This window comes from Bos taurus, chromosome 8 (genome assembly GCF_002263795.3).
Source record: "Bos taurus isolate L1 Dominette 01449 registration number 42190680 breed Hereford chromosome 8, ARS-UCD2.0, whole genome shotgun sequence".
NCBI classification, from domain to species: Eukaryota; Metazoa; Chordata; class Mammalia; order Artiodactyla; family Bovidae; genus Bos; species Bos taurus.
The window spans coordinates 102,601,293-102,887,021 of record NC_037335.1 but is presented as its reverse complement, the minus strand read 5'-3'; the positions used below and the strand labels follow the sequence as shown (position 1 = coordinate 102,887,021).

Genomic DNA, 285,729 nt, shown 5'->3' with positions numbered 1-285,729 from the left:
AATGCGAAGTCAAGGGGGCCTTAGGAAGCATCGCTACGAACAAAGCTAGTAGAGGGGATGGAATTCCAGTTGAGCTATGTCAAATCCTGAAAGATGATGCTGTGAAAGTGCTGCACTCAATATGCCAGCTAATTTGGAAAACTCAGCAGTGGCCACAGGACTGGAAAAGGTGTTTTCATTCCAATCCCAAAGAAAGGCAATGCCAAAGAATGCTCAAACTACCGCACAATTGCACTCATCTCACATGCTAGTAAAGTAATGCTCAAAATTCTCCAAGCCAGGCTTCAGCAATACATGAACCATGAACTTCCTGATGTTCAAGCTGGTTTTAGAAAAGGCAGAGGAACCAGAGATCAAATTGCCAACATCCGCTGGGTCGTCGAAAAAGCAAGAGAGTTCCAGAAAAACATCTATTTCTGCTTTATTGACTATGCCAAAGCCTTTGATTGTGTGGATCACAAGAAACTGTGGAAAATTCTGAAAGAGGTGGGAATACCAGACCACCTGACCTGCCTCTTGAGAAATTTGTATGCAGGTCAGGAAGCAACAGTTAGAACTGGACATGGAACAACAGAATGGTTCCAAATAGGAAAAGGAGTACATCAAGGCTGTATATTGTCACTCTGCTTATTTAACTTCTATGCAGAGTACATTATGAGAAACGCTGGGCTGGAAGAAGCACAAGCTGGAATCAAGATTGCCGGGAGAAATATCAATAACCTCAGATATGCAGATGACACCACCCTTATGGCAGAAAGTGAAGAGGAACTAAAAAGCCTCCTGATGAGAGTGAAAGAGGAGAGTGAAAAAGTTGGCTTAAAGCTCAATATTCAGAAAACGAAGATCATGGCATCTGGTCCCATCACTTCATGGGAAATAGATGTGGAAACAGTGGAAACAGTGTCAGACTTTATTTTTGGGGGGCTCCAAAATCACTGCAGATGGTGACTGCAGCCATGAAATTAAAAGACACTTGCTCCTTGGAAGAAAAGCTATGACCAACCTAGATAGCATAATGAAAAGCAGAGACATTACTTTGCCAACAAAGGTCCATCTAGTCAAGGCTATGGTTTTCCAGTGGTCATGTATGGATGTGAGAGTTGGACTGTGAAGAAAGCTGAGTGCTGAAGAATTGATGCTTTTGAACTGTGGTATTGGAGAAGACTCTTCAGAGTCCCTTGGACTGCAAGAATATCCAACCAGTCCATTCTAAAGGAGATCAGTCCTGGGTATTCTTTGGAAGGAATGATGCTAAAGCTGAAACTCCAGTACTTTGGCCACCTGATGCGAAGAGTTAACTCATTGGAAAAGACTCTGATGCTGGGAGGGTTTGGGGGCAGGAGGAAAAGGGGACAACAGAGGATGAGATGGCTGGATGGCCTCACCGACTCGATGGACGTGAGTCTGAGTGAACTCCGGGAGATAGTGATGGACAGGGAGGCCTGGCGTGCTGCGATTCATGGGGTCACAAAGAGTCGGACACAACTGAGCGACTGAACTGAACTGAACTGAACCCTTGCCAAGGGAGCTGGGAGAGAGGGACCCTCCCGCAGCTCCTGGGAGGGCTGGGCTGGGCACCTTGAAACACCACCCTCCATCCCCCTATGCCCAGGCTTCCAAAGAGGCTCTCAAAGGTCAGACACACACACATCACTCACTCCTTTGCCAAACCTTAATGGGGTCACAGACAGATTGTCACTTTCACAGAGCTCAGAGCCTAGTGGGGAGACAGTCTCTGAATGAGAAATTAAAGTAATTACTTTAATTAAAGTAATTAAAGCAAACAAGTGTGTGCTCTAAGGCAGCGAGCGGGGTGCGTGGAACACAATGACCCCGTGTTTCAGGCTGAGCTGTAATGGCTGAGCAAGTCAAGCAGGTGAGGAGGGAAGGAGCTGGGGAGAGCACTCCGGCAAAAGGAATAACCTGTGCAAAGGCCCTGAGGCAGGAAGGGAAAGGAAGGGACCCCCTGAGCTCACACAATGAAAAGCAGAACCAGGGCTGGAGCCCAGGCTTTCTGGCTCCCCATCCAGGGCTCCTCCCTTGTCCCTGGTTTTCCTTCCAATAAACTTCATCTCTGATGGAGCTGCCGCAGCAGCTGTGCTGGAGGCAGAGGAATTTTGGCCCTGATACTGCTTGACCCAACTTCCTCAGTATATAAGCTGACAAGAGATTTTAAATTCTGGTGTCTAGACTAAGGCAATGACCAAATGTCCTGCAGCAGATGAGGCTGATAAGAGCCTATATTTGGGGAAAACGGGGCAGCCCTCTCTGTGGTCACGCTGTAGTGACCCTCGACCAAGGCAAAGGGACTGCTGGGGCGGCAGAGCTGAGCTTGGAGGCGTCTAACAGGGTAAGGGCATTGGCTGGGAGTCAGAGACGCTTGAGAAGGCCCGGTTAAGACTGCCCTTCCTCTAGATGGACATTCCAGGGAGCCTGAGCTGGGGACAGGGCAAGCCAGCGTTGTCAAATGGAACAGATAAGGTTGTCCTGGAAACAAACGAAGTCTACATCCAAGAGGCTTAAAACCACACAGATCTATTTCTCACTCATACAGAGTCCATCCTGGGTGCAGCAAGACCTCAAGTTGGCTCAGGGTGGCCCCTGCATTTCCACCTGGGCAGAGAGCCTGGGGAAAGGGGAGCGGCTGCCATTAAATGCTGCCACCTGGTGGTCACAGCTGGCAAAGCCCAAGCTCAAGCAGGCAGTTCTGTGCAATGGTCCCATGTGATGTGGTCTGAGCGTGGATGTCCGGCTGCCCATCGTGGGATGGGCAGTCAGAGATGCCTGGGAAGCCACCATGGTGACAGCCCTCACTTAGCTGAGCATCCCCCAAAGGCCACAGACCACCTGTCTCAGGCGATCATGTCACTTACTGAGCTCTTGCTATCAGCTAGGTGCTCCCTGGGAACTAGGATAACTTTTAATCCCCACAACGATGCTGCAGGTAGGCACCAATAATCTCTCCTATTTTACAAACGAGGAAACAGGTGCAGGAAGGTTTCAGCAGTTTGGTCAAGGCCACGTGGCATGTCCATGCCAGAGTAAGTCTACACACCCAAACGTCCAGCCTTTGAAAAGAGGGATTCAGAAAGAGAGACAAGAGGAGGTCTATGAGAAGAAGACCTCATAAAAAGTGAGATTTTGAGTGGTGGATGGATGAAGAGGATATTTAAGACATTTTCTGTTATGCCAGTCCTGCATTTATATCTTAGAGAGATTTCACTAAAGATGTATGGCTTCTCAGTGCCTTTTTTTTTTTAATGATTCTTTGAAATTTTTTTTAAAAGTTTCTAGCACACTGAATAGTGGAAAGCATACTCTTCATGTAGATCCACCAACTTTTAACATCTTGCCACACCCAGGCCACCTCTCTCTCCCTGCTTCTCCTCCGTCTCTCTGTCTTCATCTTTCTCTCGCTCTCCACACACACACACACACACACACACACACACAGCTCAGCATTTTGCCAAACCATCCAACTACTATATTTCTCACGATACTTCAACCCCAAACCCTTCAGCGTGCCTCTCCCAGGAACAAGGACATTCTCCTACACAAACGCAAGCCCCAGATAATCAACATTCTTTGGGCAAATCACCCAACACAATGTCCATGCTCACATTTCCTCCCCTGCCTCCCAAACATGCTCCGTGGCTGCTTATTCTTCCCGATCCAGGATCTGGTGAAGCGTCACTTACGACATTAGGCAGTGTGCCTCCCCTGCTCCATTCCTTGTGACCTTAGACCCTTTGAGGAATCCCAGCCAGATGTCCCACGGAATGTCCCACGGGGTTCCCATGTCAGCTTCAGGCCAAACGCTTCCATCAAGCTCTGAACCCACCATCAGCCCATCTCAGCATGTCTGGGGCCCAGACTGAGGGCCCCTCCGTCATTAACAAGTCACCTTTGGGGTGATGCTTTAAGACTGTGAATATCCTGTTCCCCAACAAGTTTCACCCCTTGCTCTTCGCACGCCTCCATGGGTCCTGCCTGCATCACTTACTGCACTGGAGGTTGTGCGTGCACGCTCAGTCACTCAGCAGTGTCCGACTCTGCGATCCCATGGACTGCAGTCCCCCAGGCTCCTCTGTCCATGGAATTTTCTAGGCAAGAATACTGGAGCGGGTTGCCCTATCCTACTCCAAGGGATCTTCCCGACCCAGGAATCAAGCCCACGTGCCCTGCCTCTCCTGCATTGGCAGACAGATTCTCTACCACTAAGCCAACAATTCCCTAATTCTTAAGTCAGAGTGGGCCTGGTTCTTTTGGATGTAGCAGCACCTGAGCCTGTCCCAGGCCATCCGGTGCTTTCCAGGCCACACCGAACAGCAGGAGGAAGGAGGGTGGCCAGGCTGCTGCTGGGGAGAAGGCTGGCACCTCCCCCAACTCCATCCTTGGCTGGCTGTGGGGCCCTGGGGTGGCCCCAGGACCAGCAGCATCTCTCATCTGAGAGATTACTGGGTCTCTGAGTAGAAATCTACGTTCCAACAAGGTCCCTGGGAGATCTGTGTGCCTGTGGATGTCTGCCAAATTCAATATTTCAGAGCTTCAGCCTTTCCAGGTGAGACTCAGATCAGTTCAGTTCAGTCACTCGGTCATGTCCGACTCTTTGCAAGCCCATGGACTGCAGCATGCCAGGCCTCCCTCTCCATCACCAGCTGCCAGAATCTACCTAAACTCACGTCCATTGTGTCAGTAATGCCATCCAACCATCTCATCCTCTGTCATCCCCTTCTCTTCCTGCCCTCAATCTTTCCCAGCATCAGGGTTTTTTCCAGTGAGTCAATTCTTTGCATCAGGTGGCCAAAGTATTGGAGTTTCAGCTTCAGCATCAGTCCTTCCAAAGAATATTAGTGTTGCTCAAGTCTGGCTTCCTCAGAAAACCAAATTCTAATATCTGCCTGTGCAAGAAGAGGATGATGGCGATAATGGTGATAACGACGACCATAGTTCCTTTTTTTAACAACAAATATCTGAGCTCATCTCTAAGGAAGGGAAATGAGCTCTGATATTTAACCAAGACTTCTGAATGGCATATTTATAATAATTAAAAAGATTGGAATTTGATGGAGGAAGGAGCCTGCTAAGTCACTTCAGTCGTGTCCGAGTCTGTGCGACCCCATAGACGGCAGCCCACCAGGCTCCCCCGTCCCTGGGATTCTCCAGGCAAGAACACTGGAGTGGGATGCCATTTCCTTCTCCGATGCATGAAAGTGAAAAGTGAAAGTGAAGTCGCTCAGTCGTATCCGACTCTTAGCAACCCCATGGACTGCAGCCTACCAGGCTCCTCCGTCCATGGGATTTTCCAGGCAAGAGTACTGGAGTGGGGTGCCATTGCCTTCTCCTGGGGGGTATTAACCAGAAATTCCAGCTTTCTGGGTTGACTTGGGCAGTCTCAGGGCCACAGGGAGTTTCTCCCACAAGTCCCTCTTCTACAGAAGGAGAATGGGAAATGCAGTGGTTTGGGGTGGCGGGGGGAGGGGGGCACAAGCGGATGGGGCAAAGGCTGCCATTGCCCTGAAATCTCCTCAGCCTTGTGCTTCATCTTCACAATGTGAGCCAAATTCTCCTTCTGTTCCATAATAGATCCGTATTTGTTTCAACATGCTAAACTGTGCTGAATTCTCATCAGACGAGAAGATGCTTCCTACCCGAGTGACCCCATGCCTTGCGCCCTCTCCCGGGTACAGCCAGGACCCAGTGGTTTGTGAAGGTGTGAAGCAGGCGTCCTAAGGTGACCTGCACACCTACCTGAGGGAGGACCCACCACAGCTGCAAGAGGGAGCAGGGAGGCTCGGATGTGTCCACAATCACCCTGGGTGAGATATTGTTGCTCCATACAAGCCTCTCCTGGTGCCCAGTGCTTTAGTCTGCAAAGATTTCACTTCCAACCACCACCCCCGCCTCCGCTTTGGGTTTTATACAAACCCCATGGGCCATGCTGGTCAGGGCTTCTGGCCATCCCCATTCTACAGGTGGGAAAACTAAGGCCAGGAGGAGGAAAACAACAGCTTGCCCAAGTTCACACAGCACATCAGGCACAAACTCAGGACTGGAGCCCAGGGTTCCCATTCCCAGTTCAGAGCTGCCTCTCCCAAAAGACCCCAGAAGAAAGGCTGAGACTCCTCGTCCCCCGGGATGTGTCTGTTTGCCAGTAAGCGGTTAAGGTGCGCACTGTGGTCTTGAGGCTGGAGCTCACCCACTGGGCATGTGGACACTGGCAATCTTCCCTTCCTAGGAGGGCGGGGGTGTCTCTCGTGTCACTCAGGCCACACAATAAAGATACCCAAAGGCTCCTTGCCAGTAGAAAAGACTGGGCACCCCAGTCCCAACCCTAGCTCGTATAGTGTGTCAGAGTTCACAGAGTGACCCGGCTGACCTGGGGCAAGTCCCTGCCCCGGGCCTCAGTCTCCCCCTCTGGGAGACACACCAGAGTTCGAGTTCCATGGCTAATTACCTTTGGCTTAGAACACAAAAATAAAGGCTTGATTTCATTCTCAAACCAAACATTAAAATATTTGTCTCCGAGGCAGCTTTGTCCCGAGCCCAGCCTTCACTCCGGCACCCAGCGTCCTCCCAGCCCTGCGGGCTCCTCCGGCAGCAGTCCAGAAGCGGCCCGGGCACATCTGCTTCCACTCAGCATCCTCAGCCAGCCGCTCTGCCAAGGACTTGGCCCATGGCCTCGCGAACTCTCGGGGGCTGCAGAGGTGGCGGGTCCCAGTTAAGGAAGAGACAGAGGCCCCTGACAGGGCAGCCATTCCAGCTCCCAGAGGGCCCTCTCTCCCTGAAGCAGCAGCCAGACCCAGGGGCCAGCTGGGCAGTTGCTGAGTGACCAAGGGGTCAGCCCCTGGGGAAGAGGAGGACAAAGAGGCTCAGACACAAACCCTGCAGGGTCCAAGTTGCAGGGTGGGAGGAGAAGAGCCAGAGGTGTGGTTTAGGCCCTGGGTGCCGGAGGGGAGACAGAGGGGCATCTGGGGCTGGTGATGGATGAGGCCACTGGCTTCCGCAGTAGACTGACCTGAATTCAAATCTCTGCTTTGCAACCTCAGACACACCCCAGTGCCCTCTGTTTCCCCATCTGTCAAATGGGTCAGTAGCGTTACCAAGTCACACATTGTGAGACTCGAATCAGCCAAGATATGCAAAATGTCTTACACATCACACAGGCAGAGGAAATTGTTCTTGTTGTTGTTCAGTCACTAAGTCGTGTCCGACTCTCTACGGCCCCATGGACTGCAGCAGGCCAGATTTCCCTGTCCTTCACCGTCTCCTGGAGCTTGCTCAAACTCAGGTCCAGTGAGTCAGTGATGCCATCCAACATCTCATTCTCTGCGGCCCCCTTCTCCTCCTCTCCTTATTCTCTCCCAGCATCAGGGTCGTTTCCAGAGAAGAGGCTCTTTGCTTCAGGTGGCCAAAGTATTGGATCTTCAGCACCAGTCCTGCTGATGAATATTCAGGGTTGATTTCCTTTAGGATTGACCAGTTTGATCTCCCTGCCATCCAAGGGGCTCTCAAGAGTCTCCTCCAGCACCACAGCTCAAAAGCATCAGTTCTGTAGTTACTATGATTATTAGCGTCACAGCGGTCTCCACTCATCCACGCTGCGTATGTTCCAAGACCAAGGTACATAGTTGAAACCACGGATACTACCGAACTCCGTATACCCTATGCTTTCTCCTATGATAAAATTTAATTTATAAATTAGACCCAGTAAGAGATTAACAACAGTAACTGATAATAGAAGAGAACAATAATGACAACACACAATAATAAAAGTTACGTGAATGTGGTCTCTCTCATTCAAAGCATTTTACAGATTGGACGCCTTTTCCATCTTCACTAAGCACTCATCGTGTGCTGTGGCCCTAATTTAACAGTCTGCAGTCCAAAAGCAAAATGGCAAGAATTTCATTTTGCTTCTTCACAATTTCACGGATAGATTTGCTTTTGCCATCGATGTCAGCAACTTCAGCAAGTACTTATTTTTTTCTTAATTAAGTTCAGAATTTTCACCTCTTCACTTACGGGAAGCACTTTATGGCTTCTCTTTGGCAGATCCAAATCCCTGGCATCATTGCTCTGGATCTTTGGTGCCATTTTTAAGTAAAATGGGGCTTCCCAGGTGGTGTAGTGGTAAAGAATCTGCCTTTCAATGCAGGAGACACAAGAGACTCGGGCTCGATCCTTGGATAGGGAAGATCCCCTGGGGAAGGAAATGGCAACCCACGCTAGTATTCTTGCCTGGAAAATTCCATGAACAGAGGAGTCTGGTGGACTACAGTTCATGGGGCTGCAAAGAGTCAGACATGACGACTGAGCACACACACCCATGTTAGTTCTCATCCTGGGCAGGACTGAGAGGGATGGTGGGAGACTATTTCACCACACTACTTAGAACAGTGTGACCTAAAACTGAAGAACTGTCTATTTCTAGAGCTTCCATCTAATATTGTGTGCTTAGTCACTCATTTCCGAGAAGGCGATAGCAACCCACTCTAGTACTCTCGCCTGGAAAACCCCATGGACGGAGGAGCCTGGTAGGCTTCAGCTATGGGGTTGCGAAGAGTCAGACACGACTGAGTGACTTCACTTTCACTTTTCACTTTCAGGCACTGGAGAAGGAAATGGCAACCCACTCCAGTGTTCTTGCCTGGAGAATCCCCAGGGATTGGGGAGCCTGGTGGGCTGCCGTCTATGGGGTTGCACAGAGTCGGACACGACTGAAGCGACTTAGCAGCAGCAGCAGCAGTCACTCATTTGTGTCCAACTCTTTGCAACATTATGGACTGTAGCCCGCCAGGCTCCTCTGTCCATGGGGTTCTCCAGGCAAGAGTACTGGAATGGGTTGCCATGTCCTCCTCCAGGGGATCTTCCCAATCCAGGGATCTAACCCAGATCTCCCTCATTGCAAATGTATTCTTTACCATCTGAGCCACCCCATTTAATATTGTGGTGGCCAAAAAGTTTGTTTGGGTTTTCCTGTAACATCTTACAGAATAATGTTATGGAAAAATCCTAACAACCTTTCAGCCAGCCCAATGTTTTTGGACTGCAGTTGGCCGCAGGTAACTGAAATTGTGGAAAGTGTAACGTTGGGTAAGGAGGCTAGGGTGGGGGATGGGATCGACTATACTATTATTAAAGTTAATGCTGGAGAAAATGAAGAAGGTCCAGTTCACTATCTCACTTCCAATATATTGTCCCAAACGATATCAGCTTCTGGGTGTCCCTAGGCCACAACAAGGAAGACCGGATCTGGAAGCCCCAGGGGGATGTGATGGGTCAAGCCAGGGTCTTCTGATGTCCCACCAAGTAGTCCCTGTGGCCTCGACCCCCGCAGGGAAGTGGGACCCACTGGCTCTGACCTCCCGGTTCTGAAACTCCAGATGTCCTCACTCTGCAGGGCAGGCTTTAAAATCTATTTTAAGGATGAAGGACAGTAGAACAAGGCTTATGAGTCCCCCGAGACAGAGTGACCTGACCTTGGAAGCGAAGAGAGTGACTTTCTAGCCGGAGAGAGGCCACCAGGTCAACCTGACTCATGAGCTTCATTCCAGACACAGCAAGCACAGCTCGGGCATCCAGGCCGAGTGTGGGGGCTGCTTTATGTGAGACCCCACTCCTGGGACCTGGCCACTCAGGGAAGGGGACTCACTGCCCCAAGTCACAGCTTCAATTTCCCCTGAGAACGTGGCCCTGCTGGTTCATTGGTGGGTGCGTGAATATTTGCAGGGGGCTTACTTTGTGCTGGGCCCTGGGCTGAGTCTGGGGACACAAAGGGTGCACAGACGTGGCCCCCTGCTCCCCCGTCAGGACACAGGAAATACACACACCCACGTGAGGGAATTACAGCTGAGGACTGTGAAGAAAGCAACCCAGGAATGTGACTGAGAAAACCTGGGGGGTGACTGTTGCCCCCAGGATGGTCAGAGAAGAATTCTTCAAGGAGGAGACAGAGGATGAGAAGGTACTAGGTAGAAAGAAGGGGCAGGGGTGAAGATGCTCCCGCTTTTCTCCTTCGCAAGGTCCTGTGACCTTGCAGCTCTTCTCACTAAAGTCGCACAGTCTATTTCCCCATCTTGAATCTGGGCTTGGCCATGGACTTGCTGTGGCAATAGCTTTCAGGAGACCTGACCTACACTGAGGCTTGAAAACATGCTTTCAGGAGTTTACCTTCCCCCGGACTCCTGCCTTCACCCCCAGCAAGCCTGCTGGAGAGGTGCAAGAGACACATGGATGAGAGTCAAGTTGTTTCAGCCTTTGTAGCCAAGGCCAGGCTAGACCAGTCAACAGCCCTCGAATCACCTTCATGTAAGGGAACCCAGCCAAGGTCAGCAGGGCCACTACCCAACCCACCACTGACCGAAGATGCATGAGAGGCCCCAAGCAAGGTCAACCAATCCCTAACCAGACCAGCAGGGCAATTTGGCTGTCTCACTGCCTCCTAAGAAAACATGGATTTTTTTTTTTTAAACAAGAACTCCGTTTTTTATTTCATCATTTCTTGCATTTGAAGTACTCCTCGATGACGTCCTTGGCCCGAGATTCTTTGCCATAGTCCTTAACCACCACACAACTTGATGGGGTTTTCCCTCTCTGTCAGTTTTACAGAGGCCTACCCATTCCCTGAGTTTCTTGTTGTTATCAACCTCGATAAGGCTGATTTGATGCTCATCACAAAGGGCCTCCACCAACTTGACATACGTAGGCTCATCACAGTTGGACACAAGCACACGTGGATGGGCTTGGTGCTCGTCTAAAGCCTTGGCAGCTTCGTGACTTCCACACGCTGGAATTCCATCGTGGATGAGGGCGGCCTTCAGCACCTGTTGCAAAGCAGTATTAACGTCCACTACACCTCCAGCAGCAATGCCTTCCTCCGCCATGGAGGTGGGTTACCGGTGGAGCCAAATCTTGAACGCACCTGAGCCTCAGCCTCTGTGCGAGCCCGTGGCGGCAGAGAAAGAGGGATGATTATTTTTTTAAGTCACTAGGTTTGGGGATGGTTTGTTACCTGGCAACAGTTAACTGATACAGGGGGACAGCATTCCAGGCCACAGGAATCGTATTTACAGAGGCTCAGAGGCAAGGAAAGGGCTTCATGAGTTGAGAGAAACAAAAAAAGCCAGAGCACCTGAAATGTGATAAAAGGACCAGGTGGGAGAGAGAAAATGAGATCCAGGAGGTGGGTGGGAGCCAGATCGCGCACAGCCTTGACAGGGGCTTGGGTATTTTTCTAAGTAGAAAGGGGAGCTAGTGGAAAGTTGTAAGAACGTGGTGGAGCAGGGTCAGAGCAAGCATGTAATGGATTTACTCTCAAAACTTCCCTCTGGCTGTTCTGGAGGAAATGAATTAGAAGGAGCAACAGTGGAAGTTAAGAGCCCACTTGTAGGGTTCTTCCCTTTGCAAAGTAGGGGCTGGTTACAAAATCTCAGAAAGTAGGCATACGGGGAAACTGAAGCTTAGGCGAAGGGACTGAAATGAATGGGATGCAGCTTAAGAACTGCTTAAGGGGAAATTTATAGCTTCAGATGTTTGTATTAGACACAAGATAGGTTTCAAATCAATTATCTAAGCTTCTACTTGATGAAGCTCAGAAAAGAAGAGCAAATTTGAAGGACTTAGACAACCTGATTTCACACCTACGATGACACTGTAGTGATTGAGGCAGGGTGCTACTTGTGAAATTACTGATATAAAGATCAGTGGAAGAGAATAGAGAGTTCCCAAACAGACCCAAACACACAGGGCCAGTTGATTTCGACAAAAGTGCCAAAATAATTCCAGAAGGAATGAATATAAAAAAATAAAAGAACTTGACATTTACCTTGCGCCATATACAAAAAACTGACGTGAAGTAGATCATAGACTGAGGCATAAAAGCTAAAATTATAAAATTTCTAGAAGAAAATATAGAAGAAATTCTTTCAACCTTGGATTAGGCAAGAATTTCCTATAAAGGACACAAAATGCAGTAAATGTAAACAAAAAAGTCTTAATTGAACTTCATCAAAATTTAAACTTCTGCTCTTTAAAGACATTGTTAAATAATAAAAGTTAACCACCAACTGGGGGAAAATATTCATGATACAATGTTCTGACAAAGAACTTGTATCCGAAATATACAAAGAACTCTTTCAAATTAATACCAAAAAGATAAACCATTTTTAAAAATATATTTGAACAGACACTTCACAAAAGAAGATACACAAATAACCAATAAGCACATAAGATGCTTGACGTCATTTGTCATTAGAGAAATGTAAGGACAAATGACAGTGAGATGCTAGTCACCAGAATGGTTAAAACGAAAATTACTGACAATATACCAGGTGCTGGTGCTGACAAAGATATAGAGCCACCGGAATTCTCGTATATTGCTGGTGAGGATAGAAAATGATTCTTTGAAAACAGGTTGACAGCTGCTTATCCAGTTAAGCATGCATTTACCACATCACCCGGCAAATCCACTCTGCAGTATTTATCTTGGAGAAATAAAAACAAATGTCCTCATAAAGACTTGTTCATGGCTATTCATAGTAACTTCATCTGTAATACCCCCAATTGGAAATTATCCAAGTGTCAATCAACTGATGACTGTGTAAACAACCGGCATATCCACACAATAGAACACTGATCCACAGTGACCTGCTCATACGCACATGTGGATGAATCTCAGAAATGTTACACTGACTGGTAGAGGCCAGATACAAAATACTACACACTATAGTTATACTAAGTCACTTCAGTCGTGTCCAACTCTTTGCAACCCTATGGACTGTAGCCCTCCAGGCTCCCCTGTCCATGGGATTCTCCAGGCAAGAATACTGGAGTGGGTTGCCATGCTTTCCTCCAGGGGATCTTCCCCACCCAGGGATCAAACATCTCTTAGGTCTCCTGCATTGGCAGGTGGGTTCTTTACCACTAGCACCACCTAAACAAAAATTGCTTTTTTCCCCTGTATTTCTTAACTCACGTTTAGAATCACTCATTATATTAGTTGAACAGCATGATCCCCATATATACATCAGTGTCTGGAAAAGGCAGATCTAATCTATAGTGACAGTAAGCAGACCAGTGTGGACTGAGGCCAGAGGTGGCAGACATTGTCAGGAAAGGGTCATGAAGGAACTTTTGGAGGTGACAGTCATGTTCTGTATCTTGATGGTGGTGGTGGTTACGAAGATGTATAAGGAAAGAAGGAAAACTTTCGTCTCTCAGTCATGTCTGACTCTTTGTGGTCCCATGGACTGTAGCCCGCCAGGTTTCTCTCTCCATGGAATTCTCCATGTAAGAATACGGGAGTGGATAGTCATTCTCTTCTCCAGGGGATCTTTCCAACCCAGGGATCGAACTAGGGTTTCCCGCCTGCATTGCAGACAGATTCTTTACTGTCTGAGCCACCAGAGAAACCTGTCAAAACACATCAAAATATACATTAAAATGGGTGTATTTTATTGCATGTAAAGTGATACCTCAAAGTTACTTTTTAAAAGAGTTCTTTAAACCTTTGGGGATGTATTTGTTAGAAAAAGTGTTTGTTGGCATTATTTCATAAAATTGCATATCCTACGACCCAGAAGTCCCAGTCCTGGGTATAGACCCTAAAATCTGAGTGCACGTGTGCTCCAGGAGACAAAACAGAAAGTTTATAGCGGCATAGTGAAAATGTCTATTGGCAGTAGAATGAATAAATAAATGATGTCATATGATTAAAAAAAAACTACACTCAAAGAAAGTTAATGAACTGCAAGTATACACCCCAATGTGGCTGAGCCTCACAAACATAATATTGAGCCGAAGAGGCCAAGCTCGCACAAGAATATGTGCAGGTGATTCTATACACATCAAGGTCAAAAAAGTGGGCAAATGAAACTCCATGGTTTGGGAAGTCCTCTGTAGAAACAACACTATAAAATAAAGCAAGAAATGACCAGAAGATCAGCACTGACTCCAGTGGGATGAGAAAGACACACAGGGGGATCTAGTTTCTGACTATGCTTTAAATCTTAACCTGGGTGGTACTTAAGTTGGTGTTTGCTTTATAATTATTTGTTAAACTATACATATATTTTAGGCACTTTCTTCTGTGTATAAATATTCTAGAATTTAAAAATTCATAAACAAAGTAAGACAAGAAAGAAAGTGATGAGAAATATGCAGACGGGAGAGAAACTGTCTGGGGAAATCAGGGAAGACTTCCTGGAGGAGGGGTCTGTTTAGCAGATGTATATTGAGAGTCCTCCACATACCAGACTCATGAAGACAGATGTGAACAAAGACACACTCTTCTTGTCCCCGTGGAATGTACATTCCAGAGAGGGAGATGGCCAGGAATCAAATAGCATACCGTAAAAACAACCAACAGGGCACCTTGGGGATCTTAAGCATCGTAATGGCCTTGAGGGTAAAGTCCAAGGGTCCTGAGTTCTGAAGAGTGATTATGGTTTGCTTGGGAATGAGAGGTAGGAGGAATTGGAGGTGGCAGCATCAGCCCCAGTGAAGCTTCTCAAGCAAAAGAGAGCTTGGCCCCAGAGAACTGCCAAAAAGCTCACACGATCATGCAGAGAATCCTTGAGGAAGTGGCATGAGATGAATAGCATGGACAAATGGAAGAAGATATTCGAACTGGACTTTGGAGAGTGGATAGGAGTTCATCAGGCAGAAATGATCCTTCAAGAAATCCTTGAAGACTGGGATTTTGTGTCTTGCTCACCTATGCCTAGTACGTAGATGTGCTCAGTAAATAACATGCTAATTTCTCTTGGAAAGTAAAAAGTCAGAGAACAGAAGAATTGAGAGATTATAAAATTAGGGCCACTGGCCTTGGCCTCAGATAATGGGGATGCAGCCGTTTCAGGGCTGGGGGAGGGAGTTTGCTTAGCATCCTGGGCTCTATCTCATCTGTCAGCAGCTTTAGCGGTCCATGAAATGACCAAGAGAGGAAGGAAGAGCTGGAACGGAAAACTCTGAGAGACAGGCCATCTGCTCCTGGAAGCAGCTGACAGACTGGCCGCCACCGCCACCACGAAACTGGCTTGCAACGCCTCTTCCACACCCCCACCTCAAACCTCAGGGTCTCATGAGGGTGACGGCAGCAGGGCCTGGGGACACTGGAGCCAGACGCAATCAGAGTGAGCAGCCGCGGCTGCGGTGGTTCAGGAATCTGGTTGTTAGTGGGCAGCGGAGGGAGCCTTGCTGTCTCCCCTGTGTTTACTTGGCTCCACAAAGGGGCTGGAAATTTGATCTCCGTGGGGACTGGGCCCTGGTCAGCCCCGGCCCAGAGTCTCTGACGGAGCCATGGCCTCTCAGAGCTGCTCGGAAGATATTCTCTTATCTGTGAAACGGAGACCAGAAAGCAGACAGAGGCAGTTATGCCCAGTCATAACTGAATGAGAACAGCCCCCATAGATGGAGGGCTTATAACATGTCAAGCACAGGGCCAACCGTTTCAAGGAAAGTATTCTTGTTTATCGGTTGGAGAAACTGAGCCTCAGAGAGGGCAAGGAATTTGTCCAAGGTCACACAGAACTAGAGTCGGGTTGAGTCCTGATCTGCCCAGTTCCAAAGTCTGTGCGCCTAATCACCTCCGCATCCTGTCTCCGAGGGCGCTGTTCATCGCATGTCTGGGATGCTGGACACCCAGGCGCTCCAGCCAGATGCTCCTCGGAGATCTCCATCCATGGTGCCCTCCCTGCTACGACTGATCCTGGGTTCAGGGACTCCATCCTCACCTAGCCTGACCACCTTCCCACAGAAGGTCTCCATCTCCTGCTGTCTTCTTGGATCCCAACTTCCTTGAGTCCCTGCACCCCTGCCCAGGCTTCTCACTGCCTTGGATGCTTCTGGAATAGTCTGCAGACACCAAATTTCCAACAGCAAGAATTCCTCCTCTGAACCAGCCATCGAGGGTAAATTCATGAGGATTGGGGCTGGCCGGTTGCCCCTAGAACCCCCACCATACGGCACAGCGCCTGGCACAGAAGAGGAATGCGGAAGGTGCCAAGCTTGGACATCCAGCATGGGAACACGTGGCACCTTGAGGAAAGATGGTTCTGCCGCTTGACTGCCGTGTGGTCCCGGGCATGGGACACAGCCTCTCTGAGCCCACTTCTTTCTCCCCAAAACAGTGAATGTAGTATTTCATTCATGAATTCCATGATCTCATGCATGCAAAGGGCTTAGCACTCAGCAAGTGCTCAATAAATACTACATCCTGGATTTGAATTTTGAAAAAAAATTTTTGGAGGGGGGGCTTTGATTGGTTTTCAGACTCTCTTCCAGCTTTGTGCTACAAGTTTCTGGGAAATGGGTACCTGGGACTGATCCTGGAGTTAGGGACATCTGTTCTGTACCTAAGAACCAGGTACCCATTGCCAAGATGCCCAGCACGGTACTAGGAATATGGCCGATATGACTAATTCCCTTGTTGATTTGAAAGCTTATCTTCCCCATATTTCTGCCTTTGAGTGAAGCTTCTGTGGATTTCTCTAAGCCTTGTTAAACCTGTTTACAACTTCAGGCTGAATCCCTCTCAGAGTAAGTGATCCGAGTGCTTTATCTGGTTAAACTAGGTGTCTAACCTTAAGCCTTCTTGCTATAATTCCAGCCTATTTTCTCACACTCCATCCTGACTGAGGTGGTAGCAGCTATTCTTTGTCCCCGGAGAGATCACATGTTTCACACACTAAACAGGAAGAAAGCGCCCCCCATTCCCATTCCCAACCCAGGAAACTTTCCTACCGGAAATTTCTGCACCGTATTGCTTTCCTATTCTTTGATGCAATAATGCTTCCTTGAGCTAGTCATTCCCCCACCGGGCCTTTTAGGGGAATACTCCTGAGCCTTCCCGGCTTGGGGAATTCCAAGGATGTCGAGCCAGACATCCAGGGCCCTCCCCACCACCCAGGAGCCTAGCCCCCATCCTTTCTTGTCTGGATGGCGGAAGCGAAGGTCCCCCCTGTGGGTTGGTGGCACAACTGGTCCTAACTCACTATCTCCTGCTCCCAGGCCCCTGGGCCCCCACCATGGAGCTCCCAAGATCACTGTCTCCCAAGCAGGGATCCCCCTGGCCAGCCCTGGAGAGTAGGAGGGTCAAGTTTTCTGCATAAAGAATGCCAGGGGTACAGTGGTCACCAAGCCTCCAGCCCTCCCCTGTTATTCTTCCTGGAATTTTGTGCCCATTTCCTGTGTCACCACCTGTGACCCTGAGTGCAGACTATTCCTTGTGAGGCGACCACAGCAGCAGGGCCGGGGCCCTTGATGAAGAAAATAAAACAGTGTTGATTCAGCACATGCGCGTGCGCACCCACACACACACACACACGCACACACGCACACACACACGCCACACACCCCACCTCCATATGTGTTAAGGCCAGCACAGTGGCCTTCTGGGTCTGCAGGCCTTCTTAGCACCCCCTGGCTCTTAAACCTCATGACCCAGGCCTGGAAGCTCATCAACAATTCCCACAACCCTTCCCAAAAACTAAAATTGAGTCACAGCATTGAGTCCTGGAGCCAAAAGTCATCTGTGCTCCTTCCCAGAGTAGGAAAATCCTCTTCCAGTGCCTGTTGATGGGAGTCTCTTGACTTACCAAGGCATCTCACCCCACTGCTAGACAATCCGGAGACTGCCTGGAGGAGGACGAGGAGCAGGACCACCAGGTCAGAGAGGCCTGAGCTCAAACCCAGAATTGCTAGCTGTGTGACCTTGGGGGAAGTCTCTGAGCCTCTCTAAGCCTCCATATTTTCATCTGTACAATAAAACATTGGCCTCATGGAACTGCAAATAAAACACTTCCATCTGTATATAAAACATTTGCCTCATGGAATTGATGTGAGAATTAAATGAGAGGATATATGGAAACCTGAGTGTCAGCTGCAGTCTCCCCCTCCGCCACCTGTGATAATGCAGCAGTGACCATCATTGCAACAACCTCTGATTCTACCGAGAAATCAGTGTCCCAGACAGTGCGCTGAGCCTTATGTGAGTTACGTTATTTAATCGGCCTCCAAGGTAAGCACTGAGACTACCACCATTCCAGATGGGGAAGCCAGCACTTGGAGAAGTGTGTGTAACCTGCCAGGGCCCCACAGGCAGACAAGGTAGGGCTGGAATTTAGACCCAGGAAACCTAAACTGGGAATCTGCTTACTTAACCACTGTCATACCCGCCTCTTCAAACCTGCTGACGGTAAGCGCTCAGTAAATGCTAGTCATCATTAGGACTATAATTACTGGACTACCAGGAATCTTTCTCTCCAGCTGAAGGTCCTCTCCAAGAGTTCAGCACGAGGGTTCTGCCTTCCTGTGGTCTCCCTGCTTTCAAACTCCTCAGAGTTGATTCAGTGCGGATCATTCATGAGCCCCAGGAGAGCTGTCTCAGTTCCTTGGTGCAATTACTGGGATGCACCACTGGGCCCCTTCCTCCCTCGTTGGCCAGGAAAAACTCACTCCCCCAGGCACCTGGGAATGTGCCCTAGATTTAACGGGAAGATGGAATGTGGGAAAATGTACACACTTCTGAACACAACTTTATATTGAACATTTGACATCACTGTTTTTGAACATCCTTTTCTCCCCTACCCCACACCTCCAAGAATTTTCCCTGCTCAATTTGCTTCATAGAGCCTCGGCCACCCAAGGGCCCAGCTCTGGACACACAAGGGTCTCCTCTCTCCTCCTCCCATCCCACACCCCTCCTCCTACCCCCAACTCTAGTTGGTCAGGGATAGGAATTCTGCTTCCACCAGCCTTTCATCCCAAACTTTCCCATCTTCACACAGATGGAGGGGCTTTCTATTTAACTAGACCCACCCTTTTCCAGCTTCCCAGGTAACCCAGTGATAAAGAATCCACCTACCAAGCAGGAGACACAGGTTCAGTTCCTTGGTTAGGGAGATCCCTGGGAGAAGGAAATGGCAATCTACTCCAGTATTCTTGCCTAGAAATCCCATGGAAGGAGGAGCCTGGAGGGCTACAGTCTGTGGGGTCCCAAAGTGTCAGACACAACTTAGCGACTAAACCAGCAACCACCACCCTTTTCCAGGGCAGTGGGGCCTTTGATGGGTCTTTATTCCTTGGCACCATAACCATAACAGCACAAGGAAATTCTTCCTTGGATTAAGTAGGAATAAGCCTGTTTTCCAGTAATGATCTTAAAATATTAAAAGTCTCAGTTAGTTCAGTTCAGTCACTCAGTCGTGTCTGACTCTGTGACCCCATGAATTGCAGCACACCAGGCCTCAAAACCTGTCATTCAAAGTGCCGCTAAGTGGTTCCCATGGTTATCTATCAGATCAGTCGCTCAGTGGTGTCCGACTCTTTGCAACCCCATGAATTGCAGCACGCCAGGCCTCCCTGTCCATCACCAACTCCCGGAGTTCACTCAGACTCACGTCCATCGAATCAGTGATGCCATCCAGCCATCTCATCCTCTGGCGTCCCCTTCTCCTCCTGCCCCCAATCCCTTCCAGCATCAGAGTCTTTTCCAATGAGTCAACTCTTCGCATGAGGTGGCCAAAGTACTGGAGTTTCAGCCTCAGCATCAGTCCTTCCAATGAACACCCAGGACTGATCTCCTTTAGGATGGACTGGTTGGATCTCCTTGCAGTCCAAGGGACTCTCAAGAGTCTTCTCCAACACCACAGTTCAAAAGCATCAATTCTTCGGCACTCAGCTTTCTCAGACTTTGGTAATTATCTTGCCTAGATTTTCTGTGAGATACAACCAGCCCTCACTGCTTGGACCATCCCATGCAGAGCGGGACATTTAGTGCTTTGTGCCCTCTATACCCCAACAGCATCCTGCCTCCATCATTGTGACAACCAAAAATGCTCCCCCACATCACCAGAGCCCCCTAGCTCTTACTCATGCACAAGCACACAAGTGTGTACACACATGTATACACACATTTACACACACACACACGGTGCAGAATCACTCCTCCCTTTCTTCATGAAGAGTAGAATGTGCCATCCCAATATATATCTCTGGTATGTCAATTATTTTGAGTTGTAGGCACTTACTGCTACTACTACTAAGTCGCTTCAGTCGTGTCTGACTCTGTGCGACCCCACGGACTGCAGCCCACCAGGCTTCCCCGTCCATGGGATTCTCCAGGCAAGAACACTGGAGTGGGTAGGCACTTAAAAGGCAGCAAATGTGGGGACACTTCCTCTGAACTCTCCTTATCTGCCTCCAGACAGATCCTGCAAAAGGAACTAAAATATCATCAATCTCCTCCCCTGGAGTGTCCTCAACAGGGCGAGGGAGGCAGATTGAATCTAGACACGAAGAGACTAGAAGTCAATTCCACAGCCACGCAAGCTCCATCAGACTGTCACACATCCAGTCTATTCTTCTAGGAGTCCATTCATCTTCCCTAAAACTCATTTCCTCTCCTCTAAGGGAGCTGCATCCTTCCGCCTCTTTCCCTATTAAGTTGGTGTTTCAGTCTGAGCTCTAGGCCACCTCAGGGAGTGACTCTTTCTGGCTTTGGCTGCTGTGTGCCTGAGGGATACATGTTCATAAACTTCTGTTCGTTTTCCTCTTCTCAATGTCTTTTACGACAGGGGTCTCCGCTAAGAACTCAGAAGGGTAGAGGGAACATTATTTTTCCTCCCCTACCTACATACACCTGGGCTCAGGAGGCAGAGAGAGGCAGACGGCTCTGCCTGCGGTCACAGTCACGCAGCTAGTGAGGCTGGAAAGCTGGACTCTACCTCCAGAGGGAGGGCCTGGCCCAGGAGAATGGCCCCTCGCTGCCCCACTGTAGAGGCTGAGGCCGTTCTGCTCCCAGGCCAGGAGCGGGGAATAGGGCCCCCCTCATTTCCTTCTGCTCTAGATCTCTGCAAACCCAAGTCCTTGGCTCCTCTGGAAGGGCCAGCAGGGCGCCAGGCAGACAGTAGCAGAGAAAACCTCAGCCTCTCACATGCTGAGGACTCACGGGTTCTGCTTGGTTCCCAGTAAACCAGAAATATCGACGTCAAATGAGGTTAGCAGGAGTGCTGGCCCCGAGGTGGAGAGGGGAGCCAGCCAGACCTCATCCCAGCAGCTCTCTGGAGAGGCAGTCTTCCACCTCGCAGCCCGGACCCCCAGCTTCCTGCAAGCCTGGCCATGGAATTCCAGCTGTCGGCTGCCCAGACATAGAGGGTGGGGGGCAGCGGGGGCGATTTCCATAATCCAGAAGCTGAAGTGCGCCAGTAAGCAGGGCTTTCCAGACGTGGGGACACACCAGGCCAAAACACACAGCTCTGGGCCCACTTAGAGACACAGCACCTGGGGGATGGGGCAGAGGGCAGGCCCCCTAAATGCGGGCAGGGACCTCCGTTCACCTCTGGTTCACCTCTGAACCAGTTCTGGTTGTGACCCTGCAGGGTAGCCCACTGCATCCCCATTTCACAGATGAGTTTGTCCCAAGTGTTCTTGGGGTGTGGGAGAGGGGTCTGTGGCTTTAAACACTGAGATTAGGGAGGCAGAGGACGAGCGGAGCGGGAGGGAGAGAGGAGAGGGAGGGGCTTCCCAACTGGGAAAGAGGAGGGTCTAGGGAGGCTGAACCCCAGACCCCCCAACTTTCCCAACCCCCATCCCCAAGGAAGGAGGGGTAGGGGCTCCTCTGGCTAAGTGGACAGAGGCAGAGGGAAGGAACCCCAAATGATACCAAATTTCCCACTTGCCCACTTTAAAAATCAAGACAAATTGGACAAACATATCTAAGTTTGTGGTTGTATATATCTATCTGCTACTCTAAAAATTTTTAGAAACTGTGGTATATGTTGACTGTAGTAGATATCGTAGCTAGGTTATGTAGCCTGTGTTCTCCCTGTAACACATCATGAGTCTCTCCTCTATTATGGAATACACTTTTAATTAATTTTCTGAGATACGATTCACATAGCATAAAATCATCCTTTTAAAATGTGCCGTTCAGTGGTTTTGCTATTTTCACTATGTTGCACACTCATCACCATTATCTCATCCCAGAACGTTTCAATCAGCCCCCAAAGAAACTGGTACCTGTTAGTGGTTAGTCCCAAGTCTCCCCTTCCCTGATCTTCTGACAACCACTAATCTACTTTCTATCTATGGACTTGCCATTCTGTATAAGTCATATAAATGGAATCATAATGAATGGGATTATGTCTGACTTCTTTCACTTAGCATCATGTTCGCAAGTTTCATCCCTGTTGCAGCGGGTAACAGTACTTCCTTTCTATGACTGAATAATGGCTTATTGTATGGATATGCCATATTTTCCTGGTCTACTCATTCATTGATCAACATTTGGATGGTTTCCATTTTGGGGATATTATGAGTAATGCTGTTTTGAGCATCTGTGTACGACAAGGTTTTGTGTGGACAAATGTTTTCATTTCTCTTGGATATATATGTAGCAGTAGAATTGCTGGGTTATGGTAATTCTATATTTAGCTTTTTGAGGAGCTGCCAGACTGTTTTCCACAGTGGCAACACCATTTTACATTCCCATCAACAATGTAAGAGGATTCCAGTTTCTCCACATCCTCACCAACACTGGCTATTTTTCTCTTGTTTCTTAAATTATAACCATTGTGGTTTTGATTCTCATTTCCCCAGTGACTAATGATGTTGGACATAAATATGCTTTTAAATTGTGATTTTAGTGGCTGTATAAATTCCATGGTAGACGACTATAATGTATTTTTTAATTGGCTACTGTTGAGTATATTTTAATTGGCTACTATTAAGTGTTCCTATTTTTCTAATTCATGTATATACATATAAGCCGCCTTTTTTTATCATAATTATCTCTGATTCAATTTTGTTCATTCACTGAATAGCTATCTAGTAATCCAAGCCTGTTCTAGACGCTTTTATATGGTGCTGATCAAAACAGGTCCAATACCTCCTTCCTGGAACATGTTGTCTGGTGATTTGGTAAACAATCATGCAAAGAAGTTTATCATTACAAAGGCTGATGGGTATTATTAAGGAAAAGTACAATAGGCACATGTAAGAGGACCCTGTCATTCGGAGCAGGAGGCAGGCGAGGCCTAGGGAGGGGGAGTTAGCCAGGGTCAGGTAAAGAATCTACCTGTAACGTGGGAGACCTGGGTTCCATCCCTGGGTCGGGGGAGAGCCTCTGGAGAAGGGAGTGGCAATCCACTCCAGTATTCTTGCTGGGAAAACCCCATGGACAGAGGAGCCTGGTGGGCTACAGTCACAAAGACTCGGACATGACTGAGCAACTAACACAAGATGGAGGTGGGGGAAGGCACACCAGGCAGAGGGAAGAGCGTGCGTGAAGCCCCCTCGCTGGGAAACGGCTCTGCCTATTTCAGCAACTAACAGCAGATGTGAGTGTCTGGCAGACATGAGGAGGAAGAGCGAAGTGGGTGGGGTGGAAGGAATCCACGTGGAGAGGGGATGGACCATATTGACTGATAACCAGTTTCGGGACGGCTAAATACACAGACAATTGTTTTCTTTCCAATTGTGTCCATTCAAATAGCAAAGGAGAGATGGTGAGAAGAAAGGAGTAGGGGAGAGAGGATTTCTGAAGACAGCATACTTAATGATTCTTGCCCTATTTGTCCCTGTGCCAGCCAGGCTGGTACAGGAGATCCAACCAGTCCATCCTAAAGAAGACCCGTCCTGAATATTCTTTGGAAGGACTGATGCTGAAGCTGAAACTCCAATCCTTTGGCCACCTGATGCAAAGAACTGACTCATTTGAAAAGACACTGATGCTGGGAAAGATTGAAGGCGGGAAGAGAAGGGGACAACAGAGGATGAGATGGTTGGATGGCATCACCGACTCAATGGACATGAGTTTGGGTGAACTCCAGGAGTTGGCGATGGACAGGGAGGCCTGGTGTGCTGCAGTCCATGGGGTCGCAAAGAGTCAGACATGACTGAGTAACTGAACTGAACTGATCAGCCAAGCTGAGTAATCCTCAGTGGCCCAGACACTTCTGTCCCTGCCAGGTCCATGCCCAGGCCATGTGCTTAAGCAGCATACTCCTGGGCCACCACACACTACACTGAGCCATCCTTTTTATCCCAGCCAGGGCTGCCTGGACAAAAGTGGGTGTTTGACCGATGAGTAGCCAATCTTGAAGTTTGCTAGTGACCAGAGATGTGGCCAGTAGGTATAATAAAAAAAAATTAATATTTGGTTTTTGTCCCTGATTCCTGCCCAGAGGTCCTAAATCCCTTGGTATTTCTTTAGTATGCTAATAAGAAGACCCATGGGGAGACCCTAGACAGGTTCAGAATGGGAGCTGGCTGTTCTTACCCCTAAACTCTGGGAGAGGAGAGAGGTTGGAGATTGAGTTCAATCACCAATGATCAAGGATTAAATCTATCATGTCTAGATAATGAAACTTCAATTTTTTAAGAAAAACCCTAAATAACAGAATTTAGAGTCTGACAGTCCATGGAATTCTCCAGGCCAGAATACTGGAGTGGGTAGCCTTTCCCTTCTTCCGGGGATCTTTCCAACCCAGGGATCGAACCCAGGTCTCCCACATTGCAGGTGGATTCTTTACCAGCTGAGCCACAAGAGAAGCCCAGGAATACTGGAGTGGGTATCCTATCCCTTCTCCAGCAGATCTTCCCGACCCAGGAATCAAACTGGGGTCTCCCACATTGCAGGCGGATTCTTTACCAACTGAGCTACAAGGGAAGACCAACTTTAATTTTTTAAGAAAAACCCTAAACAACAGAGTTGAGAGAGCTTCTTGGTTAGTGACTATATCAACTTGCTGGGAGGGTGGCGTGCCTGAAGAGGGCTGGATACTGCTACTCATCCTCCACCATATTCTGTCCTCCACCATATTTCTTCCTCTTCCATTTGGCTGCTGTGAGTTGTGTCCTTTATGACAAACCCATAACAGTAAAGCACGTTCCTGAGTTTTGTGAGTTGTTCTAGCAAATTATGGAACCTGAGGAGAAGGGGTTGTGGGAACTCGAGAATTAAGAGCCGGTTGGGAATATAGGGGGTCCCTGGGACTTGTGAAGAGTTTCTGAAGTGGAGACAGTCTTGTGGGACTGAGCCCTAAACCCCTGGGGTCTGCACGAACTCTGCAAGTTAGTATGAAATTGAATGGAATTGCTGGACACAAAATTCATGTCAAAGAATCAGAGACCTCGTATGAGAGTTCATTTACTCCATCACCTGTCTGGGACTTCCAAGCCAAGCAAGTCCTCTCCTAAGGGGACAACGAGTATAAATTGAGAAGCTGGGGGTGGGAGTCAAAGCCGAGAGATACACGAAGAAAGAGAAAGTCTGGGGCTACCGAAGGCGTACGCTCACAGGAGCCGTAGACATGAGGAGGCAGAGGCCACGAAGAAACAGAAGCCCTGAGATGGAGAAGAGAGGACACAGCAGGGGACAGTGGCCAGCAAAGGAAGAAGCAGAGAGGACTCGAGAAGCCTCTACGGGCGGGCACTAGGGCAGGCTACTCCAAAGGACCACCCTCCAGTCCTCCAAAGAGCTTTCCAGACTCCAGAGCCCTGGCCGAGCTGCAGTGGAGATGGCTGTTTTCCTCATTTCCTCGTGTAACCTGCTGGCTGGAAGTGACCTGGCAGGATCTCTGCTCCTCACATGCGTCTCTCGTTCCAGGCACATGGGTCCTGGACTGGCTTAGGAATCCCCAGCCCCATTGTTGCAGAGGGAAAACTTGGAAATGAGAGAAAGCTGTGAAAGGCATTGAATATCCGCAGCCCGGGTCGATGGGCCAGCTACTGAGAACACGGGAGCTGAGTGCGCACAGAGGGAGGCAGTGGGTGCAGCTCAGATGCAGGAGCCACGAAGCCCAGATCTGACTCTGAATCTCCAGGAAGAAATCACCCTGAATAAATTTAATCACCCTGAATAAACCCTGCAGTCTCTCTTGGCCTCAGTTACCCCTACCTGAAAACATAGGTGATTTCTATCCCAATGTGAATGTTCGGTGAATCACTGACAAAATGACCAAATAACCCAGCTGCTACTTCTGAAGAGCCAAGGGCAAAGACAGGGAATGCACATGCCCCCTGCACACAGCACCACAGAGGGGTGGGCAAACCACCTAGGTCACCCCTCCAGACCGACCCCTGAACCCACCCCTACCCTCACCCCCGTAAGGCACCAGCTTGCCTCCCTCTACCTTGGGGAGTGAGCAAGGAAACTTGTTAGTTGCTGGTGCTGTAGCTGCTGCTGCTAAGGCGCTTCAGTCGTGTCCGACTCTGTGCGACCCCATAGATGGCAGCCCACCAGGCTCCCCTGTCCCTGGGACTCTCCAGGCAAGAACACTGGAGTGGGTTGCCATTTCCTTCTCCGATGCATGAAAGTGAAAAGTGAAAGTGAAGTCGCTTAGTCATGTCCGACTCTTCGTTACCCCCTGGACTGCAGCCTATCAGGCTCCTCCGCCCATGGGATTTTCCAGGCAAGAGTACTGGAGTGGGGTGCCAGGAGCCCCCAGTAAAGCTTTGCCTGAATTTCTTATCTGGCCTCTTATCAATTTCTATTGATTAAGGAAGGCTAAGAACCCTGGTCTGTAACAGGCTCACTTTGGGCCAATGTGGAACCTAACTTGAGGAACTTGGAAGGAGCAGGGTCACCATCCTTAATCTTTTGCTTTTTCTTTGGTCAGGGGCTGTCCACCCCTCTTTGGGCACGGCTCTCTCTGAGGGTCAGGGAAGCGGGTAGTGTGTTCTGAATTCAGGGTCAAGGAGACCATGCTGTCCCTGAGCTAAGTTGGACCTTTGCCCTCCATTCCACCCCCCCCACCCCGCGTGTGAAAGTCGCTCAGTTGTGTCCAACTCTTTGTGACCCCATGGACTATACAGTCCATGAAATTCTCCAGGCCAGAATACTGGAGTGGGTGGCCTCTCCCCTCTCCAAGGGATCTTCCCAACCCAGGGATGGAACCCAGGTGTCCCACATTGCAGGCGGATTTCTTTACCAGTTGAGCCACAAGGGAAGCCCTTAGGGGCCCCCAATCCTTCTCGAGGAAAGAACAGGATTATCTGGGATCCTGAGCCAAAGTCCCATTTCTTCATTTATTCCAAAGCGCTGTGCCCTCAGAAAGCTCGCAGTCTAGTAGGGGACAGATGACCCAGCAGTAAGGGCCCGGAAGGGACTTTAGCAGGGCCATGGCTCGGCCAGGCTTCATCCCGTTTTGGGGGCGGGGTGGGGGGCGGGGGCGGGACCTGAGTTCCTGCTTCGCACCGCCTCTCCACCTGCCAGCTGCTCTCTGGTCTGCTGACGCCTGCCGGCTTCCCTCTGCGACCCGCTGCTCAGCTAGTCCATCCCAGGCCTTCCCCTCCCCCTCGCGCCCCCGCTGGTGGTCTCCAGCTCAACTTCAGCTCCATTTCTGCTGCTGCCTGAGCTGGACCCTCCCGTCTGACCCTGATCCTCAGGAGAGAGCCCCACCTGCAGGCCTCAGAGACAGAAGAAAGCCTGCTCAGGCCAGCCCCCACCCCAGGGAGCATCCGTGCCCCCGCGGACCGAGCCATGGCAGCACAAGGTGGAGGGGAAGAGACTTCGGGCCGAGACTCGGATCCAGAGCCCACATCTGACTACACAACCCCGGCTGTGAACTCTGAAAACTTCCAGTTCCTTCTTATCGAGGGAGATTTTCCTTCCTACCTCTCAAAGTCACAGAGAAACTGAGCCCCTTTATCGTTAAAGGACCCATCATTTCACTCCCCGCCAACCCTCAGCCCCTCCCCCACCACGCAGACCACCCCCCACCCCCGGAACCCTGAATGAGTCTCCCCAGTCGGCGTCGCAGAAGGGGCGGGGCCGAGGGGCGGGGCCGGAGAGCTGGAGAGTCGGTTTTAACACAAACCTAATTGTGGGTCTGCAGTTCGGCCCTGCCTGGCTCCATTCATGAAAGCACTATTTTTAGCCTAAGACTGGCCGCCTGCGGTCCCAGCGGGGGTGGCCGGGCTATGTGTCAGGTCTGAGTGATCATGGACTCACTCTGGCCAGGAAACAGGCCCACGGGGACCAACTGCCGCATCCCAGAGCTGCCACCGCCTCTGGGAGGAGGTGGATGTTCAGCAGGAACTAGGAGTTTAAACCTGCTCACCCCGGCAAGTGTGAATGTGGAGCGCGGCAACAATAAGGAACACACACTGGACGCTTACTAGTGCCGGGGCACTGCTCTGATTGTACATGTATTAACCTCTTTAATCCTTAATATGGGGTAGATACTATGATTATCCCCATTTTATAGATGAGGAAACTGAGGCTGGAGCCATTAATTTAACCTCCTTGAGCCCACATGGTAGTAGCAAGTGGAGCAGGGGGATTTGAAGCCAAGCCCTTGAGCTACAGCATCCCTTCCCTCACTGTCCATTTCCTTGGCATATGGACCATGTGCAGACTGTCAGCTACTGCCTCTAGGTCTTCCCAACTCAGGCTCCAGAGCCTAGGCCCACTCTTGGCCCACAGAGTTCTCTAGGATCCCAGGGAACATCCAGTCCCACCCTCCTTTGGAAGTGAGGGAACTGAGGCACAGAAAGGAGTCCAAGGTTATGGAACCAGTTGGCTCTGATTCCGAGGCCCAGACAATTTCTGCTGAATGATTCTGTGAGACCAGCTCACTTAGTAATCTGCCCATCACCTCAGCCTATCCCTGGCTCCAGAACTCAGTACCCGTTCTCTTTAGAGCAAGGAACCTGGGCTCTGGAAGCAGATTTGAGAGCTGCTCCTGACATGCTTTGTGACCCCAGGCAACTCAGCTCATGTCCCTGAGCCTCAGCTTCCTCACCTGTAAAATGGGAGTGATTGGGCTATCTTCCTAAGGCCATGTGCTGGCTGTAGATTGCCTGAGGACTCGGTGACTGTGGGTTTCCTTATCTTGGATTTTTCAAATCATTCATTAAGCTTTCCTGTGAACAAGATGCACGGTGTGCACCTGCCCAGAGCTGCTTCTGGAAATGGAAGATGACGGAGTTGTAGACACCATGACCAGCTGTTGGAGAGGCGTTTGGAACAAATTATGCCATGCCAGCATCTGCCTCGTCCTCAGATTCCCAGCAGAAGAGACAGGGGAGACGTGGCCTGTCCGTCCTCTGAGCCAGTTGCCCAGATAGCAAAGCAGAACAAGCATGACAGAGATCGAGTTCAGCTTAGCCTCATCCCTTCTGGATGGCCTTGGGTCAGTCTCTGGCCCTCCCAGGGTCTCATCTCCCAGATGCAGAGATCGGCCAGACCTCCACCAGGACTCTCCCTGCCCTGGTTTTCTGTGACTTGACCAGAGCAAGCCCCTCTTTCAGAGTCTTGGGACCCTTATGTTTTACCACCACCACCACCAGCAGCACACACACACACACACACACACGTGCACAAACATACAGACGCGGCACTCCCTGCATCTCTGCTCAGAGTGGGGGGTGGGGACAGTCCCCATCCTCCCTTCTGGATTCACTCTAGACTTGCCCATGACCCAAGCGAGCAGCTCCCCACAGCGGTCTCCCGCTGAGTCCCATGGCCTACAGGGTCAGCTCCCCATAGGTGACTTTTTCCAGTTTTGGAGTCTAGTTGCAAATCTCCTGGCTAGAGGATCTCAGTGCCCAAGCGGATCAAGGGAACTGGGTCATGTGTCCTAGGCTAGGGGTGGAGCAGCTGCTCCAAGAACAGGGTGAGCAGAAGCAAGAAATCAAAGCATCTCTAATTCAGAAGCAAAACAGGTCCACCTGGAATGTCAGTTTGTTACATGGAAAAATGTATCTACACTAACTTCTCGTTTATCCAGAAAGCCATCAGAGGGAGCTGGGCTTTAAATTACAAAGATAAAACTACCCCACTCTCCCAGCTGCCAAAATAAAAGAAAAGGTTCAAGCCCTTAACTCATCAGAGAATCTTCTCATTTGTTGTTTAATTAACTCTTAAAATGCAATTTTAACACTCATGGATTATTGGTTTCCCACTAGAGGGCATCATCATGATCATGCCATGAAGAAGAAATGTTTTAAAATATAAAAACAAAAGCAAAACAAAACTTTTAACAGTAAACACAGAGATTTAGTGTCTTGGAGGACTTTTTGTGACAGATCACATAATTTAGGAGTCCCTGCAAGAATCGTGCACACAAAGAAAGAGTACAATTATGTTACTTGATCTCCATTTAAGATGGTGTAAATAGGTAACACATTGGGAAAGCCTTCCATTTAATATAAAAAGAAAGAAAGAATTTTTTTTTTAGTTTTTCACAGAAGGAATAAATCTCATCTGGAAAATGCATTCTTGTGGAATAATACAGTTATAAATGATGTATGACTATACAAGGGTTTACAAGCCAATCCAACAAAAATAATAAACGGCACAATTTTGAAACCAAACTCTGTAACTAGCAGCTAGAATTTCATCATTGTAGGAATAAAGTGCTTTAACAGTGACTTCAGTTGGATGGAGGACCCCAGAGATCTTGCCAAGAGCTTGAGAGCAGATAATTTTCAGGAACGATGCCCAGTGCCGAACCACCACATAAGTTTACCCTCTTGCCTCAAACAAGAGCCTTATACTTGGTTATAAGGGGGAAAAGGAGACCCTGAAAAATGTAATATGTTCAAACTGAAGGCCAGGAAGGAAGATGAGTCTTTTGGGCATTGGATCCCCAAAAGTCTTCACGGCTAGGGCTTCCTGGCTGGTGCAGTGGAAAAGAATCTGCCTACCAATGCAGGAGACGGAAGAGATGCAGGTTTGATCCCTGGGTCGGGAAGATCCCCTGGAGTAGAAAATGGAAACCCACTCAAGTACTCTTGCCTGGAAAATTCCATGGACAGAGGAGCCTGGTGGTCCATGAGGTTGCAGAGAGACCCAAATGAGTGACTGAGTGTATGCACACGTGGGTGCACACACACACACACATACACACATACATCCCCAAAAGAAAGCACACTGAAATCAACTGGAAACTCATCAAACTTTAGGACATGTAGGGGAGGAATCAGGAATGCGCATTTTAAACACATTCCCTATGTGATTCTGAGGAATGTGGTCCATGAACCACACGTTAAGAAACACTCCTTGTCCCATTTCACAGATGGGGAAATCAAGGCCTGTAGAGGAAAAGAGCAAAGACTCAAAATCACACGAGTCAGAAGCTGAGCTGGCCTTTTAGCCTATCCAGGGCTTCTTTCCACCAAATTCCGCCTGCCCACGGACTGCCTCCCGGGGCTGCTAACATTCCAAGGAAACTTGTAACAGGAAAGGATATGTCAGCTGTGCCTGTTCCGATGTTCAAGCATCCATCGTGATTCCAGGTTCTGCCAGACACAGCACTCAGAGCTCAGGCCGCCAAGCTCTGAAAGCCTGATCTTTCCAGATAGGATCGGGGATGTGATTACAAAAGCTAGCATTTATTTTTATTTCCCCAAGAAAATAAATCAGCAGTTTTGTGCCAAGAAAAGTGATCAGAGAAAGCAGTGTTTCTAGACAGGAGGAGGCCCTGGACCCTGGCCAGCCCCTCAACCCCTCCCACCCCCTCCCCGTCTCCAGCACTGCCTTAACATCCTGAAGGTGTCTCCAGCAGAGTCGGGTCCTTAGACAAAGACCCTTTGGGCTTCAAATTCGGGAACCCTCTCCTTTAGCAGTGGCTAAAGGGCTCAGGAGGTGGAGGGTTACTTTCCTCTTGGGGACAAAAGGAATTTTCCCCAGCCTCTCCTATTACACCAACTCCCCCCAAAATATCTAAAAATGGAGGGTGGTGGAATATGAGATCGCTGCCAGGTACCACAGTTATGACAGTGGTTCTCAAAAGAGGACAATTTTGCTCTCTCCTGAGGGTGGGAAGGGACATTTGGCAATGGCCGGACACATTTTTGGTTGTCACGACTTGGTTGAGGGGTGCTACCAGCATCTAGTGGGTAGAGGTCAGGGAGGCTGCTAAGCATTCTGCAATGCACAGACAGCCCCCACCCTTTGCCCAAAATGTCAACAGTGCTGAGGCTAGGAGACCTTGAATTACATGCGAGTGACCCAGGATGTTCTGGGGGTAAGTCCAGGTTTGCCTTGAAATGCTGTGTGAGCCTGGGCAAGGCCTGCCCTCTCTGGGCCTCAGATGCCCATCTGTACCAAGAAGAAGATAAGAAGCTCCTCTCTGGGACTTTTGCAGTTTTGGTCATTTAGGGGTTGGGACATCAGGAGGCCTGAGACCATGGGTCTGCCTTCTGCAACGCAGACATGGCTGTGGGATGATGGTGGCGGGGGGGGATCTACTCAACACCCCCATGCCTGAGGGGTGGACAATCTGCTTTCCTGAGCCCCTCCTCCAAGGCACAATATCTGGAACTCCTGCTCCACCAGGAACGGAAAAACCATTATCTGCAGATGACATCACTTTGCAAAAATGCAAGTAGCGAGTGGTTGCCGAGCAGAGCTCCAGGGAAGGGGTGGGAAGAAAGGGCTGAGAGCATGCCAACCCCCAGCAGCGCGGGCATCTGGCACCTTGAAGCATCTCAGGACCACCTCGGACAAGCTCCTCAGTGCCTCCAGACTTCAGTCTTCCCATCTCCAGAGTGAGAGCCGGACCTGGGTATGGTCAGGAGCCCTTGCTGTTGGGAGACTCCAGAACCTGGGACTCTTCCAGATCAAGTGTCAGAGGGCCTCTGGGCTGTCGGCACAAGGGAGGCCCCCCCAGGCACAGGGAACCCAGGGCTGGTGGATGGAAAGAGAGGAAAGTGATCACCCTGCCCAACTGGGCCACACAGAGGACACTGCTGCCACCAAAGCGCTTGAAAACACTCCTCCTGCCGGGCTGGGTACCTGTGTCACCCACCAGCCCAGTGTCTTTCTTGGTCTGGCGTTTGGTGGAGCATCGCGAACCAGCAACAGGCTGGAAACAGCAGCCCAGGGAGCTTGCTTTCACGGATGGATGAGACTGACCCACAATCCAGTATCTTTCTACTTGGGGGTCTCCAGGAGGCGAGGGCACCACAAGGAGCAGCTCTGATGAGCAGAATGGGCTCAGCTACACTGAAGGAGCCCTGGGACGGCAGTCAGGACAAACCGGTCTCTAGAACAGCCGTGAGGACAGGGCCTCAGCTCCTCCTTCTAGACACGCTTCATCCAGAGAGCCTGCGGTTCACTTTCAGGTCTAGGCTTTGGTGTCTTTCTCAAAGAGCTCGGCAGGGCTGGGTGTCTTTATCCCGTGACGGTTCCCTCCCTGCTCCCACCCTCACCCAGAACAGAATCACCATTCAACCCCTGTTGCTTTCTCAGTGGAAAAGGAAGGAGGGAGAAAGAGCTGGATCAGCCTTAGCCAAGCTCAAGGGTGGGTCTGGTACCCTGGCCAAGGGAGTGCCCCTCCCACACTTCACTGAGCGCTGTCTGGAGGCAGTGCGGTCTAATGGCTGGAATATTCGGTCTGGCATCACCAAGACCAGGGCCCACATCTTGGTCTGGCAACCTCCAAGCTGTGCGGAACTTGACTCAGGGTCCTCAGCTAGGAAATGGAGCTAGCACCGTAACATCACTGTGCGGGTGGGGGAGTAATTTGGTTTGCCCCGCCCTTTGCCCCCTAGATTCATTCTCACCTCTCCCTGCCTGGTCCTCAGGAGGCTGACTCCACCCAGACTGAAGATCCAAGTGTGGGAGGAGGGGAGAGAGGTCAGGAGGTGTCCACGCTCCCTCTGCTGGGCCACAGTCCCGGCTGTGGCCGTGTCCCCCTCCCAGGGTCCCCGCTCCCATCAGAATGCCTTCATCCCACACCTCCTGCTCTGGGGGCTTCTGGCAACACAATGCCAGCCTCTTGTCCCTTCAGGCCTAATGAGCTCCCAGCTTCCTGCTGTGGCTGGTCTCTTGAGTCATCACCACCTGCAACTGGGTCCTTTAACCCCCTCACCATACTTCAGTAGAATACCCTTTCATTATTCTCCCAAGATGATAAACAAATGCCCAACAAACACACAAAAAGATGCTCTCCATCATGAATTGTTAGAGAAATGCAAATCAAAACCACAATAAGATAGCACTCACATCTGTTGTGAGGATGGTCGCTATCATAAAAACAGAAGATAACTGCTGGTGAGGATGCGGAGAAATTGGGACGTGTGTGAAGTTAATGGGAATGTAAAATGGCACAGCTTCTATGAAAAACAGTATTGCAGATCCTCAAAAAATTCAAAATAGAATTACCATTCATGTGTGCATGTGTGCTAAGTCGTTTCAGTCGTGTCCAATTCTTTTCGACCCTATGAACTGTAGCCCGCCAGGCTCCTCTGTCCATGGGATTCTCCAGGCAAGAATACTGGAGTGGGTTGCCATGCTCTCCTCCAGGGGATCTTCCCGACCCAGGGATCAAACCTGCCTCTCATGTCTCCTGCGTTGGCAGATGGGTTCTTTACTAGTGCCACCTGGGAAGCCCCCAAGAATTACCATGTGATCCAGCAATCCCACTTCTGGGTATATATCCCAAAGAATTGAAAACACAGTCTCAGCAAGATATTTGTACAGCTATGTTCATAGCAGCATTATTCACAATAGCCAAAATGTGGAAATATCCCAAGCATCCACTCATGGATGAATGGATAAGCAAAATGTGGTGTACACATAGAATGGAATAGTAGTCTTAAAAGGAAGGAAATGGATGGACCTTGAGCACATCCTGATGCTGGGAAAGATTGAGGGCAGGAGGAGAAGGGGATGACAGAGGATGAGATGGTTGGATGGCATCACTGACTCAGTGGACATGGGTTTGGGTGGACTCCAGGAGTTGGTGATGGACAGGGAGGCCTGGCGTGCTGCAGTTCACGGGGTCACAAAGAGTCGGACACGACTGAGTGACTGAACTGAACTGAGGACATCATGGTGAGTGAAATAAACCAGTCACAAAAAGACAAATCCTGTATGATTCCACTTACACAGGGTACCTAGAGATAAGTGGGGTGCCTGAAGTCACAGAGACAGAAAGTAGTGAGGTGGCTTCCAGGGATGAGGAGGTGGGAAATGGGGAGAAGTTGATTAATGGGCACAGAATTTCATTTTCACAAGATGAAAAAGTTCTGGAGACCCCCTGCCCGACAGTGTGAATATACTTAGCCTTACTGAACTGTATACTTAGAAATGGTTAAGATGCTAAGAAAAAAACTTATCAAAGTATATATTTTAAATATATGGCCCTTAGTATATATGTTAACTATACCTCCAAAAAAGTGTTTGAAAAAAAAAAAGGCCCTTCATCAAACTCCCATCAAGATAACTGTTGGTTCCTGTGCTGGTCAGCACATTAGAATCTTCCGGGATCTTTTAAAAATTTCAAAGCCTAGGCCAACACCCCAGACCAACTGAATCACACCCCTTGTAGGTAGAACACAAGCACCAGCTTTTTTTGATGCCTCCCTGGTAATTCCAGTGCGCCCACAAGTTGGAGACGCACTGAATAAATCCTTGTGCTTCTTGTCAGGAATCTGTATGATTAGCTAGTTCTTAGGCTTATTGTGAGGATTAAGAGGAGTAGTGAATGCAAGGTATTTAGAAGGTTCCTGGTACTTAGTTAATGCTCCATAAAATGTACGGAAAATATCATTGACTTTATCATCATTATTTCTCTGCGCCTCCAGGTTGCCGTGGGTCTTTGAGAAGCTGCAGAGGAGGTGAGGGGCTGGCTATCAGGACAAACTCAAGTCCTGGAAGGTAGGAGGCATCTGGCCTAAGGCAGAAGAAAGTGGGGATTCCATTCTGGCTGGGGAGCTTCGGAGACAAGATTGTGAGGAGCCCAGGGCCCAGAGGATGGCAGACCTGCCTTGAAGCCAGAGGCACCTGCCTCCAGGGGCTGCTGCCCCCTCATAGCTCTGGCACAGCTCAGAGGCTCCAGAAAATGTTGGCGGAGGGGTAGGGGCACCCAGGGCTGGTGGATTAGTTGATCCAGGAAGCAGCCTGGCAGGTAACCAACAGACTTTGAGCTGATCTGCCACTCTAGGGCACCTTCTAATTTTTCACGGGTCCTCAACCGCTCTTGGTAACCCCAGCAGCCTTGAGGTAACTACTGACCACCACCAAGGGTCTGCCCTGGTGTCCACTCACCTTGCTGAGCTGGGCATGGTGGGGGCGGGGGAGCAGACCTCCCTGGGTCACTGCATGGGAACTGCTGCTGCTGCTGCTGCTGCTGCTAAGTCGCTTCGGTCGTGTCCAACTCTGTGCGACCCCATGACGGCAACCCACCAGGCTCCACCGTCCCTGGGATTTTCCAGGCAAGAACACTGGAGCAGGTCAAAGGGCCAGTGCACTGGGGTTGCCTAAAGAGGGGCATCTCTGCTGGCCAGGAAAGAGCTTTGGATGAGGAGGTGCTGGCCCAGCCTGTATTTTCTCCCTAGGCCATCTATCCATCCATTCATCCATCTGTCCGTCCATCCATCCCATAAGCATTTCCTGAGCACCCACTGTTTGCCCAGTTGAGACCCTGAGATCTGACGGTGAGCAAGAGCTTAAGTCTGGCTGGGAGAGCAGGAGTGGCAGGAAGGAGAAGGACCAGGGGCAGAAGAGCCAGCAATATTCAGACCAGGGCTCACAACCCAGCTCTGCTCTGTATCTGCTGTGCGTCCTGGGGAAAGTCACTCCTCCTCTGCTGCTGCTGCTGCTAAGTCGCTTCAGTCACGTCCGACTCTGTTCGACCCCAGAGACGGCAGCCCACCAGGCTCCCCCGTCCCTGGGATTCTCCAGGCAAGAAAACTGGAGTGGGTTGCCATTTCCTTCTCCAATGCATGAAAGTGAAAGGTGAAAGTGAAGTCGCTCAGTCGTGTCTGACTCTTCATGACCCCATGGACTGCAGCCTACCAGGCTCCTCTGTCCATGGGATTTTCCAGGCTGGAGCCCCGGTTTTATCTTTTTCCAAAGGGTAACAGACCCATCCTCAAGGAGATGCTGATGTCGGAAAGGAGACATGATGACATAATGGTCCCAGCTTGAGGCTATCTGAAGCTATTTCCCCAGGAAGGGAGGGCAGGCCCCTGAGCCCCGACCCCAGCCCAGGCCTCTTACTAGTGGCAAGGCTTATGGGGGAGGTAGCTTTCTTGGGACCGAGCTGTGGTCAGGAGCCAGGCCCAGTGGGCCCCCAAAACCACAAATCCACACGAGAAGCAGTCCTCTGGAGACTGGAACCTAGGAGCCTGGCTCCCCACCCAGCTGGCGTGCTTTTCCCCATCTGTCATCAGGGCGGCCTCAGCCTGCCCAGAGCTGATATTCCAAGGAAAGGTCAAGACTTCATGGTCCCATTGTGCACGTGGGAAAGTCAGGGCCTAGGAAGGGTGAGGATCTATTCAAGAACACATGAGTCCATGTCAGAGTCAGAACTAGAAGCCAGACCTCCTGGGTCCTCCCCACACTCTCCTCCAGAAGGGTCTGTGTCCTGAAACGAGCAGGATACCAGGAAGTTGACTTGGAAGCTTTGACTCCCTCTTTAAGAGACTCCTCAAAAAAACCTCAGCTCCTACTAGGCAACCAGCCTTCCCCTCCAAATATCCTCCAAGCAGCCCTCCGTCTAGACAAGTCCCTCCTCTGCTCAAGCACCTTCCATGGCTCCCTATTAGCCAATATAACTCCTAGCATCCAGGGTCCCAATCTACCTCCCCAAGTTGATCTCGCCTTGTGCTCCCACATTTGCCTTACATTCTGGTCCACTGGCCCCATCCCCAGGCCTTCGTTGATTCTGGTCCTTCCTCCTAGAACACCCTTCCTTGCCTCTTTTCTTTGTTTTCCTTTAGTCACTCAGTCGTGTTCAACTCTTTGTGACCCCATGGTATGCAGCACACTAGGCCTCCCTGTCCTTCACCATCTCCCAGAGTTTGCTCAAACCCATGTCCATCGAGTCGGTGATGCCATCCAACTGTCTCATCCTCTGTCGTCCCCTTCTCCTCCTGCCTTCAGTCTTTCCCAACATCAGGGTCTTTTCCAATGTCTGCTCTTCGCATCAGGTGACCGAAGTACCGGAGCTTCAGCTTCATCATCAGTCCTTTCATGCCTCCTTCTTTTGAGTTCATCCAAACATCACCTGCAATAGGAAGTCTCCCTTCTCCCCAAATCAGACACAGTCTCTCCTCCTCTAGGCTACCAGAGGACTCCCTTAGGTTAGCTCTTCTTGAGTGCCCACCTGTCTCCTCCAGGAGATGGGGAGGTCCCTGGGAGCAGAGTCTAAGTCACACCCCCCTCTTGTCATCTTCCCAACCTCAGCACCAAGCATTAAAAGAGAAAAGGCTAAATGACCCCTGGTGCCCTGAGCCCACAGCCGGACGAATGGACAGGGACTGCTCCATGCCCTTTCGGGGCCCAATTCCAGGCGGGAGGTGGCCAGAGCCCGGGCCCAGCACCTGGACACAGCCGTCGTCCCCGCCTCCAGTCGCTGTGTTTGTTTTCCTTCTCCCTAGGCAAAGGCTGCAGAGGCCATTCTGAGCCACAGCTGGTTTTTATTGCATCAAGACTCAAAAAAAGGCCTGAGCATATTTTTAGAGAGAAGGGGAAAAAAGAATATTTTCTTCCCTGACCCAAGATGAGGGCTTGCTCCAAGTTTCCATCTGCTCTGCCTTCTGGGTGGAGTTGGCGGGGAAGTTTCTCTGCAGGAGGATCCTTCAGGACACAGGTTTATGAGCTCATAGATATGGCAGCTCGAAGGCTGCCTGCCTCCCTCCCCTGACACACACACAAATGCTCACTCACATACATGCTCACAACCTCAGGCCCGTGATGTGGAGAGGGGAGGCCATGCCTCAGGCAGGGCGGTAATGGAGCAAGAGGGACCCAAAACCCCACTGGAAGAAGGTGACCGAACGGTGGCTGAACCCGGGTCTCCATGCCTGCGCCCCAGAGCCCTGGGTCATACAGCATGCCCGCTGGGCGGCCTGGACCCACAGGACCCGGGACCAGGATGAAGAATGTGTTTGATGTGCACTTCAATGGCTGGTTTCCAAGTGTCTGAAGACACTGTCAGGATGAACAATATACAGATGACTTCAAGTATCACAGAGCTTTTGTCGAAGTGCATTTTCTCAATCAAAGGATGCGAAATGCACCGGAGTTCTGCTGGTGTGTGTGTGTGTGTGTGTGTGTGAATATGGTCTCTGTGTGTGACACATGTGGTGGAGTATGTGTACGTGTTGTGTTTGTATGTTCATGTGTAGAATATTTGTGGTATGGTTTTGTGTGTGTGTGTGATGTTTGATGTGTGCTCTGTGTAGGGTGAGGGGTGTGTATGTGTGTGCTTGGTTCATTTCGTGTATATTGTGTGTGTTTGATGCTGTGATCAGTGTGTGTGTGTGTTGTGTTTGTATGTTCATGTGTAGAATATTTGTGGTATGGTTTGTGTGTGTGTATGTGATGTTTGATGTGTGCTCTGTGTAGGGTGAGGGGTGTGTATTGTGTGTGTTTGATGCTGTGATCAGGCCAGAAGCACGTCTGGAAGGAGGTCTGTGTTGGGGTCCCCACCTCCTCTGGCACACTTCCGAGTGGCGCCTTTTTGAGATTTTTCCAGGGTAATTAGTTAGGGAAAGCACAACACTCAGAGGAAGAAGTTGAAAGGAAGGGGCCGTGTTACACACTTACTCCCCACCAGACCTTGCCCCTAATATCAGAACTAAACTTTTTTGCCCCTGGTGACACCCAGTCCTAAAATCTCCCATCCAAAGAGATGCAGACAATGAAGCTCAAGTTGAGAGAAGCCTGAGGCCCAGTGCTACCCACAGAGCAGGAGCTAGAGTCCAGCCCACCTCCTCCCCACAGCAGGCTGACCTTCAGTACCAGAGCCAGCAAGCAGAGCCCATAGCATTCCCAGCAAAAGTGAAAGTTCTTCACAGGTGAGCCACAAGGGAAGCCCGAGAATACTGGAGTGGGTAGCCTATCCCTTCTCTAGCAGATCTTCCCGACCCAGGAATTGAACCCGGGTCTCCTGCATTGCAGGCAGATTCTTTACCAACTGAGCTATCAGGGAAGGCCAGGCTCTCCACAAACTTGGCCTCATTTCCCTTTCATACCCACCCATCCAGGGGGCACGATTATTGCATTTTATCAGAGGAGGAAACAGGCTCAGGGGGAGACGGAGGTGAAGGAGGCCCCTGGCAGCCACGAGGAGAGAGGAAGTCCCTGGAGACAGGCAGGCACACTCTTGGCTGTGGGGATCAGACAGAGGAATCAGGGGGGCTTGTGGGCTTTTAGCTCCATGAAGCCTCTGCCTCTTTCATGTCTGTAGAGACACAGGCCCAGAATTGGTGCCAGGAGTGCGTGGGCAATGTGTGGGGCTTTTCCCTGTCTCCCTCTCCATCCTTCCTGGCAGCTCAGCCAGGCCAGGCACCCTCCTACCCACAGATCCCTTCTATCCTCAGGCAGCTAGAGCTGCTAGAGGCTCGCCTCCTACTTCTTAGAAACTGAGGCAACCCAGCAGGGGCCAAAGGGAGCTCCATGGGAGATAGGCTTTTCCAGCAGAAAGACTCAGGCTTCAGACCTTCCCAGCCTAGAGACCTTGGGCAAGTCCCCCTCCCTCCCTGAGCCTCAGTTTCCTCCTCTGTGAAATGGGGAATAACAACAGCTGCCTCCTGGGATGGTTGAGGGACCACAGGCGGGTGTGTGAAGCACTTGGCACAGGCCTGGCACCGGGAGGCACTTGATTGATGTATGTCCCGTTCCCATCCCCTGCTGCCCTGGTAGGCACGAGTTACAGCAGGCTTGACCAGTCCAAAGGTCCCTCCCCTCCTGGCCCCAAGAGAAGCTGCAGAAGAAAGAGAAACAGCAGTTCTTGGAAAGTCACCATGAAGTCCTCCCTGGAACAGGCGGGACAGTCATCAAGTTGCCAGTGGGTGGCCACACCAACCACCGGGCCCGGAGAGGCCCTCCGTGACCTCCCAGCTGCCTCGCTCTGAGTTCTGTGGTCCTATTCTCCACTCCGTGTCTACCCCTGCACAGGCCACCAGCATCAGATACTCCCCTGTGGGACTCACCTCACTCCACCCTCCCCTGCTCAAAGCCTCCCCTTCCCCCATTCCCACACTGGCATAAAGTCCTTTATGCCGGAGCATTCCAGAGCATTCTCGGTCTGGCCGGTACCCACTGTGCTCTCTCCTTGAACCTCCTCACCCTGCACATCAGTTACAGCCAGTCCCACGTGGGCACCTGGTTTCATTACCTGTGGGAAGAGCTTAGTCCAGGCCTGGCACACAGGGGACCCTTTAGCAAGGCGGATCCACAGTTGGCAGAGACATCAGGCTTATGTCCCACAGGATTTTGGGCTTGGGATGTCATTGGTCTCCTCTGGCAATTTCTGACTCACACCTGAAGACCCACTTTAGTCTTCACCTCCTCCAGGAAGCCTGCCTTGATGCCCACCCCTCTAGGCCAGTGTAGGTGTCTTCTTCCCAGGTGGAGCTGCCTGGTGGCCCCCAGCCCTCCTGTCACTGCTGTCTTATCTGGATAAATTTAGTCCCCACTCACCAGCCTGGCATGTCTTCCCCACAGTCCTTGTGGATTTCAGTAGGGCTTATGTCCACCCATAAGGCTTCTCTGGTAGCTCAGTGGTAAAGAACCCACCTGCCAAGCAGGAGATGTAAATTCAATCCCTGGGTTGGGAAAATCCCCAGGTTGGGAAGATCCCCTAGAGGAGGAAATAGCAATCAATTCTAGTATTCTTGCCTGAGAAATCCTGTGGACAGAGGAGCCTGGTGGGCTACAGTCCATGGGGTCGCAAGAGTCAGACAGGACTGAGCATGCACGCGCAGCTTTATGTCCACGCATAGGTCCTCCTTGCTCTCAGCCCCTGCGGCTCCCATCTGTCCCCTACCTCATCCCAAAGGGCCTTACAATGCAGAGTTAATTTGGAAAACAGAGTTTGCTGCCCTTCTGCAAACAGCAGAGAGCAATTCCTGAGCTGAGTACAAAACAAGCTGACATTCAGAGGCAGGCAGCACAATTCTTAGGAATTTTTCAATTATCCCTCCCCCGAGAGAATCTCTGCCAGCTGGGAGTAGGGGAAACCTGACCTCTGGGAATGTTCTGGAAATTCCTCCCTTCCCCCACCCTCCCAGGCTCAGAGACTGTCCCCTCTTCCTGTTATGTTGAAGAAGTTTGGCTGGCTGGTTGTTTGGAGACCCTGGGTGTGGGTGTGGGGACCCACCTGAGACAGAGTAGTCACTGCAAAGGCAGCTGCTGACTGTTATCTCACAGAGCCGTTGCTCTGGCCTGAACTGTGTCCCCTCCCACGTTCCTACGTTGAAGTCCCAACCCCCAGGAACGCAGAATGTGCCTGTGTTTGCAGACAGGGCCTTTGAAGGGGTGATTAAGTTAGAATGAGGTCCTGAGGGTGGGTGTGAATCTAGTAATACCGCCCTTATCAGAAGGGGAAATTCAGTCCCAGACTCACACAAAGGGAAGACCATGTGCAAACACGGGGAGCAGGCTGGTGCTATCTGCAAGCCCCGGAGAAGCAACCCTGCAGACACCTTGACCTTGGACTTCCGGCCTCCAGAACTGTGAGACGACGCACTGTGGTTGGTCAACCACCCCGCCTTCCTGCTCTCGAAGGGCAGCCAGGGAAGCGATACAGAGGTTTTGATGTCCCTCATTGCGCTCTTATCATGTTCGTGGGCTTGTCTAACCCTAACCCTAACCCTAATTCCCCCAAGGCACTGCACAGAGCTGGCCTGTTTATCCCTCAAAGCCTTGTACTGCATCCTGAGAGGTGCGGAGGGTATTTCCTGGGTGAACACTTCCAAGATAAACAGAACTATGGTTCATAGGCTCCTGAAGTCAGCAAATGCTGGCAAGCAGAGAGACCCAACCGTGCATGTCCCTTCCTCCTTGGTGGCCCCCTCTGGAGCACCTACGTGGCCTCCGGTTCGACCCTCCATAGCCCTGAAAGGAAGGCTCCCCTCCATTTCACAGATGAGTAACTGAGGCCCAGGGAAGGCAAGTGATGGTGCCCAAGGTCATTCATGTAGTCAGAGCCATTAGGCAGGCAAGCCCCCAGGTCCCAGGATGGGTCTGAGACGGGGAGGGCGAGGGGTGGCCGGCTCTGCAGTATGGCAGGCGCTGCAGTGTCCCACCCTCAGAAAGAGACAGACAGGACCTGGGATTGCATCCTGACTGCTTCTCTTGGTGAGCAAGATATTCACCTCTCTGAGCTGAGCCTCAGGTTCCTGCGATTGTAGGACAAGGCTGAGAAAGATGATCCAGCAGCTGCCGTGCTTAGCACAGTGTCCGGTCCACAGAAAGGCTTCAAGAAACGATGCTAGTGCTGCTGCTCATGACGACAGCCTTCTGGAATACGCAGCTGGCCCCGCACCTGGCTTTGCAGGAAGTCTGACAAAGAGCTCACCCTGGAAGCTTTTCCTGCTGATCAGCGTGGGGGGTGGACAACCTCTGTACCCCTGCTTCTGACTGCTGTCGTTAACCCTCCGCCCGGCCTCAGTGGCCCATTGTCCTCCCTGCAGGCTCAAACCAGGCCAGGCCTGCCAGGAACCAGCGGCTAAAAATAGCCCCCCACCCCCACCCCGGAGTGCTGGGGTCCAGCTGCTCACCTCCTTCCAGGGATCAGGACCTGCCCCCCTCTTCCCGGCCACTACTCTGGGTGAAGTCCAGCTTGGCCAGCTCCCAGCTCCCTCTCAGGGAGGTCCAAACTCAACACCCACAAAATATTCTGTGGAAAATTCGAGGCTGGCTATAATTCCCTAGGGCAGAGGCTTGGTGCAGACTTGTAGACACGGCCAGCAGTGAGTTTGGGAGGAAGGGCCTGGAAGAACAGGCAAAGCAAAGAGAAAGAGGGAAAGGCAGTCCAGGTGAGAGGAACAGCTGAAGCAAAGGGAGGAGGGAGGAGGCTGAACAGAGCAGTGGAAGGCTGTGGGATGTCTGTTGGGAGAGCAGGAAGGGAGTCTCCAAGGGCAGCTCAGACTTAGCTGAGCAGGTCCTTGAATGTCGGGCAAGGCTTTCCTGACCTTCAAAGCCACAGCTTGCCTGCAGTCGGTGCCCGAGATGCCTTCACTCCTCGGGCCTCCTTTGAATCTCCTCCCTAAGGGGTAGTCACAGCCCTGGGAGGAGAGCCAAGGGCTGGTGAGGATGGAGAGAGGTACCTTCAGAACACCCCACCCCACCCCAGGAAGGGGGCTTCTCACCAGTGACATCATTAGTGACTCCAGAGGCTCTGCCTGAGGGCTGTAAAGACACTGAGCCTGCAGCCATTCAGGTCAGCTTTCAAGAGCCTGCTTTCAAGGCCCTGGGGTGGATTTTGGGGACCCAGACAGCCATTCAATTCTAGCCCTACAGGGGCTCACCGTCTAGGATGAAAAGAGACAAGTGAAGAGGCAACTCCAGGGCTGGGGCACCTGAGCACAGAACTGAGAGGGCCCAGAGAAGAGCCCTCCTCCAGATTTGGGAAGTCAGCAACGGGTTCTTGGAGGACACACCCCTTGACCTGAGTATCAAATGTTAAGGAGGAGATGGCCAAGGTCAGAGGCCCAGGAACTGTGTTTCAGGCAGAGAAGAGTGTATGCAGAGGCCCTGCGGTGGAAGTTTCCTGCCTGGTGTGTGTTCGTGGGCAGAGACAGGGAGGAGATATGAGGATAATGAGGCCGGAGAGGTCTCTGGAGACCAGGTTCTAAAGTTTTCTGAGTGCCCTCATGAACACAAGCATCTGTCACCCACAGAAAGGCTGGTGAATTAAATTCTTGGGAAAAATAATGGCAATGTACCAAATTGAGTACATTAAATCCTATTTTTAAAACTCAGAGTCTGGGAATTTGATGACTGATTATTCAGTAAGGAAGGCCTTACTTATCATTTGTATATTAGGAGTTTGAATTTTGTTAAATTTTTTATCAATTCATATGATCATATGACTCTCTTCTTTACCCTGTGAATGTGGTGGCTTACACTGATCGATTTTTGAGTATTGAATCCGCTTCACATCACTGGGATAAACTTCACTTGGCAATGATGTATAATTTTTAAAATATACTGATGAGTTATATTTGCTAATATTTTGTTAGGCATTTTTGCATCATATACATAAGGAATATTGGTCTGTAATTTTCTTTCTTTCTACTATCTTTTTTGGTTTGGGTATCAAGGTAATACTGGCTTCCTTAAAAAAATTGAGAAGAGCTCCCTTCTCTTCTATTTTCTGGAAGGGATTGTGTAGAATTGGCACTAATTTTTCTTTCAGGCGCAAGTGTATTTTAAGCCTCTGAAACTTGTCTGCTACCACCCCATTGGCCAAAACAAGTCACATGGCTGCTCCTAATGTCAAGGGTGCAGAAGGATGATCTGCCTCTGTGTATTTCACCAGAACTAAGCTCTTCTCTCCAGGTTGCAGGCACCCACAGCCCATGGGTCTTCCTAGAACCCATATCTGATTGACTGGGCGCTCCCAGGAAGGACTTCTGAAGACTGTATCTGTGTAACATCAGTTCAGTTCAGTTCAGTTCAGTCGTTCAGTCATGTCCAACTCTTTATGACCCCATGGATTGCAGCACACCAGGCCTCCCTGTCCATCAGCAACTCCCAGAGTTTACTCAAACTCATGTCCATCGAGTCAGTGATGCCATCTAACCATCTCATCGTCTGTCGTCCCCTTCTCCTCCTGCCCTCAATCTTTCCCACCATCAGGGTCTTTTCAAATGAGTCAGTTCTTTGCATCAGGTGGCCAAAGTATTGGAGTTTCAGCTTCAACACCAGTCCTTCCAATGAACACTCAGGACTGATCTCCTTTAGGATGGACTAGTGGGATCTCCTTGCAGTCCAAGGGACTCTCAGGAGTCTTCTCCAACACCACAGTTCAAAAGCATCAATTCTTCTGTGTTCAGCTTTCTTTATATTCCAACTCTCACATCCATACATGACCACTGGAAAAATCATAGCCTTGACTGGACGGACCTTTGTTGGCAAAGTAATGTCTCTGCTTTTTAATATGCTGTCTAGGTTGGTCATAACTTTCCTTCCAAGGAGTAAACGTCTTTTAATTTCATGGGTGCAGTCACCATCTGCAGTGATTTTGGAGCCCTCCAAAATAAAGTCAGCTACTGTTTCCACTGTTTCCCTATCTATTTGGTATGAAGTGATGGGACCAGATGCCATGATATTAGTTTTCTGAATGTTGAGTTGCAAGCCAACTTTTTCACTCTCCTCTTTCACTTTCATCAAGAGGCTCTTTAGTTCTTCACTTTCTGCCATAAGGGTAGTGCCATCTGCATATCTGAGGTTACTGATATTTCTCCTGGCAATCTTGATTCCAGCCTGTGCTTCCTCCAGCCCAGCGTTTCTCATGATGTACTCTGCATATAAGTTAAATAAGCAGGTGACAATATACAGCCTTGATGTGCTCCTTTTCCTGTGTGTAAGTAACATAGGTATGCTCGATTTTAAGACTTATATAGCTACACAGTGGGGTTCCCTGGTGGCTCAACAGTAAAGAATCTGCTTCAACGCGGGAGACTGCCTGCAATACAGGGGACACAGGTTCAATCCCTCGGTCAGGAAGATCCCCCTGGAGAAGGAAATGGTAACCTACTCCAGCATTCTTGCCTGGAGGATCTCATGGACAGAGAAGCCCGGCGGGCTACAGTCCATGGGATCCCAAAGAGTCACACACAATTTAGTGACTAAACCATCACCACCACCATAGCTACAGTACTCAAGATTGTGTGGCATGGATGGAAGGATAGAAATGTAAATCAATGAAACAGAACAGAGAATCTAGAAATAGACCCATACAAGTATGGCCAATTGATTTTTGACAAAGATGTAAAAGAAATTCAATGATAGGATGGCTATAAAAAAAAATTACAACAAATCTTGGTAAAGATGTGGAGAGATTGGAATGCTTATGCACTGCTGGTGGGAATGTAATCTGGTAGTTTGGCAAGTCCTCAAACGTTTAAGCTTGAGTTTATGACTCAGTAGCTCCACATCTAGGTATATACCCAAGAGGACAGAAAATGTATTTCCACACAAAAACTTGTACATGAGGGTTCATAGCAACATTGTCCATAATAAACAAAACATGAAAACAACCCCAACATCCCTCAGTTGATGAATGGATAAATAAAATGTGGTATAGTTTGTCATATTTGAAATGTGATATGTGCATTGGAATACTATCAGGCATTAAAAAGAGATGAAGTACTGATCCATGCTATAAAACAATGAATTTGAAAACATTATGCTAAGTGAAAGAAGTCAGACAGAAAAGACTACGTGCTGTAGGATTTCCACTTACGTGAAATGTCTAGCAAAGGCAAACATGTAGAGATCGAAAGTAGATTCCTGGTTGCCCAAGGCTGGGTGGGAAGGGATATGGGGAAGGGAGTGACACCTAATAGGTGTGGAGGTTTTTTAGAGGCTGATGACAATGTTCTAAAATTTATTGTGGTGATGGCTGTACAACTCTGTGAATATACTAAAAACCATTAAGTTGTATCATTTAAATAGGTGAATTGTATATGTGATTACATCCCGATTGAGTTGTTATTTAAAAAAAAAAATAAATCAGTGGATGAAGGATATTCTTTCCAATAAATGGTGCTGGAGCAATTGTATGTCTTTATGCAAAAAATAAACCTCAACTTAAATCTCACATTGTGTACAAGAATTAACTCAAAAGGGATCATAGATGTTACATGTGAAACTATACAACTTTTAGAAGAAAACATAGGAGAAAATCTTCAGGACCTAGGGCTTGGTGAAAAGTTCCTAGATATAACACCAAAAGCATGATCCATAAAAGAAAAAAGAAAAAAAGGTAAATTGGCCTTGAACAAAATCCAAAGCTTTTCTTTGAAAAAGATGCTATTAGGAGGATGAAAAGACAAGCTACAGATGGAGAGAAATTATTTGCAAATCCAGTATTTTGCTAAGTATTCATACATAGAAAACATACATGGTTTTTCCAGTGGTCATGTATGGATGTGAGAGTTGGACTATAAAGAAAGCTGAGCACCGAAGAATTGATGCTTTTGAACTGTGGTGTTGAAGAAGACTCTTGAGAGGCCCTTGTACTGCAAAGAGATCCAACCAGTCCATTTCAAAGGACATCAGTCCTGAATATTCATTGGAAGGACTGATGCTGAAGCTGAAACTCCAATACTTTGGCCACCTGATGTGAAGAGCTGACTCACTGGAAAAGACCCTGATGCTGGAAAAGATTGAGGGCAGGAGGAGAAGGGGACGACAGAAGATGAGATGGTTGGATGGCATCATCGACTTGATGGACATGATTTTGAGTAAACTCCGGGAGTTGGTGATGGACAGGGAGGCCTGGCGTGCTGCAGTTCACGGGGTCGCAAAGAGTCAGACACGACTGAGCGACTGAACTGAACTGAACTGAACATACACTGAATATATAGAGGGCTCTCAAACTAAACAGTGAAAAAGCAAACACTCTGATTAGAAAATGGGCAAAAGACATGAAGAGATATTTCACCAGAGGACATACAGGTGACAATAAGTACGTGAAAAGATGCCCAATATCACTAGCCGTTAGGGAAAAGCAAATAAGACCTGGGTGAGACAGCACTACATACCCGGTGGAACAGTTAATATAAAACGTAGGGCAACATTACTTGCTGGCTAGGATGCAGAGACCCCTCATGGTCAGCTAGTAAGAGACAGTTTGGCAGCTTCTTAAACATTAAATCTATATTGGGACTTCCCTGGTGGTCCGGTGGCTGAGACTCTGTACTCGCGATGCAGGGGCCCGAGTCCAATCCCTGGCCAGGGAATTAGATCCCACATGCTGCAACTAAGCCTTCTCATGCCACAACTAAAGATCCCACGCGCCACGACTAAGACCTGGTGCAACCAAATAAATAAACTGTTTTTTTTTAATTACCTCTATACATTCTTATGATCTACCAACGGCACTCCTGGACATTGATCCTAGAGAGATGAAAACTTGTGTCCACACAGAACTCCCTCCACGATGGTTCATAGCAGCTTCCTATGTAATAGCCCCAAACTGGAAATAACCAAAATGTCTTTCCGTACGTAAATGGTGAGACAAACTACTATTCATGCATACCAAAGAACGCTACTCACTCAGCAATAAACAGAATTGAACTATTCACACAGGCAACAGCTCAGGCGGATCTCAAAGGTTTTACAGTGAGTGGAGAAGACAGTCTCAAAAGGTCACATGCTGTGTGATTCCATTTATATAACATCCTTAAAATGACAAAATTATAGAGATGGAGAGCAGACTAGTGGCTGCCAGGAGTTAGGGATGGTGGAAGTGGGGCAACGAGTGTGACTATAAAGGGAGACCTTTGCGGTGAAAAAGCTCTGTATCTTGATTGTGGTCGTGGTTACACAGTCCACACGTGGGATAAAGTGACACGGAACTGGACACACACAGAGCAGCAATGTCAGATTCTGGTTTTGACCTTGTACTATAATTAAGTAAGATGTAATTGTTGGGGGAAACGAGGTGATGGACACATGGGACCTCTCTGTACTATCTTTGCACAATTTCCTGTGGATATATAATTATTTCAAAATGGAAAACAAAAACCTCTTTCATGTCGATGAGAACTTGCCCCAGGTAGGTTGGTGACCTTTCTGCTGAGGGGCAGGGGCACTTGGAGCAGAGCCGAACTCAGCCCACGGTGAAGAGCCAAGTCCAGCCCAGCTCCTCCTGGATCAGCCGACTCTAGCTGACCTGTCAAAGGATGAGGGCGCATAAGTAATTGGTGTTTTAAAGCTGCTGAGTGTTGGAATGATTTGTTTTGCAGCATTAGCTCGATAATAGCTGACTAACACACACCCACTTGCCACATCTCCTCTCCACTGCCCTAAGAGGATGGATGTCTGTGGCAGAAACACCTTGTGGTTCCCCAACATCTGCTCTACACGTCTGTTACCCCAAAGTAATAGGACCTCTGTTTTTCATCTGGTCATATGGCTGTCTGGATTCAGACTACATTTTCCAGCCTCTCTTGTAATGAAGGGTGGCCCTGTGACCAAGTAGTCCTAGCCAATGTGATATTAGAGAAAGTTCTATATGACAGTTTCTGGGAGCCTTTTCTCAGAAATCATTGAGATCCACCTTTTGCCCTCTCTTTCCTACCCCTTCACCCTCCCCAGATGCAGATGTGATGGCTGGAGCTCAAGCAGCCGTCTTGGACATCAAGCAGAAGTTACAATTTGAAGATGGCAATAGTAACAAAATAGATGGAACTAGGGTTCCCAATGATCATGGAGATGCCATGCCAACCCGAGGCTGCATACATATCAATTTCCTTTTCATAAGAGAGGTTACAAAGTTCTATCTTATATTTCTTGTCATGCACAACAGAACTCAATCTTCACTTATTCAGTAGCTTCTTACCTTTTTTCATGAGCTCATCCTGAGCACCTACTAACCATGGTAAGGACTACTATATGTTTCCCACCCTTTGAGTAAGTATTTATTAAGCACTTACTATGTGTCAGGCAATGTAATGGTGCTGGGAAAATAGTAAGGAGCAACACAGACATGGTCTCTACCCTCAAGGGCTTTGTAGTTGAGAGGAAAAGACAGAGAGCAATGAAATGAATGCACGTGTATAAGTAATTACCATCTATGATAAGTGCCTTAAAAGAAAGGCACAGGCACTTTGTGAGCAGACAAAGGCCCTCTTCTTTGGGGCCCTCTTCTACTTACAGCTATCAAGGAAGGCTTCCCTGAGGAAGTAACATCTAATCTGAGTTCTAGGGGAAGTGCGGTTAGGAATATAGCTTAGTGCTTGTTGCTTAGGCTATCACATCATTCAATCAACTGTGACCTGACTGATATTAGTAGATATTCTGTTTGGAAATATCCACTGTTATTTCATGGAAAACTTTGGTCCCTGATACGCATTGAATTATCTTAATAAAATGATTAAAACTGTTACTTGTATATAATCTAGTGACAAAAGTGGTTGCAATGTTTTCTGGAATAAATGTTATGATTTAAGCCAAAAAAGGAAAAAGAGAAAAGGTCTGCCCTCAAGCCAAGGAGAATCTGAGTCAAGAACCCCCAATCGAAGCCACTAAACTTCTCAGACTGGCACAGGTGAGGCTGCCTGGGAGTTAGGGTTGGGGTCCCAGTTCCTACTCAGCCAGCACACCCTTGTCTACTTTCTCTAAGCCCTAAGTTTCTCACTTGTGAAATGGAAACAATACTCAGACCTTCTGGAGGCCGGGTGAGGGTGAGGCATGGAGCGTCCTGGGGGTGAGGCCTGAGCTGCCATTTCTTATCTCCAGCCTGAGCCTGCCCTCCCCCAGCCCCAGCCGTGCCTTCACTCCCATCGTGCTGAGCAGACTCCTTCGTCTTCAACTTGTCTCCTCCAACCCAAGGGAGGGGCCCCCCGGGGGCAGGGGGCCCAGGATACCCCCTCCCCTCATTCCTGGCTGACCAGGGAGAAGACAGGAAAAGCCAGATGTTTCACAGATGTTGCAGACCGTAAGCAAAACAACAGCTCAGAAGCACCTTCCCTGAGGCCCCAGGGTCTATCGCTTGAGGGACTGGGAGCCATGAGGGAGAGGCAGGGGTGAGGGCAGTCTTCGCAGGAAGAGAGGTGAATCAGAGAGCTTCCAGGGTAGGATGTGAGCAGGAGGAATACAGGGAGCAGGAGCCAGGCAGGGAGTGGGGGAGTAGGGAGCTCAGGGAGTTTGGTGGGGGCGAGGGGGTGGGAAGGAGGGAAGATGGCTAACTGGGTGAGCCTGTGGGGGCCTGGCTGAGCAGGAGGCCTCTGGAGGCTATTGCTGACCTACCTCCTTTGCCCCACCTCCACCCCAGGATCCCACTTCACTGGGGAAGAACTTTAGAACCAAGAGGCTCCCAGGTGCTCCTGAGCCACCTCTGGAGGTATTGAGCTCCCCATCACAGGAGGGATGCAAGTAGAAACCCAAGAAGGGACCCAGGCACCAGCCCGCAGTGCGATCCGGATGGTCTCTTCCAGGTTGGAGAGTCTAGGAGGCCGTATCTGCGCCCAGCCAGGCCAAGAGGCCAGTAGCACGAAGGACTTGACTGGTTCACAACGGAGCTGGGTGACGTTGCCACAGGCAGGCCAGGGCTGAATCCCCTCCTGCTGGTATCCACCGCGAGGCACTACTGTGCTGCCCTCTCCCCTTTTCGCCCTCCACACCCAGTTTGCCAGCTGACCCCAGCTGCCCGCAGCCAGGCCAAGACTGGGCAGCAGTACAGGGACAGACTGTTTGTGACCTACTCCCTGGAACAGGCTGGCTTCATTCTCCAGCAAAACCATTCCTGGAAGGACGGGGATCTGGGGTCTTCAGGCTCCCCGTCCACTCTAATGAAGGTAGAGAGTGAGCTTGGCCACTTCCCCATGACCCTGAAAGTGACATGGTTGATGGCAGCTTGTGCTGGAGGAGCAGGTCCCTGTGCCAGGCCCTGGGTTCAGCTTGCTGCAAACAGCCTCACTGAGTCACTGCCACTCTGAGGTAGGTGCCAATCTGCACAATTTATAGATGAGAAAACTGAGGCAGAGAGGCTACAGGATTTTTTTTTTTTCTCCAAAGATTTGCAGCTTGTAGTAAGTGGCAGAACCAGGGGCTAAGTGAATCCTAGAGCCTGACTCCAGGGCCTGGGCCTTGCACCTCTACACGTTTGCTGCTTCCCTCCCTCTGCCTCAGTCTTCCCATCTGTGAGATGGGAAGGGAGCTGGACAGGACGTGGTGACCTCACAGCTCTCAGATCCCACACCTTGACCGGCCTGGGGTTGCTAGATGGAGACCACATGTGAAAGAAGAAATGGGGAACAGTCCAGACACCATACGGGTAAGGGGACTGCAGCCTAAGGCGGTGAGGGCTGTGCCCAAGTCCCTCGGGAGTCCAAGTGGGGGTAGGGCAGGCAGATCCAGGCGCTTTTCCAGGCTGCTCTCCAGCTGTTCTGTGTAGCCAAAGCAGCTTGGAGGCCAAGGGCGCCGGGTGTGAGTAATGGAAACCAGGCAGTGGGGCCTTCCGAAATGGGAATTCCATCTGCCTGACTTGGTTCTCCTGGCCTGAGGTTTCCACGGCAACTTGGGAATGGGAAAGATGGAGGGCCCAGCCCAAGGCTGACTCCCTGGAACCTAGGGAAAGGGGAAGGTGAGTCTCCTCCCAGACCCAGGGTCCCCTCCTCACCACAGCAAGGCCAGGTGAGCCCAGACCCTGAAGCCCTGAGTGCCGATGTCAGCTCTGCGGCTACCATTCTGGGGTTGCAGTCCTCTCTGGGCCTTAGTTTTCCCAGGTGTCAGGTCCCCAAATCTCCAGGCCTGGATGACACCTGAGAGAGTCATCCCTCACTCTGATCCAGGCGCACATCTCTGTCCCCCATCCCTCTGGGTCATCAAGGCACTGGCAGCTCAGCCCTGAGAAAGCCCTTCACCATTTACGAAGCCAGACAGGGTTCCCTGGCCAGGCCCCCGGCACAGGGGAGAAGACCCAGCCCCACTCCCAGAGGAGCTCACACACCGGTGCTGGGGGAACAGGCTGCAACACTTATTAAACACCTATTGTTTGCCTAGCCCGACATTAGGACCCCAGAGACCACCGTTTCTGATGTTCCCCATGTGCAGGGGGATCCTGGGGTGTCCTTGCCCTGGGCGACCAGCAAGGGAAGGCAGGGAGGAGAGTGGCTGCACAGCCCCTATCCTCTGCATCTCCAAGTCCCCAGTGGGCAGCCCTGAACCTGAAACCCACGCAGGAAACAAGCTCCAAAGAGATGGGGTCCTCCTGCAGTGACTCTGCTGCCTTCATCTAAGTCAGCCCAGGCAGCCAGTCCCTGCCTCGGGCCACACCCTAGTCCCTGCCTCCACACCCTCGCAGGTGGTACCTGTGGGCATCAGGGGCAGCTTTTGCATCAGCTTGGCCAGGCTCTCTTCCACCTCTCTAAGCGAGCGGTCCAGGGCCTCCTCTCAACCTGGCCTTTCCTAAATGTGTATCTCCTGTTAGGTACAGAGGGCAAGTCTCCCTCAGGGCCACAGAAGGACCCGCCCTGTCACCTCCTGAGTTCTTTCTCCGTTGTAAAGGCCTCCGTGAGCCTACCTGCCTGCAGCTGCCACCCTGCCTGAGATCCTGACCTCACCCACCTCCACCAACCATCCCTGTGCTCCGGTAAGTTCCCCTAGAATCTCAGAGTGTGGCAGGGCAGAAAAAAGTGGAGGAACTTGCTGAAGGTCACATAGCCAGTTAGCAGCCCAGCTAGGACTCCATCCAGTAGCCAGCAGAGGATGGCAATCCAGAGAGCAGGTTGTGCAGTCAGATGAGCTTAGGCTGAGCCCCTTGCTGGCTGCCACCTGCCAGCTGTGTGACCTTGGACAAGTCGCCTTACTTGCCTGGGTTTCACATGCCTCATCTGTAAAATGGGGATAACCACCACCTCCCAGGCTTGTGGGGAAGATGCGATGGTAAGTGGAACAAGCTTGGCAGAGCTCACGCACAGAGGCGGCGACTGATTGTCAGGGAGCAGCACTGGCACCGGATGGGAGGCAGGTGATGGCAAGAGAGGAGAAGCGTGATTGGCAGCCCCCATCCCAACCCTCCCAGCCCCATTGACCCTGGGAAGCCTCGGAATCAGGAACGCACAGAAAGGGTCAAGAACAAAAAATAACACAGGCCTTTTATTTGCTCCAGAACTCGGCCGCTGTGTGGTCTGAGGGTGCCATGCTTTCCCGGGGCCCCCCGGGGGACCCCCCTCACTCAGGTGGGGCTGGATTTCAGTGTGAGGTCAGACTGCAGCCCCCACCCGTCTGGGCCTTATCGGTCCAGCAGGCCCAGCTGCCCGCCACGGGGCTCGGGACCACTGAATCCCCTGAAACTGGAATATGGTGCCCACCTTCTCAGCAAGGCGGCTTTTTCACAAGGCGTTGGTTAAAATATTGCACTTGTAAAGTAGGAAAACTGATGAGGCAAAGGTTTCCTATTACAGGACGACGTGCCAAGCATCCAACTACTGTTTAAATAAATAAAACTCAAGGCAGGGGTCCGAGCTGTGAGCCCCAGCAGCTCCCCCGAAGAGCCCCGGAGCTCAGGCCTCAGCCCCTGCCCCGCCAGCCAGTTCTTTAAGGAACTTGGTCGTTGCGAAGTCTCCGCAGCAGGGAGCAGCAGCTCCGGATCTGTCTTAGCCCAGGCCCCTGACCTGCCCAGGCCCTCGGGCCCCCTCGTACCAGGGCAGCGGGGACCCAGTGGGGCCAGTCCCTCTACTCCTCCAGTGGCCTGGGCCTCTCTTGGTCCAGGCCTCTCATCCAAATGTCCGTCTGTCTGTCTGGACGCAGCCTCCGGGGGCTTGCTTGCCCCCTCTGTCGCAGGGGGGAGGGAGGCAGGTGGGAAGGGGCCCAGCCTGCCTGGTGTGAACACTGAGCTCTACCCACGTGGCCCCTAAAGCGGGGGACTCATCTTCTTCTGGTTAATGAGGTCCAGGTAGAGGTCCGAGCGGAGGAAGCGTGGGTACGAGTCCTTCTCCATGAGCCCAAAGATGCGCTTCTGTGCCAGGTCGAAGCAGCCCCGAGTGACACTCTGCAGGTTGTCCTTGGTATGCTCCCGTGTGTATGAGTCCAGGTTTACCTGCGGGGCGGAGGGCGATGAGGTCAGGGCTGCCTGCAAGAAGCCGCTCCTAGGAGCCGGGGGCCGGGTCAGGACCTGCCCAGCCTCTCATCTCCAAGCCCTTCTACTCCACATCGTAAGGTTCAGAGGGGAACCCCATAGGTTTGCAGAGTCAAGTCCTGGTTCGGTCACTGACTGGACGGGTGGTAGAGTTTTTAGGGCCTGAAAATATCACCTCTAGGGTCAGGCTACCTGGGTTCAAATCCCAGCATTGCCACATGTTAGGTGTGTGACCTTAAGCGAATCGCTTAAGTGCTCTGAGCCCTGGCTGTCTTAATTATAGGCTGGAATAACAGTACAGTCCTCAAAGAGCTGTGAACATTAAGCATCACCATCCATTTATTTAAAAAAGATAATGCCTGGCACACAGGAAGCACTCAGTAGACATTAGGCTCTCTGAGACTTTGTCTCCTCATTTTAAAAACGAACATAATATTAAAACCTATATTACAGGTTGTTGTGAGGGGTAAATATGAGCGCTCATCTGTGAAGGGCTTTGCATGGGCCTGGCACCTAGCAGCCCCTGACAGTCGCCATTTGTGTTATCAGTCAGGATTCTGTTCTTCCCGGGAACCCCAGCCTGCTTCCTCTTCACCCTGAGCACTTGGCCTCTAAGAGTCACTCTGGCCTCTCCCCTTGCTGAGCCCCTCCTTGAGGCTTCCAGCCAGCCCCCTCACCGAGAGGCCGCTGGGCATGGGGACGGGGGCCTGAGGGCCCAGCCCAAAGCCCTACCTCCTTGCACGCCTGAATGGCGATGTACTCAGCAAAGATCTTCTTGGCCTTGGCCGCCATCTTGGACTGTGACTTGACCTTCTTGAAGTCCTCGCATGCCAGCCAGAATTCCAGGTTCTCCTCACTAAACTCAGTGCGGAGGAAGGCCTGGAACACCGCTAGACCGTCTGTGAGGAGAAGCCCAGACCCTGAGGTGAGAGGCCAAACCAGCCCCTTCTGCCCTCAGGCCCCCCCAGTGGACCCTGTTGGCTCATTCTGGGTGCAGATGCTGAGGGCTTAGCAAGGTCACCCGCTCCTGAGACCCAGGAACCCAGGATATGGTCCCCACCCCTACACTGCCTCTTCATGGGCCTTGACCAGGTCCCTCCCCATCGGTGCCTCAGTTTCCTCATCTGTCAAATGGGAACCACCTCCTGGATCCTAGTGAGGATCAGAAGGGGTTCCCGTCCGCGAGATGACAGGCACATTTGGCCCCGCGTACGCCCTCAGCACATGGAAGTGTTTATTGTTATTCTGGGAATATGGGTCTGAGAACACAGGTCCCAAAGGCCTCCAGCAGGCAGTGCCAGCTCTCATGGACAAAGAGGGCTGGCAGCAGCAGGCTCCAAGGCCAGACCAAGGGCCTCAGCCCTTCCCAACAGCGGGGACACAGGACTGGACCCAGGAAATAGGGAAATCTCTCTGGGGCCAGATGCACTCTGAGCCTGGGAGAGGAGGAGAGGAGGACAGGGGACAGGACACGGAGAGGGAACAGGCCGGGTGGCCCCACTTACACTTGTGGACCAGTAGCTTCTCCAAGGACTCGCCCCACTTGAGCGCTTCCTCTGAAGTGGGCCTGAGGGGGAGGCAAGGGGCACCGTGAGGGGCCGGGAGGCTCAGGGAAGTGAGCTGACCCCTGTCAGCTGTCCTTGGCCCCAGAAAGTAGCTGAGCCCCATGAGGAGCACAGGAGGGGAACCACCCCCTTTCTTTGGGCCAGCGGCATCACTTCTACCCCCACCTCTGCCCCTCCCCGGCCGTCCTTCCCGGGACAGCGGCTCCCCATCCACGCTGCTCATGCAGGGTATGAGGCTCCGTCCACAGGAGCCTCCATCACCCCTGAGCCGGATCAAGCCGACTGCATTCTCCCTTACACGCCCACCAGCCACCCTGCTCCCACGGGGCCCGGGAGTGTCTGAGGGGGCTCAGGGGTGCCGGAGAGGACCTACTTGAATGACTTCATCACTTTGTCTGTCTTGCCCGTTGGCTGGGCCCCAGGCGATTCGTTCCGCCGCCTAAAGATGCCCAGCTTGTTCTTCATGTCCTTGGCTCTGCGGACAGAAGCAGAGAGGGGGTCGGTGAGCCCGGTCCACTCGCCCGCTGCCAGTTCAGGGTCGGGAGGGTGAGGGCTGGGGCGAGAGGCACCTACTCCTTCATGGTGTGCCGCCTCTGGAGGTTCCCATTCCGAGTGAGGTACATGCCTCGGAGCATCGCTGTAGGGCCCCCCACCTTGCTGCCCGGGACGGCCTGCTGCAAGCACCCCTAGGCTCCTGTTCCCAACCCGGTACCAGGCGGCAACGGTGCGGGCTGCAGCTGAGCACTCACTCACTGGAATTCCAGCCCCGGGACGACTGGACTCCCAGGCACAGGCCAGGCTGGGACTCAGACAGGAGGAGCCAGGAAATGGGAGGGACCAGGACCGGAGCAGGGGAAAAAAAATATCCCTCCTGGCCAACCCTGAGAGGGAGCCCGTGAAAGGGGCATGTGTCTGGAAGGGGCGGCCTCTGGGGCCCGCCCAGGCAGGAAGCCAAACCCGTTATTTGTGACTGGCCTCCCCGTTACCATGGCAGCGCCCTGGGAAGGAGGAGAAAACAAGTCAGCAAATTGCTGGGAGGGAAGGCGGGAGGGAAGGGAGGCTCTGCCCACCAGGGTGGCAGGACAGGCTATTTTTAGCCAAGAGCCATTTTTAGCCCTGACACTCCCCCGGGGCAGATTTCAGCCTGTGGGCAAGCTGCTGGCGAGAAAGGGGTTAAGCATCTCCTGCTCATGATTGCTTCCCCGGTCCCTAGACCCCTATCTGGGCACCTCCCTGTGAATAGTTTCTGCCAGCAGACCGCGCAGTCTCCGTCATCGGCTTTGGATATACCCACCCATGAATATGCAGGATGTCCCACGAAGTTTCAAGTTTTAAGCTCCAGTCACTTCAAAAGTACAAAGCCCATAAACTCTCAAAAACATCATTTGAAACAAATTAACTTTTTTACGCCTACTTAGTCTTATGACTTTTGAATAATACATTTTTTTGTTTTAGTTTTTGATCTCTGTCCTTCTGATTAAAGACGACAAATGCTGACTGAACTGAAAAATTAAATGCGTGAAATTTAAAATGTGTTATCAAAATCGTAAAGCTAAGTAAGTGTAAAAGAAATTTAAATAATGGACTTTCAAATGTGTTTTATACGTTGGGCAGCATACTTCTGAAGTTATCCGAGCTTCAAAGGTTACTAAGACCAACAGGATGCCCTGTTTAATGAAGGCAAGTGGTGCAGGTGGAAGTTAAGCGCAGAAGTGGTGCAGCAAGACCGTCTCAGGTTCAGCTCCCAGCCCCAGCAGTTACCAGCTGTGTGCCCTTTATCAAGTTACCTAACCTCTCTGAATGTCAAGCTTTCTCATCTGTTGAGCACAGACGATGACAGTACCTACCATCTGCTGGGATTCTTTCGAGGCAAGGAAAAAATGCACAAAAAGCTTTAGCACAGTGGCTGGGGCAAAAGCGCTCAGGCTTACCTACATGGACCCTGAGGTCCTAGGGCAGCTGATTGGAGGTGAGGACTCTGCTCTAGCAGATTCCAAGCCAATGAGATAACGCCAAGGAGTCCAGGGACAGGCAGCCCGCTGGTGAGGATCAAGGCCCTCTGAGAGCCTTGGTGGGTCTAGGAGTGAGAGAGCCCAGCTTCTTGGGGCACCGTGCTCTGCTTCGGACCCCTGCTCCTGGCCCACTATCGAGGTGAGGCCATAGAAGCTGGGGGGAGGGGGTGGCGGGAGGAGAGCTTGCCTGAGGTCCAACCTGCAGGCTGCCGCCATCCACTTGGGCTCCTTGCTGGCTCAGAGACCACTGTGTTTCCCTGTGGCTGGAGGAGTCTGAAGCGCCTGCCCAGCCAAGCCTTTCGTCCCTAGATGCACAGCTAGGCAGACCCACAGCCACACGGCACAGCTGCAAAGAGCCTCGAGAGTCCCTGATTGCCACCCGGGTAACTCGAGAAAGGGTGGTAGAGGTCAGAGATGCTCCACATGGGCCCAGAGAGCAGAGTTGGGGCCCCCAGAGGAAGCTAAAGGGACACCTTTCTCCAATCAGAGCCACGGAAAGACGGAGCAAGTGGCCTCTGAAGAATGGGCTCCCATCACTAGGAGCTCAAGGCTACTTCGCAGGGGCGCTGCAGACCTCCTTCAGGGTGCTCGGCTTAGAAATAACAGGCTCTGTGGGAATTCCCTGGTGGTTTAGTGGTGAGGATTCTGTGCTTCTACTGCAGGGTGCCTGGGTTAGATCAGATCCCTGGTCAGGGACCTAAGATCCTACAAGCTGCGTCATGAGGCCAAAAAAATAAGTAAATAAATAACAGGCACTGAAGGAAAAACATAAATTAAAAAAATTTAAATATATGTTTATGCACATTTACTTTTTTAGAGCCATCACGCCAGGTTTCAGATCTCAACTCTTGGAAAAGCAACTTAACCTTGGAAAACGAACTTAACCTCTTTCTGCCTCAGTTTACTCATTTGTAAAACAGGTTAAATAAGAAAAAAGGAAAGTAAAATAAAAATTATGGTAAGAACCCAGGTCTCCCGCATTGTAGGCAGATACTTTACCATCTGCACCACCAGGGAAGTCAGAAAAATAGTACAGATAAACTTACTGGCAAAGTAGAAACAGAGTCACAGATGCAGAGAACAAACCTAAGGTTACCAAGGAGGGGTTACACATTAGGAGATTGGGTTTGACATATATACACTGCTATGTATAAAACAGATGACTAATGAGAACCTACTGTTCAGCACAGGGAACTCTACTCAATGCTCTGTGGTGACCTAAACGGGAAGAAAATCTAATAAAGAGTGGATATTTGTATAAGTGATTCACTTTGCTGTACAGCAGAAATTGACACAATATTATAAAGCAACTATACTCCAATAATTTCTCTTTTCTTTAAAGTATTGTAAAGGCAGGCGGCACAGTGGTACAGAATCTGCCTACCACTGCAAAAGACGCAGGTTTGATCCCTGAGTCAGGAAGATCCTTTGGAGTAGGAAATGGCAACCCACTCCAGTATTCGTGCCTGGAAACTTCCATGGACAGAGGATCCTGGCAGGCTGCAGTCCACGGGGTTGCAGAGTCAGACATAACTGAGCACACATGCGTGCATGCAAAGGTCAAATTAGATAATATATGTAAATGCACACAGAACAGTGCCTAGCACAATAAATATGAGCTATTTATCACTGCAGATTCGAAGAGTCCTCGCCTAAGCATTTAAGAATGTGAGCCATGGGCCGTCAAGTGGCAGTGCCCCACTTGGAAAGAAGGCCAGAGTGGGCGAGGCAGGAGAGCTCCAGCACCCTGGATGCCTGCCCTCTGCTGCCCTCCACTGCCGCACTCCTGGGAGTGCCACCCTCAGCCATTCTGGTGCCGCCTGCACCAGATGGTTGGTACAAAGAGTCATCTCTGTGCATTTCACCTTCCCTAGAAAGTGCAACGGTTCTGGCTGCAGAGTGAGAGAAGCCCAATGTTGCTGCAGGAACCTGGAGAGGGCAGGGGAGCTGGGGAGAAAGAGTTTCTGGGAGTGGACCTGAGCCGAGGTCGAGGTCAGGGAAGAACGTGGCAGAAGGCACCTGGGAAGGACTCGTCCCCCGACCCTGAGGCCGGCCTAATTGGTGTGCTGCGATGGGCTCTACAGGACCTGGAGGGGAGGGGGTTCCCTCTGAGGGCCACCATGTCCCTTACCGCCTTCTCCTCTGTCCCTGCCCGCAGTCTCCACGGCCTGGGGTACAAGGAGACCGTGGAGAAAACCCCTCACTCTCTGTTAATAAATGAGCACCTCTAACAAACCTCCGAATCGAAAGTATAAATTGTGTGGAGGGGGTGGGGGCAGAAAGGCATGGGGGCGTATGGGATCCGCTCTCTGAGCCTGCAGCACCCCCTCCTGGCAATGCCCAGGACTGCCAGCATTCAAGAGCTCAGTGGAGAAAGGGGACCCTTGCCAGGCCAGTCAGCCCTTTCTCAGAGGGAGCAAAGAACTCGTCGCGGTCACTTGGCCACCGCTTGGCTTGGCAGGTGGACAGAGCCAGGGAAACCCGGCTGCTTGCTTTTGCTTGGTTCCCTGTGGCTTCCAGACACTAAATCTGCACCTTGCCTCACGCTGTGTGGATGGACGCTGAGGGCGGTGCTGGGTGCTCAGGACCCTGGCTGGCCTCACCCTGGGGCCATGGCTAGGTCCCAAGATCCCATTTTTCATGAGTGTCTGTCTAGGGTAGGACTGGATGCAGCCCCTTCTCCCTGCCTCTGCCCCTGGCCCACTGGGCAGGGAGAATAAGCCAGAGGACAGGGCAAGGAGAGGGGTGCAGGGACCGCCCCCCGCCCCCATCACTAGGGTGAGGACCATAGATCTTTCCAACGTACAGGTTTTTGCTCTTTCTCTTCCGGGAGGTGTCATCATCGTCCCCTACTGTGTCAGGCCCGCTCATCTGCAGAGAAAACATAGACACGTTGCAGCCTGGGCTGTTGTCTGAGCAAAGAAAGGCTCAGGGATCTAGCAGGTCCCACCAACCAGCCCACCCCCACCTCCATGCTCCCATCCCTTGAAGAACAGTGGAGGGAGGAAGACCCCGCTACTAGGAGCAGCCTGTTCTTGGAGTGTCCTCCTTGAGCACCTAGGAATGCAGCTTGAACAGGAACAGCCAGAAACACAGCGCTCATGGCAGTAGGGCAGGACAGAGACAAAGCTTCAGTCAAGGTTCTACTGTGTGACTTAGCCAACTGCTGTCCCTCTCTGAGCCTCTAGTGCTTAATTTCAACATGGAGATCATAATGACTAACCAACTCAGGATTCTGAGGTTTTTAAAGAGACCGGGGATGGGTCAGCAGCGTGTTAAGTGATTTATTACATAGAAGAGCACCTCTCTTGCCTTGAGAGCTTCCCTGGTGGCTCAGATGGTAAAAACATCTGCTTGCAATGCAGGAGACCCAGGTTTGATCTCTGGGTGGGGAAGATCCCCTGGAGAAGGAAATAGCAACCCACTCCAGTACTCTTGCCTGGAAAATTCCATGGATGGAAGAGCCTCGTAGGCTACAGTTCATGGGGTTGCAAAGAGTGGGACACGACTGAGCGACTTCACTTTCACTTTCTCTTGCCTATCTCTTAAAACTTTCCATGGCTCCCAAGTACCCTTGAGATAATGTCCAAACTCCAGGACATGATGTACAGAGTTTACCATCTTCGGGTCTGGGCAGAAAGCTCCGTATCACCATCAGTTACAACTCTGTCGGTTATCTCTCTGGCCTGACCCCTGCTCCAGCAACCTCTTCAAACTGCCCTCCAACCAAAAACCATTCCAACCAAAAACCTTCCCAGCCAGGCTCTGCACACGCTCTTCCTTCCATGGGAGATGTTTTGGTGACTCTCTCACCTCCCATTCCTTCCAAGACCCAGCCTCAGCAAAGACCTAGACCTCAGGTAAGCTGCTTAAATGCCTCCTGACCCAGGAAGCCCTCCTTGACCCCTAGACCAAGCGTGTGCCCTCTTCACCCCTTTGAGGTCCCCGCTGTATCCAACATGGCTTCTCTCCGATCTGTCTCCTCTAATGGAGTGTGAGTTCCCAAGAGCAGGGCCCCTGTCTGCCTTCACCTCTGTCTAGGTCACCTTGATTGGGCCTGGTGTACGTTAGAAGCTCCAAAAATACTTGAATGAATGAATGAATCAAGGGAGAGGGAAAGCAGGTTGGGAAGGATGTATCTTGAAGGCTTCACACTGCTTGATTAATGGCCTGCAATTTTATTTCCTGCTGTTCCACTGAGCCCCCAGATTCTGCCCTGCCCTACCTCCACCCCCCTTCCCTTTGCCTATGCTGTGCCCCCTTCCTGGAACGCCTTCTCCTCTTCTGCCCAATCTTGACACCCTCCCAGCCTGTCACCCCTCCTCTCCTCCACACCACTGCAGACTACCACCGTCTCTCCTGGGGCCGCCCTCTCTTGCCCTCCCTCTGTGTGTCCATCCTCCTCCTGAAGAAATCAGACCCCTACAGTGCCACCCCAGGGCAGAAGCACAGGAAATGCATCGAGATGTTAGAATAGCTGTGGCTGAGACGTCCTAAGACAAGACGGACGGCCACCAGGTGTGACTCTCAGCTCTGACTCCTCGTGAGTCACACCTTGGATCTCAATTTCATTTGTAAAAGAAAGAAAATGGGCTGAACTTTAAAATACCATGTTATCAATCCTGGGAGGAAAAGTGGGCTTAATCCAGGTATAGCCGGAGCTACCAGCCTCAGTGGGGCAACGACCCAGAGATGGAAGGATGGATGGATGGATGAGTTATAGCTTCATTCATGGAGTTCATGCTATAGGCCAGACCTCAGAATGGACATTATCCAGACACTGTCTCATTAATCTCAGAGGAACCTCAGAGAAGTTAAGGCATCTGCCCAAGGACACCCAGCGTTTATGTGACAGCTGGAATCTAGGTCTCTCTGAATTTAAGGCCTGTGTTTCTCCGCCAGAGGATGCTGGTACTCAGATGCAAGGACGGGACACATCTTGAAGGTTTTCAATGAACAACTCGGGAAATGCCGCCTCTTTCCTGAGAAAGCTGCCCCACCAAGGTTGTAAACACGTGTGTACGTGCACACACAGGCACACGCCCAGCTATGGTACGGGACTCCGGATCTACAGTTTGCAGGGTGGGTATGGGTGCTGCCTCCACTAACTTTGGAGACGTTCCCAGACTTTCTCAGTTTCAGCTTCTTTAGCTCCGGCAGAGGCATGCACCCTGCTTTTGGGAGATTCCCCAGGATGAAGTCTGGGCCCCAAGGCCCGACTGGTACACAGGGCACCCTCAGGGACTGGGGGCTGCCAGCATTCACCGCCCAGTGATTTTGGTGTCACTGTTGCCCTCGCACACAGGGCACAGTCGTCTGGCCTGGCCCAGCAAGGCCTGAAGCCCCCACCCGTGGGAAAGGGCCCAGAGCACTGGGCTTCCTCCCATTTAACCTCAGCTTCCGCACTTTATCGGCCCCACACAATGGGCCTGGGGACCACTCCCGCCCCGCCCGCCACCCCCAGGCTCTGCTCTGCTGGGAACCAGGCTCTTCCTTCCACTGCTGGGAGGGGGTCATCTTCTTCAGGGTCGGCTCTCATCAATCAGCCTGAGAGAAGGGCCAGGGAGCTCAGGCCCTGGGAGTCCGCCCCCAAAGTAGCCAGCGAAACCCACACACCAAGGGGGTGCTGTGTGCCAGAAAGAGACTGAGACAGAAAGTCGGGGCTGTGATTTCCAGTCTCAGCTTGGCTGCCAAGCCTCCTGTCTCCAGGAGCTGCAGTGAGTCCTGCCTGAGGCTCAGCACACAAAGGGTCTCTCCTTCCCATCTACTCCCCTGCTCTGCTCCTTGGCTCCTCCGTGCTGAAAGGTGACTGGAGATGAACCCAGAACCACTCAGCCCGCCCTTCACTCCAGACAGGTCCCTGAGGCCCGCCCAGCTCCCACCCGGCCACCTCCAAGGACTGGAGGAATAATTACCGTTTATATTGTAACTATGACTATTACAATAGTCATGGAATAAGAGTTAAATGCTAAACTGCCTGGATTTGAATCCTAGCTCAGCCACTTATTAGCTAATCGACTTCAGCCAAATTATATCCCCTCTCTGTGCCTCGGTTTTTTTTATTTGTAAAATGAGGATAATAATTGGACCTCTCAAGGGGTGTTATGTGGATTAATGAACACCTGCGGAAGTGCTTGATAACTAGTAGCTATGGTGATATGAACTGAGACTGCCTCCTGCCATATCAATAAACAAGAAATGTCACAGCCATCAGTGATCTCTGGCCTCCAAATGTGAACGAGGGCTCCCCAAACTGCAGTCCAGCAGATGCTGCCCGCCCCCCACCATCCCCCCAACAGTGACTGCTGAGGAGCTGGGAATGCAAGAAGTAGCCATCTGCCAACTCCTAATGAAACAGAATCGGGCCCCAGACAGCTGGGGTGCACATGCGAGGAATGAATTCAGTGAGCCCAGAGGTTTGCATCTTCCCATACACAGAATGCTAAATTCCTTAACTTGATACCTGATCTTTGATGTTCAGACTGTCTGCAAACTTGTATATAGCTTGACTTCCCCTCCTGTCTCCTTGGAGCAGTTTTCTCAGATACACTGAGATGCTATCTCCCAGGCTCGAGTCATTCCCACCAAACAAAATAACTCTCTACTTTCAGGTTGTAACTCTGTTTTTTTAGTGGTTCGAGCTGTTACTCACTGCGTGCCAGGCAATGTGCTAAAGCGCTGTGTCATACTTTCATTTAACCTTCTCAACAATTCTAAGAGCTTTTTGCTGTTATTTCCCCCCAGTTTACAAAGCTGAGGAAACTGAGGCCCAGAGCTGTGTGCTTAGTCACTTCAGTCATGTCCGACTCTTTGTGACCCCATGGACTGCAGACTTCCAGGCTCCCCTGTCCATGGGATTTTCCAGGCAAGAGTACTGAAGTGGTTTGCCATTTCTACTTGCCCGGGCTCTCCGAGCTGGCCAGTAGCAAAAAAAATTTCAGGTCTGGCTGCAGACTCCACCCATGACTGAGGGGTCTCCTATAAGCAGGGGCTCACCTGATTCCCCCTGTTGGTCCTGACCTGACTTCTGGGGCCACGTGGCCATGCCTGGCTCCTCTCTCTGACCCAGACCATCCTGGCAGACCACATGGAACTTTGCAGAAACACTGGGGCTAAACTCTACACTTATTTGTTTAGACAGAGGAACGAATCCTTTAGGCTTTTTCAGGTAGGAGGCTGGAAGTTGCTATCATGCCTTGGAGCTGGAAGGTGTCTCAGGGGCTCCCTTGTCTGAACCACAGCCTAGATGGGAAACTTAGTGCAGCAGGGTGGGCACCCTCCCCTGGCAGCCTCTGCCCAGGCTGGCTTCCTGCAGGAGGGGAGAAGGAAGCAGCGCCAGGGAGGGGCCACAGCCTCTTCTCCCCACTGTCAAGGAACGACCCATGATTCTGGGCTGAGCCAGGCCAGGCTGGGGTGAAATTCACAGATGCTCTTGCAGTGTCCCTAACTCCCAGGAAAAGGCCCAGAAAATCTGTCCTGCCGGACCCTTTTGGGAGCAGCCGGCAAGATGCAGGCCTGGCAGCAGAGGGCGCTGTGGGACAACTCAAGCCAGCACAAGAGCCAGCCAGCCTCAGGATATCCCACGGGATAACCCCAGGGGATCTTCTCTTCTCTAGACCTCAGGCAGCCCACCCGTAAGATGATCACGGCTGAGTGTTCCATCTCTCAGGTCTGTCTGGGTCAGATACTCCTAAACACAGCAGAGGGGAGGGGTAACCTGGGACTGTCACCTCTGTGACAGATTGCACTATGGCCCGCCTCGGTGTAGCCACACGGCAACACAATGACTGGCCGAAGGCCACAGGAGCTCTGTCTGGCCCTCCTGGGTCTCATTGTATCACAGGATGACTACCGTGGGCACAGAGCTGTCAATATACTGCAGCCATCTTGAATCCCTGGGACAACTCCCTGAAGACTTAGCCACTCCTGTTTTATAAGAGAAAATCGAAGCTCAGGAAAAAAAAAAAAAGCTCAGAAACTTGGCCAAGGTCTCAAGACCAGGAGGGAGGAGGCAGAGCTGGGACTGAACCCAGTCTGTCTGACTCCACAGCCCGAAGACCTCACCCCTCTCCTCTTCACCTCTTGCCTGGCTCTGCCTGGAAACTGTGGTCGGTTGGCATCCGTGGACCCTCCCTGAAAAGCCACGCCCAAACTGGGAAAACGGAAGTCACAGGAAAACCTGCCGCCTCCCCCAGCGGCCAGTCCCCAACCCGCTGCCCCTCGCCTGCTAGAGGTGTGCAGGGTTTAGGACAGGCTCAGAGAGGACTGGACAGGGTGAGGCCACTGTCCAGCTCCATCGTCATGTGGCCTGGGACAAACCCTTCTCCCTAGGCTTCAGACTCCCCACTGTAAGATGAGTACAACTGGTCCCAGCTTACGGCAGTGCTGTGAAGGCTACAAAGGAGGCGTGGGGGGGCGGGAGATGCCCGGTGAATGCTGGGAGGACTGCTACTGCTCTTGCTGTCCTCCTTTTTCTCATCACAACCATTGTCGTCAGCATGATCCCTTTTATGGAGGACCAGCAGGAGCTGAGTGCCAGGTACTCTTCTGAATGCTTAACCCAAGTCAGGCTCTTTAATCTTCCCAGTAACCCTATGATAGAGGTTCTATTTACTCATAATACCCATTTTACTGATGAGGAAACAGGCTCAGAGAAGGGCAGGGATTTGCCCAAGTCCCACCGCCAGTGAGGGATGGAGGGGGACCAGGGTTTCTGTCCAGCCTAGACTGCACTTCCGCTTGACAAGGGTTAGCTTCTTACTGAAGCCGGCTGTCTGGAAGGAGAAGAATATGAACAATGCTGAAGGACTCGAGGCCTGGCAAGCAGAAGCCAAGTGGTAGGGTGGCAGCCTCTGAGGTCCCTGCCAGCTAGTCACTCAAGACCAAGAAAGGAGACAACAGGCCAACAGAGGGTGGGGGATGGGAGGATGCCAGTGGGAACCTTCAGCTCCCAAAGGAGGAAGCTGGGACGGGAGAGAGAGCTGTCCTAGGCATGCTGGACTACCAGGCGGAAATAACTTCCCCCAAATTGGAGCTGAGATCAACTGGTTTGGGGAACTAGAAATGTATGTGAGAATGTGTGTGAATGTATCTGTATAGAAATATCTGTACTGGAACAAGAGCAGATGGGACAGAACTTGGAAGGGTCTGGTGGGGACAGTGAGATTGGGAGGCCCAAGGTGGGTGTGGGTCCTTGGACCTCAACCGTCATCCAGAGGAGAGTGTCCAGGCCTGGCCTGAGTCGGCCTGAAGCCTCACTTCAGTAGGACAGAGGTCTGGACTCCTCTCTATAGAAACTGACTCCAAAAAAATGGCCTTAGATGGTGATACTCAAACTATGGGAAATGTCCCAATCCCTGACGGACTGGTTGAAAACGCAGGGTCTGGGCACTGCCCCCCGGAAATTCTGATTCCAGCTTCTAGGGAGGGGAATTAGAAATCTATATATTAATGACCTCTTCCCCTGATGATTTCAGGGCACATCAAAAGTGCTTACAGATGAGGAAATAGATCCAGTCCCCTCGCCTTTGGAATTTAGTTCTAATTCCTGGACACGAAGTTTCAGGCCCTTTCCTGGAGGGCCCCAACCCACCCTTCCAGCATAGGCACTTTTCAGCAGAAGGTGTTATCCCTCGTGCCCAGCGGCCTTATTGCTAGTGGCTGAGAAGCCACAGAGGTTTCTGAGGCCATGTCTCAATTTGGTGGGGAAGTGTGCTGGAATCCATTAGTCATGTCTGCCACAGGTTTAGAGGCAGGAATGGCAGCATGCATGCCACGCATCAGCCATCCATGCACTGTAGAAATCTCTTGTTCTAGCTAAATTAACTTCTGCAGAGTCTAGTCTAGGTCATGTTCTTTCACAGTATGCCTACCTCATCCTCTCTGTTTATTCTAAACCTGCTCAACTTTCAAAGCCAAGGTGAGGAGCATCTTTTGCTAGAAGCCTTCCCTGGTGGCCCTGTGCCCTGGGGTCTCTCCTCCCCGAACCTGCATGACCACCCCCCGCCAGCCTCACAACAGTTGTCATAACAACTCCTTGCACCACACTGACTGTTAGCACCTCCACAGCATTTGCCTGGCGCCTAGACTAATGACATCAGGCACCAAGTTCTTTAGAAGGTGAAGTGAAAGTGTTAGTAGCTCAGCCGTGTCTGACTCTTCGTGACTCCATGAACTGTATCCTCTGTCCACAGAATTCTCTAGGCGAGAATACTGGAGTGGGTTGCCATTCCCTTCTCCAGGGGATCTTCCCAACCCAGGGATGGAACCCAGGTCTCCTGCATTGCGAGCAGATTCTTTTCACTGTCTGAGCCACCAAGGAATCCGCAGGCTCTTTGGGCTCACCCTCAATTGCCATGGGTTGTAAGTGCTATTAATCTCTGCTTTTCAGAGAAGACACTAAGGCTCAGGAGGGCTGAGTGGCTCACCCAAGACCACATAGTAAGTGAGGGACAGAGACCAGATTCAAACTGGCTAGTGGGCCTCAAGGGCTTCCCAGGTGGCTCAATGGTAAAGAATCCACCTGCCAAAGCAAGGGATGCAGGCTCGATCCTTGAGTCAGGAAGATTCCCTGGAGGAAGAAATGGAAACACACTCCAGTATTCTTACCTGAAAAATGCCATGGACAGAGGAGCCTGGAGGGCTACAGTCCATGGGGTCACAGAGTTGGACTTGACTGAGCCAGTGAGCATGAACACAGATGGGCTTCAAAGCCATGATGCAGTCTTTCCACTGTTAGGCCACCCCACTGGCCCACACAGAGAACACATTCCTCACAGGCTGAGATCAGCCTCATGCATCTCTGTGGCCCCTGCTGTGGCATGGAGCACAGGGCCTGGCACACAGCAGGAAATCAATAAACACTTATTCATCTATTTATAAATATTTGCAAGAGACAAAGAGCATGGTGGTTAAGAGCTCCAGCCCTGGAGCCTCATTCTAATTCTGGTTCAGACATTTATAAACTGTGCAACCCAACGCAAGTGACATGACCTCCCGGTACCTCAGTTTCCCCATCCGTAGCAGGCAACAACAGTGTCTACCTACTAGGGTGGCTGTGAGAGTTAATGAGTTCATATAAATTGCTTAGAATAGTACCAGCATGGAGGAAACATGTGTTGTCACGCTTGTGGGCTGACAGGTTTCTAGTCTGGCTAGGCTTGGACCAAGTGTAAGTTATAACCATTTCTCCAGCTAGCATGTTGGATCTTATAGATCCACATATACCTGCTCTATTTTTGGTGGATTCCCCTGGTACAATGGAGCTGTAAGAATATCTGGAGTCAGAAAGTCTTGCATTTAAATCCAAGTTCTGCCTTCTTGGTCCCTCTGGGCCTCAGTTTTATCATCTGTTAAATGGGTAGAAGGCTTATTGGAAGGTTGAGACAAAAGCAGAGGTGGGACAAAGCAAGATTCATTCCCTGCAGCTCTTGGACCCATCCAGCCCTGTCATGTACCCTGTTCCCCTCCACCATTGGGCTCCTTACCTTCCTGTGTCCTGTGAAGAAGAGGGAAAGGTGGTGCATTGAGCCTCCATTGCGGCCCAGTTCCTTCTTGAGGGTGCGGGGGGAAGGCATGGCCCAGGTGGATGCGGTGCCCTCGCCATCCGAGCAGTGCAGGGTGGTGTCGGAGGAGAAGCAGGGCCCACGGTTCTCCTGCAGCAGGCTGCCCTCGCTGTGCGTCCGGCGCCGCAGCGAGTTCTGCACGCGCAGCGAGAGGCCGCCCTCGGCACCCGGGCCCGTCTCGATCATGCTGCTGCGCTTGGCCTCCCCGCGTTCTCCGTAGTTGTCATCACTTGTGTCCTCGTCCTCGTCCTCCTCCCCCTCCTCGGCCTCCTCTGCATCCTCCTCATCGCCCGAGCTGCCCCCCTCTGCCCCTGCCTTCTGGCTGTAGGTGCTATCCAGCCGGACCTCGGGGATCACGAAGTTTGGCTTGGAGGCCACGGGCGGGTTCCCTGTGGCTGCTGGTGGGTCCCCAGAGCTCGTGGTCTCCTCAGCAAGGGGCTCAGATGCCAGGGGGCCCTGGCCGGGGGGCAGGTCTTGATGGGGCAGAAGGTCCTGGGCAGGGGCTTCCTGGAGGGCAGGGAGGTCTTTACTGATCAGAGGGCCTTGGCCGGGAGAGGATTCTCGCCCAGCAGAAAGGTCCTGGCATGGAGAGAAGACTGCGGCTGCAGGGTGTTCCTGGCCTGGTGGGGAGTCCTTGCTGGGCGAGCATTCCTGGCGCACAGGAGGTTCTTTGCAAGAAGATGAGTCTTTGCTGGGTGTTGATTCTGGGTCAGCAGAAGGTTTCTGGCCAGAAGAGGAGTCCTCTTTGGGTGGAAGCTCTTGTCCGGGAAGAGGCTCCTGGCCAGGAGACGGGTCCTTGCTGGGTGAGGGGTCCTTGGCACCCAGCCCCTTCCCTTTCTCCCCGGGCATTTCCTTCTCATCCGCCTCTGATCCCTCAAACATCTGTGAAATAAAGAGAAAACGAGAAAGGCTTACAAGAGGAGGCTACCACGCACGAGTCAGTGTCACAGAGACTGAAAATGAGGCAGTGATCCACAGCCCACAGCCTGTACCCCACGGTGTGAAAGCCGAAGCGCCCCGTGGAGACCCGATAGCCCCTTTGGCTTAGCTGAATATGGGCTTTCCACCCTCACTGCTTGCTGGAAACTTGCGCTCCATCAAAACATGGTTGGTCATTTAAGGGAGACAAGGGAGAGGTTAGTTACCATTATACGGCTTCTCTCATATGCCAGGAGCCGTGGCAGATTAAACCCCCTTATGTAATGTTCCCCGGGGGCTTTCTTGGTGGTTCAGAAGGTTAAAAAAAAAATCCATCTGCCATGTAGGAGACTCAGATTTGAGCCCTGGGTCAGGAAGATCCCTTGGAGAAAGGAATGGCAACCCACTCCAGTATCCTTGTCTGGAGAATCCCATGGACAGAGGAGCATGGTGGGCTACAGTCCCTGGGGTCACAAAGAGTCAGACACGACTGAGTCACTAACGCTAACATGTAATGTTCCCAATGGCCCTCGAAGGGGAGTGTCGCGGTCCTTCTGCGAGTAAGTCGCTCTGTGAATAAATGAGGAGCAGACATCCTTGGCCTTCATGGACCAGAGTCAAAACAAGCCCCAAGCCAGAGCAGCTACCAAGTGAGAGAATCCCAGACCCAGCCAAAGGATACCTTCCACCTGAACCAAAGCCTTTCAAAAGCCTTAGTGAGTCATTTGAAGAAGAACTTGCTTTGAATGTTCAGCTTTTTTTGAAACTAGTAAACTGGAAAAAAACCCAGAACTTCAAAATACTGTGCATACCAGTACTCGACAAATGTCATAGACATGTGGAACCTCACTGAGAGGGATCACCCACCCCGTGCTTTTTAAACTATGACTGGAGGAACCTCAGGAGTCGCACGTACAAACAAAAGAGGAAGCATTCCTGCCTTACACACCACCCTCAGAATCCTTGGAGTTTTCGCTGGGTTCCTGCAGATTTCATTTGCAAAGAAGAAAATACTGCCCTTACTCCGAGTCTGAAAAGCAGCTATCTCACAGGAAGACTGGGGCTCAGAGAAAGTCAGGGGTGCCCCACGGGAAAGTGGGTCAGGCTCGGGCTAGGCTGGGCTCCCCCCATCACAGTCGAGGACCTGGAGTGCTGGATCGGGAACTGCTCAGAGCCCAGGTTCCGTCCGTGAAGAGGCCACGAGGACACAGAACTAATGAAAGAGGAAGATGCCACACATTTATGAGAACTGTACAGATAAGCGCACGCACACACACCCACACCCACACACACACAGGTGCAGAATTTCAGGGTAGATGCCTCAGAACATAGGTTAAGAGCTCTTACTGTAAAGACCACTAATGTTCATTTGACGGATGAAGAAGCTGGGCCCAAAGAGCAAGTACTTACCCACTATGGCACAGCTGCCAGAGACCGAAAGGCCATGCCTGCAGCTGGGAACTCTTTTAAGCCCTGGGCCGGCCAGGCCTCACATCTGGGAATAAGGGGCCCAGCTGCAGCCCAGGGCAGCTGCTGCACCCACGTGTCAGGGGTCAGAGTGGCATCTGGGAGCACCAGAGTGGATGTGAAAGGCCAGTGGGGTAAAAACCACTGCCTGGGAGGATGAAAGTGAAAGCCCCTCCCACCTCCACCTCCTGGGTTGTGGGAGGGAGAAAGTTGCTGAGCCAGGAGGGGGAGCCTCAGAGGACTGCAGGATGATCTGGCCAGAGTTTGGTTCCCAGGTACAGGCAAAGACAGGGGCCCACTTACCCCGAGGACTGCCTGCCCTGCAAATCCTGCCCGCAGCTCCACGGTGAAGACTTACCCACCCAGGAAATCCTCAGACCACACAGCCTCAGACGTGGGAACTTTGGCGAGCCCATATCCCCACTGCACAGATGGGGAGACTGAGGCCCAGAAAGGAGAAGGGGCCAACCTAGAATCACACAGTGGGGCCAGGAAGAGCCAGTCCCTAAACCCTCTGGACCTCTGGCTTGCCACCTATGAAATGGAATAACCAAGGTACCCAAGCGACACACGAGGAGAGTACACTATAAGAGTCCCAAGCTCTGAAATGGGATGGTGGTGGTGGTGTGGTGGTTGTGGTGATGAAAACATTGTTCATGAAACTTAAACAGTGCCACATCTTTCTCATGGACCCCTAGAAGCAAACTGTCAGGCTCCCAGAATCGAAGTTGGCAATTGTGATTCCAGGCACCCCCAATCCGGGAATCTCATCTGGGAACCTTAGTTTGTTCCCAGGGGGGTCAGAGAGACTCTCCACTGAACTAACAGAAAGACAGAGGGCCCAGCCTGGACAGTGACCTAGGGACTTGCCCAAAGGCACCCGTAAACGCAGGGCTAAGCTGGGGTTAGAGCCTGACTCCTGGCTCTCTCTTCCCAAGCCCCCTTTGGATCTCAGTTCCCAGGGCAGCCCAGCTCCTGCCTGCCCCCTCACACCAGCGAGCATTCTCCATCAGAAAAAGCAAACTGTGGGCAACGCCAGCTCCCTGGTGTCCCACATTCTCTCACCTCCCCCTCTGCCAGACCCCTCCATCTGGAAGCACGGACAGTCGGAAGCAGCAATTGGTGCCCTCGGGAACTGGCACTGGGCCCTGAGAGAGGAGCAGGCCACCCTTCCCCTTCCTGGGGGTGGAGTGGGGCCAGGGCCTGCACCAGTAGTGACTGCAGCCGAGCAGCCTGCCCCTCGAAAAAGTGCAGCACCAGATCCAAAACCAGAAATGCAAGTCAGCCGGCCTCTGCCAGTGGTGCTCAGCGAGGCCAAAGCAAACAAAGCCGGGAGGGGAAGTGCCTCTGTCCCCAGGGGGCCCCCGCCCCGGAACGCTGAGAAACCACTCAGGACCCAGGGCTCTCACAGCACCCGTGGTTCCTGCTCAGACGGCCCCAGTCAGACTTTGGTTTTGCTTCCAGCAGTGTCATTTCCTAGCTGTGCGGAGAATATGGCCAAGCCTCCCCGAATTCTCTGAGCCCTGATTCCTTACCTGGGGCAGAGCCGTGATATCACACCAAACTCACAGGACTAAGTTCACGCTCTTCACGGGGCCTGGCCCACAAGAAGCATTTGATAGAGCGGGAGCTATTCTTAGTCTAGGCTTATCTTTGTCATTGTTGTTGAGTGGCTCAGTCGTGTCTGACTCTTTGTGCCCCCATGCACTCTAGCCCGCCAGGCTCCTCGGTCCATGGGATTCTCCAGGAAAGAATACTGGAGTGGGCTGTCATTCCCTTAGAGATCAGGAAACTGAGGTCCCAGAGGCTAAGGGAATCACCTAAGAAATGGGAGGCTGATTCAGTACTAGAACTCCTGTCTCCCAGTTAAACGTCTCTCCCCACTTCCCTGGATCTTTACACACAAGGGCAGGGGAGCCCCAGGGGTCTAGACGGAGGGGGGGCAGGCTGTGAGCAATGGCCCTTCACCCAGGCCCATCCCCCACAGGGCAGACATTGGCAAAGAAGAACCAGCTCAGAACAGACCAGGTTCTGTTTTGTGTGAGCGCCTGAGTAGGCTTGGTCAGATCTGTGTTCCTAGGAAAGCTGGAGTATGGGGTATCTGAGGGGGTAGGGAGCCTCTGGAATAGAAAACCTCAGAAGCCTTAGAGGAGAGGGTAGCAAGTGAAGAGAATTAGGACGGCAGAGGAGAGAAAGGTGAGAGCCACGTTACAGAATGGACGCCAGGCATGAGCTGGTCCTGGGAGCAAGGAAACGACACAAGCAGAGCTGAGCTGCATGAGACTGCTCTGGACGGGGTGACAGGACGCGGGGGTGGCGGGAGGCCTGGGGAGCACGCGTCCACGCAGTCATTCATTCTCCGGGCACTGAGTTAGGTCCTGGGGTGGGGGTGGGGACAGCAGAGGCCAAGTCAGACACAGTCGCTGCCCTCCCCTGAGCAGAAAAGCAGAGGCTGGACAACTGGTCTCAAGGAATGCGGTGAGTGCTCTGAAGGGGACACCCCGTTAGGCAGCTGTTACAACAGGTTGGGGTACCAAGAATCCAGCCAAGGCGGCCCAGAGACCAGCTGACTCGCCCAGGGCCCTGGGTCCGAGCCTGCCGAGAAGCTGCCCTTGTGCTACAGAGAGCGTGTATCTCTCCCATCCATCATTTCTTTGGCTCGGCTGGACCAGGGTTAATTCTGTGCATGTCTCGCCTGCTAGAAGCACACAGGAAATGAACCAGGCCTTCTAAATGGAGCTGCTGTTTAGGATATAATCAAATCCTCTCCCCATTCCAATCCAGGGCTCGGAACAGGCTGGGGAAGGGTGGCAGGTGTGACACCCAGAGGCCTGGCTCACACCACCTACGTCCCCCGGGCCCTGTGGTGGCTGGAAGTGACTTGCCCAATGTCACATAGCTACTAAATGTGGAGCCAGGTTGGCTGACCCCAAAGTCAACCTGCAGCTCTAATATGACTCATCACCTCCACCACAGATGCTGGGCTCGCATCTGCCCTTGAAAACCACTTCCTGCATTGGGCAGGGCAGGGCTCGGCTGGGGTGGTGGAGGCCGGGGTTTGGGGTGGGGGGCGGTGTGCCAGGGTTTGCCTCTATCTCAGGGTGGCCCTTCTGCAGGATTTTCAGAAAGAGCCTGGACAGAAGGCCGGAAGACCCCGGCTGGAACCCCCACCCCATCATTTGCTAGCTGTGAGATCCCAGGCGATCACTGTTGGGGACCAAGTCTGAGAAAGGACAGGAAATAGCTCTGTGAAAGGGAAAGCAGCTGGACAAAGGGAGAGGCCACGAGATTCCCACCCGGCCATTTGAGCTCCAGGCTCGCCTTTTGAGATGGGGGTGCTCCTCTGAGTTTGGCAAGCTGGCTCAATGCTGGCTTCCGGGAACCCCCGCTCAGCCTCAGTCCAGCTCCTCAGGCTTGGCTTCTTGACCCCCGGAGGCTGGAACCACCGCCCTGCCTCTGCCACTAGCTCAGGGGCCTCCAAGCCGTTTCCCTCCCCGGCCCTCACTGTGATGGGTTCGGCAAAGTCCAGGAGGAGGGAGGCAGCAGGTACCTTAAAATGGGGAGAGCTCCAGAGACAGATCCCCCCTTCACACTTACTGGCTGGGTGACCTCGAGGCTAACTTCTCTGGCCCGTTTCCTCAGAGGTAACAGCATGCCGGGGAGGAATGACTGAGCAGACATCCACCCAGAGCTCAGCCCTGGGCTGGTACACGAAGCACTCCGTCAGCGGCAGCCAGGACCACCGCAGCATGGCCTGGTTCTGACATTTCCTCCTCTGGATCTCCTCCAACTGAGCCGACGACCCCCTCCTCCGCTCCAGCAGGGGCCTCTTGGCCTGTGTCCTGCTCATCACACCCTGCTCCGGCCCCCTCCCCCATGCACCCCTCCATTCCCTAGGCAACAACCATCAGATGACACCCGGTACCCGCTGCCAGCCCAGACCTGTCCTCTCTCAGAATGTTCTAGGCTCTGTGGACATCAGAACAAGAAAGACATGATCCTTGTTCTGGTGGAGCTCACACGCTGGAGAGGAAGCACTGGCGTGAACCAGGTCATCACCCACAGAAACAATCTGAAGAACACTATGATCCATAACGTGAAGGAAAACTGCAGAAAACAGAGGGGCGTGTGGCAGAGGCCACCCCGTGAAAGGGCCCTGAGGCGGAGATCCGCTCAGGGGGCAGGGGTGGGCTCACAGAGGAGCAAACAGCACAAAGGCCCCAGAGCCTGGAAGGCAAGCACCCGCGAGGGCAGAGAGGACACCTGGGTGGTTGGAGCCCAGGCACAAGAGGGGGACCTCCTTCCGAATGGCCCACCAGTGTCTCCAACTCGACACGCCCCATTCTGAACTCATGACCTTCCCCCGAGTCCATTCCTCCTCGCGGAGTCTCTGAGTCAATCACACCCCCACCAGGTGCCCGAACCAGAGGCCTGGGTATCATTCTCTCTTCTCCATTACCCCCATGGCCAATCAACAAATCATCCTGATTATCTCTCGTAAAATCTTAAGAATCTTTCCACTGGGGGAGGTTATGTGTGTGCAGGGACAGGAAGCATTGGGAATGCTCTGTACTTTCCTCTCAATTCCTAAAACCACTCTGAAAAATAAAGTTGATTAAAAAAAAAAGAAGAAGAAGCCACTCTCTCTACCTCCACTGACCACCACTTGCCTCAATACCACATCATCTGGCCCTGGGATTGACACTGACCTCCCAGCAGTGGTCCACACCCCTCTGCTCACTCTCTGCATCCTGCCAAAGGAGTCTTCTAAATGCGAATCTGACCCTGTCACTCCTTGGCTTAAAAACCCTGGTTCCCCAGGTCCCTCCAGACAAAGCCCAAATTCTGTAGCCCTAGAAGGGTCTGGGCTTTGTGGGCTTTGTCTCTCCCTCTAGGCTTACCTCTCCCCACTCCCCATCTTAAGTATTGATGATAAATGAATGAATGGGCAACCCAAGAAACTTCACAAACCATCTAAATTGTTATTACTCAAAGTAATAACTCATGAGCCAGCAGCAGCAGTACCTGGGAGCTATTACAAAATACAGAATCTCAGGCCTTCACGAGATTAGAATCCACATTTAAAGATCCCAGGTGATTCATTTGCATATTAAAGTCTGCAAAGTACAGATCCAGCCTATCAGTTCTCAATAAAGAGACATAATTTAGAATCATCTAGGGTGCATTTTAAGAATATCTGTAACTGGGTCCAATCCCAGACCTGCTGGATAGCAGACCCCGACAGGAGGGCCGGGGCATCTTGCCTTTTTTCGACTTTCAACTTCCCCCCCAAGAATTCTGGGGAGTTGCCTCCATTAACAGACAAGGTGACTGAGGCTCAGGGAAGGGAGGCAATACGCCCTCAGAACACACAACACAGAACACACAACAGAATCAGGACTGGAATCCAGATCAGAACCCGGTATGGTACCAATTCAAATACACGGTGTTCCCTCTGTAAGGAAGCCCATAAAGCCGCAGCAGCCCCTGGCCCACAGTGGGTAGCCATCAAGCCCACTGGAGTCAGCTAGCCCGTTCACGCTCCCTATGAACAGAGGACCAAATGCAGGAGGAGAGAGGGGAAGGAGGAATTTGACCACACACTGAAAATTCTCTGTCCCTGAAGAATCACACCACAACCCATGGAACCGTCAGGGGCTCAGGAAGGCAGGCAGTACACAGTAGCGGGGAACATACTCATTGTACTGAAAGCAATACTGAGGCACGGAGGGGAAGCAGCTCACCCCCTTCAGAACCTCTCCAGACAAAGCCAACACACAGGGAAGAGGAAGCCCTGAGGACTGAGAAGAGAGGGGACCCCTTTTAGAAACCGTCCCTCCTCTTGGTGCTGCCACCTGGCTGAGTCAGAAGAACATGCCCTCAGGCCTGCCCTGTGGAGCAAGAGATGCAGAGATGCTCGCTCCCCTCTGGATGCCCAGTTTCTCACTGGGCAGTCTTCCCTCCAACCCTGTAGCCCCAAAGACCCCTTCTACGCCCCAGCCCTCTTCTCAACTGAAAGCCATGCGCGTGGACAGCAGAAGTTCCCCAGCGTCTTCCTGACCCGGTGGTAACTGATGCCTCCGCCAGAAGGTAAGTGCGGCCCTGTGGGCCTCTTTGGCCCCACCCTGGGTCTCTCTGCTCAGAAACCGGTTCTCCTGTGGGCTCCACCACCACTCCCTTACCCCGGGGCACCTTCCTTCTCTCCCCGATCCGGTGTGTGCACCTGCGCTTTCTCATTTCCTTATTATCCTGCCCTCCTCAAGTCCACTTCCTGCCCATCCCATGCAGCCCAGTTAAAGGCTCCCTGGGATGCCCTAGCTAGAGGGCTCTTTGCTCTCCTGCCAAGTCCCGGCCTGCGCTGCTCGTGTGGCCCTGGGCAGGCTCTGCTTTGGCTCATCAGGACTGTGTCCCAGGCTCACCCACCTCACCCCCACCCCTAGAGTTACTCAGCAAATACCTACCCAGTGTCAGACACGTGCCAGGGCCTGTGCAGGGCACTGGAGCCCAACGGTGGCAAGACACATGTCTCTCCCTGAAGGCGCTGGGGTCTACAGGGGAGAGCACCAGGTAAAGGGCCCATGTCAATCTCCCATCCACCTCCCATCATCTCAGGGGGTTATGGACGCATAAAGGCAGCAGGAAAGACTGGGGTGGCTCTTGGAAGAGGTGGGGAAGAGGATAGGAGAGGGCATCCATGCCAAAGCCAGAGATGACATGGAATATTTGAGGAAGCACAGGTGGATCTGTGGAGCAGAAGCATGGTTATGTTAAAGAATTTGGACTTTATTCTGAAAGCAATGTTTACTCGGTGTTGTAAAGATAGGGAAGGTGGAGCTAGAGATGGTGAAAACAGAAAGCAATGGAAAAAGAAGAGTGGAGACGGGAAGAGCGAGACCATTCAGTGAGCCTCTACTAGACCGCCGGCGCTGTGACAGCGGCTATGCACACGCCTCACGTCCAGCCACATTATGAGGTCAGTATCACTGGCCCCATTTTGCAAATAAGGGATCCGGGACTCAGATAACTTGTAAAACTTATGCAGGTTCAAAAACTGAGTAAGAAAAGGAGTCAGAATGCTCTGCTGGCTCTAAGCTGCTCTTCCTGCGGCCCCCGACCTCCTTTCCTGCCCCCTTATACTCCCTCTTCCTCTCTCCCTTCCTCTCTGTCTTCAGAAGACCTTACCAAGCTCCCAACCTGGGCCTGGCCAGGCAGTGCTGAGCAATTCCAGATGCCTGATCCCTGTTCTTACCCCCAAGTTAGTGGAGATTGAGGGGTGGGTGTCTGACTCACCCGGTGGGCAGAGGGCTAGTACAGAATCCCCAGACCACCTCCCTCCCAGGGACCCCTTGATGTGTGGGAAGAGTCAGAAGCATGTGGTTTCTCTGTGATGTTCTACACTAGGTTGAGCAAACGAGAAAGCTCTGCCAAGCCAGAGGGACCCCAGAGAAGGACACAAATGGAACTGTGGTCAGGAGGCAAGGATCTGGACTCAGGCAGGGCGGATTGAATCCCGCTTCTTAATCGTGTGGCTGAGTCAGTGGTACCTCCCTCGCAGGGATGCTAGTGGGCAGGAGGCAGGACCTGGGGCATAGCCCTGCTCGGCCCATGGCCATGACCATCCTCTTGCGGCTCAATTTTCCCTCATGGCAAGCACTGGAGACCAACCCCCAAATCTCAGGCTTAACTCCAAGCAACAGCTTGGAGAATTGGGGAGCACTTTCAGAGCCAGGGGTGGAGGAGAAAAGCCTACTGCTGATGAAGAACAGGGGTCTGGAGACAGGCAAATCCAGGTTCCTATCCCGGCCCAGCCACCTCCTAGCTCAGTGCCCTGGGGTAGGCTGCTTAACCTCTTCAAGGCTCAATTTTCTCATCTGTGAAATGGACAGAGGTAGCAAGTACCTACACATGGTACTGTTGGGAGTCCACCCAGACAGAAGGGCCTGGCATATGGTAGGTGCTCAATACACATTGAGCTAAGTCACTTAAGTCGCATCCAACTCTTTGAGACCCTATGGACTGTAGTCTACCAGACTCCTCTGTCCACGGGATTCTCCAGGCAAGAATACTGGAGTGGTTTGCCCTGCCTTCCTCCAGGGGATCTTCCCAACCCAGGGATCAAACCCACATCTCTTACTTCTCCTGCACTGGCAAGCGTGTCCTTTACCACTAGCACTGCCTGAGAAGCCCAGTAGTGCTCAATAAACACTTGCAATTGCAGGGAGGTAATCATATCTCCTTCTTTCATCACCATCATCACCTGTCCCCTCCCCTGCTTCCCACTCCAGGAGAAGGCACTTGACATATTCTGACTGCAGCCCCACGGAGCTATTATCTGTACATTTCAGGGAAGAAGATTGAGGCCTATCTGAAAGGCCCTGGAGGCTGGGGGTAGCCAAGCCTGTGCTCAGCTTCCCTTTGGCTAGGTCAGTCTGGCTCACTGCATGGCCCCAGGTCAAGTGACTCTCCTCTCCAGGCCACCCTCTCCCAGAGGGTATCTGTCCAGCTCTGAATCTCAGCCAGCCTGGGAGGGTCTGTTCTCAGGGCCCAGGGCCAGGCCAGGATCCTGGTGGGTGCATCGAGCGCCGAAAGAGTAGAAAACACCCCCTTTCCAGAGACCTATCCCTACCCTTGTCTGTCTGTCCCAGTCCCTAAAATACTCCTCCTTCAGTGCCTGCAGTGCTGGGGGCATCCGGGTGGGGGACCGGGGTAGGGGTCGGGGAGAACACGTGAAGGTTTATCTGGCTGTGGGACTCAGCTGCAAACCTGCAGTCAAAAGTCACCCTCCAAGGCCCCAGGCACCTCCACCCGCTACCTCCGCCACTGCCTCCCCAAAGCAGACACCCTGTGTCTCTGCTGGAGCTGATTTCAAGGCTGGGTTTGTCTGGGTTGACTGTCTGCTCCAAACTCACCCTCCTTTCCTGGGGATCCTGAGTATACTCCGCATGCTGCTTAACCCTCCCCTTCCCTCTGGGACAGTCCAGCTCCCTCCCCTGCGTGTTCTGTCCCTGCCAACCCACCTCCCCTCTTCCCTCCAGCCGGGCTGAACTATTGGTAGTTCCCCAAACACAGTCTCCTCTCAGGCATCTCTAAACCTGTGCTCACTGCACTTCCCTCCTCTGTCCACCTGAGAACTCCTACTTATCTTTCAAAACTGCTTAGCCACACATGCATTGCCCTTGATTTCTGGCAAAGATGATGGTGACCGATAGTGAGAAAGGATGATCTTTTGAATAAACTGGATATCCACCCAGAGAAAATGAGTCTTGACCTCGGTCTCCACCCTAAGAATCTATTTCGAGTGGATTTTAAAGCTAAATATGAAACATAAAACATCCAGAAGATAATATTGGAAAATATATCCAAAACCTTGTAACAGGCAAAGAAACAGGATTCAATAAATATTTTCCATAGAGACAAAGATTGACAGGTTGGACCACTAAAATGAAGAACTTCTATTCTTCAGAAGACACCCTGAAAAGAGTGAAAAGGCAAGCCTCTGAGTGGGAGGAGATATTCATAATGTGCATGTCCAACAATGAACACATATCCAGAATATTTTTTAAGCTCCTTCAAATTAATAAGAAAAAAGACAAAGGATCCAACAGAAAACTGGAGAAAAGATTTGAACAGGAACTTTCCAAAAAGATTATTCAAATGGACAATCAACATATGAAAGGGTGCTAAACCTCAGTAGTCACCAAGGAAATGCAAATGAAAGCCACAGTGAGATATCACAATAGCTATTGTCAAGTCTGTTGGTAAGGACTCCTGGAGCAACAGGTGTTCTCCTACGTTTGTTTGAAGAGGGTGTACTGGTGTTACACTTTAGAAAATTATACAATGGAATCTACTAAAGCTAATTATATATAACTTTATGACTCAGCAATTGTAAACCTTAGGTATTTGGCCAACAGAAAAGTATATTATAGTGTACCAAAAGACACGCATGAGAATATCCGTAACAAGACCGTTCATGATGACCGTCAACGGGCAACAACCCAAAAGTCTGCCGATGGTAGAATGGATATAGTCACACAATGAAATACCACCCAGCAATGGGGGTGAACAAAATAAGACTGCATCCAGTAACACTGACAGATTTCACCATCAAAATGCTGCTCCAAAGAAGTCAGCATAAAAGGACACACAATCAAGGATTCCACGGATACAAAATTCAAAACAGGCAACACCACTCAACGAGAGACGTCAGGACAGGAGCACTCTTTGAGGTGGTAGCGACGGAGGTGGGTGGCAGCTAGGGGGTGGGGGAGGTTTCCAGGGTACTAGAATGTTCTGTTTCTTGACCTGGGGAGTTTGTTCACCTTGTGATAATTCATCAGCGACATACTTCCATCCTTGAAACGAAAGACGTCATTTAACGTTGCAACGTAAAGTTTATTTAGAGAGCAAATAAAAGCCCTCATCCCAGGGTCTGATGGCACCTTCCAAGTGATTCCTCCCTGTCCTCCCTCCAAAAGCTGCTGTACCACCTTCCGTTCAGCAACTGCCCGTTCTGTGCCGGGTCCCGTGCCGAGCACCTCACTCCACCCACAGCATCTCATCCAACAACAGCCACCGGTAAAGGAAGGTGCCAGGGGACCCCCATGGCCCCCATGACTCAGTGCCAGCGTGCACGAGCCCTCCCTCCACACACATCATCTCATTACCCCAGCGAGGCTGAGCCCTTGCCTAACGAAACGCAGGCACCGAGAGGCTCTGGGTCTTGCCCCACTGCAAAGTGGGGAGTCCCGAGCCCAGGCACCTGCACACAACATTATACAGCCTCCTTGAGATAAGCCGGAGTAGAGACATAGAGGTGATTCCTATGGCTGGGTTAGAAATCATCTCTCCTCCCTGGAGGGGTGGGCACACTGGGATGAAGACCCGCTCCTTCGATGGACATCCAGATGTGCACCCAGATTCAGTCTCACCTCCTGCAGGAAGCATCGCTGGGGCTCCCGGGCTGGGTAGGAAGCTTCCCCAGGGTTTCCCCTCCTCAGGCCTCCCCACTGAAGCTGTCTTGTTACCATCCATTACATACCCATCCCCAGCACTAGACTGAAGACTGGAAATATAGCTCCAGCCCTTGGCCAGTGCATGGTACATCGTAGGCATCTGACACGTGCGGAGGGAAGGGACGGAGGGTGGGGGCAGAGAATGTAATTACAGAGCCGCTATTTGAATCAACGAGGAACTTCATGAATTGAGGTCTGAGTACCGGAGGTTTCAGAGCTCTGCGTGGACACAGTTAAAACCATTAACCTGAGGAGTGGGATAGACACACCACCTTCCATTCCATGTTCCTCTGTGCGGTGGACTCCAGCCTTTTTTTTCAAGGTTGTGGCCAGCCACCTGGCTCCCAGAGGCTCTGCCTAGCTCTTCCTCTGCCTCTCCCCTGCCCCCTACCCTCTGCCACCCTGCCAGGAGTTATCGGAGTTCTGCTATTAGCCTGAGGCTAATCCCACCAAGAGGCAACCCACTCCCATATTATTGCCTGGAAAATCCCATGGAGGCAGGAGCCTGATGGGCTAGCTACAGTCTATAGGGTCACAAAGAGTTGGATACAACTTAGCAACATCAACCCCACCAAGAGGTAACCAATGATACCACAGAGAGCAGGGGCTACGTGGGGGAGGGTGCGCCTGGTTCCAAATAACTCACCACCACCCCCTCTCACCTTTCTAAGTTGGGAGCCGCTGACAGTTTTTCAGCCCGAGCCCCAGTGCCAGGTGAGGGCAGGCCAGCCCACGGTAGAGGGGGAGGGAAGAAGCCTGGGCCCTCTGGAGCAGAGGGCACACCTGGCAGCTCTCCACACATCTGAGGCCATGACCTAGGCCCCTCGCCAGAGGAACAGTCTCCTGGGACCCCTTTCCCTCTCCTCCATGCCTGGAAGCTCCAATCTCTCAAGCGGCTCGTGGCTCCAGCCCGCCTCTCCCCCAGTCCTGCCCCCACCCAGCTGGTTGTGCAGGCAAAGGTGGTGGCTCCCTGGGGCTGAGCCTGGCTGGCCTGCTGTGAGCGGCTCCAACCTCTCCAGGCTTAGCGGGCTGAGCCATAAGCAGCCTGTTTATCCCTGGGAGGAATGACGGTTTTCCCTGAGCAGTGACATCTTGGAAACGGCCTGGCTCCACAAACAACAACAAACCTCCCTGCCTCAGCCCAGGATCCAGCTTGAAGGAGAAGGCTTCTGATCAGAAGGGCCTGAGGAACAGGTTGGGGGCCGCTTCCCCGAGAAGCCCAACCCTGGCCTTGACTGATGACCCTCAGGACCCAGGAAGAGGAGAGGGTGGGCAGGGAATGGAAGAGTCTCTGGATAGCAGGAAGGGGCCTGGCACTACCTGGTGCGGTCCCTGGTTGCTCTAAAAGGGAAACTGAGCCAGAGAAAAAAGGAGATTGGCCTGAGATGATCCAGCCAGCAGGGACCAGACTGCGCCTCGGTCTCCAGTCTGTTGGCCGGGCCAGGGCTTTCTCTACCATACACACTGCTTTTCCAGAGGAAAAAGCCAGTAATGTGGGGGTCCTGGAAAGGAATGTGTCACTAAGGGGGTCCTCCAAAAGTGAGCACCAAGATGAAAGCCAGGTGCTCTGAGTCATGCAGCTGGTGTCATGGAGAGAAAGCTGGGTGGGGTACCCACAGATCTGGGTTCTTGTCCCCACTGTGCCACTGAGTTGCATGGAACCTCAGGCAAGTCCTTCTTCGTCTGCCTCAGGCCCGCATCTGGCCAGAAAGTAAACACACTCAGTTATTCTGGGGCCTTGGGAGACCAAACGGGAAGTGGCTTTCAGGGTCCCCTAGGTTCCCCAGGAAACTAGCGGAGCGTGAGCACTCCCTCCTTAGCTGTATCTCTTTTGGGGAACCAGGCAGACCACTGGTTGAGAACCACACACCACCCCTCAACCCTCCGATCCACCTCCCTGGTTGGCACTGTCCCGGTGGGGCCCAATCTGAGCTCTAAGCTGCCATAGTCTGTGGGAAAGACCAGAAGTACTGCATTCAAACCAGCTGGGGCTTGTCCCTTCCACCCTCCATGGCCCAGGCCATAGTGTAGACACCACACCACCCAGCCCAGCCCAGCCCAGCCCAGCCTGATCCCTGAGTGGGCTTTCGCTGTGGGCTCAACCAGGCTGAAGCCAAGGTTTTCCCTGCCTCACCGCCTATCAAATCCCATCCCCCAACCCTTGGCCCTATGGGAGCCATCCCGACGTGAAGAAATGAGGGCCCCTCCAAAGGGACTCCCCATCGGAGCCCAAATTGGTAGTGCCCACTCTCTGCCAGGCAGAGCTAGGAGATGAAGAGGAAGAGCTGACTTGGACATCAGAGCCTGTCCTCAAGGAAACCCACCTGAGCCCCTTCCTATCACACCCGGAGCCCCAGGCTGGACCCTTGGGACCAAAGGATGAATCCGGCTCAAACCCCACGTTCATAAGACATGAAGCAACCACAGTGGGTACCACCACCACTGGACATATTCCAACTGCAGTGTTTGCTCTAGCTAGGGAAGGCTGGGTAGGATTAAGACCTGGAGAGAAGGGAAGAGAAGAGATGGGCTTTCCGGGCAGTGGGGACAGCACGTGCAAAGACAAGAAAGCAAGGAAGTGGGGTGGTTTCACTAACACCAGACACTGATGATCAAAAGCCCCCTCGACCATCTCCGGTTCAAAGCCCCGGTGACATTCCCCACAGTGGGGCCACTCACCTCAGCTGCCTCCATCTTCACCAGCCCCCTACCCCCGGGTACAGCAGATGCCAGGCTGGGCCAGGAGCGGGCCCTGCTGTGGAACTTGGCTCCCCAAAGGGCCCGCCCTGGGCTAAGCCTTGCCACGTGCTAGGGCTGGGGAAGAGGGGAGGTGCCCCTTCGCTGGGTGTGGAGGACTCAAGGGGCCCTGGTGGAAACTTTGACTGTGGCCGCAGTGCCCTGGCTGGGATCCCATGGGCACTGGCAGGCCAGGCACTGCGGCTCCCTCCTTCCAGGAGACAGACCCACTCCAGCCGTGAGGACAGGGGAGTCCGATAGTCCCAGCTGTGAGGCCTGAGGGCGGCGGAACGATGTGGCGAGCTCTTGGTGAGGGATCTAGTGGCTCCAGACTTAGCTAGGCATCTCAAGCCAGGAGTGGCAGACTCCAGACTGAATGTCATCGCTGGGGTCGGGGTGATGACACCCACATACCCGGTCCTTGCTGTTCCAGGAGGCAGACATCCTCCAACCTGGTCCTGGCCAGAGACCTGCTGTGTGAACTGAGGCATAGCCCCTCCACTCTCCGCACCTGGCTCTCCTCGGCCCTGAGCTCCCAGGGCAGGAGGATTCTTCTCGGACACCTCAGGACAAGAGGAGAGATGCAGGCTCTCTCCACGTGGACAACAGAATCGGCCTCTGTCTGCTCACAGCGCCTAACTCTGCGGGGTGAGCCGGACCCTAACAACGACACCCTTCCTCACAGGTCTCAGCGAGAAGCCAAAGGAGCAGGTGCAGACCTTCCCCAAGGGGCTCAGGAGGCAGAGCATCTCTATCTCTGCCTGGACTTTCAGTGGACATTTCAGCAGACACCTCAGGGATCAGCCACCGCAGCCCTCTACCCAGACCAGCCCCCCGAGAGCACCACTTCCTTCCCCTCATGGAAGGCAAGAACAGCCATCCTTGTGCCTGGTGGGTGGTCAGCACCATGGGCTGAGAGCTCCCTCCCCACTCAGCGTCCGGACTTCTGATCACCAAACATTCCTTTCTCTCGGCAAGAAAAGCCGGCTGACCAGTGTAGAAGTGGTAGCAGCACACAGTGCAAGCACGCCCCAGCCCTGCAGGGTCCCCACCCGCCGAGACAGACAGACAGACACACACACACAGAGCTATCTCAGAGCAGAACATAACATGGTTTGGTTGCAACATGCCTCTCAATGGCTGCCCTGGGGAAGAAACAATAGGAACAGGGGCACAGGGTGGCCTGGACAAGAGCCCCCAGCCCACCGCACACGCACCCTGGCACCCAGGCACCTACCCAGCACACTCCAGCAGGGACCTGGGGACTCCTGGCTGCTGTTCCTGCCAGCCCGCCCGCCCGGCTCTCCGCCTGGCTCCTCCCGCAGGCGGGCAGGCAGCCGGGCGGCCGTGACTGTGGCAGCTCCCGGCGGCCGTGTCAAGCAGCTGCCTTCCCCAGACAGAGCTCCTTTGTGTCAGCAGAGCTATTTATGGACTTACCCAAGTTCCCCAGGGGAGCGATACCTGCTGGGAAAAGCAGAACCAAATGACCAGGTTCCACCTCGCACATCTAGGTAGCCGTTTTCAAAACCCTTGCATCACTCGTCCCTCCTCCTCCTCTTCCTCCTCCTCCTCTCTGCCCTCCTCCTCTTCCTCCCCCTCCTCCTCCAGCGCCCTTCCCAAACACACACCCGGTCCAGCCCGCTGCCGCCACTCTAGAAAGAAGCTGAATTTCTTTCTTCCATCAAACAGAAAACTCTGTAATTTCCCAAGACACTTTCATCTGAGCAGGAGTCCGGGATGTCTTGAGGAAGAGTCCTCCACCACCCCATCCTTCAGCCGGCAAGGGGACCAGCGGCTCCCTGGGTGACAGGCTCACATGCACCAGCCTTGACTCCCCAGCCGCGCCCGTCCCCAGGACTGGGGCTGCCCCACCCCGGACCCCCGGAGTGCTGCTCTGGAGAGAGAGGTGTCCACTTTTCACGGTGGCAATCCCGGGCACTGAGGATCCCAAGCCGACTGCACCCCCACACACATCCTGAAGGCTCCCCCAGCTGGGGCATCCCAACCCACTGGCCGCAGCTCTGGGCTCCCCCAGCAGGGGCAGGACAGAGCCAATCACCGAGGCTTTCCAGGCACACCCCCACCCCTACCCCAACCCGCCTCTCATCCCAGTGCGCGGCTGCAGTTTAACCCAGGGTCCAGCAGCCTAAACGCACTGACTCCAAGAATGCCACAGCCCCCGCTGCGGGGGAGCGGCTGCTTCAGTCACCTCCCGACCGACCGAACCATCAGCGCAGCAAACACACATGTTTTTATTTAGCACTTTTGTGTGCCGTGTCTGGGCAATCAGAGGTGGACAGAGAGCTTGGGGCTTCCTTCCCCCGAGTACGGGGGCTGAAAGGGGCATGTTACAATAGCCCAAGAGTAAGGATCACAAGTGAAGGAGATGTCCCTATCAGAGGGACCACGTGAGTGGGAGGATGGGGGGGCAGCAGGCGAGGGTCCCCTGTTCAGGTTCCAGCTCCAGCCCTGGCTGTCCGGACATCACTGAGCAAGTCCCTACCCATCTCTGAGCCTGGGTCTCCTCATCTGTAAAATGGGACTGACAGCCTTTGACCTGCCCACTTGTGGGGTTATTAGAGGATTCAGTGATTGTGGGGCAGGCACTCTTCTGAGAGTCTGGCCTTCATTAATTCATTTAATCCTGATTGACACCTCGTGAGGCAGGTGCTAGTATTACCCTATTTACAAAGGACCCAAGGTGGGGAATGGCAGTGGAAGCTGCCCACAGCTTGTTGTTTGAAGACCAGTAGGATTTGCAGGAGCTTCCCAGGTGGCGCTAGTGGTAAAGAACCCATCTGCCAATGCAGGAGACATAAGAGACCTTGGTTCAATCCCTGGGTTGGAAAGGTCCCCTGGTGAAGGGAATGGCTACCCACACCAGTATTCTTGCCTGGAGAATTCCACAGACAGAGGAGCCTGACCGGCTGTGGTCTGTGGGGTTCACAAAGAGTCGGACAGGACTGAGTGCCTAAGCACAGCACAGATCCAACTCCAGGATGCCCACTTGGAACCACTGCAGGAAGCTGCCTTGCCAGCACAAAGCTATTTGATGGTGAGGCTACGGCTGCTGCAGACGCTTGTCTGATGTCCTCAAACACACCACGGACTGTGCCTGAGGCTCTGGTCAGGGATGTCTGTTCCATAGCCAGTTCCAACCTGAGCATGCTTACCACCCTCGTGGCCAGCTCCCTGGATGTCAGCCCAGAAAACACAGGGCAGGAGCCCCGTCCTCTTTTCCGCCACGGCCACCCTGGGCCAGAGTGCTCTCCCTCTGCCTCTTGCTCCCCCTAAATGAGTCTCAGCGCCCCTGAATGTCTGCCTCTGCCTGCCTCCCTGCCTGTCTCCCACTCTCTAGTCCTGTCTCTCTCACATATACAGCATACTCATGCATGCTGACATAAGAAAACATCCTTTATTAGGGTCAACTCAGAACAGCCCTCATCTGAGCTGGGCACTTACACTCCCCCATCAACACTTCGTCTTGTCCCTGGGGGCTGAGCCAAGGCAGTCCTTGCACAGCCCAGGAAACTTCCAGATTGGAAAACTATCATTTGCCAGGTTCCTGGGAAGCAGGGCCCACTCCTGTCCAGGAAAACCAAGGAGGTGAGTCTTAGGAGATGGCCAGTTCTAATGGGCGACGGACAGTTCCCAGGAGGGAATATCTGGCGCTTGGGGTAGGATTTCTCAGCGTGGAGAGCCTGAATATAGGGTCTTCCTTGAGATGAGAGGAGTCCCTGAGTTCAGCTGAGTCTTCACTTCTCAATCAACATAAAGTTCCAAGCACCAGCTACAGGCCGGGCTCTGGGCTGGGCCATGGGGATAGGGTGGAGAGCTGGCAGACCAGAACCCTGTCCTCACCAGGCCAAACGACATAGGGCGCACAGTCAGACTAGGGAGCACATCATTGGATACTGTGTCAGAGCAGCCCTGCCAACCCAGGGCGCTGAGTTGGGAACAGATCCAGGATGCATCCATCAGTGCTCCGGACCACTAGGATGACGACGAAAGGGCACAGCAGGAAAGTGCCCTGAGGCCCAGGAGGGGGCCAGGCCAGCCTGGGAGAGCACCTAGTGCCTGGGGAGCCCAGGGGGCCACTGCCCTCTGCCTCCCCACAGGTCCAGACGCAGAGCCACAGAGCACGCAGCCCCTCCCCGTGTGCAGCCTGGGTAGGATGAGACAGTCACTGTCAGTCAGGCCACCTAAACCAGAAGGGCACCTGGAGACCTTTCATTCCTATTCCCTTTCTATAGCCAGTGAATATGAGGCTCAGAGAGGGTAAGTGACTTTCCCACGGAAACAGAGCAAGTGAGTGACAGGGCCAGGACCAGAGCTTGCCAACCCCCAGTCCACTGCTTCTTCTGTCGCATCCCAGTGCCTCTCAGTTCACTTCAGTGGCTCAGTCGTGTCCGACTCTTTGTGACCCCATGACCCACAGCATGCCAGGCCTCCCTGTCCATCACAAACTCCTGGAGTCTACCCAAACCCATGTCCATTGAGTCGGTGATGCCATCTAACCATGTCATCCTCTGTCATCCCCTTCTCCTGCCTTCAATCTTTCCCAGCATCAGGGTCTTTTCAAATAAGTCAGCTCTTCACATCAGGTGGCCAAAGTATTGGAGTTTCAGCTTCAATATCAGTCCTTCCAATGAACACCCAGGACTGATCTCCTTTAGGATGGACTGGTTGGATTTCCTTGCAGTCCAAGGGACTCTCAAGAGTCTTCTCCAACATCACAGTTCAAAAGCATCAATTCTTCGGCACTCAGCTTTCTTTATGGTCCAACTCTCACATCCAAACATGACCACTGGAACCCTCAGACATACATAAATGATGGTGCTGTTCAGGACAGGAGGATCTTGGGAACAGCGAGATCCAGGTGGCCCACAGGGTCAGCACCTGGGCCCTCAGAACCTGGGCCCCACTCACTGATCTCCATATGTTATTTAACAAACACCTATTTGACGCTTAGGCTGTGTCAGCACTGCGCAAAGCACGTCCCAATTACTGACTCATGAAACCTTCACAACCCTATTAGCTATGATGTCTAGTGTCCCCAGTTAGCTGCTGTTGTTTAGGCGCTCAGTCATGTTCAACTCTGTTGCGACCTCATGGACTGTAGCCCGCCAGGCTCCTCTGTCCGTGGGGATTCTCCAGGCAAGAATACTAGGCTGGGTTGCCATGCCCTCCTCCAGGGATCTTCCCAGGAATGGAACCCGTGTCTCCTGAATTGGCGGGCAGATTCTTTACCACTAAGCTACCCAGGAAGCCCATCCCCATTTTACAGAGAGGTAAACGGAGGCAAAGAGATGATTAAACCTGTTTAAGGTCACCAGTAAGTACAGAGCTACGGATCGAACCCAATCCACTGTGCCCTGCACAAGGCGGCCCACAGAACAGAGCCCTCTGGCTATGTACCGAGAAGAGTGCTGGCTACACAGCCCAACCATATAGGCAAACATCTCACTGTTCAGACAAGCTGGCAGCAGCTTCCAGGGCTAGGACCAGGGAGGGTTAGCAGGGAGCTAGTGAATGTGCACCTCCCATTTTAAGAGGGGCGGCACCCATGGGCTCCAGGGAGGCCCCTCAGGAGGCGCAGCAGCAGCAGCAGGATTCGGCCCAGACGCCCTGGCCAAGCCGCGGCCCTGCAGTTGGACCACAGCACGGCTCCCTCCCTGTCTTCCCTCACTGCCTCCGCTGTGTTAAGCCTGGGACATCTGGAACTGTGTTTGCAAGACCCTGTCCTGAGCCTCGGGCAGATGGAAACCCGCCCACCTTCCTTCCCCCCACAGCCTCCACCTGGGGGAAACGGGGCCTTGGCAATACCTTCCTCAAAAAAACCCCCCAAAAACAAGAGGGTACCTGCCGAAGGCTATTTAATGAGCTTTCCCGTCCTGGCTTCTGATGCAAAGTCCACTGGGATTTTATTCCAGGGTGGGGAGGACAGTGATGTCACTTGGCAGAAACAGGGCACCAAGCCAAGGGAGGCGGGGCCCCAGGAATCCAGAGCGGGCGACAGACTAAGACCACCCCAGTCCCCACCAGCAGAGGCTCAGGCTTTTAATTCCCTGGACAATGAAGGGACCAGTCCTGTGTTATGGGTGACAGGGGGTACTGGAAGCCGGGGCCCCACACAGAGGCCCCACTTTCTACAGAACCCTGCCCTCCTCCAACCTGTGACAGAAGAGACTGATGGCCCTGGGCTGCCCTGGGAAACTGTGGAATATCTGTATATGCCTCTCCAGTCCAAGCTCTGAATTTGCTAACCTACTGGGGGAGTTCTGGGCCTTTAACTCATTGGGTCTCAGAGCCTTGGTTTGGGGGTCTACAAGTCTCCATGCACAAAGGCCACCCCCACAGAAGAGTGGGCCAAGAGACACTGATTATTTCAATAACTATTGAACCCTTGTCACGTGCTTGGAACTACGGGCACAGACAGAGAAGTAGCCTGCGCCTGGGCTCTGACTCGGAGGGCGGGTGGTGACCTTGGTGCTGACACTTCAAACAAGAACTGTTCTGCCATGTGTTGGCCTCTCTGGCCCTAACACCAGGGCAGAGGACACACACTTCTACCGCTTGCTAAGGGCATGCTCCTGGCTCTTTCTGGGGGCACTTGCCTTGCTCTTGGGGGCACATGCTGCAAATAGGGGGCTGGGGCAGGACAAAGCAAGCATCCATCCTCAGGTTCAAATCCACAGGGAGTTCTGGACTGTAGTCTGCAGAACCCAGGGCAGGTCCCTTCCCTGTTATGGGTCTCAGTCTTCCATCCCTAAAAAGAGGCTGGAGATGGGTGTCCAGTAGCCCCCTGGGTCTACTCCTCCCCTTCAAAGTCAGTCCCAGGCCCCACAAGCTCCTCCCTAAAGGATTAGGTTCCAGCAGTGGTATTTAGAAAGAGTATAGACTTTGCAGCCCCCCAAAATTTGAGTGTGAGTCATCTTGGGCAAGTCACTTTAATGTCTCTGAGCCTCGGTTTCCTAATCTGTAAAATGGGGCTATGACTGCCTGCCTCAGTGGGCCCTGCGGGAGAACGAGTGAGGTAGTGCTCTGGAATGCCTGGCGCTCAGTAAATAAGAGCTATGGCTATTGTTGTATTGTCATTGCTGCTATCGCCTGGAGAGTCCCATGGATGGAGGAGCCTGGTGGGCTACAGTCCACGGGGTCGTGAAGAGTCGGACACGACTTCACTTTCACTTTCACTTTCATCATCCGTCAAAGGACAGAATTGATGGAGTGGGTTGGTGAAGAGAGTAATGTAAAATGCAAAAATAGCTGTTGAGGGTCAAATAGATGAAGGCCTAACACGGTGCCTGGTTCGACTAACAGCTGATAATCACTAACATTTATTGAGCAACAAGCTATAATTATTCCCATCCTACAGATGGGAAAACTAAAGGCAGAAAGGTTACATGGCTAAAGCAATGGCAAAAATGGCAGCATGGCGCCAAGGTGTACACTCTTAAGCTGTGTGTCCTGCCCTGACTCGTGTTCCCCAAATGTCTCTGCTCTTGCTGTCGGCCTCTTCCTCAGGAACTTCAGGCAGCAAGATCAATCTCCAGTTTGCTCATGGGAACTGCATCTCCCAACCACAGTGAGGGGGAAGCCCACATGCAGCAAAAGCCAGGAGTCCAAAGTCCCCCAGCAGAGCTGGTCCTTAGAACTGCGGCTGGCCAGCTTCTGCCTCCAGCCCAGGGCACGCGTGACAGTCACCTCAGCGGCATCAGCCTGACCTTGGGTGGCTATAGCAGCACAAGATGGCCAAAAGCCACCACTATCTTCTTTCCTGGCTTCAGTCCAACCAGCCACTCGTCCGCCTGGGATTTCAGGCTTTGGGGAGGAATCCTCGACCCACTGGGATTGTGCCAGCTCCAGGGTCAGCCCATCTTGACCACTGGAGTTCCTGGGAAGTGTTTGGCACAGACTTGGAGGCCAACTCTGTGACCTTGGCTGCTGCTGCTGTTAAGTCACTTCAGTCGTGTCCGACTCTGTGCAACCCCATAGACAGCAGCCCATCAGGCTCCTCCATCCCTGGGATTCTCCAAGCAAGAATACTGTAGTGGGTTGCCATTTCCTTCTCCAATGCATGAAAGTGAAAAGTGAAAGAGAAGTCTCTCAGTCGTGTTCGACTCTTAGCATGGACTGCCCATGGACTGCAGCCTACCAGGCTCCTCGGTGCATGGGATTTTCCAGGCAAGAGTACTGGAGTGGGGTGCCATTGCCTCCTTCGGACTTTGGCTGCTAAACATCGTTAATCCCCAGACTCCCCCAAGTTAAGCGCTTGCTTGGACTGTTAGGCCTAAAGCCAAATTACCAAAACAGAGGATCAGCAGTTGAAAGACTGGCCTGAAATGCTGGCTTTGCTGCTGTTTAATGCAAGACCTGGGACAAGACCAGTCCCCTCTTTGGGCCTCAATTTCCCCGTCTCTAAAATGGGTACAGGGGTTGAATGAGATCAGATCTACCCAGCATGCAGTCTGCAGAATGCACTGGTCCATGAGCTGCTTGTTACTGGTTTATAATAAGATAAGCAACAAAGTCAACAGTGTTTGGAAACTTCTGTAGCAACTTGACATGGCTGTGACATCCAAGTACAAGACCGTGGACTGGTTGGACTGAAGAAGTACAGGGCTGGGTTCGGCGCTGTCAAACTGGCATGAGAGATCCTACTCAGTGCACATTTTAACTAAGTACAAGGCTCTTCACCACAGGTGATTTAAGAAGCCTGGTGCAAACGATGCTGTTTCTATGAGAACTCACTAACCAGGCCTCTATAACAGCACTCACACCTGCAGGGGACTCACCATCCCGTCACCTAAGCAGTTTCCTCTCTGGGGCTCCCAGCTCAGAGAATGGAACCACCAATTGCCTATTTGCCTAAACCAGACGCATGGGCGTCATCCCTCTCCCAAACTCTCTCTCCACCCAGCGAATCCCCAGTCTCGCAGATCCCGCCTCCTCCGCACCATGCAGAGCTCTCGTCTCTCTTCATCCCTGCTGCCTGCCAGCACCTCTTCCCAAGGTGAGGGCGACAGACTCCTCACTGCTCCCAGCCTCTCACCTCGCCGTCGTCCACACCATTCTCTGCAACGAGGCTGCAAGCTTTCCATGACACAGGTCGAACACACAGCTCCCAGTGCCCTGGGATAAAGCTCAGACCCCTTACACAGCCTCTCAGGCTCCTCCAGCCTCGTCCTCATCTCCAGCTCCGTCCCCCTCCCTCATGCTTTCAGCACACTGGTCTGCCTTGAGGTCCTCCCCCAGAATGATCTTGCCTCCACCTCTCTGCTGCCCCTTGCCTCATGTTCCTGACCACCCGCACTGGGCCTTTACTATAAATGTCATCTTTTCCTTACGTACTTTTCACACTTGGTTGGTGTCTGTCTTTCCTCCAGTTGTCCTCCACCACATCAGACTATGAACTAGCTCTATGGACATGAGAACTCTGTTGGCTGATGAACCATAAAGTAAAGGACATCTGGGACTCTGCCTGACCAGCTTCCAATTGCCCTTCTTTACCATCTGAGAAACTGCCCGTCCTTCCCTCACTTTCAAAACAGGTGACTCACATTAAACTGACCCACCTCCCACTCCAGGGATGGCCATGTGACTCAGCCCTTGGTCTAGCACTTTGTCCCATCCTATAGTCTTCAGCGACTGGGACAGGCACATGATCCGGCTCGAACCACTAAGACTCAGACCCAGGAATACTGTTGAAAGGATAGAGGGCATCACACTACAAGGCCATCACCCTGGTACTTCTGGCAACTATCTGCCCTCACTAAGGGAGTGAGCCAACACATAAACAGGTCGAGCCCAGAGACAGAGTGAAGAATGCCAGTTCTGGTGATGCTGCTCAAGGTCCTGAATCCCTCTATGCCTGAAGGCTACCCTCCTAAATCCAGTAAATTCCATTTCCGGCTGAAGCTAATTTGAGTTGGGTTCTTGTCACTGGCAACTGGAAGATTCTTGACTGACGTGTGCGGAGTCACCAGTATTTAGCACAGTGTCTGACATACAAGAGCTACTCTGAAATTATTTTTCATTCATGCAGTCATTCAACAAACATTCAGCAGTGAAACAGTGACCAGGCTTGCCCTATAGGAAGGGTCACCTTGGCTGCTGTTTGGAGAGGTGACTACAGGGAGAGGAGTAGGAAATGGAAGCTCCCCTACTACCATGCAGTAGTCCCAGGGACAGAGATGAGACCTAAACGGCGGGGCTGAACAGAGGGAAGGGTGCGGACAGGAAGAGTCTCAGTTCTGAATTCACTGGAGAACCTCTGGTGATCTTGGCTACTCTCTGGTGCTCAGTTACCCGGTCTCTTTCAACTCCATCATTTGAGCATCCCTATGCTATCTCCCACTGCTTATAGAGTCCCTCTCTGCCAACACTCAAATTTTCACTGAAGGCTGTTGAGGTCAGCGTCAGGGGCAAGTCCAGAGGCTGGTTTTGACAGGCAGAGAGTATAGTGTGGTAGCTAAGAGCACAGATTCTGAAGCCAGATGCCTAGATTTGGATCATGGTCTACACCTCCTAGCTGTGAGACCGTGTATACAGTCTATTTAACCTCTCTGTTCCTTTGTTTCTTCATCTGTAAAATGGAAATAATAACAACAGTGTTAAGCAGATTAATATTACAGCAGAAGGAAAGGACATCTGATAACTATTAGGTGGTATTATTATTATTTGCAATAGGAAATCCAGAAAGAGAAAGTTTTAAAACATAGAAAATACAGACTTCCCTGGTGGTCCAGTGGCCGCCAATGCAGGGGCCTGGGTTCAATCCCTGGTCGGGGAACTAGATTCCACATACTGCAACTAAGAGTTCTCACGCGACAACTAAAAGATCCTGCGTGTCGCAACTGAGACCAGACGCAGACAAATAAATATTAAAAAATAAAATAAGTAAATATATTTTTTAAAAACATAGAAAATAAATTATTCCAAAAATTAGTAGAAAATTTCCCTGAACTAAGAAAAGACTTGGGCCTTTCGGCTGAAAGGACTTACCTAGTGAGTACCAGGAAAAATTACCCAAAAGAGGACAAACAGCTAGAAATAATCTGATGAAGCTTCTAAATTCCTAAGAGTAGAGAGAGAAATCCTGCTTGCTTCCATAAGGAGACTTCAGAGATTCAGGTGAGAACTGCACTTCTTACAACACCAAATGCGGGGACAATAGAGCCCTTCTCTCAGGTTCTAGGGAAAGACTGCTAACACGGAATTCACTACTCAGGAAAAGATGACTCAAACACAAGGGCAAATATTTCCAGACTTAATAAAGACTAAGAACGTATGCCACCCACAGATCTTTTCTGACGAATTTATCCAAGAAAGCTCTCCAAACCAAAATGAATCAAAATCCAGAAGTCAAGAATAAGATGCTCTCGGATACAAGAGACCAGCAAGCAATGAAGCCAGAAGCATTTAGACATTTAACTACATATAATGTAACTGCGAAGTTATATGCAATCTTAAGTAAAAGATTTTTACTAATGTTTAAGAATAGTAACAATCAGAAAATACAATTTCAGATGATTTCAGCAATACTTAGGAGTCATGGAGAAGAAAAGCAAAGAGAAGTATGGTCAGCTGACGTGGGTTGTAGGACATGAGGACACGCTCTTGTAGGTCTGATGTCATTCTCGATAGTGAAACATGTTTGTGAAAAAGATTTGGGTAAAATTACCAAAGAAGCCTGGCATGCTACAGCCCATGGGGTCACAAAGAGTCGGTCATGACTGAGTGACTAATACAACAACATATAACTTCCAAGGAAATTTTACAGAAGAATGAGAGGTTGCAAAGTGAAAGCGTTAGTCACTCAGGCATGTCCAACTCTTTGCAGCCCGGTGGACTGTAGCCTTCCAGGCTCTTCTGTCCATGGAAGTCTCCAGGCAAAAATACTGGAGTGGGTAGCCATTCCCTTCCCCAGGGGATCTTCCTGACCCAGGAATTGAACCTGGGTTTCCTGCATTACAGGCAGATTCTTTACCACCTGAGTCACCAGGAAAGCCCAATGAGATGTTAGCCTTGGGATATTTAATACTACTGTTGTAGGAATAGATGGATTAATGAGGGAAACAAGAATTTAGAAATCAAGCCACTAATGTGTGGACATTTGGTCTATAAGTAAGTAAAGGAAGAATAACTTAAAAAATAGGTTTGAAAAAACTGGTCAACTCTTGGGGAAAAAAATTAATAAGAGTTCCATCTGACACCATGTACTAGATTAAGTGCAGAAGAATTAAAATATGAAGGTGAAACATAAAAGGTTAAAAGTACTTGAAGAAGATATAGGAGAATATTCGTTATAATTTTGGAGAGGAAAGTCCTCAGCAAGTACAGCCCCCTACGACCAAAAAACAGAGTTGACTACAAAAATACTTGATTATTTAAAAATGTTAACTTCTGAATGACAAAAAAAAGAGTATAAATAAAGTTAAAAGACAAATGATAAACTGGAAAAAATATTTGTAACCTACATAATAAGCACATGGTTAATATTCTAATATCATAAATAAAACAACTGCCCCAGTAGAAAACTGGGCAAATTATATTAACTGATGAGCCAAAGAAGAAGAAATATGAAAGACAAATAAAAATAAAGAGAAGCCCAACCTCACTAATAATCAAACAATTGCAAATTAAAATGACACTGGTGGTAAAGAATTCACCTGCCAATGTAGGAGACATAAGAGATGTGGGTTCGATCGGTGGGTTGGGGAAGATCCATTGGAGGAGGGCATGGTAACCCACTCCAGTATTCTTGCCTGGAGAATCCCCATGGACAGAGGAGCCTGGTGGACTACAGTCCAAGGGGTTGCAAAGAGTCAGACACGACTGAAGCAACTTAGCATACAAAATAAAATATAAATTTTCCCTTCTCATACCAACAAAGAATTAAAAAGCAGTGACATCCAGTATTACGTAGGAAAATGGTCACTGTCGTTCACTATTAGGCAAACTGTACTAACCTCCCTGTTTCTTTGTTTTCTCATCTATGAAAGTGAAAGTGTTAGTCGCTCAGTGGGAATAACAATAATGGTGGAGAGATCACACATTTAAACAGAAGAAAAGCATTTGTGGAGCACTCTGGGGGTGTGTCGTGCTCTGCCCTACAGAGAAGTGCAGTAAGATGTAACGTACAGGCCATTCTCAGAATATTTACTGCAGCAACGCTCATAATGTCAAAACATCGGAAACAACCTGAGCACACATCAATATGGGAGCAATTAAGTAAATTATGGTCTATTGGCTACAAAAAAGAACGGAGAACCTAAGGCTGATGTGAAAGATTTACATTCCCAGGTGGCGCCTGCTAATGCAGGAGACATAATGAGACTTGGGTTCGATTCCTGGGTGGAGAAGATCCCCTGGAGGAGGACGTGGCAACCCGCTCCAGTATTCTGGCCTGGAGAATCCCATGGACAGAGGAGCCTGGTGGGCTACAGTCCACGGGGTCGCAAAAGAGTCGGACACCATTGAAGCCATTTAGCATGTACACACATCAATCTTTAAAAAATGAGTTACAGAAACTTTTGTATGATACCATCTAGTAAAAATAAAATAGCATATGTCTACATATGTGTATGAAAAATATTTGGAGGAACACAGCAAACTTGTAGCAGTAGCTATCAATTGGGAGATTTTCTTTATTTCACTCAGCTCAGTAATGTTTAGGATTTATCTGTATTAAGTATTATACAAGTATATCATCAAGGAACATATATAAATATTCTCATTTGTAATATATAAATAAATAAATAAATTCAATTTCTTCAAATAAGTTTAACGACCAATGTACAAAACCAACATGGACATTTTTTTCCCCAAAACTTTTCCTTTGAAACTTTAAAAGAAGATTTGCATAAACAAAGAGTGGTAATCTGATTCTTGGATGGGAAAATAGTATTTTACATACTTCAATACCCAACTTTTTGATAGTTTTTTTTTTCTGATGTGACTTTTTAAAAATGTTTTATTAAAATAGAATTGATTTAAATGCTGTGCTAGTTTCAGGTATACAGCAAAGTGATTCAGTTTTACATGTGTGAGTGTGTGTATGTATATACATATGCTTTTTTAGCCTCTTTCCATTTTAGGTTATTATAAGATATTAAGTAAGGCGTTATATAGTAGGTTCTTGCTGGCTATCTATTGTATATATTTTAGTATTTTAAAATATATTTTAATATATGTATATGTGTATTTAATATGTGTATATTTTAATCTTAAATTTGACGTGTATTTTAAAATATAATTACAACGAAAATCTCAAGGAGATTTTGGGGGAGACACAGGGAGGAGGTGGGGACTGAACAAACTTACACCGAATTTCATTTGAGGATAAATATGTGACAACAGGAGTTTTTAAAGAAGAGCAATGAGAGGATACTTATCCTAACACAATGTACAAGCTTTGGAGCACACCGCTGCTTGGAAAAAATGAAGACCGTTCTTGCTCATACTACCAGTTCAGTTCACTTCAGTCACTCAGTCGTGTCCGACTCTTTGCGACCCCATGAATTGTAGCACGCCAGGCCTCCCTTTCCATCACCAACTCCCGGAGTTCACCCAGAGTCACGTCCATCGAGTAGGTGATGCCATGCAGCCATCTCATCCTCTGTCGCTCACACTATATACCAAAGTAAATTCCAAGTAGACTAAGTGCTAAAAGTTGAAAAGTAAACCATAAATTTCAAATGTGGGGGGAAGTGAATGTTGTATAATCCTGAGCCTGAGATGGATACCACAAAACTAGAGGCAAAAAAAAATTTTTTTTAATTTATGTGTATGATACTAGTCACAGAAAAACACAATTCAAAACCACTATGAGATACAATTTCACACCCACTAGGATGGCTATGATTTAAAAAACAGGAAAATAAGAAATGTTAGAGAAGATGTGGAGAAATCCTTCTATGCTGATGGTAGGAAGGCAAAATCATGACGCGACTTCAGAAAAGTCTAGCAGTTCCTCAGAGTTAAACACAGAGTCACCATCTGATCCAGGGACTCCACTCCAAGGTACATACAGGAAATAAATGAAAATACCCGTCCACACAAAAACTTCTACACAACCACTTATGGCAGCATTGTTCATAATAGCCCAAAGGTGGAAGCAACCCAAATCTTCATCAACAGATGACTGAATAAATGAAACATGGTATAGCCATGTAACAGAATGTTATTCCATCATCAAGAGGAGTAAAGTCCTGATACACACTGCAACATGGATAAACCTTGAAAACCTCATGCTACATGAAGAAAGCCAGTCACGAGAGACCTAATACTACATGATTCCATTCATAGGACATGTCCAGAATGAATCTGCTGCTGCTGCTGCTAAGTCGCTTTCGTCGTGTCTGACTCTGTGCGACCCCGGAGACAGAAAGCAGATGGGCGGTTGCATGGGGATGGGGGAGATGGGGGAATGGGTGGGTGACAACCAAAGGGTGTGGTTTCTTTTGGAAATAATGAAAATGTCCTAAAGTTGACTATGGTGATGGTTGCTCCAGTCTGTGACTATCCAAAAGACCATAGAGTTGTACACTTCAAATCCATGAACTGTATGATATGTGAATAATACCTCAATAAAGCTGGTACAAAGCAGTTCACAGACATGACTACCTATAAAACAGAAACATCTATAGTTTTAAAATAATAAAAAATAAAAGGATAACATACAAATATCCTCCTTATATAAAGGGCTCTTGTGAGTTAACAAACTATAAACAGCCCAACAGAAAAACGGGCAAAAGATCTGAACAAGCCACTCACAAAAGAGGCAGTGAAAATAACTAAAAATGCATATAAATATTCAACATCTCTAGTAATCCAAGAAAGGAACCTGCTAAGAAATGTAACAAGACACATTGTTGGTGACTGTGTGGGGAGAACGGTCTCCTACCCAGACTATCTCAATTTGCTTGGGTTTCCCAGGAAGCTAGAATACCCATGTTAAAAAATAACAGTCTAGGGTTAAGCAGGATTAATTGCTCGATCTGAAGTGGGATTATAAATCAGTACATTCATTCTGGAGAGTCATTTGGCAATAGGTATCAAGAACCGTCTTTACGGACATATATCCTGTCTCCTGGAAATTCTACTACCAGGAGTTTATTCTTACAAAACGCTCATTCATCAACAAGTATTTGTAGGGGGTCAGAGATGTACACTGAATACTGAGGCTAAATCTACAGATTTTTATCTCAGGTTTTTATAAAAATGAAATATTCAGTTCAGTCCAGTCGCTCAGTCGTGTCCGACTCTTTGCAACCCCATGAATTGCAGCACGCCAGGCCTCCCTGTCCGTCACCTATTGGCAACAAGCTAAACTGTGTAGACCTAATGGAGATTTTTTAAAAACAAAACCTGTTTCATCTACACAATGAAGTACTCTGCAGGCACTAAAAATGATGTTGTAGAAGAACATTTATTGATGTTACACTGCTAAATGGGAAAAAAACACGTCAGAAAATTGTGTGCACTAGCAATGCTAATTTGCAAATAAGATATATGTGTATATATACAAATGCCCGACAGGAGACATACACCCTAAAATGTTAACAGTGGTTATCCCTGGGTGTTGGATTAAGGGTGAACTTCATTTCCTTCTCCTGGTTCAACTGTATTAAATATTTTCTTCATAGTAAACATGAATTACTTTTGTAACAATACAACAAAAGTCAACTGCATTTAACAAAAAATCCCCACACTTGCCACGCCCCAGTGGATGAAGGACCCAAGGAAGGGGGTTGCAGAGTCAAGCACACATTTACATTTGATCTAGCAACAACAGCTACCATTACTAAGTACAGTTGTCCCTCGGTATCCATGGAACCCCAGCTGATACCAAAATCCAGGAATGCAAGTCCCTTATACAAAATGGCATAGTATCAATATTTGCATAGAACCTACACACATCCTCCCACATACTTTAAATCATCTCTAGATTACTTAAAATACCAAGTGATTAGGTGAAACTCATTCAGTTGTGTCTGACTTTTTGTGACCCCATGTACTGTAGCCCCTGTAAATGCCATGTAAGTCATTTTAAATGCAATGGAAATATTGTGTAAATGGGACTTGCCAGGTGGTGCTAGTAATAATAAAAAAAAAAAAAAAACCCTGGATGCCAATGCAGGAGACTTAAGAGATGCAGGTTCAATCCCTGGGTCGGGAAGATCCCCTGGAGAAGAGCATGGCAACCCACTGAAGAAGAAGTATTCTCACCTGGAGAATCCCATGGACAGAGGAGCCTGGTGGGCTACAGTCCATAGGGTCACAAAGTCGGACACAACTGAAGTGACTTAGCACACACACATACTATGTAAATAGTTGCCAGCTCAGCAAATTCAACTTTTGGTTTTTGGAAATTTCTGGAATTATTATTTTTTTTTCCTATTTGGGGTTGGTTAAGTCTATGGAAGCAGAACCCAGAGGTATGGATGGCTGAACATACTTACTACACGCCAGGCACTTTGCACAGACCATTCCCCTTAGTCCTCAGGAGAACCGGTGAGAGAACCTCTCATTTGACAGAGGCTGGGTGACCTGCCAGCAATCCCATAGCTGGTGAGAAGCAGAGCTGGGATCTGAACCCTGGCCTGTCCACCCCTCAGTCAGACTCTGCCTTCACCTTAGCTGCTCCTGTAGGTTCCTGGGATGGGCAGAGGAAGGTCCCAAGCAACCAGGCCCTCTGTCCTCCGACTGGTTCTGTGTGGGCCCTCCCTCCCTGCAGACAGCCTAGGGGGCAACACAAGGACAGGTCAGCAAGGGCGAGGACCACAGCGCAGGGAGGGCGTGGCGCTGGCGGGCCAGTTGGCTGAGGTCAGGGCTCAGGGCAGACCAACCGGGGACTCCTCGCCTGCTGGGCGACAATCAGGAAGCCTGACCACATCCGGCCCCAGGAGTTCCCAGGCCCTTCGCGCTCCCAAAGGCGGGGAGAGAAAACCTTGCCTGGCCTGCTGCCACCCTGGTAAACACAGCAGGAAAACAGCTTGCCATCTGTGACCATCTCCCTGGACCCCTGACGGCTGGCCAGTCCTTTCCCTACTTCCAGGCCTCTTCTTCTGTTTGAGGAGGGGCTGTGAGCGCTGATGGCTCCAGGACCCTTCCAGGTCTAAATGCTTTGAATCCGTGGTGCGCTTCCTTGCAGGGGGCCCAGCAGGAAGAGGAAGGGGGTGAGGCGTCCCACCCAGGTCCCGAAGGAGCCCCCTCCCCTTCCCCTCAACTCCGTTCCCACTGCTATTTTTAGAACAGGGAACATCTCCGCCAGCCCTGTCCTGTCCAGAGCTCCAGGTAAAACACAGCTGCCCCATTCATTCCACTCCAGCCAGAACGTGGGGGGAATTTACAGACAAGCCAATTGACTAGACAACCTCTCCCCAAGCCGTTAGCCGGGACACTTCTCACTATTTCCATTACAGCCCAAAGCGATGACTTACTTTTCCTAAGACGACACAGCTGAGTGAGATGAAGAGCATCTCTAAGACAATCTGTGCCCCTCCCTGTCCCCAACCTGTCAGGCTCCTGAAAGTCCCCAAAGAGGAGTGCTGGGAGGAGGGTCCTAGTTCCAGCTCTAGCACCAACTGCATGACGCTGGCCAGGAGTTCTTACCCCTCTCTTGTCTTGGTTCCTACAAATCAGCTTGTTAATCGATGAATCCCGCTGGGGGAGAGGGTAGCCTTTTCGGTTCCACACTCAAAGATTCTGTAGTTCTATCAAAATTCTAGTCATTCATGAAGTAAATATTGCATTCTCTATTATTGGGTTTGTGTGGAGCTGTATTTCTAAAGTTCATCTGAGAGTTGATAGTGGGTCTCAGAAAGCATTTTCCCATCGAAAATTGTGTTATAAATGGTGGTCAGTTTCCTATGCTAGCCTACTGAACCCTTAATGTTCTCCCACAAGAAGAAATAGCAGAAACCTATACTGTAATATATTTTAATCAAAATGGAAAACCACTAACATTTAAAAGACACTGAGAAAATTTACCCTAAGTAGTGTTTGAGCAAAAGAAGGTACACATTAAAGACAGTGCGTTAGTGGCAACTTCTGCGGAAGTCTAAAGGAGACGTCTGACCACACTAGAAACTGCAGGCATTGCACACCGATTCTTACAACTTTCACTGAAAGTTAGCTGTATGCCATCGACCAGCAGTTAGAGAGATTAAAGAACATATGTGTATCCTTATATACATGAAATTAAAACAAGAGTCCAGTGAGCAGGAAAAAAGAAGGAATGGGAGAAGATTCTGGGCTTGAAAGCTATTGTGCTGTCTTCCCAGGAGTAAGCCGGGAAGGAGGCACCTTTGGTTGGGAGGAAGCAGGGTTGTGCTTATAATTTGAGTTCTGAGATGAGGACCTCTTCCTGTATAAGATCCACTGAACATTACTTGACTCAAGTACATGATGGATATTAACCATGTACAACACTTGCACATGGGCATTCCAGGCGGCCCAACGGTAAAGAATCCACCTGCCAAGTGGGTCAGAAAGTTCCCCTGGAGAAGGAAATGGCGTCTCACTCCATTATTCTTACGTGGAGAATCCCATGGACAGAGGAGCCTGGCAGGTTACAGTCTATGGGGTTGCAAAAGAGTTGGACATGACTTAGCAACTAAACAACAACAACACTTGCAAATATTCACACACACTTGTTTCAATATGAAGACCAAAATGTCTCATTTCTTTTTACTTTTAACCTCTTGTTAAAAAAGCCCTGGGGCTTTGGAGATGATTCCTAGAGATCACCTACATTCAATACCCTCGTTTCTCTTGGTAAAGAAACAAATGAGCAGAGAGGTGAAGTAATTTGCCCAAAGTCACACAGCGAGTTACAAGCAAAATCAGGATTTGAACCAAGATCTTCAGAATCCTACTCTGGTTTTCTCTGAGGACAAGGAGCTCAGTGAGAGCTCCACAAACCCGGGAGAGAGAACCATAGGAGCAGTTCCCATCAGGTCTCCTTCCCTGATGAGTCAGTATGGATACGAGGCATTCACAACCCTGAAGTGAATCTGGCCAGACTAGATTGCTTAAGACCAAGTGGGGATCCAGGCTCTGGTCTTACAAAACTGAAGTGCAATGGAAAACGCTCTGAGCCAAGAAAGTCAGCAGACCTGAGTCAAATCCTAGCTCTGCCTGCCACTACCTTGTCCCACGAACCTGGCCAGGTCACTTCCCCTTTTTGAGCCTCGGTTTCCTCATCTAGATTTTAGAATGTGACAGGCTTGAACCGTAATCCAATTCTACAACATCTAGTGAGTACCTACCAAGGATCAGGCTTAACAGAGTCAGAGAGAAATAAACTATGATCCCCACTACAAACCATATGCAAGTTTGCTTAAATAACTTAACCCTGCAGAGAGAGCTAATTTATAAGTTATAAAAATAGATGGTCTGTCAACCAAACGCAAGCACCACACAGAACCACACACACCATCGGGCCTTTGGAAAATTAAGGCAACATTAATATCTCAATTTTATGAGAATACTTATGATAGTCAGATGTTATGAAAATATCTCAAAATATGCAGAGCCCATGAATTGCTGACCTCTAGAAGGAGGGGAGAGGAGTGCAGTGAGGGTGACAAGGGAGAGGCCGTAGGAGAGGCCTGGACCCTGCCTGGGAGAAGGGTGGGTGTGGATGTCTGGCTCCCAAGAAGCTCATGGTCTTGCAGGTGAGACACAGCTGCCTGACACACCATGCTAAAGATGAACAAAACACTATGGAGCACAGACGGGGATGCAGGGACTTCTGAGGCAAGCCAGGGAGCCTTGAAGCCTGAGGATTGTATGTGGCCGGAACAGCAGAGGAGGGCAGGCAACATCAGGCAGGAGAAACAGCCTCAAGAGGAACATGCATGGGGAATTTAGAGAAGGGGAATAATTCAAAATGGCCGGGCTGTGGGCTCAAAGCAGGAGGGCAGAGCAACCAGGGAGAGAACCAGGGTGGGACCATGGCCTCGCAGGATGGTCTTGAAGCAAGGAGTTGAACTACTCAGCCTCCCCAGCTTTGATGGTCTGTGGTTGCTGGAAAGTAGTAGAACGGAGCCATCCAGAGTCAGTGCTCTGGGGCTGGGCCCCCCAGGTTCCAACCCTAGCCACTCACTGGCTGTGTGACCTTGGGTAAGTTTCTCCTCAAAGACTCAGCATCCTTATCTACCAACCGGGTATAGTGAGAGTAAATGTGTAAAGATGACAAAGAACCTCAAGAGGCTGTAGTGAGGATTAAGACAGAATATGTAGGTGAAGAGCTTGGCATTGCTCCAGGCTCACAGTCTTAAGCACTCACTTATAAAGTACTTACTGGTATTATTCTACCCTTAAACTGAGGATCTGGGAACAATTTGGAGGATGGTGGCCCTATTCAGAGAAAGGCTTGAAGAAAGATAAGGTAAAGACGGAGGGCAAGGTTGTGCAATCTTCTTTAAGAATAACAAAAAAAGATAGCAAGATGGCTGAGGCCAAGAGGAAGGTGGGGAAGAGGATGATCTTTCTACAGCCAGATGGGCAGCAACAAGGGGAGGCAGGAAAGCTGGAGAGACTGGAAAACAATTTTGGTGGGGGAGCGGGAGCTGTGGGGGTGGGGCATGGAGAATATCTGAAATCTAGTCCATTTGACACCCAGTTACTTAGTATTGGGGCTTCCCTGGTGGCTCGGCAGGAAAGAATCCTCCTGCAATGCAGGAGATGCGGGTTTGATCCCTCGGTTGGGAAGATCCCCTAGGAGGAGGCTACAGCAACCCACTCTAGTATTCTTGCCAGGAGAATCCCATGGACAGAGGAGCCTGGTGGGACTACAGTCCACAGGGTTGCAAAGAGTCAGACATGACTGAAGCGACTGAGCGCACACACGTACTTAGTGTTGAGATTTGGCATCAGTCAACTAGCAAAATCTGGGCCCAAAACCTGCAGCAGGCTCTCACCTCACCCTTAACCAAGCAGAGGTCAAAGGGCTGAACCTATCCCTTCCTGCCTTCAGCCTCTGTTCTATCAAGACCAGGTCCCCAAGACTCTGTTGCTGGCCCTCTTGAAAGCCAGACTGAAAAGGGGGGTAACCCGACCGTCCCAGTGCTGCTGACTGTCTTCTGGAGTTCCTCCTTGTCTTTCACAACAGATTTTTCAAATCTTGTATAACGCTATTCATCTTGTCAGCCTGGACCACCCTGGGCCATATGAACTCCAAGTTTATTCTCTAGTGTGTAGAGAATAAGACATCTCATTTTATACTCCTCAAGGATTCCATCTAGAGCTTAAGGGGCCACAACTTCTACATGCTCGGTATCTTCCCTCCTGGCTCTTCCTGAAGGAGATAATTGATTTCTTTTACTTCCACCCCCTAAAAGGCAAACCGTTACATCTGGAAAGAGCAATGGATTAGGCTGAAATGCCTTGGCTGGAGGACTAGCTCAGCCTCAGGACTAGCCACAGCTGGGAAGCTGTGTGACCTTGGATAAATCACTTAACCTCTCTGAGTCTTAGTCTCTTGCATCCATAAAACAGGGCTGCTGGGAGGCCTAGGGGAGATAATGCCTGGGGATCCCAGTTGACACCTCTGATGCCCATGTTCTTGCTGTAGGGGCCTACCCACATCGTGAAATTGCCTGCGCCTTCAATTTGCAGAATGCTCTAGGTGCTGTGTATGAGAAATACAGGCTTTGGTGGCAGAATTTATGAAAAAGAATTTAAAATAGAGAATAATTAAAAAAAAAGTCATACATAAATAAATGTCTTCATTATTTCCAACAGGTCCCAATTCCCAAACTGCCAAAGGACCCAGGCAGCAGAGACTGGGAGTTTCAGCAAACCCAGAGCGTGAGACAATAAAGAAAACAAGAAAATGGGATCAAAGGATGTGCAGGGGGTGGGGTGGGGAATTTAAAGAGTCACTTTGTATTCAAATCGCACAGATGGCCTTTCCAACAATAAATGGTTGTGCTCCCGTGCTCCCAGCTCGTAGGTCCCCAGACACACTGCAAGACAATTGGGCCATCAGGAAAGAGGCCATTGTGTGAGCTTCTTAGAGTGATTTGTGTGGAGGGAGGGGCTCGGCCATGTTTCCCGTGATTATGGCTCTTGAAGGCAATTTCGATGCATTCATCATCCTGGACGTCTGGGGATGGACCAGGCTGTTGAGGAGCAATGGCCACCCGATCGTATTTCATCTTCTCGAGCCCATCGAGCCAAATTAATTGTCTCATCGATTTGAAAGGCAGAGCAGCAATGGCGCTGTGGCTCACCACAGTCAGCGGGAAGACAGGGCCCTCCCAGAGCTGATGGCTTCGTCCCCAGCAGCAGCTTGTTTGGACAAGCGAAGGAAAGCGCCCTCCCCAGGGCCAGGTGCTGCGTTTAGTGTCTCTGGCGTTTAGTGTCTCTGTTGCCCTGCCACCAGAGCTCCCAACCTCTGCACCCGTGTGGTGGACAGAGGTAGGTCCCCAGGTCCAGAAGAGAAAAGCTGGCTGCCTTTCCAGACAGGCGATTCTCCTGGGCCTCACTCTCCCCTTAATGTCATTTTGTAAGGGAATCAAATGAAAACATGATGCTGCTTGCTGTCTGTGCAGACCCAGCTGTTTAGCCTCTCAGAATTAACCCTGCAGGCGGAGTCTCAGCTGATAGACACTGCTTGTCCCACTCTGGCCGGCTATTCCCCTGCTGTGTGGGGCACCGGGCTGATCCCCTGTTAGATTATTGCTACCACATGTCTGATCTTTCCTAGGCTGGGAGGAAGGGCCATCTGTGGGAGGCTAAGGGAAGAATTCTCTACAGGGCCACCCTTCTTGAGGTTCAGGTAGCCAAAGCAGCTGAGCAAATCCAGCAGGGCACAAGACTCCTCTCTAGAACACAGAGAGGATCTTAAGGACACAACGCCGAGTGTTCAAGGGGACTTCCCTAGACTGAAGCCCAGCCTCTCTGACCTCCTCTCTAGGCAAGGCCCTGCTCCTACACGTGCCCTTTGTGTGTGAGTTTTGTCTGGACAGAAGGATGTGAAAGCTGCCCCACACTGGCCTGTCACCGCTGTCCCCTGGTAGGTCACCAATCAGCCTCACAGCCAGACGGGTCTCCCCTCAGCGGTGCTGAGCCACACTTAGCCCTGGTCCCTGAGTCTCGGGAGCTCCGCAGAAAGCAAACCCAGTCAGCTTCCCAGGGGCCGAATTCCAGTTTCCTATCAGCCCATTCAGCACCGGATGGACGGACAGCACAGGCCACCCCTGCTGAGGCCTGGGGAAGCCCCACTACTCCCAGCTCCTGGGGACATTCTCAGTACTCGGCCCTGGTCCCTACCCAGGCCTCACAAGGAGGGAGCTCTGTGAGGACGGCCTCGCCCTGACTTGCATCCACTGAAAGTCAGACATGGTGGAGGGTGAGAAAGGTGGAGGACAGGAGACGCTTATCCGAGCCTCCGCTACCCTCAGGGTCTGGACACCCACATAATCACCTCCCCAGCACCCCTCCAGGACAGGTCACCTCGGCCCTCATCTGGAGGACTTAAGGAACTCCCCACCTTGGGTTCTACCATCTTCTAGAAATGGTCCCCGAGACCCTGTGACTCCCTTTCTCAAAAGCTTTCAATGGCTTCCCACTGTGCCCAGACCCAAACTCTCAGTACAACAGGAACCAACACAGCCCCGAACCACCTGGTCCGCACCCGGTGGTCTTTCCCCTTCACTAACTCAAGCTCCAGCGGCCTGGCCTCCGTCCCTCCAGCACGCTGCACCCCTACCCTATCTCAGGCACTCTTCACAGGCTGTTCCGTTCTGCCGGGAACATTCCTTCCAGAGTCCTTGACTGGCTAACTCCTTTCTGGCCTGCAGGTCGTAGCTTCAAAGTCAGGCTTGTCCCCTGCCCCTCCCCCACCCTATAGCCATCTACACAACATTCTCTCTTGAAAGAATCCTTTCTTTCCCTTCATAGATTATCTCAGTTCGTAACCACGTGTGCGAGTGTGTATGTGTGTTAACCTTTACGTAATGCTCACTCTTCTACTAAGATGAGAGCAGAGACCACATCCACCTCACTCTCCACAGTTATCTCAGGCTCCTAGCACAGAGTCTGGCATAAAGCACATGCCCTCAAAATATCCGATGAGTGAAGGAATGAATGCTTGAGTACAGATGACAAATGAGTGAAGCAGTGGAGATATCTTCTGGCAGCCAGGCATCTTGGCGTTGTTCTCCATCAGCGCTGACCTCTCCTGACCTCTCCCCCTGCCCCCAAGGCAGGTGCTGGAAGCCCACGTGCTATTTCACCTCCTTCTTCCCTGTAGGGAATAAGCTTCTGGTTCTTCTCCATTTGGGGCTTTTGGATCCAGTCTGCATCTGCCCACAGGGCCTCTGGCACCACTGTGGTCCTTCTGATGCCAGTCCACACACACCCGTGGGGCCATTCCCTTCAGATGACCCTAGGCCCAACATCTTGGTCCTCCGATTTGGGTCCAGTTGAGGTGAGGTTACTCTGTGGTAGGGGATGCCCAAGAAAGGGTTAAGTTGCCAGAAGCAGAGTCCCGCCCTTGGGTTTGCTCAGCCAATCAGAGTCTGTCCTGATGAGGTAAAGCTTCTATCCTGGGTAGCATTGGTTGAGTTGGCCGGCCCCATCTCCTGCTGGAGAGAGCCATAAGGGTGGAGTTTCTGTGGAACCAGACAGAACTGGAGTTAGCTTCGCTGTCGACTCAGGCCAGGGCTGCCTGACTCCAAGACCTGCCCCTGCTCCTTCCTACAGTGCTCACACGGACCCTGGCATCTCCAAGGCCCCACCTCTGGGTGCTGCAGTGGAGATGATATGTGGCATGCACCTTGGTGTCACAGCTAGGAGAAGTCTTACAGCCAGACCAGACCCAGGAGGCCTCAGTTTCCCTGCCTGGTCCCAGGAATATGGCAGGTGGCTACCAGGAAGTGACATGGAACGGTCGTCACATGTGGTCAAAGTGGCAGCATTCAGCCTCAATAAACAAGGCCACTAGATGAATCTCCTATATAGACATAACTTTAATAATAATTCAGAGAGTTCTTCTTGTACGCCTCTTTGCTGAGCACGTTACATGAGTTTAGCCCTCACGAGAATCCAGTTCATTCAATCACTGTACTCATGAAAAACCCGAGTCTCAGAGAGGCTCAGTGCCTCACCTGAGGTCATAGAGCAGTTAAGCACTCACACCTCCCATATCACTCACTATGTTATTTTAGAACCATCTGCTGGCATATCTGTCATCACCACTGGACTGCAATTTCCCAAGGAAAGAATGTGACAGATTCTTCGTGCATTCCCAGCACTGAGCTCAGGGTGCACCCTGAACGGACGGAGCCAGCACGTGCTGCACCCCACCCTCTCCCTCCCTGACGGCTCAGTCGAAAGCCTGCTTTCCTCAGAGGCTTCCTAATGCCCAGGCTGGGGCTCTGCACGTGGTAAGGGCTCAGTGCAGGTTCACTGAGTGGACAATGAATGGGCAGCCAAGAGCTCCCCTCAAAGGACCCCAAAGGACCTAAACTGGAGTCTGGCCCAGAGCAGGCATTTATTTCTATGCTGCTGTGCTATATGCTTAGTCGCTCAGTCATGTCTGATTCTTTGCAACCCCATGAACTGTAGCCCGCCAGGCTCCTCTGTCCACAGGGATTCTCCAGGCCAGAATACTGGAGTGGGTAGCCATTCCCTTCTCCAGGGGATCTTCCTGACCCAGGGATCGAACTCAGGTCTCCCACACTGTAGGCAGATTTCTTCACCGTCTGTGCCTCCAGGGAAGCCCAAGAATACTGAAGTGGGTAGCCTATCCTTTCTCTGGGGTAACTTCCTGACCTAGGAATCAAACTGGGGTCTCCTACATTGCAGGCGGATTCTTTACCAGCTGTGCTACCAGGGAAGGCCATTTATCCCTATATTTGACTGAATAACCAACCCAATATGTATCTGTCTCTCCCTATTAGCTTAGAACCTGAACAGCCATCTGTGAGTTATTCCAGATTAGCTTGGCAGCATTCCCCATGGTAGGGAGTTTAGTAGAAGTTACCCCAGGTGAGAGAAGACAGCTAGTTTACCCACAAGGGCAGATGACGAGGCGAGAAAGGGTGAAGAGTGCGGATGGGGAAGAACACGGTGCTGAGAAGAAGGGAGCTAGAAGAGGAGAGGAAACCAGCCACTTATTTCTACAGAAAGAGGGAGCACAAAGGCACACCTGGAGCAGCCTCCCCCCTGCCGTGGGCAGCCAGGAGACAGCCGGAGAAAGACAGTGGAGCCGTGGAGAAGGGACACAGTCAGAATGCTGCCCGTCCCCTTATGCCCACCTGGTCCCAGCTGGGACCCCCAGACCCCCACACTGCAACCCCAGGTAACTGCAACCCTCAGACACAGCACAGAAAGCCTACGGTCGCCCCTCCCCACCACCAAGAGGGGAGCAGACCTGGCCACTAAAGGCACATTTCATAGGCGATCGAGTGACGCAGAAATCTCCAGGGCAGAGTTCTCTAAAGGAGACTGGACGACCCCGGGTCCTCAGCTTTCATGGGAGTCACAAAGCTTGAGGAGCTGGGAAGAGCCACCTGACCAGCGTGCAGATGGGACCACCAAGGCCCCAGCGGGAAGCTGTTGCCCAAGGTCGACGCAGCAGGGAGTGGAACACCCACCTCACAACTGTTCTCTAAAACCACCTTCCTCCAGTACCCTCTGTCCCTCCCCAGGAGCATTTCCTTTTCAGGGCATATCACATTTATTATGTTTTGCAAATGGGGGAAGAACTTTTGCATTCCTTGAGATGTTTGAGTGTCAGCTCATTCCAAGGATCAGCAAACACTATTGAAAGGAGCAGGGTTCAGAAGGGGCAACACGGGAGTTTGGGGAGCTGCCTTGCAAAGTGTCTTTTCTCAGAAAAGCACTGGAGTTGGGGGGACAGGGAGTGGCTTAGGCAGCAATTTCCGTTCTGCACACAAGGAGGAACAGTTCCGGAAAGAACAAAGAAATAGCATTAAAAATAATAATAATAGCACGCTTCTCTAGTCAGGACTCGACACAGATTTCAAGCAAAAGAGCTCTGCACAGTGCAAGAAGCCAGTCCAGGCTCAGCTTGGCCTTCCCTCTTCTTTCTCCCCTGGTGGCGGCAAGCCTAGTGAAAAGACTGCAGCCCAGCCCTGGGCAAGGAGGTTCACGGTCACCGGCAAGGCAGCCGGGACCTGACAGAGCAGGGCACAGGTGCACAGCCTGTGCCGGCTAGACAAGCCACCTGGTCTGGTAGTTAAGGTGATTTTTTTTGCTGAAACACTCCTGGAACCACGCGGGGCTGGAGAAGATCCTATTTACTAGAACTTCTCTCAGGGAGCATTCTGCAAGCAACTAGAAGGAATGAACTGCTAAGACTCTTCAAGTGTGTATGATGTCGGTAGGGAAAGTGGGCAGTGAGATCCATAAGGGGGCTGCCTAACAGAAGGTCGTTACTAATTGCTGCCCAAGGAGGGTGGGCCAAGTGGGGTGTGCCAGCTGGGCAGGGCCCTCTCTCAGGTGAGGGGGCCATGTGAGGCCATCCCGGTGGTTAGACCCTTTTCTTCTCCCTCCTCCAGCCCAGCGCACAGTTTCTCATTAAGCACACATTTAAAAGAGCTTTAATCTCGAGTCACGTCCAGCTGTTGCCTGCCCGAGATGCCCATATATCTTGGTGCGGCCCTGAAGCCAGGCCCCAAATCCAGAGTCAGTCAGCCAAGCCTGCAGCCCTGCAGGGACCCACTCTCAACCCAGCCTGCCTTCAGTCGCTCAAACTGTCCCCCGACTCCCCAACCGAAGATGGAGAGACTCCCCAAGGTGCTGAGAAGGCTGTTGCCAACCTACTCCAGAGCCAGCAGACACAGAAGTTGAGGCCAAAAGAACTTTTTCCGCAGACCAGGAGGAGCTAAGCCTAAAACACAGGACAACTGAGGAACACAAGTTCCTCCTCACCAGCGGCCGCCCTGGTGAGAAGGAAGCGGCCTGTTTTCTGATTGTGACCCACCCCAGATCAAGGAGGCCAGGCAGCCCACAGCCTCGGCAGGTCTCTGTGGAGTAGCAGAAGCTGAGATTGGGAGCCAGCCAGCCGAGCAGGAGCAGGTGGGTTGTGGTTGACTGAGCGCCTACTGAATACCAGGCACCATGCTACGAGCTGTGGACGCACCGTCGCCTTTCCTTCACACGACAACGCTTTGGAGAGGAAACTGCTCTCCCCAGGTGGACCCCTAGGGACGCTCAGTGAGTGGTAAAACAAGATAACTGTCGAATCTGAGATTATATAATTCTCAGACACTATTTTAGGAGCTGCTGGCCGCCACCGCCCCGCCAGGGGTATGCGGTCCCTTTCCCCACTCCCGTCCTTGGCAGCCTGCCCTGCCGGGCTATGCGCAGGGCGGCCTGAATGCAGCCAGAAGCCGCGCGGGGCCTGCGAGCTGACCAGCTGCCGCTTGCTTTCCTTTCCCTTCTTCTCCCTGATTCCAGCCGGCCAACCACCTTGGCTCCTTTGGCAGCCAATCAGACCAAATTCCCAAATGGCCAGCACGTTCAGCGAGAGAGGGACTCACAAATGGGGGATACAACTGTGCCTGGCGTGGGCATCTGGGGGACAGTGGGTCCAGCTCTGGTCCCATCACCCTCCACAGGCACAGGACCAGCTGCCCGTCCCCACGTCAGCTTCAGCTGGGAGTCTCTAATCTCCCTGATGCTCCAGCTGGCAGGGCCCCAGTCCCCGGAAAACTCCACTTGCCTCCACTTGGCTGTGGCCTGCATCGAACCAGCAGGCTTCTTTCTGCCATAAGCGTCCATTCCTAATTATGTCTGCCTCGGGCCAGTTTTAAACACCAGTGTGCTGTCCCTGGGCACGACCTAGAGGGGGGACCACGTGCCTGGCAGCAGCAGGAATGCCGGCCCAAACTAGACCTTGCCACAGGTGAATTAGAGAACAGGGTGGAGAATTGATGGGTCACGCTCAGTTCGGCTCTGCCAATCTACCCGAGAGCCCTCGAATTCGCTCAGTAGATCCAGTGACACGCCAAGGAGAGAGACGCTCTCAGCTTCTTGCCAAGAGCCTGCTGCCCAGTTCCAAGTTCTGAACTCGGGCTGGTCCCAAGCTCAATTTGGAGGCTCGGGGGTCTGGGCTGGCCATGGTGGGGGACGAGGGCTGTGGCCCCCGGTGAGGCCCTTACCTTGCTGTCGGGGGACGGAGTCGCCAGCTGCTGCTGCTTCGCGATGTTCTCCGACAGGCACCAGCACACTCTCTTCTTCTGCTCCTGCGAGTGCGCTTCCAAAGTGAATAAGCACTCTGCCTTCTGACGTCAGAGGAAACAGAGAAAGGGGCAGTCAGGGCTGCTCCCTGGTTCAGGGGGCCCCCGGCCCGAGCCCAACCCTAACCATCCAGTGGGTGAGGCTGCAGCAGGGTGGGGAGTGACCACTAAAAGCCACAAGTGCGCACACTAATCCCCGGTGACATCGAGGCAGCCAGACGAGCAGGGGAGCTGGTTCGGGGGCCAGCTGGCAAGCCCTGTGCCCACGGCCTAGGGGAGGGAGGCAGTGGTTCCCAACACAGTGGAGTCCTGTGGAGAGCTGCAGACTGCCATGGTGAGGTCACCCCCGGGGACAGGCGGCAGAAGGCGACCGCTGGGGGAGCGCGTGGGGGACCCAGAGGGCCGAGGTCTCTGCCCCCCTTACATTCTGTGGAGCAATGACCCCTCCCCAATCTCAGCACACTCATCTAATCACAAGACCAGGGTGAAATGGGTACCCACACAGGACCTGGGTCCCTCCGGAGAGTCTTTGGAGACTGGTCGCATGGCCTTCAACAGCCCCTGCTGCTGCCTGACACATGAGCTGAGTCTGATCAATGACTGTTCAGCTCAGTTGAGTGCAAGCTTCTGGCACTGCTGCCATTTAAATCTCGCTTTGCTATTTAACCTTGTTAAGTGCTGCAATCTCATCTCCCCAACTAGACCCGAAACCCCTTCTAGGAAGGCCTTTTTCATCCAGGCCTAGTATAGTGCTTGGCCAGTCAAGGCCTCAGTGAGCTCTGGCTCCCAGGAGACTCTCGGAATGAGGTCAAATCCAGGCCAGCCTTAGCACAGGCACCAGAGAGCTGCGGGGACCCAGGGAGTCAGCCCCGAAGGAGCCAGAATGTGCTGGGGGCGGGGAGGGGAGGAACAACATGCCCCGCGTTATCATCCTCTGCAGGACGCTCTGCTCTGCGCAGGGAGTGGCGAGCTCTTTCTGTCTCCGCTGGAATTTGATTATAACCACAGAGGGCTGCGATTTGATGAACTCATCCAGGGAGCTAAGGGTGTGAGCTGGATGGCTCAGAACATAGAAAAGGACAGTGTAGAATTCTATGCAATCCTTCCTTTTTTTGCAGTTGGATAGGACTGGTCTGAATCTCAGCTTTGTTGCTTCCTAGCTGTCAACCTCAGAGAAATCTGTAAGATGGGAATAACCACGATGTCACCTACCTCTCAGAGCTATCAGGAGGGCAAGCAATAACCCAGGCGTCAACAAACAGCTTCCCTGGTGGCTCAGATGGTAAAGAATCTGCCTGCAATGCAGGAGACCTGGGTTCAATCCCTGGATGGGGAGGATCCCCTGGAGAAGGGAATGGCTACCCGCTCCAGTATTCTTGCCTGGAGAATTCCATGGACAGAGGAGCCTAGCAGGCTGCAGTCCATGGGGTCACTAAGAGTCAGACACGACTGAGCAACTAACACTTTCAACAAACAGCAGCTATCTTCATTATTGGTACTTCATTTGTTTAAGAAATATTTATTGAGCACCTGTTTTGTGTCAAGGACTGTGCTAGGCCCCTGGGGGTGAAGAGGGAAATAAGAGAGGCTGAGTTCTTGCCCTTAGGATGGGGGCAGAGACAAGAGACAATTAAACAATGTAATTACAAACTGTGGAAAGGCCGAAAGGGAGAGGTCCTGTCTGAGCCCAGTAGACAGAGCCAGCCTTTCTGGAGGGGCAGCACCCAGCCAAGGCTGAATGAGAAAGAGCTGCCAAGGAAAGTGCTAGGGAGAAACCGTTCCAGGCAGAAGGAACAGCCAGTGCCAAGGCTCCGAGCTGCGATGGTTGGTTATCAGCTTCATGGAGTAGCATTTGAGCACTTTTTCTCCCCTACCATCTGACCCAGCCCTCAGGGAAACCACCCTTTAGGCAAGGGCCACCTCCCAAACTAAGTATTCCCAGGGTGCCAGCCCCAAAGTGCTCAGAGTTGTTCTTCCTAAAAGCATCAGAGGAGAGCGGAAAGAAAGCCCCACCTCTTGGTTTCAGGGAACTGAGTGGACGTGGTGAGGCAATTCTACCACTTAATAACAGACTTCCACTTGCTAGAATCCCCAGCCCACTGCAAGGAAGGACTCACCCCAAGATGCCCCAGAGAGAAGCCAGGTGGAGCAGGAGCTGATCAGAGAGCCATCTGCTCCCTGTCTTGTCACATTCACCCAGCGAGGGGAGGGGCAGGGCAGGGACTAGGGTCCCTTCTCACTTAGAAACGCTGCCAGTGTGGAAAGGCCACAAATTTGGCCCTGGCCCAAACCCCTGGAGGAAGGCATGGCAACTGACTCCAGTATTCTTGCCTGGAGAATCCCATGAACAGAGGAGCCTGGTGAACTACAGTCCATGGGGTGGCACAGAATTGGGACACGACTGAAGCGACTTAGCGTACACGCATGCACGCACAAGCCTCCCAGGCCTGCCTCTACCTAGCTATTTGGGCTTCAGCAAATCCTTTCAACTCCCTGAGCCCCAACTTCCCCCGCTTTTTCTGTTCTGAAGCAGATTCCACCTTAATAATAATTCCCTTTATCTAATTATCCATTTTAAAAAGCACCTTCCCATCCATGATCTTAAGAAGGTGTCTGAGGCCCCAAGGACCTAAACCTAGGCCCAGTTGAGGGTTTGGGGTTGGCTATCTTAGATGCTCACACATTCCAGGGAGGCCCTAGCTCCCAAGCCTCCTCTCCAAGTGCCGCCTGGAGTTTGGGAGGCTGGCCTGGACGAGAGGGAGAGCCTGGAGCCAGCCCCCTCCAGGAAGGCTGAATTCCCATCTGCCTAAATCAGGGGCCCCCACTGCCTGCCTGGGTCTCTCTTGGTCCACTTTGTGACCTGACTCATCAGTTTAACACTCATATACACTGTGTCCTCAAATATCAGGCTCCAAGGTCAAGGTTGTAAGCTGCCCTGAAACCATCCTCAGGAAGCTCACTTGGAGGCAGGGCCTCCTTGATCACCAGCTGGTGAGCTAAGCTCTCTGCAGATGGAACAACACTGGGCCCAGACCTCTGCATTCAAACATACGTGTGTGTGTGTGTGTGTGTGTGTTTGTGTGTGTGTGTGTGTGTTGAGTTGTGTCCAACTCTTTGCAACCTATAGACTGTAGCCTGCCAGGCTCCTCTGTCCATGGAATTCTCCAGGCAAAAATACAGGAGTGGGTAGCCATTTCCTTCTCCAGGGAATCTTCCTGACCCAGGACTGGACTTCTCTTGTGTCTCCTGCCTTGGCAGGTGGATTCTTTTGAGCAATCCCAAATCCAACTAGAAACCCGGCTCCTCTTGCCTTCTTTCTTTAAAACCCAATCTTGCCTCAACCTTCTTGTTTCTGAATTAATATTATCCTTATAAAAACGAAAACCTCTTCTACTACAATTTACATTTGTTCACTTGCTGTGACAGATGTTCTCTCACTTAATTCAATTCTCCCAGTGACCCTACGACATAGGGAGAAAGGAAAAACACAGCTGTTACCGTCTTTTAGATGAGAAAACTCAGGCTCAAAGAGGTTAAGTCGGCAGCCCCAAAAGTGTCGGGAGAGGAGGGATTCAGAGTCTGTCTTCTGCCTCCTCCAGAATCTGCAATCTTGCCTTCTTTATTTAACAGTATATGTACATTACAAAGAATGTGAGATACTCCTCTTAGTTTTTATTTTAGAGGATCGATAAATCATTGGCAATGTTGCTAATGGAGAGTAAATGAATACGAAAAGCTCTCCCCCTGTTATGACGCTAACAGGAATAACAGGAGCATTTATTGAGTGCTCACTATGTGGCAGGTTCTGTGCTAAGTGCCTTGGACACAGTATCTTATTGAATCTCATTTAATCACTGCAACAACCCTATAAGGTAGGCCTCAACAGCCTCATTTCAGAGATGAGTATATGACTTGCTCAGATCGCTCAGTTAGGAAATGGCAGGGTCAAGATTCCAGTCTAGGTCTTCCTAACCCCAAAGTGAAGACTCTTAAATTAGTAGAGCCAGGATCAAATTCTCTGCGGATAGTCCCTAACCCATGTGCCCTTTGACCCCATGCCCCTGGTACAGCCCGTCATAGGCTGCATCTGTCTCAAGGATTTGCAGGGGCTGAGGGACACCTGTCCGGGGAAATTAAGGCCCCAGGGCCGAGGACTACTCAGGTCAATCCAACCCGAATGATAACTAACCAGGACCTACTGCTGGGGAACAATCAGAGCAGCCGCCCCCCTACCCCCACCCGCCCCAGGCAGTCGGCACTCTCTCAATGCAGACTGGAAAACCGTCCCTATAATCCTGACTCTCTGGCCTTGTTTCTTCTCTGGACACCACCTGCGTGTTAGGAAACAAAGAGAAAAACCACTTGCTGGAAATGCCAACTAAGACACAGGTCTGGAGTTCTCTGTGGGTTTCAAAACCACGGTTGGCAGGCCTGTTCCAGGCCGCAGGGTAGGCAGGGATCTTGTCTTCTGTGTGTTACAGACATGCCTCTTGTAAAGAGCAGCCATTAAGAGAAAAGAGAGGCTTCTGGCTGCCTGTGAATTTCAATCCTCCAGCCCCTTGGGGTCGGATCACCTGACACTTTACTGAAATAAAAGGGCCCGGATCAATATGCCTTCATCAGTCTTTGGAGGGCTAGGAGGTCACAGCTCCCTGGAAACCAAGGAGCAGAAGTGCTTTTCTCTGGGAAAAATAACCCCAGCCTGGCAGGAATGGCTCTCTTGGCATTAAAGAACTGGGAGCCTCATTTCAGGCCCCGCTGGAGAGAACTGGAATCCAGATGGGTGAGGCTGGAAAGGCAAAAGCTCTGAGGCTTCCCAGCCTGCCTTCCAGCCTCTCCTAGCCTCCTCGCTCGGCTCCAGGCCAACACGCCAGCCCTGAAACGTCTCCACCAGCTACTTCCTGTGCTCAGCGGGGATACGCTGACACGGGAGGATACTGATGCCTTTTCAGACCTCAAATGGCCATCCCAGGCTGCCGGGGTCCCCAGCTCAGCTCCAACGACGTCCACTGCCTTTTGGACTCCCTGCTGTCCCCTGAAGCTAACATCTCATCAACTGTCTTAACCTCAGGGGTCTGGTCACCTAAAGGGGACATGCCTGGAACTGAAGGAATGATCTTCCAATCACAAACAATATGCAAATTCCTTCTCAAAAGGGTGTACTCCCCTTGGCCAGCCAGCACAGACTAGGCCTCACACATAACGTGTGGCCAGTGCACTCTCCCACAGACGGACAGTTTCCCAGGGCTGTTATTGGGTAAGACAGACAAACAGAAGCAGAAGGAAGGAATGGGTCTAACGAATCCCTGCTTGCAACTAGTAGCAGACTCATATGAACAGAGGTATAAGGAGTAAGAAAATTTGCTGAAAATTGAAAAAAAATTTGGCTCAGTAGCTCTGTTTTTCCATCACCAAGGCCTCCTTTGATTAAACCCCTGGGTAATGATATTTTTGGCTACCTGATGCGAAGAGCTAACTCGCTGAACAAGACCCTGATGCTGGGAAAGACTGAAGGCAGGAGGAGAAGAGGGCGACAGAGGATAAGATGGTTGGATGGCATCATCAACTCAATGGACATGAGTTTGAGCAAACCCCGGGAGATGGTGAAGGACAGGGAAGCCTAGCATGCTGCGGTCCATGGGGTCGCAAAGAGTCAGACACAACCGAACAACTGAACTACAACAATAAATGATATTTCATCTCCCAAAACACATCAAGCAATAAGCTGTTTGCCTCCAGTTAGCTCAGCAAAGGCACAGTGTCCAGTTGAGCTTCTGATGGGACTGGGATAACCAGCCTGAAGAAGAGAGGAGCATTCAACCCACTGAGTGGGTGTTACTCCAGCCCACCATCAGATGCTGGATGGTTTCTTCCATGTGTATTCTCTGGCCCAGGGGAAGGCCTTTTTAAAACATTGATAAGACCTTGCAGGAGGGGGATGTAGGTGGTATCTTCCAGAAAGAGAGGAGGAAAGAGGTGGGCACAAGAATCAGGGCCCTCTCTAGAGGACTGTTGTTAGTCCCTCAGTCGTGTCCAACTCTTTGTGACCCTGGGGACTGTAGCCCACCAGGCTCCTCTATCCATGGGATTTCCCAGGCAAGAATCCTGGAGTGGGTAGTCATTGCCTTCTCCAGGGGATCTTTCCGGCCCAAGGATAGAACCCAGGTCTCCTGCACTGCAGGCAGATTCTTTAGCCACCACGAATAGGGTGATGCCTGACTTGACAGGCCACATCCTCATTGTGACCCTTACAGGGACTGGAGACCAGGAAGTCCTAAGCAGGAGGCCACAGGGTCCTTCTTTCCCCTTTAAGCATGTTCATGTCCACCACTCTTCTACACAGAGGTGAGAGACACTGGGGCGGAGCACTCTGTCCCATTCCGCAGAGCAGGGCGCTGCCTCGTGGACCTGCCCAGAACCACCACAGGAGCAGGTGTGGAGACAGCCTCAGAACCGGCACTCGCACCCAGCCCAACATCTTCCTTCCAGCCCCGGGACACTGAACCCTCTCCTCAAATTCAGGGGGAAGCACTCACCTCTGCAAGATACAGCACACAGAACTTCAGGTCTTCTGAAGAACCTTTGAGGGAACAAAAAGGAACGCTTGCATTAGAATTGGCTACAGAGTCTCAACCATTTGCTTGAGCTCCACCAGCTCTCTCACCCATAGGGCTGTGTGTGGTACTTCCTGTAAAAAGAGGAAGAAGGGGCAGGCTCTCGGGGCAGTGAAATCTCAGGAGGAAAGCCCACTTGGTCACTAAATAGGTTGAGGTACAGCTGTGAGGCCTGTGCCTGCAGGTCAGCCTGCTCCAAGGAGTGCTGAGCTCTCCCTCCATGAGAGGCAGCCAGGAGCAGCCTCCGGGCACCATGCACGGGGTGCAGGGGACTGTCAGCCAACCCAGGGGGCGTCTTTCTCACCATGCCCCTGGCGGTAAGGGACACAGAGGCAGCACACTGCCTGTGTCATTTTGAAATGCCACAAGGAGCCACCGAGGAATGCGTGGACTCTGTGGACTGTGCAGTGGGGAGAGGGGAATCCCCAGTCACAGGCTGGGTGGAGCCTAGAGATGGCTTCCCAGCCCAGGCCCAACCCCTCAATGTGTTCTCCTAGAGTTTTCTGACACTTGGTCTAGAATCCAACACTCAACCACTCCCCAAACCCTCTTCACCTGGGCAGCAGCTGGGAAACCTGTCGGCCGCTTGCCCCTCCTCCAGCAGAGCAGCTGAGACGGAATACCCACCCTAGGGCAGAAAGTGATTTGGTCTGGGTACTTCGGAAACACAAGAGCCAGGAGATAAGCCCCAGCTGTCGGGGAAGGCCTCCTGGAGGAGGACCCTTTTGAGCTTGAACTCAAGATGGGAAGAAAGGGCGCTCCGGAAGCTGGGAACAGCAATGGCGAAGGCATGGGGATGGAGGATCACCAGCTGTGCTCAAGGGATTGCCAGGGTAGGGAAGCCCTGCCGCCTCCTCCAGGCTGCCTTCCCTGACCACTGCAGGTTGCTCCTCAGAACCTGGCAGCCCTCCCCACGGGCCACTCATCTAAGCACAGGCCAGGGGTGGTTAGCAACTTCCTGTATTTCAAGCATTCGCCCTCACGGGGCAGGTTGTCCTTTTTGAGGGAAATAACCACACAGCACATACAACAGCAAGCACTTAAGCTGCCACAGAGCTTTCGCATACCCAGTGCTGCGTGCCAACCATGGCGCCAAAGGTTTCATGTGCATAAACTGGACCTTCATGACCACCCTATGAGTCAGGGGGTATGCTCACCCACGATTCATGTGAGAAAGCTGAGGCAGAGGGGATGATAACCTGCCTCAGGGAGAAGGAGGAAGAACCAAGACTTATACCCAGAACACCTGCCACAGAGTCCACACTCTGAACCACTGCACACCTACCTCTCAAGGGCTCACCACGTGGGCCCGACCCAGCCCCTTGTCTCCTTGAGGAAGCAGGACCAGTGCTAGGCTCAAAGCAGAACCCTCAACAGATACTTGAATCGCAGAAATTGTCAAAAGAAAAATAAACACCAAGAAACCCAAAACCAAAATGCATTGCAAAGTAAAAGTGGCAAGGAAAAAAACAGATTTTTTTTTTTCCCCTAAAAAAGAGAGAAAACTTTTCTATTCCTAAGAAAAGTAGTAAATGAGGCCCTCACGTGGGTGGAGACCAGGCCCTCTCGGAACAAGTATATGGGCAGTTTCCTGGGCAAGTCTATCCCTAAGGCTAGGGATGCCAGCCAGAGTCAGATAAAAATAGCTCCTAAGTAAATGGGGGTATGCTTTGGACTTAGAATAAATCCTTCTGCTTCTCCCCACCTAGAGATGGGCTGGTGGGGGGAGGGGAACCCTGCATAAGAAGTCAATCATGTTGAAGAAACCTCTAATTTCAAAGCTTCTGCCAGTTACTTGCGTTACTGAGGGTGGAGACAAGGGGAGGTGGTTTCTTTTGTTTAAGAAAACAACCAGGATGTTTCCTTGACTTTCCAGAAGCAGACTTTAGTGCCAAGGGACAAACAAAAAGATCCATGTAAGAAAATAACAGAAATTTGGGTTTTAGAAGCTGGTGGTGAGAGAAGAGAAGGTTCTAGAAGGGAGGGGCAAGCCAGCATGCTGGGAGCCTCAGGGAGACAGGAGGCCAAGGTCAGGAGGATATGACCCAGAACATATATTCCCAGTGGCAAGGGATCACTGATGGATTGCCTTGAAACTTCTCTGTGCTTCGACACCCCCCACATTGCTGCAGACCCTCCCTGACATGCGCTCCATGTCATGGCCTCGTGCTGGCAGCACTCTGGGGGAAGGACGGAATGGGGGCAGCAGCACTCAGCACGGCTCAGAGCCTCACATAAGGACAGCAAGACTCAGAACCCAGCGGTCCTGTAAGGAGCTGCAGCGGCAGAAAGAAGAGGCTGCAGGGTGGCTGAGCCAGGAGAGAAACTGCAGCCCCACCTGAAACCCTTCCAGAACCCAGGTGTGGGCTCTGGACTTCCCAGAGTATGGAAATGGGGGTGAGTGTAAAGGAAAGGGGACATGAGGCAGCACACGTTTGGGCTTTCCATCCAGCACTCCAACCACTTGCACCATTTTGAAGTTTAACAAGGAGCCACTTGGTTTCTGGGTGAACCCAACCAAGGAATGTGGACCTTGGGCTGGTTAGGAGGTGGTTTAGTCACTAAGACGTGTCCAACTCTTGCAATCACATGGAATGTAGCTTGCCAGGCTCTTCTGTCCATGGGATTCTCCAGGCAAGAATACTGGAGTGGGTTGCTATTTCCTTCTCCAGGGGACCTTCCGACCCAGGAATCAAACCCACAACTTCTGTATCTCCTTCATTGCAGGTAGATTCTTTACCAAGTGAGCTACAAGGGAATGGGCTATGCAAGGGTGATCCTCAATCACGAGCTAGGGGAGCCCAGAACTGGCTTCCTGGTCCAGGTCTGACCCCTCTGGCACTTTTCCAGAGCTCTCTCAAGCCTGGCCTTAGATCCCAAATCAACCAGTTACCAAGTCCTCTCCACTCGTGAGACAGGCCAGGAGGGCTGTTGTCTCCATTTTCCAGATGTAGAAACTGAGGCCTGGGGAGTGGGCAAATGGTAGAGCTGAGACTTGAACTGAGGAGCCCTGGCCTCCAAAGCCCATTTCTGACCACAAGGTCATACTCTGTCCCTTTCCCGGTTTACTCATCTGTCATTTCACCAGGCCACGGGCTCCTTAAGTGGGACTATGTCTCTGTCTCTGCTATTACCCTGGCGGCCAGCACTGAGCGGGGCTCTGAGGAGACGCTCAGAAAATGTCAACCGGCTAAATTTAACTCCAAGCGCTCCCGCAGCCAGGACCCAAGCAGCTGAGGCTCCAAGACGGGGCGCATGGGCTCTTCAGGGAGGTTGGGGAACCCAAGAACCAGCTGGACATTTCCAGGCCATCCTGAGAGACCAGGGCAGGTCAGGAAGATACACTGTGGGCGGGACGCGGGCCGCCTGGGATGCAGAAACACAAAGACCAGCAAAGTCAGTGGGCGGCAGAGGCAGGAAGAGACCACAATGGGCCCCGGCTGACCGGAGATGTCCCAATTGTTAGCGCCAGCTCTCCGCCTGTTCCCATTACACTGCCTTTCAGCCCCGGCTGAAGCCTGGGAGAAGCTGGGCAGGAGGAGGGAGGGCAAGGTTTAAGTGGCCACCAGCCGGAAGCGAGGGAGGCATGCACCCCAGCCCCTAAACCCAGGCCTCGCTTCCCGTCTCCCTCCGGACCTCCGTTCATTCACCCAACAAACATTCACTGGGCACCCACGATGTTCCGTGCCCGGGCCCGGCCCTGGGAGTGGGCTTGGCCAGCGGAGCCAAGCACCCTTCAGACACATCACATGGAGAGTCCTTGTTCCCTGGGTGGGGCAGACTCTGCTCTGCCAGGGAATGGCCCTCGCCAGCCCCAGCCCACAGGAAAGGCTGGGCGTGTTCTGTGTTTACCGTCTTCTCTGCCCCAAACTGAACTCCCCACACAGGTCGATTTGAAAGAGACAAGAAACCTTAGGAGTCACTGGCAATGTTAATCAGAGACCATTCTGCCAAGAGAGGCTCCAGCTGAGGCCGCGGATACATCTCCTAAAAGCCAGCCTCGTTGCGGCAGCGAGTCTCTGGAGGCGTGGCGGAGGTGGGCAGGAGTGTGGACACCAGGACTCAGGACACTGGGCCCGGCGGCTCCAACTCCAACGGCTGGAGAAGGGATCGCTGGGCTTCTCCAACCCCAGGACCCACAAGGCTGTCTCAGGGAGCAAGGGCAGGGCAGCAGGCAAGAGCTTCACAAATGCCTGGGAAGCAATCTAAAGCTGTCTAAGCGTTGGAACGTGCACCTTGAGAGCTCAGTGTCTCTGGCCACTTCCTTTGCTCCCAGCAGTTCCTGGGCTCCCTGGAGAGCCATGCTTGCTGTGCTTGCTGACTGACACTGCTGGAGAAAGGTGAGACGCCTTGCACCAGAACATCTGGCTGGCAACCCAGGACAGGCACACACACACACATACACACCCCTCACATAACAACCCAATAAGCTCCAGTGGCTGTGGGCATCTCTCCTGAGCAGGGCTGGCTGTGGCCACCCCCAGTCTCCAGCCCCGGAAGGCCATGACTGCACAGGCAACTCAGCATAGGGGAGGTTTCTCCACAACATCCCAAGGCCTGACACCACCCACCCTGGCCAGCAGCCACCCAGTGGTAGATGGCATTCACCCTGCCTCTCCCTTCAAGCCTGGGGTTGTGGCCTCCAGGAAGGGAAGATTCAACCAGTTCTCAGTAGACTCCACCCACACCGTCTCCCCAAACCCCGGCCCAGGCCAGAGGTGGAGGCCAGATGAATGGGCGCTGGCCATCTTCTCACAGCAATCTCAGGTCCATGTGAGCACGTCAGAGCTTGGAGGGAATGTGAAGGACTGTGTTCCAGCCCTGACTACTGAAAGAAAAACTGCTGTCCAGAAAAGGGAGAAAGGACCAGCTGACGCTGTTCCCCAGGTCAGCAGCAATGCGGAGCCCAGGACCCCCCTCCCAGCTATGACCCTCGGCTCTTCCTCTGCCGTATGGCTCCCAATCCCCACCCAATGCACAGCCAGTTTGTAACTCTTCTTTCCCCTCCCTCCTTATAGCAAGAGGCTGAGCAGGCCAGGGTCCTGGGCTTGCAGGCCCCAGACGTGTGTGGGGAGCACAACAGAACGAGAGATGGCTCAGGTGGTAAAGAATCTGCCTGCAGTGCAGGAGACCCGGGTTCAGTCCCTGGGTCGAGAAGATCTCCTGGAGAAGGGAATGGCTACCTACTTCCAGTATTCTTACCTGGAGAATCCTATGGACAGAGAAACCTAGTGGGCTACAGTCCATAGTGTTACAAAGAGTCAGACATGACTGAGCCACTAACACACTTTTCACTTTGGTTTTTATCATCAATCAATGTGTATTACCGAGCACAGCCTCCCACCAGCACCCCTCAAATCTGACAGGGTCCTAGATTGTGTGAGCTGGGGATGGGCAGGCGTGTGAGTGCATGTGTGTCCAAAGGGTGGGAGAGACATGGGAATGGGTGTGCAGGGAAAGCTGGGTGTGAGGGATAGGCGGGCAGGGTGGGGGGGTGGCAGCAGCAAAGTCAAGGGCAGAGTCGCCCCCCTCCCGCAGGCACTAGGGGGCTCCCTGGAACCTCAGGATCTGAGCTGAACTTGCTCAGAGGACTGCTCCTCACCATGACCTTGGTCAAGCCCAGCCCGCCCCGCAGGAGAGCCTCGGCCCCCAGCGAGGTGACCTGCTTTTTCCCCTCGGTGGCCGCCCTGCTCAGTGGTCAGGAGGAAGCCAGGGGCAGGGAAGAGAAGTTGTAAGTGGCTTCCTGTGGGGCTGCGGGAGTAGGGGTTCTCACACGGCCTGGGTTTCTAAGGAGGAAGAGCGGTGGGGGCACCGAGCGCGCAGGCCGGGTTTGCAAACAGGCAGGAAGTTTTCCTGGAGCACAAGCCGTCAAAACAGAATTCTTTCGCTGGGTAATGTTTTCCTCCCTGCCCCTGCCACCCGGGCTCAAACAGGTCTGGTGTTGTTTTCATAACCTGGGAGAGGAAACCGAGCCCCTTACAGCAGAGACCTCAGGCACCAAACCAAACCACTCCACAGATACTCCCACTGGTTTCCCATTCCCGAGTGGAGGGCAGGGCCACCGTGGCAAGTTCGGGTAGAGACTTGCTCCACGCTCCCACGTGCTCCTGCTTGCCAGCCCCGGCCAGCTCCTTGCGCCAGCATCCCGGACTCTGGCCTGGGGCATGTGGCTGGGGGAAGCAGCAGTGGTCTCCTGTCCTGGATGTGTGTGGTGAGTCGAGAGCTATGAGCATTGCCTGGGTGCGCGGTGTGAGCCAGTCACTTTGCATAAACAACCAAACTTAATTTAACCTCCACAGCAGCCTTCTGAGTTACTACTGGCATCCTCATTTGCACATGAGGAAACAGGCTCAGAGAGGTCCAGGAACTTGCCTGGACACTTGTCACCTGCCTGAGGTGACACAGGTAGTGAGGGGCCGGGCCAAGCTTGGAACACAGGTCTGTCTGAACCCAGCGCTCTTCCCACTCCACTCCCGAGCCTTCCCCAAACCTCGCTGGAGCAGAAATCTCCCTGCAAAGTTCAGGGTGAACAGCGGGGACTGCTAGCCTAGACTGGAACACCAGTGACTAAGAGCCAAGTCCACGGGCGGAGCCTGACCGCACATCCCATCCATGCTGCCCAGACCAGGAGGAGGACTCAGGGCGAGAGTGGAGGCAGTCCAGGGCACCTAGGGCAAGCACTCACCTTCCTGCAGCTTCACGCTCTGGAGGTAGAGGGGGTTCCTTAGGACGTTGCAGCGGCCCGGCTCATCCTCCTTGGTGAAGAGCAGGAGGTCTGAGTAGGCAAACAGCGTCACCTGCATGGTGAGAGAGCAAACAGAGCCAGCTGCCCCACTGCCCCAGAGGCCAGAGCCACAGGCTCCCCTGGAGGGCCAGGGAACAAGTTGCCATCATCTCGTGTCTCTGTCATCTTGGGCAGAACCAGGAGCAGACGCTCAGTGTGCCTGCTCCTCATAGTGGGAAAAACTAACAGAATAAAAATTATCCTTCATCCTCAACCTCCAGGCCTGATGACCTCTGCCTGCCTGTCAACATAGCAAATGGACGGGGGAAAGTGGAAACAGTGACAGATTTTCTTGGGCTCCAAAATCACTTTGGATGGTGACTGCAGCCGTGAAATTCAGACACTTGCTCCTGGGAAGGAAAGCTATGACAAACCTAGACAGCATATTAAAAAGCAGAGACATTGCTTTACTGACAAAGGTCTGTCTAGTCAAAGCTACAGTTTTTCTATTGGTCATGTATGGATGTAAGAGTTGGACCATAAAGAAGGCTGAGCACCGAAGAATTGATGCTTTCAAACTGTGGTGCTGGAGAAGACTCTTGAGAGTCCCTTGGACAGCAAGGAGATCAAACCAGTCCATCCTAAAGGAAATCAACTCTGAATATTCATTAGAAGGACTGATGTTGAAGATGAGGCTCCAATACTTTGGCCACCTGATGCAAAAAGCCAACTCATTGGAAAAGACCCTGAAGCTGGGAAAGATTGAGGGCAGGAGGAGAAGGGGGCAAAAAAGGATGAGATGGTTGGATGGCATCACTGACTCAAAGACATGAATTTGCGCAAACTCCAAGAGATAGTGAAGGACAGGGGAGCCTGGTGTGCTGCAGTCCACAGGGTCGCAAAGGTTCAGACATGACTGAGTAACTGAATAACAACAAGCCTCTCAATAGTCAGACACGCCACAGGCCCACCTTCCTGACCAAATGCCTCTGCAATCTCCAGACCAGGGCCCTTGGCTTGGAGCCACCTTGAGCTGCAAGAGATACCACATTCACGTGCATCCCCCTCTAAGTGTCTGGCTGAAAAAGCACTAGACTTGCAGTCAGAATTTGAGGCTCCTGTCCCACTAAGTAGCCATGAAAACTTGGTGAAGTCCCCAAATCCCTTCAGCCTCAGTTTTCTCATCTGAGAAAACCATGCAAACAGGGGGAAAGTCCCTGCCGGGCTCCCTATGGGCTTCTCTCACAAGCTCTGTGTAGACTATGAATTGAAGCATCATGCCATATGCATGTTCTTACCAAGTTCCTTGCAGATAATTTCAACTGCATCCATGCACAATCACATCAAGAAAAAGTCAGTTACTTACACTCCAATACAGACATGGACAGAACTTTTATCTCTTTGATGCATTAGCTGCTCCGAAAATAAAGGAGAAAGATATTTTTAGACATTATAGGTAAACCACCAGGCATGCTCCACATAGTTTTATGCTAAAAAAAAATCCACTTGATCCTCTAATGCCAGTAAGGATTACACTGAGCTTTGTTTTGCAAATCCTGCAGTGGCCTTTAGTCAAAAGCAATAAAAAAATCCTATTTTAGATTCTCTGAAGAAAACAAAATATTATTAATTGTGTGGACTTCCCTTTGAGGTATCAAAATCTGACATTTCACCTCATGTGGTGTAGGAAGAGTCCGCCAGAGGGTCGCACGCACTATGGAAGGGCCACAGTGAGTGTACGCTGGCTTGTTGCTCAAGTTCAGATGGTCAGCATGCTGCCGTTTAGCTGTCAGACTGTTGCAGATGACCTAACAACTCCACCTCTAAGACTCTAGCCTATAGGAATTCTTACAAGGACATATAAATGTGAACGTGTAGGGATGTTCTCAGTAGCATTTTTTTAATAAAAAAAAAAAAAAGAACATAAAATCCCCTTAAGAGAAGATGAATAAACTAAATGATGCTATCTTCATATGGTAGAATTTTATGCAACTATTAAAAGAATAAAATAGAGCTATGTGGGCAGAAATGGAAATCTATTTGTCATAAATCAGAATACTGCAATGTGCAAAAATACCTAGCATATAATCCAAATTTGTAAAGCAGAACTGTACATCTGTCTATATTTTTTAAAAGTATTTATTTCTTTGGCTGGACTGGGTCTTAGTTTTGACATGAGGGACCTTCATCGCATCATTTGGGCTCGGTAGTTGCGGCCCATGGGCTTAGCTGCCCGGCAGCACGTGGGATCTTAGATCCCTGACCACAGATGGAACCCAGGTCGCCTGCATTGGAAGGTGGATTCTTAACCACTGACCTCCAGGGAAGCCCCATAAATCTGTCTATATTTCTACATACTTTCGTGTCTAAGATACTCATCACAGTCTTCACTGTGGAGAGGATTTTACTTTATACATTTGTTTGATTTGCATTATTTGGCAATGAGAACCTGTTACTTTTATAATTTAAAAACACGTGTTTTTCTTAGGATGACTTGGCACACAGAGATCTGACAGAATCCAGGCCACAGAAACAGAGGGCACCCTTGAGCAGGAGGCTCCCGGGGCGGCTCTGGCTTCTCCTACGGGACCAAACATGAGGTCTCCTGAGCGCTGGGCTGGAAGGGATCCTGGTGGGGACCCTCTCCAACCCCCTTTCCATCACAGCCCTGACCCAACACGGCCCACAGAAGTCTCCATTTATTGAGCACTTACTTTCTGCTCGGTGGATCCTGACTTGTAAACATCATTGCCCTCTTGGATAGAGGAGGACCCTGTATTTCTGAGAGGTTAAGTGACCTGTCGGAGGCCACACAGGCAGGGAGGGTGCCCAGGTCTGGCTGACCCTAGAGCTCTCACTGTGTGGGGAGGCAGCAACATGCCTACAGCTGTCCCATCCCTGAATGTGAAAGAATCCAAGCTGGGACCCAGAGAGAGGGGTGATGGAGACAAGATCATGAAGTTAAGACAGGGACGAACATGGGCCAGAGTTCAGAAGGATTTTAGGTGTTGGTTCCTGAGAAGAAGATGTCAGCATCCAAGCAGCAGGAAAGAGAAAGGCTCTGCACCAGGCACGCACAAGGCGAACCTCAGACTCCCCTGACTGACTCAGTGGAAATCCGGAAGCGGCCTCCGGACCCTCAGGGAAGCTGGCAGGGGAGGGGTCAGAGGAGACAGTCTGTGAGGAGCCTAAAAAGTAAAAAAAAACAAAACAAAACCCAGCCCCAGCCCACAAGAGCCAGCTGGAGGGCACTTGGAAGAGCCACTAGCAAGGTGCGAAAAGACCCAGGCCGCTGCTCTGGCCCAGATTCCCAGAGCTGAGAATGTGGTCTAGACAGGAAGTGATTAAGGCCTGAATGAAGAATTTCCCCAAAAGTCGGGTCAGGGAAAGGACAGAGCTGGCGCACAGTGGGAGGCAGGGCAGGGAGGCCAGCGTGCCCGGGGAGGGCAGGTGGGCCCCCTCTCCCACCTCCCCAGCAGCCCACGAGAGGTCACGGCAGCCCACAGAGCAATGACGGCCATCTCCACAGCCCAGTGACCGGCCTGCCTCCCCCAGCAGGCCGTGGGGGCCGCCAGGTGGCTCCCCTCACTTGCTCCAAGGACACTTCTGTTTTCCCAAAGTGTCAAGAGTTGAGGGCTTCTTTGGTTAGGAAATCCTTGCAGCGTAAAGGATCACGAATCCCACATGGTCCTAACCAAACTTCTTCCCAGCAATCTTACCTAAAGGCATGTTGGCAGAAAAGATCTTGGTGCCTGAGTTAATGGTAAACTCAGTGAGTCAGCATGTAAAGTTAGGGTGTGTCCCTGAGCCCCACGGAGCTCCTGGAACTTCCAACACAGGGCCTGGCTCCATTGCTGATGCTCGATAACCAGTATTTGAATGTAGAAACAAGGCTGTGCCCAAACGCCAGTTTGGTCTCAGGGCACATTAATCAAGTCTGTGACTTCTGGGAGCAGGTGTGACGAGGGCAGTTCAGGGTGTGGGGTTGGATCAGCTCGTGGAGCATGCCCAGAGAAAAGAGGGGACAAAGAACCAAGGGGGAACATTCCAGGAGGTAAGATTTCTATACAGCGCCAGGGAGAACTTGAGACAAATTAGTGCTCTCTAGTAAAAAAAACCACTGTCCGGAGGGACTGTCTCTGCAGACTCAAGAACAGGCTGGAAGACAATCAGCGGGAAAGTTCCAGCAAAGCAGTTAGAACGGACAACTTCTGTGGACCCAGCCTTCACTGTGATTCTCCAAACTTATCCAAACTCCTCTTGAATTGCTTTGTATTTTTGGCCCGAATAGCATGACAGGCTACCAAGATCCACATATTTGCTTCCTATCATATTTCAAGAAAAAGGAGTGTATTATTTTTACTTGTCTTCAAATCTCTTCTTTCAATCTTCAGAAGGGGTCTCTTAGTTCTAGGGCTCCAAAGACCCACTGGATGAAGAACTCTTAGATAGACTGTTAACTATTATCAGACCCTGGCTTCAGCTTCTGTTTGTTAATTCGTTTTTAAACAAATACACCAGAGGCAGCATGGGATCCTGGAAAGCACTGCTGAGCCAGAGAGAGCCCAAGTGCTAATTGTGGCTACATCTTTTTGGAGCCTTGAGACTCTTGCATGCCTACTAAGTCGCTTCAGTTGTGTCCAACACTTAACGACCCCATGGATTGTAGCCTACCAGGCTCCTCTGTCCATGGGATTCTCCAGGCAAGAATACTGGAGGGGGTTGCTGTGCCCTCCTCCAGGGGATCTTCCCAACCCAGGGATCGAATCCACATCTCTTACGTCTCCTGCATTGGCAGGCTGGTTCTTTACCCCTAGTGCCACCCTGGGAAGCCCATTGGGTGCCAGTTAATCTCACTGGAGGCTTACTTTCATCTATTGACTGGGGTCAAATGTTCCTCTCTTCAGGAAGCTGCAAGAATTAATCAGGATCAGGATTTCCCTGGTGGTCCATTGTCTAAGACTCCATGCTTGCAATGTAAGGGGCCCAAGGTTCGATCCCTGCTCAGGGAACTAGATCCCTGTTCAGGGAACAAGCCACAACTAAAGACCCTGAATGCCACAGTGAAGACCCAGCACAGTCAGATTAACAATTAAATATTTCAGGGAAAAAAAAAAAAAGAGTTAACTGGGATCAAGTATGGAAAGTGAAAGTGAAGTCACTCAGTCGTGTCCGACTCTTTCCAACCCAATGGACTGTATGTAGCCTACCAGGCTCCTCCGTCCATGGGATTTTCCAGGCAAGAATACTGGAGTGGGTTGCCATTTCCTTCTCCAGGGGATCTTCCCAACCCAGGGATTGAACCCCAGTCTCCCGCATTGTAGGCAGACACTTTACCGTCTGAGCCACCAGGGACCCAGCATGGAAAATGCGTACACAATAAGGCTATACAAGAAGTGTTTAATGTTTGTGGGCTTAATCGTGAGTGAGTGAGGGAACAAAAGAGCACATTTGGACACACAGGTGTACTCCAGGGTGGCTGCCGCTTCTAACTGTCTTCTTCTGAGTCTTGTGAATTTGCAGCCACACCTCCATTTCTGACCTTTGGCTACCTGACTGAGTTCCACTACACACTTACTCACCAAGAACTGCTCCAAAGGACTTCCTGTTCTTAGAATTGAAACCCCCCTCAACAGATGAAGTTTTACTCCCATGGAGGCAATTCAGAAGCTATGCCAAGGTTCTTAAGAAAGTTCCGGAAGAGGAGGTCCAGAAATGTGGTAAGCGACACCAGGGTGGTGGAAATAAGCCTGTGGTCTCCCCGGGGAAACCCCCCTGAAAGAGACAATGCTCACTTGGAAAATGTGAGTTCTGGTCTGCTTGTCGAACAAACAAAACGACAGCAGCCTGCTTACACTGCAGCTACACAAAATGTCCCAGAGGCATTTGTGCTGAGGTCAAAACACCCTTCGAGATCAGCCAACCTCAGACCCTACCATGGCTGCCTCAGAGACACACACACCCCCACTATTCAGATGGGAAGACTGAGGAAGAAGGAAGAAGTCTTAAGTGAGCCAGCAGCAAAACAGAGCTGGCTGTAATCTTTCTGCCTTCAAGTTTCCTGATCTTTCCACCACCCAAAGCTGCCTCTCAACTCAGCCAAACCACACTCCCAGCTCTGAATCAGGGCCTGATTGGCAACAAGCCCCCATTCTCTTTTCAAGGCTCTCAGGAAACCAGTCAGATCCCAGGGTTCCAACCTCTGTTCCCAAGTAGACTTAAACTCACAAAGACTGAGCCAGAACCTGGCCAACTCTGGGGGCTGTTGAGGTGAGTGAAGTCTCCCCAGTAAGAGATACACCGGGGCCAGCTCCCAGGAAGAGCGGCGTGGCCTCCACTCCCAGGCCTCTGTTGGCTGAGCTAGAGCCATAGAGAGATCGTAGACTTATCCCTCAAAAGAGGATTTGTGATTTGGGTTAATACACACCAGAGAACCCAGGTAATGGATGCTCTTCTCAAAATTCTCTTTGGCTAACAGCTTTAATCTTCTCACCCATAAAGTCATTCGACACAGCTGGGGTGAAATGCCACCTCTTCTGCTCCTTAGAGGAAGTTGGGGTAAACAGTGGAATGTCATTAGGGGTTGGGAAAAGCTTCTGACCGCCAAAGATTGACTATATAGCTTTGAGAGGTGGTGAGTGCCCCGTCACTGGACGTATCTAAGGGAAAGTTGAGTAGCCATTTGGTAGAGGAGAGCACGGAAGATTTTTCAGGTCTTTCCTACCCTGACTGTACAATTCTGCAACTATCAAGAAGAGGGGAAATTAGGGGCCTGGAAGATGGCTGGTGAAGCCCACTGGAAACCTCACCTGGGGAAGGAGAGTGTCTTACCTCGGCAGCCTTGTTTCGCCCCTCGTACAGCAGCAGCTCCTCCGACAACAGGAGGGTCCGGGCGGGGTTGCAGAGATCTAAAGGCTGTAAACAAAGGCAATCGTTCAAAGAGGCCTGGTGGAGAAGGTGGGTGGGGGCGAGGGGGAGGCAGCCTGCCAAAGCCAGCCGCAGAAGACTGCCAGCCCTGCCCCCACACCCCAAGAACCCACACGCCCCCTCATACACAGACAGAAACAGAAAGACAGAGGCGCTCATCCTGGGCGGAACTGCCGCTGCGACCTTCCCCACCAGCCTTCACACACTTGCCACTTGCGCAGGAAGTCGGACCACAGGGCCAGGCCTCCCCACCCCCCCAGCTCCCTGACTGCACTGAGCTCCCGGGCCCTCCCAGCCCCACACTCCCTCCCCTGCCCTATTCATGCTGTCAGGCCCAGGCTCTCAGGACACCTCTGGCAGTATCCTGAGAGCCTCAGGCCAGGTTTGGTCACTTGAGTGCCTTTGAAGGCCAGGTCAATCCCTGCTCCACATTCATCAGAGCTGAGTTCACTGACTCCTCTGTTGTCAGTTCCCAGGGACCAAGTCTCACCCAAACCTCTCACCCTACTCCATGACCCTGCCCCATACCCAGTGCGGAGCCCCACCTCCCACTCTTAGTGGGAAAGAACCTTCCTGCCAATCCAGGAAACATAAGAGATCCAGCTTCGATCCTTGGATTGGGCAGATTCCCTGGAGGAGGGCATGGCAACCCACTCCACTATTCTTGCCTGGAAAATCCCATGGACAGAGAAGCCTGGTGGGCTACCGTCCACAGAGTCACATAGAGTCAGACATGACTAAAGTGACTTAGCACGCACAGAAAAGCACATATAAGCGGTAAAACTAAAGAAAAGCAAGGAGATGATTATCACCAAGTCAGACTAGTGGGGACATCTCTGGGCGAGGAGGGTATTATAATCAGGAAGAGAGACACACGGCCTCTGGGGTAGTGGCAATGGTCTAGGCCTTTTTCTTAGTGGATATCTACTTTACAATTACTCATTAAACTGTCCATTTAAGTGTTATGCCATTTTTGGCTTATATATTTCACAACTCAAAAGTTTTTATGACTTTTTAAAACCAATTTTAATTTTTTGGTAAAAATTTTATAATGAAAAACAGGCCCTGTGGATTCCAAGACCTTTGTGGTTACATCCCAAGAAAGAGGAGAGATGGAAAGAATGGCAAAGAGCAGACCCTGCCTACGGAGCTGTCTGGGGAGACGCACATCACCTGCCAGAGATATGCTGCATGCATCCTAAAAAGTATGAATTCAAAGATCCGCTGGCCAGTGACAGACCCAGAAGGATGCCAGGGAGAGCAGAGAAGGCAGGCATGGTCAGAAATGAAGCTCTTGGGGCCATGCCTCCTCTAGGTTGCTGATGAGAGGATGAACTGAGAGTCTTTCTGGAAAGCAATTTGTCAAAATATGTATAAGAACCTTTAAGATGTTTATGACCCATGACCCAATCGTTTCACTTCTAGGAATCTCTCCCAAGGAAAATAATCTGAGAGGCAATTCACGCATGAGGATTTTCATCACAGTTATTTACGATAACAAACGAGCAGACATAACACAAGTGTCTGAATAGAAGAGAGGACTGGTTAAATAAACATGAAACATCCATGTAATAGTGTCCAACCACTACAAAACACAGACTCAAAGAATATTTAATGATCTAGGAAATGTTCATGCTGCAATTCTTGTTTTAAAAAAGGCAACAGAATAGAAAATGTACGATACAGTCTGGGGTTTTTAATATGACATGCACAGGAAAGATATCTAAATGCTCACAGGGGTTATATATGTGGGTGATAGAATAAATAAAGGTCTGGAAATGGAGAGGAAGAGAAGGAAAATACGAAAAAAATAGGAGAAGAGAAATCTAAATAGTCTCAGGCCACCAGCTAGTACTGGCCAGATGTGTTTGTTAAGACCAAGGAGACCAGACAAGATGCCAGACCTCGAGGCTTGCTTGCTTGGTTGTCTCCAAACAACAAAGCACTGGAGGAGCCAGGAACAGAAGCCTCGGCACACAGGCCCTGCGAGATACAACAGGCAACTGCAGCGTGCCTGCAGTGTGCCCAGAGAAAGGGGAGCAGGAAGGGGGACCCCTTGATGTCAAGCCTCCCTGCCCTCATTCTCCTGTTCCTCCTCCTGGAAGCCTCTGCTCCCTCCATATTACTCCCAGCATCCTGAGCCCCGAAGCTTTTTGGCTTTCCCCCAGTCCTAGAACGAGACACCATCTCTGAGTCCCAGAGCGAAGGGCCCTCTCTCTCTCACCTCCCGCGGAGGGAGCCCTGGGGGTCGGCCGTCAGCTCACCTGGACGAAGACGGGGAACACCAGGACCTTGGGGGCCAGGGTGACGTAGGTGCCGTAGCTTGAGTGCGGGGTGTGCGGCCTCATGACGGGGCAGTTCTGGTAGTTCCCGCGGCCCTTCATGGTCTGCACCGTCTTCATCAGCCGACACTTCTTCCCCAGGCCCGTGTAAGACTTCCCTTTACTGGGACTCCCTGATTCTGTGGAACAGAGATGGGGGGTGCACTGTGAGGCATTTCCATCCCCCCCTCCCCCCGCAAAGGCATCGCCTCTGCAGAAACAGGGCACACGGTCTCAGTCCATCGGTTGCCATTTCCAACGGCATCTACCTTGAGCCCGGCCCTGAGCAAGGTGCTGAGAAGGTGGGGAGACCTCAGAAGGAAGTCTCTCTCACACCCTGGGAGGGACACTGACATGCAAACCTCCACCTCCAGGGCGAGGACAGGGCAGGGAAATGCCAGCTATGATAAAGGTGGCCCAGGACCTGAATCAGGCCTATTGGTTTGGCCTCATACTTTGACAAATCAGAAAGTCTCTCAGATTTGAAAAATCAGAAGATCTGACCTCACCAGGCCCATAGACCCACATCAAGCCATCAACCAGCTGGAGCACTCCAGGTATCAGAGCACGTGTGCCCCCCCGCCCCCCGGCCTGCATTCCCACCCTGGGCACATCCAGCACCGCTGACTCCCAGGTCCCTCAAACAAAGAGAGTGGAGGTCCTATCTCCGCAGTGATAGCAGAGACAGTGGGCTTTCCTAGGACGTGTGGGGTCAGCCCTCAACTAGCCAAGGGAGCTGGAGCAGCCTGACTGACTGAGTCAGTCTGAGATAAGGGGTGGCACTGAAGCTCCAGTTACTGGGGAAGCCCACCAGCTCTGAGCCAGAGAAGAAAAGAAAGAAAAGAAGGGGCTTCCCTGGTGGCTCAGACAGTAAAGAATCTGCCTGCAATGCAGGAGACCTGGGTTTGATCCCTGGGTGAGGAAGATCCCCTGGAGATGGGAATGGCTACCCACTTCAGTATGCTTGCTGGGAGAATTTCATGGACAGAGGAGCCTGGCGGGCTACAGTCCATGGCGTCACAAAGAATCAGACATGACCAAGCCAGAGGGCTGCACCCAAATCCCACTTCTCTGCTCCCTGCTTGGTAACCACCAGCAACTCACTTCCCTGCTCAGACTCTTGGTTTCCTCACTGCAGTTATAGCACCAAGCTCATGGGCTGGCCATGAGTGCTAAAGGAGGGGCTCCAAGTAGAGCCCCTAGAACAACGCCTGGGACCTGGGTAACGGGCCATGAAAGTGAGCTGCTAACTCATTGTGGTTCTTGTTGTGATTCCTTCACTCGGCAAAGGAAGTTGATCAGGTGCTCCAGGGACACTGGGAAGCCTCAGCTTCATCACAGACAGGAAGTACTCCCTGGCTTGGCCATCAGAAATTATTCTCATCAGAAAAGAGAGAAGAGAGGAGAAACGAGAGAACGAGAATGAACCGACCCCAGGGAAGAGAGCCGAGGGCTGCAGGGAGTCCCTCTATAAGGGGACACTGCAGGACACATGCCCTGCACTGGACAAGGAGTGGCACACAGGTCTTTATCGTGTCTCATCCAATGGGCAGAGGTGCACAACATGGAGTATCTAAAAAGTCAGGAATTCTTGGACATAAGCAAGTAGGAGACAAACTCCAGGGTATTCAAGCTCCACACACACCTGAGCCCCTTCCAAGAGTCCCTGCTGCCAGGCGGGCAACTGACCAGCCCTTCCTGATCTGCTTGCCCAGCCCACTAGGTCTCCTTCACCACCCCCGATCCTGGCAACCAGGGAGTGAACAGGCGACCTGACCCCAGCTACATCTCGGGGAAGCTCCCCACCAACGCGCAGTCCAGAGCCTCAGAGGAAAAACCAGCTCAGAAGGTTTCACCCTTGCTTCCTCCACCCACCCCCTGCCCCTTCTCACAGAGAAAGGTGAGAAAACAAGTCATCCCTCCCCCCACACACACAAGTGACCACCTATTGCAGCAGTATCTTGGGGCAGCGCTCAAACTATAATAACCTAAACCACTTCCTGCCTCTTCAAGGAGTCACTTAGAGGAGAAAGAGCATGAGCCAGGATGGGGGTGGGGGCCAGATGCACGGCCAGACACTTTCACAGCTCCTCATCTGCTCTGACCCTGGACGTCAGCCCCAGAGGGCGCTGTGCTGGCAGCCTCTGCTGAAAGAACCCATCCTGGCCCTCAAGCTCGGCACTGGGTTTGAGTTGGACCAGACACCTGAACTGGAGCACTGGCCTCCTTGGAGACGCTGTGCAACTCTGAACAGGCTCCATCGCCCTCTTAGCCAGAGTGTTTTCCACTGCGAAGTAGAAATAACACGGACTGCTACCTTGCTGACCCAGGGCAGGCGGGGGCTTCCACAAGAGACCTGATGGGCAAGGGTTTGGTGAATGGTACCAGAGTCTGAGGGCATGAAGATTATAAACCCAAGTCGATGAATAATCTACTCATCAAGGCTGGCATTAAGACGAGGATGCTGAGCCACAAACCGTACCATGAAGGGGGATCCCAGGGTCAGTCTGGAACTAGTCTAATCTGACACAACCAAGCCTAGACCAGACAAGCTGAAACTACACAGGACTGACAAGGCAAAACAGACCCATCTTAGATGGGTTGGGGAGAAGGCAATGGCAACCCACTCCAGTACTCTTGCCTGGAAAATCCCATGGGCGGAGGAGCCTGGTAGGCTGCAGTCCATGGAGTTTCGAAGAGTCGGACACGACTGAGCAACTTCACTTTCACTTTTCACTTTCATGTATTGGAGAAGGAAATGGCAACCCACTCCAATTTTCTTGCCTGGAGAATCCCAGGGACGGCGGAGCCTGGTGGGCTGCCATCTCTGGGGTCGCACAAAGTTGGACACGACTGAAGCGACTTAGCAGCAGCAGCAGCAGATGGGTTGGGTTTGCTAATGCCAAAATCTGGGTCCTGTGGCCCCCGGTCTGACCTTTAAAGGCATCCACTTCTTTCCTTCCCGAGCCCCAGCTGCACAGGGCATCATAGAATCTTCGCCTTGGGCCTAGAAAGTCATGGGTAAGCCACTCGACACATACCCCTGCCTTCAGGAGGGAAGCAGTCCCATTTTATAGTCAAGGCAACTGAAGCCTGGAGTGACTGGAGGACTTGCCTAGGGTCATCTGAACAGTAACTGGTACAAAGTGGGATCACCCTCACCTAGGTGGTGTGTCTTCGTGTCCCCTGTCCACACACCCTGGATAATGTGTAGCAAGTGGGCTTGATTCTTCAAAACTGATTTTTGAAATATCTGTTTTAAAGAAACAGTCCAAGTTGTAACCCAGCTACGGAGCTCTGTGAAGGCAAACTCCTTAACTTTCCCAAATGCTATCACTTGCACCCTCTGGTCCAAACCCCGATCCACCCCTTCAACACCTGCTTCACTGACTAAGCACAGTAATTACTCAGCTTCTGAGGAGAGCCCTGGTAGTCATCCCACCCCAGCAGCAGAGAATCTGAGCCCGGGCCATCTTCACAGGGCAGGGGACAGTGCCAGGGCATCAGCAGGTTGGGAGAAAATGCCGATGACAAGCAGGCAGGCACCCCAGGCCCCAGAAGGGCACCAGACCCCATTCAACTCAGGTTGGCTCAACCTCCTCTCCTGAGAGGAGACCAGGAGGCCAAGTAGCCCAGCCAGAGGAGGGGACAGAAGCCGGCACAGTGCTGACAGCCTTGGCCTCTGGAGACCCCTCAGGGCATTTAAGGGAAGATCTGTGCCCTGAATTCCACCCCTTCCTCTGAACCCGAGGACCAGGAGCCAGTAACGCTCGATCCCTGGTAAGGAGAAAAAAAAGTCCTTGAATTCCCAAATAATTATTCTCATGAAAAATAAATGAAGTCAGGTCAAGTTCTTAATATAATGCATTCAAAAGTTACCATTGTTATTAACAGCATCATCGTTTCCTCACTTGTCCCTCTTCCCACGGCCTGCATGACTGTGCCCGTCTTGGTTTGCTAAGTACTGTACTGTCAGAGGGGAACCAAAGCCTGGATAGGAGTTGGGAGGACACCAGGAGGCATCTCTCGAGAAGGATCCACACCTGCCCACCTCCAGGGACACACCTGTCCACCTCCCTTCCCCCCTGAGCAGTCTGCAAACCCTCAGCGGCAACCGAAGTCAATCCCCTTCAGTTGGTCACTCAATTAAAATTCTGTTGAGTACCTGCTGTTTGTCAGACCCTGGGACCAGCACAGACACATGGAGAGGAGAAGGCCTAGGCCCTGCCCTTAATGGGGTCACCGTTTAGCAGTGATGTCACCTTTAACCTAATGCACTGCCCTTAATGGGGTCACCGTTTAGCAGTGATGTCACCTTTAACCTAAGGCCCTGCCCTTAATGGGGTCACCGTTTAGCAGTGATGTCTCCTCTTTAACCTAATGCACCAACTCAGCGTTGAAACGTTATCAGACTTCTCTCTGGAAGGAACACGGATTCACTTCCAACCAATCAAGCCGAACACCCAAATGCCCCACCTGGAGAGAACGAAGATGCCTTCCATTCTCAACCCTGAGCCTGGTGGCAGCCCTTTCCCCCAAAAAGACACCTGCTCTCAGCAAGCATCTTCATGCTACTGACAGAGGGGACTGGAAGGGAGCAGGTCGGCAAGTGGCTTGGAAAAGGCCATTCTCAAGGCAGGAGGTCTCAAGGAAATCAGGGTCAGTACCATGGACCACCAGGTAAGGCTGGTCTCAGCCTTCCAGATCCCATCTGGCCTTCAGCCATTGCAGAAAGGACCTAAAAGAATACCCAGCCCACTCCAGCATCAACTCTGACACCTCAGGCCTCCTGGGAGAAGGTGCTGGTTTTGAGACCAGCTTCTCTCACTGGCCCTTAAAAACTAAAGCCAGGATTTTCTGGACAAGAGAGAAAAATCCATTCAAACAGCAGAGACGTTTGTGCACTTCAAAGACAACTATCTTCTGTGTAGCATCGCTCAGTAAACAGGCTGCTACTCAAAACCATTATCTCCCTTATCCCTTCTGACAACCCTCTAAAGTGGGAATTATCAGCCCTGTTTTATAGATAAAGAAACCGAGGTTCAGTGAGGGGTCATTAGTTGTTTAAACTCACACAACTCCAATTTGAGACCTCCCAGCTCTGAATTCCATGCCTCTTTCCTGTGTCAGCCTGACCACGGTGCCTAAGCACCGTACACTTAGTAACATTGGTTGAGGGGCTTCCCTGGTGGCTCAGTAGTAATCTGCCTGCAATGCAGGAGATGCAGGAGACACAGGTTCAATCCCTGGGTTGGGAAGATCCCCTGGAGAAGGGCATGGCAACCCACTCCAGTATTCTTGCCTGCAGAATCCCACAGACAGAGGAGCCTGGTGAGCTGCAGTCCATGGGATCGCAAAGGGTCGGACTGAAGCGACTGAGCACACGCACATACCACGTTGGGCGAATCTCAGCTGAGTGCCTGAGTTCTGAACACCGTCTCCTAGGCTGTTCTGAAAAGATGCCCTCGCCTGCTTCTCAGTTCAGGATCCGAGGAAGAAAGACATTGGCTCAGTGAGGGAGGAGAGGGCCCAAGAGGAGACAGTCTGTGTCAGTCTGCGGGGGGGTCCTGACTCTGTTGGGAAGGCCTCCCAGCCAGAGCTGGAGGCAGCTGACCTCGCCATCTCTCTGGGGCTCAGAGGGCAGGGCAGCAGAGGACAGACTCACCTTCGGGGATGGCGTCCTCCTGGTACACAGGCCGCAGCAGCTGCAATGGAAAGACAGAGAACCCCTCAGCCCAGCCACGGGGCAGACAACCAGGCAGGTTACTCAGCCCTGGCCTGGGGATAGCAGGGAAGCTCCTCAGGGCATGAGGGCAGGACCGCCATCCTGCTAAGGAGCCAAGAAGGGGCTTGTAGGGAACACAGGCTCTAGAATCCTCCAGAATGTTTGAGGACAGTGAGGCTTTAGCTGTCATCGAGTTTAATCCCTTGGCTGGATCCCCAATTTCCTTGATGGCAACTTGTTCCAAAGCGTGTGCTGTGGAACACTGGCCCTAGGGATGCTAACAACTCTGCTACACAGGGTGAAGCCATCGGGGAGTTTGGGAACCACTCGGGTGAACAAGGGTGAACCACCTTCTTCACTGCAGATGCCCTCAGAGCCTCAAACAGGTGAGCACGCACTGGGAATCTGCTCCAAGAGGAAGACAGTAGGAGGTATTTCTCAAGCTTCCTTGACCTCAGGACACATTTTACCCAGAGTATCTCGGGGGAACAGTGTCTTGGGATACACACACACCATCATCCCACCGCACCATCTTGAAGTTCCTTCGACAGGCGCTCACTGCCCACCACGTGGCCCATTCTGCTATGGAAAAGTGCCATCTGGCAGAAGGCGCTTCCTTCTTTTGAGGTGAAATCTTCCACCCTGTGACATCCCCTGGTCCTGGATCTGTGCCCTGAGACCACAAAGACCCAGCTGCTCCCTCTGCCCAGGACAGCCCGACAGGACGGCCCTGTGGAGTTAACGCTTACCCCGTGTCCCTGCTCCCTACACTGAGCCCCTGGGAGGCTCTTCCCAACACAGCTGAGTCTTTGCCTCTTGTGGCTTCACTCAGGGATCCCAGCCCTTCGCCTTCCCGGAACCGGCCGTCCATACCTGGCTCCCGGGGTTCAGCGGGGCCAGGATGATGTAGTTGGGGTCGGTGGGGGCCGTGGCGCGGGATAGTGCGGGCAGGGTGTGCTGGCTCCCGCGCTTGGTCAGCTCAGTGTAGCGCTCCCAGCCACCGAGCAGCAGCCCGTCAGAGCTGTCACACACCAGGTGACAGCTGTGGCGCTGCTCCGGCCGGGCCTGGGCCCCGTGGGTGCAGTTCTTCTCCCGCTTATTGGGGGGTGACAGGAGGTCGAGGGTCGACTTGCACGAGGCTCGTCGCAGGACCCCTCCATCTGGCCCTGGCTTGACCTGGGGGACCATGCGCCATACAAGCAGGATGATCTCGCTGGGGCAGCTCCTGGAAGTGGCGGGGAGCGGGGATCACAAAGAGACGTTGAGTCTGCTGCTGTTGCTGCTAAGTCGCTTCAGTCGTGTCCCACTCTGTGCGACCCCATAGACGGCAGCCCACCAGGCTCCTCTACCCACAGGATTCTCCAGGCAAAAATACTGGAATGGGTTGCCATTTCCTTCTCCAGAAGTTGAGTCTGGGGGAGACCTAAGTCAGGCAGGGTAGGGGCCTGTGGGGGCAGAAAGAAAGAGAGGGGAAGGGGGCAGGGGCAGCCCCCAGTGCTAGAACAGGAAAGGATGCAGAGGCCAGCTAAAGCAGAGACAGCAAAGGGGTCCCTGAGGTCAATTCAAGTTGACTGGCAGGGGCTGGGAAGGGCATTGGTAATAAAGAAAGAAGACCAGATTCAACTAGTGATATTCCTCCTGAACACAGAGTACAAGCAAGCAAGCCACCTGTGTAAACCCCTCACCCAGTCATTCTAGAAGCAAACCTAAAATGGGACTGTAACTCAGAGGGTCAAAATTGAGGGGTCCCATACATTTTAAGTCTTCCCTGGTGGCTCAGATGGTAAAGACTCTGCCTGCAATGCGGGAGACCTGAGTTCGATCCCTGGGTGGGGAAGATCCCCTGGAGAAGGAAATGGCAACCCATTCTAGTATTCTTGCATGGAGAATCCCATGGACTGGCGGGCTGCAGTCCATGGGGTGGCACAGAGTCAGACACGACCGACCCACCATGTACCAGGATACATTTTAAAGACTAACTGTTTAATTATACAACTGAAAAATCTCTGCAACATCTACCCAGCCTAGAAAACAGAAGGCTTAGCTCTGAGGTAGCAGAACTAATGAGCTCAAGGAGAAAGCGACCCCCTGGAGCCACACCATGAACCACAGGGTGTGTCTGAGAGCTTCTTCCCCCACTCTTTGCTCTGGGATTCAAATTCGCTTGGAGCCTGAACCTTCCAGTTTCAGGCCAAGTAACTGATTTCCTGAGGAGCAAAGCAAATGGCTCACAGCTGTGAAGGAGGGACGGGCCAGGCGTGTGCCCAGGGCTGGGGAGGAGAGGGGAGGTGCGAGGCAGCCCCAAGCCCCAGGCCGCCCACCGCCCTGGTCACCGGATCTCGTGAGCCAGCTCCACGCATTTCCAGTGCTCCACAGGCCTCTCGTTCAGCCGCAGCACCGTGTCCAGCTGCTGCAGCCCTGCCCGCTCCGCCGGGCCCCCTGTAGGGACAAAGAAAACTCCTGGAGCCCACGACCCCTCAGAGGGCCTGGGGTCCTTTGCCTCCACAGTGACCTTGGACAAGGATTGCTCCCCTCTGTTTCTTCATCTGTGAATGAGGGCCTGACCTTGGAGGTGCTCAGGAAGGATCTTGAAGGAGGCGCCCCTTTGCCTTCATTTCCTCCCTGCCCGCAGACCCAGTACTGGCTGACCTCTCTGCTGCCAACCTCCCCACCAGGCCTCCTCCCTCCCCAGGAGCTCCCATCCTTCAAGAACCCTTCCTTGCTGCCAGGCTCAAGGCAAGGGGGGCCCCTAGATCGCCACATCCCAGCTTCTCCTCTTAGGACGCTCACTCTGTGATTAGGAGAAGTCTTCTCTTTGTGAAAAGTAGAGAGGGAATGACTATTTTAAAGGGTTCATCAGGCTGGACTAGGATAAAATACTGATTCCAAATCAAGTTCATAAATGATTCTCATTTTCCCATGCAGCCATTGCTGAAAATATAGGTTTAGTTCCTGTTTGAAATGACTGGGAAACAAAATATAAAAGCCTATCTTCACTTTGATTAAAAACAAAACAAAACAAAAAAAGAGTAGGTGTATTTTCATAGACCTCACTTTCATCTGTGGTCATTTAAAAATATTATTCTTTTCATTTTGAAAGGCCAGGACTCTTCAGTCCAGGCTGGGGCTCCCCTTTCAGTTCCAACATCTTGTTTGCTAAGCCCGGGGCCGCCATCACCCAAGATGCTCACTCACCAGAATCCACGGCCTGGACTCGGACCGGAGAGTCACAGCAGATGGTGAAGCCAAAGCCGTCCTTCCCCCGCGGGATGGTGATCTAGGACACAGCCCTGCCCAGTTAATCCCAGAAGCCCGGAGGCTGCGCCTCTGCTCCAAGGTCGGGAAGCCCACGGGCCCCACCCCAGAGCCACCTTCCTCTCCAAGGTTTTTGGAGCCAAGAAGGAGGCTGGCCGGCCCCTCGCCGCCCCTATCTCGGCCCAGGCGTCTTGAGCACTGGGTTGCGGGCCAAGTAGGAAGGCTGGGAGCTCAGGAGGTGAGCCAGGCCCGGGACCGACAGAGCCCCAGAAGGTGCATGTCACCATCTTCAGCCCTGGCAGACACGTGACCTAGCCCTTTACCTGAGGGCCTGCCGCACTGCCTGGCTCCACCACCTGGCTCCACCTCGCCTGAGCCCCACTGCTTGCTCGGTCCTTTCCTCCCTCCCCCAGCGGCTCATGGAGCATTGCCCCAGGGCTGGCCCTGCGCTGAAGACCGAGAGATGAAGCTGAGCTGCCAGTTACCCTCCCAGAACACAGGGGAGGGAAGACAGGGATGCACACACTCACTCTCAGGCCAAGGGGCGGGGGACACATCCTGGGAGGGTCTCAGGGCCGTCTACCGTCAGGGCTTCCAGGTATCCAGTGAGAGGTCCCAGGTGAGGGGGCAAGTGAGGGCACAGTCCCGGCTGAACCTGAACTAGCCGGTGACCTCCCTGTGCATGCTGCGGCCTGTGTGCATGGCAGGTCCACAACCCCTCCTTTCAGGAGTTCCCTGAGAGGGCCCTGCCATCTGCATGCTCCTGTCAAAGCAACAGGCAATTCCTGGTCTTATGCAGACCTCTCCAAAGCAAAGTGGGACATGATGACCCTTAGAGCAAAAGGTGAGGAGGGTGCTAGGAAGACTCCTCTGTGCTTTGACTTTAGAAGACAGACTTGGTGCACGGCAGGAGCCAGCCAGCGCTCTGTTCGTGCGGATGGCACGGCAGTGTCCCACCAGCAGCGGTCCGCTGGTTTAGTTTAGCGTGGCCTTGCTGCAGGCCCTCTCTGCACACCCCAGTTAGGCTTTGGGGGGCGTGCAGAAGGCCTAGCCCCTGCTTATTCCAAGAGCCATTCCTGGCTGCTCAGAGCAGGGCTATGAGAGCCACAGACTAAGGCAGCTGAAGTCAGAAAAGGGGTCTGGCTCCCTGGACATGGGGTGGGCCCTGGTGCGGCACAGGGAAAGGGCACCCCCACCCTCACCCCAGGCAGGCTGAGGAGGAAGCCAGCTCAGCAACCCTGGAGGAGCTCAAGGGTCACGGCCTTGTGAGAAGACTTCTATCTCCTTCCTTCCTTTAAGGGCTGCCTCTTCCAGGTTGGGCGCCTGGCATTCACCTGCCAGTTGACCAGAAGGCCAGGCATGGGAAAGGGGGGGCCAGGGAGCGTGGGGTGGCCAAGGCACTTGGATGCTGTCAGGAGGCCCCTGAGGCTCTGCTTCCCACCAGCCCTGGGCCTGGATTCAAAGCGAGTTTGTAAAACAGGAAATCTGACAGACAAGGGGAAGGTGGGGGGGGGCAGGAAAATACCCCGTTCCCATAAGAATTCTGGGAAAACACACAGCTAAGGCAGGAAGAGAAAAAAATGGAAAGAAAGAAAGAAAAACAAACTCTGGAGTGAGTGTGGAAAGCCCAGGCTGAAGCCAAGGGACGATGACAGGAGACCAGTCCACTCCAGGTGATCGGCAGGGACTTTAGGGGCCCTAGGGCGACCCTCAACCCAGGCCCAAGCTGGGATGCCAACACTTTCCCCATCACCCCAGTGAGGGCCATGCCCCTCCTGCCGGGGGCACGGCTCTGAAAAACAGGCCCCAGTGCCTAGGGCTGAGAGTCTGGGTTCAGGCCTCTAGGGCTGAATCTGGAGAACAGGAGGGTGAGCCAACAAAGCAGCCTGCTCCCCACATCCAGGCAGGACTATGGACAGGAGACCTCTCTGCCTTTCTCGGCACCAGCCTGAGCAGAGCCAGTCCAGATAACAGTTCAGGCCAGCTGGGAAGAGGGGAAGAAGAGAGGGTGTGTGCTTGGTGCGAGGGGTGGGATTGCGAGAAGGAAGCAGGATCATGCTCTGTCCATCGTGACCACCAACCTCGCTGACAGTCTCCAGAGAACATGATCATCACTGCAGCCCTGATGCGGGGCTGGTTTTAGTGTGGCCATTTTACAGAGAAGAAAACCAAGGTCTAAAGCAAATGAAGCTCTCAGGGTCAGGAGGCAAGGGGAGCAGCCCTGCCCTAGCTCTAGGATCTCAGCGACTCCTAGCAGAGGCCATCCTTCCAGGGTGGGTTTTGCTGTTTCCTGTCCAGAGCAGGAATTGCTACTGCTCCCGGATCTCTCCCATGCCAGAACCTCCATTCTACCCTCCTGCCTGGTTTCAGACCTTCTATCATGGAGGGTCATAGATTTCAACCCCAACCCCCAAATGCCACATTTATTGAACACTCTGCACCGGGCACTTCACACACATTCCATTTACTCTCACAGGCACCATCACATCATCATCCTATTCCATTGACGGGAAGACTGAGGCTCAGGGAGGTAGATACCGTGCACGAGAGCCAGAGCTCAAAAAGAGCAGAACTGGATGAGAGCCTGGGTCTGGCACAAAGCTAGTGCCCTCAGCCCTGCACCACATTCTGGCAGAGGATCCGTTTGGAACTTCAGTCTTGGAGCCCTGGGCACAGACTTGGGGGCACTCATGCCTGACCCTACTCCAACTGCCAGCTAGCCCCGGTCCTCAGACCTGTGGTCCCACATGACCGAGGACTTCTCAACCTCCCAGCCAGTGCCCCCTCTGTCTCACCACCCTACCACCCAGTTGCCAGTGTCGCCAGGGCTGCTCCGCAGGCTCTGGAGGGTGAGAGGGCCCTGAGAGCTGGGGACTGCAGGGAGAACACACACGTCCCGCATGAGGTGCAGGAGGCCCCCTCTCAGCATCTCCCCAGACCTAAGCCTGCCTGTTTGAAAGAGTTCATGACCTAGATTCCAGTCTGTTCATTAAAACACAGAGGGACATTGTATACTAAAGAGTCATCCCACAGTCCCATCAGCTTGGATATTCCCAAAATCTGGACATCCCTTGCCTTCACCCTGCCTACATCATGCCTTTTTTATAAGAAAAAAATGTCCCTCACGTTTCAGAAGAGTCCTGTGGGCTGAGGGATCATCCTTCCTACGCTGCCCCACATCCTAACAGTGGAGCCTCAGAGGCAAACCCTCAGTGAAGCTGAGCTCTCAACCCACCTCAAAGCATCACAGCTCCCGGGGAGGAGAAACATGTGTGCATACAGACACATAGACACAGCCTATCTCACACACAAGCGCACACCAACACATGCTAAAACACAATCGAACATACATGACACAAGACAGGAGCTGCCATCCCATCAGAAGTAGGAAAAGTCAGCAAAAAAAAAACCCCAAAAAACACAAATCCAGTTGCTCAGCCACCTAGCCACTTCCAATCTTGGGCTGGAGATGCTCTTTGCAACACACACTCCTCCGAAGTAAAAATGACAGAAAATCAACTAGATGGTCTCGGCTCAGACACCACCCCACCAGTGGTTAGGATGGCACAGGGCTGGCCTCGGCTGCCCCTAGGGAGGCGCGGCAGGTACAGGCTACCTGGGGTCCCGTTCCTGCCTCTGTCCTCCCCCCACATCACAATGAACCTGTGAGGGGCAGGAGGAGGGAAGGAAGGCCCTGCGGGGACAGAAGCCCTTCTTGGTGCGCCCCCACCCCTGACCCCTAAAGACACCCCGTGGACTGGTCCTCCCGCCCAGGGGCCAAGCACCCACCTGGCGGTAGCGGCGCTCCGAGCACACCTTGCAGAGCCCATTGAAGCGGTTCATGACTGCGGGTCCTGCCTCGGCCGCCGCCCCATGAAAACCCGACTCTCCCCACGGCAGTGGGAGCCCGCACTGCGCCCCGTCAGCCTGGCATGACCGCCCTGGGAAGCCCGCCCCGCAGAAGAATGGCAGGAAATCACCTCTCACCTCCCCAAGCCCTGTCTGTGCTGTGTGCCTCTGCACGATAAGCCCGAAGGCTTCCTGAAACCTCCGAATGACAAGGAAGAGGGAGAGTTTTATATTAAAATTCCTGTCAACTAGTTAGTATTCCCCCGGCCCTGGCGGGGAGAGGGCGCCTTTGTTCTGGCTGCATTCTCCGCCATGGGCCACTTTGTGATTCCAGTGTTCTCACAAACACTCCTGGCTGGAGGAGAACCCAGGCAGAAAACACGGCCCACCCTGTAACAACGCCGCCTCCCCCTGCAAATCCCAGGGTCCTCAGTAGCAAACACAGGTAACGAACTCAGCCTGAGGACTTAAGGATGCTTGGGACGTGGTGGGGTGGGGTGGGGGCTGCACCCACAGACTTTCCAGGTCAAGACAGGGAATACGAAACATTTGGAGTCTGCCTGCCACCCAGAAGGCACTTAAAAGTCAGTTTTCTCATCCATGTACATGGGCTGCTTTAAGGAGCTGATGTGAAAGCATTAGTCGCTCAGTTGTCTCCAACTCTTCAGCCACCCCATAGATTGTAGCCCGCCAGGTTCCTCTGTCCATAGGTTTCCCAGGCAAGAATACTGCTCTGGGTTGCCATTTGATGACAGACCATAAAGTCAAGTCAGGAAGCGATTTCCAGTCACCAGATAATCCAGCCTCCTCCCTTTACTGGTGAAGAAGTGGGGGCCTGGAGCCGTTGAGATGACAAGCAGGGCGGGATGGGGCTGGGATCAGAGCCCCAGTCTTAGTCTCTGACTTGTAGAGCAGAGCCTGGGGAGCCGAGAGCCCCTTCCACCCACCTGAGGAAAACGACCCCGCCACTCACGTTCTTGATGCCAGAGAGGGTCCCTCGGTCCAGCCCAGCTTTGGTTGCTGTGACAGTGGGCAGGTCACCCCAGTCTCCCAGCCTCCATCACCCCATGCACACCTTTCGGGGTTCTCCCTGTGCCCTCACCAAGCCTCTGACAATTACCCCCAGCTTGCTGAGTCCTACGGACATCTCCGAGTATACAAACCCAGAAAAATCAAACAACCTCGCAAGGATGTGTCTGTGTGCAAAGTCCGGCCTGAAGCAGGACTCTCCCAGGTCACCTAGAAACCTGCAGTGTTGATGCTCACGCAATTCCCATGAATCCCCAGGGACATTCCCAGGTCACCATCCCCTCTGTGCTCAGCATGTACGGAGAGGGGCCTTTCAGCTCCCACACTGAAGCTGGAGGAAAGCTTTGAAACTCGGCACGAAGCCACAGAAAACAGACCTGGCAAGTTACTCTAATACTGTACTATCCTATATGTTAGTGATTAGACACAAGTTGCAGTTGAAATTAAAATTAATTCAAATTAAGTAAAATTTAAAATTCAGGTCTTTGGTCATACTAGCCACATTTCAAGTGCTCAGTAGCCATAGGTGGCTAGTGGCTGCTGTACTGAACATCACATGAGGACAGGGACCTCTGAACTGTAGACAGCTATAGGTCAGCACCTGGCACAAAGCCTGGCCCATGTAGATGTTCAATAAATATCTAATGAATGAGGCACTTCCCTGGTGGTCCAGTGGCTAAGACTCTGCGCCCCCAAAGTAGGGGGTGGCCAGGTTCAATCCCCTGTCAGGGAACTAGATTCCACACACCGCAACTGAAGATCCCACATACTGCAACTAAGACCCAGCACAGCCAAATAAATAAATATATTTTTAAAAAACCCTAATGAATGAATGAGTGAATGATTTGAGTAAATGAAACGGAAAATGTCTTATAGATAATAATACACCTAAATGTCACATGTTCTCACGGAAAACATCACTGTCCTGTTTTCCCAACTAGGCCACTTGCAGGAGGCAGCCATACCTGAAGCCGTAATTCAGATGCCACCTCTGCTACTTGCTGGCTTGTGGCCATGGAAAGTGACCTAACATCTCTGAACCTTACACATCCCATTCATCTGGGGGATTGGTAGTTAACAACCACCTCAGAGGTGGCACTGAGGGTCATGTTAGGGAATAACAGCGGGCCTGCTCAAGCGCTGGGAGCTTGTTTCTCCCTGTCTGAGTTGTTAGGGGAAACCAGAGATCACCTCCCATGGCCGGCAAAGAGATGGATTTGGATAAATATCCCAGAATCCCCGTGGGAAGGTTCCTCTCCAGATTCGAAGCCCTAAAGAAGTGAGAACCCATCTCATGGTCTCAGGCTCCGTGACAGCCACTCCATGACACCAGAGGAGGGGTAGGGGGGTGCCAAATCTGAAGGGGAGCTGGGTCACAGCACTTGGGGTAAGCAAGGGTCTGAGGGGACCTTGGGAAGGAGGATTCGACTTCAAGAGACTGGAAGTCAGTACGACCCAGACACTTCCATCTCCAGAGACCGGAGCCTGGCTATCTCCCTACTCCTGCATCAAGCGTGAGTAACCCGAGGAATGCACAGAAATAACCTCTTAAAAATGCACAACTTCCTGGGTCTCCAAGCACCAAGTGACTCGGAGTCTCAGGCACCAAACGCTGCCTTGTTCAGGGGTCTCCTGGGCCAAGGGACTGACCAGAAGCAAGTTAGAGCCCAGAGCAATGCTGAGGGCCCGTCAGTCCTGCCCAGGCTTGGGCCCACCTACCTTGAGTTTCTCCCCGTTCTCAGCATCCTCACCTCCCGGCGTGCTCAACAACGGTTCTGGAAGGTGACACAGCAGAGTCAGAAAGTCTCTACTGGCATCTAAGCACCTGTCCCACAGACCACCCAGAGGCCCAGGCCAGGGTTCCAGGCCCGCGTGGTGGCCCAGGTCACTGCTGGCCTCCAGGGTGTGGCAGTGCCCCAGCTCGGGCCAGGCAGAGATCAGGAGCCAGGTCTGTGTGCAGGAAGGGCAGAGCACAAGGCAAAAATCCTCAGGCCCCACAGCAGGGCCCACCAGCCTGTCTGCAGAGGTCGGTCCCCCAAGGTCAGCCAGGCAGCCTGTAGGGGGTCCTGAGACCACTGACCCTGAGGAGGGGGCCACACAGGAAGGTCCAGAAGCCCAGCCCTCCGTGATCTAGAGGCCAGGGGAGCTGAGCCACTTGGGGTCAGGCCACAACCCTCTCCAAGGAAAGCCCAACCAGAAGAGTAAAGGCATCATGGATGTGAGGCTATGCTCTAGCAGGTGCCCGTGAGACGTTCCTGGACCCAGGGTCTGGTGGTGGCCTGGGGTGAGGTGACTCATGCCACAAAACACAGTGACCGACGCTACCATGCAGGAAGGGAGGAGGCGAGCCCCGGGCCAGCAGAGTGTCTGGGCAGAGCTAAAGGTGGTGTGCACGCACCTCTCAGGGGCCGCAGTCTCCGCCTGGCCACCTTCAGGTGCTTGGTCTGGCCCAGGGCCTCCCCCAGCAGGTAGTACCAGCCATTGACCTCCTGTCGTGAGAGAAGGCATGACATTCTCAGAGAAGGCAGAGGGCACGGGGTAGGCAGCCACCGATCCGCTGAGTGCCTCCCTCAGGAGCAGAATCTCCACAGGGACAGACACGCAAGCCTCCCTTCCACAAAGGGAGCTGCCATGCCTGCACCTCCGGGAAGCCCTTCCTGAAGACAGAGCGGGTCCTCCCCTTTGCTGAATTCCCACCGTCTCTTGTCCCTGAAGAGCAAGTCAACCCACAGGCCCGCCTCCCCAGCTAGGCTGTGCAAGGCTCTGTGATGTGCCTAGCACTGTTCCTAGTACACAGAAAGTGAAAGTGTTAGTCACTCATTCATGTCTAACTCTATGTGACCCCATGGACTGTAGCCTGCCAGGCTCCTCTGTTCATGGAATTCTCCAGGCAAGAATACTGGAGTAGGTTGCCATATCCTTCTCCAGGGGATCTTCTCAATCCAGGGATCAAACCCAGGTCTCCCACACTGCAGGAAATTCTTTACCACCTGAGCCACCAGGAAAGCCTGGTACACAGAAGGAGCAAAATAAAGCTTGACAAAACAGAAGGGAGGGAAGGGAGGAAAGCAGGCAACCTGAGGCTCCTGAGCAGGCTCCAGGTGGGGGTGGAGGGACATCTCCACCCAAGAAGGAAAGCTAAGGCTGCAGTTAAGATATCTGTGACCCACATGCAGAATAGAGTCCTCAGCCACCCACCCCAGACTTCACTTCCAAGACGCAGAGCTGGGTGGCAGGATGGAGCAGGTCACTAGGACATCTCCAGGGATGTGCGAGAGGAGCACTCCCTTCCCTGCTCAAAAGCCTCCAGTGCGGGGAGTGCAGTCCAAGTAGAGGTGGGTAAGGGTCTGGCCACCCAGAGACAAGGCCCTCCAGATCCCAGAGTCCTCACCTGCCTGAAGGAAAGTTCCACCAGGACACTCACTCCATCCCCGAGCACTAGCTAGGCCCAGAAACACAAGCCTGGGCCCACAACGTCAAGGGGCTCCTAGAACAGACTACGAGAAGCACCCAGCCTTCATCCTCCAGGGCAGGGACTGTTCTGAGCTCTGAAGGACCTACCAGTGTCCTTAGAGAAGACACTGGACTCAGAGCCTCCTGGGAAGACTTGGAGCCGCCACACAACTGGTCTGTGATATCAAAGAGCTAAGATGAGGGAGTGATGGTCACGCGGGTGACAGTGTGGTCTCAGTGGGGTACCATCTCAGAGATAGAAGCCCTGCCCCAGGGCTTCCAGACAAGCACCTCTGCCTGTACCAGCCCTGGCCGAGATGGCCTGACTCTACGAGAAGTTTCCCTTGGACCCACCTTGTCCGGAGTCAGAAGGGACTTCACCCCGAAGCTCATGCAGCCGATAAGTCCACTTTGTCTGGGAGAACAAGAGACGCTCGCATCAGCACCTTCTCGTCGCACTATATCAAGAGGCCAACTGTCAAGGGTAACACAGGTTTGCCTGGTGCACTGCGGTTTACAAAGCACTTTCACCTGCACCATTTCATTTGATCTTTCCAACTCTGTGAGTTAGGCTGGAGTGGCGCTATTCTCTCCGTTTCACAAAGGAAAAAACGGAGGCTGAGTTGATCCCCTTCCTAAGGTCACAGGACTTACAGTAGTTGAGCCCCAAGGGAAACCCATCAGAGAAGCTCAGAGCTACGTTGGAGGTTTGAGTTGTTCTGGTGCTGTGGGTCTGAAGAGCTGGTCCCCACAGGGAATTTCAGCTCACACATCAGCTGGTGATGCTGAATTCAGGAGAAAAGTGATGGGACCTAAAGCTCAAGAAGCTTTGTCTTGGGTCCAGACAGGAGCTGGTTAGTGCTTGGACAGTTTCAAATCAAGGTTCAAACCAACATGACACACAAAAGTTCCCAATTCCAATCTGACTTGACTGCCAGCTGGGCAAGCAGACATGAGCCAAGGTCAGGACTCATGGGAATGTCATGCTGTGTCGACAGGCTTGAGTTCAGTTGGATCCTACTTGACCAAGAGTAATTCAAAGTTCCTGAAAAATGTTCATCGCTGAGTTCCAAGGTCCAACAATCAGGGACGGATTGATACTTGGCAGCTTTCAATAATGACAGTATGTGCTGTGCTTAGCTGCTCAGTCATGTCCGATTCTTTCTGACCCCATGGACTGCAGCATGCCATGCTCCTCTGTCCTTAGGGATTCTCCAGGCAAAAATACCGGAATGGGTTGCCATGCCCTCCTCCAGGGAATCTTCCCAACCCAGGGATCAAACCCAGGTCTCCCACATTGCAGGCAGATTCATTACCGACTGAACCACCAAGGAAGCCCAAGAATGACAGTATAGATGAACATTACTGAAATGCAAAATATAATCCTGCTATTATGAGAAAAAAAAGTTTACAAATCTATAGATTAATGAGAAAGATGCTCACCAAAATATTAATAGTTGTACCTGGTAGGTGGGATAAGAAAGGGTTTTGTTTCCTCCTTAGAGTTTTTTAGCATTTTTAAATTTTCATAGGGAACAAGCACTTCTTTCAGAATCAGAAAAAAAAAAAAAAAAACAGTATAAATGTATTCAAAAGTATTCTATCCTACCACATCTTTCTCTAGCCTAACACTAGAGTTGCTTTTTTTCCCCACCTCTCCTTTCTTCTCTCTTAGCACATCTCCAAGTCAGTTCCCTTCAGAGACTGGTTTAATATTAACAGCTATTAATCGAGAAACAACATAGGTGTTAAGACTGGAGCGGAAGGGACTTCTCTGATGGTCAAGCAGTTAAGGATCTGCCTTGCAGTGCAAGAGAGGCGGATTCGATCCAGGTCCGGGAACTAAGATCCCGCTGCCACAGAGCCACTAAGCCAGAGCGTTGCAACTAGAGAACCCGCCTGCTGCAATTACTAAAGCCTGAGCTCCGGAGCCCATTCCGGGCAGACTAGAGAATCTACGCTCTGCAGTGAAAGATCCCACACGATGCAATGAAGATCCCACAAGCTGCCACTACAACTCGACACAGCCAAATAAACAGACAAATATTTAAAAATAAAAAGACTGGAGCGGAACCCTGACGGTTAACTTCAATATCTGAGGGATCCACATGGATGAAGGAGTTCTGGGGAAGGTGCAATTTCAAAGCCGAGGATGGAATGAACTGCCTGTAAAGAACTAACTCCCTGGAGATGAGCCTCCCTGGAGACTGGGCTGCGGGGGGCCTGAGCCAGTGCATGGAACCCCCTGAAGAGCCTGCTCCCGGGCTCCAGACCCAGAAGGTTCAAGGTGGGTTCTGGACACAGGCGTCTGGAGAAAGCCGTCCAGGGGATCCTACGGGGCACCCATCATGCCTGCCCCATGAGCACCAGAGGTCTACAACGTCTTTACAAATACACTTTGTTTGGATTCTCCAGAAAGAGTGGCAGCGGCCTACCACCCGAAAGTGAGCAAAATGGGTTCCCGCAGATAGCCTTGCCGAGTGAGGGGCAGGGAGGCAGGATGAGGGCCGCTGATCCTGAGACCCGGCGCCCCTCCCTGCAGAGGCACGCTCTGCACCGGGCCCTGTCTCACCAGCTGCTCTCATTCTGCTACTCCTCACTCCCCGCGCTCTCTTCCTGCCCCCCTTTCCTGCAGCCTGGGCTGCGAGTGCTCCCTCCCCCTTGCACTAACAAGGGGGAGGGAGCACCCCCCCTTGCCAGCCCCCTCCTATCTCACCAGGCGGATTAATCATCTCCCCCTAGAGGACAGTGCAGTCACTCCATTAAAGCCACCCATCCACATCCACCCCCCAACCCACCACCAAAAACAAACCCTCCTCCCTCCTGGTACATGGCCAAGTCGGCACTACTGGAGGTGCAGCCGCAGTGACCAGAATGAGTGGCAGCCGCTGACCTGAGCTGCCGCTCCAGAAAAGCCTTGTCAAGACTTTGCCAAAGTCCTCATCATGGATTTCGTTCTGTTCGTCAACACATTCAAGAGCAACGCAGCTGGTATCCAGGTGCCCACACTGCCTTGCTGCGCACTTTCCTTTCACACTGGGTACGGCCGTAACTGTCTAAATCTCCCAGGCACGATGCTTTAGCTGTAATAAAGGCTGTCTCTTCCTGCTCTTCAGTAAGTAGAGTTTTCATCCCCTGGTGCTCAGAGAATGCTAAATGGTTGATAGCCTCCCATGAGCTTTGCTTCCTGCGAAGGGGCCTCCAATGATTTCATGATACTTCAGGCCCAGCAAATTGTCACAATCAATGTCCATAAACAGGAACCTCTAAGTGTTCTTCAATTAGCTACTCCTGAAGCCTGTTTTTAAAAACCTTTGGAAGAAGAAAGACTTCTTTTATGTGGAACCTGAATACATGGCAATCTACTAGTCAGGCAATAAACGGGAACTGGTGATCGCCTGAAATTTTGCTAGGCACAGAGTCTCAGGGGCCAAGACTTGGGTACTTCTGAAAGCTGAACCCTGAACTTGGTGAAGGTTTGACAAATGGATGAATCCATCATTCCCATGTTGGCAGGCTCTGGGCAAGGAGCCCCAGCATTAAGGAAACAAGACAAACACTCAGGAATTTAAACAGCAGTTCAAGGCAACAATACAAGGGATGTCACTAGACAGGGCGAGATTGACAGATGAGCAGTGCAGGCAATAAATGCTGGATGCTCAGAGCGGCAAGAAGTGGTTTAGAACTGAGACGTTCTAAGAAGACCTAAGACAGTGAAGCCAGAGAGAGGGAAAGGAAGAGCATTCCAGGCAAAGGGAACAGCTGGTGCAAAGGCTCAGAGGTAAGGCTTCATGGAGCATTCATGAGCAATAGTACAGACAGTCCTCCATACGCAAGGATGAGGAACCCGTGGATATGGAGGACCAACTGTACTACACCACTTTATAGAAGGGACTTGAGCATCCATGGATTTTGGTATCTACGGGGGTCCTGGAACTAATCCCCAGTGGATACGGAGAGATGGCTATACTCGGCTCAGTTTATTTTTTAGCACACGGTAGGAGACCCGCTAACAAAAAGAAAATGCATTATTTTAGGGGAATGCACTTTACTTTTCTCTCCCAGGGGCCTTAAACTATTTCTGTTACAGACTTATCCCATTGAATCTCAATTTATTTTGAATTTGATGACTTAAACTGCACACACATTTTCCCATTCATCTTCTCTTTCCTTGGTCTCAGTCCCCATCTCTGGTCACAAGCTTCCTAACTTTAGGGTGCTGTACTTGGCACTGGCATGGTTTATAAAGTAGTTGAAAGAGGAGAGGGTACAAAGAAAGTGTACAGCAAACAGCCTCTCCATCTATGTAATTACTATCAGCATAAAAGCTTATGTTCTGCAAACGTATATTGTGTGTGTTTAGGTTGTTTTTTGTTTTTTTTTTTAACTTGGTGCATAACAGCACAATTCTAAGACTGTTCTCTTACCACAAGTTCTGAAAACACCAGGACTGACATTAGAAGCTTCAGCTTGGCTCTTTCCACATCACTGAACAAAACTTTTAAGTAGTTCAGTTCCATAGTCAGTGATATTATGGAGTTACTGTTAATTTTTAAATGTGATAATGGCATTGTGGCTGTTCTGTTTTTTAAGTCATCTTTTAGAGAGATCTATAGCTCAGATGAGCTGATGTGCTTTAAAATAATCCACTGGAGGAAGGGACAGTGGGTGAGGCTGTAAATGAAGTAAAATCGGCCACATATTGATCATTGATGAAGCTGGGCTACAAGTATGTGAGGGCTTATTATATATTTTCTAACTTTGCATATGTTTGAAAATGTCTATAATGTCTTAAAGACTCACAGAACCCCAAGTCGAAAGAAACCTTTGAAATCACTGCCTTTTACAGGTGAGGAAATTGGGGCCCAGAGCCGGGAAGTGACCTGTCCACGGTCTCACAGCGAGGAGGAGCTACGCCAGAATCTACTGCCCTGAGGCCTGGTTCTCCTCAGCTCCCACCGTGCTCACCACAGGAGCCCAAATCAGCCTGCCCCTCCCAGCAATGGACCGTCCTGTTTCTCTACTACATGCTTACAGCAGTCCCTGGAAGGATCGCGAGAATTCATGAAACAGATGCCCCCCCTTTCATCTCCTATCAGTCTCAAAATGTAACTGCCACATATTCAGCTGGACGACTGACATAAAACTGTATTAAAAATGCTGTGAGAGGTGGCCTGAGGCATAAGCACACCGATGCAGAAAAGGTTTGGCTTTGGAGCTTTTTATCACCTGTGTGAGCCAGTCAGGTGTACTGTATCATGTGACTTGATGCCAGGCTACCTGGATTTGTGTCTTGTTTTCACCACATGCTGGCTGTGTTACCTTGGGCAAGTTGCTTAACCTCTCTGTGCCTGTAAAAGAGAAACATTAAGAACGCCTACCTTATATGGTATTGTGAGGATACTGTGTCCACACAATAGATAATGATTAAATATGCTTAAGGTCCACACACTTGGTGGACATGCAGTGCTTGATAAACAAGAGCAATGATATCACCTTGGGCACGTTCCTTGGCCTTAGTAAATCTCGGTTTCCTCTCCTCTGAAGAGACAGACAGTAGTAATTCCTACCTCTCAGGGTCGTTGTGAGGATTAAATGAGCTAATGTATGTAAAGTACTTGGCACAGAGAAGGGTTCATAAATGTTTGCTCCCTTCCTTCTGCAATTGTCCTTCACGTTGTGAAGTTGAATGTCCGTCCTTCACAGACACACAGTTTGATTTGAGAGTGTTCAGCAGGGCAGGGGTTTCCGGCAATGGCTCTGCCTGTCTCCCGCAGCTCAGAGGCCTTCTCATTCAGAGATGGATCGATAACCATGCCTCCCGCCCGCCGAGCCGGTCACTGTGGAGCTGGCACCTCGGGCAGGGCCATCTGTTCAGAAAGCAGGCCTGTCTGCGCCTGCTCTGTCCCTCTTTGAGCTTTGGGTTGGGACTGTGACCACAAGCTTGACTGTGTTTTGTTTAATAAGGAATCTCACTTTCCCAAAATAGGCAACAAGTGGAGACACTGCCTCTGTCACGCTGCCTCCCCGGGTGCTGACTCACTTTCCCCGGCCTCACTCTCTTTTCCAAAAACCGACAAGTGCTCTGCTGCCACTTCTCCAGCCGGCTCTGCCTGGCTCGCTCCGCTCTTGCAGGGGAAATGGCGACTCCCACAGTTTGGTGTCTGCCTCTGGCACCCGCTCCACTCCTCGCCTCTGTCCACTGGGCTCAGCAGGCATCCTTCTGTTTGTCTGCCACTCCTCCTCTGTCTACTTCCCAGATGGCACTGCTGCTGCTGCCAAGTCGCTTCAGTCGTGTCTGACTCTGTGCGACCCCTTAGACGACAGCCCACCAGGCTCCTCTGTCCCTGGGATTCTCCAGGCAGGAATACTGGAGTGGGTTGCCATTTCCTTCTCCAATGCATGCATGCATGTTAAGTCACTTCAGTCATGTCCGACTCTGTGCGACCCTACAGACAGCGGCCCACCAGGCACTAGTGGTAAAGAACTCGCCTGCCGATGCAGGACACATAAGAGACGCGAGTTCGATCTCTGGGTTGGAAAGAGCCGGTGAAGAAGGGCATGGCAACCCACTCCGGTGTTCTTGCCTGGAGAATCCCAAGGACAGAGGAGCCTGGTGGGCTATGGTCCATGGGGTCACAAAGAGTCGGACATGACTGAAACGACTCGGCACACTCGGCTCCTCTGTCTCCTTCAGGGCCTTCCCTTCCTGTGTCCATCCCTTTAAGACAGGATTCTGATGGTCCTGGGTACTCACTGTCTTCCTGGGCGCTCTCAGCTGCTCGAAATTTCCCCCCTCACCTTGGCGGCCATGGCTCCCACATCTCCACAGACCTCTCTCTCCCCTGCCCTCCAGGTCAGCAATGGGATCTCTCCTGCACAGCTCTCAGCTGCTTGCCCTCCAGGCACCTCCATCCCGCCCTATCCAAAGCTGCTCTCCCTTCCCCTCCAGTGCATTTTGACTTCGCTAGAGACATCGCTGGCCACCCACGAGTCATCCTTGGCTTCTCCCACTGCGCTCACAGCCAATCACCAGTAAGCACTATTGGTTTAGGCTGCTAAATGCATTTGAGTCTGTTTCCCGCCTCTCTATCCCTAAATCATCTCTCTCACAGATCACCACAAGAATCTCCCAGCTCCTCCCCAACCTTCCCAAGACTTACCAGACTGATAGAGCTAAATACACCCCTGTCATTCCTCTGCTCAGCACCCTTCAGTATCGCCCCATGACCAGATTCCCAAACACCAAACTGGCTGCATGAGGTTCACCCTGAGAACTTGTGTAAATGCAGATTCCTCCGCCCTGCCCTTGAAAATCTGGACTGAATCAATCTGATGTGTTACCTGGGAACCGAGGTTCCCCACAAGCATCCCCGATGATTCTGATGCATTGCCAGGACTGAGAACTACTGACCCTTTGGAGAAACTCACACTCCAAAGAAAACCTATAGACTCATCCGTTTAGTTTACGCCATCCTCTTCATCTTATCTCCAGCCAATCCCTACTTTTAACCTCCAGCAACACCAACAAGTTTGCAAATCCCGCCCCATGCTGGCCCTGCCCTCTGCACTCTACCCGCTGAGACTGAAGACTCCAGGGTCTAAATACCTGGCTTTCCATCTTGCCTCTACTGTTCACTGCCATGTGACCTTAGGCAAGTTACTCCCTTTCTTAGCTTCAGTTTCCTTTTCTGAAAACTTAAAAACAAACATGTACTTTCCTTCAGTTCAGTTCAGTCGCTCAGTCGTGTCTGACTCTTTGCGACCCCATGACTTGCAGCATGCCAGGCCTCCCTGTCCATCACCAACTCCCGGAGTTCACCCAGACTCACGTCCATCGAGTCAGTGATGCCATCCAGCCATCTCATCCTCTGTCGTCCCCTTCTCCTCCTGCCCCCAATCCCTCCCAGCAGCAGAGTCCTTTCCAATGAGTCAACTCTTCACATGAGGTGGCCAAAGTACTGGAGTTTCAGCTTTAGCATCATTCCTTCCAAAGAAATCCCAGGGCTGATCTCCTTCAGAATGGACTGGTTGGATCTCCTTGCAGTCCCAGGGACTCTCAAGAGTCTTCTCCAACACCACAGTTCAAAAGCATCAATTCTTCAGCGCTCAGCCTTCTTCACAGTCCAACTCTCACATCCATACATGACCACTGGAAATATCATAGCCTTGACTAGACGGACCTTTGTTGGCAAAGTAATGTCTCTGCTTTTCAATATGGTATCTAGGTTGGTCATAACTTTTCTCCCAAGGAGTAAGCATCTTTTAATTTCATAGCTGCAGTCACCATCTGCAGTGATTTTGGAGCCCCCCAAAATAAAGTCTGACACTGTTTCCCCATCTATTTCCCATGAAGTGATGGGACTGGATGCCATGATCTTCGTTTTCTGAATGTTGAGCTTTAAGCCAACTTTTTCACTCTCCTCTTTCACTTTCATCAAGAGGCTTTTAGTTCCTCTTCACTTTCTGCCATAAGGGTGGTGTCATCTGCATATCTGGGGTTATTGATATTTCTCCCTGCAATCTTGATTCCAGCTTGTGCTTTTTCCAGCCCAGCGTTTCTCATGATGTACTCTGCATAAAAGTTAAATAAGCAGGGTGACAATATACAGCCTTGAGGTACTCCTTTTCCTATTTGGAACCAGTCTGTTGTTCCATGTCCAGTTCTAACTGTTGCTTCCTGACCTGCATACAGGTTTCTCAAGAGCCAGGTCAGGTGGTCTGGTATTCCCATCTCTTTCAGAATTTTCCACAGTTTATTGTCATCCACACAGTCAAAGGCTTTGGCATAGTCAATAAAGCAGAAATCGATGTTTTTCTTGTACTTTCCTTAGAGTTGTCTTAAGAACTAAATGAGATAAGGCACTGTTAACCCCTGGCTTGTGGTAACACCCAGGAAATGGTTGCTCTTGTTATCAACTGTGTCTCCTCCTCACCCACACCCTCAAGTCTCTGTCAGAGGTCCTCTCCCAAGAAGGATAGTCTCTGACTGACCCCATGTGTCCCCAGCACCTGCAACAGAGTTGCCACATGGGTGGCCACGAAATGGCAGCTCAGTGAATGAGATCTACAGTGCCATGAGCACCAGTCCACGATAACAAGTAGATACTCTGCTGAAAGACAGATCTTTCGCTATGCAGGTTGTTGTTCAGTGCTCAGTCATGTCCAATTCTTTGTGACCCCATGGATTGCAGCACACCAGGCTTCCCTGTCCTTCACTACCTCCCAGAGTTTTCTCAAACTCATGTCCATTGAGTTCATGATGCCATCCAACCATCTCATCCTCTGTCGTCCCCTTCTCCTCCTGCCCTCAATCTTTCCCAGCATCAGGGTCTTTTCCAATGAGTTGGCTCCTCGAATCAGGTGGCCAAAGTGTTGAAGCTTCAGCTTTAGCATCAGTCCTTCCAATTAATATTCAGGGCTGATTTCCTTTAGGACTGACTTAGGTTGCATCTTGCTCTCCAAGGGACTCTCAAGAATTTTCTTCTCCAGCACCACAGTTTAAAAGCATCAATGCAGGTTGCTGATACTGCTGCTAAGTTGCTTCGGTTGTATCCGACTCTGTGAGACCCCATAGACAGAAGCCCACCAGGCTACCCCATCCCTGGGATTCTCCAGGCAAGAACACTGGAGTGGGTTGCCATTTCCTTCTCCAATGCGTGAAAGTGAAAAGTGAAAGGGAAGTTGCTCAGTCGTGTCCGACTCTTAGCGACCCCATGGACTACAGCCTACCAGGCTCCTCCATCCATGGGATTTTCCAGGCAAGAGTACTGGAGTGGGGTGCCATTGCCTTCTCCGCAATGCAGGTTGAGGAAGGCTCAACTTGAAAAGTTATACTGGCTATCAAATTTAGGGTACCCAAAAGCATTGAGTCCCCAAATATTCTCTGGGTCTAACCTGGTGAATTGAGTCAATTTTCATTCACCTGGGCTCCTTTTCAGTCACCATTTTCAGTTCTACGACTGTTGCATGGATGTTACTGGCCACAGAGTCTCCCAGATTTCTTGCAGTGCACCAGCTGAACGAGCCCCAGATGCTCACAGCGGGCCACACAGTCAGGTGCTCTCACCCTCTTCCCTTCCCTCAGCAGCCAACTCTCACCCTCACCACCCAGCAGTCCTGCTCTGCTCTGTACTGGCCGCCGTGACTCATGACTACATCCACCTCCTGTGTCCTGGGCTGCCTGAAAGATTGACCCGTGTGGATTCTCCTACACACAACTCTGCAGCTCCTGGCCTCCTCGTGGCAGCCTGAGCCCACTGAGCATGCTCCTGCCTCCCTGCCTGAGCTCGTGCTGTGCCCCTGCCTGCCATGCCCTTCCCAATCTACTACTCTCCTCATCTCATTCTTGCGCTCTGCCCCGAGTTGAAGATCCCACTTTTTGCATGAAGCCTTCCTTGGTTGCCTCAGCCCATAATGAACTCTCCTTCGTCCCATATTACTATCCTAGTACTCATTGCATTCCTGTATTCATTCACTCAATAATCACCAGATATCTACGTGCTAGGCACTGGGTACAGTGGTGACTTAGAGAGAAACGGGCCTGTGTTTCATGGAGCTTCTACTCCCGTGGGGCTGAGCCTGTGTGTGCTGTGACTATCGTTTGCCTCCACGCAGAGCCTGTTATCCCCTCCTAAAAGTAGGTGGCTAGGGAGCAGAAGCCACACGTAGGCTGGTTGGCATTTCAGTGGCCAAGACAGTGTCCCGATGACCCCAAGGTCTCAGTAAATGCACCTTGCTAACATGATCCGTGGCATCACCTGGAGTGACAGGAACTCACGGGGGTGGCGGCCTCTCAGATTTAACCACTACCATCCATTCATCTAAGCGCTACTTGAGCCCCCACTATATGCTAGCTGTCTGGCTGCCAGCCACAAGCCCAGAGCAGGTCTCCCCTCAGCTCAGCAGTTCCCCTCACCTGGAGTCACCCGCCCTGTTCCACACAGTGAGCAGGAGGCGCTTCTGCTCGTCTTCCTCTTGGACAGGACTGCAAAGCAAACCGCACAGAGTGTTAGCAGAGCCAAGCTCTGGTCCAGCCCCACACAGTCCCTCATAACGGCAACTCCTGAAAATAACCTGAACATCCAACCGTAAGGAGCCGGTTAAACAAACTAGAGCCCAAATAGAGTGGGATGTGAATATTTATATTCACGAAAGAGTTTACATTACATTGTTAAGGATGAAAAGGAGGTTACAACACGATATGATAGAACAATTCCATCTTTGTAAACACACGCCCACACAAATTCAAAGACCTGAAAAGAAATGCCACAAAACATTTCAGGGAGTAGCAGGGCTAGCAGTACTTTCTCTCTTCTTCTTTCTGTGTACTGATCTTTTCTATTTTTCTACCATAAGCAAAATTACCTGGTGTAGCAAGGAAAATAACAAAATATGATTAATCTTCACTAATAAGAAAATATAAAACGTCCGTTGCCTTTCCATTGGCCCCAGAGTTCAGGGAGGAGGGAAAGAAATAATAATAATTACACCACCGGACACTGTGTTACACTATCTCATCTACACCTCCGCTCTCTCTGAGCTCCATACTATTATTAGCCCCATTTTACAAATAAGGAAGCCAAGGTTCAGAGAGGTTAGCGAGTTGCGGAGGGGCGGGTGGGGAAGCAAAACAGCCCTCAGCTTGGAAAATTCCTCCTGCTAAAGGAGAAAGTTTGGCCCAAGGCACAGTGGGAAATTGCCTCCTTTTTTCAGGGGCTACCAGCCTCGGGCTGGGCGTTTTAGTTCTGAGAAGCAGCCACGTGATACCTTATCACTGTGGACCTCGCTGCTGGGCCAGGTGCCAGGGATGCGAGAATACAAGTGAATGAGAAAACAAAGACATCCTTTAGAAGTCACTGTTTTTCTGCTTAGATCTGGTTCTAGAGTTGGCACACAGAGTTGTTTCAGCTAAACACTCCTTGCCTCTCCTCTCGAGGACCCAGCCACACCAGACTCTTACAAGAAGAAGTACTCGTGGAAGATGGGATCTCTGCAGTCCGGAACGGTCTGTGTCTTCTGGCGGCACAGTCGATTATCTTCAGGGATCAAAGAAATCTTGAATTGGAGAAAAGTAAGGGTGAGATGATGTCAGAGCCACATAATCACCTAAGCCCGATGGTTGACTCTGTGTATCTCCAAGTTAGTCTCCTCCAGCACCCTTCAAACCAGCCTCTGCAGAGGACAGAGTGGAGTCCTCCAGATGCCGGTAAAGAAAGAGGAGCCCTGGGCCGGATGCACTGTAGTCAGATGCTGGCACAGGGCCTCTTGGGGAGGTTACCAAGGAGGCAGCCCCAGGCCCAGGCAGAGATGGGGTACAGCCTGACCACCACTGCTCTTCCTCCAAGCAGAGAGGTTTCTCCCCAAAGCACATAGCCTCTTGTCATCTGAGTCCCCAGCAGCTGCCGGATGCCCTTTCCCAGGAGGCTCCAGGTCAGCATCCGCCAAGAGCCACCCCCATCCACGCTCTGGTCCTCATGTCATTCGCTGCCTGCCTTGGGTTCCCACCCTGATCCTGACCCTGGTCTGGCCCGTAGGGGCCTCTTACCAGCCTGGGGGCTGCGGGAAGAAGGCAGCATGGTGCGCCTGACACCTGACCGCCATGCTTTGGGAGGTGCCTGGCCTTTGGCTCCAGCTGGAAGTAGCTTCCAGCCGCCCCCGCCCCTGTGGTGTCTCTGTTTTCACTGTAAGGTCTCCACTCAGGACCTTCCAGCCCTCAGATATCCTCTTTCCACTCCACCACCCAAACTGCCAAACTGCCTCTGATTTGGGGGAGGAGAGGGGTGAAGACGTTGCTTTTCATGAGAAGATTTGGGATCGCCTCTGGGTTTCCTCTATCCACACGCTCAAGGTGCTCACCCACGTGGTAAGGCACAAGCTCACCCGTAAGGTTCCAGTCCTTGCAGGAAGCCGGTCTCTCCCAGCTCAGCGCCCCTCGCTAGGCCTAATAAATGCCTACTGACCAAATGATGGAACTGTAGCTGCCACACTGAATGGCCCCAGGCGCACAGATATGCTGGGACCTTGGAACTCAGTAAGGTGGTCCCTCGCCAACCCCCACCCCACTCATACCCACCCCGACACCCTGCTCATCATATACCTTGACGTAGGAATCACAGACGCCAGGCTCCTTGCTCATCAGGCCTCTGCCTTCTATGACTAAACAGAGGAAAAAATGGGGTAGGTGAGTGGGAAAATCATCACCAGGCTCTTACTTTGCATAACGACCACTGGATATTAAGCCCCCTCTGGTCCAGCCCACTCCCACCATCTCCAACGCTCAGGCAGCACCTTCACTGAGACATTACAGGATTCAATTCCCTGACTTCCCAGGAGAGAATGTAAAGTTTATTGAGTCCAAGCCCTCATTTAATGGCAAACATGAGGCTATGGGGCGGCAAGAAAATTGCTCAGTCACAGAGCAATGGGAATGAACAAGCTGGGTTTGGATCCCTACCTCTAGACTCCCAGTCCAGTGCTATCCCACAAGACTGCCTCCTGGGATGGAGGCGCCAAGCTGGAGAACTTAGCCCGTCACTTACTAGCCATGTGAGTAAGCTGCTTCACCCAGGAGACTGAATTTGCCCCTTTTAATGGGTCAGTGATAACAGTGGGCTAGTGATAATAATATCCACTTCACGCGGTTGTTGTTTTCAGTCGATAAGTTGTGTCCAACTCTTTGCAACCCCATGGACTGTAGCTCGCCAGGTTTCCCTGTCCTTCTCTATCTCCCGGGGTTTGCTCAAACTTATGTCCATTGATTCGGTGGTACTATCCAACCATTTCATTCTCTGTCACCCCCTTCTCCTCACACAGTAGTGGCCAGATTAAATGAGATCATGTGTTCATGATCTGCTAAGGTGCTTAGCAGAGTGCCTGGCAAAGTAACTACTCAAAAAGATTTGCTAAAGAAAACAAGGAGAGATAAAGGCAAGGGATAGGTGCAGGGTGAGGTTCATGACTGGCCACGAATGGGAGTGTGGCTCGTTTGTCTGAGGCCTGTAGAAATCAGACAGTAGACGTGACGGAAGCTGAGCCTCTCTTCTCTTTTCTGTTTGGTTTTGATTGAGCCCTAGGCCTTGGCTCAGACGGAGCCCCTGTAGCCTGAGGCGTGAGGCCTAGGAAGCCAAAGGAGAGAGAGGGACGGGCTGGAAGTGATGAAGAGCCTGAGACTGGGGTGAAGCCAAAGCAAACTGCGCAGGACAAATGGACTGGGGGAGGCCAAGTGCACTCGGCAAAAGCCGCACAGCTGCAGCCAGGCTCTGGCCGGCAGAGCACCCCCCTCTGCTGGTCCTTGGGAACTTCACCTTGGCCCCCCCAAGGCCAGGACCGGAGGACCCCAGGCGCCTGCTGGCCATCCTGCCTGGCATCCTAGTTTCTGTTCCTGCGTGTACCCTTCCTGTGGGTGTGGTTGCTGCTGAACCCCTGGGTCTCCCTGGCCCCCCGTGGAGGGGAGGCAGATCTGGTCCCACTCTCACTACACTCCTGTCTGCTGTAGAAGCCGGCTGTGCCCTGGACACACCAGGGTATACAGTATAATTGGGATGAGGACACAGAGCAGAAGCAACAGCCTTGTAGGTGGGTCAGGCGGTGGTTCCTGGGAGGGAAAAATGATGCAAAATGAGCCTTCCTTCCTGAGTCTTAATGAGATTAAAACAGGCACATTTCTTACAACATCAGAGGAAGGGAGACTTACTTTTCAAAAGGCGTTCAAAGAAAAGGCAGGCTCAGAAACAAGGAACCGCTGGTGCGAAGGCAGAGGCCCGAGCAAGCCCGATATATTCAGGGGGTGAGGGGGGCACAAAACTGGATGGAACGGGGGTGGAGGGTACCTGGAACAGCAAGAGCCAGGAAGGTGGGAGAAACAGGCAGGATCTGCTGGGCCAAAGAGAAGGATAGGGCCATGACGGGAGCTCAGTAACTACTTGTGTGCTGGATGGAAGGACGAACAAACGGATAACTGGTGGGTAAAGTATAGAATCCTCTGGGCAGCACATCAGACCGTCACAACCTGGTCCCAGCTCACCCCTGCACCCCTCTGTGCCACAGGCATGTTAGACAGTCATCAAGTGCATCATGCCCTCTCTGACCCCCGGCCTTGGCGCCTGTGGCTCCCTCTTCGTGGAGTGCCTGGCCTGCCTGTTCCCCTCTGCCTGGCTCAGGCCCCTTCCTCCTTCAGGATGGAGTGTGGACATTACTCCCTCTGCCAAGTTGTCCCAGCCACCCTATCAGCACCACCCAGAGGTGGGCACTTCTCCTTGGCATCCCCAGCCCCTGGCACAGGGACGTGTTCAATCACTATTCGGGGAACTTATGGTTTTCTGTATTACTTAACAAACACTCATAGAGCGTTAACCACATGCTGGGTACTGTCCTAAGTGCTTTACTAAAATTGACTCCTTTAATCCTTGTCACAACCCATAAGATAGGTACTATTATCGTAAGATAGGTACCAATATCACCATCCAGCAGATGAGAAGCTGAGCTTGCTTAAGGTCACTGGAAAAGAATCAGAGCCAAGATTCGGACACAAGCGGTCTGGTTCCAAAAGCAGTTTGATCCCTGGGTTGGGAAGATTCCCTGGAGCAGGGCATGGCAACCCACTCCAGTATTCTTGCCTTGAGAATCCCCATGGACAGAGGAGCCTGGCAGGCTACAGTCTGTGGGGTCACAAAGAGTCAGACACAACTGAGCAACTAAGCACAGTCTGGTTCCAAAAGCTTCCGTGGCAGCTCAGCTGGGAAAGAATCTGCCTGTAATGCAGGGGACCCCTGTTCAACTCTTCGGTCGTAAAGATCCCCTGGAGAAGGGATGAGCTACCCACTCCAGGATTCTTGGGCTTCCCTGGTGGCTCAGATGGTAAAGAATTCACCTACAACACGGGAGACCTGGGTTTGATCCCCCGGTTGGGAGGACCCTCTGGAGCAGGGCATGGCAATCCACTCCAGTATTCTTGCCTGGAGAATCCCCATGGACAGAGGAGCCTGGCAGGCTATAGTCCATAGTGTTGCAAAGAGTTGGACACGACTGAACACAGTCTGGTTCCAAAGACGGAAAGCTACACTGTGTTCCTGCACTGTGACGCTAGCGGTGACGCTACACTGCCGTCAGTGAACGGATGGACAGATGAGAAAGCTAAAGAGAGAGAGGAAAGAAAGGAAGCAAGGAGAAGGGGAGGTAAGGGCAGCTCTTCTGTGGCCCCACGCCAATGGAGCCAAGGAGGATGGTGAGTTGCCAAAGACTGCTCCAGCCTGCCATGGACTCCACATCAGGCCGGGACCAGGGGATGGTCTCTAGGAGTCCCGAGTGAATATCCATTTTTTTTCCTATGGACACATGGCAGGACACTATACGAAGAGGGGAAAGAAGCCTTGGCCACCGTAACACTTCCACTCGTTCCTGCTCCATGTGGAAGGTCAAGTGGCCCACCCCTTCCCCAGTGAGCCCCGATGAGCACAGCCATACTTACTGTGCAGCCGCAGAACCCGGTCCTGGGCATCAATGGACAGCTTTAGCTGACCTGAGGAAACAGCAAGAGAAACAACTTCACCTCATTTCCTTGCCAGGTGAAACATGGGGTGACATTGACAGGTATGCGCTTTTGTTCATGTGAAGCGATTCAAGGTTTTGCATAGTCTTGGGGTTAAAAAGGAGCTCAGAAACCACCTAGTTAAGCCTCCTCATGGCCTCAATATCTCCAGTGGTGGTTTTCCATCCTAATCTTACACTCCCCTGGTGATGGGGAGCTCACTACCTTACCAGGTAGCCAAGCTCTCACTGTTAGAGTCAGAAAAATTGTTGCATCCGCATGACAGTAAGGCTAGATTTGAGAGTTAAGGACCCGGGGTGGGCCTCAGTCGGGAGTCCACACTAAGGGACTGGCTAAAGCTCTCCAGCTGTACAGACAGCTAGGCTATGTTCTGGGAAGGCAGTAACAATACAGGGACATGGGATGAATGAGTTGGGGGAAAAGCAAACGGAAAGAGATCAGCCGTGGGCAGAGAGATCTTTCAAAGTCAATGCTACTGCCCCTAATCCTTCCACAGGATCCTGACCTCCTTAAAGAAATGCTGAGGAGACTGTCTCTGATGTTGGCACAGAGATTTGCTACTCAAAGTGAGGTCCAAGAACCAGCAGCATGAGAAGCGTGGAAGCATGAGAAACATCTCATGAAGCATGGGAGTTAGAAATTCAACATCTCAGGACTTGCCTGGTGGTCCAGTGGTTAAGACTGTGCTCCCAGTGCAGTGCACCCCGGTTCGATCCTTGGCTGGGGAAGTAGAGCCCACGTGCTACAAATCAGCTAAAGATTCTGCATGCCACAGCTGGGATCCTGTGTGCTGCAACTAAGACCCAGCAAAACCAGATTTTAAAAAATCCAGTGTCTCAAGCCCTGGCCCAGGCCTACTGAATTCCAAGTCTACAGTTTAACAAGATCCCCAGGGAGTTGCATGCACATTAAAGGTTGAGGAGCCCTGGACCAGAGCACACTGAAGAGTCTCTTAACATGTTTCTTAGTTAGGAGAAGGCCTTCTTAAGCAAGACACAAAAATGTAGAGGTCACAGGGAAAAGAGATGAATTTAACTCCATGAGACTTTTTAAATGTCTGTTACAATTAAATGTATCATAAACAAATTTATGAGACAATGCAATAGGAAAACAAGCAAAGGACAGCTAATTGGAAATTCAGGGATAACAAAATGGCCAATAAACATACAAAAAGAAGCTCAAGCTCATGGAGATCTGAGACATGCAAATTCACAATCAAATATCATCTTCCCCCAATCTGACTGGCAAGAAATCTAAGAGATGACAATGTCAAATGTTGGTAAAGACAAAGGAAAACAGATACCCTCAGGCCCTGATGGAGGAAGTGTAAATGAAGGGTAATTTCTTACAATATCTATTAAATACAAATGTCTTTATAGTTCAACCTAGCAATTATACTTCCAGGTAACTATCATAGACAAAAACTCATGTGGCTCTATAACACTGTAAAAAGTTGAAAATACTCAAAAAACCCATCAATGAAAATCATTAAATGAACCAATTATAATTGTGCTGTGGGATAGTATGGGCCGATATAAAGAATGGGAGAGTGCTATGCATCCTGGAATAGGAACATTATTGAGACAAGATTATTATTATTATTTTGGGGCCATGCCAAGAGGCATATGGGATTTTAATTCTCCAACCAGGGGGTCGAACCCATGCCCTCTGCATTGGAAGCACGAAGTCTTAACCACTTGACTGCCAGGAGGTCCTGAGACAAGTTTTTTAGTGGAAAAAACAAATCGTGGAACAATACGCATAATATATATCTCTCTGTGTTTGGTGTGGTGTCTGTGTATGTGTGTGTGTGTGTTCTGAAAGGATGTCAAATTAAAACCAGTGATCACCTCTAGGGAATAGATTGGGAATTGGAGGGAGGGAAGTCAAGAGGAATTTCAATCTCCCATTCCTGGAGTTGTTGTAACAATACAAATATATCCATGACCTATAGCACTTCTATAATTAAAAATAAATTAAAGAGGAAACACACGGAGAACAGACTTGTGGTTGCCAAGGAGGAGAGCGGGGAGGGGAGGGAAGGAATGGAAGTCTAGGGCTAGCAGAGGCAAACTGTTAAATATAGGATGGATAAACAGCAAGGTTCTATTGTATAGCGTGGGGAACTATATTCAACACCCTGTGATAAACCTTAGTGAAAAGGAATATATATATATATGCAAAATTGAGCCGCCTTGCTACACAGGACAATTCAACACAGCATTGTAAATCAACTATACTTCAATAAAAATTTTTTAAAAACTAAAGAGGAGACAAAGCAGGAAAGAAGAGAAAGAGAGAAAAGGGGGAAGCAAGGAAGGGAGGGAGAGGGGAAACATGAAGATAATCGAAGGACAAGGGCTGGAATACAGATGAAGAATTGAGGGGCGGCATGACGTTTCTCTTGTGGCTTTCACAATTTTTATTTTTAAAAACACAGTATAAAAACAGAACATCAGGTCATCCTCATAGGCATCCAGCAGCTCTCCAGAGAGAGAGAGAGAGAGAGAGGACCCTCTTTGTCCTCAATGACATGTGGGAAAAATCGTATCTCAAGTCAAATAGACTCCTCCTAGAACCTCAAGAAGCCATGGAACTCTGTCTTCGCAGTGGACACAGGGCCTGCAGAGAACCAGTACATCAACCAGAAAGCCTGTATCTGCTGCATCCATGACAACCTTTTTAGCAGTTATCTGCCTCTGCTTGATCACCTCCAGGGACGGGGAGCTCACTTCCTGAAATGAGAGCTCTTTCCTTTTAGAGATAATTCTGGCTGTTCAATGCCCCATCTCTACAGAGTTAAATGCGGTCTCTTGGTACCTTTCACTCACTGGACCTCACTCTGCAGTCTCTAGGCTCTCTTCTTTAGATCAAAGTCTAAAATCTCTCCACCATTCCTCAGGGCACAATGAGACATCCCTCGTCATCCCAACTCTTCATTTCTGGACATGCCCCATGAAACTGGGCTGGTGGCTGGGGTTGGTGCTTTGTTGGTGGCTGCAGGAAGGGCAGGCAGAGCACAGAAAGGAGGGAAGCTCTGCATCTGTAGCTCTGCAGCAGTCCACCAACCACTATGATCTTGCCTCTCATACTCTGGGCTGCTTAAGCTACAGTCCCAAGCAATTTAGACTCCAGCCAACCCTGATCCAGCTCTTCACCCATCAGAAATCTCTGCTGCTTTCCTGCCCAGGACACTGATCTCAGAAGCCCAGGAGGCCTGTTCCAGTTCCAGCCCCAACGACCCTTGTCTCTCAGAGCCACAATGTCCTCAGCTGTGGGGTGGAGTAATAATAGGGGTTATCACACTCTCTGAGCTGTGTGGGAATCAGATAATGCTGGAGGGTGATGAGGTCCTTGGATGAAAGGCGCCAGGAGAATCCACAGTATTATTAGCTCAAGGTCTGAGCAATTACCACTTTGAGGCTCCCTAGAGCTGAGAAACCTCCTACAAAACCTGCCCGATCCAGTGTGGGGTGGGAGAGGGAGGTTGGCAACAGACAAATAAGGCCAGCAGCCATGGATGGGACCTCATCAATCCAAAGGCATCTGTGTTTAACACATTTTTTTTTTCCCTGAAACTCTACCAGCGCAAACTCTGCACAGCCTTTGACTGTGGATGACAACGGACTGTGGAAAATTCTTAAAGAGACCACCTGACCTGCCTCCTGAGAAATCTGTATGCAGGTCAAGAAACAACAGTTAGAACTGAACATGGAGCAACAGACTGGTTTCAAATAGGAAAAGGAGTACGTCAAGGCTGTACATTGTCACCCTGTTTATTTAACTTATATGCAGAGTACATCATGAGAAACGCTGGGCTGGGTGAAGCACAAGCTGGAATCAAGATTTCCAGGAGAAATATCAATAACAGATATGCAGATAACACCACCCTTATGGCAGAAAGTGAAGAAGAACTAAAGAGCCTCTTGATGAAAGTGAAAGAGGAGAGTGAAAAAGTTGGCGTAAAGCTCAACATTCAGAAAACTAAGATCATGGTATCTGGTCCCATCACTTCATGGGAAATAGATAAGGAAACAATGGAAACAGTGACAGACTTTATTTTGGGGCTCCAAAATCACTGCAGATGGTGACTGCAGCCATGAAATTAAAAGACGCTTGCTCCTTGGAAGAAAAGTTATGACCTCCTCAACAGCGTATTAAAAAGCAGAGACATTACTTTGCCAACAAAGGTCTGTCTAGTCAAAGCTATGGTTTTTCCAGTGGTCATGTATGGATGTGAGAGTTGGACTATAAAGAAAGCTGCTGCTGCTGCTGCTGCTGCTGCTAAGTCGCTTCAGTCGTGTCCGATTCTGTGCGACCCCATGGACTGCAGCCTATCAGGCTTCTCCGTCCATGGGATTCTCCAGGCAAGAATACTGGAGTGGGTTGCCATTTCCTTCTCCAATGCATGAAAGTGGAAAGTGAAAGTGAAGTTGCTCAGTCGTGTCTGACTCTTAGCGACCCCATGGACTGCAGCCTACCAGGCTCCTCCATCCATGGGATTTTCCGGGCAACAGTACTGGAGTGGGGTGCCATTGCCTTCTCCATAAAGAAAGCTGAGCTCCAAAGAATTGATGCTTTTGAACTGTGGTGTTTGAGAAGACTCTTGAGAGTCCATTGGACTGCAAAGAGATCCAACTAGTCCACCCTAAACGAAATCAGTCCTGAATATTCATTGGAAGGACTGATGCTGAAGCTGAAACTCTAATCCTTTGGCCACCTGATGTGAAGAACTGACTCACTTGAAAAGACCCTGATGCTGGATAATATTGAAGGTGGGAGGAGAAGGGGATGACAGAGGATGAGATGGTTGGATGGCATCACCGACTCAATGAACATGAGTTTGAGTAAGCTCCAGGAGTTGGTGATGGACAGGGAAGCCTGGCATACTACGGTCCATGGGGTGACAAAGAGTCGGACACAACTGAGTGACTGAACTGAACTGAACTGAACCAGTGCAAAGCCAACCTGTACCCAAACACATCAGGCTTCCCGTGGCCACTGGAACCACTGTGCTGCCCAACACCTATCACCTTCCAACAGCCCTTTCCTGGAAATCAGAACCAAGAAATCTCCCAACACAAAGGATCACTAATTCCATTTGATAAACTTCTGCTGGGCCTCTGCACTAAGGCCTGAGGGAGGAAGGGCAGATCTGAACAGCGCCTGCCCTCAGGGAACTGAGAGCCCAGGGGCTAAGGACAAGGGCCTGAGCAAGCTCAAGGGTGGAGCCAGAGCAGAGGACAGGACTGGGGTGCAGACTGACTCAGAAACCAGATGAGTCTGCACAGCTCCACACAGCTCCCCTTCCAAGCCCTGCAAGCAGGGCTCCTCAGGGAAGGCCAGGTTGCCTACAGCCTGTTACAGCAGAGAAACCAAACCCAGCAGCCCAGGCTCCAGGCCCCCAGGGGCAGTACAACCCTACTCCAGCCCATCCTCAGGCTCACAGATGAGGGAGGGTACAATGAAGTGTGGGAGCCTTCCCTCCGCCATGCCCGTCCTCTCTGTCCTCCCCCTTAGCCCAATCCATCGAATGTCTGTTGCTGTGGTTCAGTTGCTAAGTCGTGTCCAACTCTTTGAGACACCATGAACTGCAGCACGCCAGGCTTCCGTCCTTTACTACTTCCCAGAGTTTGCTCAAACTGATGCCCACTGAGTCGGTGATGCCATCTGACCATCTCATCCTCTGTTGCCCCCTTCTTCTCCTGCCTTCAATCTTTCCCAACATCAGGGTCTCTTCCAATGAGTCGGCTCTTTGCATCAGATGGCCAAAGTATTGGAGCTTCAGCTTCAGCATCAGTCTTTCCAATGAATATTCAGGGTTGATTTCCTTTAGGATTAACTGGTTGGATCTCCCTGCTGTCCAAGGGACTCTCGAGAGTCTTCTCCAGCACCACAGTTTGAAAGCATCAAAGTCCTCAGTGCTCAGCCTTCTTTATGGTCCAACTTGAACATTTGAGGCTCCTGAAATCACCTTGTCCAACCTTTTCATTAGGCAGCCAGAACAGTCTTGCCCAGAGATGGAAGGTGACTTGTCCTGGGCCAACGGTAGCAAGGCCGGTCAAGCCAGAGATAGAGCCCAGGACTATGCCCAAACTCCAGCTCCTTTCCTGTGCTCAGAACTGGTTTTCCAACACTCTTCTGTGCACCACTGCCTCTGCCAATGACACCCTGGGGTCCAGGAGCAGAGAGAGCCATCAGACACATGACAAGGCTCTTCCTTTGCTTAGAAGCCAAGAGGAAGCCCAAAAGAGGGCAGGCTCCAAGAATGTCTCCAAGTGTAGAGAAATGAGCCACTGGGAGGAGAGGAAGTCAGGCTGAATCCCTAGGGCCTTCAGCGGGTTTAGGTATCAGCTCATCAAGCCCCTCACAAGCCCCCAGATCTCTGGTCTTGTCAATATTCCCACCTTCTCCCCTGGCTCAGAGTGTGGACTGTTAGTGTGCAGGAAGTTCAGGCTAGAGGACCTGAAGTCATCCTCATCGGGTGTTCAGGAGAACTGGAAAAGGCCTGGCCCCAGTTCCCATGGGGCTGCAGGTGGGCACCAACTCTGTCTACAAAGGGTGGTGGCCCCGGGCACCCAGAGAGCCTGCAGAAGCACAGCAGGGAGCAGGATCCCAGAGGTGAATGGAGGCCAAACAGGCCCCGCATGGCAGAAATACTTGATGAGAGCGAGCTTCCAAAAGTGCAGGCAGGGATGGCAACAAACCCAAATTCTGCTGGGCACAGGACCTGGGGGTTTCAGGCTCATTGGACACCATGGGGATAAAGGTATGCTGCTGCTGCTGCTGCTGTTACGTCACTTCAGTCGTGTGACCCCATAGACGGCAGCCCACCAGGCTCCTCCGTCCCTGAGATTCTCCAGGCAAGAACACTGGAGTGGGTTGCCATTTCCTTCTCCAATGCATGAAAGTGAAAAGTGAAAGGGAAGTCCCTCAGTCGTGTCTGACTCTGTGACCCCATGGACTGCAGCCCACCAGGCTCCCCTGTCCATGAGATTTTCCAGGCAAGAGTACTCGAGTGGGTTGCCATTGTCTTCTCCGGGGATAAAGGTATGGAAGCTGGCTAAAGAAATTCCATCCACTGTGAATATTCTCACTGTTATGACTTTGTAATAATCAAGGCAGGCTAAACATTTGCTATATTAAGACCATGCATGTGTCCCCAGACCTAGTTCTTTGCCTAGGTCTGGTTTTATAAATGCTGGTGATAAACCAAGTCTGATTTACATGACGCATCTTGTGTGGGAAATGTCTGTGACTCTAGGTATCTGATCAACCTTGAGAAATGGTAGCACAGCTAGTGTGATAACTTTTGAAGATAACCATTGCTATTTTGATGATTACCAGATGACATTAAATGAGTTATTAAAAAAAAAAAATTCCGTCCGGCAGACCTTACTAAGTAGAGGGCTACAGGAAGATGAGCTCTGACTCTCAGGACACCATCAGGAAGAGACCTACCCAGAAAAGGAAGGAAGAAGATGGAGGTTGCAGACCACAGCTGGATGCAGGGTTCAGCAAGACTGTGTCCTAAAAGGAACTCATGCCACCCAGGGGTCTGTAGAGAATACAGATCTGAGGGACTTGTCTGGCTAGCGTTGAGCAGCAGTCACCTCCAAACTCTATTCACCTCTAAATCAATTCCCCACTTAAGAACTGCCATGTGTTGAAAGCCACAGGAAGGAGGATGATAACAGGACAAACTCACGAGGAGGTTGGGGCTGCGTGGAGCCAGTTGCTAACACTCAGAGGGGTTGTGTTATCAATTTCACTCCCTGCCCTCCAAGGGAGATATGGTAGCTGCAGTGGCACTGAGGAACTGGAGCCACCCAGCTCTCAGGAGGTGGCCCTGCAGAATTTCAAACGTCTTGTTTTAAGGAGGGAGACTCTTGAGTTCCATTTGGAAAAGGCGGCCCTGGTGTTTAATGGTACCACGCCTGAGTGACTGAGCATGCACGCATGCACGCTGGCAGAACAACAGTGAGCAGAGGGCTGCTGTGGTGGAATAAAAATTTTGATGGGTCAATCCAACCCCATTCATCTGACTCTCTGCTTCCTGTGAAATTTGACATTAATGTGGCTTCCCAAGCTGATTTTCCTTCCAGCAGCAGATTGCACTGCCAGCATAAGTCTGCTAGCATCTTGACTGCAACCTCTGTGAGAGACTCTCAGAAAAAACCACCTGGCTAAGCCATCCCCAAACTCCTGACACACAGAAAGAGTGAGATTAAAAATGTTGGTTTTTAAGCCAACACTTAGTGGGACCATTTGTTATGACACAGTAGATAACTAATACATACTCACGTTGCCTCCACAGTTGGATGACATAAATTTGATCTCAATTCTCAAGCAATTTTTCAACTTTAAAAATTGTTAAGAAAATACACTTCTAAGATAAATCACTATAGTATGACTGAGGATAAAGAAGACTTCCAGTTTTTGAGGTCCTTGATTTTCTTAATAAAGAATTTTGATAGATTTAAACCATACTCACCATCACCAAACTGCACAATCTGGAAATGTCCCATGTTAATCCAAGGACTCTTGAGAGTCCCTGGGACAGCAAGGAGATCAAACCAGCCAATCCTAAAGGAAATCAACCCTGAATATTTACTGGAAGGACTGATGCAGAAGCTGAAGCTGAAACTCCAATACTTTGGCCACCTAATATGAAGAGTTTACTCAATGGAAAAGACCCTGATGCTGGGAAAGACTGAAGGCAGGAGGAGAATTGGGTGGCAGAGGATGAGATGGTTAGACAGCATCACTGCCTCAATGAACATAAATTTGAGCAAACTGGGAGGTGGTAAAGGACAGGGAAGAGTCAGACGTGACTTGGCAACTGAACAGCAACAACACCACAGCTAAACAGTTCCACACAGGACTGCAGCTCAACTCAGTCTCGGTCCCTAACACTGAATTAAGGTTATTCCAGATTGCTAGTGACCTCAAGCACTTGTCCGAAGCAAATAAAGATCATTTTAAAGGAAGAGATCATTCCAGGTCTGTATTACGAAGAAAAAAAAAAAACAAGTCTGTGCCTGCCCTTTATAATAGACACTGCATCTAAAATGTAAAGAAACAGAAAGATTTAAAGAAACACGATGGAAAGAGATATGCAATTATTAACCAAAAGAAGACCCGCTATCTATGTCAATGTCAAGAAAAGTAGACTTTATCTCCACTAAAATAAAGAGAAGACTTCAAACAATAAAAGATCATAATAATAAGCGTTTCAACTCATCAGAAAGATAATAATTCTAAATTTTTATGCTCTTACCATTGCTTCAAAATACATAAAGGAGAAAATGAAAGAACTAAAATGAGAAATTGATAAATTTACAGTCATAACAGGAATTTTAACCCACTTCTACTTAGTAACTGATGGGGAAAAAAATCAGCAAAGACAGAATTTGTGAACAACAAAAGTAGTGAACTTGACCTAAACCTGACATATACAAAGAACCCTACACCCATCTACTACAGATCTTTTCAAGCACAAACAGAACATTTATAAAAACTGACATTATGCTGGGCCATCAAAGGACTGAAAGAATCCAAAATACATTGGACAAAAAACGACTAAAATCCCCAATACATAGAAATTAAGAAATACACTTCCAAATAACCAATGAATTCAACAAGAAATTACTTGAAAATTAGAAAATATTTTGAACTGAATGATAAAGGAAAAAAAACTACACATCAAATATAAGGCTTCTGGATTCTGGCAATCATGTTTGCTTCATGATAAACCACTGAACCGCACATCATTTGGAGAGACACTTTCTGTCTGTGTGCTATGTTTCATAATAAAGAGTTTCATTTTGTTTTGTTTAAAAAAAAAGAACATAGAGGGCTTCCCTGGTGGTCTAGAGGTTAAAGTTCTGTGCTTCCACTGCAGGGGGCAAGGGTTTGACCCCTGGTCAGGGAACTAAGATCCCACAGGCCATGCGTGGCATGGCAAAAAAAGAAAGAAAAAGAACATAAAAAGCAGAATTGGGAAAGAGAACAAAGGGCTGTTGACAGGCCAGAAACTCTGAGTTTCTGAAGGCTCCCAAGCAAATGGTCTCCAGCTGACAGGAAGGCCAATAAAGGCTGAGAACCCTGACCAGCAAATGACAAGCTCCTGAGACATGGTTAACGGGTTTCCCAGCCAAGCCCAGGGACTACTGCGGGCTCAGGGCAGCAGGGTGAGCCAGGGGCAGCTGGCAGGGCCATGTTGCGGGCCTCCAGTTCAGGGCCTGACTTCTCACTGCCCAACACATCATCCTCCTGGCATCTGTTCCCAAGCTTCATTCTCACTATGGAAATGGACTTTTTATCTCTGTAGCTTCTAATATGAGGCCGAGAAAGCAGAGGGACAAGTCCCGGCTAACATGGTACTAGCACAACAAACAGAAAAACAAAGCAGATGCCCAGTAGATTAATGACATTCCTTAGTCTACTCTGCCTTCAGAACCACATCTTTCTCACTTTGTCCCTCTGGCGAACCAAAGATTCCGGTCACTTCCTCTAGAGCTGACACGCAAAGCCACTACCCGCAGCTTTTATCCTGCAGGTTCATTTGGGGATAATAGTCCTAAAGAGAGGTGGGCTGTGTCTTGTGTCACCCAATGTTCACAGTTCCCTGCAGCCCTCAAAACACGTCCAGACTGCCTATCAGCTCCTGGCTCAGACACCCTGGAGGAAAGGCAACCTGTTCTCTTCCATGACCACTCACCACATTCAGCTCCTGGACCGAATCCCAGGTAGGTTAATTATCTGTTGCCTCAGGCCAGCTAATAAGTTGGTATCCTTTCAAGAAGATACTCTTTAGATATTTATCAAACCTTTTTATGAACTTGGGTTTATATTTTCTATATAAAATATTGTGCCTAAAATTCACGTAGAAACTCAGGAAATCCAAGATAGTCAAATAATCTTGAAAAAGAAGAAAAAAGTTGAAAGATTCACACTTGCCAATTTCAAAACTTACTACAAAGCAACAGTAGTCAAGATAGTGTGATACTGGCACAAGAATTTTGTTGTTCACTCACTAAATCTTGTTGGACCGTGCAACCCCATGGACTACAGCACACCAGGCTCCTCTGTCCTTCACTGTCTCCTGGAGTTTGCTCAAATTCATGTCCATTGAGTCAGTGATGCTATCTAACCATATCATCCTCTGTTGCTCCTTTCTCCTTTTGCCTTCAATCTTTCCCAGCATCCTTCCAATGAATAGACAGACAGATCAATAGAAAAGAATTAAAAGTCTGAAAAGAAACTCATGTATGTATGGTCAATTAATTTTCAACATAGGTGCCAAGATCATCCAATGACAATATAATGGCATTTTCAGCAAATGATCCCAAGACAACTGGAAACCATATACACACGAATTAAGTTGGATCCTTTCCTCACACCATATACAAAAATTAACTCAAAATCTTCTTTAAAAAATACTTTTTAAGCTCAAACTCAGAGACCAAAATCTAAGAGTCAAAACTATAAGACTTTTAGAAGATAACAGAGTTAAATCTCTGTGATCTTGGATATGACAGTAGATGCTGAGATTTGACACCAAAAGTACAAGCAACAAAATGTAAAATGGATTAACTGGACTTCATTAAATGAAAAACATTTGTGCTTCAAAGAAAACTAGCAAGAAAGTGGGTCAAAAAACCCACAGATTGAAAAAAAAAATTTGTAAATAATTTATGATAAGGGACTAGTATCTAGCATGTACAAAGAACTCTTGGTGGTAGTAGTTTAAATCATTCAAGTCATGTCTGACTCTTTGTGACCCCACAGACTGTAATCTGCCAGGCTCCTCTGTCCCTGGGATTTTCTAGGCAAGAATACTGGAGTGAGTTGCCATTTCCTTCTCTAGGGGATCTTTTTGACCCAGAGATTGAACCCACATCTCCTGTTTGGCAGGCAGACTCTTTACCACTGAGCCCTTGCAACTTAATAAAAAACAAATAGTCCTAGAATCAGGGCTTCCCTCATAGCTCAGTTGGTAAAGAATCCGCCTACAATGCAGGAGACCCCAGTTGGATTCTTGGGTCCGGAAGATCCACTGGAGAAGGGATAGGTTACCCACTCCAGTATTCATGGGCTTTCCTTGTGGCTCAGCTGGTAAAGAATTTGCCTGCAATGAGGGAGACCTGGGTTTGATCCCTGTGTTGGGAAGATCCCGTGGAAAAGGGAAAGGCTACACACTCCAGTATTCTGGCCTGGAGAATTCCAAGGACTGTATAGTCCATGGGGTCACAAAGAGTTGGACACAACTGAGTGACTTTCACTTTCAGTCCTGAAATTGGCTATTTAAGTTAATTTTAAATTAAATGGGCAAATAATCTGAATAAACTTTTGCAAATATATAATTAGCCCATAAGCATATGAAAGATGCTCAATGGCACTGGTCATCAGAGAAATGCAAGTCAAAACCTTAATGAGATACCACTTCATATCTACTAGGATGGCTAGAACCAAAAAGTCAGACAATAACAAGTGTTGGTGAGATTGTGGAGAAATCAAAAACCTCAGCTTTGCCAATGGAAATGTAAAATGGTACAACCACTCTGGAAGAGAGTTTGATAGCTTCTCAAACAGTTAAACACAGAGTTGTCATTTGACCTAGCAATTCTTGCTGTTGTTGTTGTTCAGTCAACCAGTCATGTCCAACTCTTTGCAACCCCATGGACTGCAGCACACCATGCCTCCCTGTCCCTCACCATCTCCCAGAGTTTGCCCAAATTCATGTTCATTGCATTGGTGATGCTGTCCAGCCATCTCATCCTTTGACACCCTCTTCTCCTCCCCTCGATCTTTTCCAGCATCAAGGACTTTTCCAATGAGTCATCTGTTCACATTAGGTGACCAAAATACTGGAGCTAAAGCTAAAGCTTCAGCCCTTCCAGTGAATATTCAGAGTTGATCTCCCTTAAGATTGATTGACTTGTTTGATCACCTTGCTGTCCAAGGGACTCTCAGGAGTCTTCTCCAGCACCACAGTTCGAAGGCATCAATTCTTTGGCATTCTGCCTTCTTTATGGTCCAGCTCTCACAACCATATGTGACCACTGGGAAGAGCATAGCCTTGACTATATGGGCCTTTGTCGGCAGAGTAATGTCTCTGATTCTCAACACACTGTCTAGGTTTGTCATCGCTTTCCTGCCAAGAAGCAATCGTCTTCTGATTTCATGGCTGCAGTCATCATCCACAGTGCTTTTGGAGCCCAAGAAGAAGAAATCTGTCATTGTTATCACCTTTTCCCCTTTTTTTTGCCATGAAGTAATGGAGCTAGATGCCATGATCCTAGTTTTTTTTAATATTTAGCCTTAAGGCAGCTCTTTCACTCTCCTCCTTCACCCTCATCAAGAGGTTCTTTAGTTCCTCTTCGCTTTCTGCCATTAGAGTGGTATCATCCACATATCTGAGGTTGTTGATGTTTCTCCCACCTATCTTGATTCCAGCTTGTAACTCATCCAGCCCAGCATTTCTCATGATGAGCTCAGCATATCGGTTAAATAAACAGGGTGACGGCAGACATTCTAGTCATATTCCTTTCTCAATCTTGAACCAATCAGTTGTTCTATACAAGGTTTCAGACAACTGCTGCTTCTTGACCTGCATACAGTTTTCTCAGGTAAGATGGTCTGGTATTCCCATCTCTCTAAGAGCTTTCCACAGCTTGTCACGATCTACAAGGTCAAAGGCTTTAGTGTAGTTGATGAAACAGAGATAGATATTTTTCTGAAATTCCTTTGCTTTTCCCATAATCCAGTGAATGTTGGCAATTTGATCTCTAGTTCAGCTTGGACATCTACAGCTCTTGGTTTGCATACAGTTGAAGCCTAGCATGCAAGATTTTAAGCATGACCTTAGCACGGGAGATGAGTACAATTGTCTGCTGGTTAGAACATTCTTTGGTACCACCCTTCTTGGGAATTGGATTGACCTTTTCCAGTACTGTGGCCACTGCTGGGTCTTCTTCCAGATTTGCTGACATAATGAATGCAAAACCTTTATTTATGCCCTTTAGGGACATAAATAGTTCTGCTGGAATTTCACCGCAACCACTAGATTTATGGGAAGTTCCCCTGGAGAAGGAAATGGCAACCCACTCAAGTATTCTTGCCTGGAGAAACCCAAGGACAGAGGAACCTGGCAAGCTACAGTCCATGGGATTGCAAGAGTCTCACACGACTTAGCACTATCTTTACTAGCTTTATTAACAGCTGCTTCTTAAGGTCCACTTGACTTCACACTCTAGAATGTCTGGCTCTAGGTGACTAACCACACCATTGTAGTAATCTGGTTCATTAAGATCTTTTTTTATACAGTTCTTCCATGTATTCTTTCCATCTCTTCTTAATCTCTTCAGAACCTACTAGGTGCCTTTTTTATCCTTTATCCTTTATTGTGACCATTTTGGGGCAGAAAGCTCCCTTGATGTTTCCAATTTTCCTGAAGAGATCTCTAATCTTTCCCCTTTTGGTGTTTTCTTCTATTATTAAACATTATTCACTGAAGAAGGCCTTCTCGTCCCTTCTAGTAATTCTATCCCAAGGTATATACGCAAGAGAATTGAAAATATTTGTCCACACAAAAAATTGTGTATGAATGTTTGTAGCAGAGCAGTATTCATAATAGACAAAAGACAGAAGCAATCTCCATTAGTGAGTGCATAAACAAAATGTGGTATATCCATACAATGGAATATTACCAGCCATAAAAAATCAGTGAAGTGTTGATACATGCTACAACATGGATGAACCTTGAAAACAGTATGCTAAGTGAAAGAAGCCAGTCACAAAAGACCACACGTTACATGATTCCATTTACATGAAATATCCCAAATAAGCAAATCTATAGAGACAGAAAGTAAATTAGTGATTGCTTAGAGTTGAGGGACAGAGGGGACTGGAAACTGGGGAGTAATAAATTAGGGCTTCCTTGGTGGCTCAGACAGTAAAGAATCCACCTACAATGCGGGAGACCTGGGTTCCATCCCTGGGTTGGGAAGATCCCCCGGAGAAGGGAACGGCTACCCACTCCAGTATTCTGGCCTGGAGAATTCCATGGACAGAGGAGCCTGGCAGACTACAGTCCATGGGATCACAAAGAGTTGGTCACAACTGAGTAACTTTCACTTTCAAACTAACAGGTATAGTGTTTCTTTCTGAAGTGATAAAAATGGTCTGAAATTGACTGTGGTGATGGTTACACAACTCTGTGAATATGCTGAAAACCACTTAATTGTATACTTTAAATGAATGAATTGTACATATGTGAATTATATCTCAATAAAGCTATTTTTTTAAAGCCAGCAAATATACTAATAAAATTAAAATATATAATCCTGAAGGAAAAAAAACTTATGTGCACCAGTAATGGCTTCTTCAAATTATACCATTTCTCATAGGCAAAAATCCCTCTGGAGTTGTTAGGTTCAAACTCTAGCTTACTTACTCCTCTCCCCTGAAGCCAGGCCATCTCCCACAGGCAACGTAAAGTATGGCCAATTAACATTACTTGAAGGTGCCCTTAGTGGGAGACAAAGGTTTGTACTCATGCACACAAACACACACACACAAATGCATAAACCACAACATATTCCATACAGCATTCTCCCTGAAAGGAATTCTGGAAATTTACCTCCCTTTAACTGTTTGTGCTCAGGAAAACTACCAGCTAGGCAGTAGCTTCATCTGGTTCCACCCTGGCAAAGCCCACAGCTGAAGGCCAGGAGCTACCTGCCATGCTGGGGAAAAGCCAGGAAATTGAGGAAAGCTTAGCAAAGACCTTCATTTTAAGGGAGTCCACGGTGGCTATCAAAACTGACTCTGAATCTATAGCTTCCAAACTCGGCTGATTATCAAAATACTACTTCTATGACTTCTTGACTCTACACCAAACCTGTTAAACCAGGATCTTCAGGAGAAGATTCTAGGAATCTGTAGGTTTTTTTGCTTTTGTTTTTCACTATTTATTTATTTATTTGGCTGCACCAGGTATTAATTGCAGCATTCAGGATCTTTGTTGCAGCCTGTGAGATATTTTTGTTTGTTTTTTTCATTGCAGTACGTGAGATCTAGTTCCCTGACCAGCGATCGCACCTGGGGCTGGCACAATGGGAGCATGAAATCTTAGCCACTGGACCACCAGGGAAGTCCCCAGGAATCTGTATATTTAATAGGCTCTCCAGGTGCTTTTAATTATTGGCCACGTTTGATAACCTCTGATAAGACTCCTCATTCACAAGCAGACAAGCAAAGGTCATCAGTGCACAAAGAAAACCAGCAGCCTGCAAGAGGGCTGATTTTGTTAAGGAAACGGAGTTAATGCAGGAAACCAGAGGAAACTCTTCCAGTGTCTGTCCTCGGAGAGAGTTGAGAGGAGGCTACACACACGGAGCAAGAGGCTCCCCACCCCACCAGGCTCCTGCCCGCCTGCTGCACACTCAGGGCACAGTCGCAGGTTCACACATCAACCTTCCCTGATACCCACCCAACCCAGCCCGGAGGTGTGGCTGGGCAGGGCGTCCACTCCCTGCTGGGCTGGACTCTCCCCAGTTTCCCAGATCTGGCAAGGAGATTACTTCAACGGAGGAATACAGGCTGATACAAGGAAATAGTCCCACCACACTAGTGAGGAAATGAAATGAGTTACAAAGCTGTACATACAATAGGATCTCAATTTTGTTAAAGTCAGGCAGGCACACACACACAGAAATAAGTCTGGAAGGATATAAACCATGTTAACAATGGCTTTCTCTGGGGAGTCAGATTACAGGGGATTTTCACTTTCTTCTTCTCACTGTGTTCAACAATTAATACATCTTACCGTGAAACATATTTTTTACTTTTTAATCAGGACACAGCTAAGGTACCAAGGCCTCTGCCACCACACCGCTCTGCCACTCTTTCCTGGCCACCCCAGCCCTACCAACTCAGATCATCCCAGAAGCCTCCCTGTCTGGTACAGCCCCACATCCCCATGGGGTTCACGAGAATTGCCTCTAACAGTTGGGAGGCTTAAATGAGATGACACAGGGAAATCACTTGGCATGTGGCATGGCGAAAGATAAACATGCAACAAACGGTGGCAAGTTAATTCCTCTTATTGTTACCCTCTACCAACTGGACCCGTGAATTCCAAGATGCCAGATCACAGGTCATTTCTAGGGGCCGAGCCACTGCTTTTCCGTCACTCCTGCCCCCAGAGAAGAGGAAGGTTGTGAACACCCAAGTGTACTGATAGAGGTAAGCCTCTGAATAGGAGAGCCAGAACCCCAGGGAGGGTGTAACTCCTTCGGTGCTCTGTCTTTGAAATGTGGGCAAAGTCCACTTACGTTGCAATAACTACTTCATCCTTCATAAAGAAAATTGTATAAAAGTTGTTTTGTACATGTACATGTATGGCTGAATCCCCTCACTGTTCACTCGAAACTCCCACAACATTGTTAATCAGCTATAACCCAATACAAAATGTTTTTGGTGTTAAAAAAATCTGTTTTGAAGTGTTTTTTTTTTTTTTTTAATGTTCTAGACATGGCGTCTCAAAAGGCTTGCGCTTAGGCACCAACTGGCTCATTGGGAGACCTTCGTCTCTATATCTCAAGTCTTCAGGAAGGAGATATAACTCCCTCCCCACAGAGTTGCAGAACCAGTGAGGAGACATGGGCTGCGAAGGGCCGCATCCTAGGCCAGGGCTAATTATCCTCATTCTGGGGACTCGGGAGGCCGGCTTTGCCCAGACCATTGGGAAGGTTGCTGCCCCACTGTTACTGGGGGAACTCAGCTGTGCTGTCTAGGGGTTTGGAAGCAGGTGCCTACTGCCCACTTCTTTCTACCTCCAGTCCCCAGGGCAGCCCTGTGAACCTTCAGAGAGCCAGGTAACTCCTGGAGGAGAGAATCCTTCCACCCCTGCTGAGGGTCAGGTGTCCACGGGAGCCACCACACTGCCACGCCCAAGGTGAGCCCACAGGAAGCCAAGGCCCCCTGGGCTGACCTGGCACCTGTCTTGTCCTTGAGCCAAAGGAAAGAGGATCCAGATCTCAAGATGTAGTAACAAGACCTTGATTTAACCCTGAGCAGCTTGCTAATAGGAAACTCAGCAGTGGCAGACCGAATCTCTCAAGTATTAACTGGGCATGATTATTCCAGCCAAGAGAGCCAGCAGCAACTACCCTTGACACCAATGGCCAAGCAGCAGGTGGGGTCCAGAGGCTTGCTCGGCCTGAGCCTGTGCCCTGAGCCCCTCCTGGATGACCACGGGAGTCAGGTGCTCCCGGCCTCACCTACCCCCGAGGGAGCTGCCCTCTCTGGGCATGCAGGCAGAGCGAAGCCACCCCGGGCGGCGCACTTACCAAAGGTGGTGAGATAGAAGGACAAGCCCGGCTGGGCGCGCCGGCTCCCGAGGGAGACGCGGTGCAGGGAGCGCTCCATGGCCGCGGCTCCGCTCCGGCCGGGCCAGGGCGAGGGCGCCTGTAACTCGAGGCGTCTGTGTTGCTCCCAGTAACCGAGGCAGCAGGTTCACCCGCCCCCGCGCCAGTGTCTCCGCCGCCAGGCGGGAGGCCGGCTGCAGCGCATGTTTGAACCGGCGGCGCGCCGGGTTCTGATTGGCCCGCGCGGGTTTGAATGGGGAGATTTCCACCTGACCGAGCCGCCGCGGGCAGGGGGGAAGGAGGCGACCGCGGGCCCTCTGCAACAGCAGCACGGCGGCCGGGACAGGCCAGGGACCGCGATCCTCCCGGTGGAGCCGTGGACGGGCGACCCTACCGGGGATCGGGGCTCTAGGCCCCGGGCTGGGCTGCAAGTACCAGCTCTATGCCGGGCCTGGGACTCCTGACTTGCCCACGCCTGGCACCCTCAGGCCAGCAATTAGCCAGATTCAACATGCTTTGAAGTTCAGACCAGTAATCACCCTCCCTAAGCAAGGACAGAGGAGCACCTCCTGGCCCAATGCAGTGGGAGTTGGGAAAATGTTCTGCATGCTTGGACCCCTGACCCCCACCACCACCGCCACCAGCAGCAGCCAGGCTGCAGGCCCCTTCCCTGACCTCGGCCCCTCCATCTCTTTCTTGAGCCTTCTGTTGGGTGGGAGCAGCCTGGCACACAGGTCCAGACCAGAGCAGCTTCCTCCAGCCAGCCTCATGGCCCACCATCTGCAGCCTGGTGCCAGGGGACAGGGGGACAGGCCCCTAGCACCTGAGAGGAAGAAAAGCACACTATAGTGCGTGGAGGGGTGTGGATGTGCTCAGCAGTATCCGACTCTTCGGGACACCAAGAACTAGCCTGCCAGGCTCCTCTGTCTATGAGATTTTTCCAGGCCAGAATACTGGAGTGAGTTGCCATTTTCTACTCTAGGGAATCTTCCTGACTTAGGGATCGAACCCCCGCCTCCTGCATTGGCAGGCGGATTCTTTACCACTGCGAAGCCCACGTGGAGGGATAGTGATAGTGAAGTGAAGTCGCTCAGTCGTGTCCAACTCTTTGCGACCCCATGGACAGTAAGTAGCCAACCAAGCTCCTCCGTCCATGGGATTTTCCAGGCAAGAATACTGGAGTGGGTTGCCATTTCCTTCTCCAGGGGATCTTCCTGACCCAGGGATCGAACCCGGGTCTCCTGCATTGTAGGCAGACACTTCACTGTCTGAGCCACCAGGGAAGCCCTTCCAATCTCCTGAGTGGTGGGAGGAAGCAGAGCTGGAAGGAGGGACAGCCCCTGTGCTCTTTTGTCAGCAAACATTCATGGGATGCCTCTGGGAGCAGTTTCACACCAAGACATCTGCTCTGCAACCCTCTGACTGTTGCTGCTGAGGGAGAGAAAGCTGCTGGTCTTATGTAAATCTAAAAATGGGGAGTGTTGGAAGTTGCCAAATGGATATTTGTGACTCATTGAGCCACTCAAGACAAGATGAGGGGATCCAAGAGAGAAAGTGGAGAATAAAGCTTTTTGTATTGAGGACCTAGTGCCAGTGGCTGAGCTGTGCAATTTACAGCCATCTTCTCGGTTAATCTTTACCAGTAACTCTAGGAAGTTTTAGCTCCAATTCACCAGGGATAAATCTGAATCTCACACAGAGAGAACAGGTGACTTGTCCAGGGCTGGCAGAGCTGAAAGTTGAGCCCAGGCCTGTCTGCCCCAAGGACCACCCTCCTTCTGTTCTTCCTTGGCCTCCATGCCTGCCCCATGGCCAATGGCAAGTGAAGGTCACAGACCTGCCTTCTTGAGGCAGGCAAGGAAACTAGAGGCCACAGGGCCAACTGGCCACCAGCGGGGAGGAGAAACTGGAGAAGAGCCCAGAAATCTACAAACTAGTGGTCAACTGCAAATGACTCACGTAACGGCCAGCAGATCGTTTGAATCCTGGCACATGGTAAAGCCCTTTCTCCTCTTTCTCCACACCCACTTGTTGAGCACTGCCCATAGCAGGGACAAGCCTGCTTCCCTGGCCCCAGCCCAATAGTAGACAGACTTACCTGCACCCTGGACTTGAGTGGACCTGATCCTTCTCCTGGCTGGGGAAGTCTGAGTCCAGGCATCCTTTCTGGCCAGGGAGGTATCCTGGCTCTGCCACTCCATGCAGCCAGGGAAAATAGGCAAGTTTAGGCTCAAGCCATAGAATGCAGACAGGACACTGAGGCTGAAAGTGCTGAAGACCTGTGGAAGCAAGATGGGAGCATGACATGCCTGAGGATGCCCCCGAGAGAGGGGTTCACCCCAGTAGCAATTAGAAAGTATGGTATTCCAGAGCCTGGGGAAAGGGAAGTCCATGAAGGGAAAAGTGACGAGCCCAGGTGACAGTGGCCCCTTCAAAGCTCTGCCAGGGATCACTTGCACTAGGGAAGACCACCTTGAACTCAGGAAGCTGTGAGCAACCGGCAGATGCACATTCTATTCTGGTCCATTGACCGGTTTGTCTTCTTTCTACATTATTTTAGGACTATTTAACATTTGTTAAGTCCTGCATGCATGCATGCGTGCTAAGTCGCTTCAGTTGTGTCCAACTCTACAAGACCCTACGGACTGTAGCCCACCAGGCTCTTCTATCCGTGGGGATTCTCCAGGCAAGAATACTAGAGTGGGTTGCCATGCCCTCCTCCAGGGGATCTTCCCGACCCTGGATCAACCCACATCTCATGTCTCCTGCATTGGCAGGTGGGTTCTTTACCACTAGCACCACCTGGAAAGCCCAGTAAGTCCTAGCCCCTCTATTATTATTTCTCCAGATTGTTTTGGATATCAGACCAGGTGATATCTTAGAGGTACTACGGTACAGCCAGCAGGAGGGCTGGGCAGACTTACATTATCCGTATGTGGCCTGGGGGAGAAAAGACTGAGGCCCACACAGGGCCCTTCACCCCCACTGGGGTCAAGGTCCCGCTGCCTCGCAGGTTCCCTCATGACTCCTTCTGCCTCGTCAGCAGCTAACCTGTTCAGCTGGGAGACCCCAGTGCCACTCCGATACTAATCTAACTCCTGTGGTGGCACCACCTCCACCACCCTCACCACCAAACGTTAGATCCCTTTCTTTAGTAGAGCAATGAAGCTTCCTTCTCTTAAAGGGGAAGTTGCTCTTTTCTCAGGAAGGGGGAGGACAGAAGTGAGCGGAGCCTGGGCAGCGGCACTGCAAGAGACACTGGCCCTTTAACCCACACTGCCGGCGACAGGGGACATCCAGAAAGGGTCGCTGTTTATGGCCCTGCTTTCTCCCAAAAGGCAAGGGAGTGTGAGAACCAGGCCTGGCTTTGGGACATGCCCTGAACACTCTAGCTCCCCCTGGCCATGGGTCTCAGTATCCCTCTTAAACTTACACACACTCCACACATACGTAGACAAACTACACACACAGTGTAAACACTGCACACACACACCTGCACACACACCTACCACAACACTTCTGATGTACATTCACAAATACACCAGATATACAAATGTACCATATAGATACACACACCCCACACACGAATCAACACACCACATACACACCTCACACATATATATAAACACATCTCTGGACATACATAGGTGCACAGCCACATGCTACACACACACACACACACACAAAACCCACTTAAATGTCCTATACATATACACCACATCCACATGCAAAGATTGATTATAGATATTTTCTTAAGACCGACTCTGTTTCTAGAAGAGTAAGGACTTCTAGTGTTTGGATGGAAGGGACTAGAGAGATTTATTTGGGTGCATTTTGACATTAGCTATCAAAGAAACCTAGTGCCTTTAAGATATCATCTGACCTGATATTCAAAGCAATTTTGAAAAATAATAATAAAGGGGACAAAGACTACCAGATGTTAAATAGTCTTAAAACAATATAGAAAGAAGACAGATCAATAGAATAGAGTAAAAGTTCAGGGAAAACATGATTTGATTTAGAAAATAAGAACAATTTTCTTTAAAGACATTTTAAAAAGTTAAAAGTGGAACAGCTAATGCAGATGAAATTCTAAAAGAAAATAATAAGCTTAAAGTTGAAACTCATCTTTAGAAAATAGACTTCAACAATAAAACCATGGCCTGGTTCTTTTCAAAGAACAGAATTCTGGCAAAACAAAGAAAGCTATAAAGAAGCAAGTTTAGGAAAGAGAGAGATAGCCAAGATACAAAAGTAATTCTTTAAATTATGAGAGAAAACCATTGCAACCTTATTTGTAAATGTGAAAATCTGGGGGGGGCGGGGCTGATGCTTTTCTAGAAAGTATTAATTGTTAAAATTGATACAAGAGTTTGACATTTTTAATATATCACTAACCATAGATAAAATACAAAAGGGAATAAAAAATCTACCTGACAAAATTATAGAAGACTTAGATGGAAATGGCAACCCACTCTAGTATCCTTGCCCGGGAAATTCCATGGACAGAGAAGCCCAGCAGGCTACAGTCACGGGGGCACAAAAGAGTCGGACGTGACTAAACGACAGACAGCTTTAGAGACCAATTCTGTTAGACCTTCAAGAAACAGATAATGCCTCTGTAGTTTAAAACTTTTTCAGAACTATAAGAAATGCTGGAAGATTTGTCAGCCCTAGATATGAGGCTAAGCAAAGACAAAAACCAGATAAGGTTAGCAGCAGCAAACTACAGACCAAAGGCCAAAGACAAAAACAAGAGTAGAAATTAATAAAATAGAAAACATAGAAAAAGAAGATCTATTAAAAATGTGACAAAGCTAGGCCCACATCCTCCCAGTTTTGCCACATTCCTTTTTTAAAAATCAGAAATCTCTAATTTTTAATGTATTTCCCAACTTTTTAATATTGACAATTCAAATCTTTTCAAAATATTATGTAAGTCAAATGAAATACATCTATGTCCTATAACTAGTTTTAAATCTCTGCTAGGCCAATCTGACTTATAAATATAGACATAGAAATCCTAAATAAAATAATAGCAAATCAAATCCAGCAGTAAATTCATGATTCATTCAAATGGTATTTATTCTAGGAACACAAAGATGGCTCAAATGTAATGAACATATTAGTGCTGCTGCTGCTAAGTCACTTCAGTCGTGTCCGACTCTGTGTGACCCCATAGACGGCAGCCCACCAGGCTCCCCGTCCCTGGGATTCTCCAGGCAAGAACACTGGAGTGGGTTGCCATTTCATTCTCCAATGTAGGAAAGTGAAAAGTGAAAGTGAAGTCACTCAGTCGTGTCCGACTCCTAGCAACTCCATGGACTGCAGCCCACCAGGCTCTTCCGTCCATGGGATTCTCCAGGCAAGAGTACTGGAGTGGGGTGCCATTACCTTCTCTGACATATTAGTGCAGGGGTTGGCAAACTATGCCTACGGGCCAGATCTGGCCAGCCAACCTGCTTTTGCATAGCAGGTAAGCTAAGAATGGATTTTAAAGCTTTTAATGATTGAAAAAGACTTAAAAAAAAAAAAGTTTTTCTATGGCCATAAAAAGTTCAAATTTTAAAATTAAAACCTGAGTTTAGGACTTCCCTGGTAGTCCAGTGGTTAAGAACCCACATTCCAATGCAGGGAACTCGGGTTCGATCCCTGGTCTGGGAACTAAGATTCCAGATGCCACGGGGCCACCAGAGAATAAGCCCATGTGCAGCAACGAAGATCCTGTGTGCCACAACAAAGACCCAACACAGCAAATAAATAAATAATTTTTAATGAATTTAAGATATTTACAAAATATATGGCAAATATGTATATAGGTACGAAGTAGTCTCACAAATCAGTAAGAAAAAAATGTATCAAAGAATATGAATAATCATTGCACAGGAGAGAAAGTATAATTGACTAATATATAAATGCTGCTGCTGCTAAGTCACTTCAGTTGTGTCCGACTCTGTGTGACCCCATAGATGGCAGCCCACCAGGCTCCCCGTCCCTGGGATTCTCCAGGCAAGAACACTGGAGTGGGTTGCCATTTCCTTCTCCAATGCATGAAAGTGAAAAGTGAAAGTGAAATTGCTCAGTCGAGTCCGACTTGTAGCGACCCCATGGACTGCAGCCCACCAGGCTCCTCCATCCATGGGATTTTCTAGGCAAGAGCACTGGAGTGGGGTGCCATTGCCTTCTCCAAATATATAAATACTAGTAACCAAAAAAAGAAAAAAGATCATCCCACCATTTGCCTTCAGGAAGTTCAAGCCTTTGTATTTATAGATGAGACAACTAAGTTTCAGAGTTGTTAAATGAATCAGGTTGCTAGGGTAGTAAATAAACAGTGGAAGAATAAGAGTCCAGCCAAAGAACCATTATAGAATGTCATCATTCACAGTAATCTTCCTGCTCAGAGTGATGAGGCTGCAAACTAGTAGGTCTAAGACCCCCATGGCTTCTGGCACATTAAGAATCAATTCAACAAATGTTTGCTAAGCTAATAAGCACCTGTGTTGTGTCAAGCCTTATGCTGATCACTGAGCATACAGAAGTGAACAAGATGGAGTTTAAAATCTGATGGAAGACTGGATGAGTGTTACAACAGAGGAAACAGGGTAACGTGCAGAAACACGGATTAATATCTCACGTAGCCTGGGCAGCTGGACAAACCAGGATGAGAAAGCAAGTCAGAGAAGACTTCTCAAAGAAAGTGAGACCCAAAGGACGATTTAGCCAAGCTAAGGAGATGAAGGAAGGGTTACAGGTAAAGAGAGCAAAACACTCAAGGACCAGAAAGTGAGAGAAGCTCACGAATTTGAGGAACAGAGCAATGGATATATAGCAGGGAACTTGGCATGTGATGAAGGAAGTAATACACAAGAAGATAAACATCTTACAGGGCTTCAGGTATTATTAAAAGGAGCTCAGGCTCCTAAATGTAGGACAGTCATTGAAAGATTTTAAGTAAGGTCCCAACAGGTTTTGTGCTTTAGAAAAATCATTCTGGCTAGAGTGTCAAAAGTGGATTGGGAAGATGGAGGGGTGGCATGAGGGTTGGAATCAGAAGTGTTATTAGGCAAAGTCTTTTCCAGTGACCCAGCTTTAAAAAAAAAAAACTAGTGCAGTAACAGTAGGGCTTATTGTTGTTGTTCAGTCGCTAAGTCACGTCCTACTCTTTGTGACCCCACAGAGTGCAGCATGCCAGACTTCTGTCCTCCACTGTCTCCTGGAGTTTGCTCAAATTTATGTCCATTGAATCAGTTATGCTATCTAACCATCTCATCCTCTGCTACCCTCTTCTTTTGCTTTCAGTCTTTCCCAGCATCAGGGTCTTTTCCAATGTCAGCTCTTCACTTCATGTGGGCTGAAGTATTGGAACTTCAGCATCAGTCCTTCCAATGAACATTCAGGACTGATTTTCTTTCAGTTCAGTTCAGTTCAGTTGCTCAGTTGTGTCTGACTCTTTGCGACATCATGGACTATAGCATACCAGGCTTCCCTGTCCATCACCAACTCTCAGAGTTTGCTCAAACTCATGTCCACCGAGTTGGTACTGCCATCCAACCATCTCATCCTCTATCATCCCCTTCTCCTCCTGCCTTCAGTCTTTCCCAGCATCAGGGTCTTTTCCAATGAGTCAGTTCTTCCCATCAGATGGCCAAAGTATTGGAGTTTCAGCTTCAGCATCAGTCCTTCCAATGAATATTCAGGATTGATTTCCTTTAGGATTGACTGGTTTGATCTCCTTGCAGTCCAAGGGACTCTCAAGAGTCTTCTCCAACACCACAGTCCAAAAGCATCAATTCTTTGGTGCTCAGCCTTCTTTATGGGCCAACTCTCACATCCATACATGACTACTGGAAAAACCATAGCTTTGACTATATGGACCTTTGTCAGCAAAGTGATATCTCTGCTTTTTTAATATGCTGTCTAGGTTTGTCATAGCTTTCCTTCCAAGGAGCAAGTGTCTTTTAATTTCAAGGCTGCAGTCACTGTCCACAGTAATTTTGGAGCCTAAAAAAATAAAATCTGTCCCTGCTTTCACTTTTTCCCCTTCTATTTGTCATAAAGTGATGGATGGAAAAAGGCAGAATCAACAGGACTTGGTGGTTGATTGAAAGGTAAGAGAAGAGAAATTCTGACCTGAGAAATTAGCTTGGTTCAGAAGTACAATTTACAGAGATGGAGAACATGAGAGCAACTCTGAGCCTGCTAAGGTCAAGTTACCGACTTGCTGTCCAAGCAAAGATGCCAAGTGAACGGTTGAATACACTGGATATAAATTCAGGAGAAAATAACTTAGGCTGAAAATATAGATTTAGGAATTCCCAATGAAGCCATGGTATGGATAAAAGAGCCCAAAGAGAATGTTAATTGTGAGAAGAGGGTTCAGAAAAGAACTGAGAAGAATATCAACTGAAAAGACAGGCAGAGGAAGAAAGGCTAGACAGGGAAAAGGTAAGCCAGGCAGTGTATTAAGAAAAGATAATAGTCAACAATCTCAAACACTGTTGAGAGGTCAAGGAGGTTAGTAACTGAGAAGTGTCCATTGGATTCAGCAACAAGACAATTGCTGTTGACCTTCCATCCCAGAATAAAATGCCGGGAGGCAACAGCTCCACATGAATGAAACTGTACCAAAGTCACTCCAAAAGGAAAAATACCCTGGGCTCAAAGCCAGAGAATATTCTTGGGTCAGGTTTTTTCTTCTTCTAAATTTAACCAGCTGGAATGTTTTGTTAAGTGGTATTTTTTCACCCTTGAAATGCAGGATTTATCTTTTAAAAGCATGTCTGTAATTCATCTTCAAGGTAAAACACAATGGTTTTCTCTGGGAGCAGGTGCTGGTTGCTGTAAATACCACTGAGAAATTTTAATTTGCCTCAGGTATAGAAGCCTTTGGTGACCCAAATACACAAACAGGGTCTAAGTAGGAACCAAGCTTAAAAAAAAAAAGCTTCAGGATTTCAACTAAGTTGAGAGATATTGTTTCAAAATAGAAGAGAACAAAACCTTCACAGCCAAAGGAATGAAAAATAGTGAGTTCAGTGCAATAAAAAGAGCCAAGGACTTGACAGAAAAGCAGAGTCCCCTGTCTCTCCTAGAATGCCTCAGTTTCCTTGTGGTTCTGTTGGAATCCCTTTCAGCCTCTTCAAGAAGCACCCCTTTTCCTGACCTGAGGATAAGCAGCTTGGCTTAGCACAGCCACGGGCTCCAGAGGCCCTCAAAAAGTTTTGCAAACTTAAACAATAAAAACTTCTGCCTCCCACCAAGGCAGAGTAACATCTTGGGATTGGATCCAGTTTGGGGAGTGGATTTTCCCTCTCACCTGAAACAACTGAAAGATGAGACAAAATACATGAAACAACAGTTTTCAAGACCTTGGACATCAAGCAACAAAGGATGGCGATCCCCGAGAAACACAACCAACACAGTGAGCCCCTTGATTGCCCCAGCTGCCTGGAGAGATCAACTTCAGACCCTGTGCTGAGGAGGTCAGGAGACCAAGGCAGCTAGAGTTTACAGGACAGAGCATCAGAGAGGAAACAGCTGCACAGAGAGCTTCAGAGATCTACAGAGGTCTCCTTTCAAATCTTCAGCTAAGTGCTGATGAGCTCATAGACATTAGGAAAGTACCCTGAGGCTGGGGAAAGAACCACCCAAAAGGATTAGAGTTAATAATCTTTCCCAGGCTCTCACAGGACCAGGGCCAGTTCCTAGTCTCACCAGCCAGACTGGAAAAACCTTCTAATTCCTGGGGGCATTGGGTAGGTACTCAGAAGGGTTTTACCTCAGTTGTGGGGAATTATTAGCCCTAAACTAAATGATGCTCTGTTCTCATCTAAGAGAACTTAAAAGCAAGAGCCAAAGAGATCAAAAACTTCCTAAGTAATATAACTGCATCCCAGAACAAACTCAAGAATACTTATAAGAATACAAAAATATTCAACATTCAACAAGGCAAAATTCAGTGTCTAGTATCCAATAAAAGTTACTAGGAATGCAAAGAAAAAGGAAAATGTGACCCGTAATGAGAAAAATCAATAGAAACCAGTCCAGAAATGACACAGATTATAGAATTAGTAGACAGCACATTAAAATAGTTATAACAACTGTATATTTTTATGTTCAAGAAACACTTTCAGAGCATGTTAAGTAGAGTTATGGAAGATGCAAAAAAAAAGACCAAATATCTAAAGGTAAAAAATATATCTGGGGTTAATATATATATATGATGAGATTAACAGTGGATTAATGTAGAAAAAAGAAAAAGATTAGTGAGCTTGAAGGCATAGTCATAGAAGCCATTCAAAATGAAACACAAAGAGAAAAAAAAAAAAAAGAACATCAGTGAACTGCAGGACAACTTCCAGCAGTAGGAGATAAAAGTTATATTTGAAGCAATAATGGCTGGAAATTTCCCAAATTTGTTGAAAACTGTAAATGCACGTGGGTTTCCCAAGTGGTACAGTGGTGAAGAGTCCAGCTGCCAATGCAGGAGATGTGGAGTCAATCCCTGGGTCAGGAAGATCCCCTGGAGAAGGACATGGCAACCCACTCCAGGATCCTTGCCTAGAAAATCCCATGGACGAGGGGCCTGGTGGGGTCGCTAAAAGTAGGACATGAGTGAGTGACTGAGCATACACACATACACAGATAAAGCCACAAACCCAAGAAGCTCAGTGAACCGCAAGCAGAAGAAACATGAAGAAACCTATGTCAAAGCACGTCATAAGCAAGTTGTTTTAAAACCACTGACAAAGAGAAAAATCTCGAAAGCAGCCAGAAAAAACACATACACACACATTATATACAGAGGAACAAAGACAGGCACAATACTGGACTTAGAAATAGGTGCCAGAAGACAATGAAGCAACAACTTTAAAGGAAAACAACTGTCAACCTAGAATTCTTTACCCAGCAAAAATTTCTTTTTAAAATGAAAGTGAAAAAAAAAGATTTTCTCAGACTTACAAAAGCTAATTGAATTTAACCACAAACCTGTACTACAAGAGATGCTAAAGTCTTAAGGAAGGAGAATAACAACACCATATGGAAGTCTTGATCTACAAAAGGAATGAAGAGAACACCAGAAATGGTAACTATATGGGTACATAAAAAAAGAGAGTTTTTTTTTCTTATTATTTAAATCTCTTGAAAAGAACAATCTAAGTAGGACAAGGAGCCATTAACTAAAAAAAAAAAAAAAACACCCAGAGCTCTCTGGAATTTATCCTGGAATAAATTGTTATATGGTGCCTTGTCTAAATTCTGATGAGGTAATTGCAAGAAGTAAACTCCAGGGAAGCTATTAGCAAGTTCACATTTGCAGTCATGTGGGAATGTGGATTCTACTTATGGAAGAAAATAATATGGATATGTTTAGTGCAAAATGCAGCAACCACAGCCGAGATCTGTGGCTCAGCTGGATTACACTCAAGCTTGAATATAAGGTTTATGTAGACCAAAGCCTTTTTCGGGATCAGTGTATTGTGATGGCGATGTGTCTTCAGTGGACAGTAACAGGTCATACCGGGACAGAGGTCATGGCATCCAGGGATCCCAATCATTCTCCAGAGGAATTTCCTAGGGAACTAGGGGATATATGTAGGTTGGTTTCACTGGAGCTTTAATAGCAGCGGCATGTATTCCTTTTGCTTCCAGATTCTTACCATTCACTCTTGGACCGCTTTTTCTGCTTCTACCACTTATTGAAACTATTCGCTCAGAGGTCACCATTGACTTCCTTACGTGAATATCACTTGCCTCATCTCAGTCCTCATCCCCTTGCCTTAGCTCTCCTCTCACTGCTCTGAAAATTCCTCTATTTTATGACTTTTCCTGACTCCAAGGGAGACTATGCTACCCAGCTGTGCCCTTCAGTCTCCCTCCTTCCTCAATAGTCTCCTGCTCTGAGCTCTCATCCACTCCTATTTCACTCTCAGCTACCTGTTCTAATGATGACACCCTGATCTCTCTCCAACACCAGGGCCCTGGGCCACCTCTGCTCTCTCTAACCAGCAATTTCCCTTCCTCTTTGCACCCACTCCCTTCTTTCAATGGCTCACCTGGACTGTGGCCCTAAGTGTCTGCTTTTGCATCTTTCTACCCAACTATTCTGTAATGCAGTGACTGAGATAGGTCTTCTTAGTAGCTGCTACTGCTCAGCCTAGTGTCTGGCACACATTTTAAAGAGCCAAATTTTGCCAGAGAATTCAAATCTAATCAGCATATAAAGCATAGACTATGAATAGTCAAAATTACCCTCGAATAAGCCCTTAGTCATCCATAAAATGCACATGGTATTGTAAATCAAAAGGGGAAGGCAAATTCACTTTCCCCATCTCGAACTCCCTCTGAGAAGTATTTTTCTGAGTGCAGAGCCACAATAGCCCCCACCAGCTGCGTATATTCTCCCTGTCACTCCCTCCCACTTGTGTTTTATTTTTTGGCCCCGCACAAAATTTCTGTAAGTGAAAAGCATGGATGGCAAGAACTCCATTGTAAAGGTCTGATGGACAAATTCCTTTCTTTCTCCTTAAACTGATTCTTGCTTTTAACTTCACACTTTCTAATAATGACAGCCCCTCACTGAATCAGGCTGAAAATTCTTTGACTCTTCCCTCTCCCTCATTCTTTTCTTTCCACTTTCCAGCTTCTTCTTAATCCTTCTTCTGCACAGCATCCCTTTGTCTCCCTTCTTATTGCCATCTACATGATCCAGGCCCTGGTCACCTTGCATCTTGACTTCTATAACAGCCTCCTAATAGGTCTCACTGGTCTCTCTACAATTTATGTTTCACTGCCATTATATTAACCATTTCTAAACTTTAGAATTTTAAAATGTTAGAATCTAAAGCCCTAATTTAGTCCTATCGCTCCTCTGTTCAAAAGCCATCAGGGCCATCAGCTAGAGTCCACTCTCTCCAGGCTGAACTGTCTGGGCACAGGCTATCTCCAGTCCTACTTCCCACTCTTGCCAGATGGGAACACTACTCCCCTTGCCTACCCTCCAAACTTTTCTCACTTTCCTCCACTCAAAGGCCACCTCCACAAACATCTCCATTTACCAAGACTCAGCCTCAGATGGCAGCGCCCAAGGTACCCCTTCCTTCTTACCACTATAGCTCCTTCTTTGCACCTCTCAGCTCACACTGCTGCATTATATGTACCCCCAAAGGAAGGAGATATGTCACCATGTTCTTTTTACTCATTCATTCATTCAGCATATATTACTGAGCACTTACAATGTGCCAGGCACAATCAGGTACTAAAGACACGTGGTGAAGACAGATGGCAGTCTCAGGACTGATCATCTGGCCGTGGAGGGTGACAATGGACAGGCTGTGAACCTCACAGAGGCTATGAGAGGAAAAGAGAAAGAGTGGGACCTCACCATGACAGTGATCAGAAAAAGCTCCCCCAAAGAACAACAGAAGCTGAGATCTGAAGAAGGAGTAGAAAGTCGCCAGGCAGAAGGAGGAAGGAAAGAATTTTATAGGTTGAAGGAAAAGTATGGGGGGAGAAAAAGTGTGAAGGTAAGAGAGAACAGGGCTTATTACAAGAACCAAAAGGAAAAACCATGGCTAGAGCACATAGAACAAGGTGACAGTCAGGGGGAGGGAATTCCCTGGTGATCCAGTGGTTAGGAATCTGCCTTCCAATCCAGGGGACGCTGGTTCTATCCCTGGTCAGGGAACTAAGATCCCACATGCCACAGGGCAAATAAGTCCATGCGCCACAGCTAGAGAAGCCTTCATGCCTCCACTACAGAGCCCTTGTGCTACGACTTCCAAACCATCATGCTACACCTAGAAAGAAGCCTGCATGCCGCAAGCCAGACCCATCACAACCAAAAATAAATAAATAAAATAAAATGTTAAAGTCAGGGGGAATTGGGATGGAGGGAGACAAGTAGGGCGTAGCTGGGTCACAGCCTATTTTGTAAGGCAAAAGAGGCTGGGTTTGACCCTGAGGGCAAGGGAGAGTTTTCAGCAAAGGAGTAACATAACCATATCTGCACACTGGACAGATGGGAAAAATAGATGCAAGGGGTAAAGATTAGGGATGGATGCAGTGACCCACATGAAAGAAGATGGAGGCCAGGGCTAGGGTGAGAGCAGAAGAAACAGAGAGGAGCACGGATGTGGATGCTATGGCTGGTAGGATTGTGATTAACTGAACTCAAAGGAGCCATGATAGGAAAAGGTCAGAGATGGTCGCACAGTCTAGATGAGCGCTCTGTACATCAGAGTTGTTCAGTGACTATTTGTGGACTGAATGAATGAACAATAAATAAATTACAGAATAAACAATTTACCACTGAATGACAGGCAGAGAAGAGGACATTATTTTTGGAGATCCTTTCCAAGACAGAGCCATCATTAGAAGCAATACAGAAGCAAGGAAAAAATTCAAATTTGTTGGCTTACAACCCCCTAGATTATAAAGGGAGAAATTCTTTTCCTCATCAAGAGAAATTTAGGAAACACAAAGCAATTAGAAGAGCCTCAGATCACTTTTGATGTTTCTACCTTCCCAATGCTGCCTAGCTGAGTCTCTGCTCAATTGATAATCCATCAGGATCACCAATAGCCCCCAACTTCTCCAAATCCTAGGCCCCTGTGCATGTTCCAGGATTTTCCACACTCTTGAAATGGTTCTTCCAATGACAATCTAAATGGTTCAAAAGCTTTATTTATTTATTGAGTGCCCAATACATGAACTATAAGCTAGGCTATAAGCATGACAACAGACACAGTCCCATCCCTCCTGGAGTTGCCAGTCCCCTTGAACGTTTCAATCAGATCGCTATGTAAACGATAATATATGGCTTTCCCTCCATATATTCACAAAGAAGTCTCTTTGTATACACACGGTCTCAGAAATAACCGGAGGCCTCCAGTCCGCAGAAGAGTATCATTTTCATAAGGTGATATCGCCACCTAGTGGTCAAAAACAACTTTACCATTTGATCCAATAAAATTTCTAGCTTTATTCCTGAGAAGGACTCTCCAAGTCTCTAGAACATTCCCTTTCTCTGTCAAGATAATATAGGGGTTGATTCTCTAACATATAATAAGTACTTAATATTTTTAATTAAATGTATAAACAGGAGAGCAAATGAATTTCATACCTTGGTACCTTATGGCAGTTGAAAATTTACATTTTTTCCCCCTAATTCTTCTGGATTCCAAAGAACCTCTGAACATTTCTGTCTAAAAGCCAGATGCATGTCTGTCCTTAATTCAGCAAACAAATCCTTTAGGTGTGTGTGAATAAACTGATATTTTAAAAGTCATTGCCACCATGAATGAAATCCTGACTCCAAAGGAAGCACTCTGTTATCCAAAATCAATGAAGAACAGAGTCTGTTACCCCAGATGTCAGGACCAATGGAAAAACAAAAGATTGTTCTACAAGGAGGAGAGCAGGGGCAGAGAATGTCGAAAGATGCTTTCACTGACTCTCTACACACAGGTCAAACTGAGCCGAGTGTCACTGGAAGGTATGCTCAGAAAACCAAGGTGACTCAAAGTGGCCTATCCCTAGTAGAGATCACAAAGAAAGTAGAAAAGAACAAAAGAAATCAGAATCTAGTTTCTTAGGAACTCAAAGCTCCAGGACACCAGTCTAACAGGCCAAGGCTCAGGTCCTCTTGTCTGAAGTGAAAGTTGCTCAGTCCGACTCTGCGACCCCTTGGACTGTACAGTCCATGGAATTCTCCAGGGCAGAATACTGGAGTGGGTAGCCTTTCCCTTCTCCAGGGGATCTTCTCAACCCAGGGATCGAACCCAGGTCTCTCACATAGCAGGCAGATTCTTTACCATCTGAGCCACCAGAGAAGCCTACTTAAGTACATAAAGTGGATCTCCAACTGATCCTGGAGCCTCCTGGCTGTTAGGCCTTGATTCTCCTGCTGCCTGCGGCCCACATGGCAGGAAAACGGCAGTTAGCAACAGTTACCGGGCTCCTCCTCTCTCAGAACATGGAGAGGCTGAAGCAAAGGCTTCGGGAGGGCTCCTTGCCATCAGTCAGTTCTTTTCTACACAGCCTCATCCTTCCTGTCTGATTAAGATTGTCGTCTGTGCATAAAGAGAGGGAACCAGAGAGGCATCAGAACACAGTGGACTGAAGAGCAAGGACTCGGGTTTTAAGCCCAACCCCCTTCACTTGCCGGCCTTGGATGTCTGAAAAATTACTTAACCTCGCCAGCAAGACCAGCAGGTACTATTGCGCAGGTGGTGGGCCAACTCAGGGGTGTTGCTCAAATGGTAATCACCATAGATTTGTTTATCCATTGAAATAAGTTTTTAGCAAATAGTTTGTAAAGTGTCTTGAAGGGTCCCTTTCTCTAACTCACCCAAAGGTCCCCAAATGGCCTAGCATCAGCCCTGTATTCTGAGCTTCAGTTTCCTAAACCATAAAACGGAGACAATCCCCTCTATCTATAGAGTTGGCCAGAGAACCAATCAAAATAGTGGATATGAAGCACCTTGAAAACTGTAATGTGCTCCGTAGGCTATACTTCTCTATATTCATTTTGTGATTATCCAAATTTGAGGGATTGGCATAACAAAGATAAAACAAGTTTCGGCCTACAATAATTTTTTCTCTCTTTGAAAAGAGAAGCAAAGGCCAGTGTTCAGATAACAATTATTTTCTCACTCAAAATATGTCACAATTCAAAAGGTAACTTTGTATTAACTATCAGGACTTTAATGTGGGAGTTGCTTTACTAAGTAAGCAAAGTAGTTGAATTTGTTTTGAAAGAGTTAGACCTTCTCTGAGTCTTCAGATAAAATGAGTGATTTAAAGCTAAGCCTTGTGCAACCTCAAGCCCCCTACTGACCACTGGAAACGGGGTTTTCTCAGGAAGACAGTTCTGAAGGTAGGCTAAGGAAGAAGTGGCAAGATTTATAAATTTTTAAGTTAGCCCACAGAAGTCACTCTGCAAAGCAACGTATATTTGAGGAAAAAAATTTCAGAAAAACAGTCCACATGATGCCTCTTGGCTTCTTCTTACTGTGAAGATTCAGCTAAGAATAGTTCAGTCTAGTAACACAAATGAGGTCATATAATTTTGAGTTGTCTTGAAAAAGATGAAGAATGGATAGGCAGCAGTTTCAGCTTTCTAATTTGGTCTGTTTTGAGACAATGTTAAAAAAGGAGTCGAATATTTAATCTGCCTTTCTTGGCTGAACTGTATTTAGGGTAACCAAATAATTGATGAGGGGTAAGTTTCTCTTTATAAAAAAAAATTTCTCAGGCCCAGTTTAGAGTTCCACTTCTGGCCTCACAGTACAAGGAGCTCCACAAACAGCTCTCCAGTGAAACTAATGAAAATTATTTTGATTTGTTTAAGTCTCTGGAAATGGCTCTAAGAGCATACAACAAATGAAGAAACAGTTGTTCAAGAAAACCTACTGAAGGAAAGTCACACAGCTCAAAATAGCCTGGAGTTAAAACTCCCCTCCAGGCCCTCCCCACCGTTCCATGCAAAACAAAGAACACTCTCACCAGAAGAAAAATGGATATTAAGGTTGATTATGCCCAGCTCCCAGCTGGTCCAGCTTCTGGCCCATCTCCAAAAGTCCTTGCCCCAGCCATTTAAGAGATAACTACTCCGAACAACCTTGGAGAAGAACAGATCCCCTTAAGACAGTAACTTTTCACATACGTGCCTATATATACTTACTCTTTTCTTAGGTTAGTGCAGCAGCTCGCTAATCTGACTGCTGCCCCTTCTCGCCTCATTAAAGGTGATCTGTTCTGTAAAGTGCCAGTCTCGTTCTTTTTCTGAACCTCGCGTTCTCTAACTCCCTTACCTTACATCTACAAAACCTCGGTGAGAACTGCAAGAGTCTATGGTATGTGAAGGGAAGAGCCTTTCCCCACCCACTCCTTTCCCCCCACTTCAGTGAGATGACTCTCCTCCAGACTGCTGCAGCCCAAGGACACAGGGCTCCCTCCCTCCCTAGTTCTACATCCGAGGGCTACTTTCCAGGAAGAACAGAATGTCATCCTTTCTCATCCTGCCCCTACCTGTTGCAGAGACTAAGCTCTGGTGAGTACAGCCTATAGATGGAATCTCTCTTCCTCCATCCAGCCCCTAATTATGGGGAGGAAGCTCGAGCTCAGGAGCAGAACTGCTGAGAATACTGGGGCCCCACCTGCTCTTACCGAAACTCATGGGCGTGGGGCCCAGGCTTTTATAACTCAAACCTAAGACTCTGGGTCCCTGAGAGTTTCAATAATTTTACCTAATTCTTTTACATAATTTGGAAATTTTTCTGTATTAAAAAAGTTTAAGGATGAAAACATTGTACAAAATCCTTGCAAAAACCAAGCACAGGGGACCCTGAGACTCTGAAATTTTGAGTCTTTACAAGCATTACTGAAATTTTCCTGCAGACTCAGTAACTCGGGAACTGGATCCTTGGACTCTTTTATGTCAGTCCAAGTCCCCTACCACATGAATAGAAATACGACACATAACAATGAATGTTATTTGACAGATGCAGATGTTATCCTCAAGACAAACCATTTCCAGAGAATAAAAGGAAAAGCAACATGTTAGGGGTTTCCACAGCCCAAATTCATCTTCCTATAACTAGAAACCTTTCAGCATTTCAGCGAGGAGATAAAAGTGACCCAGAAACAGAGAAACGTGTCTATTGATAAGCAGCGGCTGTGTTTAATCATTAAAATTACCCTGGGCCCTAAAGGGAGAGAAACAATCCAAGTTAGAAAGGGCTTTTTCTCTCTCTCATTTATTTCAGAAGCAAGTAGAAGCAAATGAAGAAAACAGAATCCCTAAGGTCAGACCCTGGCAAGGGCTCCAGGGAGTCGAAGTCCCCGCTCCTTCCTGCCCTCATGTCCAAGGCCGCTGTGCTTGGGAGCCCGAGCATCCTTCTGCCTACACCTCGGACACTTCACTCTGTGCCCCAGAGGGGTGGGTCTCCTCGTCCTCTTCATCTGTGGCCTGAAGAATCCTCAGCAGTTTGAGCTCCGGGTTCCAGCTAATGCTAGAAGCACTCTTTGGGGACCTCATTTGGTCTTCCAGCAAAATCTCCATCTGAGTCTTGATGTCCTTCTTAGTGTATTCTATTTGGGATAATTTGGGACCTAAAAAAAGACCCAGCCATCAACTGCACCTGTAGCCTTCTCCCAGTTAACTATGAAAAATGGAAGACAGAAAAGGAAGGGCTGGGGAGTCTGGAGGACTCTTCTGATGTATGAGGGTTGTGCCCTCCAGGGAAGTGAACCATCCTGATCAACAGGGTTCTGCTCCCCCTGTCCTCAAGACACTTTCTAAGGTTCCTCCACCCGAGGCTCTTACTCTTCTTACTGCGGGAGGAGTCCAGGGATTTCTTAGCAACGTTTGTCTGTAGTCTCTCTGTGGAATCCTGAAATTCAAAAGTGTAAAGAAACTTGAGTCAGGATTTAGGAAACAAAGGGTTTTTCTAAATGATGCTTTCCTTGGAGAAATTAACGTCTAAGACAGGACAAAATGCCACCATCTGACACTGAAGAGAGAAGCTGGGTCACGGGTTCTTCTGCCTTGCAGGCTGACCACGTGAAGCCAGAATGCAGTTTTCCCCAGTCCCAGCAGTTAACTAAGGGTAAACTGCCTCCAAAGGCGTGTGTATGTATTAGTCACTCCGTCATGTCCCACTGTTTGCAATCCCATGGACTGTAGCCCGCCAGGCTTCTCTGTCCATAGGATTCTCCAGGCAGGAATACTAGAGTGGGATCCTCCAAGGGATCTTTCCAACCCAGGTATCAAACCTGGGCAGCTGCCAGCAATTCTTCCCATTCCTATAAGCACATGCTGTTCTTACCATTATGCTGCTGCTGCTGCTGCTGCTGCTAAGTTGCTTCAGTCATGTCCGACTCTGTGCGACCCCATAGACGGCAGCCCACCAGGCTCCGCCGTCCCGGGGATTCTCCAGGCAAGAACACTGGAGTGGGTTGCCATTTCCTTCTCCAATGCTTGAAAGTGAAAAGTGATCATCATGAGGCAGAGTCAATTTCCTCTCCTCTCGAATCTGAACTAGACTTGGATTTTTTTTTTAACAAATAAAATGTGGCAGAAGTGACATGGTTCCAGTTCCAGGCCCATCCCTAGGAAAGTGCCTTCCTGAGATTACTTCTTGGCTGTCAAGAAACCCAGACTAGACATGTGGAGAGGCCTCATAAAAGAGAACTAAAGACAATTTGGCCAAGAGCCCCAGCCCAGCCTCCAGCTGAATGCAGCTGCATGAGTGACCTTAGGCAAGACCAGAAAATTATCCAATCAACCCACAGAATCATGAAAAATAACAAACCACTGTGGTCCCACTTTGGGTGGTTTGTTATACAATAATAGACAACTAAGGGCTTCCCGGGTGGCCCTAGTGGCAAAGAACCTTCCTGCCACTGCAGGAGGCCTAAGAGACGTGGATTCAATCCCTGTCTGGGTCGGGAAGATCCCCTGGAGCAAGGCATGGCAACCCACTCCAGTACTGTTGCCTGGAGAATCCCCATGGACAGAGGAGCCTGGCAGGCTACAATCCACAGCGTCATGGAGTCGGACACGACCGAAGTGTCAGCATGCACACCACAGCCAACTGAAATAGGGCCCTAGCAGGATGTCCCTCATACACTCTCACCTGTTTCAAGGTGGGGCCTTCTGTCTTCATCTGCTGCTGCTGCTTTTTGCTGCTTTCCTGACCTCGTAGAGTTTTGCGACCTAGCAACCACAAGACCAATTCAAGCCTCTTACTGGTATTCCACATCCCATTGCTGGGCTTCTAGTTGACCCCTAGTCTACAGGTGACTCCCCAGCCAGGGCCTTAGAGGCAGGTCAAAGGGAATGAGGCCCTCTTAAGTTCTATTCGTGATTCTGTTCGCCTGGGACTGTGACCACATCTATCATAGAATTAGTGAGTAAGGTAAACTGTGTGTTAAAAGATCCAGGATTCCTCAGAAAAACCTAAGGGGCAAGCACCTGTATGTCAGTATAGCAAAAGAACTCCTAGGTCTATCTGTTCAGTTTATGAATCCTGTTCTTACTTTCTTGTGCCATCCCTAAGTTACCTCTATTGACTTATGAAAATGAACATCCTCCCACCCCCCAATTTCTAGATCTATGACTCTTTTGTGTCAGATCTTTCCCCCAACTAGTCACGAAATGCACTAGTTCTTTCCCTTCTGTTTCTCTTCCTTTAAATGCGCAATTCTTCCAAGCTACCACCAGCAGTATGAGGCTAAAAGGGACAGGCAAACAAGGAAGTCCCTTGCTCCACAGTTGTGCTGGCTCCCTGTCAGCACTGATTCACACCTTAGTTACACTCTGGGGCATTCTGAAAACCACCCAGGCCTGGACCCAACACCATACACTCTGATTTTAATAGGTCTAGGGTGCAACACGGGTGTTAGGGTTTTGAAAGCTCCTCAGTTGATCTCAGGGTGCTGTCAACGCAGATCACCACTGCCCACCACTGAGGATAAAGATCAAACATCTCAGCAGGCCATGTTGTCAGCCTGATCCACCTCTCTCCCTTAAATACCCAACCCCACAGCCACAGCAGACTGCTCAGTGCTCCCTGCAGCCATGCTCCTCCAAGACACGTTCACCCAACCCATCCCTGGTCCAGGAATTCTCTTCCGTATCCGGGAAACTCTCACAAATATCCAGGATCCAGTGCAAAAATCACCTCTTCCATGAGGCCTTTCTCAACTCAGAGAGGACAAGCCACTGCTCTAACCATATAATTCAAAAGGGAGCCCCAGTCACCCAAGCAAAGCTGCTCCTACTGGAGGCACCAGGAAGAGGAACAAGGCACCAGAATGAAACTCAGGGGAGCTGTCATCGCCCTGGATAGCGGACTAACCTTGAACAAGCGCCTCCGCGCTGGGCCCAGCCCCAGTGCTGTCTACCTCCCGTGTGAAGGTCAGGAGGCTTCTTCGATCTCCAGGTTAGAAGATACTTTTAGTATCAGAGAGCAGGATGAGTTGGGAGATAAACCAAGAAAAGCATCCTTCTCAGAAAACACCTCACCCTCGCTTTCCCAGTGCTCCAGGGTTGGAGGGTGAATTCTGACGATTAAACAGTTAGTTCCCCATCACAGACAGTGATGTCCAGTCTATTTAGGGCAGAAGAATCTGCCGCAGTTTAGGGGGATTCTTTCTCCTTGCTTCTCATTCTGCACTCAAACTGAGAAACGTCAGAGGGACCGGGGTAAGTATATCCTTCAGCTCAGACCATAATAAGAACTCCAAAAGAGGGAGTCTCTTATCTGTGGCATGAACGCTAGAGGAAAGGGACTACCGGTCAAGAACTAGCCCCCTGCCTCCTGGACAGGGCTGAACCATGAAAGACTCCTGAGACTTCAACATGTGGCTGAGAAGTGGCTGACTCTGCTTCCTTAGAACTCTCCTGGGGCTCTCGTGAGGGGCCCCGGCTCTTCCCTGTCTCACGGGCCAGTGGGCCCTTGAGGCTCTTCTCTTCAATAACCCGGGCTAACTCTTCATCCTCAAACCGCTTCCTTTTCTAAAGTAGGACCTGAGGAGTAAGTGATTCTGACTCATGCTCATGGCCATCTCTCAAATCCCCATGTGAAGCAGACGTCTGGCCCAGCTCACTTGCTGAGCAAATATTTGAAGGAAGGCTGGTACATGGTAGACCAGCCAAACCGAAGCATTCCAAGGAGCATTCAAGTGCCTGACAGACATGGATCCTCAAATGCCAAACGTGTTCAGCTTCTCCTGTCCTCAGCTAGGTCCTGGGATTCTGTCACTCCCAAACCCATACACTCTCCTTACCACAGTGTGGGTCACAAACCACGGCACCTGAATGTTTGTGCGAGGTGTTGTGGCTCCCTGGTTCACTCTTGCATCTCCTTTTAGCCTCCTGAAACCCACATGAGGAGGAGGTGAATTAGGACTTTTGAAAGTGAAGAAATCTCTTCCAAAAGGGTTGAAAAGAAGGCTGTTAGTATAACCACACAGGAACTTTGTATCTACAACCAGCAAACAGGGAGAATCCCATCCCTTGTATAACCCCTTCCTGTTCCAGGCTGCACCCACTCGCTCCAACCCCAAGTGGAAGTGTCCAGGCGTCCCGAGCGTCCCTTCGCTGTCACTCTACCTGTTTCCTAGTGGCTGTCTTCACCTTCCTCTGTTGCTGCTGCTGCTGCTTCCTATGACCTGGTGACCAGATAGCCAGCTCAGCCCTCTTCTCCCGGACAGCTCCCACCCTCCCCCTGGGCCGCCTGCTGTGTAGTGAGGCTCCTGGTAGTGAGGCTCTCTCCCCGCTGGTCAGGACCAAGCTGGGAGGGGGTGCTTTTTGAAACTGCAGTCTCCTAAGGTCTACAAGTGACCCTGTATGACTGTGGCTGCAAACGTCACTGAGTTGGGACCAAGATCAAATGTAAGAAATGTGGGCAGAGGGGGGATGGTACCTGGAGACCTAGCAGCATCAGAAAACCTACCATCTGTTTTCAGGTTAGAATAGTGTTTCTTCAAATGTTCAGGATATCGCAATGCTGGTTTCTAGAGCAAAAAAAAAAAAAAGGAAGAAGAAGAGAAAAGAAAAAAAGCTCTACTGTAGGTCTTTCTCTTTCCCAAAATGTATCCCCAAATGCCTTTATCCATCGAGTCAATGAGCACTTTTTTGAGAAGCCCAGTGTGTGCAACATTATACCAGGAGCTCGGGAGAGGGGACAGGTGTGGGAAGCCAAGTGCAGAAGAAATAGAGAACGCTGCTCTCCTCCAACCTCTCCCTGTACATCCACTTTCACCCACACACAGCCCAGTCCTTCTGTGGCACCTGGATCCAGAGTGGAAGAATAGAAGAGAAAGAAATTAGAAAGCTAAGTCCTCCAGACTTGAGGGCAGGTGAGTTTGGACTTGCACCCAGACATCTTCCTCTGAGGGTCCCTAGCTCTTACTTGTAGGGTGAGGCGGTGTACAGATAGATACATCTTAGCAGAAATGGCACTGTCAGGTCGGCTCTTTTCCAAGGGAGATTTCTTTTTCATCATGGCCAACTGTGTCTGCATCTCTGGATAAAGTATGGTTTTCCCTTTATCCAGCAAGAGGCTGAAGGGGACAGACACAGAGACAGTCAGCAATAGCTTTTCTTGGCTGCGGAGAAAGAGAAGAAAAGGGCCCTATATTTGCAGACATGTCCACCCTGGGCCTTAAAAGGCATGTACCAACAGATGCTCATTCAGTAGCGGCTTCCAGATGCAACTATGGCCATAATGGCTGAGTGGATTAAGTTTACTATATGTCGGGCTCATGTGCTTTACACCACTGAATCCTTACCACACCCCAAGGGCAGGTTTATGATCTTCACTTTGCAAATGAGGAAAATGAAGATTAATAAGGCTAAATAAATTGCGGAAATTCACGAAGGCAATGAATTTCAACACAAAATTCAAAGGTGGTCTTGCTCCAAACCACAGATCCATTCCGTCTTCCGCTTAACCCATAACTCACCTATAAAAAGAACAGTGTGTCTACCCCCCAGTGAAGGTTTAAATGACAGAATATAGGTAGTGTGCTAATTATTAAGCACAGGGCCTGGCAGGTGGCAAGTACTTAAATGGTGGTGATTATCGTCATCATTGCCTATGCGTAAGTCCACAAGTTCAGGGACCAAGTAGGGGGATGGTTTTCTTCCCTCCCTCCCCAGAAAGAGCACACTGCTTAGACGTTTCTTAGCTTCTAGAGAAAAGAGGATGCTCTGGTTCTCCCACAGCTTACAGGACACTCACTCCTTCAGCAGATCCTGAGGCAACACGTCAAACTGGTTCCATAGAGGTAAGGATTCTGAACTTAGTTGCTCATGCGAGTATGCTGGGGTGGGAGGCGGTATCATTATCCCTGGAAGTTCCAACTTGTGTTTCTGGAAGAGGAACAATAGAAAGAACTCCCTGTAGCACTCTCTTCGATGCCACATTGTCCCACCACCGCTCCAGCCTCCCAACACAACGCTGGCATGGGAAAATCCTTGTTTCCAGACCTACTCCAGCGTCCTTGCCCCCTCTACACGACAACCTGCCACATCTTTACCAATCTGGCTCTTCAACCATATTGTTGAAATCAGATCACACAGGGATTGATGGACTTGTTTCATTATTTCCTCCAAAAGGCTCCGAACAAATATTTATTGGCCAACTATGTGCCAGGCAGAGGGCTAGGGCTAGGAATTCAGCAATGAACAAAATGGGCCAAGATACTCTTCTCCTGGATGTAGCAAACTTCCAGCTTTGTGACTTATCCAAGGCTACATTTACCCAATAATTGGTAGAAGTAGCATTAGAAGCACAGGTCCCTGGAGAAGGAAATGGCAACCCACTCTAGTATTCTTGCCTGGTAAATTCCATGGGCAGAGGAGCCCAGCAAGCTAACAGTCCATGAGGTCACAAAGAGTCAGACACAATTTAGTGACTAAACCAACCAACCACCAAAAAAAAAGCAGCACAGGCCCACTGTAACTTCTAGTCTGTTGAAATTCTATTCCCATCACACCAGGGCTTCCCTGGTGGTGCAGAGGTTAAAGCATCTGCCTGCAATGCAGGAGACCTGGGTTTGATCCCTGGGTTGGGAAGATCCCTTGGAGAAGGAAATGACAACCTACTCCAGTATTCTTCCTGGAAAATCCCATGGACAGAGGAGCCTGGTGGGCTACAGTCCATGGAATAGCAAAGAGTTGGACACGACTGAGTGACTTCACTTTTCACTTTCATCACACTGAAAACTAGTTTCTAATCAACCTAAAATTCCCTCCAAATGCCCAGCAGTTGCTCCTAACATCTCTTCAAGGTGTTCTTTTACCTTCCTACAGGGAGGAGGTAGGGAAAAGACCTAGTTCTTCATTTCTCTGCACAGAAAATGGTTTGGTTATTACACACCTTCCTTAAGACGGGTTTTATTTTGCAGATGTTGTTCATTTAAAGAGAGAATGCGAGAAGGGGGCAAACAAAAATAAACTCTTACAGACGAAGATCAGGAAGGTTTGGCCACTTTAAACTTACCCCTGGAGATTTATTTCTGTTCATATTCCCATCCTGGCTGCAAATAATATGCTTCTCCTCAGCTGGGCTTGAAATAAGAATAACCACAACTTATTCCCAGACATTTTAAGCAGAAGCATCAAGGATATTTATGAATGATGACCATGAAGATTTCTATCCTCCATTCAGTACTCAAAGATGGCTGGTTAGGAACTCAGAGGTACCTGCAGTTCAGAGGCTGCTAAAAACAAGAAACCCCCCTCACCTTGCCCTCACATCTAAATTAGGCTCCCCTCCATTCTCTCAAACAATTCAGTTATTTACTTTTACAGTATTAATCCAAATTAGTAATTACATACTTAGGTGCAGGGATGTTTATAATGTCTGAATCCTACCACCACCATAAGACTCCATGAGGATAGGGACAAAGTATTTAGTTCTTGACTGAATTCCACTGCTTAGCCCAGAGGTGCTCAAATATTTTTTGCTCTGTCATCTTCCTTCTCCTTCTTACCTGGAATACAGATATGATGACTTAAACTCTATCAATCAACTTAGACTTTGAAACCCCCATGAAGCACCTCAGAAGGTGGGAGCCATGGCCCAAAAAGCTATTAACAGAAGGTGTTCTGGTGTCTGATTACCTCATGGAGCTGAGATACAAGCCATGGACCACCTAACTCTGGGCTTCTTTTATATGAAAGGAAAGAAACCCTAAGAGGTTTTTTGTTTACACCATATATATTCACACACACACACATACACACAATACACAAATACATACATATAAAAGCATTCACAGGATGTTTTTAAAAGAAAATAAAGTCTCATCACCTCTAAACTGAAGATGGCAACCCACTCCAGTATTCTTGCCTGGAAAATTCCATGGAGGCTACAGTCCATGGGGTTGCAAAGAGTCAGACATGAGTTAGCGACTTGAACAACATGTCTAAACAGTCACTCTAAAAGAATCTGAGAGCCTCAGCAGTCATGAAAGAAAAATCCGTTTCTTCCAACGATTGTCAACATTAGCAAATCTTTGGACCTTCACCAAGTGATCTTTATCATAGCTGCTTTGTACACAAATTCTATATGCTATTCATTTTGTATCAATGCTCTAGTCCTTAGGCTTGAGACCAAAGATTTGGGTGCTTCACTGAAAACTTTTACTAGTTGCTGATGACTAACAATAAAAACTGATAGAAGGCATTTGTTTCTTAATAAACCTCACAAATACATTGGGCCCTATCTTGTATGCTATTTACAGACAAGTAGCCTGGAAAATCCCATGGATGGAGGAGCCTGGTAGGCTGCAGTCCATGGGGTCGCTGAGGGCTGGACATGACTGAGCGACTTCCCTTTCACTTTTCACTTTCATACACTGGAGAAGGAAATGGCAACCCACTCCAGTGTTCTTGCCTGGAGAATCCCAGGGACAGGGGAGCCTGGTGGGCTGCCATCTATGGGGTTGCACAGAGTCGGACACGACTGAAGTGACTTAGCAGTAGCAGTAGAATTTGATGTAGAAAAGTCCAAAGCATGAATCTCAAAGTGCACTAACAAGAATTCCAGGGCAGCATTTAGGGCTTCCCTGGTAGCTCAGTTGGTAAAGAATCCACCTGCAATGCAACCCTAACCCTAACCCTAACCCTAATGCAGGAGACCCTGGTTCAATTCCTGGGTCAGGAAGATCCGCTGGAGAAGGGATAGGCCACCCACTCCAATATTCCTGGGCTTCCCTTGTAGTTCAGCTGGTAAAGAATCTGCCTGCAATGTGGGAGACCTGGGTTCGATCCCTGGGTTGGGAAGATCCCCTGGAGAAGGGAAAGGCTACCCACTCCAGTATTCTGGCCTGGAGAGTTCCATGGACTGTACAGTCCATGGGGTCACAAAGAGTCGGACATGAATGAGCAACTTTCACATCACTTCAAGAAGTAAATGCAAGAGGCCATGGCCTTCTGCTCTGCTTGACCTCCTCCTTCATGCAAATAGGTAGCTAAAAAGGAGTTCACAGAGAGAAGGCTGGCAGAAGACAGTAGGCATTTGTAGAACACAAGAGTTGAAGACTCCCAAGTTCTCAACATGATACTCACCTCACATGCTTCTCTGGGATCCAGATGACATCCATATTTCCTACATCTTGAGGACAAGGAAGCTTTGTCTCATTCAAATTCAGCACTGATAGCTAAGAGAAAAATATAAAACCTATGTATGGCTTAAAGGTACTCCTGATGGTATTCAGTACCAGGCTAAGGAATGAATCATCATGCTAACCAAAAAGGTATGGTGGTTCAGAAGATGATAAAAAAAATAAATAAATAAAATAAACATTTCTTATCCCAAAAATAGCTTCATAATATTCCTTCGAGAAACCAAGCTATCAGGAAAGGTACTCTGCAAGAGTGAGCACTGATGAGTGAATGGTCTCCCCGGCCTCCCTGTGACATTAGGGCGGCATTTAGCAACTCGCAACCCCACCTCATAGGAGGACACCTTGGGGCTTACCCAAGGGAACACTACTTATTCTGCCCACTGCATTCCAAAAACTAAGATCCCCTGTAGATAAAACAATACAATCTGGGAGCAGGGAGAGAACCGAAAGAAGCAGAAGCAAGTTTTTCTCTTTTATAGCCTGTCTACAATTACAAGCATCTACATAAAAGTTAAAGTCATAATTTTTTTTCACATTTTGCTATTTAGGACACTAGATTTATAAGGAAAGTTTATAAATCATCTAGTCTGTACCCCTAGCAGGATTCATGCAGGAAAAAAACTATTAAAAATAGGTTGTCCCCATGAAAAGAAACTGACCGACTTGGGGGAACAGAGGAGATATTTGGGGCACATGCATTTTGAATTTAGAACCATATGTATGTATTATCCTAGACAAACAATTAATTTAAAAACTAATTTAATCTAACACTCTCATTCTGAAGAGGCCAAAGAGGTAAGTGATTTGTTCACTCATCTATCCAAACTCATCTACCCTCCCTCGGTTCTTACACTCTCCACCACGTGACACTGAAAAGTGAAGGATCTCATAGGAAAAAATAAACGGCATCCGGGAGGACTGCAAAGAATAGCAAATCTCTACTGTGGACAAGCAGGAGGGTTTTTTCTTCTTAAAATATAGCTCTTTTCCTAACTAGCTGTGCTTTTGAAAAAATCACTTCCTATCTGGGCCTCAGTTTCCTCAACTGTAAGATAAATGAGACAGACCACAGAAATAGTTTTCAAACTGCAGTTGTAACTTATTCATAGGTCACAAAATCAAATTTTGTGAATCACAGCCTACACTGTTTTAAAATGAAAGAGAAAAGGATAGAAACTTTCACAGTATAGTGTAACTTACAGTTACGGTGAAGATTGTCCCATGGTATTTTATTGTAAAATGTATTTCTTACCATAAGTGATAGCTAAAAAAGTTTTAAAATCATGAGTATAGCCGATCTTGAGGCTCATTTTAGACCTGACATTCCAGCATTCTAATTTCCCTGTATTATGAGATGACAGTAGCTGAACACGCTGTATACAGGAGAGATAGAAAATTCTTAACTATGGAAAACTGCCACAAATAAATATCACTAGGTCTGGGATTTCTAGAAACAGTATAACATGTAAAAACATTAGCACAGAGTCTAGTAGTAAGGGCTACTAGACTAATAGTAAGGGCTAATAGTAAGGGCTCAGTAGTAGGTAGTTATCATCATCATTATTCGGATTACAGTCATCCTCAATGTTAAATAAAGGCAACATTTTATTCCCAGTAATAAAGAGAAAATGCTGAGGAAATACCTTTTTTAATCTGTGACTTACTTTGGGAGATCTATCAGCACGGTTCATTAAGTCTCTGTCAGGTAAATCCTTCCTAAAAAATGAGTTTCCAAACATGAAACAGAGTCACAAAAGACTTACTGGGATGATAAAGTTCGTGCTATGAGGAAAAGCTCCTACTTATCTACAGAAAACCTTGGACTTAATACCTACCAAATGAATGTCAGGTCTTATCATCTTCTTAAGTTTTGCTTGTTTGTTTTTCCTTGAACAACTTCTAGACATTGCACATTGCAAAACCTTCATAACTATTTGTTGCATCAAACTGAATTCCTAGCCTACGCCTTTCTCCAACTACAGTTACATAACCATCAGTAAAAAGTTATTCAGTAATTTTGACGGAGATGTTAAAAAACATGCTGCGCTGCGCTTAGTCGCTCAGTTGTGTCCAACCCTGTGACCCCACGGACTGTAGCCCACCAGGCTCCTCTGTCCATGGGGATTCTCCAGGCAACAACACTGGGGTGGACTGCCACGTCTGTCAGGGAATGTTTAACAGGAGGATTCCTACGTGCTGTTTCTCACAAGTCCTTTGTTTCTTTTCAAGCGGAGCAGAATGCTGCTCCCAGGAACCAGGGTCATTGTGTGAGACAGGCTTGAGTCTCCTTTAGTAAACATTCTCTTTACGACAAAACTGCTTAGTCTGGATCCCCTTTCTTGAGATATGGATGGCCTTCTGACCTTGTGGCAATTATTAATCCCTTGTTCCCTTGGTAACGGTTGTTATACGCTTGGTTTTCTGATCTTTATCATTGACAAAAGAAACTTCTTATACTATAGCCTATATATACACACAGAAAAATCATTAAAGCACCTTCGCTCCATCAGAGCTTGGGTCCCTGTGTCTTTCTCTTCTCTCTCTCTCTCTCTCTCCGGCTGATTTCTTGGAGCACAGAGACCCGTCTTGCTCACTCTTCTGCCGGGCCTCTAAGACTCTCTCGAGAAGGCGCCCTGTGCCTTCACCCCATCTCGAGAGGGCACCCCTTGCCTTCGTGAGTGATGCAAGTCCTGTGTCAAGGACTTTATTGGTTTTCTGCGTAAACCAGGGAGTATCAGCCTCTTTCTGTCTTTCACTTTGTTATTGCCGCCTCCAGACTGCCAGGTCCCGGTCCATTAAAGGACCCCAACACACATCCTCCTCCAGGGGATCTCCCCAACCCCAAGATTGATCCCAGGTCTCCCTCACTGCAGGTAGATTCCTTACCATCTGAGCTACCAGGGAAGCCAATAAACAAAATGTGGGGCTTCCCTGGTGGCCCAGTGGTAAAGAATCCACTTGCCAATACAGGAGACCCAGATTCAATCTCTGATCCGGGAAGATTCCACATGCCAAGGAGCAACTAAGCCCATGCACCACAACCACTGAGCCTGGGCTCTAGGGCCCAGGAGTTACAGCTAACGAAGCCCGTGCGCCCTAGAGCCAGTACTCCACAACAAGAAAAACCACTGCAAAGAGAAGCTCGCATACCGCAACTAGAAAGCAGCCCCCAGTTGTCACAACTAGAGAAAAGCTCGTCCAGCAAAGAAGACCTAGCACAGCCAAATAAATCAATAAATCATTTTTTAAATGTGGCACTGACATACAATGGAACATTTTTCAGCCTTAAAAAGGCATGAGGTTCATTCATGTGACAACATCAATGAAGCTTGAAAACATTATCCAAGGTGAAATAAGCTAAACACAAAAGAACAAATATTGTACGAGTCCACTTACATGAGGTACCTAGAACAGGCAAATGCATAGAGGCGAAAAGAAAAACAGAATAGAGATCACCAGGGAGTAGAGGGAAGAGGGAAAGGAGAGTTATTGTTTAACCAACTCCTACAAGACAAGCAAGAATACTTTGTTTCCCACACTGCCTACTCATTACTCCTTTAAGGGAACTGCTAAAGGATTTGTTTGTCTTGTTTGGTGGTGGGTTGGGGTGGGGGGCTGGGGTGGGTGGTTGTTTGTTGGTGTTTTTTTGGCTATCCCATGTGGTTTCCCATGTGGTTTGTGGAATCTTAATTCCCTGACCAGGGATTGAACCCCAGGCCACAGCAGTGAAAGTGCCAAGTTCCACCCCCCGGGCCTCCAGGGCATTTCTCATTAATGCTTTGTTTTTAATCTGGCTTTCTCAAAGTTCAGTACATAGGCAAAGAAAGTTAACCCAAAATTTTGAGGTATTAAGCCGTTTAAGGAAGATTCCATGATTATTTACCTGCCTTCAAACTTGGAGTCAAACTTTGAACTCAATAGTGAGCGAGCCTTTGTGAAGGTAAATCCTGGTAAGTGACACCGACACATAACTCTCTTGGCCGGGAAGCAGGAATCTGCGATGTTTACAATGGTAAGCACTGGGAGCTTGTCTGAAAGACCAGACCAGAAGAAAACATACAACATGGCATGAGGGAGCCAAATAGAAACAATTCAAGGATCTTGTAAGGGAAGGGAGGACACAGGGCTGGCTAATTCACCTTCAGCATCCAGAAAAGATTTGGAGGAGGAGTCCAGAAGTCGAGGGTGGCCCCTCTCAATCCGGCGGATAGTTGCCCAGCATTGTGGATGCTGACAGACAGCCAGGTCACAGGTAGTTTCATCCCACTGGCTTTTATCTGGCAAATCCATATCTACAAATGGTTTAGGACAAAAGCCAGTCTTGCAGCTTTCTAGCCCTCTGGAGAAACCACCACCATATAATTAGGGAATATTACAACCCCATGGATTGTGGTAGGCAACAATCCATGGGGTCGCAAAGAGTCAGACATGACTGAGCGACTTCACTTTCACATACATTAGCTAGTCCAGATATTAATTTGGACTCAAAGCATAAAATGTTTTTATTGAATCATACTGATAAACAGTGGTTACAGGATAGTTAAGAATGGGGTACCATGAAAGTATGAAAATCTCAGCATGGAATAGAGTGACAAGAATTTGGATTCAGACTGACTTCAGAAGGCCTCCCAATTGACCATTTAATTAATAGCTGAGTGACCTGAGATTTAACCAATCTGAGCTTCAGTTTCCTTAGCTGCAAAATGAGGAAAAGCCTATTTCACAGATCAGATCAGATCAGATCAGTCGCTCAGTCGTGTCCGACTCTTTGAGACCCCATGAATCGCAGCACGCCAGGCCTCCCTGTCCATCACCAACTCCTGGAGTTCACCCAGACTCATGTCCATCGAGTCAGTGATGCCATCCAGCCATCTCATCCTCTGTCGTCCCCTTCTCCTTCCTGCCCCCAATCTCTCCCAGCATCAGAGTCTTTTCCAATGAGTCAACTCTTCGCATGAGGTGGCCAAAGTACTGGAATTTCAGCTTTAGCATCATTCGCTCCAAAGAAATCCCAGGGCTGATCAGGGTCACTACAATTAGTTAATGGATATTAACAGGTCTGGCAAACAGTTCAAGATAATTATTAACATCCTTTCCTTTCCCCTTTCATTAACCATTAGGGAGAGGATGCCCCAATCTCCAAAAAGCCTTATCAAATTATAACCAACGTACATAGGACCTGAATATCCACAAATAATTGTATACACAGGGGCTTCTGGAACCAATTCCCTGTGGGTAACATATCACAGGACAGATAAGTCACAGAAGTGCTTTAGATGGCTCAAAACTTTAGAATAGATGCTTCATTTTTCAATATGGTCCATTTTTCAATATGCTCCAGTTCTCATACAGGCAGCTAAAATACCCACCAGAAATGAATGGGTTTGCTGAAACAGCAAGTCAGTCGACTCAGAAGTTGGATCAGAAGCCACTAGCTTTTTATTTACTGGCTCTATGGTCTTTGGCAAGTGAATTCACCTCTCTCAGCCTGTTTCCTCATATAAAGTAGGAAAAGGGAAATCCCTAAGTAGGATTGCAGAAGCATTAAATGAAGTAATGTGCTTTTATGTATGATATATAACAGGTACTCAATAAATGTTATCTTTCTCCCTCTAGAAATGTTTTAGGCAATCACTACCACCAGATCCTGAATAACTTTTTTTAAGGAGAGTGTCCATTTCTTCTTTCTTTTACTCAAAACAATTATTTGACTATCAAATATGTGAGGGGACCTGTTATGAGCACTGAGAACAATAATGAACCAAATAAGTCTCTGTTCTAAACAGCTTATAATTTAAACCAAAGATAACAAACTAGTAGCCTGGAATTGCACCTGACCAGTGGCCACAGGACTGGAAAAGGTCAGTTTTCATTCCAATCCCAAAGAAAGGCAATGCCAAAGAATGTTCAAACTACCGCACAATTGCACTCATCTCACACGCTAGTAAAGTAATGCTCAAAATTCTCCAATCCAGGCTTCAGCAATACGTGAACCGTGAACTTCCTGATGTTCAAGCTGGTTTTAGAAAAGGCAGAGGAACCAGAGATCAAATTGCCAACATCCGCTGGATCATAGAAAAAGCAAGAGAGTTCCAGAAAAACATCTATTTCTGCTTTATTGACTATGCTAAAGCCTTTGACTGTGAGGATCACAATGAACTGTGGAAAATTCTGAAAGAGATGGGAATACCAGACCACCTGATCTGCCTCTTGAGAAATTTGTATGCAGGTCAGGAAGCAACACTTAGAACTGGACATGGAACAATAGACTGGTTCCAAATAGGAAAAGGAGTTCATCAAGGCTGTGTATTGTCACCCTGTTTATTTAACTTATATGCAGAGTACATCATGAGAAATGCTGGACTGGAAGAAACACAAGCTGGAATCAAGATTGCCGGGAGAAATATCAATAACCTCAGATACGCAGATGACACCACCCTTATGGCAGAAATTGAAGAGGAACTCAAAAGCCTCTTGATGAAAGTGAAAGTGGAGAGTGAAAAAGTTGGCTTAAAGCTCAACATTCAGAAAACGAAGATCATGGCATCTGGTCCCATCACTTCATGGCAAATAGATGGGGAAACAGTGGAAACAGTGTCAGACTTTATTTTTGGGGACTCCCAAATCACTGCAGATGGTGACTGCAGCCATGAAATTAAAAGACGCTTACTCCTTGGAAGAAAAGTTATGACTAACCTAGATAGCATATTGAAAAGCAAAGACATTACTTTGCCAACAAAGGTCCGTCTAGTCAAGGCTATGGTTTTTCCTGTGGTCATGTGTGGATGTGAGAGTTGGACTGTGAAGAAGGCTGAGCGCTGAAGAATTGATGCTTTTGAGCTGTGGTGTTGGAGAAGACTCTTGAGAGTCCCTTGGACTGCAAGGAGATCCAACCAGTCCATTCTGAAGGAGATCAGCCCTGGGATTTATTTCTTTGGAAGGCATGATGCTAAAGCTGAAACTCCAGTCCTTTGGCCACCTCATGCGAAGAGTTGACTCATTGGAAAAGACTCTGATGCTGGGAGGGATTGGCGGCAGGAGGAGAAGGGGACGACAGAGGATGAGATGGCTGGATGGCATCACTGACTTGGTGGACGTGAGTCTGGGTGAACTCTGGGAGTTGGTGATGGACAGGGAGGCCTGGCATGCTGCAATTCATGGGGTCGCAAAGAGTCGGACACGACTGAGCAACTGAACTGAACTATGACTTGTTCTGTTTCACCTACACTTTGAGCCATTACTTAAAAATGGAAATAGTCCATATAATGTCCAGATTTCCGGCTCCTCTTAAAGATCAAAATATCTGACAACACAGAGGCCCAATTCCAACCACACAGCACCTGGCTGGAGCTGAGCACTTCCTAACATCTTTAAACCAGGTGTATTCTATCCAAGTGGAGACTTACCCCACCAAACTCTATCATCTGTATCTGAAGCAGTTTCAGTTGCCATTTATCACCGCTTTTGCTGCTCTTTTTCTTATAACAGAGAAATAGTTCTCTGTGCTCAACTCTGTAACACAAACAGGAAAACTAAAAGTGACCTGAAATAGCAAGTTTCAAGGGGAAAAAAAAGAAATAATTTCTGCTCAGTGAGCGTTGAGGACAATTTCTACATATGTAATAGAAAAATGATAGAACTTAAAAAGCCACTGCAAAACCATGAAAAATATTTTTGACTAGGAAAGATGCACGATGAACAATTCAATGAAACAAAAAACAAATACAACTGTAACAGGGTTTGTTTTTGAATGCTTATGTAACGTTACGTTACTCCTACATACGGCTGGGTGTTGCCCTTTTGTTACCCAACCAGCCCGAATTGAGCCCAGAGGTCTAGTCATGCCTGTGTCGATGTTGCCAGCTTTAGTACCATGCTGGCAAAGTAGTTTGTATTAAAAAACTTTAGGTAACAGCTATCCTTAATACCATTATTACAAAGTTGAGAAGACTAAAAAGATTAGTGGGAGAATGCGGCAACAGATGGCCATGATTCCTCGAAACCAAAGCAGAAACCAAGTTATTAGCACGCCAAGGCCCACGGGAAGTCGCAGCTCCAGACGAGCTAAGCTGTGGGCGAGGAGCCCAGCCTCTCGTCCGAAGAAGCCCCGCCCCGCCGGCTCAGTCCACGCCTCCCTCTCCCACGCTAGGCGCCCGGCCGCTCCGTCGCCAGGCAGAGGCGCAAAGCACTATGGGGAAGGAACGGAAGCCCCAGTGGGCCATACTTAATTTCTAGATGTGATGGAAGGGTGAAGCAGGGAAACGAGCCTGGGAAGGGATGCCAGGTGCCTGTGAGGCCGGACGGAAGGCCCTCGGGCCGAAACCATGGCAGCGTGGGAAGTTCAGACGCACCGGCCACTGGAGGCGGAGGCGGGGCTGCGGGAGGAAGGCGGCTCTGGCGCGCGGGGCACTGTGGGACACGTTGTAGGCAACGTGGGGTGGGACGGAAGCCTCGCTGGGTCAGACCGTGGCGACGCGGGAAGTCCGGACGCCGTGGCGGCCAGAAGCGGAGGTCGCAGGCACGGTCCCCGGCCGCGACCATGGCGGAGAGGCCCGAGGACTTAAACCTGCCCAATGCCGTCATCACCAGAATCATCAAGGAGGCGGTAAGCAGCTCCAGCTGGCGGCCGGACCGGGAGCGGACGAGCGGGCAGTGGGAAACAGGTGCTGGGCCGGTAGCTTTGCTCACCCTCGCTTTTCTCACAGCTCCCGGACGGTGTCAACATCTCCAAGGAGGCCCGGAGCGCCATCTCCCGCGCCGCCAGCGTCTTCGTGCTGTACGCCACATCCTGGTAAGGCGGGCAGACTTAGTCGAAGCTTAGCTGGGCTAAAGCCTAAGGAGGCGTAAAGAGAGCCACCTGATTCGGAGTTCGTAACCTGGACCCCGCAAACCCCGATAATTATGTTCTACCTCAATGGAGCGAGGTTCCGAGCCCTCGTTCTAGATCTTGAAACCTCTGAAACAAAATAAGACAATTACTTTAACCCTTTTGTATAGGGAAGGGTGGGACTCGCCGTGTCACAAATATCCATGCAGGTTTTCCCGTTCCACCTTTGGGTGCTCCTTTTCCCACCCACACCATACGCGGCAAGAGCGCATCTGACAGCCCTTAATCTTTCTTCTTTCAGTGCCAACAACTTTGCGATGAAAGGGAAACGCAAGACACTGAATGCCAGCGATGTGCTGTCAGCCATGGAGGAGATGGAGTTTCAGCGGTTCGTAACCCCGTTAAAAGAAGCTCTGGAAGGTAACTGCGTTTTCGTCTTCTTGAACATCCAAGTCGATGTTCATCCTAAATGACCTGCTCATTTAGGCCCTGAGATTTTATCAACTTGAGTCTCTTTTTTAAAAAGTCCAGTAGCAAGTATTGGATGCGACTCAAATGGCAGGCACCACCTCATTATCTGTTTGGTGATGCTGGGCAGATTATTTTTCCTTTTGTACCTCAGCTTTTCCAGTTACCCAGTTGATTTAGCTGCTGCTGTCTGTCTGGTTCAGCCTTGCTTCCTAACCTCCTCTTTATCCTTACAGCTTATAGGAGGGAGCAAAAAGGCAAGAAGGAAGCTTCAGAGCAAAAGAAGAAGGACAAAGACAAAAAAACAGATTCGGAAGAGCAGGACAAGAGCAGGGATGAGGACAATGATGAAGACGAGGAAAGGCTGGAGGAAGAAGAACAGAATGAAGAGGAGGAAGTGGACAACTGAGGAGAATGGGGAGATGCCCCTTGGAAGGAACCACGTGAAAACCTGGTACATGTTTGTGTGAAGCTTTTTCCGGCTGGGCAGAGTAGTCTTAGGCAGAAGAGCCTGAGAAGATTGAAATAAAAACTGAATTATCATCAGGATTATCATCAAAGCCAGTGCTTCCCAGACTCAGAGCATCTGAGTAGCAGAATCCTGTTTTGTTTAATCAGTCTCAAGGTTATAACTTTTTGGCAAGAGGGATTCTAAATGGTTAATTTAATTGGTCAGTTTGATCTCTTTTGTTTACATACACATATAGTTAGGCAGTTGTTGACCCCCAGTTCCCTCCCTGCCCCCCAGAAAAGTAATGACAACTTCCATGCTGCCAACTGTGTCCCAAATCACAGAGGCAGTTAAGGCTCAGGAAAAATTGGGGTTTGATCACAGTCAACCTATTTGATTATACAGTATTTGGCAATACTAGCTTATTTCAAGTGATCAGAATGGCTTAGCTTTAGGAAACTACTAAAAAGGTTGACGAGAACAATGAAACCTGCTGTCTCTTCACTTGACAGTAACATGAATTGAATTTGGTTTTCTACAGACCCACTTGGCCTAGAGCCCTTCTATATTGCCTGTAGGCGTGTAACCTGCTTGGGAGGCTACCTTCTAGGCACATATTGTTTTTAAATCCGCAGAGTAGAATTAGTTAAGCAAGGTTGCCAATGTCTTACTCTTACAAAACAGATGGTTTAGTTTTAAATGCACCTCACTGCCTGCCACTGTACAGCTTCAGGATTTGTCATCACCTCCTGGAAGGTATAAAATTCCAGGTTTTCGTGTCCCGTAGTCCATCTTCCAGATTTGTGACTATGGCTTTTCGTTTTTCCAATTCATGACAAGTTCCGAACTTTATTTCTTTTAGGCACAACTTTCTCCCTCTGTGCTTCCCACCACCTGTCTCTGTCCTGCCTCTCCTCTGCTCCCCATTCCGACTTTCTCTGTCCCTCTTTTTTTAACTTCTGCCAACCCAGGAACTTGGATGACCTGCAGTACCCAGAGTATGGGTTCCTCTGATTCCCTAGTTCTAATCTCATGTCTTAAAACTGATTTTGTAAACCTCTTTGACCCATGAGGGAAATCTGATGGTGCTCAGGAATTTAATTCCTCCCCTAACCCATCCCCTTTAACTGCTTCTAAGTATCTCTGTTGACCTTTCCAGGTTTTCTTCTCTTTCCATTTGGTGCTCCAAGCACTTTTTTGTTGGTCTCTTTAAGTTGAGTGCTTGGAGATTGAAGGGTAGTGAAGTGTAGTTTGACACTGTTGATTTGTTAAATGAATACAGTGGAAAGTTTGTTGATAATTGGGTGAAGAATATTGAGAAAATTATAATGCTTTGTATAATAAAAAACATTATTGTTAAAAGTGATGACTCCTCTATCATCTGTCTTGTTGATAACAAGAGTGCTTTGGGGGAGGACCATGGACCATGTACTATATAGTTCTTGTGGTGTGAACTGGGCCAGATCCTTGTAAATACAGGCTCTTGCATCATCTTGGACCGCCAGCAGATGTTGGTGGTTAACAGGTAAGGGTGCTGCTCTTCAACCACAGTGAGAGCTTTCCATGGCTCTGCTGGGCACCCTATACATACTAGATGCAAACATTTATTGAATCCCTGCTATGTGTCTGGCAGTGTTCAAACTGCTATCAAGTATTAACTCTTAAACCCTATGAAGGACCTAACTGCTGTTAGCTCCATGATTTCAACTGTAACACCATATTACCTCTGATCTATATAGCTGTTTCAAAGCATTTTTCATACAAACACAACCCCAGTGGCTTTTCCTTCTCCACAGCAGAAACATCCCTTTTTTTTTTCCCCTGTTCTCACATTTATATTTGTATGAAAGACAAAGTTATTCAGTATATATTTGTTTCTTATTTCTCCCTTGCAATTTATATTGATGATATATCTCTAACAGTTAGCTATAATGTGACAGTATTACGTCTCTGGGAAAACAGCATACACTGAGTCCTTCATAGTTGGTTACTGTACAAGTTTTTTTATTTTTTTTAATACACTAAAGTGCAGTTTTTTCATCTCTAAATTGGCAGTATAATACCTATCTTGAAAGAATTTAAAATATAATAGAAGATTCTTAAACAGCGGCATATACACAATAAGGCCTTGTTTTTATCTTTTTCTCTTCTGTACACACGTTCATTTCCCTTTGAATTAACAGATTCCGAATTGGAAAGAAATCATTTTTGTAAGAAGCACTGAGATTCTTTGAAAGAATGAGTGAAACTAGGTGGGCTGGTGTCCGGGCAGGGGGGACAGCACAGGGCCCGAAACACTCACTCAACATGCAGAACGCCTGAAACTTCGTGGATCTGTATGTGCTGTGGAACCATATCATTGGCGCCAAGGACCATGCGTCCATCCAGATGAACGTGACTGAGGTTGACAAGGTGACAGGCAGGTTCAACAGCCAGCCAGTTTAAAACCTCTATCTGCAGGGCCATTCGCAGGATGGGCGAGTCAGATGACTCCATTCTCCAGCTGGCCAAGGCTGACGACATCTCAAAGAACTTCTGACTAGAGACGATCTGGGACATGGAATATCTGTTATAAATAAATAGTGAAAACCTTAAAAAAAAAAAAAAAAAGAATCGATGAAACTGATAATCTTGTCTAAGATAATTAGTTTTCTTTCATACTAGTAGACTAAGAAAAATGTAAAATCTGAATACATACACAACATAACATTTGTACTCTGTGATGAAATTAAAGACTAATCCCTGTAGCTTCTGATAGACATCAGAGGCACTGTCGTCAAGTATTTGTTTTTGGAGCAGAATTCAAACTAAATTTCAAGTTTCAGTTTGCTCATTCTATGTCAATATATTCATTTCTAATTATATAATTTAATTTTTAAAATTTAGGTAATATTGATTTCTAACAAATTTCATAAAAATAGTTTAGTGGGGTCTTGGTTTTGTTTGTTTTTATTTTTATTTAGTAAGTACGATATACATACAAAAAGTACAAATAAGAGTAGAGTTTTGTAAATTTTCACAAACAACACATTCATGAAACACACTGAGATCAATAAACAACACGACCAGCACTCTAAAAAAGTCTTTGATTTCCCTTCTCATTATTCCCTATCTACCCAGTAGTAGTCACGATCCTGACTCCCAGCACAGATTGATTTTGCCTGGGTTTCTACTTCATATAAACGAAATCATGCAATATGTTCTCTTGTGTCTGACTCCTTTTGTTCAACATTATATTTAAGATTTATATTGTTGCATTCACAGTACTTTTTAAGAGTACTGTTAAGAGTAACAGATTAAGGTAGAATTATATTTTAACGGCTGCAGAAGTGGAAACAGGTCTGTCAGCCAAGAATAAGAGATAAAGGGGCTTCCCTGGTGGACCAGTGGTTAAGACTGAGCTCTCAAATCAGGGGGCACAGGTTTCATCTCTGGGGGGGAAATAAGATCCCACGTGAGACATGAAAAAAATAGATTATACTAAACAGCACTAAGATCCCGAATATGGCATGGCATGGCCAAAAAGACATAGGGGAAAATATATTAAAATTTCCACCCTGTGATTACCTCTATGAGGGAGGCTTCCCAGGTGGTGCTAGTGGTAAAGAATCCTGCTGCCAATGCAAGAGACTCGAGTTTGATCCCTGGATCAGAAGATCCCATAGAGTAGGAAATGGCAACCAACTCCAGTACTCTTGCCTGGAAAATTCCGTGGACAGAGGAGACTGGTAGGCTATAGTCTACAGGGCCACAAAGGGTCAGACACAACTGAGTGACTGAACACACCTCTATGAGTTGAAGGAGTATGGTAAACACGTATTGAGAAATCCTAGTGGTGACATGGGGCAAATTAATCTCTTGGCAATTGTTTTCCCAATCTATAAAATGAAGATAATAACATAGTTGTCATCAAATGTAGATAAGTGAATGTAAAACGTATGGTACTGTCCCTGGACTCTTTAATGCACAAAAAACATTACTTTCTTTCCACCACCACCTTCCTTATTTGAACACAGATCAGAACTAAGCAGTATCATATTCTCCCAGCTTTAAGCCTCTCTGTCTCTTAGACTTTGAATATAAAGAGGTATAAAACAGGTTTGGAGTACAGATTTTGATAAAACCTGAGAGTAAGTGTAATACAACCCACTGGCATCCTTCACAGATCAAAATCAACAGTTCAATAATCCCTGTCTCACTTTTACAAAGGAATTCCTTTGCTACAGTATTGACCCCGATCCTTATTTCCCTCATCATGCTACCAGTTCACTCAAGCCCCATAAAACTCACCAGATCCCTCCTGCCCTTGAATATAATCTGCTGCACCTTGCCCACTCATCCTCAGACTTTTGGTCAAATCTCTCCTTGTACCCATGATAGATAGACAGGTCTGATGCTATCGACTTGAAGTCTTTCCAAAGTGCCCATGTCTTTCACATCACATCTTCCAAACGATGGCTCAGAGTAAGCCCTGAAAAATTACGCTGGAATAACTTTTCTCTGAAAACTTAGAGGGCAGCCTGCTGCTGAACTCAACGACTTTGAAATGCTCAGTCCGCAAAAGTGGGCTTAGTTAATTGTGTTAGGCACGATGGTGTTGTTTTAATGTCCTAGACATCTAATTATTCTTTCAACAAGCAACCAGCGCCAAGTATGCGCTAGAGTGGGAAGAGAGGGCCTTTAAACAAAACCTTCGAAGCCGGTCCACAAGCAGCACAAAACAGCACCGTCCCTGGCCCGCAAGTGGGCTCCCTAGGGCCTTTCCCTGCACCTGCGCAAATCTCAGAGAAGGGAGGGGCGGGCCCGCCAGCCCTTTGGCACACCCGATTGGCCAGGCCTGCTGACGTGTAGGCGGGGCCGCGGCCGGAGCGGACCAACCCTCAGGCAAAATGCCCGCAGGGGGCGTGGTCTGCGCGCTTCGGGGGCGGGCTGCGGGGGTGGGGGGAGTGCTGCTTCCGAAAGAGCCGCCCCGCCCCCACGTGGCCTCCGGGAGACTAAAGCGCGCGACAGCGGTGGCGGGAGCGGTGTCTCGGACTCCTTAGGGAGGCAGGTGAGTAGCGTCCGGCCTCGGGGAAATGGCGGACTTGGAGACAGGGGCTGTGGCACCAAAGTCTTGTGTCCCCAGAACCAGGTTGTGCTGTACGCCCCAAGCGCCGGCTGTGCAGCTGGGGACGGAGTCACCGTGCGACTCCTATTTGAGGCTCTTAGAGGTAGACTGTTCAGCTGCAGCGGGGTTTGGGGGCGGGGGTGGTCTCTGCGTGGCCATTGCCCTTAGAGACCCGGGTCTGGGCTCCGAGTCTCCTCTGGGGTCCTTTCCTTTGGAAAACCCCACCGGGGCTGTCTCCAGTTCAGAGCCGGAGGTGCCTCTCAGGATGCAGGAGGGCGGTGCAAACAATAACAGCCGCTCAGTGCTACGATTGCTTGCACGTTATCTGCATTGGCCTATTCCATCTTATAACAGCCCACTGAGGTCGGTTCAAGTCCTTATTTACCAGATGAGAAAACTGAGGTCTTACAGCTGAAAAGTGAGAGAATCAGAATTTGAACCCACATCCACAGACTCCAAAACCCAGACGCTTAACCGTCGTGCTACCAGCTTCAGCCGGGTTCACAGTCACTGTTCTGCCTTTTCCCTCCCTACCCCCTGCTTGCAGAGCTCTCCAGGAGCCCGCCTCTGTTGATAGGCTGCTTTGAAATCTATACTTAAAGTTCTAAGGGTAGTGGTGGACACTGAAGAATTCTTTGCTGGAGACCTACCTGGCTTCTAGCCCCGTTGACCCTCTGTACAATCTTGGACCAGTGTCAGCCCAGATTACCATCATTTCAGTAATGGAAGCAGCGTGCTTTAAGGAACCCCCTTAACCAGTATGTTCTAGGAGTTTGGAACTGGCGGATTCTCCTTTTAGCTCCAAATAGCTAAGCCCAGATGAGACTGGGCTCTTCAAAGTCAAGTCAAGGCCTGGGTCTCCTTCTCTTTAAACCCCATTCCAAGTCCTGGGGCAGGCCGGAATAGATATTCAGGAAATGCAGGTTGAATAAACAGGCAGCCAGGCGGATCCTTTTCAGAACTGCCTACCAACTGGGCCCTTCTGGGGCTTTGGATTTCTCAGCCCTGAGCACCTTTTACCTAGCTGGCTCTCCTGACTGTCTCCTCCCCCTGCTAGTGGCAGAGCCAGCCTTCCCTGGCAGCAGCTTGCAACCCTTTGTGCTAAGACCGTAGCCTCTGGAATCCTCAGAGGAACACAACACGGGGGCATCAGACCCAGCAGCTCTTCTCAGCTCCTCCTGGTGGTGGTTCTCTAGGGCCCAACTTAGGTTACTCTCGGGTGGGAGAGGTTACCTTCCAAGGAAGGAGACATTTTCACAATCAGTCTGAAATTTACTTATGCCTCAGTGTCCCCTCTTCCATGAAGCCATCCATCCTTGATTCCCAGAGAGACAGGTCCCTCTCACAACCCTCTACTGAAGTATCAGTATGGTGATGGTTTCTCCTCTACCATATAAACTGCTGGAAGGCAGGAACCCCCCACTTCAGATATCCTGGAAGACCCTGTGGGCCATCCAGGTTTGAGGGGATGTTCTCCCTTCTGGGTGCAGAGGGCACAGCTGTGAGGACCCTCCTGGAGGTCTAGTCAGCTCACTTCTGCTCCTGATGATAGTAAAAGTAGCAGCAGCTACATGTATACGTGTGGCTCCTTGTGCCAGGCATGTACCTCTTCACTATCTCTGATCTTCTCTGCAGCTTTGTAAGTTAGATAGTATCGTTCTCATTTCATAGATTATGAAGTGAAGATTCTGCAACCTTGCCCAGAGTGACACACAGACAAGACCTGGGACTGTTTGACCCTGAAACGTTGTTCTTTCTGCACTGCCTGCTACAGCCTGCCAGTTAAGCTAATGTGTTCTGAATCCCATGGTGGCTTGCCCTTGTCTTTGCTGTGGTGTCACAGGATTTGAGCTGTGGCTTACAGGCTCCCTTAATTTAGGAGAAGGGCCTCTCCCAAGTTTGTGACAAATCTTCCAGTCTTTGAGGGTCTTTGGGGAAACCAAAACTTCCATCTGGATTTGGCTCTGATACTCAGGGGGTGGTGTTCTGCTGCACAAATGTTTATTAAGCTCGTATGTAACAGGATGACTGTGTGTGGGGCAGGTAACAGGGCACTTGAGTGGAAGCCAGGTCAAGCTCAGAGCGGTACATGACTTGCCGTGGCTGTCAAACAACTCCTGTCGCTTTCTGCACCCTGCTTCACAGCAGAATGTGAGAGATTAAACAGGATTGGTGATTTCAACTCTTTTAATGTTTTCAGCACTAATACCCATTTCTCAACTTTCTCTGAAACCTAAAATTAAAAAAAAAAAAGCAGATAAAAGTGAAACTGCCCTAGTAAAGCCTGCCCCTTACCACTCTCACCCTCCTCCCTTGCCCCCCACCCCTAAAACCCCCAGTCTTCTCTGGTAAATTGGGACTGCAGGGCCCTAGGCAGCCTGCCCTGTTGCTTCTGAAGGCATTTGTTCCTTCAGCAGCCTTCTAAAGTAGATGCAGATTTGAGACCAGTGGAATGCAGTTTTGAATTCCAGAAGCCTGGGGCCAGCTGCCATTGTTGTTGTTGTTCTCTGGAAAGTAAGTTAGAATCTAGCTTCAGAATGTGATGTGAATGACATTGAGCAAGTCACTTGACCTCTCTGAGCCTCCGTCTTCTTAGCACTAAAAATTAGGACAATTTTCTGCAATTACATGAGATAATATATGTGTGTAGTGTACCTAGTGCAATGCCCAGCACATGACACACCCTCAGTATTTTTTCCTCTGATATCCTGCACCTCTCCAGCCTCAAGGCAGAGATAGTATAGGCAGAGAGACTTCTGCTGAATCAAGTGTTTATCAGTAGTATGGGGTATAGTAGGCTACACCCTGTAGTCATTGTCTGCAACAAACTCACTCACATTCTGGCTCAGTCACTAACTAGCTGTGTGGTCTTGAGCAAGAGACTTAACCTGTCTGAGCTGGGCTAATCCTTGGCAGACCTGAGAGCAAATCTTGCACAGAATCGGTGCTCAGGACTTTGTATCTTCTGAACGATCGCTCATATGGGGGTTGGGCCATCTTTGGGGAGGCCTGGCTTGCCCTGGGTCAGATGATGTGGCTGGCCCCAGGGGTGTGGCGGTGAAGTGGAACCTGTGTGGCTCCCGATAACCCCAACCCCACCAAGGAGGAGGATCAGACAAAGCTGGCCCCAGAGCTAGCTGGGAAGAAGCCAAGGGGGCCTGGGAGAACTGGGGGGCAGAGGGAGGGGAAGGTATCATCAGTGTACTTAAGGACCACCCTCCCACAATCGGCCTGGAGACTGTGCAGCTTTGGGTAAGTCCCTGCCCCTCTCTGGGCCCCTAGGTCCCATTCATACAAGGAGAGATTAGTGGCTCTTTGTTTTCCCCCCAGCTGGCTGTTAGGCACTTCCAAAAGGAAGTGTCTAAAACACAGCTCTCCACCTCCTCTCTCTGCAAGCTCGGCTCCCCACCGCCCTCTTCCTGCCTGTCACTGGCTCTACTGTCCTCCAGGTCAAGCAAGCTAGAGCTAGAGCATCCGCCCCAAGAGACTGCCTCTTGGCCGCCTTAGGACGGCCCCTCCTTCCCACCCCTTTAGCCCCACAGCCTCTGTCCTCATCTACTCCTAGTTGGCTGGGCTCCACTAAGGCTGCAAGAATGATCCCTAAAGCCAGGCTCTGACCAAGCCCCTCCCCCACCCCAGCTCAGAAATCTTCCCGGACCTCATCCTGGCCACCCCCCACCCACCCCTAGCTCCTCTCCTCCAAACACACATCCTCAATTGCCTCTTCAGTCCTCCCAGCCATCCACACCCCATCCTCCTTCCCCACCCCGGCCCCTTCCTTCCCTTCCGGAGGGAACGTTCTCCCATTTCCCTCTACCAAGCTGAACCCACTCATCCTGCAAAACCAACTGCGAGTCCTATCTTCTTCCAACAAGCTTCTGACCTCCTGACTCACATTGGGAAAGTCCTGGCTCGTTCACAGTGGGCTTGGCCTCTCCGAGATGCACTCGGTCTGCCCAACCTCCCACTACAGCAGTGCCAGCTGGATGAGAAACCACGTGTGCGAGTGCCCACCGTGGCCTGGCACATAGTAGGTGCTCAAGAAACGCATCTTAATGCCGCAGCTTTCTTTTGTCTTACACCTCTTTTATTGTTTGGTCTTACACCCCTTATTTGGCATTGAGCGCATGTTGTCTTTGTACTTCATGCAATTAAATGTTTACTGCGAGGCAGAGTGCCGTGGGGAGGCAAAAATGAACTAAGCGTGGACCCTGCCCTGCAGAAGCTCTGCCTACGGGGACGAGATAAGGTAGGTCCACAGAGAGCTGTTACGTAAGAGAGACGGATCTGGGCGAGAGGAGACGGCGCAGAGGGACAGGGAAGGAGGGACTGTCTCGTGGAGAGCCTGGTCGGATTTGGGGGTGGGGGAGTTGTGGAAAGAGGAGCACAGCCTCCTAGGGAAAGAAGATGAACCAGAAGGTGGCCAAGTGTGGCAGGTGCTTGGGGAGCAACATGAGGCTCTCTGGCTGGAAAGGACACCCGTGGCCACTCCCAGGGGTGTCTGTCTGTCTGTCGGACACTGCCATTTAATCCAGTTCACATGTGTCCTACGTGATAAGAAGTCCATGGGCCAAAGGGTTAGCAGTGCTTTTCCCTAGAGGCAGAATTACAGGACATTTTTCTCTTTCTGCTTATCTGTACTTTTCTGAAATTGCTGCCACGCCCACGGATGTCATTCATGGAATAGACAGAGCTGAAGTGGTGGCTGGATCAAGGATTCTCAGGAATTCGTGTCCAGTCCACCCCAGACTGATTCTTTGATAAAGTACAATGAAAATAAATTATTAGAGACATGTTTTTTTTTTAAAGAGAGACGGTGTAAAATACAAATCCAGACTTTTTTTTTTTTTCAAATCCAGACTTTATTAGATTCAGCTTGCTCTGGAAGTTTCTGAAGGCCCACTATCTTGTGTCTCCTTACCGTGATGCAGACTGGCAGGGACTGATGAACCCCAGTAGCACTGGGTCAGAGCCTGGGGGAATGTGACCACCTCCTGGTACCAAGGACCATGTCTCATGTGCCTCCCATTGCCCCCAGAGCTGAGCACACGGCAGACCCCCTGGGAGACCTCAATTCCAACCAGCTGACTCTCCTGTGCCCCCCGTGCCCACCATGCATCCTCAGTCAGTTCTGCACAGCGGCTACTTCCACCCACTGCTCCGGAACTGGCAGACAGCCGCCACCAGCCTCAGCGCCTCCAACCTTATCTACCCCATCTTTGTCACGTGAGTCCCCCAATGAGCCAGGTCTTTGATCCACAGGGGGTGGGTTGAGGGGTGTGTGTGTGTGAACAGAACAGGTGTCTGTGTTGTAAGGGGTAAAGTGAACTGTCAGCTTGGAGCTCAAGGTATTGGAAGTGGCCTATGGGTTTAGGACAACCATCTTTGAAAAAAAACAAACCTTGAAAAGAATACAGTCCTTCTTGTTGGAAAATAAAAATAACCCTTGCCTGTCACCCTGAGTTTGTGCCATAAGACAGAAGTTGAGATCTTCTGTAGGTTGTACATGTAAAAGGTGGTGGTCATCATCATTCATGATAGCACCTGACTCTTATTGAGGGCTTAGTGTACTCCGGGTACTACTGTGCTAAGCACCTATTGCTAAGCACCTATAGATATTACCTCATTGTACCCTGACAGTATTCAGATGAGAAAAATACGGATATGATCCCTTAGAATGTCATCTCCACAAGGGCAGGAATTTCTGTCTCTTTTGTTCACTGTTGGATCACCAGCCCCAAGAACAGTACCTGACACATGATAAGCACTCAATAAATATTTGTTGAATGGGGAATTCCCTGGAGGTCCAACAGTTAGGACTCCATGCTTTCACTGCCGAGGGCCCAGGTTCATCACCCGGTTGGAGAACTAAGAGCCCACAAGCTGCACAATGCATCCCTAATATAAATACATACACTTGTTGAATGAGTGAATGAATCGACCCACGATACGGATCAAAGAGAATATCCTGTGGTCAAGGTCACCCAGGCAGTAAGTGACTGGGCTAGCAACCAAGGACCTCTGACTCAGAGTCCACGTTCTTGCCCACTTGATTCCTTCCTGTGAGTACTGTTCTTCTAGCACAGTTGCTTGTTGTCACTTTATTCTTGTTGTTCCTGTTATTATTTCAGGCCCTGGGCTTGGCCAGGCAGGGGAACCAGACACTGGATCCCATCCTCCTCCCACCACCTCCGCCTCCATATCCCTTCCCAGCTTCCCAACCATCCCTCCCACCCACCCCCTCACTGCTGGCCCTTCCCACAGCTACCAATCCATAGCCCATCCCCGGCTCTTGCAGGGATGTTCCTGATGACAAACAGCCCATCGCCAGCCTCCCAGGAGTGGCCAGGTAGGAACTGGGGTGGGGAGGGCAGGGTTATGATGGAGGGAGTGATTTCACAGGTGGAGGTGCCAGGAAGCTGATGCAGACCCAGGAGGGAGACGATCTGGAGAGGCTGACTTCCCATCAGAAGGGTTTTCTCGGGGGCAGAGTTGCTCAACAACAAAAGAGGCAGTCTGGTGCCTATCACCAAAGGCATCACAGCAGAGGAGAGTTGAAGTTCAGATGGGAGCTCAGTAACAGAACCTTCAAGGAGTCTTCCAAGCTGAATCCCACAGCTCTGCCACTAGGGCCTCGGTTTGCCCATCTGTCTGATGGGTGCATTCCTGCCCCACCCTGTACTGTGAAACTTGAGCCCTCCTAATGCCATCTGCAACTTGACTCTTAACAGAGGCACAGACCAGACGGGTGGGGGGACCCTTGCCTGGGCCCTGCCTCACTTCAGCCTCTGCACAAAGGTACGGTGTGAACCGGCTGGAAGAGATGCTGAAACCCCTGGTGGAAGAGGGCCTGCGCTGTGTCCTGATCTTTGGTGTCCCCAGCAGAGTTCCCAAGGTGATGAGTCGGAGGAGGAGTCAGAGGAAAGGGTGGTGGGGGGGCGCGGATAAGCTGAGGTTCCACAATGACCACACCCTCACTCCAGCCTGGTGCTGGTCCCGGGCTCTGCTACGTGGGGCCTCAGCTTGCCCATCTGTCTGATGGGTGCGTTCATCTGTCTGATGGGTGGCCTGGGGCCACCAGTGAAGGAACACAGTTGCTGCCCTGGAAACAGCAGCCATGTGGCATCAGGAAGCTAAGCAGGGCTGCAGCTCTGAATGGGCAAGTCAGGTCTCCTGTACAAAGTGGGAATAGTCCTCCCCAGGCCTCCTGGTCCAGGGGCGGTGGTGGTGATGAAGGAGTGGGCTGGCCTGCTCTGATGGCCGGCCACCGTGCCTCCCTAAGGCTTCATGTAACAGACACCGCGTTGTCCTTCCCCTGCCGCTAGGATGAGCGGGGCTCTGCAGCCGACTCCGAGGACTCCCCGGCTATCGAGGCCATCCGTCTGTTGCGCAAGAATTTCCCCAGCCTCCTGGTGGCCTGTGACGTGTGCCTATGTCCCTATACCTCCCACGGTCACTGCGGTGAGCTCCCGCCTCCCACCAGCCCCGTTGTCACCCACAATCCCGCTGAGGTGGGGATGTGCCGAGGCCCGAGCTGTTCCCCCAAACCCAGCTGTTGGTCCGGCAGGGCTTCTGAGTGAGAACGGGTCATTCCAAGCTGAGGAGAGCCGCCAGCGGCTGGCAGAGGTGGCTCTGGCCTATGCCAAGGCGGGTGAGTAATCCCCCAGCAGGGATGAGCACCCCCAGGTCAGGGAGGCGGCAGGGTGGATAGAGGAGGATCCCAGAGTTCTGAAGGCCACCCTCTGCCCTTCAGGATGTCAGGTGGTGGCCCCGTCGGACATGATGGACGGACGCGTGGAGGCCATCAAGGAAGCTCTGATGGCACATGGATTCGGCAACAGGGTAGGGGAGGGGTGTGGGGAGGTGAGAGAGCCTGGGCCAGACCTGCCCCTGTGTCTGCTCCCCACATGGACGAAGCAAGGCCCAGAGCTCCAATGGGCCTGGGACACAGGCTCTTCTTTGGACCTGGGTCCTTCCTCTCCTTTTCACTTCACCCTGGGACACGTGAAAAGGGCTGGCTGAGCCGAGACCCCTGTTATCTCCCTGTAGGTATCAGTGATGAGCTATAGTGCCAAATTCGCTTCTTGTTTCTATGGACCTTTCCGGTGAGTAGGAATGGGTGAGGGTCTGCTGTTGAATCCCTGACCTGCTAGCCCAAAGCTGGAGCCCACCTGGTGTCTCTGCTTCCCAGGGACGCGGCTCAGTCGAGCCCGGCTTTTGGAGATCGCCGCTGCTACCAGCTGCCACCCGGAGCACGAGGCCTGGCCCTCCGCGCGGTGGTGAGTGAGCCCCACCCAGCCTCTCCCCCCGTCGCCTCGCCTCCCAGGCACTGCCCACACCATACCTCATCTCTTAGGACCGGGATGTTCGGGAGGGAGCAGACTTGCTCATGGTGAAGCCAGGAACGCCCTACCTGGACATCGTACGGGAGGTAAAGAACAAGGTGAGAACAAAGGTGTCGCCACCCAAGACTGAGTCCAGATCAGGTCAGTCCTGGCTCTGTACACAGTGTGACCTTGGGGAAGGCATTTTCTCTTTCTGGGCAAGAAGGGCCAGAGTTGGGGCTGGGGAGATGAGAGTGTATCCACAGATTCTGGGACCTTCGATCGAGGGAATCTCAGAGTTGGAAGCAATCTGCCCAGGAACTGGAACGCTCCCCCACCTCCCGTATGCCATCCCTGCCAGGGAAACACTGTGGGCCTCTGTGCCAGGGCTCGGGGGAGCCTTTGAACAACTCAAGAGTGGGCCAGGCTGCCAGCAGCAATGACTCAGGTCTCGTGGCAGGGAGGAAGGGACACCCGGAGGCACAACCACCCCCGCCACTGCAACCTGCCTGTCCCCCACTGCAACCTGCCTGTCCCCCACTGCTTCCCCAACAGCACCCTGAGCTCCCCCTGGCTGTGTACCACGTTTCTGGAGAGTTTGCCATGCTGTGGCACGGGGCCCAGGCCGGGGCATTTGATCTCAAGGCTGCTGTACTAGAGGTCATGACTGCTTTCCGCAGAGCAGGTGAGCATGCAGGAGTTGGGGGTTTTGACCTGGGCCACAGGGAACTGATAGGCACCCTGCCCAAATAGGGAAATAAAGTTAGGGGACAGCCTGGAGTCACCTGTCTGGAAATGCCAATGATCTAAACAGACAGGCTGGGGAACGGACATGAAACTGCGGGGCAGAAGGTGAGCAATGAACCATGCAGAGCCCTCAGTTACTTTTTGATTTTGAGACCTTGGGCAAGTCACTTCTCTAACTTCAGTGTCCTTGTCTGTAGACTGGGGATAAGACAGATGGTGCATGGTCATCAAGGGGATTAAATGAGATGTTGCGTGTAATTGGCATATGCATGTCATTTCAGAAATGAGAGCTGGTTTTGTTGGTTAGGCACACAGCGTGGCGGGGGAACTCACAGCTTGCCTATTTCCCCCACTGTGCAACTTTATACATGGACACACTGAGGCCCAGAAAGAGAAAATGCCTTCCCCAAGGTCACACAGTGTATAGAGCTAGGACTGACCAGAACTAGACTCAGGTCTTAGGTGGTGATACCCTGGGGCTGTGCCTCTTCATAGTAGCCTTCTTCCCACCCCAGCCCTCACCTCCCAGAAGGTATTTCCCAAGCTGATGCCCTGCCCCGCTGCCCGCTTCTTTCCCCACACAGGTGCCGATGTCATCATTACCTACTACACACCTCAGCTACTGCAGTGGCTGAAGGAGTGATGGAGAAAGTGTACCAGATTCAAGAACTAGAACTTTTCCATTCCTGAGCCTTGGAGAAGTGAAAACCAAAGTAAACGATGCTTTTAGAACTGTGCACTCCTGCCCTTTTCCTGCTTATGTGCTGGAGGGTGCCTGGAAGCCCTGGGTGGTTTTTGCCAGCCTGCCAAATCTTCCCACTTGGAGCCACATCCTCACTGGCTCTCCCAGGCTTCCCAGCCCCTCCTCTGGGTCAGTCCTGAAGCTCACCTCTGCCAACCCTGCTCCTTCTTCTGGGGCTGCTTTAGCTGGAAAGCCACCAGGACTCATGGCATCAGCTCAGTGGGGTCTGGGAGAAGGGCTTGGAACATTAAGGGAGAGAGGGCAGTTGATTCTTGGACCCTAAGAAGCTCTGGAAAGCTGGAGGCCTCTGGCAGCAGAGGTGGGCACACAGGCCTAGATTGACCCCCTGGGTTTAGAGTTGACATTTGCTGCAATTCCACTGGAAAGCGATCCCCACACAGGCCAGTGGTTGCCAGGCTGCCTGAGGTCTGCTGTTGTTCTCTGAGCCATAAACCTGGAGAAGAATTACTCATTAACAAGCAGAAAAGAATTAATTCATTAACAAGCAGGAACGCTGCCGAAGGATCGAAATTCAGAAGCAAAGAGAATTCCTGACTGTTGGCGATGGCACCACCAAAAAGGCTCTTTATTGCAGAGATATTTCTTGAGAAGGTCTGCTTTGTGCCCACGCACAATACCGGGTCCTGGGGATATATAGCAGGACAGACTTCAGCTTGTCTCTGTGTGGAATCTACACAAGGGAACCAGGGTGACAGATGCCAAGAAGAAAACAGACAAATAAGGCAGTTACAGATGGTAATAGTGCTTCCAGGGAGAGAAAGGGTCTGAGACAGAATAATAGATGATGGGCCTCGCTTGAGAAGCTCTTCCTGAGATTGAGGGGCAAGGAAAGGCCTTTAACAAGAGGAGAGGGAAGCGGATGTCAGAAGCTGTGAGAATGACGGCAGAGTGTGCAGGTTCCTGCAACAGCAGGAACCCCATCGTGGGAACCAGATGAGGAAGAAGGTGGGTGACAGCACCGGAGGTTGGAAAGGTAGATCCCACACTTTGTAGGAAGCTTGGTTTCTGTTTTGCATCTGATAGAAAGCCATCTGAAGGGTCTTAACCAGGCGTTATACGTGTTCATGTTCCCCCATTCTGCTGCTTTGAAAAAAAACGGAGGGGTGAGCCAGAACCAGCCTGGTTGGGAGGCTGCTGCAGACCCCAGGGAACCATGCCAGTGGCCTGGACCAGGGTGGTGGCAGTGGAGAGCAAAGGAAGCGGAATGTGCTCAGGATACATTCTGAAGACCAAATAAGCAGGCTTTGCCAATGCTTTCCTGTTGGGGAATTGAGGCAGGGAACGAGATGCCTTCATGGGTTTCTGGCTTGAGAAACAGGTCTCTCTTGGTTCTTCTAAGGGGATGCGATGTCATGTTCCCCACTCCCAAGTGAAAGTTCAGGCCCAGCTAAGGAGGGGCTAGTTCCTAAGTCCACCTGCCTGTCTGCAGAGTTACAGAGAATCCCAACTCTAGAGCCAAAGCAAGACTATTTTGGATGTTAAAGCAGTACAACCTATTTTAAAATTTAGAAATACCTGAGTTAGAGGCAGCTCCCCTCTGACTCCTGGTGCTCTTCCCCAGAGCTGTGGCCACCTCATTCTGTACTCAGCATTTGGGACGTGAAGAATCACCTTGAGACTGAAAACATGAGAGATGAGCCTCTGATGGGTCTCAGAGCTTGGACCATGCCAGAACCTTGCACCACCTTCATTTCTGTGCCCCCCGGCCCTGAACTCGTTGCTGATTAGTGTGGAAGGGAACATTCTTCAAGGCCATCCCACACTCATCATTGCCAAGCTGAGAGGGAGCCCAGCTCTGTTCTAGGCACAAGGAGATGGGAGGCAGACACGCTCTTTAGGTACAAACCATTCTCAGAAAGCAAATAACTGTGTCCTGAGCCCCCAGGAGTTAACATTGAGCAGAGTGATGATGGGGCTCGCTGAGGAGAATGAATAGGCAGACCTGTTACCACTGATGTAGTGACAGGTGCTGTGAAGGCCACCAGGTATGAAGGATCAGAAAACACTTCCCTGAGGTCTGACATTTAAACCTAGACCTAGAAAGCAAGCAGCCAAGCTGACACATGTTTAGGGACAATCATTCCCAGCAGAAGGGATCCTGGGGCCAAAGTGAGCTGGATGGTTGGGGGCTGGAACACAGAAAAGGTTTTTAATGGGTTTTTAAAAAATCTTTTTCATTTCCTAAATTATGAAAATATGATAACACATTTACAGGAGACTTGGAAAATACAGTACAAAGTTAAGATTTTTATTTGGAATTTCAGTTTATAGAAGCATTTTGACAGCACTGTGGCAAAGCACAAATAAGATATGTGGCCTAGACTGAATGGTGACTGTGGGGATGGAGAAGAGGAGATTTAGGACTTAGGTGAGAGGTCAAGGGCGAACTTGGCTTGAGCTCCTGGGTGGCTGATAGGCAGGCCATTGACTGAGGTGAGAAAGCTTGGAAAGGGAGTCCCTAAATTTAGCGTGGGTTTGCAGTGAAGAAGCTCTGTGTGTTTATGTTCATATGACTCTCTCAAGGAGGCTCAACAAGTTTATGGCAGAAGTGGGTCTACAACCCCAGTCACCAACAACAGCAGAGCTGGGATTTGAAATCACATAGCCCAACTCGAAGGCCTCTACCCTTACCCACTCTGCCATACCACCTCCCAATAAACAGTAACAAAATTATAGCTCTAACACTGATGCTCTTAGTAGTTCTAGTAACCGGCACATCCAGGGGCTGAGCTGCCTTCAGGCATGTGGTCTATGTGAGTGGCGCCCTCTGGAGTCAAGACTTAGCACCTGAGGTACCTAATTTTATCCTTGGGCCGAGAACGCAGCTCTCACAAGCAGCCAGGCTTATTATTCTCAGATTTCCAGGTATCTGGTGAGCATTAAGGGCCTCTCTGAACACAATATGATTTTCTTATTTCCCTCTCAAGACGTGCCAGCTTGGATGGTAGCTTGTCCCTTAATGAGGCATCCCGCAGACCACCACAAATAACCAACACATTCCTTCATCCTCACTTTTCATTTCACTAAGGTCCCTCAAACTACCTCAGTGGGCATACAGTTGAGGTCTCCCAAAACAACAAGCATTTAAACCAGACATTTTACAACCGACTTCCCAACTAGGGAAAGGGGAGTCCTGACCTTGCCCCGTGTGGACTCTGCCAGTTCCACACATTAGGGCCACTCACTTGCAGCACCCCATATTCTGCCTTGTTCTGGGTGGTCTTGGTGGCAAGTGACAGATACAGTCTCTCCTGGAAGCCTGTATCCCTTCCTATCTCTCATCTGTGTTTTTCTCAGCTTGCCTTTATTCTAATGTGGGTTTTTGCCACTTGACGGCAGCAAGGTCCTTGTCTGTGAAAGTCATTCAGTCATGTCTGACTCTGCGATCCCGTGGACTGTAGCCTGCCAGGCTCCTCTGTCCATGGAAGTCTCCAGGCAAGTGTACTGGAGTGGATTGCCATGCCCTTCTCCAGGGGATCTTACCTGATCCAGGGATCGAACCTGGGTCTCCTGCACTGCAGGCAGATTCTTTACCATCTGAGCCACCAGGGCAGATGGTCCTTAATCCTTTCTATCCCAGTATTCACGTAGCAGATCTCTGGAGGTCTCTTATTGGTCCTACTTGGGTCACACGACCAGCCTCAGTTTAGCCCCTGTGAACAATGGCATGGGAGATGTGGCATGGAGATGTAAGGCTGGTAGGATCTCAGAGCTTTTGCACCTGTGGTTGTCTCCTTTGCCTGGAATGCCTTTTACCTAAACTTTTTTAACGGCTGTCTCCTTTTTCATTGTTAAGATCTTGGTTTAAATGCACGGCCTCAGAAAAGTCTGCTTTGACATCAGATTTAGTCATTCCCCAGTTACTGTGTATTAGTCAGGATTCATGTTCAGTAATTATAACAAAAGCCAAAATAATGATAGCTTAAGATGGAAATGTGTTTCTGAGTAGTCTGGGCTATATGGTCAGCTATATGGTGTGGGGGGTTATGGCCCCTGCCTTGTTCTGTCATCAACACATCTTGGCTTCCATCTCATGATCACAGTTGGTGGATCCATTTCCAACCATCAAGCCCTCTTTCAGTCAGCAGAAAGAGGAGATGAGCAAGTAGAGGGCATGACACCTTCACAAGGGCACAACCCGAACGTTTCACACGTCATTGGCCCTTGTCTGAACTTAGTCCCATGGCTACACCTAGTTGTATAAGAAAGGCTGGAAAAGAGTCTGGTGGGGCAGCCCTGTGCTCAGCTAAAACTTGGAGATTCAATTACTAAGGAAGATGGAGAGATGGATATAGGGACAAATGGCCATCCCCACCACATGGAGTTTTTGTAATGACAGACACAGTGGCCAGAATATCAAAGAAGTCTTTAGAGACCATCAGGTTAAACACTAATTCAGTAGATGAGAGACAGACTCAGAGAGGGGACTTGTCCAAGTTCACACAAGCCGGTGTTAGACCAAGGCTGGATCCATATCTCCTAACTCCAGGCCCACAGTGCTCAAAACTAGAGGAGGGATTACAAGGTGTAGAGGAGAGAGATTGCATAGGACTTTATCTTTTATGTATTGTCTTAGCTTCAAGTACCTTTTTGTCTTCATGTATTATGTCTAACAAGAATATATTCATGTGTTATTCATGTAAGTGAACACTTGGCCAATATACATGAAAAAGTATTATCTTCACTACTTAACAGAGAAAATCAAATTAAAACCATAATGAGATGCCACCATATATTCATCAAAATGCCAAAAATTTAAAAAAACATAGACTGCCAATTTTTGAGAATGTGGAGCAAGTGGAACTCTCCAGCATGATTGGTACAACCATTTCAGAAAACTGGCCCCATCTACTGAAACGACATACACATACCTATGGCCTAGTGATTCTACATCTAGGGATTTACCCAACAGAAATATGTATGCATGTGACCAAAAACATGTGTTCAAGGATATCCATAGAGGGCACTACCCTGGTGGTCCACTGGCTAAGACTCTGCGCTCCCAACACAGGGAGTCCAAGTTTGATCCCTGGTCAGGGAGCTATATCCTGCATGCCACAACTAAAGATCACCCACGCCACCGCAAAGATCTTGAGTGCCACAACTAAGACCTGGCAAAGCCAAATAAAGGTCTCTCCTGGCAGTCCAGCGATAAGACTCCAGGCTTCCACTACAGGGGTCCCGGATGCAATCCCTGGTTGGGGAACTAGATTCCATATGCTGCTGCATGGTGTGACCAAAAAAAAAACTTAAAAAAAAAAAACAGCCAGTATTGTGACATGCCAGGTGTCTCCAGGAGCAATCACTAGGCCAGAATCCACACAGGGGAGATGAAAGAATGAAACCATCTAGGAATTCCTGTCATCTGCCTTAGGGAGGAAACTGTATCAATGACATGGACCTATTTTTGAACTGGGTAGTTAAAAAAAAAATTTTATTTCAAAATGGCAGGACTTATCATTGGCTTTCCTGTGACTCTCAAGGCTCCCTTCTCTGCTGAAAAACTTACCTGAGCCAAGCTCTCCCTTGCCGGCCAAGGTCTGTGACTCTGAACTTTGTATTTCCTCCCAGGCCTGAGACCAATGAGGGTGAGGCAGTTCTGAATAAAATCAACAGAGCAGCCTTGGAATACAGAGGGATGTTTTGTTTGAAAACAAAAAACAAAAGAAGTAGAGGGAAGAAAGGAATAAAATCGCATGCATGTTTGTGTGCTAGAAAATGGTCTGTTAGCATAAAAACCCAAACTGCAGCAATCCCTGGGAAGTGGTTGGGCAATGGAGAGGCCATTGCTCTTGCTCAGCTGTACTTATCCTTAATCTTCGCTTGGTTGCCCTTCGGATCTTTGCTCCCTGCCTAACTGGTTCATCCAAAGAAGTCTCCTGTCACTGTTCATGGAACCACTGTTTTCTGCCTCCGTACCTCTTACCACCTGTGAGATCTTGGTTATTTACTTGATTTTTTTCTGCCTGCCCCTGTTCCTTGAAGGCAGAAACCCTGTCTTGTTTCTCATTGTATATATCCTCAGTGAAGAACAGGGTGTCAGACATAGAGCAGATAACGTCAGCGCAAAGTTAGTGCCCTCAATAAGCAGTTAGTGAATGAATGAGGTTGGGCTGTTGCTTTGTATTTTAAAGATTTTTGAGATGAGCATGACTACTTTTGAAGTAGGAGATACATGGGCTCCTGGGCCAAACAGCTGATGTTCGTCAAGTGGAATGACACTGAAATTTTATCCTCAGCCAGATGAGAACAATGCCTGATTCCCTTCATCCACCAAAATGGAAGAAATGAACTAGCACTGGGGAATTTGTTAAACAGAAATGGAAAAGTGGGGTTTTTTTTACTGCTAACAACCAAGGGAAGTGAAGGAATGAGTAAACGGCTATAAAACCCCCAAGAATAGGCCTGGAATAGTCCAGCGATTCTAGTTTTACTCTAGCCGTTTCTAGTGCACACAACTAGACTTCCTTCACAAATTTAATTCCTTAATCACTCTCTGACTATCTGTGAATTCTATCCTGCACCTGGCATTCTTTTCCCCTACACACCCTTGTAACTCCCTTGGCATTCTTTATTTCAAAAAGGTTACCAGCCAATAACCTCTTTGACGACCAGACTCAAATGTTATGGCCATTTTAAAACTTTGCAGAAAAGAGAATGCAAGATTGTCACTGCCTTGAACCGTATCACATACCCGTGAGCAAAGCCTAGACTATAAGACCTCTCCCTTTTCCCCAGGGAAGGGGAAACTATCTGAGGCATTAGCCTGCTGCATGCCCTCTGCCTGGCAAAGAAATAAAGCTATGCTTTCTCTTTCCTCCAAAACTGTCTCTGTATTTCTATCAGGCATCACTGCAGTGCACAGACACCTAAGATTTTGACTTCTTTTTTCATCAAAGAAAAAAAAAAAAATCAGGTTTCTACAGAGGACTCTACCCTCAGCAAATTGTCTTGGGTTAAGTCAAGTTTTCAACAGAACGCCAATTCTCTCCGAGTACCGATTGGGGACTCAAGACCAGAGAGGGGCAGCACCTTGCCCAAGTTTACCCAGCACTCACCAAGCCAGACCAGGACAGAAATCCCCTCCTCCCAGTCAGCCTGGGCACCTGGGGGGAGGGGGGCTCCGAAACCAAGGCAGGCGGAGAAGGAACTTCGGAGGGGCGGGTGGGGAGCGGAATGAGCGGGGAGAGCACAGAGTGTAAATGAGAGGGACCGTGAGGCCGACTGGGCTAGGATGGGGAGGCCAGGAGCACGCAGGGAGGGCCTAAAGCGATCAAGCTGATTGGTGCGGTGCGGGACCTGGAACCGAGAGGGTGTGGGGTCTTACGAAGGGGCAGAGAAGGTCATGGAAGGGAAGAGAAGGGCAGCGAAGGGTGGTGAGGGCTGGTGACTAGAGCGCCGTATACAGTGAGGTGAAGGTGCCGCCGGAACAAGCGGAGAAGCAGCAGAGGGGAAGCGGTGTGGGCGGGGAGAGGCGGAGGGACGTGGCGGGGAGAGGCGGGGGGGCGGGGAGAGGCGGAGGGGCGGGGAGAGGCGGAGGGGCGGGGAGAGGCGGAGGGGCGTGGCGGGGAGAGGCGGAGGGGCGGGGAGAGGCGGAGGGGCGGGGCGGAGAGGCGTAAGAAGAGGAGGAGGCAGGGCGGGGAGAAGTGGAGGAGGCGGGGCGAAGAGGCGGCGGAGGCGGAGGATGTGGGGCGGAGAGAGGCGGGAGGGCGGGGCGGTGAGGCGGGGGCGGAGGGCCGGAAGAAGCGGAGGAGGCCGGGCGGAGACAGGCGGCGGAGGCGGAGACAGGCGGCGGAGGCGGAGACAGGCGGCGGAGGCGGAGACAGGCGGCGGAGGCGGAGACAGGCGGCGGAGGCGGAGACAGGCGGCGGAGGAGGCGGAGAGACGTGGTGAGGGGAAGAGAGGAGGAGAAGCGGAGGAGGCGGGGCGGAGGAGGCGGAGGGGCCGAGGAGTTGGAGGGGGCGGAGGGGGCGGAGGGGGCGGAGGGGGCGGAGGGGGCGGAGGGGCGGAGGGGCCGAGGAGGCCGAGGAGGCCGAGGGGGCGGAAAGAGGAGAGACGGAGGAGCAGGAGGAGGTCTAGGATTCGCCAGAAAAGGGGCACCGCCGAGCGTCTGCGGCTTCTCCCTTCTCCCTAGCGGCTGTGCGGCTGCAGCTTCCTTCCTGACCTACTTCCCCGTGAGGCAGGTAGGTCGTGGTCCCCGGGACTGGCGCCACAGGTTCCGCTGCATACCTCAGGCGTAGATAGGTCGCCCTAGGGCAGGCTACCTGGAATTTGCCGCCACCGAGTCCTGGAAATGGGAAGGGAGGTGAGCAATTTAGGCCGGCAGCCAGAAGCCCCAACTCCGGCTTCCAGAAATGGAAAATGCTGTGCCAGTGGTTCCTTGACTGACTCTGGATGAGTTCTCGACCCTCTCTGGGCCTTCATCTACCCACCTGCCACGTGGGAGTATCTTTGGACGGGTCTCCCTAAGCTCCAGACTGAAATTTCGTTGCCAAACTTCCTTTAAGGGTTGTGTCCCCAGATTCACCAGGCTGGTCTGTCCCTCAGCAACGACTTAGCTGCACTTTGAACTCTGGCCCCTTAGGTTTCTACTGAACAGGTTGGGTGTCTGGAATCGGCTCTGGGCAAGAAGCTGCCTCCAGCCTATAGATTTTAGGCTGAGAAATTTGTTTTCTGTGCACTGAGTCAGGAACCTGTCACTGGCTCTCCACCCAGGCAGGCATTATATCAGGGGCTCAGGGAGGTTTTAAGACGGGCAGGACCAGGCTGCTCTATCCTGCCTTTGCCCTGAGCTGTAGAGGTTCACCAAAATCAGATTCTTGAATACTCCAAGTACGTCTAAGCAGTGGAAGGAAGTACTGACCAGAGGATCTGGAGGTTTGGGTTCTAGTCCTGGCAGTGCTGCTGACTGGCGGTGACCTTAGGCAAATATCTATCCCTCTCTGGCTCAGTCTTTCCCCTTGATTAAGGGGTTGATCAGATGGTTTGCTAAGACTCTACTGTTTTTCACATTCCCAACAACAGTAATAACAGTCAAAATAATTGTTACCTTATCTTGACCTACAAGGCCCTGGGCTTCCCTGGATGCTCCTATGGTAAAGAATCTGCCTGCAATGCAGGAGACCTGGGTTTGATCCCTGGGTTGGGAAGATCCCCTGGAGGAGGGCATAGTAACCCACTCCTCTATTCTTGCCTGGAGAATCCCCATGGACAGAGGAGCCTGGCAGGCTACAGTCCATGGGGTCTCAAAGAGTTGGACACAACTGAACAACTATGCACAACACAGCACATTTGCTGATTCGGCCTTCTCAAATTGCCAGTGAAACTACACTTGCTTAGGAATTTCCCCGCAAACAAAGTCTAAATCAGGTTTCTGGATTGATATCCTCATGGTACCTGCTGCCTTCCTTTGTGTGATAGCTGTATCCCTGTTCTTTAATGCCTGTGAATGTCACGAGGGCTACAAGTCTGTCCCTTTCCTAGCATATAGCACATAATAGGTGGAAGGAACTGAGAAATCTTATTTGGTGCAGCAGTCATGTGAGGTTGAGTCACTCTGCTCTCCTTACACATAAGGAGACAGCATCAGAGACACTCCGGGTCTCACAGTGAGTTGGCAGCATCAGAATTTGAACCCATTCTGTCTCTGACTCCAAAGCCTGAACTTCCACCTCACTTGCCCTTTCATTCCAGGATTTTCTGCTGTGAAGCCATTACCTAAGTGCCAGCAGATCTAACCCACAAAGCCTGGAAAGAGAAGACCATCAGGTTGGGTGAGGGTGGTCTCGTCTAGCTCAACCTCCTGGGACCTGAGGAAGGGGCTGACCTAGGGTGGACTGGCCCCCCTCCTGCAGACCCATGGCACACCGGCTACAGTTACGACTGCTGACGTGGGACGTGAAGGACACGCTGCTCAGGCTCCGCCACCCTGTGGGAGTGGAATATGCCACTAAGGCCCGGGCCCACGGGCTGGAGGTGGAAGCCACAGCCCTGGGACAGGCCTTCAAGCAGGCGTACAAGGCTCAGAGCCAGAGCTTCCCCAACTATGGCCTGGGCCACGGCCTCACCTTCCCACCAGTGGTGGCTGGATTTGGTCCAGCAGACCTTCCATCAGGCTGGTGTTCGGGATGCCCAGGCTGTGGCCCCCATCGCTGAGCAGCTGTACAAGGACTTCAGCAGTCCTAGCACCTGGCAGGTGTTGGAGGGGGCTGAGGCCACCCTTAGGGGGTGCCGAAAACGAGGCCTGAAGCTGGCAGTGGTCTCCAACTTTGACCGACGCCTAGAGGACATCCTGGAAGGTGTTGGCCTGCGGGAACACTTCGACTTTGTGCTGACCTCTGAGGCTGCCGGCTGGCCCAAGCCCGACCCCCGTATTTTCCATGAGGCCTTGCACCTTGCTCAGGTGGAACCAGCGGTGGGAGCCCATATTGGGGACAGTTACCAACGTGATTACAAGGGAGCACGGGCTGTAGGCATGCACAGCTTCCTGGTGGCTGGCCCCGAGCCTTTGGACCCTGCGGTCAAGGATCCTGTACCCCAGGAACACTTTCTCCCCTCACTGTCCCATCTCCTGCCTGCCCTTGATTACCTGGAGGGCTCCTCGGCAAGGCTTTGAGTCTGGTGAGGGAAGTGGCTGGGGCCAACAAACACTGGAGACAGGGAGCCCTTTTCTTCCCAAGATCTGGCCTTTGCCCCTCCCCCTGCAGCCTCAATAACACGTTCTGACTATAAAGCCTTGAGTGCGCCTTTCAGCCCTGCCCCACCAACCAGCTCCTGGTCTCTGAGAGGATTCATTCATCACACCCGTGTCCCTTTTCCACCGCGAGTCCCCCTCACCTCCAACAAGATTCATGAGAGCCCAACTAGCTTCAAAACCAGCACTTTCAAACTTTCTTTTAGCAGCAGGGCCTTTTGTCATGGGAGTACTTATGTGGAACCCCAACATGCAAAACAGGAAAAGTGAGAAATTGCTAGGGTTGAAGCAGAGGTCCTGGGGTCCTTCTTCCATTCATGAAGTCTCTGTGATTCTCCCCCTGGGAAGCCTAGAGATCAGAGGAGCTTAGTTAGGTAACCAGGACACTAAACTGAGCTGTGAGGATGCTGCCCTCTAGGACTGCATAGTCTGAAGGACAAACTTAATTAAAAAAATTTTTTTAATTGTGCCGTGTGGCTTGTGGGATCTTACTTAGTTCCTTGACTACGGATCGAACCCCGGGTCTTCAGAGGATTCCCTGAAGGAAGTTTTAGACAAGGAACACACCGATTGCAGCTGATGTAGGCCTGCAGTGTGTTAAATACTCTGCCAGGGCCTTATGTATGTATACATAACTCGTGGGCCTTGCAAGTGTGACTTCCACCTTACAGATGAGGAAATGGATTTGTGGGTTAGGTAGCCTGCCTGAGTCACAGCTAGTACCTGCAGGAGCTGGGGTTCTCTTTAGGCTGGTCTGACTCCAGAGCCCATTGGCCTGACTTCTAGTAGAAAGTGATCTGTGTCACGAGACATGATGCCGTGGAGATCCAGGGAGAATAGAGAAGATGTCCTAAGGATGGCAGTGCTGAAGGGCACCCCGGTCACAGGGATAGTGTGGGGGTGGGAAAGCACAGGGAACAGGGACTGGAGCTCAACTGGCAGGAGTGCAGGGAAGGGGGGGGGGGGCATCATTGGAGAAATTCCGTGTCTCTTCCTGTCTTTCCCCCTTCATGCTTCTCTCTACTTGGTGTCTACTGGACACAGGCACACAGGTGTGCCCTGTCTAGTGCCAAGTCCGGGGGTACTACAGGTAAAAGGCACAGACAGGCACAGACACAGGCTATGTCCTCGTGCCAGTAGCTGGGGAGAGCTCTGGAGTTGACCCTGAACTGGGAGTGGCCCACAGATGGGCAGACAGATAAGAGGGGCACTCTTGGGAGCAGGCCCATGAACTGTGGACCCAAGGCTGCTGTGGGAAGGTAGATTGGTAGCTGGGGGAGGGGAGAATAGCATGAAGACCTTTAGGTGCCGCGTAGAAGAAATGGCTTTGACCTAGGTTTTAAGTGAGTCTGTGCTCAGGCAAAAACAGGAAGCTCTTCTTAGACTTGGCCAAACCTCTTGTGGATCTGTCTTCTTTGGGCTTAGTGCCAAGGCCAGGTGACTAAACATTAATTTCCAGTTGTCAAGCAGTGAGGACTCAAAGGTCATGAGCTGTAGTTTCAGAGCTGCAAGGGCCTCAGAAGTCATGTCAACCGAAAAAGTTGGTTTGACCCACCCAGTGTTAGTAAATTACTGAAGGAACTTCAGAGTGGGGAAGGCCCTGTCCTCCATCTTTGAGCCCAAGAGCCTTACAGGTAAGTTGCAGGTAAGACTGCCTTGGGACGGTGTTCGCAGGTGAAACAAAATGGAGGACCACTGTTCTCAGTGACCTCCTCAGAGGAAGGAAGGGACTTGACCATGGTCTCAGCAATGCAGGGCCCAGAACCCTGTCCCAGGCCCTTTCAGCTGTGTGTGCTGAGCTCCTGCTTGGATCTGGGAGCGTGGATAGGGGGTGAAGACATTCATTTCCCAGCAAACACAACACTAGATATGAGCTGGCACCTGGGGGATTTGGCCAATTACCAACAAAGAAGACAGAATAAATTTTTCAGTGTTTTAAAGTCTTTAATAATGTACATGTTCTCTAAGGCTGGCCCTCTTATTCCCTTGGCTCTTTCTGGTTTGAAGGCCTCACCCTGGTCTCACTGTATTAGAGAAGGCATTAGGTGATGGCATGTACAGCTACAGTTGGGAAAGAAGTTCGTCCCTGTGACCACAGGTGGGCACTGGCTGGAGCTCTGCCTAGTCAGGCAGTGTTTCCGATGGGTGTGTTGCAGGCAGGCTACCTGGAGACAGGATCCCCTGAGTCTCCCGAGTATCTAGGTAAAACCTGGGGGAGGACAGAGGCCAGAGTCCTCTGGCCAACAGCAACCTGGCAGGAGTTCTAAATCCCTTCCAGGTTGTCCTTGTGTGCTAGAAAAATATTTTCTCTGTGTCATGTCATGAAAAGGATGGAGAAGCACCGAATAGAGGGAATGAAAGAGCTTCAGCCGTAAGATTTTCTGCCAGAGGACGGGGTCTCCTGGGGGTAGGAGTTCTCCAGAAGAGCCTACAACATGCATCCGGTCACTTGTCCCTCCATACATCCACCGAGCCATCCATCCATCAGTCCATATGTCCACTCACTGATCACGTTTATCACATGCTCACTCTGCACCAGGCACCATGCTGGATGCCAGTGCTAAAGGGGCAAATGAGACACCCTCAGAGGAGCAGATGGACGGTAGATTTGGGAAACCAAGCCTCAGGGAGTAGTGGATTCCCCCAGATACCCAGCATTTAATGGTTGGACCCATATTCCCCACTAAAGCTGCTCATGGGGCCCAGGCAGCATTTGGGAAGAAGACACTGGGTAGAAACGTGGCCTGAAAGGGTGGTGGGGAGGGACACCTGGCCTCCCAGTAGCTGCAGGTCAGTGGACGATGGAAATGGTCTGGTCAGCCACAGCAAAGACCGGGAAGAGGGGCCCAGGGAAAGACGCATGGTGGATGTGGAGCACGGTCCCCGAGGCAGGCTCGTAGAACAGTAGCTCCTGTGCCTGCAAGTCCAGCAGCACCCCCAGCTGAGCTGGGCAACGCAGCAGTGCCAGGGGCTCATGCTGCCCGTCGTGTGAGAAACGGAAGTCCTGGCCATAGCGGGAGAAGACCCAGGAGAAGGCATTGCAGCCCAGACGAGAGTCACTGCCAGAACCCTTGCGGGGCAGCTGGCCTAAGGCCACGCCCACCTTGTACGCACAACTGTTCTGGACGTTTACCATCCAGGCGTGCAGCCCAGCCTGGAAAGACGTGTCGGCCAGGGCATTGGGCCAGTGGTCAAAGCGCTCTGGGCCATCTGCACAGGCCTTGGACTTCTTGGCATTGAAGGTCAGGGTCCTCCGATCATCTGATAGTTGCAAGAAGGGGCTGACCGTTCTCTCATCCATACGCACGTCCTCTGTGCCTGCCAGAAAGAATTCTCTGAGTTGCCCAAGGCCCACCCTCAGCCCTGACCTGGTCCTGCCAGGTAGCAAAGGGCTTCCTCACCACTCACTGGGAGGTAAAGCCATTTACTCTCTCTGAGCCTCAGATTTCTCATCTATAAAAGTGGGGATCAGAACAGGACTTAACACAGGGTGGATGTGAGGATCAAATGAGATGATACCTGTAAATAACCAAGCATTAACAGTGATAGAAATAAGGCCCAGAGAGGAGAAGCGAGTTGCCCAAGGTCACATACCAAGTTAGTGGCAGGGGCCAAATGAAGACCCAGCATATTGTTCCTACATTTAGCATTGGCACTGATTGGGCTTCCCTGGTGGCTCAGATGGTAAAGAATCTGCCTGCAATGCGGGAGACCTGGGTTGGGAAGATTCCCCTGGAGAAGGGAATCACTACTCTAGTATTCTGGCCTGGAGAATTCCATGGACAGAGGAGCCTGGCAGGCTAAAAGTCCATGGGGTTGCAAAGAGTCAGACACAACTGATCAACTTTCATTCACTGATTGTAGTGCACCCTAGTTGGGCATACGCAGTATCCAGATCAGACTTGTCCTAGTGACATGGTTCCTGAAAGCTTGAAAGCATCAGATATGCAGTTTCCAACAACTAAGTAAATGGGACTGCAGGCAAATCAGGCACCACTGGATTTCAGAATCTAGAAGCTGTAGCTTGTACTAACATTTTAAGGAGAATGTGCAGGGAGGGAGGGTTAGAATTGAGAAGAATTCAATCCATTAACTTAGCCTTTCTGTGAACTGTGAAAATACTACAACAGGCAATGTGGAAGCTTCCATTTAGTTTGGGGGAGACCTGCTTTGAGAACCCTCCCAGTGGGGGAATTCCAAGAGGCAGGAATCCACGTCACGTCCACCTCTGTGGCCCGAGTATACAGCATAAGGCCAGACCCACCACTGGCCTGAGTCAATGTCAAGGGAGTGAGACTAATCCAGGAAGCTCAATTCTTGCTCCAGATGCTCTCCAACTGGCCACATCAATTGCATGTGCCAAATTGCTTCAGTTGTGTTCTGATTCTTTGCGACCCTACGGACTGTAGCTCACCGGGCTTCTCTGTCCATGGAATTCTCCAGGCAAGAATACTGGAGTGGGTTGCCATGCCTTCCTCGAGGGGATCTTTCTGACCCAGGGACCAAACCTGTAACTCCTGCGGCTCCTTAAAGAGAAACTAGGTTTCTAAGAAATAGTACTGAGCTATTGCAGTAGGGTAGAACATGAGGAGGACGTGATTTCTGGGAACAGGATTTATCCCAGACCCAACCACAGAGCAGGCTGGTCTGGAAACGGAGAGGACCTGGCCCAGCTGCCCCAACCCTGTCCAGAATTTAGGCTCCATTGACAAGCCTGCATCCAGCATCACTGGTTGCTTAACCTACGATGCCAGACACACCAGTCCCCAGTGTGATGTAGCAGCAAAGCCCACCCAGACAGGAGCCTGGCTCCAGCAGTTCCTAACCTGAGAGGGATCCGAGAATGGCTGTTGCCCAGAGTTGGGTCAGTAATGGACTCCGAGTGCACTTCTCATTAAAGTTTAACTTTTCCGACTCCTTGGGATCCAAAATGCCCTCTGCTTCCTCGGTCCTTGTGCAGGAAAAAAAAAAGAGATTTAGGGAGGTTCTGGAAACGCATCTGGATCAATACAGGAGGGGGACGGAAGTAAAATCCTTTTCTCATGAGGGTGACAGCAAGAATGGCCAGGGCCCACATAGGAGCCCCCAAAGAGAAGGGGCTGGAGCCAGAAGAGAAGGTGGGCATTCCCTCTATGCCTTGGAGCCTTAATTCCAGCAAGGCACATGGTTTATAGGGAAGGGAATACTTGGTGTCAATGTGTTCTGTGGGGAAAGCAAGTCACCGGTGTCTCTTGTGAGTTAGCTGGGAGGAGGACCAGAGCTACAAGGAGGATCTAAGCCTCTTGTACCACGGTCTTTCTGCTCCACCAGCGTGCATAGAGAAAAATCTCGCTTTCCTTCAAAATCTACTGCAGCAAAACCTATTGGTATGGTCAGAAGGTACAGCCATTCCTCTGCTCTTAAATCAAACACCCCTCAGGAGTCACATAAGAAGAAATGATCGGTTATCACCCAACCATAAAGTAATCATAGCACTTTGCTCCCAATAGCCACCTCTTTTCAGCTCGCAGCAGGGAATGGGTTTTGCTGGAAGAGATTTGGGAACACAAGATGCCTAGGAGGGGAGTATTGTCATGTGTTTAGCAGCCGAGCTCTAGGCTTGCTATCTCTATGTAGAATCTCAGGATCTTTGCTCTAACTTGGGAGGCAGTTGTTACTTCATTGGACAGGAAGGAACCGAGATTCAGAGAAAGCACTCAGCTAAAAAGAAGAACCTGGATTTAAGTCTTGCTACTCTGCAGAAACAAAAAAAACCCAGACTGGGGTCCAGGCACCATTGTCTTACCCTTGACCTGAAGTGAAGTCTGAAGGGCTGTGAGGCCCTTCAGAGTGAGGATTCACCTTAGGGCCTAGCAGACCTCTGATCTGGCTTCTGAGAAAGAACCTTCCCTCTGCCTCTAATCCTGAAGGTAGCTTTGAGCTCAGGCAGCAAAGAAGTGAGAACACACGCTCTCCTCCCCAGATTTCATGGCTCTGTCCACAATCAGAGGAGGAGGCTAGAGGGTGAGCACTTCTCCTCATGGATGCCAGCTCTTTTTTTTTTTAAGACTGGCACCGATTGTCCTGGCTTGAGAGGAGCGAGGTGAACAGAGCCCTAGGAAAGCTGAGAGCAGACTCTAGTTACAAAGACTCTTTGTGGTTGGGACAAGAAAGGCTCTGTTGCCATCTTCTCAAAGCACTGAGGCTGGCTCTGGAGAAGTCCCAGCCACCAGATGAGGAGGAAAGAGGAGAAGGTGGTGTCAGCAGTGCTGAGTCATCATCAGAGCAAATCTGAGGCCAGTTACAGACACTAGAGTCTAGAGAATTGGCTGGTCCAGCTGCCTCATGCCATGGAAGAGAAAACTCGTGACCCCAAAGAAGTGGGAATGAAATGGGGCTGGCACGCACCAGGGCCTGGGCCAGGACCAGAACACCCGGTCTGTGCAGTATGGCCTTCTGTCACGGCAGACTAGGGCTGAGCTCAGCCACAGACGTGGAAACAACCTTAGGGACCGACAAACAGGTTTTGAAAACGGTATAATCGACCCTCCAAGTCCTAGGGGGATTGGTCCCAGGACGCCCAGGGGTACTAAAATCCATGGGGCATTCAAATCCTTTGCAGTCAGCTCTCTGTATCTGCAGTTCCCCATCTGCAGATTCAAAAACACTCAAACCCTTGGTTGGTTGAATCTATAGGTGGGGAGCCCATGGAAATGGAGGGCCAACTCTACTTTGAGAGTACACACCCTCAGTCTAGAAGCACAAAGCACTACAAACAAACCCTGAACTCTCCTAGTGGGTTTGTCTACCATACTATGGGTTTTGCAACTCAAACAACTGTTCGTGTATTGTAGGACTGAACAAATGAATAGATATATTGCTGTTGCTGGGAGCCACAGTTCTCACTGTGAAAGAAGAACTACATAAAGACAGAATAAGGAAAGGCATAGGAAAAACCCTGTGGTGTTTGACTGGAATTAGAAGTTGTGATACAAACTCAGGAATAAAAAAGTTATGTGCACACACACTCCCCATCTCTGCCTGCTGTCCACTGAGAAGGCTTGGAAGCAATGCATCAGTAGCAGGGAACACACCTAAAGCCTAAATCTTGGTTTTTAAATACTCTTCACCACTAAAAGGAACCAAGACTCCCTGGAGAAATAGCTGATTCCAGGGCTGGGGCAGGAAAAGAAGCTGTGCCTAGGATATCTTCTTGTGCCGGAAAGCAAGAAAGTGCTCTAAGAATGATGAAAGGACCACAGGATCTGGCTTGAAGGGGCTCCTACTGGCCAAATCTGGGACAGTTTGAAGATCAAAATTAATAATAGAAGTAATAGATTACAATGCACTGAATAAAATAAGAATCTATGAGTCTATGTTGAGACTAAATAAGTGAATGAATAAACAAAGTCCTAGACACAGCAATCAGACAAGAGAAAAAAGTAACAGTAAAGGACTCCAAATGAGAAAGGAGAAGTAAAACTGTCACTGTTTGCAGATGACATGATACTATACATTGAAAACCCTAAAGATGCCACCAGAAAACTACCAGAGCTCATCAATAGATTTAGTAAAGTTACAGGATACAAAATTGACATACAGAAATCTGTTACATTTCTATACACTTGACAATGAACTATCAGAAAGAGAAATTAAGGACATAGTCCCATTTGCTATCACATAAAAAGAATAAAATTCTTAAGAGTAAACCTACATAAGGAGGTAAAAGGCCTATACACAGAAAATATAAGACATTGATGAGAGAAATTGAAGATGATACCAACAGTTGGAAAGATACACCATGTTCTTGGATTGGAGGAATTAATATTGTTAAAATTACCATACTACCCAAAGCAATCTACAAATTCAGTGTAATCCCTATCAAAATACCAAAGGCATTTTTCACAGAACTAGACAAATAACTTTAAAATTTGTATGGAAACACAAAAGACCTCAAATAGCCAAACAATCATGAGAAAGAACAAGGCTGGAGGACTCATGCTCCCTGACTTCAGACTATACTACAAAGCTACAATAATCAAGACAGAGACAGACACATGGATCAATGGAACAGAATAGAAAGCCTAGAAATAAACCCACACATTTATGGTCAGCTAATCTACGATGAGAAAATTGTTTTCTGTGCACTGAGTCAGGAACCTGTCACTGGCTCTCCACCCAGGTGGGCATTATCATCTGGGGCTCTGGTAGGTTTTAAGACAAGTAGGACCAGGCTGCTCTGTCCTGTCTTTGCCCTGAGCTGTAGAGGTTCACCAAAATCAGATTCTTGAAAAATCCAAGTACATCTAAGCAGTGGAAGGAAGTACTGAACAGAGGATCTGGAGGTTTGGGTTCTAGTCCTAGCAGTGTTGCTGACTTGCTGTGACCTTAGGCAAATATCTATCCCTCTCTGGCTCAGTCTTTCCCCTTGATTAAGGGGTTGATCAGATGATTTGCTAAAACTCTACTGTTTTTCACATTCCCAACAATAGTAATAACAGTCAAAATAATTGTTTCCTTATCTTGACCTACAAGGCCCTGGGCTTCCCTGGAGGCTCCGATGGTAAAGAATCTGCCTGCAATGCAGGAGACCTGGGTTTGATCCCTGGGTTGGGAAGATCCCCTGGAGGAGGGCATGGCAACCCACTCCACTATTCTTGCCTGGAGAATCCCCATGGACAGAGGTGCCTGGCAGGCTACAGTCCATGGTGTCGCAAAGAGTCGGACACGACTGAGCAACTACGCACAACAACAACGATCTACGATGAAGAAAGCAAGAAAATACAACGGAGAAAATACAGTCTCTTCAATAGCGGTGCTGGGAAAACTGGACAGCTACATGTAAAAGAATGAAACTAGAACATTCTCTAACACCATATACTAAGTTCAAAATGGATTAAAGACCTAAATGGAAGACTAGAAACCAAAAAACACCCAGAAGGAAACATAAGAACACTCTTTGACATAAATTATAGCATTTTTTTGTCTGTTTTTTGGCCACATTGTGCAGCATGTGGGATATTAGTTCCCCAACAAGGGATCAAACCTGAGAACCCTGTGCTGGAAGCATGGAGTCTCTCAGAGAAGTTCCATGTAGCAATATTTTTTTGGACCTGTCTCCTAAAGCAAAGGAAGTAAAAACAAAAAAACAAATGGGGCTTAATTAAACTTAAAAGCTTTTGCAGAGCAAAGGAAACTATCAACAAAATGAAAGGACAACCTAATTGGGAGAAAATATTTGCAGATTATATGACCAGTAAGGGGTTAATAGCCAAATATATAAAAACTCATACAACTCAACATTGAAAAAACAAAAACTCAATTAAAAAATGGGCAGAAAGGGAACTCCCTGGAAGTGCAGTGGTTATTCCACACTTCCACTGCAGGGGACTGGGATTCAATCCCTGGTGGGGGAACTAAGATCCTGCAAGCCACATGGTGCAGCCAAACCCTGTCCTCCCAGAGAATAAACAAAAACAAAAATGGGCAGAAGACCTGAATACACATTTTTCCAAAGAGGACATACAGATAGCCAACAGGCACCTGAAAAAATGCTCAACATCACTAATCGTCAGGGAAATGCTAGCCAGAACCACAGTGAGCTATCACCTCCCAGCTGTCAGAATGACTGTCATCAAAAAGAACACAAATAAGAAATGGTGAGGATGTGGGGAAAACAGATTCTCATATACTGTAGTAGGAATGTAAACTGCTGCAGTCACTGTGGAATATGGAGGTTTCTCAAAAAAAAAAAAAAAAAAACCCAACTGAAAACAGAACTACCATATGACCCAGCAACTGTATTACTGGGTCTATACATACACACACACACCCAAAAAGACACGTGCACCCCGATGTTCACAGTGGCATTATTTATAACTGCCAAGATATGTAAGCTTCTCCAGGCCAGAATACTGGAGTGGGTAGCCGTTCTCTTCTCCAAGGGATCTTCCCAACCCAAGGATCAAACCCAGGTCTCCTGCATTACATGCAGATTCTTTACCAGCTGAGCTATAAGGGAAGCCCCATATATATACACACACACACACACACAAACATAATTCAAAAAGACACATGCACTCCAATGTTCACAGTGGCATTACATATAACTGCCAAGAATATAAGATACCTAAATGTCCATCGACAGATGAATGGATAAAGATGTATATATATATAACGCAGTATTACTCAGCGTAAAAAAGAATGAAGTTTTGCCATCTGCAACAATATGAGTGGATTTGGAGGGAATTCTGCCAAGTGAAGTAAGTCAGCTAGAGAAAGAAAAATACTGTATACCACTTATATGTGGAATCTAAAAAAATACAACAAACTAATGGCTATAACAAAAAAAGAAACAGAGAGAAATAGAGAACACAGATGTACAGAACTAGTGGTTACGAATAGAGAGAAAGGAGGAGGGAAGATAGGGGTAGGGGATTAGGAAGTACCAACTATTATGTATAAAAGAAGCAACAAGCATACATTGTACAACATAGGAAATATTATAGCCAATATTTTATAATAACTACAAATGGAGTACAGCCTTTAAAAATTGTGAGCCAGTATTTTGTACACTTATATATTATACATCAACTATACTTCAATTTAAACAAACTAATATAAGGCTGGATGTCAATTATACTTAAATTAAAAAAGGTAACATCTCTGATAATGGGACAAAATGACATCAATGCCCCCTGGTATGACAGGACATCACGTATGAGATACTCTTGCTTGAAATGTACAACCTGAACCTAATCATGAGGTAACATTAGATAAACTCAAATTGAGGGATATTCTATAAAACTGTCCTAGACTCTGAAAAAGTGTTTAGGGGGGAAAAGGGTGAAGGAAAAATTACAGATTAAGAGATCAGATGGATTGGGTATGGGGGGTAATGGGATTCCAAAGACAATTATTAAGAACATTTTTAGTACAATTGGCAACATTTGAATACAGACTATATATATTAGATAATAGCGTTATGTGGACATGGGATTTCCTGAATTTAATAATTATACTGTGGTATGTAAGAGAATGTCTGTTTTTTGGAGATTCATGTTGAAGTAGGTGATAAATAAAAAGTCATGCTATCTGCAACTTACTCTCAAATAGGTCAGAAAAAACAAGTTTTTCTGTATATATACACTAGATAGACAGGAAGAAAGAGACACAAGAAACAGAGAGCAAATGTGGCTAACTGATATCAATTAGTATTTCTAAGTTTATTATACTACTTTTAGCAACTTTTCTATACCTATGAAATATTTTAAAACCAAAAATAAAGAATTTTTTAAGAAATCAGATCAGCTTGATATTGAGGACAGACTGTATTAGAGGAAGATGATGAAGAAAAAGAGAAAAAGATGAGGAGAGGGACTTCCCTGGTGGTCCAGTGGTTAAGATTTCGAGCTCCCAATGCAGAGGGCCCAGGTTCGATCCTTGGTCAGGGAACTAGATCCCACATGCCACAACCAAGAGTTTGCTGGATTCCAGCTGGACCTTTGAGTCCTTCCCAGCACTTTCATTCTGTCATCTTAGCTCCATGAGATGTGGCCTGGATGTCTGGATCTCAGCATTCTTTCCCTGAACCACATTTGGGAAATCTCGCTGCAACTAAGACCGGGCGCAGCCAAGTAAATAAATTAAAGAAAGAAAAAAAAAAGAGAGAGAGAGAGACTAGGAGAAGTGTGGAAAAGATCATAAGGAGACAGTAAGCTAAATTTAGGAACATCTATACCACGGAATACTTTAGACTTCCCAAAAAGTGAAGTAAATCTAAATGTACCAGGATAGATAGCCTGATAAGTTATAAACAAATATAAGGTGATCCCATCTGTGCTTTCAAAACAAAATTTTAAGAAGGGAAAAATCCCCCACACTCTTTTGTGATTAAACACGGGAAAGCCTATAAGACACACATGTAACTGTTAAAGCTGATCATGATTCAGAAACAGAATTGGGAAGACGTGATAGAGACATTTTTCATTTTAAATCATTTTCTACTGGTGAAAATTATTTTTTTCTCCCATGTACATATGTTGCTATTGATATCTATACTGCTGTCTTTATAAAAATAAAGAAGAATGGACTGTGCTCCCCAAGCACACATTGTGTCTGTGAGCTCTGAAATCTCACACACGCAGGGTAAGAATTTAATTTCTTTGCCTGGAAAATTATCACGTCTTGGCCACTTCCTCTGGCTCTTGGGTCTCAGAACCTTTCAAGACTTTTCAGAACTCAGGTAGGGCCTGGTGAAATTCTTTTATTACTGCATAATTAAAATAGAATTTTCCTGGTAACGCAGACTTAGATTTCAGATTCTTTCATTAGAGAAAAGGGGAATGAAGTAGAGAAGACAGAACTGGGTCAGGTGTCAGCTGTGGGTCCAAGCCCCAGCGCAGGGGCTTAGGCAAGTCCCTTCCCCTCTTTGAGCCTCAGCATTCTCATCTGTAGATGGAGGTGGTGAAACCCTCCCAGCCGGGTGACTGTTTTTTTAATAGGATAATGTTTAAGAAAGCCCATGACAAGCCCCAAGCCTGGCTTCAGGGAAGCCACTCAGCTGCCCACCCTGAGCTTCCCCCCAGGAGCAGTGAGGCCGGACAGCAATGGACGTGGCAGACTTCGGAGAGGTCAGGGGCCATGGCTCCCACGACTGCCCAAGCAAATGCCAGGCCCATACTCACCTCTCAAAAATCTCCTGCTCCTTCTGCTGCGAGAAAAGAAAACAAAGTCAGGCTTGGCACCAGAAACCCAGCAGGTCGTCAAGACTTGACTATGATTAACTCGCATGGAGGGCTCCACGTGGAGAGAAATTCTAGAATAAAAACATCCACTCCTTCTTTAAGACCCTGCACAAGTTTTATGGGTCCTTCTTCACAGACCTCTCCCATCACGCACTCAAAGTGAATCCCTCTGTGCCCTGAGCCCCGTGGCACCCTAGGTTTCCCTCAGACTACACTTCCGGACAATCACCTATTTACCCAGCATTTCATCGCCCAGCGGCTCAATGGACGGGACTCGTTGAATTTTCTGTTGTGACCCTCCCAGCGTTTGGGACAGAATGTGCTCGGCACGTGACAGCTGTGTGACAAAATGAACGCGCGATCTGGGACAGCCACAGAAACCATGACTGCACGAGAGGGGCAACTTGAACACAACAATGTTTCCACATTCTCATTTCTCTTCGTGGCGCATCTACTGAGATGTCACACCGTCACCTTAAACATATTAGATTGTGATTTCCGGGTGGTGGGAGTGAGGATGAGCTCTGTATTTGCAGCAGACCTCTTGTCAGTGCAGTGTTCTCTCTGCAAGCTTCTGGACTCTCTCCCTCTCCCCACTTCCTTTTACAAAGCTATGACTCTTGTCTTTGAGACATCAGCCTTTAAGTCGCTTCATTCAGGAAGGCTTCCCTGACTACCACCCGCCTCAAGCCAGGACTGCAGGGGCCCCAGCTCCCAGCAATGCCCCCTACCATAGCACATATCCCTCCATGTCTTAATTATCAGTTTATATATTCGCCTCTTCTACAAGGCTGTGAGTTGCTGACAGCCATATCCTGTACCTCCACTCTTAGGGCTTTCCAGATGGCTCAGATGGTAGAGTCCGCCTGAAATGCAGGAGACCCGGGTTTGATCCCTGGGTTAGGAAGATCCCCTGAAGAAGGAAATGGCAACCAACTCCTGTATTCTTTCCTGGAGAGTTCCATGGACAAAGGAGCCTGGTGGGCTACAGTCCATAGGGTTGCATAGAATCAGACACAGCTGAGCAACTAACAACACGCATAGATAACACAATGCTTAGCATACATTAGGCTCTTAGTAAATATTTGCTCACTACTGAAAGAACAGTTACCAGTTGAAAAAAAAAAAAAAAATCCCCATTAGTAATATTGCCCTGTCTCATCCTGGTTCCAAATTATCATTTTCCACCCACCTCATACCAATAAAACATTCTCATTTTCAGACTTTGGCGGAATCTGGTCAACTTGTGGTGTCCTCACCCCCGCCTAACTTACAATCAACTGGAGGTCATCCAGATGAGTGAGCATGTCCACCAGGCTGCCGCGGATGGTGTCCAGCTTCTGCAGCGCCTCGGCCCAGTGTACTCGCTGCGTCAGGATACTCTGGTGGGCCCGCTCCTCTTCGCCATGCACCTGTTCCAGCAACCTCTGCTCCTCGCTCTCGCACAAACTCCTCACCAGACCCAGCCGCTGGATGACCAGTTCCCGAGCTGCGCTGGCCATGCTCTGACCCAGAATTAAACAAGCAGTTGGGTCCTGGCATAGCCCCAGGCAAGATTAGGAGGGTTGGAGCTCAGCCAGAAGAAGTGCTAAGATTGATTAGCCATGTCTGACATGGGTACAGTAAGGGTAGTAATAGTGCTTTAAAACACCCAAGCCCTAAGATTTTCCCAAATGTGGTTCAGGGAAAAGAATGCTGAGATCCAGACATCCAGGCCACAACTCATGGAGCTAAGATGACAGAATGTAAGTGCTGGGCAGGACTCAAAGATCCAGCTGAAATTACTTGCTTATTTCACAGTTAGGATCCCCAAGTTCAAGAGACCAGGTCAGAGAATCATAGAAATGCAGAGCAGAAAGGCCTAAAAAGTCTATCATCAACAGAACGCACACAAACAGTAGTCCAGTTCTTATTTGGACCATGGTGGTGGTTTAGTCGCTAAGTCATGTCCAACTCTTGCAAAGCCATGGATTCCTAGGCTCCTTTGTCCATGGGATTCTCCAGGTAAGAATACTGGAGTGGGTTGCCATTTCCTTCTCCAGGGGGTCTTTCCGACCCAGGAATCAAACCCAGGTCTCCTGCACTGCAGGCAGATTTTTTATCAATTGAGCTATGAGGGAACCATCTATTTGGACCATGTCTAAGGACAAAAAGCTCATTACTTCCCAAATCTGTCTATTCCAATTGCTTCCATGGTACAATTCTTAATCTGCCACACAAGAGGGCAGAAATAAATTCTAAGTCAATGCATTTAGCATGTGTCCCCTAGCAACTAGCACAGTGTCTGGCAAGGAGCAGGTGCTCAAATATTTACTGAACGATTGACAGGAAAAGTTCTTCCAACTTAAGCCAAAAATCTCTTGGTGGTGCTCACATGCCAGTCAGTGGCAAACCAGGGTCTAGAGCCCAGTTCTCCTGACTCTCAGCCCAGCACTCTTCCCCTCCATCAGTGCCGTCTGATGACCCATCGTCCCCATGGCACTGTTGTCTGAAGCTCCTGCTCTCTTGCCAGACAACTGAGGGTTAAACTATTTCCCTCATGCCAGAAAGTTGGGGCTCGTCAGTGGCTCTCCTTGTTTCCTGCCCCTAAAGACCTGCCTTGTACAATGAGGGGACAGTTAGGCCTGTTTCTCAGAAGAAACTGAGACCCACAATGTGCCCCAAGGAGAAGAGAGACGGCCTGAGTGAATGGCTGAGTGAACCCAGGGGTTCAGATTCCAAGTCCAGTGTTCTTTGGAGGCAACATAACACAGTGGTTAGGAAATTAGGCTGTAGAGACAGCGCCTAGGTTTAAATATTAGCTGTTCTATTTACTAACTATGGAACGTTGATCCTTATCTTCCCTGGGCCTCAATTTTCTAATCTATCAAATGAAGATACTAATAGTACCAACCTCATAAGGCTACTTTGAGGGTCAAGTGAGTCAATATATATAAGAAGAACAAAGCCTGGCACATACGTATTTGGTATCATTAGCTCTTGCTCCTCTCTCTAGCCCACCTCAATACCTTTCCCACGGGTGGGTCTCTGCAGTCCCGTTTGTACTGTATGAACAGGATCAAGAACAGACCCAAGATGCATTAGATACTCCCTGACAAGAAGGCTGCAGTCAATTTCAACATGCTTCTTAAGTCATTCCCAGGGAAAAAAAAATTTTGCTTTCCAAAGATATGCCTGAAGAAACTAAAATCCCTCCTAGACCAAAACACGGGCTTCCCTGGTGGCTCAGACGGTAAAGAACCTGCAATGTGGGAAACCTGGGATTGGTCCCTGGCTTGGGAAGATCCCTGGAGGAGGGCATGGCCACCCGCTCCAGTATTCAATCTAGACTGGAGAATCCCATGGACAGAGGAGCCTGGTGGGCTACAGTCCACAGGGTCGCAAAGAGTCAGACATGACTGGGTGACTAACGCACACACAGACCAAAACACAGAAATGCTGGAAAAATAGAGCAAAGCGTCCTTTTAAAGTGAAGCTACTTCTGGCAGCTTAGAAAAGGGAGTCCCTTGGAGTCCAAAAGTAGAAAGGAAAGGGAAGACCAGTGTAATCACGAGCTGGGGCCTCAGCTGGCTGCTCTGAAAGGGGCTTGTGATTTACTTTAGATTTGTACACTCATGTAAACCATCATACAAAAACAGAAGTGCAATAAAGACCTCTCTGATTTTAAAATAAAGGGAAAACTTTCTACAGATGAGGGAATTATTAAAAGATGTGCTTTAAAATGAACCCTGCACACAGCAACTAGAGAAAACTTGTATGCAGCAATGAAGTCCCAGCATAGTAAAAAAAAAAATTATTTTTCTAATTAATTAAAAAATTCTTAAGGGGACCAAAAAGAGACCATAAATAGAATATACAACTTTCAAGCTAGGACAGGGAAAAAGAAGGGAGGAGGGGTTGATTAACTCAAAAGAAGGGAGGAAAGGAAGGAAAAAAAGCACAGAAAAAGTGGACTGCAGCAGGGGAAGGATAAACTGGGAGGTTGGCATTGACATAGACACACTACTGTATACACAGCAGATAACTATCAGAACCTACTATACAGCACAGAGAACTCTGCTCAGTCCTCTGTAATGACCTGTATGACAATGGAATCTAAAAAGTGGATTTGTGTATATGTACAACTGATTCACTTAGCTGTATAGCAGAAACTAACACAACATTGTAAATCAACTATACTCCAGTAAAAATTAATTTTAAAAAATTATAAAAGTGGACTACATAGAAAACAGGCTTCCCAGGTGGCTAGTGGTAAAGACTCCACCTGCCAATGCAGGAGATGCAAAAGACGTGGGTTCGATCCCTGGGTCAGGAAGATCCCCAGAGTAGGAAATGGAAACCACCTCCAGAATTCTTGCCTGGGTAATTCCATGGACAGAGGAACCTGGCAGGCTACAGTCCATCGAGTCACAAAGAGTCAGGCATGACTAAGCATACACAGAAAACATAAAATGACAGCCATAAATCTAAGATTGATTAAACTTGGCTAGTTAAAAGGCAGGGATTATCAGCTTGGACTTTTTTTATAAGTATTTTTTTAACCTTTCTTTAAAATGTTATTTATTTATTTATGACTGTGCTGCATCTTTGTTGCTGTGCGGGCTTTTCTCTAACTGCTGCCGGCAGGGCTCACTGTGCAGTTCAGGCTTCTCATTGCCGGGGCTTCTTTCATTGCAGAGCAGGGGCTCTAGGGGCGCAGGCTTCAGTAACTGTGGTGCATGGCCTCAATAGTTGCAGTTCCTGGGCTCTAGAGCACAGGCTCAATAGGTGTAGCACAGGTGATTAATTGCCCCATGGCATGTGGGATCTCCCCAGATCAGGGATCAAACCTGTGTCTCCTGCATGGACAGGCAGAATTCTTTACCACTGAGCCACCAGGGAAGCCCTTGTTGTTGTTGCTAAGTCGTGTCAGCTGTTTCCGACTCTGTGTGACCCCATAGACGGCAGCCCACCAGACTTCCCCGTCCCTGGGATTCTCCAGGCAAGAACAGTGGAGTGGGTTGCCATTTCCTTCTCCAAAGTATGAAAGCGAAAAGTGAAAGTGAAGTCACTCAGTCGTGTCCAACTTAGCAACCCCATGGGCTGCAGCCTACCAGGCGCCTCCATCCATGGGACTTTCCAGGCAAGAGTACTGGAGTAGGGTGCCATTGCCTTCTCCAGGGAAGCCCTGGACTTTTTAAAAAAGGAAACAAAATCCAGTTTCTAAAACACACCTGAAACAACATAAGAAGTTGGAAGTAAAAGAAAAGAAACTGATATATCCAGAAAACACTTGTTGGTCTAGTAATGAGTAAAAGACAAAACAGTCTTGAAGGCAAAAAGGATTCCTGTTCATAAAATGTCACTGCTACTGCTGCTAAGTCACTTCAGTGGTGTCTGACTCTGTGCAACCCCAGAGACGGCAGCCCACCAGGCTCCCCTGTCCCTGGGATTCTCCAGGCAAGAACACTGGAGTGGGTTGCCATTTCCTTCTCCAATGCATGAAAGTGGAAAGTGAAAGTGAAGTCGCTCAGTCATGTCTGACTGTTAGCGACCCCATGGACTGCAGCCTACCAGGCTCCTCTGTCCATGGGATTTTCCAGGCAAGAGTACTGTCACTGAAAAGTGACAAAAGGGATGTTTTACCAGGAATATATAACAAATTTAAATATATACACTTAATAAATAGTACCAAGAATATAGAAAGAATTGACAAAATTATAAGGAAAAATAGGCAAATTCACAGCATAGTGTGAAAATGTAAATGCCCTTTGCCAGTAATCAAAAAATCTGGCAATCAAAAAAATAGTAAATATAGAGAAGATCTGAACTTATTAATAAGCTTAATTATGGACTTCCCTGGAGGTCTGGTGGTTAAGGCTCTGAGATGCCAATGCAGGGGGCACAAATTTGATCCCTAGTCTGGGAACTAAGATACTGATACTAATGTAAAAGGTAAAAACATATATTTGAAAATTTTAAAGTACAAATAATTAATAATAAAATAATTAAAAATCTGATAACTCATAGCACAAGGAAAAAGTCATAGTAAAGATTTAAAAATACTTATAACTGAGTGAAACTGAAAATACTACATCAAAATTGTGGGATATCCCTCTATCAATACCTAGAAGGAAATATATAGCTTAAATGCTCACTTTGAAAATGAAAAAAGACTAAAATCAATAGGCTGTGTTCAACTCGGGAAGTTAACAAACTACAGAGTAAATCCCAAAAAAAAATCAGAAGGAAAAAATCATAAAGAGGAAATAATAATGGAAAATAGATGTAATCAGAAGGGAAAAGAGAAGCAATCAGAAGCTTTCAGAAGAGAACTTCAACAACCTCTGCACATCACCTACCCATCTACCTGCACCTGTGCTCAAACACTCTGTCTTCCCTATTTCTGTGGATAAACTGCCTGTGCTCTCACCTCTGGCCAATACTTCCACTTATTTACTAGCTCCCACCCCCTCTGCTAAACCAACTGTCCCCTTTTCCTGCATCATTAATTTTCCCCTCTCTACTGGGCAATTCCCATCAGCATACACACACAGAGTCATTTCCCGCATCTTAAAAACCAAGCAACAAACATTTGCTTGCTTGTTGATAGCATATCCATCTCTTGATGGACATCCCCCTCCACTATCTCTTGATGGCATATCTCTCTCCACTATCATCCCATTTTTCAGCTTCCTTCTACAGCAAAATTCCTCAAGAGTCATCTGTGCCAACTATCTCAAATTGCTCTTTTTCTACTCTCTCTGAAATTCACTCTGATCACACTTTTACCACAATACTCTACCAAACTCCTCTTGTCAGGATCTCCGAGGAGCATGTTACTGAAGAGTCCATTCTCATGTCTCCCCTGACTTGATCTCTCTGCAAAATCTGAACCCACCTCCTTGAAACCTATTGTGCGGCACAACACTCTTATTAACTGTTTTATTCCTATTTACCGATTGCTTTCTTCTTGGTCTACTTTGCTTGTTCCTATCTACTCAATTGGGCTTCCCTGGTGGCTCAGACGTCTACTCAATGGTTAGATGTCAGAGTGCTCTAGAGCTCAGTCCTTGGACCCCTGCTCTTTTCTATCTGTATTCTACTCACTTAGTGATCTCATCATTTCCTATGACTTTCACTTTATACTCTCACTTATTTGAAAAAAAAAAAAAAAAGACAGTGCACTAAGTCGTGTCCGACTCTTGGCGACCCGATGGACTGCAGCCCGCCAGGCTCCTCCGTCCATGGGATTCTCCAGGCAAGAATACTGGAGTGGGTTGCCATTTCCTTCTCCAGGGGATCTTCCCGACCCAGGAATCAAACCCAGGTCTCCAGCATTGCAGGCAGATTCTTTACCAACTGAGCTACACAGGAAGCCCCACCCTCACTTATACACTAATACATTTACGTCTCTGGCCCAGCCCTCTCCTAACTTGTGTACCCAGCCATCTACTCAACATCTTAACTTGAATGCCTAATAGTCATCTCCAACCTAACATGTACAAAACTGAACTCTAGTCTCCTCCAACCATCACTCTGCACGCAATCCTTCCCCACCTTGGTAAACGGCTGCTCCATCCCTCCAGTTTCTCACATCAAAAAAAAAAGTCAACCTGATCCCTCCTCCCTTTCTCTCACAAAGCCTACATCCAATCCATCTGCAAATCCTGCTCTTTCTTCCCTCAGAAAGTATATATTAATATATGCTGCGTTTCACCATTCCTACCACACTCACTCAGGTCCAAACCCCTCTCAACTCTCACCTGGATTAATGCAACACTTCCTCACCAGTCTCCCTGTTTTTACTTTTGCTGCCTATGGTCACTTCTCAACACAGCAGCCACTCCTTTTAAATCTTAAGTCATATCATCTTACTTCTGATAACTTCCTGCCTTCCCCAGATAAAAAGCAAAGTCTCTGTGTGACCCGTGAGGATTCTACCTAGCTCCATGCACTGCTCTCTGACTTCATCTCCTTTGTCTTCTTGTTTACTCTGCTCCAACATGTCAGGCACGCTCCCATCTCAGGGTTTTTGCACTTGCCTTTTCTCTTTTGGGAACACTCTTCCCCAGGATATACAGTGCATTCCCTCACCTCTTGGAAATTTTGTACAAATATCAATCTCCTTAATTAGGCGATTCCTGATCACAACCCCATCCTCAACATGACCCACCCCCTGCCTGCGTTCTATTTCTCCATAGAGGTTATCACCTTTTGACACAGCATATATTTTATTTGTTATTAGCCCTCTCCACTGGTGGCTCAGCTGGTAAAGAACCTGCCTTCCAGTGCAGGGGTTCAGTCCCTGGGTGGGGAAGATCCTCTGGAGTAGGTAGTAGCAACCCATTCCAGTATTCTTGCCTAGAAAATACCACAGACAAAGGAACCTAGCAGGCTACAGTCCACAGGGTCACAAAGAGTCAGACATGACTAAATATGCACACACACACACACACACACACACCCTCCCCTGACTAGAATGCAGGCTTCACGAAAACAAGAATTTTCCCATGTTTTATTCACTGTGGAACCTCTAGCACATAGACCGATTGTGCTTGGTGTGTGGCAGGTGCTTACACAGGTTTGTTAAATAATCAAATAAATGGCAAAAATGTTGTAAGTATTCCCTTCAAAATCAGCACCTGCTACGAAAGCTTCTATTTGACACTGCGCTGAGGTCCTAGCCAGTGCAGTTAAGACAGGAAAAGGAGAAGGATGAAGAAAAAGAGAAAACATCATGCAAAGAGAAGCAGAGATGGACAGAGAACAGCTGCCTGGACTTCTAGCGGCTTGTTTGTTCCTGCTTCTCATCCCCTTTAGGTTCTGAAAGACTCGTGTATCTAAAATCCAAGAAATTCTGTTTTGCTTATGCTATCAGTAGTTCAACTAGACTCTATTCCTTGCGATCAAAATCATTTATTTTTTGACTAAAATAGTGCCATGTCTGCTCCATGTACTTTTGGGGAAGGAGGGCAGGGGTGTGCAGGAAGAAACTCATAGCCCCTGCCCTTGAAGGGCACACTTGAGACTAAGAGGCAGCAGCAGCAATGCGTCCACTGAATAAAGGGTGGGCAGTGAGGCGCTGTGGGCCTCCCAGGCGGCACTAGAGGTAAAGGACTTGCCTGCCAGTGCAGGACATGCAAGAGACACAGGTTTGATCCCCGGGTCAGAAAGATCCCTTGGAGGGGGGCATGGCAATCCACTCCAGTATGCTTTCCTGGAGAGTCTTGTGGATAAAGGAACCATGGTGGGCTACAGTCCATAGAGTTGGACACGACTTGGCACGCACGCACTAGTGAGGTGCTGCAGAGGGATCACCTGGGAGTCAGACATCCAGCTCACAGAACTGACTCTGTGAGTCAGCTAACCTCTGCGGGACCCATTTCTCCGTCTGTAAACAGGGATGTTACTACCACCTACTGCCTAAGACTGTCATAAAGAATGTGCAATGTAAAAGCCATTGGTTATTTTATAATACTGGGGCTGAGCACAAAATAATTAAAATGATAGAAGACTCATCTGATCTTTTACCTGAAGAAAGTTATTTTTAAATCAGTCTTTGCATCAAATGCATTCTAGGAACAACCCACTCTGCCCAGATGTAAAACCAAGAAAGAGGAAACCATCCTTCCTGAGCATCCAGCTTTGTCAGTAGCACAATGGGTCTGGGAGGTTGGGAAGGAACTCTAGACTGGTTCAAGCCCCTAAGGCTGAGAGCTTATCCTAGGAGGCGGGCCAGAGGAGGGGGAAGGGGAAAAATTACCTACCACTGCTCTCTGGTTCTTCCCTGGCAGGACGTCAGCCACATATTTGGTGATGGTAGCACTCTGTAACTGCAGCCTCTCACACTGGTCCACAATCTTGTTCTGCAACACAGATGACATCCATGGTATTTGGATCCACAGTTGGTCCATTCTCTCCGTTCCAGTGATTTTTTTTTTCCCTTTTACCCCACCTCAGCCACCTACTCCCATGGTCATATCTCGGAACTCATCATTATTGAAAACTATGCCACTTCCAAAATCTTCAAGGATCCCACATCCTCCCCACCACTTTCCATCCTAGATCACACACTCTAGAATCTCCAACAATCCTTCAGCTTAGATGGAGTCACCAGTACATTACTCTTAGCACTTTTCACTGTCCATCATCCCTTTTTGTGGCCTTGCTTCCCTCTTGATCCTCAAATCCCATGGCCCATCATAAGCACTTTCTTACATACACTCACTCTTCCTTCATATCCAGCCCCCTAACTGTCCACACCTGCAACTGAGCACAAAAACATGGCTTCCTAAGCTGCTCTTCCCCAAGGAATCCCCATTCATTAACAGTACTTCCAAGCATCAATCTCGCTACCCAGACCAAAACTCCAGGAGTTACTCTCCAACCCCACATCTAATCCATCAGTGAGTCCTACCAGCCTCTTCTCTGAGGTCTCTCTCTCTCTCTTCTGGCCACTTATGGTCACCTTTACTTCTGCTGTTCAACCCAGATCACCATGATCTCCCACAGGAACTGCTGATAGAGTCTCCTAACAGGGCCTTTATTCTTGACCACCTTCCCAGCTTCCTCGTTAGCCATTGCCACCTTTGGTAAGGAAATCAGATCAAGTCACATCCCAGCTCAAAACCCTCTCATGGCTTTCCAATGCACCCACAGTGAGACTGTAACCAACAAGGCCCTACCTGGTGGGACTCTGCCTTTCTGTCCAATGTCCTCCTACTAGTCCGGCCTTCTTAAAGTGAAGTGAAGTGAAGTCACTCAGTCGTGCCTGACTCTTTGCGACCCCGTGAATAGTAGCCTGCACCAAGCTCCTCTGTCCATGGGATTTTCAAGGCAAGAGTACTGGAGTGGGTTGCCATTTCTTCTCCTACTCCGGCCTTCTTACTGTTCCATAAATACACTAAACCTGTCCCGACCTCAGTGCCTTTGCACCTGTTGCTCCTTCTGTCTCCCATTTATGTCTTGTTCCTCGACTCCAAGGAGACTTAAGCCTTCCCTGACCATCGCACACCTCATATCATTACTTTTTTTTCTCCCTTGCACTTATCACTCCCTGATTGTATATCATGAGTCTGTTTACTTCTTTAGTAGCTGTCATCCCCTACAGGAACATAAGCATCATGACTTTAACTTGTTCTCTGTGTCCTACTACCTAGAAGAGAGTTTCTATACATAGAAGGCCCTGAATAAATATTCAGTATTTGTTGAATGAATGAACACCCACTTCTTTGGCCACAAGAGTTTCAGCAGTTCACTGCTCCCAAAGCTGTGAGCATTGGCCCTGAGACCAGGAGAGAGTTTTTAGAAATGAAGACACGGAGGCCCACAGAGAAGTGACTTGCCCATGGAGACAGCCAGGTCCCAGCTTTGCCACTCCACCTCTCCAGGTAACAGCTGGAGCACTTCCAAGCAGCAGCTCTGCCACCATTTCCCCTAAGAGCTTTGCCCCAGTTCCATCTGCCAAGGGCGACTCAACTGTCTCTTCCAGGCAGTTCTTGTAAATCCTTCCCTCCACAACCAGGACTCAGTCTTACACTTCACTGGCCCAAACACCAAGTTAAAGAAATGACTTGACTGGAAGAAAGCTGTGGCCACCACACACCACAGGACTGAGGGAAGTGAGACTAGCTTCTGAAAAGCTACAGGGCAGGTATCCAGAAGGTAACAGAGAGGTTGCTGAGCTGGCCTTGTTTTTGTCCAGTTTAGTAACAATCTTGCCCTGGGGCAAAATTTCTTTGATTGGCCAGTGGGACAGGAAAGTCTGCAAAGAACCCACAGTTTACTCAAAATTGGAGGCAGGGGCTTCCCCTGTGGCTCAGTGGTGAAGAATCTGCCTGCCCGTGCAAGAGACTCCGGTTTGATCCCTGGTCCGAGAGGATCCTGCATGCCTCGGAGCAGCTAAGCCTGTGTGCCACAGCCACTGAGGCTGTGCTCTGGAGCCCAGAAGCCACAACAACTGAGCCCATGTGCCCTGAAGCCTGTGCTTTGCAACAGAGGCGGCCACTGCCGTGAGAGGCCCACACACTGCAACTAGAGAATAGCCCCCACTTGCCACCAACAGAGAAAAACCTGGGCAGCAACAAAGACCCAGCACAGTTAAAAATATTTTTTTTTTTAAAAATTGGAAGGAGAGAAGGCAAGACACATGCCCTCCAGGCAAATAAGATGAATATGCTAGGGGCCTCTGGAGGGCTCAGGGAAAGCCCCCTGCCCCGCGCAGAGTCCATTCCAAAGCAAATAGCAGGCTTGCTCCCCTGGTCCAGGCTTCAACCCCTTCTACCACTCAGATTCAGCCCTGATGGCAACTTTTTAAAAAAAGGTCTTATTAAGTTCTCACTCCCATTAGCATCACTTCCTCCCTCCAACCACTGACGCAAAGAGGTGGTTTTTCTCTGGCCTAGTCAATGACTCCTCTGGTCCAGCCCCTGAACATTTGGAACCCTGAGAAAGTTATTCCCCTGTTCTGGGCTTCAGCTAGCTCCCTCATCTATTAAAGATAGGTAGGACCAAACCTTCAAAGGTCTGGATGGGATGAGATGATGGCTATTTAAGCGCTTTGGAACTTGCAAAGTTTCTATCCATCGTGCCAGTTCACTATACCACATTATCCAAGCTTATTTTCATCATCACCAACTTGGTGGTCCTACTTGTTACCCACCAGGAGCTTTTCAAGTGCTGTTGGATAACTGAATCCCTCTCCCCAGCACCCTGTCGGTTGTGTGTGTAACAGTCCAGTCTGAGTCCTCAGGCGTCACAGCTGCGCAGACCTCCAGGGAGAGGTTGGGAGAATCCAGCAGGTTAATCAAATTGCAAAGAAACCCCCAGGGACCAAAGGTGGGGTGGAAGGAGATAGGAAGCCCCATGGTGACTTGACTCTCCAATCTCAGCAGCTCAGGGGAGGTTGGTGGCAGGAAGCCAAGCTGGAGGCGGAGGTGAGGAGAAAGAAAGCCTAAGTGAAGGGTTCCAGTAGGAACCTCCTGACATCCTCCCCGCCCCCTCCGTTTACCTAAGTGAAACCGGCTTCAAGTACAGTCCAGACCAATCCTGAAAGGGAAGAGAAGTCACCTCACCAGGAAGGCTGAAGGGAGGATGAGGGGAGGAGCTTTAAGTCGAGGGGCTAGGAAACAAGGAGAGACCGAGTTTTATCAAGTTTCCAAAGGGGCGGTGGCCGGGGAACGCTTTGTCCCGGGCACCTAGAGCAGCGGAGCCCTTCACTGCCCAAAGGCAGCCCCACCGAGCAACACGTTTAATAAATGCCTCCAAACTATAAATGAGGACACTGGGGCTCAGAGATTACGAGACTCACAGGGAGGACCTGATGGAGGTGGGACTCGAACTCGGGTCAGCTGGACTCCAGAAGCCACACCCTCAACCGCCTCGCTCTACAGCCGGTGCCTCTCGCGGAGCCACGACTCCCCGACCCGCTGCCGGGCGCCTGCCGGGGCTCAGCGCCTCCCCCCACACGGCGCCCCCTTCTTCCGGAGCCCGCCGCCTGCCGGCGCCCACGCCCGCTCACCCGCAGCTCTTCCGCGCGCTTCTCGGCCCGGCGGATGCGGTGCCCCCGGCAGCGGCCGCCCAGCCCCGTGCAGGCGGCGCACACGAGCCGTCGCTCGGAACAGCAGAACCAGTTGAGAGCCTGGCCGTGTTCGGGGCAGATCGGCCCTGGCTCGGACCCCGGCTCCGGCCCCGGCCCCTGCCCAGCGCCCTCCGCGGACATGGCCGAGCGCCGGGCGCCGACCGCTCCACCTGTCGCAGGTGACGGCTGGGCGGGGCTTCCCTGGCTCCGCCCCCGGGGCCCCGCAGAGCGCCCGGCCCGCCCGGCGCGCCCAGGCGGCGCCGCTTCCTCCCACCCGGCTCCAGTTGCCGGGTGGGCGCCCGCCCCACACCCCGCCCCAACCCGGGCCAGATCCCGCCCGCTTTAACAGTCTTCTTGATGTTTTACTGAATCGTGTTTTATCGCGTGTTTGTTTTGTAATAAAATAAAACACATTAACGTGACTGTAGGAAGTTGAGTACTGTTAATTGAGCACTTACTAAGTGCCAGAGTTTTGCTGAGCGCTTTAGCATCCCATCATGTAATACCCCAACAACTCTTTTTGACAGGCAAGATACTTTTAAGCTACTTTTAACCAAGTAGCTTAAAGCTGGGAGAAGGCAATGGCACCCCACTCCAGTACTCTTGCCTGGAAAATCCCATGGATGGAGGAGCCTGGTGCCCTGCAGTCTATGGGGTCACTAGGAGTCGGACACGACTGAGCAACTTCACTTTCCCTTTTCACTTTCATTGCATTGGAGAAGGAAATGGCAACCCACTCCAGTGTTCTTGCCTGGAGAATCCCAGGGACGGGGGAGCCTGGCGGGCTGCTATCTATGGGGTCGCACAGAGTCAGACACGACTGAAGCGACTTAGCAGCAGCAGCAGCAGCTTAAAACTAGATTCTGGTGTCAGGCTGTCTGAGCTCAAATCCCATTTAGCTGTTTATTGGCTGAGGACCTTCCAGGGTCTCACTTGTAAAATGGGGGTTATGTGGGTAACTACCTCACCGACTTGTGCTGAGGATTAAATGAGTTAAAACACAAAACAGTATCTTAAGTGCAGACGGTGGTTGCAATTGCTAAGCGCCTGCTAATAGTACAAGCAAAGTGCTACTATGATCCCCATTTTTATGGAGGTTAAGGATCTTGCCCAGGGCTCACAGTTATTATTTTGGTAGCAATATGACTGGAACTTAAGCAGTTGGACTTGCGGTCAATATGATTAATATTTTCTAAATTGCATACCAAGGCCCATCTGTGTTAGGCTGATTTCCCCAAAGTCGTTATATCCAAGCTTTCTTAATTTGAAAAAAAAAATGTTTAAGTAGTATTGAAAAAAGTAATGCATCTTAACTGAAGGAAATAGAATGTGCAGATAAGCACCTGGATGAAAAATCCATCCCTAGAAGGAACTACTGCTAATAATACCTGAGCTATCTTGGAGCTTTTTTCCTTAGGATTTGATAAAGGAATTTAAGGCTAAATTGAACCCTCTGCAGGGGATACAGACTGATCTTCCTGGGTGCACAGGCAGAGTACAGGCAACTTCCCAACCCCCAAATTCCACTTTAGGAGGTCTTGTCAGAGGACTGAGGGGGAGAAATCAGCCAAAGGCAGAAGGGGCAGTCCTTGGCTGACAAACAGTATTCTGAGTCCAGCAACTGAACACTTGTAAGAACAAAATCCTAAAGAGGCTCATCACTATATCCTGCTTCACACTGGAGCTCAGGCACTTTGACCCCGAGACCCCTCTAAGCCACAGCTTTATGAAGAAAAGAGAATCTTTCCCTTCTGTCAGCCCCTGAGGCTTCAGCCCCAGAGTTGCACCGCTTACAGTTTACACTATGGAAAGTTGGTCAGATTATTTAGTGCTTCAGTTATCTCATCTCTAAAATGGAGGCGATAATACTATCTATCCCTGAGGGCTGCTTCAAGAATTAAATGAGATATTATCTGCAGAGTGCTTAGCTTGGGTGTATGGCATACCCTAGGAGTTAATGTTTTACTATGCATGTGAGGATCTGTAAATACACTTGTAGCAAGTTCTCGAAATGTACATTTTGTGAGGTTATTTGGCTAAAGGGGTGTAGTATTGCTGGCATCAAAAGAAGTTTGTAGTGCATCTCAGATGAGGCTCAGAAAGCCTCATCATAGTATTTCTGGGATTATACTTCTGGGGATGGAGACAGAAATGGGCTACCATAGACATGGTGGTTAGAATTTTTTGTTGTTATTCTAAGGGCTAAAGGAGGGGAGGACTATTGAATCTTATGGTAAGAGCAAAGAAAACAGAAGGAGGTGATTTTGTCTGAAGGAAAGAGACCGGGCAGAGCAGCAGGAGGAAGAAGGGGTTGAGGCCCTTAGGGAAAGTGGGGCCCATTTGTTGGGTGTGGCCCTAGAGCTATGGTGGCCCTAGGAGGGCTGTAGGCAGGAAAGCAGAGACAGAATTCCCAGAAGTGCTCCCAGGCAGAGGGACTAGAGAGTGGAAGGGGCTTAGGTGGGAATGGATTTACTTTTATAAAATTGGGATCATCTGTTCCACCCCTCAGGGGCTAAGCTGGACTGGAACTGGAGGATCAACCCCTTCCCTTAATGCATATGAGGCCCTGCCCAACAACACTTGTCCCCAAGAAGCCTAACTGCTAAGTCACTTCAGTCATGTCCGACTCTGTGTGAGCCCATGGACTGCAGCCCACCAGGCTCCTCCGTCCATGGGATTTTCCAGGCAAGAGCACTGGAGTGGGGTGCCATTGCCTTCTCCCAAGAAGACTAAGGATACTCATAATCCCCCAAGTCGGGGCTCTCAAGCTTTATCAGACCACAGAATCACCTGAGTTGGTCAGGGAAGAGGAGTGGTTAAGCAGACAGGCTTCCCAGGGAGATTCTCATTTACAAGTCTGGACTGGACCCAGGAATCTGCATTTGTGGTGGTTGTCCTGAGACTAGGATACAAATGAGCCCTCTGAGCACTCCTAGAAACACTACCCTGAGGCTGTGGTGACCTACTGGTATGTGGTCTCCAACCAAGAAGGGGCGGAGACTAGCATCAAAGAAAGAAAGTGAAAAAGGAAGAGAAAGAAAGGAAGAGAGGGGGAGAGAAAGTAGGAAACATTGCCCCTAGTAAGGGTGTTCAGGTTGTTTCAGTGACATACGCATGTACAGGTGTGAGCACTGGAGATTGAATATATTTTTCTGAGAGTCATGATCAAAAAAGTTTGAAAGCTGCCCCTCTAAGGTGACCTTTGGAGCCTTGGTGGGAGTATGGGGGAGGGGAGCGCTGAACTTGAACTTTAGGGCTTGCAGAGGCAGGACGTGGTGAGCTAGGGACAGAGAAGAATGTAACCTTTGTTACATTTTAGTCATTTAACAGATTTATGGAGCACCTTCCTATGTGCCAGGCTGTGCTTAAGACACTGAGGATGCAACTGTAAAGAAGAACAAAGTCTACGCTCCCAGATGAATAAAACAAATGGGTATGTAATATAATGTCGGTAAGTGATAAGAGGGACCAAAAGGACTCACAGATCACAGAAAGAAGGCTTGATGGAGGTGCTGATATAGAAAGGATGCAGGAGGAGGTCTCTTGGAGACCTGGAACTGTGTCCTAGATAAAGACAGCAAGCAAACTGTGAGAGTATCTGCGGAAGAAACTTTCCAGGCAGAGGGATGAGCAAGGGCAAAATTTCTTTTTATGCCATGAACTCTGCTCTCTCCCCTTGCCAAAGAACTGTACATTTGTTACTGCTTGTACACTGTACAACTTGTTGCTGAAGGAGGAAACAGACAGAACAGGCTCCATCTTGAAAGCAGGACTCCATCTTGGGCCGGAATTGTGGACTTTGAGCTATACGCCCAGTATTTATGGAAACGACACACCAACTGGAAAACCAGACCCCTCCCCACCCCACCCCACCCCCCACCCCGGGATGGAAGAGCCCCAGGGCTCGTATCCAGACTCTCCATCATCACCTGAAAGAATACACCAATTATCTGTGTAACCAAATAGAATCATACATTCTATTATGCTTACTGGGGTATGACCACAGGCCTATTGATAATTGTCCACTGTTAACTACCTAGGCTTAAGGCATACGAATCATGGGTTAACTTTGA

At 49.7% G+C, this 285,729-nt stretch overlaps 6 protein-coding genes, 1 long non-coding RNA gene, 1 other non-coding gene and 2 pseudogenes across 33 annotated transcripts; 5 read left to right on the top strand and 5 right to left on the bottom strand.

Annotated features, from left to right (window-relative positions):
* Positions 1–9,708: 9,708 nt before the first annotated feature.
* LOC132346050 (small ribosomal subunit protein eS12-like) lies at positions 9,709–11,264 on the bottom strand (annotated as a pseudogene).
* A 43,235-nt stretch (positions 11,265–54,499) lies between these two features.
* RGS3 (regulator of G protein signaling 3) lies at positions 54,500–209,667 on the bottom strand. 17 transcript variants are annotated; one of them, XM_059889111.1, is made up of 24 exons: positions 209,528–209,667; positions 193,937–194,117; positions 173,381–173,431; positions 170,012–170,070; positions 168,875–168,969; positions 167,831–167,899; positions 157,267–157,387; positions 155,858–155,948; positions 155,179–155,234; positions 148,522–148,603; positions 147,660–147,765; positions 146,200–146,551; positions 145,267–145,306; positions 139,545–139,741; positions 137,185–137,268; positions 130,315–130,426; positions 123,552–123,595; positions 116,938–117,060; positions 70,572–71,531; positions 61,892–61,956; positions 57,447–57,548; positions 57,014–57,075; positions 56,241–56,407; positions 54,500–55,469 (listed from the first exon to the last, which is right to left on the bottom strand). In XM_059889111.1, the coding sequence occupies exons 2-24, from the start codon at positions 194,037–194,039 to the stop codon at positions 55,284–55,286; spliced, it is 3,327 nt and encodes a 1,108-aa protein (XP_059745094.1). In that variant the 5' UTR covers positions 194,040–194,117; positions 209,528–209,667; the 3' UTR covers positions 54,500–55,283.
* Positions 180,543–180,674, top strand: LOC112447911 (small nucleolar RNA SNORA72). The gene has a single exon (XR_003036178.1). It is a non-coding gene; the product is annotated as a small nucleolar RNA SNORA72 (small nucleolar RNA).
* Positions 209,668–210,503: 836 nt separating the features above from the next.
* On the bottom strand, positions 210,504–228,404 carry C8H9orf43 (chromosome 8 C9orf43 homolog). 7 transcript variants are annotated; one of them, XM_024995929.2, is made up of 15 exons: positions 228,342–228,404; positions 227,397–227,502; positions 224,130–224,282; positions 223,874–224,021; positions 221,634–221,706; positions 219,932–220,023; positions 217,860–217,926; positions 216,597–216,727; positions 215,766–215,961; positions 215,307–215,367; positions 214,964–215,022; positions 214,639–214,726; positions 212,484–212,563; positions 211,172–211,238; positions 210,504–210,957 (listed from the first exon to the last, which is right to left on the bottom strand). In XM_024995929.2, the coding sequence occupies exons 2-15, from the start codon at positions 227,440–227,442 to the stop codon at positions 210,749–210,751; spliced, it is 1,470 nt and encodes a 489-aa protein (XP_024851697.1). In that variant the 5' UTR covers positions 227,443–227,502; positions 228,342–228,404; the 3' UTR covers positions 210,504–210,748.
* Positions 228,405–228,469: 65 nt separating this feature from the next.
* POLE3 (DNA polymerase epsilon 3, accessory subunit) lies at positions 228,470–231,094 on the top strand. Its single transcript, NM_001034390.1, is given in 4 exon segments — positions 228,470–228,595; positions 228,696–228,781; positions 229,119–229,237; positions 229,522–231,094. Coding segments are annotated over 4 exon segments (444 nt in total). The 5' UTR covers positions 228,470–228,529; the 3' UTR covers positions 229,695–231,094.
* A 107-nt stretch (positions 231,095–231,201) lies between these two features.
* Positions 231,202–232,349, top strand: LOC107132736 (small ribosomal subunit protein eS21-like; annotated as a pseudogene).
* A 2,383-nt stretch (positions 232,350–234,732) lies between these two features.
* On the top strand, positions 234,733–244,644 carry ALAD (aminolevulinate dehydratase; the record flags this gene model as incomplete). The annotated part of the gene is given in 12 exon segments (NM_001014895.1): positions 234,733–234,786; positions 239,882–240,069; positions 241,142–241,192; positions 241,642–241,738; positions 242,169–242,304; positions 242,411–242,494; positions 242,597–242,685; positions 242,893–242,948; positions 243,035–243,122; positions 243,200–243,286; positions 243,723–243,852; positions 244,499–244,644. Coding segments are annotated over 11 exon segments (990 nt in total). The 3' UTR covers positions 244,558–244,644.
* A 560-nt stretch (positions 244,645–245,204) lies between these two features.
* Positions 245,205–251,726, bottom strand: LOC112447844 (uncharacterized). Its single transcript, XR_009495688.1, has 2 exons — positions 246,193–251,726; positions 245,205–245,347 (listed from the first exon to the last, which is right to left on the bottom strand). It is a non-coding gene; the product is annotated as an uncharacterized lncRNA (long non-coding RNA).
* Positions 251,727–252,708: 982 nt separating this feature from the next.
* HDHD3 (haloacid dehalogenase like hydrolase domain containing 3) lies at positions 252,709–255,840 on the top strand. The gene is given in 3 exon segments (NM_001014896.2): positions 252,709–252,860; positions 254,371–254,745; positions 254,747–255,840. Coding segments are annotated over 2 exon segments (756 nt in total). The 5' UTR covers positions 252,709–252,860; positions 254,371–254,535; the 3' UTR covers positions 255,293–255,840.
* A 1,453-nt stretch (positions 255,841–257,293) lies between these two features.
* BSPRY (B-box and SPRY domain containing) lies at positions 257,294–281,844 on the bottom strand. 4 transcript variants are annotated; one of them, NM_001206723.1, is given in 6 exon segments: positions 257,294–258,688; positions 260,197–260,321; positions 268,036–268,061; positions 269,370–269,600; positions 277,845–277,943; positions 281,597–281,797. In NM_001206723.1, coding segments are annotated over 6 exon segments (1,209 nt in total). In that variant the 3' UTR covers positions 257,294–258,161.
* Between the last annotated feature and the right edge of the window lie 3,885 nt (positions 281,845–285,729).

What these genes read in the sequence shown, in the direction of transcription:
- BSPRY (XM_024995593.2), bottom strand. Translation starts at nt 281,797, where the DNA reads ATGTCCGCGGAGGGCGCTGGGCAGGGGCCGGGGCCGGAGCCGGGGTCC. An exon ending in GGAAGAACCAGAGAGCAGTG is followed by an intron (nt 269,631 to 277,844) that starts GTAGGTAATTTT and finishes GGGCTATGCCAG; the next exon opens with GACCCAACTGCTTGTTTAAT. An exon ending in TGGATGACCTCCAGTTGATT is followed by an intron (nt 268,062 to 269,369) that starts GTAAGTTAGGCG and finishes CTTTTCTCGCAG; the next exon opens with CAGAAGGAGCAGGAGATTTT.
- RGS3 (XM_059889111.1), bottom strand. Translation starts at nt 194,039, where the DNA reads ATGGAGTGGCAGAGCCAGGATACCTCCCTGGCCAGAAAGGATGCCTGG. An exon ending in TTCCACGAGTACTTCTTCTT is followed by an intron (nt 167,900 to 168,874) that starts GTAAGAGTCTGG and finishes TTTGCTTTGCAG; the next exon opens with TCCTGTCCAAGAGGAAGACG. An exon ending in CTCCGTCCCCCGACAGCAAG is followed by an intron (nt 71,532 to 116,937) that starts GTAAGGGCCTCA and finishes TTTATTTCACAG; the next exon opens with ATGTTTGAGGGATCAGAGGC.
- C8H9orf43 (XM_024995929.2), bottom strand. Translation starts at nt 227,442, where the DNA reads ATGGCAACTGAAACTGCTTCAGATACAGATGATAGAGTTTGGTGGG. An exon ending in CCTCAGGATCTGCTGAAGGA is followed by an intron (nt 215,962 to 216,596) that starts GTGAGTGTCCTG and finishes CTTTCTCCGCAG; the next exon opens with CCAAGAAAAGCTATTGCTGA. An exon ending in GGTTTGTGACCCACACTGTG is followed by an intron (nt 212,564 to 214,638) that starts GTAAGGAGAGTG and finishes TGTGGTTGCTAG; the next exon opens with GTCGCAAAACTCTACGAGGT.